This window comes from Lygodium microphyllum, chromosome 5, assembly GCF_053477565.2.
Source record: "Lygodium microphyllum isolate KBCC chromosome 5, Lygodium_microphyllum_v1.1.10, whole genome shotgun sequence".
Taxonomy (NCBI): domain Eukaryota; kingdom Viridiplantae; phylum Streptophyta; class Polypodiopsida; order Schizaeales; family Lygodiaceae; genus Lygodium; species Lygodium microphyllum.
Window position 1 is genome coordinate 45,198,821 of NC_141139.1, and position 288,358 is coordinate 45,487,178.

Consider the following 288,358-nt stretch of genomic DNA (forward strand, 5'->3'; position numbering starts at 1 on the left):
TTACATTTTGAAAGTTTGTGTGACCCCTCATGACCAAAATCATTAGAATCAATTGATTTTCGTCATCCTTGGAAACTCGTCGCATGAATCAAACACTATTACCAGAGTTCGATTCCCAGAATCAGACTTGGATGGCTCTGATTCCCAGAATTGGACACGGTCTAATTTTTAGACTAGGACCAACCCATCCTGTCCCATTTTGAAAATTGGACACCCCATAATCAATGTCCAATTCCCAAAATTGGACTCCCAGAATCTGAGGAGTCTACTAGTGGTGCTTCATTTTCCATGTGACTCTCCCACAGTTGTCTACTACAACAACCAAAGTGCCATTGCCCTTGTAGGCAATCCAATCGTCACACCATGTAGGAGTCCACTTCCACTTTTCCAGAGAGTAGGTTGAGCTAGGCACTATTCACCTAGAGTTTGTGCCTTCATCAGATAATTTTGCAGATATCTTGACCAAAGCGGTCAACCGGCCGGTTCTTCAGTACCTGCTACCCAGGATCGGCTTGGGTATACCCCCCCTACTTCTTTAGCTTGACGGGGAGAGGGTGCTTCCCTCTTGATTTCCCTTCCAGTTTGAGAGGGAGCGGATCCTACTCTTGATCGTGACAGTGATAATGCTTATAGTTTTTTAGACATTACATTCACTTATTCTTTTGTATTATATTATGGGCATTTGTAACTTCATCCGCACTATCAGGATGACCTAATTGTAAAAGGGCACTTGGACAAGTGAACACTTTCCTTGCAAGGGCACTATCCCAGTGGCACCGTTGCATAGCACATTGCATGAGCATGACATCTTGCATCTCCCTTTGCATTACCCTGTGCATTGGCATTATGTTCATGTCAACATGCATCTATGTGCATTTATCCCTTTTTGGTCTTTTTTGGAGTGGTCGACTCTAAGATCCACCATATTCGTAGCATAACACATGGCAGTTCTCCTAAAGGCAGTTTCCCTACCCTTGCTTGCTTGCTTGCTTTGCCTGTCTTGCTAAGCCCACCGTTTTTTTTTTTCGCCTCTCACATGTTCAGCACATGATTGGCACATACACTCACTTTTATCATCCTTAGGCACTTATCCTCATCAGTGCGAGGGATTGGCTTGCTAGTTTTGTGAATAACTTGGGTTTAAAACTCTCTTTATCTTTTTCTATATGTCACTTAATCGGCCACTACCCCTATATTACTTATGTATTTTCAAAACACTTTTCAAAAAAAAAACAAAAAAACAAGTCCATTGTTGAATCCATTCACCTTTGTAGGCTTAGTAGGCCCTTGAGCAGCTAACGAGCACCCTTGGTCCAAATGCCCTGACCTCTTTGGGGTGATCACTTGGGCTCCCTTGGTAAGATATCCATCGCCTGTGTAGTCTTGGTAGGCCACTAGGCAGCCGACATGCACCTTTTGTCCGATGCCCTGGCTGCTTTGGGGTGGGATGCCTTGGGGTAAATCAAAATTTAGGCTGGCCTACTTTTCTCACCCTATTTTGGGCCTGAGAGGGGGTGTTGTGCTAAGAAATGCACTTAGTCACTTAAACAGCCCCAAAACATACTTATTTTTGGCTTATTTTAGCCAAAACCCTAAAACAAGGAGTGGATCGAGAAGGTTAAGTGGGAGAGGATCTAGAACCCTAATTTTTTATAAATTAGCAGCCAGCCCTCTACTCTTTCACAATCTCGTTTTTGCAAGTTTCAGGTGTTACCAGCTTGCTGCCCACACCCTGATCATGGAGGACATCTCAACCCTTGCTGTACATCATTGTTCCCTACAGTTTGGCGCCTGTTTCCAGCCCTCCACATGTTGATTGTTGCTGTTTTTGCAAGATCCAGCTACCACCTTGACATTTTTCTCTCTCCTGTCTGTAGTCGCTGCAGTCTTACTCTCACTTGCAGGCTGTCATGCCTGCATTTTCAGTCTTTCTCTCTCCTATAGGCTGTCCTGCCTGCGTTTCAATCTTTCTCTCTCCTACAGGCTCCGTTTTTAGTCTTTCTCTCTCCTACAGGCTGTCATGCTTGCGTTTTCAATATTTCTCTCTCATGTAGACTCCGTTTTTAGTATTTCTCTCTCCTCACTGATGTCTGCATTAGGTCCAGCTTCTCACTGCTGCGTTTGCTAGTGTTCAACATCGGAGGCTGCTTGTTGCAATTCGGGATCCGTTCAGAGTACGATACACTCTCCAGCTCATTTCCCCTGCCATGATCCTAGAGATACAGGAGTTCGAGGTTCAGTATTCATTCATTGCATAGTGTGTTTGCTACATGAGCATCGTATTATTACTAGTCATATCATTTCATTTATTCACTATGTTCATTGTCTCTAAGTTACTTTAACCCTAACCCTAACTATGTTTTTTTTAATCAGTCTGTGCTTTGTCGTTTGATTTCTATTTATGTTTCTGTGTTAGGGTATTTTTCTTTACAAGGTCAGGAGTGGGAAGTGGACCAGACTCAATAGGCACAATCTCTGATGATGTGGAATAAGGAATCGGATTGGAAACTAGTGCAGAAGATTGCACAATATCCCTCTCGTCAAAGACGACATCCCACCTAATGATCACCTTGGTTGTTCGAGGATTGAACAAACGATAGGCTTTCGCCTCAAAGGAATATCCCACAAAAATAAGGAGATCAGCTTTGGGAGTGAGCTTTCCTATCTTGTCATCAGACGTCTATGTGTACGCACGACACTCGAAGACTTTGAAGTGGAAAATAATAGGCCGAGAGCCAAATAATGCCTCATACGGGGTCTTTTTAGGAAGAGGCGTAGTTGGACACCGGTTAAGGATGTACACCAAAGTGTTAACAGCCTCGATCCAAAGGCACTGAGGAAGCTCTACTGCAAACATCATAGAGCGTGCCATTTCCATGACTGTCCAGTTCCTACACTCTATGACTCCATTCTGAGAAGGGGAGTTGGTAGAGGTGAGCTTGTGAGAAATGCCATGCTGTTGTAGAAACTCGGAGAACTCGTGGGAGATAAACTCATCACCGCTATCACTCCGCATGCAACTGACACAACAACCAGTCTGGTTATGAGCCAGCAACACCCATGTAGAAAAGTATGTGAAAGGATCAAACTTATGCTTGAGGAAGTACACCCACATGTATCTAGAATGATCATCCACTATAAAAAAGAAGTATAGTGCACCATTTAAGGCAGCTGTGGATGTCGACCCACAAAGATCAACATGAATCAATCTAAGAGGCGCCTCAGCTCTATGTGAGGTCTGCTAAGGAAATGGGGTACAGTGCTGCTTCGCAAGCTGACAAGCTTTACAGACATCTCGAGTGAGCTTCAAACATCGAAGGCCCTAAACTAGCTCACGGTGTGACAACTCATAAAGTGAGTCATAACTAAGATGCCTTAAGCAAAAATGCCAAAGACACTCATTGTTTGTAGGCTCCCGAGATATGGCTAAGGCTTGGAAGTTATTGAACACGGGAGCCCTCTGCTGTCGGCTCGGTCTTCGAAAGTGTGTCATGTCATATAGGCCATTAAGCTATGCCTCACCATGAGCAATCACTAAACCAATCAGAGAGTCAAGTATCTCAACTGTGGTCATTGTAAAGAAAACAGCTCCCCCCTACTGGCAAAGCTGCTGAACAGATAACAAGTTCACCCCAAGATGTGGGATATGATATATATATTGTCCAGCGTAGCCAGATCTAGACCCTTTTTAGTGGCAAAACTAACATAACCTTGTGCTCGAATCTTGACCAAGGAGTTGTTTCCTACGCGGACCCGCCCGACTGTAGGGACTCGGGTATGAAAGATATCCTCTATAGGAGTCATGTGATGTGTAGCTCCACTGTCCACAATCCAAAGAGGAGCTGAAGTGCTTGGCTGTGTCGAGTGGGCCTCTGCAATAACCTCATCGGGAGGCAACTCACAGATATGGACAAGACTTGCATCTGATGTCTCTATGGAGACGATGTGGGCCTCTACAAACCAGTCAGACAAGCCCTCTGGAGTTGAGAGCATTGTCGACTGAGATGGCTGTGCGGTGGCAATGTGGGTCTCACCTTTAAACTACTCCTTGCCATTATTGTGCTTCCCGTGCTGGGGGATACCCAACTGAGGGGCGGGGGTTTGAGACTTAGGTTTTGGTGCTGTGCCTCTTGCCTTTGATTGACACTAGTCGTCAAAATGGCCAACCAACCTCTTGACAATGTTGACAATACCTATTCTTTGTAGGTACATTCTGCCACCCAAGTTTGATGGATTGGGATGTTACTTTTGAGTCCCTGGATTGATTTTGCTTTTGAGTTTGATTTTGAGTGGAGGTTTGGTTTTGTTGGCCCTTCCCTTGTTGCCCTTTTTGAGAATGAGCAACAAGAGCCCCCTCTAAAGAGGAATTCGAATGAAACTGATTGAACAACTGTGCATAACGCAACAGTTGACACTCAAATTCATAGAATGTAGGCATGGTAGGTTTTGAAACTATGCCTTCCACAAAATTGAAGTATTTCATGGGGAGTTTGTGTAGGAACAATGTGACCTGATCGTTAGAGGACTTAGGAGTCCCCGTAGTGGAGAATTCAGTGAGGAGACGCCGATACTTAGCCAACTTGACTTTAAGTCATCCCAGTCAATGATTTTGAAAAGCTAAAGCTCATGGTCAAGATTAATACAATGGGTCCTATCCCGAGCCACATAGCGGTCAGTCAAGTGTGCCTATCGCTCTGACGCTAAGTCAAAATGCTAAAGCTAAGAATGAAACTCAGGCAATAAGCCCTGCATCAGCTTGACAATAGCGGAGGCATTTTTAGCCTTCCATGAGTGGGACAACCTCGTATGGAACAAATGCGGGATTGGGTTGGGGTTTCAACACAAGATTCCATAGGTTCTGGGAGTTAAGGACATGTCTCATCAAGTTCAACTAAGTTGTAAAGTTTGACTCGTTAAAATGAGTCTTGTCATTAAATGCATGTTTGGCAGAAGATGAGCTAGAACCATGAGGTGTCGAGTAGGTAGGGTAAGATGGATGTGGGGGATAAGATTGTGGAGGGTAAAATGGTGGAAGTGGATGTGTCTGATAAGAACGAGGACAGGGAAAAGATGGGTAGGTAGAAGTAGGTTGTGAGTGTCCAATGAGTGCCAATTGAGGTGGAGGCACTGGAACATGAATGTTTCCATAAGGTGCTGGTGTAGGTGGAGGCATTGGAACAAGGAAGCCCGGTCCAAAGTGAGGCTGGGGCACAATAGTATGACCAGAAAGTCCATTAGGTAAAGCCATGGAGGCAAACTATGGAGTCAATTGATCCACACCCGGGAGAGACTAGGGGGATACCCAAGCTGCAATGATCTCGAAAGTGTGTGTGAAGTAGGTGAAACACCACCTGGTAGAGGTAAGGATGAGGTCCTAAAGAATGTGCCTATGTTTCCGTAGCCCCTTGATGTGATGTGTGGTGCAACATAAGGTGTCTGAAATGGAAAAGTGAATGGAAGTGGAGAAGCAACGGATGAATGTTGTGGGATGGGTGGGTTTTGAAAATGAGGTGTGTGAGGTGCAAATGCATTTTGTTCGTTTTTAACATTTAATGATTGGAAATGAAAGTGTGAAGATGATGATGCACCATGCAATGAAGAAAAAGGAACACCAAATTCATTCTGATTTTGTGAAGTAGACTGAAAAGAAGGAAGGTTAGAAGAAGAGGTACTTGACTTTTTCTTATAATCCCCACGATGTGTGTTAATATACAAGAATTGGTCCTCAAGAGGACCTTTTCCATAGTTAACAGATTGGACTCTTTCTTTCATAGGATCTCTACCAGAATATTGCAAAGCAGAAGAGATAAAGAAGAAGGAATAAAAGACGAATCTAAAGTACCTTGCATTGAAGTGGAGGAAAGAGGATAAAAGAAATGAACATACCCCGGGTCTTGTTCTCCAAGAGGGGGCCCCGTCCTTGATGGAGGTCTCGACGGCCCTGTAATACCATCAAATTTATGGGCAACATCTGAAGAGAGAAATCCATGCATACCTTCATTTAGAAGCTTTTCTTGAAGGGCAATTCTTCGATCGAGCTCCTCAATCTTCTTTCGTCGATAAGCTATGATCAGTTTGTATTCTTCAGAGGTTAACTTGTCTAGATTTTCTTCCATGTAATCAAATTTGTCTTTCACCATATCGGAACTTTGTGGAGCAAGCTGATCAGCCCACTTTGGCTCGGTTCTCAGCATAGTTGATTCTAGAGAATGAATCGGTGTTGCTGTGTTCAAAGTCATTTGAACCTACTATTGTTCTTGCCTCCTATGTAGAGCTTTGAGATCAAAGGCCTAGGTTTCTCAGAGAGTACCAGACTCTGATACAATGTAAAGAAATACCCTAACACAGAAACATAAACAGAAATCGTACGACAAAGCACAGATTGATAAAAGAACACAGTTAGAGTTAGGGTAACTCAGAGACAATGAACATAGTGAATGAATGAAGTGATATGATTATTGGATATACGATGCTCATCTAGCAAACACACTATGCAGTGAATGAATTCTGTACCTCGAACTCCTGTATCTCAAGGATTAGGGCAGGGGAATGAGTTGGAGAGTGTGTCATACTCCGAACAGATCCCAAATCGCAGCAAGGTAGCCTCTGAATGTTAAACATCGGCAAACGCAGTAGTGAGAAGCTAGATCTAATGTATACGGTAGTGAGGAGAGAGAGAGACTAAAAACGCAAGCAACAAGTGAGAGAAAGACTAAAAACAGAGGCAGGATAGCCTGCAAGAGAGAAAAAGACTAAAAACGTAGGCAGCATGTGAGAGAGAGACTAAAAATGTAGGCAACAGGATTGTGATGATGTGGCAGGCTGTACGGCAAGAGGTTTGCATAGGAACAACAATCACATGACTAGAATCAACTCCAAATTGCGTGAAGAGGGATGGAAATCAGGCGGCAATTGATGGAGACAGCAATGGACAGCTTTGGCTGAGATGTCCTCCGCGAGCGGGGTGTGGGCAACAAGCTGAAACACCTAAAATCTGCAAAACGAGATTTTACAAGAGTGGAGGGCTGGTTGCCTATTTATAGAAAATTAGGGTTCTAGATCCTCTCCCACTTAACTCTCTTGATCCGCTCCCCATTTTAGGGTTTTGGCTAAAATAAGCCTAAAATAAGCATGTTTTGGGGCTATTTAAGTGGCTAAGTGCATTTCTTAGCACAACATCTTACTCCATGGACATCGATTCTGATGCAAGCATCGAGGAGATTCAATATGGTATGAAACCAACCATGGAGAGGTGGTAATTCCCTAATCAAGCACTTAATTATAGCAATCAATAAATAAACATAAACTAAAGTGCACACTTTACCTTCAAATTCTCTTGGTATCTCTTTATATTCAAATGGATTGATTACAAGCCAAGATTCCAAATCTCCTTGGCTGATCCAAAAGCCCTTCTGCTATTCCAACAACCAACATACAAATTGGGCAAATTGCCCCTTGATTTTCACCCAAGACTTGCTTCTATTGGACCCCAACTGGCCAAATTCTGCCCCAAATTTACAATGGGTCAACTCACATCTAAAATCCTTGACAAATCCACAACTTGCACGTGTTGATTTCAGTGTATGAGACCTTCTATTGATGGCACGGATCTCGAGGTGGTTGGAAAACCCTAAGTTTTGCAAAAATTTAGGGTTTACAACAGAATTCCCTCTATTGTCCACCAAATCTAGCTGAGATCTACTCCAAATGGTTGAATAAGCTGAGATTTGAGAATTGACTAAAGGAGGTGATAGAATGCTTAAAGAGAGAAAATTCAGATATTCTTCTCGGAGAAACCCTCCAATCTACTTGTTATCTACTTCAACCAACAAAAAAAGCAATCATGTGCAACCAGGGATACCAAACTTACTGTCACCATCCCCTAATGTCATGAGGATGTGATTTTTTTAAACTTTGCTTAGCATTTGATTAAAAGTTAATTTAATGTGCTAATGTGACTTGCACATGTGAGGTGCAAGTCAATTATTTCACAGTGTGGAACCTAGGACCCTGAGACATCAGCTACATTATTTGGGGTTTTGTTATCATATCTAACTTGTGCATTTGGGAGACAAGTGTCTTACCCATATCCATCTTTTCTACAAGAGCTACTTGTGGATAGATTCTTCTAGTTTTCCTATGCAATCTTATTTCTTGACTTTCAAAGTTCCTTTGTTTCAAATAGACATTCTAAGGTAAGGGCATTATCAAACATTTCAGTGCGGTTTGTTTTTTTGCATGTTTTTGTGAGTGTCAATTGTGTACCAGCTTACCATGTGCATTATTTATGTGCTTGTTGGGTGTGATGAAACTATACTAACTCCATGCATTTTTTGTCACATATTTTCTAAGCATGGATGAAGTTGTTGTATTTTTTATTTTGGGAGGAGGTGGCATGCTATTGTTGCTCTTTGTGTTCACTCTTTCATTAAGAATGTGTGCAGCTCTACCATTGTTTTCATGATGTTGAACTTGGGTGTAGGTTCATGAAACAACAAAGTCTATTTAGAAGGTTATGAAAATGCAGTGACTAGTCTGAGAGCTTGGAGCCCTTAATGGTGATTCATGCCTAGAAGCTTTAGTGCCACCATTTACTTTACAAGAAGATCACTTTGGTAATAGATTGTAAAAGCCTAAAGTATATATTCACCAACTTGGCCTCAAATTTGGGGAAAGGAGGTGGATAGAGGTATTGTAAGAATTTGATTTTGAGATGAAGAATCACCTAGGTAAGGAGAATGTGGTTCTTGATTCATTGAGCTTGAAGGCTTTCTTGAATTCTTTGATAGTCAAAGAGTATTCCATGCACAACATTCTTGCAAGTTTGATCTTAATGTCTAGCAACCGTATCTTTGGAAGTAGTGTTTGCTAAGATTCTAAATGATCGAGTTGAGTAGTGTAGGAAAGTAGGATTTGAGTGGCTCTAAGGAGTTGTTTCAAATCTTGACAAAGTCCTCTCTTTACAATTAACCCTAAAGCAAACATTTGACTCAATTCAAGGCTTCAAGTAGAACTCTATTATAAAACTTTACAAACAACACTATAGGGTGTTGGCTAACGAGATTATTAAGTGTAAGCAAGATCCAACTTTTCTAGCTAATAATTGCATCTAAGATTAAGGTAGCTAATAACAAAAATCTCACAATCCATATTGGGAATGGCTGACCCAAGGAGGCTTCAACCATTTGACATCGAAGTGCCAAGTCTTAGAATTAAAGTAAACTTTGTGTTGTTGAGAATGGATGAGGTTGGTGAACCCTACCATATGTTGCTTGGTATGCCCTACTTTAAATTGGCAAAATTGAAGCAAGATTGGGAGTCTAGCACAATATTCATTCCTCACTAGTTGAGGGACCATAATATTACACAAAATTGACAATATATTATCAAAACAAAGGCGCAAATCAATTTGAGTGTGAATAATCAATCTAGAATCAAAAGTAGGGGGTGATAACGTGTTATTTTTACATGCAAATCCAACTATGCTTTTGAAATTGATGTGGAGACTATTATCCAAAGCTATGATGTGAAAGGGGTTGACATTACAAGCAAGAAATTCAAGAATAGAAAGGGACCCAACTATCTGAAAATATTTTGATATAGGGATATGTATCCACAAATAAATAGATTGGACCAAACAACAAGTTATTTGCATGCACTTAGAAGAGTCGAGTATGGCTATGGAGACTATCTTGTTGTGGATGTGGAGATGGATGTTTTGATGGCTCATAGGTGTAGGATCCCTCTTTTGCTATAGTTGTGGATTGATCCAAGCTCCAAATGTAAGATATCACACATACTTTTTGTAAGAAAGCAGGTCGTGTGTATGTGGAAAGGGAGGTTATTGTATGCCATGTCTTCACTTTTGACAAAAAAGAGCATTGATTTTCATTTTAAACCAATTGTGGTGGTAGTCTCTAATAGTCACAGTGATCAACCTTGCCATTGTTGTGGTGAACTTCCCTTCCACTCTATTATGAGGTACCTTGAAACCCAATATGAGTCCTATAGTAGTCAACTAAAAAGAGTTTTGACAAAAAAGAGTATTGATTTTTCATTTTAAAGCAATTGTGGTGGTAGTCTCTTTATAGTCATGGTGATCAACCTTGCCATTGTTGTGGTGAACTTCCCTTCCACTCTTTATGAGGTACCTTGAAACCCAATATGAGTCGTGTAGTAGTCAACTAAAACTTAGGTCCATGCACATCATTATCTACCCTCCCCTCGAGAAACACTAGACTTAATTGGGCATTGAAATTTCAATTCTACTTCATAGGGGAAACATGGGATGGTCACCCCTAACAACAGTCTAAGGCCTGCCTAAGAAGGGTCACTTTGCAACAAATTAAAGGTGAGAGTGGGCTAACACCGCACTTGGTTCAAAGAGATTAGAGCTATCTTTTAAACTTTCATGACTCTAAGAATCAACAAGAAGAGGCAGCTTAGAAACTTATTATCGATACAAAGTAAATATTTGAATGCACTTATTAAAATTATGTTATCACTAATGAATTCTTATTATGATAAAACATTAATTTATAGCTATTTAGCTATAACAAACAACAAGTATAAGAGTAACATTAGTTTATGATAAAGATCATGATAATAATAATAATAATAATAATAATAATAATATCTATAACTACAAATGTTAATTGTAACAATTAAAGATTGATTATAAATCATTTTTGTTATAGTAATAGTAATAAAATATTATTATTGTAGAATTATAAATAACTCTCTTCTCTATGTGTGTGTGTGCATTGTGCGTGAGTGTGTTGCCATAATCCACTACCACACTTCTTTCTTTTTGCGCAATGAAGTGTTCTATCTTACACCACTCTCTCTCTTCGTGTCTCAACTCTCTAATCACTCTCTCTCCTTATGCTATTGCCATGTGGTTGAGGTTTAAAATCTCCTCTTAATATATAACATAGAATAGATATGTGTATAATACAATAATAATAACAATAATTAATATATTAAATTGATAAGAAATACCTATGTAATAAAACATGAGTTTATATCTATCTAGTTATAAAAGGCATCAATTATAAGAATCAAACCGTAGTACTTGATAAAGTTCATGATAATAACATTTTTAGCAAGTCCCCAAAGTGATGGGGCGTAGTGGTAGAGATTATGCTTCACAACCTAGAGGTTATGGATTCAAACCTTACAAGATGTATCATGGGTAGGGATACTTATGTTCACACGAAGTAATTGTGTAGTTCAGACTCTTGTCTCTTGAACGCTTGGGTGAACCCTCCATTAGGCCAAGGAGGAGGATCCTGACGATCAAGGTTCATTGTTCACTTGGCTTGCAATGCCTATATTGTACCATGGTTAAGATTTGGAGGGGAAGCACACCCCTAAAAAGACATTTGGGTATGTTAGGGCCAGTTCAAACCCAGTGAATGGAAGGGAGTAGAAGATCATTGCTATGCAACCACTTAAAAGAGTTGCAAATGGGTTTTGAACTGCTGTGTGGAGACCTATGGCCTATAGTGGGTTTCCGTGTAGACTGTTACACCAAGAAGACAAGGCATGTTTACACGATGGTTGGTGTCTTGTGTGAACAATAAATGATTGGACACGAGGTTTAGTGTGTGTGCCATCCATCCTAGTTTGAATCCGCCCTTAGGCTAGTTACACACCAAATGGCAAATGCTCACTTTGCAAATATTAACCAATTAAAATACTTTTTTAGGGGTTGGGCGTCCAGAATCCTTTAGACATTGGAGAGGATATGACCCATTGTTTAGTTATTAAACAAGTGAACTCCCTGCCCATTTTTGGATGGGGAGTCTCCCTCACCCAGTTTCTAAACTCATGGACAAGGGTACGCTTTTTTGCATTTGCAACCAATCAAAAAAATTATAAATATAATAAATTTTACTATTTTAAAAGTAAAATGTGTCTTTTTAGTATGGAAAGGCTTTGAGCCCATTTCTGTGCCTAGTTTCAAAAATTACATGCCCACACTTTGAGTAGAGGTTGGATGTCCATCACTTAATGTGGAACCAGCCTTAGTCTAACAATAAAAAACCTTATAACAATAATAAATTTATTATTATAAACGTTAATTAGAGCTACTAAACGTTAATTATAATAACGTTTGTTTAATATGATAATATTGCGAAAACTAATGTTTTTTGGTTTCACACACCGATACAGACTCTCTCTCGGAGGTCGGCAGGCTCTCTCTCTCTCTCTCTCTCTCTCTCTCTCTCGACGTGCGTGGTGCCACAATCCACTATTACTCTCAACTCCTCTTTGCTCAACGGTACCCGCGCGCGCTCTCTCACCCCGCGCGCTCTTTCTCTGCCAAGGATTACCGGGAGGGGTCACCTTCTTACTCTCTGTTTTTCCATTTGGCTCGTCTCAATTATCTTCAGAGGAGCTCTCTGTAACTACAGCGCAAACCAGGACTGCCATGAAGAAAGTATAACCGTCTCATCAGGTTCAGGAGATCGAAAGTCATAAGGGCTCCACTAATCAGTCGGTGTCAAATGGTGGAGAAGCTACGCTGGACGGTGCTGCTGTGATTCCATCGCGCGACAAAGGACACATTCCAAGATTCGCAGGTAAGATTGGATCTGAGGGACGAAATTCTTAATGTATGCATGACTAAAATAGGCTTGTTTCTGAAGGATAAAGTTCTTAATATATGCTTGGCTATAGTAGGCTTGATGAAAGATGCAAAATTGCCTTGGTTAAAATGGCAACATAATATCTATGCACAAATGCAGATGGAGGCCTCGCATGCCTCCTAATTGTAAGATTAGCAATGCAGTGGAGCTTTTAGCAACATTGATGGCTGAGGTTGTTTGCCTCTTGCATAATGAGAAGCCATGCATGTGGAAATGCATTTGCTGGTGAAGGCAAAAGGCCTCACTATTTGTTTGAGGCTTTTTGTTTCATGTTGATGCGGCTGCTTGATTAAAGACTCCAGTGATGAGCTATTTTAGAGATATGACACTACAAATACCTTAAAAGGATGATTCATTCAAGACCATTCCTTTTTACCATTGATTTTGCCAAGTGGTTTAATGTACTTCTTTGTTCATAATATCTTTAGTTCAACATCCTCATACTTAAGAGGAACGTCTCTATAACCCCCATCACATGCATCATGCATAGCATATGCTCCCACAACTTTGCACTCCAAATCAATTTCATCAAACAAATCATATGTAGACACATAATCATCATCGACCTTAACATCATTCTTAACAAATGGCTCCAAATCAGTATTCAAGTCATCCAAATGAGTAGTTTCATCTTCACAAAAGTTGCCTTGGAGGGCCTTGCACAAGGGAAGGGGGATGGAGCATAGATAGCCCTCTCTTAGGCAAACTTGTCACAAAAGTGGCTCCTATAGAAGAATCCTTAACATAGACGGTGAGCTCGGTGAAGACAACGCGAGTCTCAAGTCTGGGAAGGCCAAAAACTGAGAGAAGATGGAAGCTCAAGTTAGGAACATGTAGGGCCTCTGGAATGGAGCTCAATGGACGATTAGACAATAGAGGCAAAGTGCCAACACTCCTAACAAGCATCGAAGAAATGTCACTAGTAGTGATGATACTCTTGAACGGATGGAGATCCTGTAACAAATCACCTTGGGGAGTCATAGGACTCCAGACACCACTGTCAATGAGCCAAGGTTGCTCAGAAGACAAGATAGTTGAAGAACGCTCCTCCATCTGATAAATGTGTAGAAACATGAATTCGGTGGTAATAGCAGGTGACAAAGTAGAGGTAGACAAAGTCTTCGACGTAGATCCACCCTTTGCTCTTGAACAAAGGTGAGGGTATATCCTCTAGCACTTCTTCTCAGGGTGTGAGGTCGTCCCACAATGAGAACATGTGGGATATCCTCTACGCTTTCCCACAAAATTTGTATCGGAGTGGAAGGATGACTCCAACTTCTATCCCTTCCCTTTCTTTTGCTTGGGGTGTCCTGTACCTGTAGATAAAGGCGCATAAGCACGGCCATGTGCACGGGCTTTGCAAGAATCTAGCTCACTGTGATGCACATCTTGCTCAAGCACCAATGGGACTAGCTCCACCCAAGTGAGTCTCCTGGCTATGAGAAGTGAGAAGGCTTGTGTAGAACACATCATATGTCGGTGACGGAAATTTGAAAATGCAAAGTCACAAGTAAAGGGCAAGATGGACCCTTGGGATGCCATCCCCATAACGGATTTGTGATGAGACGTGTCACTTACAAAAGTGACGTCACTTTAACATTTGTCACAAAGTGACGGAACGGGGATGCAAAATGTGACGGGATGCTTGTTTGTGACAGATCCGGGATGGTATTTGTGACAAAGACATCATCATCATTATCATCATCTTCCCCCTTCTGGCTTTTGTCATCATCTTCATAATTCTTATCCTCTTCCTCATTGTCCTGCTCTTCTTCAATAGTCCCTTCCATGGTCCTTTTCAAGGTTGGCAAGGCCTTGTCTATCGAGATTGTTTTAGAACCGTTTAGGGGAAAACCACTCAGCCTAATCTCATGACGGGGATGGGGACGGTGACAGTCCCTTTTGAGGTTGGCAAGGCCTTGTCTATTGAGATTATTTCAGATTTGTTGGAGTGTTGTGGCCTTGTCTATTGGGACTGTTTCAAGCCCCTCGAACAACTAGGGCCTTGTCTATTGAGACTGTTTCAAGGCACTTTGAGAGTTGATGTATATTGTAATAAGTTGATTTCAAGCTTGGCTAGAGTTGTTGAAGTTATGCCTTTGTATGTTACTTTGATGATGCATATTCTGAATTTCAAAGTCAAGGCAAAAAAAAAGTTAAAATTTTAAATATATTTTGAATTTCATCCGAGTTCCCCATCCCACGTCCCCTATTTTTGGCCGTCCCTGTCACGTCCCTGTCCCCGTCACCATCCTTGTCCCCCATCACTTGTGACTATGGGAAAATGTGAGAGAAGAGTCACATCTAGGTCCTTTGAAGAAATGTTGGAACCAAGAAATGAAAGCTCATCCCAAATCTTCTCCATCCGGTGGATGTGATTCCTCATTGCAGGGGAATTCGCAACAAAGAGCTGTTGTAGCTTCAACTCAAGAGATAAGCGATGCCCAAATGTTTGGATCCAGAAGAGAGATGCCAATCTCCTCCAAATCTCTGCAACAATGCGGATATGTCTCACATGCATGAGTACAGAATCTATACAACTCAATAAGAGAAAAAAGCGGGCTCCGACATTCAACCGATCCAATAAAGCTGCCGAATCTGCAGCCACACCATCATGAGAATCCATGGTAGGTCGAAGAATAGGGACATAAACAAAATCCCCAAGGTCACAGTCATGGAGGAGGAGACACTCCATGCGGCATGACCATAGAGGGTAGGTCGTCCCATCCAGCTTGTTGGATGTGGAGAGAGAGGGTAGGATCGGCACCTACTCAAGAGATGCCATCAATACCAATTGGGGACTAGAAGCCCCGGAAGAATATAATGAGAAAAAGTAATAAGATGGTTGTTGGTTTCAAGGATCCCGAACCACACAATCCCCCATAGCATACACGTCGGCCATAAATGTCCTTCAAGAAATACTTGCAAGGAAAAAAAAGATGCTGCAATTGGAATGTCTTGCACCTATACGAGGTCTGTCAACCTACAAATCAGAAAAGACTGATGGAGACGGGGAGCATCTGAGGTACGAGTGATGATTCGATGCCTAGCTGAAGGAGCAGATCTGCAAAATGCAGATATGCTTGTAATAAAAGCAGTCAAAACAGGTCAGAAACCTGGCTTCCAGCCAAGAAAGAGGCCACCTAGCAAAGAGAAAGTTCGTCCAGCAGAAAACACAGCAACAAAAGTAAATCTGTCTGCCAAATAGAGGCCGCCCAGCCTATAAGGGTGCCACCCAGCAAAGAGGAAACAGCCCAAATGCAAAATTCAGACTCTGATTGCTGTAAACAGGCCACCCAGCACACACTAGGTTGTGCCCAGCTGACAAAGGGACTATCTGCCTGGAAAAGTCCGCTTGAGTGCTGTAGAAGAAGTCGCCCAGGCCTGTAATAGGCTGTCCAGCGCAAGAAACTGCCTGAAAGCCAGAAACACAAAGCTGAGCGAGGAAACCTGCACAAAACGCAGATCTGCTGGAATAAATGCAGACGCAGAAATCAGGAGCAAAATCTGCACAAAACACTGCTGAACAAGCCGCCCAGCACGAATAAACTGCTGCCTGTTGCCAATGAGACTCCCAACTGTAAAACACAGGTTTGCTAGCACTGATGCCTGAAAAACAGGCCACTTGCACCTGAGATGAGTGTTGGACATTGGGGCTGCTGCGAACAGAGTGCTCCTCTTCAAGATCTCTGGCTCCCACGCATGACTTTGATACTATGTGAGAATGCACAACAAGAAGAGGAAAGTGAACACAGAGAGAAGGAGAGAAAGAGAGAATGCATGAGAGGGAAGGAACAATGTGATTGCAATGGCTGAAGGTACAAGGCTGCAACAGTTAGCCCCAATACATAGCTCTACGCGTCACTCTGGGTGTCAGACGGTAGCAGGGGGATGAGAGAATGAGAAGGGCTGGCTGATCACGAAGGATCAATGATGGATGATCAGAATGGGAGGCTAGGTTGCCTATATATATAGGTGAAAAAGAGGGAAACCCTAAATGTGGTCAAACCTTAAAAAATAGTCAAAAGTGCATAAAAAGAAATGCACTAATGTGCTCTTCATCTAAAGTGTCTAAAACACATAAAATGACAGACAAATACAATGTTGTAGCTCCCAATTGTCAGATTGCAGCAATGCAGAAGCGTAGGACAAAGATTGAGAGAGAGTGAACACAGAGAGAAGAGAGAGAGAGGATTGACAAAAGAGTGATGTATTTGAGTATTTCAAAACTTTCAAGGCTGCTGTTGAAATAGAAATAGGCTTGAAAGTTAAGTACTTGAGATTAGATGGAGGGGAACAATACCTCTCTAATGAGTTTAGTAGCTTCTTGAGGTCTTTTGGGACAAAGAGACAGTTTACTTGCAGGTATATCCTACATCAAAATGGGGTTGCAGAAAGAAGAAATACTAAATAGGCATAGTATAGAAGCTGCATGGCCATTGATGGTGGCTGAAAAGGATAGCCAAAACATTTTTGGTATGAAGTTGTTTATACTGCTGTCTATATTATGAACTGAACCTACAGCTGCAATTGATTGGATGAAAAGAAAATGCCAAATTTTTTTTGGTCTGAAGTTATTCATATTGTTATCTATATTATGAATAGAACTTTCACAGTTGCAGTTCATGATATGACCCCCCAAGAATGCTTTATAGGTAAGAAGTTTGATGTTTGGCTGTATTGCATATGTTCGTGTGCCAGATGAGGTGTGAAAAAAGCTTAATCCAAAGGCTAAAAAATGTATTTTATTGGATATTATTTAGAGAAAAAAAGATATCATTATTATAACCCTGTCATAGGTGAGTTTAAAGTGAGCATGGATGTTATTTTTTATGAGATGAGCAGTTAGTATGTATTTAGTGGTGATGTATTGGATAATAATGATGATGATCATGCTACTTATGTGTAGAAAGGAAAACAACAATCACAGAGTCTTAGTGGGCCAGAAACATCATTTGCTACTACATCAATAGTTAGCCCTTAGTCTCCCATGAGTAGCTCCACATCTTTAGGTGGATCTACAAGCATTACAGGTAGAGACAAAGGAAATAAGAAAGTGTCAAATGGTAATGGTGCATCTACTAGTCATTTGGGATTTGATGGAGATTCTAGTGGTTCAGAGAGTTTGGATGATGAGCTTGGTATTCCTTCAGTCAATACACTAAGTGTATAGAAAACACATGGTAATGTAAAGGCTCCATTGAGTGATTCAGTGGTATGCACGTCTAATAGTCAGATATCTTGTCCAAAGATTTGGTTTTGAAGGCTATGCAACTTACTATCATGCTTATATGGTAAAGATGGTTGAGGATGTCGAGTCCTCTTGTTTTGAGAATGATGTTGGTCGTGCTCATTGGGATGCAACAATGGATGAGAAGATGGTTGCATTAGAAGTCTATAAGACTTCCGATTTGGTACCCTTGCTTAAGGGCAATAAAGCTATTGGTTGTAAAAATTGAATTTACAAAAGCAAGCATAATGTAGATGGTTCAGTTAGCAGGTATAAGACTAGGCTAGTTACAAAAGGCTATGCTCAAAGATATAACATAGGTTATGAAGAGATATTCAACGCAGTTGCTAGGGTGGTAACTGTTAGATGTGTTATTGCTTCGACAGCAACCAAAGGTTGGAATTTGCAGCAAATGGATGTCAAGAATGCCTTCTTGCATGGTGAATTATAAGAAGAGGTGTACATGGAGCAGGCAACATGTTATGAGGATTTAGAGCATTCCATATATGTGTGTAGGTTAAAGAAGGCCCTCTATGGACTGAAGCAAACACCTAGAGCATGGTCTGACAAGATTGAACAATATCTTGTCAACATTGGCTTTTATGTTTTTGATACTGACTATTCACTTTATGTGAGAAAGGGAGATGTAGGCTTGGTTATCATAGTCATCTATGTGGGTGACTTAATTATTACAAGTAATAGTGACAGTGGGATTGTGCAAGGTAAGGATTTTTCAAAGAAGAAGTTTGAGATGAATAATTTGGGTGAGCTGAAGTACCTTCTCGGTATTGAGGTAATTAGATGTAATGATGGTATATGTTTATTCCAAAGGCAATATGGCTTGGATATGTTATCCAAGTATGGTACGACAGCATGTAAGCTTCTTTCAGTACCATTGGAGCAAAATGTGAAGTTGAGTGCTGATGCTGAGGATGAGATAGAAGACCCTACTATGTTCAAGAGGATAGTAGGGAGTCTAATTTACATGACTATCACAAGGCTAGACTTGAGCTATACTATTTCAGATTATGCAAATGCCTAGAAAGCCTCATTTGGATGCAGTTAGATGCATATTGAGTTATGTGAAGTCCGCTTTACATTATTAAATTTTTTATGAGGTAGGTAAGAATGTACATGTGTTTGGATACGCAAATGCACATTGGGTTAGTAGTATGTAAGATAGAAGATCTACTAGTGGATTTATGTTTTCCCTTGGTAGCATAGCTGTCACGAGGACATGAAAATTTGATGCTTTGCTTATGTTTAATTTACATTTGATTAAAGGATTAATCAAATGTGCAATTAAAAGATGCACATGTGTTGCACATGTGAGGTGCAAGCTACTTTCTCATAGTTGAAGACTGAAGGACCTGTGAAAAAGATGGGTGTTAAAGGCAAAAGTTGTAACAAGTTACACTTGTTAGATTCTAGGTGAATTTTGGTGTCAGTTTGCCCCTAGGACCATTAATTGGCGATTAAGTGTCAGTGGTGACACTAGGGACTACGCATTAATTAATGGATTAATGCTTGTCCAAGGGTCAATTAATGTATGGGAACACTTTGGGTTGCAAATGGCCTAGCTAATTAATTTTTGGATGGGCAGGGTCAATTTTTTGGGCATGGATTAAGGGCTGAATTAATTAAATGGCTGAAAATTGCTGAAAATGGATTAAGAAAGCTGCCACTTGGCAAAACTTTCCCATGTAAGTGGGGGAAAGGCTAAATAGGGCTGAAGGGAGAGGGAAATCTCGTTTTTTCATTTTGGAGCTGTTGGAAAGAGGTGTTGGACTGTTGCTGCCAGCTTTTGGGGCCAATTCCCAGTCATTGGAGACCATTTTTGGTGATGGAGATTACATATTCTTGACCTTGGGAAGCTAACAATTGCTGTTGATGCACTTTCTCCTGAAGATCACAGTCTTTGATGCTCCTATTGTTCTTGGTGCATCTGTTTGGGGCTGGTACAGCAGGGCAGCAACTGATTTTGATCAGTTCTTTGCGACAAATCTCAAAATTTTTTCTCTCTACAGCATTCTCTCATCTACTTCAGCCTATGCTCAGCCATTGTCAGTAATTCTCAGCCATTCGGAGGAGATCTCAGCCATTTTTGGAGGGGTGATTTGTAATCTCTGCAGTAAAATCTCTCTGATAAAGTGGTAGTGTACCTCAATGTGTTTAGTCCTGACATGATAAACTGGATTTGTTGCCAGGAGTACACTACTGAGATTGTCACATAACAAGGTCACTAGAGCAACCGCATGTATATCCAAATCAGCCATAAGCTTGAGTAGCCATGCAATCTCACATGTTGCAATGCACCACCTCTGTACTCTACCTCAGTGCTAGATAATGTAATCGTTGGCTGCTTCTTACTGCTCCAACTAATCATTTCACTTCTAAATCCAAAGACACAACAACTTGTAGATCTATGATCATATGAGCATTCTGCCAAATCCGCATTTGTGTAACCAATGAGTTTCAGGACCTTATCCTTCTCATAGAATAACCCATGATCTGTAGTGGACTTTACATATCGCATAATTTGTCTAATAGCATCCAGGTGTAGCTTCCTGGGCTTTTGCATGAACTGCCTTATGAGCCCAACTGCATAACTCAAATCAGGCCTTGTGATGGTTAAGTAGATCAAGCTTCCAACCATCTGCATGTGCATAGTCACATCATTAATTTTAGCTTCAGTGCTAATGTCCAACTTGACTTCTGATCAAGAGGTGTATCCAGCGGTTAACATTCAGCCATGCCATATTTCTTCAGCATTTCCATGGCATAGTGTTTCTGCATCAGCCATAAACCATTTTCAGCCTTGATTACCTCAATACCTAAGAAATACTTCAGTCACCTAAGTCTTTCATGTCAAATTCAGATTTCAGTATCTGCATAATATGCTATATTCCAAAGTCATCATCACCTGTGATTATCAAATCATCAACATAGATAACTAGCACTACCAAACCTTTGTTTTGTCTTTTTTGTAAACAGACTATGATTAGCCCTGCCAACAGTAAATCCCAAACTTTGGAAGTAACTACTGATCCTTGCAAGCCAGGCTCTCGGAACTTGCTTCAGCCCATACAATGCTTTTTTCAGTTTGCATACATAATATTGAAAATCAGGGTGTATATGTCCTTGAGACTGATCCATATAAACATCCTCTTTCAAGTAACCATTGAGAAAAGCATTTTTCACATCCATCTGCTGTAATTTCCAGCGTTTAGCAGCAGCTAATGCGATCATTATTCGTATGGTTGCCATGTTGGCGACAGGGCTGAATGTTTTCTCATAGTCTAACCCATACTACTGAGCATATCCTTTAGCAACTAGCCTGGCTTTATACCTCTCTACACTGCCATCCGACTTGCATTTAACTTTGTAGAGTCATTTGCAGCCAATGGTCTTCTTTCCTTTTGGTAGTGACACAAAATCCCAAGTACTATTTTTAGCCAAAGCATCTATCTCCTCATCCATAGATGTGCACCAATTTTTATCCATCACTACTTCAGTAAATGTAGCAGGCTCTTTAATCTCTGTCACCTTTGTCATATAAGCAAAATGCTTTGCAGAGTAACCACTATAAGTCAGCCTATCCACAGGGTACATGACTCTCTACGATCGTTTAAGCTGTGGTGCACTACTTGATTCCCCTTTCTCATTAGGCAGAATGGACCTGTTCTACCTAGTACTAGGCGTATACACTGTCGGAATACCAAGCTCACTGTCTAGACTGTCAGGTGAGTCATAACTTGAAGTCATCTTGCTAGGTGCCATCATACCATCATCAGAAGCTTTTCCTTGCCCTTTGCTATCAATCACATCATATCTTCCCCTCATTGACATAGTGGTGTTAGTGGATAGTGAGCTAGAGCTCTGCAATCTCTCTGTCCATGGAGATACCGTTGTACCACTAGGGCCTGTCATTGTAGTACTTTGCTGCGAATCAATTGTAGAAACATGTGTAGAAGGCATATCCGATGGCACTATAGCCGGTGATGCATACCAAGAGGCCATCTCATCAAAGATGACATCTCTGCTTACTAATGTATCCCGAGTAGAGGAATCATAACATTTGTATGCCTTCTTCTCCTGCGAATATTCAATAAGACACGTGCATTCGAATCCAGCTTTTTTCTTCTCATTAGATATGTGCATATAAGTAAGACTGCCAAATACTTTCATGTGACTGACATCAGGCTTGCAGCCATACAATTTCTTAAATGGTGTCATCTCATGAATAGCTACAGTGGGAGTCCTATTCAAGATATACATGGCTGTCATAATAGCCTCAGCCCAATAATAGAGCAGCATACTCTTCTCATTCATCATTGCCTTGTTCTTCTGTTCTGCTACCCCATTCTGTTGTGGAGTATAGCTGCATGTAAGCTGCCTACGTATGCCATTTTCAGCCAAAAAATTGTCAAACTCATTTGACACATACTCCCTACCACTGTCAGATCTCAAGCAAGAGATATAACAATCAAATTCCTTTTCAATCTACTTTTTAAATTGCTGAAAAACAACAAACACCTCATCCTTTGTTTTCAGTATATAAACCCAAGTATAGTCGACTGAAGTCATCAATGAATGTCACATAGTAGTCGGAGCCTCCCATAGATGCATTATGGGCCAGCCCCCACACATTAGAGTGAACTAACTGCAATGGCTGCGTACTTTTTCTTACATGCTTGACAAATGGCAACCTTGACTGTTTACCAAATTGAAAAGCATCACAGACATGACCAATATCTGTATACTGAAACTTGGGTAAACCTGTCACAAGCTGTTTCTTTTGTATCATTTGCAGCTGTTGAAGATTAACATGTCCCACTCTCTTATGCCATATTTCCAACTCTTTACTGTGTTAGAGCCATGGGCAAATATTGCTCGTTTCAGCTGTGGCAAAGTGGCATCAAGAGTAAAAGTCTTGCCATTCCTATGACAGCGAGCAATCAATTTGCACCCATTACCAAACTCCTCAATAAAGCATGCATGCTTGTTAAATCAAACCTGCAAATTCTACTTAGTCATCTCACCCACCAGACAATAGATTTTTAGTAATTGATGGGACATGTAATACATCATGTAAGTTTTTCTTCCTGCCATCATGGATTACGAAAGGTACTTTGCCTTTATGTTCTATGCTATGCTGTGTGTCATCCCCTATGCATACATAGCCATTCTTCTCAGGTACCATATCTGTAAACCAGTCACCATGAGGTGTCATATGATTCGATGCCCCCGAATTAATGTACCAAACTGCATTCTCATGAGACTTTTTAGCAGCCCTATCTTTTACATATGTCATGGCAAACAATCTATCCCCAAATGCATGTTCTGCCTGACTCGACGATGCATAATGTCCATGCTGTTTGCCTCTTTGATTGCCATGCTTCTTCCAACAGTCCTTGGCAATATGACCATACTTTCCACAGTAGTGACAATCCTTATCCTTATTAGGATTATCAGATGGACGCTGCTGCTGCTAGGAGTCTCTACCTCTAGGGCTAGATCTTCCTTTGCCTTTGAAATTTCCACCTCCTTGTGCATTCGAACCCTGCTGGTTATTATGACCATAGGATATATTTTGTTGGCCTCCTCTGCCAGAACCATAACCTCTACCATGGCTGCCATGGCCACGTTGATTCGAATAAAATGGAACATCCTTGTTCTTGGAGCTACTAGAACGTGCCAATCTAAGTTTAACCTCTTCATGAATAAGCAATGCAACTAGCTCATTGAAATCCGGCATTTCAACGCGCACAAAGATGAAAGTATCAAATGACTTATATTTAGATTCCAAACCATTTAATGTCATTGCAACCATGTCTTCATCCTCAACTTGTGTGCCAATGGATGCTAGCTGATCCACAATAGTCTTAATCTCTGTGACATAATCATGTATAGATCTGCCTTTTCTTTCCATGTTGTTGAATTTCTGCTTCAACTGTATCTTCTTGGCACTAGTAGTTGTGCCATAGTACTTGATCAATATGTTTCATGCATCTACTGGTGACTTTAGTTCATGATCTGCATTACCATAACATCCGAGATACAAAGAGATAACCAGTGCAGCACCCTGCGAGCTATTTCCAACCAAGCTCTGTGCACTCGTCTTTGATCAGTTGTAGGATTCCTTTCTGGAATTTCAGGTTCAACTTCAATACCTGTCATTACCAAGTCCCAATATCCTTTTTCTATCAGGAAATTCTCCATGCGGAACTTCCATATGGCATAATAATTGTTATCAAGCTTTTTTCCCACTATCTGGGTTATATTGTCGGTTATGTTTGCATTTGCCATGTTTCCAAACAATGCCCGACTACCTGCAAACCAACAAGTCTAACTGACTAACTGCAGTCTTTGATTGTCTATGACAGTTTTTTGCAACAAATTCATGGCTGAAACCAAAGTATTTCAGGCCCTTAACATCTCAAAACATCCACAACATGTGGTATAACTCGTAGGTATATCAATCAATACATAAACCATGTAGGTGTTTTAATCACTTCGTTGATGAAGTGCGCGCCTTGATCACTGACTAGTTCAATGGGACAACCAAACCATGAGATTACCTGCTCCCAAAGGAACTTGGTTATGGTCCTAGCATCATTTTTCCTAGTGGCTCATGCTTCTACCCACTTTGTGAGATAGTCTGTGGTGACTACGATGTACTTGGCTTGCAAGTATTATGCTGCAAGACTAATCAGCCCAATGAAGTCAATTCCCCATTTGTCGAATGGTTGCCTTGCGATGATATTTTGTCCTTGCAAATAGGGGTCTTGGTCCATTGGCACTCATCACAGTGCTTCACAAATTATATTGCATCATGAAGAAGTTTGGGTCACCACAGTTGAGACTACATTACCTTATGTGTTATCATATCTCCGCTAAAGTGTCCTCTTGTGATTCCACCGTGTGCCTCCGCAAGTACGTCATGCATTCATATTTGCACACACATCGTCGTAGTAAGCCATCTTGTCCTAACCTATAGAGGTGACTGGCTATCAGTTGATAGGGTTGTATCTTGAGGATAAGGCGCCTAAGCCGAGCCTTCTCGATAGGTCTTTTGGGTAGTTTGTGCACTAGTACTTGGACTATGTCATCTGCCTAGTACGGCATCAAGTCGGCTCTAAATAAGTCATTTTCACTAGACACGTTGAAAAGATGCACATTTGGTAAGTCGTCTACTATACCCTGTCCAGTGGCTTCTCACTATCAGAGTACATACATGTAGTTTGAAATTTGTAAACTATCAGTGACCAACTGTTGATTCACAACTAAAAATGATATGTATACATGTCATACATGCTCAAAAACTTCATAGACATCTACTACTACATATAGCAGTCCAAATATGACCATGCGAGTACAAATTAGTGTTAACCATAAGTACAAGTGTCAAAACTCCTGTTCACAAATTGCAGACAACAAATATTCAGCAAAGCAAGGTTTATCCAGCTCCAAAATGTCTTCAAATCAGTTTATACATTTGCTTCAGTGTGTCAGGGTCAATACATGACCATACATACAACCATAGACACTCTGTCTTCAAGAAGCAATGCCATGGACTACATTCCCTACTTGTAATCAGCCAAGACACTTTAAATGCATTTGTTTTCAACTCTAGACTTCAGTTTTCAGTAGCATTCAATGCTTGTCCTAATGCTTCAAACATTCCAAGACATATCCCAAACCATACATTTGATAGGGACCAATCAATGTCATGTAGTGCTTCAGGCAAAGACCATGTTTGATGTCCACAGTTTTATGGCAGTTTTCAGCCTGTAATTTTCAGATTTGTAAATTCATTCCAAAACTGAATTTTTAATCCTTTTAATCATGCCCAAGTGTACACCGGTATTGCCTAGACATTCACCTAGCATTCTAGCTAGTCATAACCATCATTCCAAGGCATGTATGGATCAAACGATACCCTATATTAGTGCTGGAAATTCCAGGATAGATTTCAGCCTGTCAGATACTTCTAGATCTGAGTATTTTTGTCAACAAACTTCAGCCCATCAGCATGACAATCAATATACATGTCTCCCTGAGCATACCTATGTTCTAATGAAGTTTCCTAGACATGTCCAAGAGCTCCAAAACCTTTCCAATGTAAAGCATATGCTGTATATACCCTGTATACAGCAATTCAAGACTGTTTCCAGGTTTGCAATTCACTATTACAACTCATAGATTAGCTTCCACAAAGGCAATAGCATAGCAAAACCTTCAAGTACTTGTCGAAGTGTGTAAGCAAGTTGTAGATTACTTGACTAGTGATAATTTTATTGATTTGCAGCCATGGAAAACAATTTGGACAGTAGACACAAACACATGATGTAGCCTAGGGGTGTATTCAGCAACTCTTCAATACACTGATGATCAGTGCTCTCTCTAATGTGATCAATGAAGGCTCCAAATGCTCCAAACAAGACCTAGACAACCTCCAATAGCAATCACAAACTAAATGAAGTAGTGCATATCTTCAACAGGAACAATGGTAGTCAGCCCCTCTTGTCAAGAATCCTGAATCTTCAAGTTCCAAGTCTACTTCACAAATACTATCCACCACAAAGCCCATTCATGGCTCTGATACCATGTTAGAAGAGAGAGAGATAGAGAGAAGGGTTGGAGCAACTGAAAAGAGCCGTATGCTCACACTCACACACTTTTTCTCTTATTCCATAATCCATATATCTAAAAGTGAATACAACACTCTAAGGTCTGTAAGACCATTCACACATAGCCTTAATCCACTGACTTAGTTAATGTCCCACACTTGCTGATATAGCTGGACACAGCTAAGACTCTATTAGTCACACACACGAGCTTGAAGTCTCAACAACTATGACAACATGAGCAGTATACAACTAGCTAGGAACCTAGAGTTCCATGCTAGGAGAAAAAAAATTGAGATGCACTACCACTTTGTGAGAGAGAAGATACTTGCAAGGGAGATTGACTTAGTATATGTCAGCACACAGGATTAGATAGTTGACATTTTCACAATGGCATTGGATGCAAAGAAGCTTCGAAAGTTTCAAAGCTTACTTGGAGTTGTAGAGATACAGTTGAGCTTGAGGGGGAGAGATGAGATGGCAAGCTCAACACATGCGAACATTGATGATGGACCGCCTGGTTAGATGGGTCTGCATGTCTACACTTAGCATTTCGGCGGTCATTATGATCCACATGGCCATAGACTTATCACTTATTATATTTAGCTTTTTGCATCTACCTACAACTAGCATAGTTATAAGACTAGTTGATTATTATAGTCAGTTATGCACTATTTGACTTAGTAGGCCACTTTCCTTTATGTTTTATCTTATCTATACTTTATGTACATTGTATTGTGTATGGAAGAAGAAGAAAAAACCAGCAAGAAAATGTTTTGTCCTCCATCTCTCTTCTTATGTTCTTGATTAAGCTTCATGTTGTGTGTATGGTGTGTGCTTAGCGCAACAACTCAAGCAAGTCCCTCTCACCACGTGATTCTTGACAAGAATAAAGTGATAATGATAGGTGGTTGCTACTTATAATGTATAGGTATGCGTGTGATAAGTACAAGTAAATGTATGTGGCTAGGCATATGTGGCCTTTAGCCCCCAACATTGAAAGGTGGAGCAAAAGTGGAAGTAGGAATGGAAGCAAGAGCTATGGAGGTTCAAGCAAAGAAGAGAGTCACACATGCATAACTTGTCTTTGGCAAGGAGCTTGTAGTATCTCCTAAAAGGCTTAATCAATGCCTATTTAAGGAAGCAAATAGGAAGTTCTATATACATATAAAATCCTAACTTGGATAGAGTTGGAGGAACAAAAGATGACTATCCCAAGAATTTTTTTAAAGAATATATTAGCACGTTGAAAAATAGACATTTTTCTTCTCACTAAATAGTTGATGTTTACTCTTGGGTGCATACAACAAAAAGCTCACACATTGAAACAAATAGGAAGAGCTATACACACAAAATCTTGACTCAGATAGAATTGGAGTAACTCAATATGACTATCCTAAGAAAAAATTCTAAAATATATTAGCATGTTGAAAAGTGGATACTTTTTCTTCTCACTACACGACTGATGTCTGCACTTAGATCTAGAAGAGAAAAAGTTCACACATGTATATCTTGTCTCTATTAAGAAGCTAACCATATCTTAAGAAGATTTGAACTAAATATGAGAACTCCCAAATGCAAAAAAAGGAAACAACCATGCTAGTAGTAACCTTGCTATTGCAATGTAGCAAAGCTTCACAAAACATCATGGCATTGCCAAGTTTGCATGATATCGATGGCTAACAATGATTGGAATAGCTAAGAGGTTGATGATGCATGAAATCATGGACAACCTCATTAATGTTTAAAACTTGCAAGAAGATGCAATACATGTGCTTGTATGGGAGATACACTATATTCTTTGCTTTTCTCTTTTGAAAATCTGGGTAAGATCAACTCAAAAACTGTGATAACGTCCCAATGCTACCTGAGATTTCTTCGTATCCATATGAAACATTTGAAAATCATTGCAAATGATGGTCTCTTAAGAGAGGTGAGCCATGAAGTGGAGGTACGAGCAAAAGTAAGAGATGTGATAACGTCCCAATGCTACCTGAGATTCCTTCGTATCCACACGAAACATCTGAAAATCATTGCAAATGATGGTCTCTTAAGAGAGGTGAGCCATGAAGTGGAGGTACGAGCAAAAGTAAGAGCTATAGTGGAAGGAGCAAGAGCAAGAGCAAGAGAGAGAGAGAGAGAGAGAGAGAGAGAGAGAGAGAGAGAGAGACACACACACACACACACAATGTGGAAACTCCAACAATCACAATGTGTGACTGGCCTTTCTTTTATTCAAATGTCACTAAAAGAATAAAGAATGAAGTGACGGTGATGGGCGCCCACCGCTTGTGTGTGTAAGCGTGGGTACTGTTAGTGTAGTAATATACGGGTGGCTAGTCAAAGACACCTTTACCCCTAACAACCTCTCACTTAAAGGTGAATAGAGAGAGAGACACACACAATGTGGAAACTCCAACAATCACAATGTGTGACTGGCCTTCCTTTTATTCAAATGTCACTAAAATTATAAAGAATGAAGTGACGGTGATGGACACCCACCTCTTGCATGTGTAGGAGCGTATACTGTTAGTGTAGTAATATACGGGTGGCTAGTCAAAGACACCTTTACCCCTAACAACCTCCCACTTAAAGGTGAATATGCCTCCGTGAGGAGGGAAAAAAAGAAAAAAGAATAATTTTACATAGGTATAATAGGATGAGGAAAGGTGTCATCTCATACTACGCCCATCATCTTCCTAAGGAAGGCAAAACACTCCACTGAGAGACTTTTCATGAGCAAGCATGTAGGATTCTGGTTAGTCGAGATCTTGACAAGATCAATAGTCGTGTCCTCAACGACCTCATGAACCCTTCATGACATCCCAATGTCTCTTGCCAGGTGTAGCCATATAGCGTGCCACAATACCAATTGTAAATGCAATATTTGGATGGGTGGCTATCATGGCATACATAAGACTGCCCGCTGCGGATGCATAGGGAATCTTGGCCATCTCGGACCTTTGCTCATCTATTTGTGGACAATCGGCCTATGATACCTTCAAATGAGAAGGCAATGGACACTCAATAAGCTTCACATCTTGCATACGCAAGTGTTTAAGGACTTTATGGATATACTCCTTTTGTGAGATAGATAGAGTAGTCCTTGAGACCTAGTATGCGCAATGTGCATACCAAGTATATAAGAGGCATGTCCCAGATCTTTTGTCTCAAAGCTCTTTTTGAGCCGAGCCTTAAGAGCATCTAGCTCATCATGAGATTTTCCTACCAAAAGCATGTTATCCACATAGAGTACCAAAATCAATAATAATGAACCATCACGGGCTTTCTTTCTATACAAGTGCGAATCCATAGGACTATGACTGTAGCCTTGTGACTGCATAAAAGCATCGAACTTGCAATACCATTCCCTAGGTGCCTACTTTAGACCATCAAGACACTTCCTCAATTTGCATACTAGGTGTTCCTTACTGGGCTCTACACAACCCTTAGGTTGCTCCATGTATATCTCATCATGCAAGTCCCCATGTAAGAACGCCGTCTTGACATCCAATTGATAAAGATCCAAGCGGGGCAACCAAAGCCAGTACTAAGCACAAGGTAGTCATCTTGCCCATAGGAGAAAAGACTTCATCAACGTCAATACCATGTTCTTGCTTAAAACCCTTAGCAACCAATCTGGCCTTGTATACTGGCTTGGGGTGGCCAAGGATACTTTTCAACTTGTATACCCACTTGCAAGGCAAAGCCTTCTTGCCACAAGGCAAGGAAACTAGGTTCCATGTATGAGTCTTATGCAATGAGTCAATCTCATATTACATAGCCCTCTCCCAAGAGTGACAATAATCTCTGCACATAGTCCCATCATATGTGAGAGGCTCTCTTGCATTTGTAACTAAGTCATAATCTATGGAGGGCGTATAATGGTCAGGAGGTCATCTATCTCTAGTAGAATGCCTCAAGGTAGGTTGTGCTGCCTGTTCAACATCATGTCTAACATCCTAGCCATGAGCGTGGGTTGTTGCTAGAGCAAGCTGTCTAGCTGGCTATGTAGGAGCAGGGGGCTCCTCGTGAAAGATAACCTTGCGTATCTCAACCACTTTCCTAGGATGCCTATGCATCTTGTCTTCATGGAAGTCAACATCAAGGCTGCAGATGACTTTCTGTGCATGCGAATCCCAAAGACGGTAATCCAAGGAAAATGCATTTCACACTTTTTGGATCCAACTTATTGCATTGGTCCTTGGGCACATGGCAGAAGGCCTCACATTCAAACATACGTAAATGAGCATATGAGGGAGGTTTTCATGTCCATACCTCCTCTGTAACCTGGAAGTCAATACCACTGTAAGGTGACTTGTTAATGAGATGTATAGTAGTAGAGAGTGCCTCAGCCCAAAAGTGTTGTGTTAAGCCTTCTTGGCTAAGCATACTACGTACTCTCCTAGATAGTCCTATTCATGCAATCAGCCATATCATTCTAGGGAGGTGTGTAAGGGGCAGCCAAGTGGCGCTAAATACCATGCTCGTAACAAAACTGCTCAAAGACACGTGAGACGTACTCACCCCAATTATTGGTCCTTAGGCATTTCAACCTATGCCCATACTAATTCTTTGTGAGAGTAAGCCAATGTTGAAAGATGGCCAAGACATTATATTTCTGCTTTATGGGATAAGCCCAAACCTTACGTGGATCATCATCAATAAATGTGACAAAGTACTTCGCACCCCTTAATGATTGATAGGACATGGGTCCACATATATTTGAATGTACAAGAGCCAAAGGCTCTCCCATGCATGGAATACTAGAATTTCTATGCAAATTCCCAGTCTGCTTGCCATATAAACAGTGATCACATGACTCAAAATGTAAGTAGTCAAAAGGCAGAAGATACTGCAAAGCACTAAGCATTTTTACTCCCTTAAGTGACATATGCCCAACACGAGCATGCTAGAGAGATACACGTGGAATATAATCCACTAGCAAAACATGGTCAATAGTACAAGATATAACCAAGGGGTAGAGGCTGCCAGACTTGGCACCTCTTGCAAGAATAAGCCTACCATGAGTTATCTTCCATACACAATCACCAAAGCATATATGATAACCTACATCATCAAGCTGCCTAGCAGACATAAGGCTTTTAATAAGTGAAGGTACATGATGTAGATTAGGCAAAACAAAAGTGCTACCAGAGGAAAACTGTAGAGTGACATCACCAATGCCAACAATATCAAGAGACCGATCATCACCTAAGGGCATAGAACCAAATACATTGTGATAGGTATAAAACCACTCACGATAGGGGGTCACATGAAAAGACGCACCCAAATCCAAGAGCCAACGCTGTGCATGCATAGACTGAGCCTTGGTTAGCTGAGAGGCATCACGTGAAGTGGTTGCTAATATGTAGTCACCATCGTACTCCTCAACAGATAAAGCATGTGAACTGAGGGAAGCATCATTGTTTTTCTTGTTAGTTTCTTTAGTCAAAAGAGCACTCTCTACATCTTTCAATTTTAGCCCATCAAGTTTGTTGATATTGATCATAGTGCGAAATACATCCCAAGACTCAGGTAAAGTGCCAAGCAGAAACAAAGAATGCAGATTATCTTGAAGCTCAATACCCTGTTGAAGTAGATTCTTTGTGATAGAATGCTAAAGTGAGTAGATAATGGGGTCCCCTCCATGCGAAGATCCATCAACTATTTAAGCCAATACATTTGCGAAGCAGGGCTCTGCTTTGCATAAAGTTCTTGAATCTTTTTCAATAGATTCCATGCACTTTGATATTCATCTTCAAAAACATTATTGTGGACCTCTTCGAAGAGTGACAAAATGATAGTGGACTTGCATAGTGTATCTAAATCAATCGAGTCACGTTCTCTGGTTTAATGCCCTTGTTTCTTAGTGGCTTAATCTACATTTTCTACACCAAAATATGCCATATTTAAGACTTTTAGTAGCCATCGTTGGTGCCATGCAACTTGGCAATGTTAAACAAAGCCGTATCTTTGAGATGACCAGTCATAATAATGAGTCAAACAGAGGCAGATTATGCAGAAAACAGGCTGATGTAATCAGCAGTAAACAGGCCAAAATCACTGCCAAAACAAGCTGAAAATAATAGAAACTGCTAAAATGACCAGCTGTCCACCAAAGAGTACAAAATGTACATCAAATGGCATGATTAAGCTCAGTAAACACATCACAGCCTGCATAAAACAACTTGCTGTAATAAATCACAGCAATGAGAAAATGAGAGCAACAATGATCCAATGTCAAATTATGATTGCAAGGTCGGATCTTGCATCAAGGGGCATGTAACAAACAGTGTTGCAACCAAGAAACATGAGCCAAACACATAAATGTGTCAAAGCAATTGATGTCAGTAGGAGGATACAACCCTTGGCATAAAGAACACAGAGAGTAAGGCAAGCTAGGTGTATGCCTAAATGATAGGACCTGACACAGGTTGGTGTACGCTCAAAGAGAAGACAGACCAAATCAACCCAAAAGCATCCAATGCAGACAACTATATATCAAAAGCATGGACATGTAAGATATTCCAATCTTATATACTCAAGAAGCTCAACTACATAACCCACAAGCTCTGCAATATCGAGAGATAGCATGAAGTTTCCATTGGCAGAAAGATTGATGTCAATCGAGCAACCAAGCTCAAAGATAGCATGTGAATGCATAAGACATCATGTAAGAGTCAATGTTAAATCTTTGACAACCCAAATAAGCATCTCCAAAGTATGCAAATGAAAGCCCGATTGAAGCTCCAAGTGGCAATAAAACACGAACAATGCAAGGAACATGTATTTTTGACATATGCTTCAAAGCATGTAGGTCAAGAATAGACCATAGGCATAATGATTGTCAAAAAGCATGCCACTGTAGACCAATGTCAATCGAATGCCAACCAAGACTGAGCTCTATCGAAGCTCAAAAAACATTTCGAAGTAATACAAGACATGTGCCAACCTCCGTATACATTAGTGTAGCCATATGAATCACCCGGGAAGCACTCGTGACCAGTAGGCAAAGCATAAAGTAACCAAATAAGCTTCAGCCCTGGTGTATTACAGCAGTAAAATCACTACTAAATTGAGATAAAACAAGGCCAAAATTAGCTCAAAATCATTCCCATTACATATGCATAGCATTCCCTGATATTTGGGCATCAATTGGGTACCAAATGGCATCAACAACTAGTGCCAACAAAGCATAAACATCAAATGCTAATGTAACACTACCTCTAAACTACATGTGGACTGTTACAACCATCCTTGAATTGATGTACATCAGTCCAAACCCAATGCCAATGATCAAAGCCTTCAATGCCAAGCTCTAGGCACGTTTGTATGCATTAGATGAACCCTTTTCAGGTGCCCAAGACTTGGGAAAACTGCTATTGTCCAAAGTGAAGCTGAGAAGTGATCTGTGATTAGCCACACTAATGGTGCCTTCAGTCGAGAGGGGTTGGGAAGTTGCAACAAAGCTTTGGCTAGGTGTGGGGGTCCCCAAGGAGTTCAAGCTCCCCTTCAGGGACTCAGTCCTTATCAGGCCACATAGATCTGTAGATACAAGTTTCATAGGGAAAGTAGACCGTCTCGAAACTTTGTTGGGAATTGCATCTCGATGCAGTTTCCCACGAATGTAGGAGATACATGGCTGATGGCTTACCACTATATCCGGTAAATCTCGGACAAACAATCCTCTCGACTCCTTTCTAATGTACTCATAGTTCAGGTGGCTAAACCGAGCATGCCATAGCTTGGACTCTGTTAGAGAGGTAAGAGCTGTAGAAGACTTCAATTTGTAGATGCCGTTCTCCTCGTACCTTTCAGAGAGAACCTTCCTTGATCCACGATCAAGGACTTAGAACAGCATCACTGTCAAACTCCACCAAGAGGCCAAGAGAACAAATCTTATGGACCGAAAGTAAATGATACCCCAAGCATGATACATGCAACATCGCGGAAGTATGGGTACCACAATCTCTAACTAGAATTAGCTGCATCTTACCCCGCGCAGCAATAGACACAGAAGAGTTGTCTCTAATGAGAATTTGCCCATACGAAGGCCGCAAATGGGCAACACCAATAGGAGGAGGAGTCATGTGCCGTGAGGCACCATTGTCCATGATCCACTCTCGGGCCTAGGAAGTTGTCATCGCAACATCAGAATGCTTGGGGGTAGGGTCCTCGATGACCGCTAAATGTAGAAAAGTAGGTGATGAGGGTGCAACCACCGCTCCAGAATCCTTCGTGTCCTTCTTGTCTTTGTTGGGGCAATCCTTCTTCCAATGACCAGTCTTACCACAAAGATGGCAAGTCGATTCCTTCTCCTTGACCTTCTTGGATTTGTTGTCCTCCTTTTTTTGGTCCTTCCCCTTCTTTTGAGAGGCTCTACCAACCAAAGCCTCCAATTTGGAAGCATTTTGTCCCTTCAATTGTTCCTCTTGGTCCAAGACCATAGGAACCAACACTTCCCATTGAAGAGTCGACTCCCGCCCTGATGCAATAAGAGTGGAATAAGAGGTACCGAATTGTGGTGGCAACTGGGACAATAAAGTGATCGCCATGTCTTTGGAGAAAATAGGCTTCTCTGCATTTTGAACTTGCATCTGAAGCTGCCGAAGCTTGTTAATGTGTTCCTGAAGCGAAGAAGACTTATTCACGAATAAGATTTGTATCTGCACCTCATAAAAAACCCTCTAGCCAAATCGCTCGAGCCACCATTAAGTGCTCAATGTGAGCTATGTAAAGAAAATACCCTAACACAGAAACATAAACAGAAATCGTACGACAAAGTACAGACTAATAAAAGAATACAGTTAGGGTTAGGGTTAGGATAACTCAGAGACAATGAACACAGTTAATAAATGAAATGATATGACTACTAATAATACGATGCTCATGCAGCAAACACACCATGCAGTGAATGAATATTGAACCTCGAACTCCTGTATCTCAAGGATTAGGGCAAGAGTAATGAGTAGGAGAGTGTGTCGTACTTCGAATGGATCCCGAATTGTAGCAAGACAGCCTCCGGATGTCAAACACTAGCAAATGCAGCAACGAGAAGCTGGATCTAATGCAGACAATAGTGAGGAGAGAGAAAGACTAAAAACGCAGGTAGCAGGTGAGAAAGGCTAAAAACGCAGGCAAGACAGCCTGCAAGAGAGAGAAAGACTAAAAACGCAAGCAACATGTGAGAGAAAAACTAAATACGTAGGCAGGATAGCTTGCAGGAGAGAGAAAGACTAAAAACGTAGGAAGGACAGCTTGCAAGAGAGAGAAAAACTGTAGCGGCTATAGTAGGAGAGAGAAAACTGTCAAGGCGGTAGCTGGGGCCTGCAAATGCAACAGTTTGTTGATTTGGTAGGCAATACGACAGCAGTGGAGATGAGATCAACAGTCAGTTGCCAAGCAGAAACAACAACAATCAGTGTGTGGAGGGCTGGAAATAGGCGCTAGATTGTAGGGAACAATGTTGGATAGCAAAGGTTGAGATGTCCTTCGCGAACGGGGTGTGGACAGCAAGCTGATAACACCTGAAACCTGCATAAACGAAATTGGGGGAAGAGTGGAGGGCTGGTTGCCAATTTATAGAAAAATAGGGTTCTAGATCCTCTTTCACTTAACTCTCTCGATCCGCTTCCCGTTTTAGGGTTTTGGCTAAAATAAGCCTAAAATAAGCATGTTTTGGGCTGTTTAAGTGGCTAAGAGCAATTCTTAACACAACACCCCCTCTTAGGCCCAAAATAGGGCGAGAAAAGTAGGCCAGTCTAAATTTTGATTTACCCTAAGGCGTCCCACTCCAAAGCAGCTAGGGCATTGGAAAAATGGTGCACGTCGGCTGCCCAGTGGCCTACGAAGACTATAGAAACGATGGTTATCTTACCAAGGGAGCCCAAGTTATCACGCTAGAGAGGCCAAGGTATCGGACCAAGGGCGCTCGGCGACTGCCCAAGGGCCTACCAAGTCCTACAAAGGCGGATGGAATCAATGGACTTTTTTTTTTTTTTTTTGGAAATGTTTTGAAAATACATAAGTAATATAGGGGCAATGGCCAATTAAATGACAGATAGGAAAAGATAAAGAGAGTTTTAAACCCAAGTCGAGCACAAAACTAGTAGACCAATCCCTTGCATTGACTAGGATAAGTGCCTAAGGACGAGAACAAGTGTGTGTATGTGCTAATCATGTGGTGAATATGTGGAAAGGCGAAAAAGAGGATGGTGGGTTTAGCAAGACAAGCAAAACAAGCAAGGGTAGGGAAATTGCCGTTAGGAGAACTGCCATGTGTTGTGCTACGAATATGGTGGATCCTAGAGTCGACCACTCCAAAAGACCGAAAAGGGATAAATGCGCACAGATGTATGTTTACATGAATAGAATGCCAATGCATGGGGTAATGCAAAGGGAGATGCAAGATGCCATGCTCATGCAATATGCTATGCAACTGTGCGACTGGGACAATGCCCTCACAGGGGAATTGTTCACTTGTCCAAGTGTCCTTTTACAATTAGGTTATCGTGACAGTGCAGATGAAGTTACAGATGCCCATACTACAATACAAGAGAATAAGTGAATGTAATTTCTAAAAACTGTAAGCATCATCATTGTCATGATCAAGAGTAGAAGCCGCCCCCTCTTAAACTGGAAGGGAAAGCAAGAGGGAATCACCCTCTCCCTGCCAAGTTGAAGAAGTAGGGGAGGGTGTACCCAAGCCGACTTGGGTAGCAGGTACTGAAGAAGTGGCCGGTTGACCGCTTTGGTCAAGATATCTGTAAAATTATTTGATGAAGGCATAAACTCTAGGCGAATAATGCCTAGCTCAACTTGCTCTTTGGAAAAGTGGAAGTGGACTCCTACATGCCGTGTCCGTGGTGTGATGATCGGATTGCCCGCAAGGGCAATGGCATTTTGGTTGTCGCAGTAGACAACTGTGGGAGAGTCACATGGAAAATGATCACTGTCAGTGAACTCCTCAGATAGATGGCCTTGGTGCTGCCATCGAAAAAAGCCCGGTACTCAGCCTCGACCGTGCAAGCCACCAGGGTCTCTTGCTTACGACTGGACCAAGAAATGGGAGCCGTTCCCCAAGGTAAAAAGGTAGCTGCCATGGGCACGTCGGGTGTTAGGATCTCCTCCCCAATTAGTATCAGTGTACCCTTGCAAACATAAACCAGAACCATATATCAAGCCATAAGAAAAAGTACACTGCAAATAACGCAACACACAAAGACGTGCAATCCAATATGACATCCTAGGTGCTGTGAAATACTGATTGAGTATACTAGCTGAGTAAGCTAAATTTAGCCTAGTGTGAATTAACCAAATAAGTTTTCCTACAACAGAATGATAGGTGTGTGCATCGAAGGGTTGCCCTAGGGTATCCTTGGACAAGTGGACAATAGGATCAAGAGGCGTGGCCACTGGCCATGTTTGATTTGAAGTGGTAAGCTTACCTATCTTCTCCTCAGGCATGTGTGTGTAGGCACGACATCCATAGACTCTAAAATGGTAAATAATAGGCTGAGAGCCAAAAAATGTCTCATACAGGGTCTTCTGAGGAAGAGCTGCAGTTGGGCACCGGTTGAGGATGTACACCGAAGTGTTAACAGCCTCGACTCAAAGGCGCACAAGAAGCTCTGCTGCGAACAGCATAGAGCGTGCCATTTCCATGACTGTGCGGTTCCTACGCTCTATGACTCCATTCTGAGAGGGGGAGTTGGTAGAGGTGAGTTGGCGAGAAATGCCATGCTTCTGTAGAAACTCGGAAAACTCGTGGGAGATAAGCTCACCACCGCTATCACTCATGCACCTGACAAGACGACCAGCCTGGTTAAGAACCAGCAATACCCAAGCAGAAAAAATATGTGAAAGCATTTGACTTATGCTTGAGAAAATACATCCACATGTATCGAGAATGATCATCCACTATAAAAAAGAAGTACAGCGCGCCATTCAAAGCGGCAGTGGATGTCGGCCCGCAAAGATCAACGTGAATCAATCTAAGAGACTCCTCAACTCTATGTGTAGATTGCTGAGGAAATGGGATACAGTGCTGCTTTCTGAGCTGACAGGCTTTATAGACATCTCGAGCTAGCTTAAGGCGTGGAAGGCCCTCAACCAGCTCACGGCGTGACAACTCATAAAGTGAGTCATAACCAAGATGCCCTAAGCGAAAATACCAAAGACGCTCATTGTGCATAGGCTCCCAAGATGTGGCTAAGGCCTGGAAGCTATGGAACACGGAGCTCTCCGCAGTCGGCTTGGTGAGAAAATGAGTCATGTGGTATAGGCCATTAGGTTGTGCCTCACCACGAGCAATCACTAAACCAGAATGAGAGTTAAGGACCTTGATTGTGGTCGCGGTAAAGAAAACTACTCGCCCCAATGGGCAAAACTGCTGAACAGATAACAAGATCATCCCAAGTTGAGGGACATGATATACATTGTCCAGTGAAGCTAGATCTGGACCCTTGTCAGTAGCAAAATCGATGCAACCTTGAGCCTGAATCTTGACCGAGGAGTTCTTTCCTACACAGACCCACTTGGCTAGAGGGGCTTGGGTATGGAAAATGTCCTCTATAGAAGTCATGTGATGTGTAGCTACACTGTCCACAATCTAAACTGGAGCTGAAGTGCTCGGCTGTGACGAGCGGGCCTCTGCAGTAACCTCGTCAGGAGGCAACGCACAGATGTGAACGAGACTCGTATCGGATGTCTCTACGGAGACGATGTGGGTCTCTGCAGACTAGTTAGACAAGCCCTCTAGAGTTGAGAACGTTGTTGACTGAGATGGCTGTGCGGTGGCAGTGTGAGTCTGACCTTTAAACTGCCCCTTGCCATCACCTTGCCTCCCCTGTTGAGGGTTACTCGACGGAGGGGCAGGGGTCTGAGACTTAGGTTTTGATGCTGTGCCTTGTGCCTTTGATCGATAGTCATTGTCAAAATGGCCAGCCTTTTGACAATGTTCAAAATACCTATTTTTTTTAGATACATTTTGCCACCCTTGTTAAAGTTGTGATTGGGAGTTTCCTTGAGAATCCCCAGATTGATTTAGCTTTTGAGTTTGATTTTGATTTTGAGTGGAGGTTTGGTTTGGTTTGCCCTTTCCTTGTTGCCCTTTCTGAGAATGAGCAAGAAGAGCCCCCTCTGAAGAGGAATTTATATGAAATTGATCGAACAACCGTGCGTAATGCAACAGCTGAACACTCAAATTCATAGAATGTAGGCATGGTAGGCTTTGAAACTAGCTTTGAAACTATTCCTTCCACAAAATTGAAGCATTTCTTGGGGAGTTTATTTAGGAACAATGTGACTTGATTGTCAGAGGACTTGGGAGTCCCCGTAGTGGAGAATTCAATGAGAAGACGCCGATACTCAGCCAACTTGACTTTCAAGTCATCCTAGTCAATGATTTTGAAAAGCTGAAGCTCATGGTCAAGATAAATATGATGGGTCCTATCGCAAGCCACATAGTGGTCAGTCAAGTGTGCCCATTGCTTTGACGCCAAGTCAAAATGCTAAGCTGAGAATGAAACTCAGGCAATAAGCCTTGCATCAACTCGACAATAGCGGAGGCATTCCTAGTCTTCCATGAGCGGACGACCTCGTATGGAATAAATACGGGATCGGGTTGGGGTTTCAACCCTTGTACAAGATCCCATAGGTTCTGTGAATCAAGGACATGTCAAATTTGACCAAGTAGTAAAGTTTGACCTGTTAAAACGAGTCTTGTTATTAAATGCATTCTTGGCAAAAGATGAGTTAGAACCATGAGGTGTCGGGTAGGTGGTGTAAGATGATGGTGGGAAAGATGATGGAGGTGGGTGTGTTTGATAAGAGAAAGAGGGAGGGGGAAGAGGTGGGTAGGTAGAAGGAGGTTGTGAGTGTGCAATGAGCGCCGATTGATATGGAGGCACTAGAACATGAATGTTTCCATAAGGTGCCAGTGTAGGTGGAGACATTGGGACACGGTAGCCTTGTCCAAAGTGAGGCTGGGACACAGCAGGATGACCAGATGGTCCACTAGGCAATGCCATGGAGGCAGACTATGGAGGTAACTAATCCACACTTCGGAGAGACTGAGTGGGATTCCCAGGCTGCAATGTTTCCAAAAGTGTGTATGAGGTAGGTGGAATACCACCCAGCCAAGGGAAGGATGAGGTCCTAAAGGATGTGCCTATATTTTCATAACCCTTTGGTGTGATATGCGATGCGACATGAGGTGTCTGAAATGGAAATGTAAATGATGTAAATGGAAGTGGTGAAACAACGGAAGAATGTGGTGGGATGGATGGGTTTTGAAAGTGAGGTGTACGAGGTGCAAATTCTTTTTGTTCATTTTTATCATTTAAAGACTAAAAATGAAACTGTGAAGATGATGCACCATGTAATGAAGTGAAAGGAATACCAAATTCATTGTGGTTATGTGAAGTAGATGGAAAAGAAGGAAGGACAGAAAAAGAGGTACCTGAATTTTTCTTATAATCCTCGCGACGTGTGTTGACATACAAGAATTGGTCCTCAAGAGGACCTTTTCCGTAGTCAACAAATTGGACTCTTTCTTCCACATGATCTCTACTAGTATATTGCAAAACAAAAGAGGTAAAAGAAGAAGGCACGAAAGACGAATCAAAAATACCTTGCATTGGAGAGGACGGAAGAGTCCGAAAAAATGGAAAATACTCCGGATCTTGCTCTCCAAGAGGGGGGCCTATCCCCGATTGAGATCTCGACGGCCTTGCAACATCATCAGACTTATGTGCAACATCTGAAGAGTGAAAATCATGTATACCTTCATTCAGAAGTTTTTCTTGAAGGGCAATTCTTCGATCAAGCTCCTCAATCTTCTTTCGTCGATAGGTTATAATCAGTTTATATTCTTTAGATGTCAGCTTGCCTATCTTTTCTTCCATATACTCAGATGTATCTTCCACCATGTCGGAACTTTGTGGAGCAAGTTAATCGGCCCACTCTCGCTCGGTTCTCGGCATAGGCTGTTATGGAGACAGAATCGGTGTTGATGTGTTCGAAGTCATTTGAACCTACTGTTGTTCTTGCTTCTTGCGAAGAGCTCTCAGATCAAAGGCCTATGTTTCTCAGAGAGTACCAGGCTTTGATACCATGTAAAGAAAATATCCTAACACAGAAGCATAAACAGAAACCGTACGACAAAGCACAAGTTGATAAAAGAATACAACTAGGGTTAGGGTTAGGGTTAGGGTAACTTAGAGACAATGAACACAATTAATAAATGAAATGATATGACTACTAATAATACGATGCTCATGCAGCAAACACACTATGCAGTGAATGAATACTGAACCTCAAACTCTTGTATCTCAAGGATTAGGGCAGGGGTAATGAGCAAGAGAGTGTGTTATACTCCGAACGGATCCTAAATCGCAACAAGGTAGCCTGTGGATGTCGAACACTAGCAAACGCAACAGTGAGAAGCTGGATCTGATATAGAGAGCAATGAGGAGGGAGAAAGAGTAAAAACGCAGGCAACAGGTGAGAGAGAATAAAAACACAGGCAGGACAGCCTGCAAGAGAGAGAAAGACTAAAAATGCAGGCAACAGGTGAGAGAGAGACTAAAAACGTAGGCAGTACAACTTGCAGGAGAGAGAAAGACTAAAAACGTTGGCAGGACAGCTTGCAGGAGAGAGAAAAACTGCAGCAACTGCAGTAGGAGAGAGAAAACTGTTAGGGCGGCAGCTGGGGCCTACAAACGCAGCAATTTGGTGACGTTGCAGGTTGTACGACAGCAGTGCAGATGATCAACAGTTAGTCGCTAGGTAGAAACAGTAGCAATCAGCGTGTGGAGGGCTGGAAACAGGCGTCAAACTGTAGGGAATAGTGATGGACAGCAAGGGCTGAGATGTCCTTCGCGAACGGGGTGTGGGCAACAAACTGATAACAAGTGAAACCTGCAAAAACGAGATTGGGGGAAGGGTGGAGGGTTGGCTGCCAATTTATAGAAAATTAAGGTTCTAGATCCTCTCCCTTTTAACCCTCTCGATCCACTCCCCGTTTTAGGGTTTTGGCTAAAATAAGCCTAAAGTAAGCATGTTTTGGGGCTGTTTAAGTGGTTAAGAGCAATTCTTAGCACAACAAGCTATGATGACTGTAGTATAAGACAGGAAAAGAAAAGAACGAATCTTGGCATTCAGTTTGTCCCAATGAAACTGAGCCTTGGCCAACTCCGCACGAGCATTGAAAGAGAGTTTGGACTCATCTTTGACTAAGGGCCTGTTAATCTTCTCCATCACAAGCTCTCCTAAATCATAAGTCTCCAGAATGGCCAACATCATCACCCGCCAGATGCGGTAATTGTCACCATCAAGGTTCTGATGTGATGGAAGAGCCGGTAGGATAGGCACCTTCCTGTCCATGATCGCATGGAACTCCAAATCAGTTTCTGTAGACATGTTCACTTGCAATGCCTGCACAAACGCAAAATCAGCCCTCTCTGACTGTGTAAACACAGCTTGTTAGGGCTCTTTTCTTCGCTTCCCGAACGTTCATTATCCACTGGAGGCGATGAAAAGATAAATTCTGTAGTGGAAGGCCTAAAACACAGCCTTCCTCCCCTTCAAACATCAATAACCTGCAGCAAATTTGCGAGTTGGACTCCTTTCCTGCACGCCCACACTCGCTTCAGCCTTGTTCCGATGCACAGCCCTCCTGCTCGTCCTTGAATGCTGAAAACACAGCCTTGTGTCGTGCTGAGATCTCCTCTTCAGGTGGGTTCTTCAATCAGCTAGTCCGGTTTTACTACTCTGATACCATGTCAGAGTGCAGCGATGTAGAAGCGTAGGACAAAGATTGAGAGAGAGAGAGAGAGAGAGAGAGAGAGAGAGAGAGAGAGAGAGAGAGAGAGGAGACAGTAAAACACAGAAAATCTGCAGTGTAGTATGCTGATAGGAGTGCAGAAATATACACGGGTGTAGAGAAAATATCTGGGTGTGTCTCCACCTTGAGTACCTCGATCTTTGTCAGCCCGTGAGCCGTCAATCACAGCAGGCTGTCTCTGTCAGATCTCAAGATCCAAGATGATCAAAGTGTTGGACCAGTGTGCTATAAATAGCAGAAAAAATAACACGAAAAATGGGTGGAATCAGATCGGCTGCATTTAATGCGGCCAACTGCACAGAAAAACTGGCTTGACTGCTGCTGTGCCACATAGCACCTGTCTGATGTGCTGCTGATGTGGCTCCTGCTGTCCGTACTGCTGACGTGGCACTCTGCTGTCCAGGAAATGACTTGCTAACACTAATGTCCCCATCTGACTTAGACTGAGGCTCACATGTAGGAGATGACCACACCAGACACATATGATTGCTACCAGAGAGAACATAGCAGGAGTGAAAGAGAAATCTGCACAGAATTTGGAAAGAATGTTGAGTATAATGATGGACTGATCAGTCCCTACACGCATCCCAAAGCATCAGTGAGGGCACCGGATCAAGTTGGAAAATGATGATAGCACCAGAGATCGTGATGGAGACAGAGATGGAGTTTGCAATCAATAGCCCCCCTGCGAATGACACAACGGAGAAGAGTGCTGCAATCTGAGTGTGCACCTATAGAAAATAGAAAGGAACGAACTGTCTCAACTAGTGGGCTGGCTGTAAATAGCCACAAAACATAAAATCTGGCAGACTCTACAATCAGAGGCCATAAATGTCTAGTCAACCAGTTAAAGACTGGTGGATCAGCCCCAATTGGAGATGAAAAATGCTGCTGCCCTCCAATAATCAGGCCGCCCAGTACAAATTGCAAGTGAGTGAAAATATGGATTGCATGGTGGAAGCCATTGGAGATGATGCAACCTCGTATCCATCAACTAATGACCTCCAATCAGATGAAGCCAGCGAAGCTTGCAGCTGCCTCAATGCCCCTTTCAAACAAGACGACAGAGCTCTATTGGTAAGGAAATCATGTAATTGGGTGAAGGGCATTCATTGGGCATCACACACAGCACTGGCTTTTGTGGAGGATCACCTCATCTCAGACATAGAGGAAGAGGGGCTGCTGAGTGTAGAAGGCAATGTCTCACACAATTTCTGTGTTTATGTAAAGCATATGCGATTGCAGGCTGGCAGCCATCATCAGCTTGGTGGGCTTGATGGTGAATGAGATGAATCACCAACTTGAAGTTGATCTTGAGAAGCAAAATTTGAACTTGAGGGAAAGGATGGAGAAGGGAAACTTGCAGAAGAATACAATACTTTTTGTTTTCCTTTTCTTGTGTTTACAAACAGATACTTATCATCTCCAACACTCATGAACCAATAATGGCTTTGAAGGGAAGGAGGGTGTCACCCATTTCATGCTTGAAAGAGAGAACATTTGAAAAAGATCGAGAAGAAAATGTATGCATATCTAGCATAGGAGTAGATGAAAGAGAGGAGAAGATGGGCTTATACTCCGCACTAGTGTCTCTTGTAGGATGGCTAGTTCCACGTGGAGGTTTTAATATTTTTGCATAATTAGTAGACTGGTGCACCAAACCTAAAGGGGAAAACTCATTTTTACCTTCCAATTGCTGTTGACCCCAATGCATAAGAATAAGGTTGTTCTAAGCTTGTGTGATCTCATACAGTCTTTGGACTCCATGTTAGTGTGATGTCTCCCCATCCAAGTTACATCCTTGCGGGGCAAGCTGTGAGGCCCACTCTTACTCGTTTCTCAAAAGGCTTTGGAGACTGAAGTGGTGAAAGGTATGTTTGAAGTCATCATCCCTATGTGAATCTATTTTTGATGATGACCTCTCCGATTGAAAGCATAGGTTTCTTTGAGAGTACCTAGCTCTCATACCATGTAAGGAAATACTCGTTTACAAATAACAAACACTATCATATAACAAAGCATAGACTAATAAAGAACATAGTTAGGTTTAGGGTGACTCAGAGATAATGAACATTGAAGAAGATGAGGACGAATAATGAATGCTGAATATATGTATGGTGCTCAATGTAGCAAAAACATTATGCAAATGTGAAATACTGACCCTTCTAATCTCATGTCTCAAGGGTGGAGGAGAGTAAGTGCGGGAGTGTGTCATATTTTGATAGATCTTGAAAAGCAGTAGACTGCCTCCAAATATGTTTGGCAGAAAACACAGCTCGATGATGACTGGATCAATGAGCCGGGCAGTGTGAAATCAGGTGAACAGCACTCACCAGCAGTTTGGGAGTGTCCCAAAGCTGGTGCAAACAGCAAACAGCAGCACACAACAACTTGAACTAAGATATCCTCTGTGCAAGGTATGGACAATAGAGTTTGATCACTAGCAATTTGCAAAAATGAGATAAAGGCTAAGTGATTGGCAGCTTGTCTATTTATAGATGGATGGGTCCTCCCAAATTAGGGTTTGGCTTATGGGACACAGATACTCTCTAAGATTGTGTTTTTGTTTAATAAAAGTGTGGTAATTTGAGCTTTGGGGCTGTCATTAAGAGCTGATGAAGTTTAGAAATTAGAATGCATTTTTAGCTCAACAAGCCCTTCTTGCTGAAGAGGGACCTGGATAATGCATTCAACCAGACTCACTAGGATTTTATTTTGGTTGTGATGAGGCATTCACTTGTGCTACTACAAGAATCTCGACTAATGGGGTCTTGGACTCTTGTCAAAGGGCTTTCAGCTGAAGCCTCAAAAGATCAAACTGACCGGCCTGCCCAATTGCCTCTCTCTTATTTTCTTTGGAAGTGACCCTCTCGTGAGAAATTTGAACAAGCTGATAAGAGATGGAACCATCAAATCCATCAGGCTCCGAGATGGGCATTATTTCACTTCCCAAATTTTGCAAATAATAACTCTAATATTATGCAAGTGGACAAAGGTTCCGTTGGTGCTCTCCTATTGTTATACTTGAATTCACATCTCTCATCTGCAGCTCCAAAACTGAACTTACTTTTTGGGTTGGAGTGAGCCACCTAGCTGGATTTTTGAGTATGAGGTTAAATTCATTCAACCAGGTCAGATCTTTAGATACGTTGGCTGTCCTCTTGGTTTTGGAGTTACACTTAGGCAATGCTTTAACTAGCTGCGTTTGAAGATTAAAAAAAAGTTGTCCAAATGGTCTACCCTCACCTTTGGGCTTGTTGGGAGACTAATGGTTGCAAAGGTAGTGATAGTATCATATGTTTTTCATGTTGCTTTTATATTTCCCTTTTTGCAATCTTGATGCAGAGAAATTTGATGCGCTCATCCTTGACTTCGTATGGTCTTATGGCCATCAGCAACAGTGGCATGTACACAAGTCACATTGCCCAAAGATTCAAGAACATGACGGGCTTGGGTTGGAGGAAACTTAGCAAAAAGTCTTCATACTAAATTTTGGGTTATTGAAGGAGTGTTTGGTGATTAGCCATGGGTTGTCATAGTGTTGGATAAGAGATGCACTATCCTCAAACCGTCAATTGAAGCCTTTGTCACCTTTGGGGCCAAGCTCTTCTTAGTTCACTTGAAGTTAAAATCTCAGACCTCAGAGCATGTAGAACTTGGTGAACAACTCGAAGACTTGTTTTTCAGATTGTGTCTGGAATGTAAAAATCGGCCTCCGAGGACACTACTCTTTATTAACTGCCGTATGGATCAGCCATCGTACATTTGAGGATAATTTAAATCTGTACTCTATCAATTCAATCTTATCTATATCATGCTGGAAGAAAGGAATTCAGAGGTGGCTGGATGTTTGGGATGTTGCTGAACTGGAACTTTGAAATTATTGATCAAACTGCAGGTGACTACCACTTATCCTCTAATGAATTAGATTCAGAGTGTGCTGGGAAAGTTGAAGGAGACTTGGCCCATGTCCTATGTTGTCTTAGGCAAAAAATCCATGCCCCTTTTGGGCCAATCACAAAGGCAAGCCTTTAGTGAAGCTCAAACATAGGGAAGACTTCATAATGAAGAATCTCGAGTGGATCATCAAGACAACAGGTTCATGGAAGTTCTTTCCCTTTGACACTGTAGGTGCATGGAAAAGGAGAGCCACTCCCTCTCCTAGGCCGAATATTTTATTATGTCATGTTTTGATGTACAAACTCCCCTTTGAAGCTGAAGCTCAAGTATAAGAGGGTGTCTCCTCTATGTAAGAGGAAGGAAGAAGATTTCATGCATCTGTTTTGGACATGTGCTGAGGTCAAACCTTTATAGTGCAACCTTAGGGGAATCCTCGATCGAGCCAATCTACCCTTTACCTTTGGACTGAAGCATGCCTTTCTGAGAGATCAAGGAAGATCCAATGCAGAAGAACAAAAATATTGGAACAAAACATTGGGACTCTTGTGTTGACAGAGAGGTGGAATTTCAGAATTGGAACTCTGTTTGGAAGATGTAAGATCAGGTTTAGTGTTCTCTTGACCCGAGTGGGGAAATGTCTACAGGATGCTGTGGTCCTTGCAGTCCTTCCGCAAGAGTCCCTTCTTACCATAGTGATAACATTGGGCTTTCAACTTCTTCTTCTTGTCACTTTACACATAAGCTTCAAGCCATAGTAATGTGCTCTTTATTATTTTACTATTTTGATTTTGATTTGCCATGTGATAGATAAGGGCTTGAGACCATCAGCGAGATTCTCACTTTTGCTGCAGCTTCTTGGGTCATTGTGTGTTAAGGCTCTCTTTTTGTGTTTATGTGTGCGCTTGATTGCCTGCCTGTGTGTATGCTTGAGAGAAGGGAGAAAGAAGCAAAGAACTGGGACTCACCTTCATTCGGGACACCTTTTGCGGGTCCCTTGTGGGTGGGCTGAAGGTGGATGGTAGTCATGAACAATATTATGATACCCTCAGTGTAATCATGCTCCTAGGACCAGTTGAAGGAAGCCTACTGAAGGCTGCCATCAAAAGCCGTCTAGGACAAGGGAAGGGTTCCTAAAAATGTGTCTATCCTCACTAGTCGGTTGCTTTCTGTTATTGTACCTGTGTTTGGATAGGAAATAATAACTTCAAAATAAGTTTCTTCAAAATTTGAGCATTTAAGCTGCCTTCAAAGCTCTTCATATAGAGATATTAAAGGGCAGCAAGGCTGCCCCTTGGAAGACAGGGATCAGGCAACAGAATTACAAGCTGATCAATTTTTCAGTCTAGTGATACTAATGTAATTGCAATTTTGAGAATGCCCAATACGAAAGAGGCTGCTTAGGAGCTTCTTCTAACAAGTTGGAAGAATAGTATTATTAGTTTAATCTTACATGTGATACTACAAAGTTTTGTTCTGCTCATTTTCATAGTGGATTGCATTGGTCATCGTATACAAAGTAAAACCTTATGCCTAGATTATATGATAGCTATAAGACCCCCATTATTGAGGTTATAAAGCTTTTATATGCAGTTGCAAAATGAAGTCAAACTGATCCCAAGTTACTTGGTTCAGCATAATTGAACAAAGAGCTGCACGAGTTGCATGATTGTAAGTTTGATCTTCCAGCAGGATCGAAACATCTTTTCAATGGCTTTCAATTATAAGCATGTCTTGATTGTGTTGTGGAGCTCAGCTGAGAGTGATAGAAGTTTGAGAGAAGTGAGTGTGAGAGTGTGACAACGAGAGAGAGAGAGAGAGAGAGAGAGAGAGAGAGAGAGAGAGAGAGAGTAGAGTGAAAGTGCGATTCGATATGAGCGTACCAACAATGTGTTGGTACACAAAGAATAAAATGTATTTATACTTAGGGCAGGTAAGGGTGCATTCACATGTATAGCTAAATAATGTGCGTGTACTATACACGGAGGTTAAACCGGGCCTTTATCCCAACAACCTCCCACTTAAAGGTCCGAAGTGAACCTCTAATCAACTCCCACTGGTCGGATGCAATGCTCATGTTGAGCTTTGTTTAGACTTTTAGTGAGAACATCTGCAGGGTTGTCTTGTGTTTTGATCTTAGTCAATGTGATTTGACCATCTTCCAGAATTTGTCTGATGAAGTGATATTGCACAGCTATATGCTTTGTGCATGAATGATACATGGCATTCTTAACTAGATACACAACACTCTAGCTGTCACATCCCAAAATTGCAGTACCATATAGCTTTCTTAGAAGCTTCAGTAGCTGGTATGTATTCAGCTTCAATGGTACTGAGTGCAACGATGTTCTGCAACCTGGAACACCAAGAAACAGCCCCACCAACAACTGTAAAGACATACTCGCTGGTGGACCTACGAGTGTCCAAGTCACCTGCCATGTCTGCATCACAATAACTTGTGCAAACTAAGTGCACCCTACCCATAGCAAATACACTTTCTTTGTGTACCCTTGAGGTATCAAAGAATACACTTGATAGCCTCCCAATGTGTTTTGCCAGAATTTGATATAAACTTGCTAACAACTCCCACTACATGAGCAATGTTTGGACGAGTAGCAACCATAGAATACATAAGAGAGCCACAAGCTGATGCATAAGAGACTCCCTTCATACTATTTGCTTCCACGTCATCTTTTGGGCTATTGGCTTTGCTAAGTTTAAGATAAGGAGGTAAGGGTACTCCAAAAGGCTTAGCTTTAGTCATGTTAAATCTGTCTAGTATCTTTTCAATGTACTTTTCTTGAGATAAAAACAACAATTTTTGCATTCTATCTCTACAAATCCTCATGCCCAAAATATGCTCTGCATTTCCTAAATCTTTCATGGAGAAGGCTGATTTCAGCTGATTTTTAAGAGCATTCAAGCTAGTCTTTCTTTTCCAAGTTGGCAACATATCATCCACGTACAAAACAAGTATGATGGGACTGCCATTTGTATTCTTTTTCATGTACAAGCAATGATCTGCATGGTTGTGTGTAAACTCATGGGATAGCATAAAGGTGTCAAACTTTTTGTACCATTGCGGTGGTGCTTGCTTCAGCCCATACAGGTTGCGTTTTAGTTTACACACGATCTGCTCTTTTCCAGGAAGTACAAAGCCCTCGGGCTGTTTCATGTAGATTTCCTTATCAATGTCACCTTGTAAGAAAGCTGTTTTTACGTCCATTTGATACAACTCTAAGTCTAATACAATAGTGAGAGCAGAAAGCACACGTAGAGTGGTCATCTTCACACCAGGTGAGAAGACCTCTTGGAAGTCAATCCCTTCCTTTTGTGCATACCCTTTGGCAACTAGTCTTGCCTTGTACTTGGGTTTCCCATCAATTGTCTTTACTTTGTACGTTGTTTGGAAGAGGCTTCCTTCCTTTGGGCAACGACACAAGATCCCAAGTATCATTTGCATACAGAGATTTAATCTCTTCTTGCATAGCTAGCTCCCACTTACTGCTGAACTCACATGACTTGGCCTCTTTTTATGTAAGAGGCGCATCCTCATCTGTAAGCATCTCATAATGCAAGGAGGGGTCAAACCTTATGTGGTTGCCTTTTTACGCGTGTAGACTTGCGTACCCAATGATCAACATTTTCAAGAATTGGGTCTACATTTGGAGGTATATTGTTTTCAGCATTTATTGGCTGCTGTAAGCCAATTTCAGCATGCTGTTCATGCTGTACAACACCTTCATTTTCATTACCAGCACTTGCATTTTCATAATCAGCAAGTCTATCTTGTTGTCCATGACCTCCTTGTGCTCCTATTTGCTGTCCATCATCATCTAGCTAAAAAATAACTGGCTGATCATCAGTTTTAGCTTGTGGTACAGCACCATGAGGCTCATTTTCTGAAGTACTAGGTGGTTGCAAACTCTGAAATTTGACATTTTTCATATCTTCATTAGAGGCTAAAGTACCTTTCAGCAAATTTGCCTCATTAAACACAACATTGCGGCTGTGAATAATTTTCTTGGACTGAGGTAACTACACTCTGTAGCCAAATTCACCCTCATCACCATAGCCCATGAAGATGCCTTTGGTGGATTTTGGGTCTAGTTTGTTTCTCAGCTCATCTCTAACATGCACAAAAGCATCATAGCCAAATATGCATAAATGGTCATATAAGGTCGATTTGCTAGACCAAACCTCCTTAGGGATGCCATTATTTATGGACCTGTTTGGAGAGCGGTTGCAAATGTGCACTGCGGTTTTGAGTGTCTCTCCCCAAAATTCACGAGGGAGATTAGCAGTGGACAGTAGGCACCGCACTCTTTCATATAAAGTCCTAATACCTATTATATCTCTCAACCACCCCATTTGAAGAAGGGCTGTAAGGAGTTACAAGCTCCCTCTTAATTCCATGCAAGTCACAAAAGGACTTGAATTCAGTTGATGTGAACTTATCCCCATTACCAGTTCTCAAGCATTTTAGCTTTCTACCTGTTTGAGTGGTCACAAATGCATGAAAAGTTTTAAAAACAGCAAACACTTCACTTTTCTTTTTCAATAGGTAAACCCAAAACTTTTTGGAACAATCATCTATAAAGGAGACAAAATATGCAGCACCACCCAATGATTTCACGGGTATACTACATACATCAGAATGCACTAAGTCCAAGACATTGGGCTTACGAGAGACACCAGAGTAAAAGGAATTTCTTATTTGCTTTCCAAACTAACACTCATTAAAAAAGTCAAGTTTAGAGCCTTTTCTGTCAACCCTCTTCAGAGAGGTAAGGACATCGACTCCTTTCTAGCTCATATGGCCTAATCTCTTATGCCATTACTCCAAGTGATTGCAAATTTTCAGCAACTACAAGAAACTTGCCATTCAAGGCTTTACAGTGCAAACAATACAAAGTGCCCTTCTTGGTTCCTTTTGCAATTAGCATGGAACCCTTTTTCACTTTCCATAAATCACCACCAAACAGTGTAGTGTAACCATGCAAGTCAAGCTTACCAACAGATGACATCTTTCAACACAAGCTCTTGCCTATTGTCTAAAGACAAGTGTATGTTAAGAAATTTTCTAACATAGAAACATAAACAGAAACCGTACGACAAAGCACAGACTGATAAAAGAACAATGACAAAGCACAAACTGATAAAAGAACACAGTTAGGGTTAGGGTAACTCAGAGACAATGAACACTGTGAATAAATGAAGTGATACAACTACTAAATAATACGATGCTCATGCAGCAAACACACTATGCAGTGAATGAATACTGAACCTCGAACTGCTATATCTCAAGGATTAGGGCAGGGTAATGAGCTGGAGAGTGTGTCATACTCCGAATGGATCCCGAATCGTAGCAAGGCAGTTGGTGAGAGAAAGACTAAAAAATCAGGCAGGACAGCCTGCAGGAGAGAGAAAGATTGAAAACGTAGGCAGGAGAACTGTGGTGACATGGCAGGTTGTACGACAGCAGGTTTGCACTGGGATAGCAGTCGCTTGACTGAAATTAGCTCCAAACTGTGTGAAGAGGACTGGAAATCAGGTGTCAATTGATGGAGACAGCAATGGACAACTTCGTCTGAGATGTCCTCCGCGAACAGGGTGTGGGCAGCAAGCTGAAACACCTGAAATTTGCAAAAATGAGATTAGGGGAAGAGTGCAGGATTGTCTGCCAATTTATAGAAAATTAGGATTTTAGATCCTCTCCCACTTAACTCTCTTGATCTGCTCCCCATTTTAGGGTTTTGGCTAAAATGAGCCTAAAATAAGCATGTTTTAGGATTGTTTAAGTGACTAAGTGCATTTCTTAGCACAACACCCCCTCTCAGGTTCAAAATAGGGCTAGAAAGTAGGCCAGTCTAAATTTTGATTTACCCCAAGGCGTCCCACCCTAAAGTAGCCAGGGCATTGGACAAAGGGTATGCGTCAGTTGCCCAATGGCCTACCAAGACTACAGAGGCGATGGTTATCTTACTAAGGGAGCCCAAGTGATCACCCTAGAGAGGCTAGGGCTTGGGACCAAGGGTGCACGTCGGTTGCCCAAGGACTTACCAAGTCCTACAGAGACGGATGGATATAACAATGGATTGTGTTGGTTGTGTTTTTGTTTTTTTTGTTGTTTTTGTTTTTTGGTTGGAAAAGTGTTTTGAAAATACATAAGGAATATAGGGAAAGCGGCCGATTAAGTGATAGATACGAAAGGATAAAGAGAGTTTTAAACCCAAGTCATTCACAAAACTAGCAAGCCAATCCCTCACACTGACTAGGATAAGTGCCTAAGGATGATAAAAGTGTGTGTGTGTGCCAATCATGTGGTGAATATATGTAGAGGCAAAAAAGATGATAGTGGGCTTAGCAAGACAAGCAAAGCAAGCAAGCAAGCGAGGGTAGGGAAATTGCTTTTTAGGAGAACTGCTATGTGTTATGCCACGAATATGGTGGATCCTAGAGTCGACCACTCCAAAAGACCAAAGAGGGATAAATGCGCACAGATGCATGTTTACATGAACAAAATGCCAATGCAAGGGGTAATGCAAAGGGAGATGCAAGATGACATGCTCATGCAATACACTATGCAACGGTGCCACTTGGACAGTGCCCTCGCAGGGGAATTGTTCGCTTGTCCAAGTGCCCTTTTACAATCATGTCATCTTGACAATGCAGATGAAGTTACAAATGTCCATAAGACAATACAAAAGAATAAATGAATGTAATGTCTAAAAAATGTAAGTATCATTACTGTCACTATCAAGCGTAGAAGCCGTCTCCTCTTAAACTGGAAGGGAAAGCAAGAGGGAATCACCCTCTCCCTGTCAAGCTGAAGAAGTAGAGGAGGGTGTACCCAAGCTGATTCTGGGTAGTAGGTACTGAAGAACCGGCCGGTTGACCGCTTGGGTAAAAATGTCTGCAAAATTATCTGATGTAGGCACAAACTCTAGGCGAATAGTACCTAGCTTAACTTGCTCTCTGGAAAATGGAAAGTGGACTCCCACATGCCGTGTCCGTGGTGTGATGATCGGATTGCCCACAAGGGCAATGGCACTCTGGTTGTTGCAGTAGACAACTTTGGGAGAGTCACATGGAAAAATGAAGTGCCACCAGTAGACTCCTAAGATAGATGGCCTCGGTGGTGCCATTAAAGAGAGCGTGGTACTCAGCCTCGGTTGTGGAAGTCGTCATCGTCTCTTGCTTACGGCTGGACCAAGAAATGGGAGCTATGCCCAAGGTAAAGAGGTACTGCCATGGGAATGCCGAGTGTTAGGATCTCCTACCCAATCAAAATCAGTGTACCCCTGCAAACATAAACCAGAACCATATGTCAAGCCATAAGAAAAAGTACACCGCAAATAATGTAACACATGAAGACATGCAATCCAATGTGACATCCTAGGTGCTATGAAATATTGATTGAGTATACTAACTGAGTAAGCTAAATCTGGCCTAGTGTGAATTAACCAAAGAAGTTTTCCTATAACAAAGCGATAGGTATGGTCATCGAAGGGCTGTCCTAGGGTATCCTTCGACAAGTGGACATTAGGATCAAGAGGCGTGGCCACTGGCCGTGTCTGATCCGTAGTGTACTGGTCCACGAGCTGAAGTGCATACTTTTGCTGTGACGCCGGCCACTGGGCGTGTCTGATCCATAGTGTATTGGTCCACGGGCTGAAGTGTATACTTTTGCTGTGACACAAAAATACAGCCCCTAGAATGAACTACCTCCATTCCCAAAAAATAGGATAACAAACTGAGGTCTGTCATTTCAAATGTAGCTTGAAGCTTAGCCTTAATTTCTGCTATGGCAGCAGAATGGGAACCTGTGATGAGTAAGTCATCAACGTATGGCAGGATATAGCTAACCCCCTTTGCAGTAGATTGAACATATAAGTTCGGGTCATAAGGGATAGAATGATATCCATGAGTCTGTAAGAACTCATCCATCCTATGGAACCAAGACCGCGGCGCTTGCTTCAGCCCATAAAGAGCTTTATGCAAGCGGAATACCTTATTCCTCGGGTTGCCAGAAGGAAAGCTTGGTGGCTGCTCCACATAGACCTCCTTCTCAAGAGAACCATTTAGGAAGGCACTCTTGACATCCATCTGATGTATCGGCCAACCGTGGTGAGCGGCTAGCATGAGTAGCAACTGAAAGGAAGTCAACCGTGCAGTAGGGGCAAAGGTCTCTTCATAATCAATGCCATGCTTTTGTCCAAACCCTTACACTACAAGGCGAGCCTTGTACTTGTCTAAAGTCCCATCAGCTTTTAGCTTAGTCCTAAAAATCCACTTTGTCTCGATGACTTTCTTGTGGCTTGGATGATCTTCCAATGTCCAAGTCGCATTTTGGTCAATACTCTCGAGCTCCTTCTCCATGGTCGCTCGCCATTGAGGGTGGTGAAGAGCCTCCTGCCATGTATCCGGCTCAGAATGCGCTATGTAATCAATTGTAAATAGCGATGTGAATGATGCTTAAGGAGCAAGCCAGATAGATCTTCTAGGTCCCTCCGTAGTGGAATCTGGTGGTAGGATCTCCGAATCTCGCAAGGTCTGCTAGTACCAGCGAGGTAACGGGTCTTGCGAAGGGGGCCTAGGAACTGAAGAAACTGCGGGAAGGTCAGGAGCGGGAAGGCTCAGTAGGCACGATCTTCGATGATGTGGAAGAAGGAATTCGATCGGAATCCGGTGCAGAAGATTGCACAATATCTCTCTCGTCAAAGACGACATCCCGCCTAACGATCACCTTGTTTGTCTGAGGATCGAACAAACGATAGGCTTTCGTCTCAGAGAAATATCCCAAAAAAATAAGAAGATCAGCTCGGAGAGTGAGCTTTTCTATCTTGTCATCAGGTGTATGTGTGTACGCACGACACCCGAAGACTCTGAAGTGGAAAATAACAAGCCGAGAGCCAAAGAATGTCTCATACAGGGTCTTTTGAGAAATAGCCGTAGTCGGGCACCGGCTAAGGATGTATAACGAAGTGTTAACAGCCTCGACACAAAGGCGTTCAGGAAGCTCTGTTAAGAACAGCATAGAGCGTGCCATTTCCATGACTATCCGGTTCCTACGCTCTACAACTCCATTCTGAGAAGGGGAGTTGGTAGAGGTGAGCTGGCGAGAAATGCCATGCTGGTGTAGAAACTTGGATAACTCGTGGGAGATAAACTCACCACTGCTATCACTTCTCATGCAACCGACACGACAACCCTGTTTATGAACCAGCAGCACCCAAGCAGAAAAGTATGTGAAAGCATTGGATTTATGCTTGAGGAAGTACATCCGCAAGTATCTAGAATGATCATCCACTATCAAAAAGTAGTACAGTGTGCCATTCAAGGCAGCAGTGGATGTCAAAGATGAACATGAATCAATCTAAGAGGCGCCTCAACTCTATGAGAGGACTGTTGAGGAAATGGGGTACGGTGCTGCTTTCCGAGCTGACACGCTTTACAGACATCTCGAGCGAGCATTAGGCGTGGAAGGCCCTCAACCAGCTCACGGCGCGACAACTCATAAAGTGAGTCATAACCAAGATACCCTAAGCGAAAATGCCAAAGACGCTCATTGTTCCTAGGCTCCCAAGAGATGGCTAAGGCCTGGAAGCTATGGAATACGGAGCCCTCAGCTGTCGGCTTGGTCAGAAAGTGTGTCATGTGGTATAGGCCATTAGGCTGTGCCTCACCGCGAGCAATCACTAAACCAGTCAGAGAGTCAAGCATCTCGATTGTGGTCGCTGTAAAGAAAACCGCTCGCCCCAACCAACAAAGCTACTAAACAGATAACAAGTTCACCCCAAGCCGAGGGACATGATATACATTGTCCAGCGTAGCCAGATCGAGACCCTTATCAGTGGCAAAACTGACGCAACCTTGTGCCTGAATCTTGACCGAGGAGTTGTTTCTTACGCGGACCCACCTGGCTACAGGGGCTCGGGTACGGAAGATGTCCTCTATAGGAGTCATGTGATGTGTAGCTCCACTGTCCACAATCCAAACATGAGCTGAAGTGCTTGGCTGTGTCGAGTGGGCCTCTGCGGTAACCTCGTTGGGAGGCAACTCACAGATATGGACGAGACTTGCATTTGATGTCTCTATGGAGACGATATAGGCCTCTGCAGACCAGTCAAACAAGCCCTTTGGAGTTGAGAATGTTGTCGACTGAGATGGCTGTGCAGTGGTAGTGTGAGTCTGACCTTTAAATTGCCCCTTGCTATCACCTTGCCTCCGCTGCAGGGGGTTGCCCGATTGAGGGGCGGGGGTTTGAGACTTAGGTTTTGGTGCTGTGCCTCTTGCCTTTGATCGACACTCGTCGTCAAAATGGCCAGCCTTTTGACAATGTTGACAATACCTATTTTTTTTAGGTACATTCTGCCACCCAGGTTTGAGAGATTGGGATGTTCCTTGTGATTCCCCGGATTGATTTTGCTTTTAATTTTGATTTTGATTTTGGTTTTGATTTTGATTTTGAGTGGAGGTTTGGTTTTGTTTTCCTTTCTCTTGTTGCCCTTTCTAAGAATGAGCGACAAGAGCCCCCTTTGAAGAGAAATTCATATGAAACTGATTGAACAACCGTGTGTAACGCAACAACCGACACTCAAATTTATAGAATGTAGGCATTGTAGGTTTTGAAATTACGCATTTCACAAAATTGAAGTATTTCCCAGGGAGTTTGTTTAGGAACAATGTGACTTTATCGTCACAGGACTTAGGAGTCCCCGTAGTGGAGAATTCAGCGAGGAGACGTCGAAACTCAGCCAACTTGACTTACAAGTCATCCTGGTCAGTGATTTTGAAAAGCTGAAGCTCATGGTCAAGATTAATATGACGGGTCCTATCTCGAGCCGCATAGCGGTCAATCAAGTGTGCCCATCGCTCTAACGCTAAGTTATGAATGTTTGCATAAGGTGCCGGTGTATGTGAAGGCATTGGGACATGGAAGCCCTGTCCAAAGTGAGGCTGGGGCATAACAATATGACCAGAAGGTCCACTAGGGAAAGCCATGGAGGTAAACTGTGGAGTCAACTGATCCACACGCGCAAGAGACTTGGGGGGATACCTAGGCTGCAATGATCTCGAAAGTGTGTGTGAAGTGGGTGGAACACCACCTGGTAGAGGTAAGGATAAGGTCCTAAAGGATGTGTCTATGTTTCCATAAACCCCCGGTGTGATGTGCGGTGCGACATAAGGTGTCTGAAATGGAAAAGTGAATGGTGTAAATAGAAGTGGAGAAGCAGCGGATGAATGTGGTGGGATGGGTGGGTTTTGAAAATGAGGTGTATGAGGTGCAGATGCATTTTGTTCATTTTTATCATTTAATGATTGAAAATGAAAATATGAAGATGATGATGTACCATGTAATGAAGAAAAAGGAACACCAAATTCATTCTCATTTTGTGAAGTAGATCGAAAAGAAGGAAGGCTAGAAGAAGATGTATATGGCTTTTTCTTATAATCCCCACAACGTGTGTTAATATATAAGAATTGGTCCTCAAGAGAATCTTTTCCGTAGTCTACATAGTGTACTCTTTTTTCCACGTGATCTTTACAAGAATATTGCAAAGCAGAAGTAAAAGAAGAAAGCACAAAAGATGAATCTAACGTACCTTGTATCAGAGTGGATGGAAGTTGATGAAATAAATGAACATATTGCAGGTTTTGTTTTCCAACAGGGGCGCCCATCCCTGATGGAGGTCTCGACGGCCCTACAACATCATCAGACTTACATGCAAAATCTGAAGAGAGAAATTCATGCATACCTTCATTTAGGAGTATTTCTTGAAGGGCAATCCTTCGATCGAGCTTCTCAATCTTCTTTCGTCTATAAGCTATGATTAGTTTATATTCTTCAGAGGTTAGCTTGCCTAGTTGTTCTTCACGTAATTAAAAGTGTCATCCACCATGTCGGAACTTTGTGGAGCAAGCTGATCGGCCCACTCTTGCCTAGTTCTCAGCATGGTTGGTTTTGGAGACTGAATTGGTGTTGTTGTGTTCGAAGTCATTTGAACCTACTGTTGTTCTTGCTTCTTGTGAAGAGCTTTCAGATCAAAAGCTTAGGTTTCTCAGAGAATATCAGGCTCTGATACCATGTCAAGAAATACCCTAACACAGAAACATAAACAGAAACCGTATGACAAAGCACGGACTGATAAAAGAACACAGTTAGGTTTTGGTAATGCAGAGACAATGAACACAGTGAATAAATGAAGCGATATAACTACTGAATAATACGATGCTCATGCAGCAAACACACTATGCAGTGAATGAATACTGAACCTTGAACTCTTGTATCTTAAGGATCATGGGAGGGGTAATGAGCTGGAGAGTGTGTCGTTCTCCGAACGGATCTCGAATCGCAGCAAGGCAGCTGGTGAGAGAAAGACTTAAAACGCAAGCAGGACAGCCTGCAGGAGAGAGAAAGACTGAAAACGTAGCAGCAGGACTGTGATGACGTGGCCGGCTGTACGGCAGCAGGTCTGCACAGGAACATCAGTCGCTTGACTGAAATCAGCTCCAAACTGCGTGAAGAGGGCTTGAAATCAGGCGCCAACTGATGGAGACAGCAATGGACAGCTTCAGCTGAGATGTCCTCCGCGAATGGGGTGTGGGCAGCAAGCTGAAATACCTAAAATCTGCAAAAACGAGATTAAGGGAAGAGTGGAGGGATGGTTGCCAATTTGTAGAAAATTAGGGTTCTAGATCCTCTCCCACTTAACTCTCTTGATCCACTCCCCATTTTAGGGTTTTGGCTAAAATAAGCCTAAAATAAGTATGTTTTGGGGCTGTTTAAGTGACTAAGTGCATTTCTTAGCACAATAGTGTATAGTGCCAATCCCATCAATGTTGCAAGCATGGTTATTTCCAAGATACACTTTTCCATAACTGCCTGCATTAAACATAGCCAAACACTCCAAGCAAGGAGTTACATGGAAAGAGGCACTAGAGTCTATAATCCAAGTCTAAGTGACACGATCATCATTTGACAAAAGTGTATCAATCACATTAGCCTTGGTAATTTGCATATCTTGCATGTGACATCAAGGGCATCATAATCAATTGCACATAATACATCAGCCTCTGTATTTGAAAGCTCCTCTATGACCACACTAGAGGCCACATTGGCCTTTTCTTTGCCTTTGATTGCCTCAGATTCATCTATCTTATCCTCCTTTTTCTTATCTCCTACATTCCTCTTTCTCTCTTGTTCCTTCTTGTAATACCCGCAATCAGGTTTCTTTTGGCCCTTCCGACCAGAGTGATAGCAAGTAATGTTACTCTTTTCCTTTCCTTTGCTCTTGCTCCTGTTTCTCTATCCTGCATTTACATTTTTCTTTTCAGCCCTGCCTCTTACATTATAAGTTGAGTTGCTGCCTTCCCCCCTAGACCTACATCTTATTTCTTCATTCAAGATAGAACCCCTCACCCCATCATATGAGCGATTGGGGTTATTGCTGAGTGAAACCACCAAGGTCTCCCAAGAGTCAAGCAATGTCATGATCAAAAAGATCGCCCTCAACTTATCATTAAAGTCCAAATTTGCATCTTTGAGCTGATTTAAAATCCTTGTAAATGGACTCAAGTGCTCAACTACAGGCTTTGACTCATCCAGTCATATATTCACCAACTTGCGCATTAAATGCACCTGATTAACATGTGTGGTGATCTCATAGGTAGTTTTCAGCTTCTTCCATATTGCATAACTTGTATCTAAACCCTTAATGTCTGTCAAGATGTCATCAGTGACACCCATCTTTTTGTAAGCCATAGCCTTCATATTTACTCTGGCCCAATCTGCATCAGACATTAGTGTGGGTTTATCTTCATGCAAAGCATCCTCACAATCCTTTCGGAACAAAATGCCCTGCATACGGTCTTTTCAAAGGTCAAAGCCATGACCATCAAACCATTTGATTTCCATCAAACTCTTGATGTCTGAACTAGAAGAAGTTGCAGCCATTTTATCATGAACACAATAGTAAATGCACTAAACTGCAGGAGCACAAGCTGAACCAGCAAAATATACTGTTGTTCTTTCTCAAACAGTAATAAGTCTCTGCTGTTTATACATAAACCAACCACCACACGGATAAATATTGCCGAAATTCACCAAATTCTACACAAACCCCCAAAATTTTGAGTCCAAAATTTCATAAATGTCAGCCAATCTGACCCAGTTGAGCAAAATTTTGGCAATACATGAAAAGCCCCAAATCTTTGGGATTCAATGATACAAAATTTTACTCAAAAGAGCAAAATTTTGATTAATTTGACAAAATTCCCAAATTAATTGAGGTCACCACACGCAATGTCTGCAATTTCTAACTCAAAAATCACTGACAGACATAAACGATGTCAAATCTAGAAAAAGCCCGAAATTTTTGGGCTCAAATTCGCAAAAATGTGTGATCCGTGCTTCCATGTGTGAACCCTGGTCAAAAGAAAGGAATTAAAAGAGATTTGGTAGAAAATAATATTTCTGATTTGGGAAAAATGACGAAGGGGGTTTGTTCATTGACTTGTCAGGAGGGTTGTGTGACTTGTTAGCTGGCAACCATCTGCCGCCTATTATCCGCCGCTGCCCGAACGTCACGCATGGTGGTTGCGTTGGCCTGGTCGCCCCTCTCGCGTTGGTCACGTTTGCATAGTGGTTGTGCTAGCCCGGTCACGTCACGACTGCTGGTCATCGTGATTCCAACAGCCGTTGTCCCAGTGCCACACGCTTGCTGGTCACTTGACTATTGTATGTGCCGTGGTCTCGGGAAGCTCGCGAAATCTTTGCTCTGATACCAGTTGTTGTGGAGCTCAGTTGAGAGTGACAGAAGTTAGAGAGGAGTGAGCGTGAGAGTCTGACGGCTAGAGAGAGAGAGAGAGAGAGAGAGAGAGAGAGAGAGAGAGAGAGCAGAGTGAAAGTATGATTCGATATGAGTGTACCAACAATGTGTTGGTACACAAAGAATAAAATGTATTTATACTTAGGGCACGTAAGGGTGCATTCACATGTGCAGCTAAATAATGTGCGTGTACTATACACGGAGGTTAAACCAGGCCTTTATCCCAATAGATTGTACTTGATTCATTAAGTTAATTGTTTCAGGGTGCATTCACATGTATAGCTAAATAATGTGTGTGTACTATACACGGAGGTTAAACCAGGCCTTTATCCCAATAGATTGCACTTGATTCATTAAGTTAATTGTTTCAAGGTGCTTCGTGAGCTCGATGATTGAGCTATAGGTCTATATGCTCATTGTTTGTGCGTTCAACTAACTATCGAAGAAGCCAAGTGCTCTTAGTGAGATTCCTAATTATTTGGACTCAAGAGCCATTTGGCTTAAGTATGAGTGTACCAATTATGTTACTATTTATTTGAGAGATTTTATGGAATCTATTTTAAGTGACCTCATGAGTGGTGGCCAGCTATATCCAAACTTCCTTTGTTGAGGTGGGATACACAACTCTCTTAATAGACATTCGACCTTGTACAACATGCTCACATGATTCCATTGTACTGTGGCAATGTTTGACATGTTGGGTATTTCACTCATGCCTCACATTGGAGTGTCGGTGATCAGTAGGACACTGGGACACTTTTTACTCTCGGTAGGAGAGGTTTTTTCCCCTAGACTTATGGTATTATTTCGTATGTGCTTATGACACACACTTACGGGCACTTACTGTATTCGGGTGTGAACACCCCCCTACAATCCTAAGGTTTAAGGGTTGTACCTTGTACTTTAAGTGTACACTCTTTCAGTCTATTGCATTGGGTGTCGTGCTTCACTCTCTACTGTCTACTGTTTTCTGTGTTGAGTTTCGATCCTGACCTCCACTCTCACATTTGGTATCAGAGCAGCATTGGCTCTGTTCAGTTGAAGCTTAGGTTCTCCTCAGCTCAAATCTGCCCCGTCAAATTCGCCACGACCCGCAGCAGCTTGATTGCTCCTTGTGCCACATGCCAGTCTGCTGTATTGGCCACGTCCTGACAACACGCCTATCTGTGACAGTTTGAAGAGCTAGACGTCAGTTGTTTCCACACGAGTCCAGTCTGCCCTGCCACTCGTCAGACGTGACGTCGCTCTGCCCGTCAATAGCAACCATAGCACTTGCCTGCAGTCGCTACGCCCGTCAACTATTCGCGTTTGAAGCACCGCCTGTACCTGCCTTTTGTGTTGCGCTCGCCTCGACCAGCGCCCTGCCCTTGCGTGTTGCGACGTTCTTGTCAGGCCACACATGCTAGCCTCCGACGTTCAGCCCGCCTGACAGTCCTCACGTCAGCCACGTCACCGCCCCTGACACCTGCATGTCGTCAGTGACAACCCGCCATCAAATAGGTTTTCTGTTTTCAAAAAATTTTAATCCTTTTATTCTCTAGAATAAATTTCTAGAAGGAGGAGTTTCTACGCAGCAGGCATAGAATTCGGGAAATGTGTTTGGGACACATTGGATGCAAAATTTTTGGGCATATTCATAAAAAATTTTGGGGCTTTTATGTTTTCTGAGGACATTGGCATACGTACTGCAGTTACGGTCACTGACAGACTGTTTTGACAAACCCGAGGCAAGGAAAATTTGGGGATTTTGCTGGTATAGTGTTGCTGAACACTGATTGCACGTTTGACTGTGTGCCTAACAGACCGTTTTGACAGAGTGCACCTCTGTACACTAATTGCAGAAAGTTATTTCTTGCAATTTCTGGAAATTTTCAGATTTCTAGTGAAGTTCTGCTTTGACATTGCTCTTTTGCATTTTCGGTAATTGAAAAATCATGGCAAATCAGGGAGTAGATGTTTTCACCTATGTATCCAAGGAGGACAGATTGGATGGAAATAACTATTCACTTTGGTCCTTCATGATGAAGAATGTACTTGTAGCAAAAAATCTTTGGGATTATGTCAGTGGAGAAGAAGCTCGACCTGGAGTTGTGGCTCTAGCTACTCCTCCTCCAGGAATATATGCACCACGGGCACCTCAGCCTGCTCCACTTCAGCCACTTCCCCAAAGAACATCAGCTCAAAAAGCATGGGATACACGGGATGCACAGGCTTTGTCGCTGATTGCGTTGACAGTTCAGCGGTCAATCATCCCCCACATTCGTTCAGCAGCTTCTTCACGAGAAGCTTGGCTAACTTTGGAGCATATGTTTGCAGGCAAGAATGAGACTCATATCTATTTCCTAAAGAAAGAGCTAGAAATTGAAAGTTCAGCGGTCAATCATCCCCCACATTCGTTCAATAGCTTCTTCAGGAGAAGCTTCGCTAACTTTGGAGCAGATGTTTGCAGGCAAGAATGAGACTCACATCTCTTTCCTAAAGAAAGAGCTAGAGACATTGAAAATAGATGAAAGCGATTCTATTCAAGATCACTTGAACAAAATTCAGGACTTGCCAAAGCAACTCATAAATGTTGATGAGTACTATTCGGATGCACAAATAATATCCACCACTTTGAACTCATTATCTCCTTCGTACCTGGCTTTTCATACGGCCTTAAACCTCACAATGAGGATTGCTGCGCAGCCAATCACTTTTCTTCAGCTAGTCAGTTTGCTTCTACAGGAGGAGCAAACACGGAGGAATAGTGGTGTGGATGCTATAGCCACTCAGTAGGCTTTTATGGCAAGATAGAAGGGCAAAGGCAGCAAAGTGAAGAATGCTCCACAGAGTTTTGGGACTTTTGGCACATCACAGGCAAACAAAAAACAAGGGGACACGCAAGCCAAAAAGGGTAAATGCCATTATTGCAAAAAGCCAGGCCACTACATTACTGAGTGAAGAAAGCACATTGGCAAAGAGAAGAAAAAGGAATCAGGAATGTCTGTTTTTGATGCTCCTTCCACTGCTATTGAGTCCGTGTCCTTTGTTGCAAACGGGGACTATTGTTTTTATACATGCAGTTATGACATCTCTTCGGTAGATCGAGCATTCAGCTCTACTCAGGATGTAGGCACTTGGTTTTTTGACAGTGGTGCTTCTAGGCATATTACATCTCGCAGAGATTTATTTGCACCTGTTCATGTAGCTCCAATTGGCAAGTCTGTACAGTGTGCCAACAATGAATCATACCCTGTTAGAGATATTGGGGAGATTGTGCTCACAGCCATTGATAGCTCTCTTCTCCGCCTACAGGATGCTTTATTTGTGCTAGGCATATAGAAGAATTTCCTCTTTATCTCTTCTTTGGTACGTTGTGGATTGTAGGTGATATTTGATGATGACCGATGCATGGTGAGAGACAAAGAACACATGACATTGGTCTTGACAGGCACTTTATGTCATGGGTTATACGAGTTGGATGCTCTTTCAGTTGATCAATTAGGTATTTGATATCCACTCTTACTCCTGCTATGATACAAACAAAGTTATGGCATGCTAGGATGGGGCATGTGAACTTTGGCAGTTTGATGCTCTTACAGCGTATGCAGATGCTAGATGGATTACCTCTACTGGAGAGACCTCCTGAGCACTTGTGTGAAGGATGTATTTTGGGAAAAATGCATCGTTTTTTTGTTTTCCCGTGATATCGCTTCTAGAGCAACAAGTTGCAGTTAGTGCATTCAGATGTATGTGGGCCTATGCAGACGAAGTCATTGGGAGGATGTTACTATTTTGTGACTTTTATTGATGACTTTACTCGATTTTGCTGGGTCTACTCTTTGGTCAAAAAGTCAGAAGTGTATGATGCATTCTTGGCTTTTATTGCACTAGTTGAAAACCAGTCTAGTTGTAAAATTAAGACTCTCCGTTTGGACGGAGGGAGGGAATACATGTCCTCTATGCTGAATTCTTTTTTGAAGCAAAAGGGCATTGTCCATTAGTACACTATTGCTTATACTCCACAACAGAATGGGGTTGCACAGAGAAACAATCGGTCACTCATGGAGATGGCCAGATGTATGCTGAAGGCAAAGAGCTTGCCTCACAGTTTTGGATGGAAGCCGTCATGTGTGCTTGACATGTTTTAAATAGATGCCCCACCAAAGCTTTGAAGAAAATTACACCTTTTGAGGCTTCGAACAGCCGGAATCCTTCTGTTGGACACTTTCGTACCTTTGGGTACCTTGCATATGCACATATTCCAAACGTACTTAGGAAAAAGTTGGATGACAAGGCTGTCAAATGCATTTTTATGGGATATAGCAGTGACAGCAAAGGCTAGAGACTATATGACCCTATTTCTAAAAAGGTGTTTGTCAATAGGGATGTACTATTTGATGAAAAATCAGAATTGTCCCTGGCTGGTTTAGATACATATCAGGCTGCCCGTGATGTATTTGAAGGGCTGCTGCCCATTACATTTGATGATTCAGCTAGAGTTTCGGCAAGTGAACTCAATGTTTAGCCAGCTACTCCTTTGGAAAATGCAGAAAATCAGCCATTGGCTGATCTGAATATTCAGCAAAGTGCTGAAACTGAAATTCAGCAAGAGCTTATGCACAGTCAGTACGCAAGACAAATGCCTAGATGGTATTTACAAACTAGGAAAGTCATTTGGATGCACCCATGGGTGGTCGTAGTAGAAGGCAAGCTCGTATGCATGATACTGTACATACCATGGAGTTGGTTATGGCAGCACGCACCCTTGATGAAGAGGAGCCTAAATGTTTTGAAGATGCACAACAGAGTGTGCATTGGATGGCAGCAATGAAAGTTGAATTGGATTCTATCACTAAGAATCAAACATGGGATTTGGTGTCTTTGCCATTTGGGAAGAAAGCCATTGGAACAAAATGGGTCTACAAGCTCAAACGGAATGCAGATTGATCCATTGACAAATACAAGGCAAGACTTGTAGCTAAAGGCTATGCACAGAAAAAAGGCATTGACTATGAGGAGACATTTGCTCCTACCTCCCATATGACGACCATTAGGTCTATGGTTGCTTTGGCTGCTCATTATGGATGGACTGTGCATCAGTTGGATATTAAAACTGCATTTTTACATGGGGAACTTCATGAGGAAGTATATGTACAACAGCCCATTGGTTTTGCAGTTGAGAACACTTGGTATGCAAGCTGAAAAAAGCTTTGTATGGTTTGAAACAAGCTCCTAGAGTTTGGTATGCAAAGATAGATGCTTTCTTGCTTAGCTTAGGGTTCATAAACAGCTCATCCGAGTCTACCCTTTACGTATGTAAAGAGAGGGGATTCATGCTGATCATTTGTCTTTATGTTGATGATCTCTTGCTTACAAGGTCACATGTTGATCAGATTTCAGCATTGAAACAAAATTTGCGACAAACTTTTGACATGTCAGACTTGGGGTTTTTGCATTATTACCTGGGCATTCAGTTCATATATGATGCTAGAGGTATTGGGTTGTCAGAGTCAAGATACATTGGTAAACTTCTTGAGAAGTTTTTGGCTTACAGGATTGCAAGCTAGTTTGTACACCAATGGAACCTGGACTTAAATTGTCATTACATGATGACAGTGATTTGTTTGATATACACACATATGCTCCAGCAGTTGGATGTCTTATTTACTTATGCAACACTAGGCCAGACATACAGTTTGCAGTTTCAGCCCTAGGTAGATATATGTATCAACCACGTATGTCACATTGGCAAGCTGTTAAGCGTGTCTTCCGTTACTTGTAGGGTACTAGATCTCTTGGATTGCTTTATGCCAAGGGGGGACCACTGTAGTTACATGCTTATAGTGATTTTGATTGGGCTGGTGATTATGATTCACGTCACTCCACTAGTGGCAATTGTTTCTTTCTTGGCTCCGTCTTGCATATCTTGGCTTAGCAAGAAACTGTCCAGTGTTGCCACATTGTCATGTGAAGCTGAATACAAGGCAGCTTTCACTACCACAGTTGAATGCGTATGGATTAGATGGTTGCTTGCTGATCTGGATGTACTTGTTTTGGAGCCTACTTCTTTGTTCACTGACAGTCAGAGTGCCATTGCAGTGGCACGGAACCCAGTGCTTCATGCACGCACAAAACACATTGAGATACATTATCACTTTGTCAGAGAGAGGTTACATGCAGGTGATATCAGCCTTGTCTATTGTCCTACCACCAATAATGTGGCAGACCTCTTCACTGAAGCTTTTCCTCGTGAGAATGCGTATGGATTAGATGGTTGCTTGCTGATTTGGATGTATTTGTTTTGGAGCCTACTTCTTTGTTCACTGACAGTCAGAATGCCATTGCAGTGGCACGGAACCCAGTGCTTCATGCACGCACAAAACACATTGAGATACATTATCACTTTGTCAGAGAGAGGCTACATGCAGGTGATATCAGCCTTGTCTATTGTCCTACCACCAATAATGTGACAGACATCTTCATTGAAGCTTTTCCTCGTGAGAATGCGTATGGATTAGATGGTTGCTTGCTGATCTGGATGTACTTGTTTTGGAGTCTACTTCTTTGTTCACTGACAGTCAGAGTGCCATTGCAGTGGCACGGAACCCAGTGCTTCATGCACGCACAAAACACATTGAGATACATTATCACTTTGTTAGAGAGAGGTTACATGCAGGTGATATCAGCCTTGTCTATTGTCCTACCACCAATAATGTGGCAGACATCTTTACTGAAGCTTTTCCTCGTGAGAAATTTGAAGCATTTCGCCATGCTTTAAATTTGATCTCCTTTGGTGGCGGATGATCCTTGTACACTTGATCTGTAACCGGCCTATTCTCTGGGAAGGGCGGTAGTGTACAACCAAAATATATAAATGCTTTCACCCAATTAACAATCGCCCACTTTACCTGAACTTAAAGACACAGAATCAAGAAGAAAAACAGGAAGCTAGAATGCTCCTGTTGCTACACAGACACCCTCTTGGCCCCTAAGTCAGGCGCCCCTTGCGGTATTTCTTTATTTTTAAAAAGAGAGAAAGTACAATGGGCTGTCTTTCACCTATTCTGGGTGAAATTTGGTAGCATAACAGTACAATTACTGACCCAAAACAAGTTGACCAGGAGGGGAAACTCTGCCCAAGTCTGAAACTTCTGGTTGGAGTGCAGAATTGACCATTTCAGCCTATTGTAGTTACTGGTTCAAACCTGTTTTGACACGTGTTTTCAGCTCATATTGTTCCCTGTACTGTTCAGCCCACTGTAATTACTGGTTCAGACCTGTTTTGAATCTTGTTTTGAGCTCATACTGTTCCCTGTACTGTTCTTCAACATCTGTGCCAAGTGCCCCTTGATTCTGGCATCAATTGGGCTCTGAAATAACCTCTGAACAGTCCAGAATCAGTACTGATTTAGTGCTGTTTCGAACACTTGCTTAGTGAGGTTACCACCCTCACCTGTTCCTGCTTGTGGGCAGCAAACAACTGCTCCTGTTCTTGGAGAAAGAAGGCTCTTGTCTAATGCAAAAACAGCATATTCCCATACAACTGTACATGAATCAGCAAAAAGGCCCTCAACTGAGGCATATCCATAATTGTCAGGGGGAGAGAAAGAGAAAGTAGGGAGCAAGCTCAACCCTCTGTGCATCATAGACAAGGTAGGCCAGCTCTCAATAGCTCTCCATCTGCAGCTAACCATATTCCCTTTCACAAATGAGCCCCCAATACCCAAAAAACTGCACGCCAGCCCCTCTTTAAAGAGGTAAGTGCACAAATTTGTGCCAAATGGCAGCACTGGAAGGTGTTTCCCGTTCTAGCCTTCCGGTCTAAAATTCTGCATCCTCGGTGCAAAAATTGGACCTCAGTACAGACCAGAAGATTAATCCTCGTGCAAAACGAAGATAATGATGCAAACAAATTCTGGGGTCCAAAAATAGTAACTCCCTAAATTTTAGGAGTTGTTTCCATTGCATCCCCACTAGTCTTCTGACCATCCTTTGCAGACTATGGCTACATCCAAATTTGTAATGTAGCTCAATTGAAAGTAAATTTCCACTGATGAACCCACATGGACTAATCTCTTGGAGATTTGTCCATCTTCACTTTGAACTAGTCTCTTCCAGACTAGTTCTTCAGCACACTAGTCCATATACACTTTCACAAGTCTCTTCCAGGCTTGTCAATTTACAGTGCCATTAGTCTCTTCTAGACTTGTATTGGACCTTAACTGTCCAGTCTTGACTCACTAGACATTCCTGCCCGTTTCACATTCTGGCCATGCAACTCAGGCGTTTAGATTTCAAGAGGGATCCTTTAAAAAAGAAAAACCAAATAAAATATGTAATAAAGAAATCAACAAAAAAGGTAATAGTTGTCACAGTCTTGTGACATACCTCCCTCTCGAAATCGCAAACGTCCTCGTTTGCATGAATGTCATACATGCTTCCAGCTAACCCAGCGAACTTACACTTGGTAGCACATGTACAACACATACATGCTATCAGTCAACATTGTGTACTGAACACACTGTTAACACATGTATGTTCTAACTGTGAAACATGGCAGACTATCATCGTGTGACTCCACATCACTGTTTTCAGATATAGTGGCCGGTACACCACAATGATATCCCCATAGTGGCAGATTCTCATTTGATGACTCCACATCACCCTGACTAGAGATCTAGTGGCCGGTACATCAAAATGATATCCCCATTGAGTCAATTCACAGAACACATGCCCGATCGAGTAACCATTGTTACAACATGTATTCAATTTAATAGAAGTAAAAACTGTATTCTTGCAAGCAATACTTACTTCTTTAGCACTGAGAAAACCATATGGACACAATAAGTGTTAACCTGTATAAAATCTGTTTCTGTACATAATTTCTTTCTTGAGCAATTGTCACTTTGACAATCTATTTCAGCTTAGAGATACAAGGGGTCAAGGTAGGTTGCAAGCGAAATGCTTCAAGGTAAAGTTCCAACACATTAGGTGACTCTGCAAGTTCACCTTCGTCCATCCACTTAGCATCTATAGTTGGATAGTTCTTGAACTTAACCAAGTACCTTCTAGCAACCTTGCCTTTCACTTTCCTTTCCTTGTGTGCCAGTACCTCGTTCTGGAACAATAATTTCATCAAGTTCCTCAACTTCGGGCTGTTCCTCAGCTGGCATATCTTTTGGCACATCATCCACATAGGGTCTAAGAAGACTTACATGGAAAGCATTATGAATCTTCCAATTGTCAGGCAATTTCAGCCTATAGCTGACGTCACTAATCTTCTCTGTTACTTGAAAAGGCCCATAGTATCGCATACTAAGCTTAGTGAAAAGACTTTCCTTGCCTTCCCACTTCTTTAAGCGTGCCTTTTTAAACCGCAGCAGTACCCAATCACCAAGTGAAAATATCAATTGATGACGGTGATGATCAATAGCTTTCTTTTGCTTTGCCCGAGTCCTTTCAAGGGCATGCTTAACTTTCTGATACATTTCACCCATACTCTGCACATACTGATCTGCCTGAAAGATCTTATCCTTTGTATGCAAAATGGGAGGAATCTTTTTACCACCTTCAACAATTTCAAAAGGGGCTTTGCCTGTTGACGAATGCACAGTATTATTGTATGCATACTCGACCAAAGGCAAATACTGTTTCCACTTTGACTTGTGCTCTGACACATAGCACTTAAGCAGATTCAAGACAGTAGAATTTGCCTCTTTTGACTGTCCATCAGTGTGTGGATGAAATGACGATGAGAACTTAAGCGTTGTGCCCATGTTCTCAAATATGCCTGGCCAGAATAGACCACGGTCACTGACAGTAGACTGTGGCATTCCATGATACTTGAAAACATTGCACATAAACAAACGTGCCATCTGATCTGGTTTTATCTTCTTCCTGACATGAATGAAATGAGTGTGTTTGCTAAATCTGCAAATTATAGTCCATATCCCATCATTTCCTGTCTGTGTCCTTGGAAGATCAAAGATAAAATCCGTAGCTATGCTTTCCCATGGTTTATTTGGAATAGGCAATGGCTGTAAAAGCCCTGGTGCTTTTTGCCTGTCAAACTTGGCCTTTTGGCTAATCAAACACTGCCGCACAAAAGCATCCACGTCTCTTCTTAAAGTAGGCCAATAAAAGAATGTCTCTACTACTTTGGTTGTTGCATCAATACCACGATGCCTTGCATACGGTGGAGAATGACTCTGTGTCATAACTTTCCGTCTCAATGGCATAGTCACACATAGTCTACCATGCATCAACATGAAACCATCCTTGAGAAGATAATGCTCATGATGTTGTCCATTGACAAGCTGATCAAAGATCCTTGCAAAATTTTCATTATCAGCATACTGTTCCTTCATATCATCAAGCTCATGATGATAAGGAATTGACACAGCTGAAATTTGTGGCTTCCTTGACAAAGCATCAGCCAGAACATTCTTTTTGCCTTCCACATGCACAATCTGAAAATGGAACATTGACAAAAAGTTTGCCCAACGCATATGCTATTCTGACAGCTTAGTCTGAGTTAAGAAATAACGCAATGTCTGATGATCTGCCTGGACAACAAAATCTGCCCCAAGTAGGTTGTGTTTCCAACAAGAAAGTGCATGAATCACAGGCAGCAATTCTTTCTCATAGACATGCATAGTCTTCTCTGGCCCTTGCAAGATTCTGCTTTCATAAGCCATTACCCGGCCATCTTGCATTAGCACTGTACCAATGCTATTGCAACAGGCATCACATTGGACAACAAACGACTTCCTAAGATCTGGCAGAATGATCACTAGACTAGAAGTCATCTTTTCTTTAAGAAGATTAAAAGCTGAAATCTCTTTCTGTGTCCACTGGAAAGAGACACCTTTCTTCTATAAAGCATGTAAAGGTGAAGCAATCTCTGCAAAATTGCGAATGAACCTCCTGTAGTAAGAACACAAACCCAAGAAGCTTCTAACATCATGGACAGTCTTTAAATCTGGCCATGTTCTAATTGCTTCAACCTTAGCAGGATCCATTCGGACACCATCCTTTGACACTATGTGCCCCAGGAACCGGATTTCTTTCAAGAAGAACTCACTCTTCTTGCCATTGATAAGCAACCTATTATTGCAAAGCTCATCAAAGACTGCTTTCAAGTGTTCTCTATGCTCTTGTTCATTCTTTGAAAAGACAATCATGTCATCAAAGAATGTACCAACAAACTGCTTGTGTGGATGAAAAATCCTGTCCATCATTCGATTAAACGTAGCAAGAGCATTAGTAAGTCCAAATGGCATTACCAAGAACTCATAGAGACCAAACGTGGTCCTAAATGCAGTCTTATGCACATCCTCTCACTTAATCCTGATCTGATGGTATCCACTCTTCAAATCTATCTTGCTGAAAATTGACACTCCTTCCAAACGGTCGAGGATGTCGTCAATTCTTGGAACGGGGAACCTGTTCTTGATGGTACTCTTGTTCAATGCTCGATAATCTATGCACATGTGCCAAGAGCCATCCTTCTTCTGCACTAAGAGCATTGGTGAGCAAAAGGGAGAAGAACTTGGTTGAATCAGCCCTTTTTCTAACAGCTCATTCACCTGACTCAATATCTCTTTCTGTTGGGCTGCACTAACCCTATACGGAGGTCTATTTGGTGGGCTATTGCCTGGCACCAAATCTATTGCATGATCCTCAGACCTCTTTGGTGGCAACTGTGATGGTAATGAGTCTGAAAAACAATCACTGAACTGAGACAAGAAAGCAGCCCTGTCTCTATTTAACATAGAGAAATTTGACTCATCATTATCCTTGACATCACGTGCAAAAATCAAGTACGCAGAAAGATGATTCTTTATTACAGATGTAATGGTAGAAGCCGATACAACAGGTACAAACTCTCCTTTAAACTTCACATCAAGCGCATGAGTCTTTTCCCTATGTTCCAAAGTCATGTCTTGTTAAAGGCATCCAACACACCATGCTTTCTGAACATCCATGGCATTCCCAACAAGACATCACAGCCTTCAAGTGGCATGTTTTAAAATTCTTCTGCATCAACATAAGACTGTATATGGAGACATAGCTTTCCAAGAATGGGTGTCACAGACTCTGAGTGACCAGGACATGCCAACCCTACCCCTGCTGTGTAGCCCATCTCATCTGCTCTGATGCCCAAAGTAGAAGCCAACTTTGGTGAGATAAAGTTTGCCTTAGCTCCAGGATCAAAGAAAATAAGTACATGTTGATCCCTAACTTTACCCCAAGCTCTGCAGAGCTCATTAGCATCCGAGTGTGGCTTGTCTCCCAACATATCTGGCACTAAACCTGCTAAAGGTTTGGGCTTCTTTCCTTTCCTGTTCTCTTTATCATCATCAGCTGGTCTCTTATTCTTGTTCGGATAGTTAGACGCAATATGACCAGTCTGCTCATCACAGATAAAGCACTTCCTCTCAGCCATTAAAGCCTTTCTCTCTTCAAGAGACTTGCGCACAAAAGATTTCTTCTGGTCCTTTGACTGCTGTCCAAAGAACTTGGCTGGCTTCTTCTTGAACTGCCAAGGTTTACTTGTGCTTTGTGAAATCTAAGAAACCTGTTTACCAAATGGCTTCTTTGCTGAAAAATTCTCAGGTTTGTCCTGTTTAATGTTGCCCCCAAAACCACTTGACTGTCCCAACAATAATGCATTTCCTGTAGTGGTATTCTCAATTAATTGAGTCAAAGTGGTGACCTTTTTCTTTGTACAATAATTCCGGAGTTCCTTGGGCAGCCTGCAGTAATATTTCTCTATCTGCTCGGTCAATGGCACAACCTTGTAAGAAGTGACTGGAAGTAGAGCCTCCCAAAACTTCTTGTTATAGTCTTCCAGATCCTTGCATTTAGATGCATCCAAATTGTGCCAAGCTGACATAACATCAATCTCAAATTCATTGGTCAACCAAGCAGAAGCAAATACTTGCTTGAAGTAAGTCCAAGTGGCAGGAGCTTGTCCTTGCATCAATAGTGTACTCCACCACTAACTAGCATTGTCCTTAAGAAAAGTGGGAGCTTTTCGGACCTTAGAAGGCTCTGTAAAGTTCCCTCATGCAAATGCGGCATCAAACTGCTGTAAGAAAGAGAGAGTCTTAGTCCTATCTTCAAATCCTCGAAAGATGTCAAACTGTACGACTGCACCACCTTTCTTGTATGGCTTTGGCTTCTCATGAGCCATCAAAGGGTCCATAGGATATGCGTGAAACATAGGAACACTAACAAGTGGCATGGGAGTTGCCGGACCACTGACTATAGGGCTTGTAGACACAATACTTGCTTGCTGATTTTGATAACCAGCCATACCAAAAGTGCCCTGTGGCATGCCAAAACTGCCCTGAACTCCTTGAAATCCAAGCTGCATGCCTATATTACCATACATGGGGTTTGGCATAAAACCCTGTGTACCCCCAAACACTGTTCGTGGTACATAAATCTGGTTTCCAGGCGCATAACCAGCCATACTCTGAAATACAGATCCACCTCCAAAGTACCCAGGATGTACAGAGGTCGGTGGGAAAACCTGTGGTAAAGCCTGAAAACTATTTCCCTGTCCATTTAAACCAACATTTGGCTGCTGTAAAGTGGCGAGCTGAATTGGCAATGCCTGTGTAACTAGCGTTTCCGCCACCTGTTCCTAGACAGTCGGAACCAATCTTGGAGTCTCCATTGACTCCGCAAGCTGCCTTGGTGTTTCCACAGAATCTGCAGCATGCTTACCCTTATCCTGGACCTCTATTGGATCTGAAATCTTTGCAGATTGCTCAACTTGCTGTAAAGGAAGGAAAGGCTGCAAAAATGCCAAAAACCTTGGATTCTGCATCACTTGAGTAAACATACTCATAGCAGCAACTAATTGAGTCTTAAAAATGTCTTCATCCATAGAAGAAGCCGTAAGAACTTGTGGCTCAACCATAACAGGAGGAGTAACAAACTGTGGAGGTCTAGAAGACTCTCCCACCTCATGAACAATAGGGATCTCCTGTGATCAAGACACTTCCTCTCTGGTGTCTTCCTTTCTATCAGCCATAATGCACAATTCTATGTCTTACACCCAAACAAACCCTGGCTCACTCTTTAGAGAAAAAGTGATTCGGTCCCGGCAACGGAACCATGTAACCGGCCTGTTCTCTGGGAAGGGCGGTAGTGTACAACCAAAATATATAAATGCTTTCACCCAATTAACAATCGCCCACTTTACCTGAACTTAAAGACACAGAATCAAGAAGAAAAACAGAAAGCTAGAATGCTCGTGTTGCCACACAAACACCTTGTTGGCCCCTAAGTTAGGCGCCCCTTGCGGTATTTCGTTATTTTTAAAAAGAGAGAAAGTACAACGGGCTGTCTTTCACCTATTCTGGGTGAAATTTGGCAGCATAACAGTACAATTACTGACCCAAAACAAGTTGACCAGGAGGGGAAACTCTGCCCAAGTCTGAAACTTCTGGTTGGAGTGCAGAATTGACCATTTCAGCCTATTGTAATTACTGGTTCAGACCTGTTTTGACGCCTGTTCTCAGCTCATATTGTTCCCTGTACTGTTCAGCCCACTGTAATTACTGGTTCAGACCTGTTCTGAAACCTGTTTTCAGCTCATACTGTTCCCTGTACTATCCTCCAACATCTGTGCCAAGTACCTCTAAACAGTCCAGAATCAGTACTGATTTAGTGCTGTTTCGGACACTTGCTTGGTGAGGTTACCACCCTCACCTGTTCCTGCTTGTGGGTAGCAAACAACTGCTCCTATTTCTGGAGAAAGGAGGCTCTTGCCTCATGCAAAAACAGCATATTCCCACACAATTGTACATGAATCAGCAGAAAGGCCCTCAACTGAGGCATATCCATAACTGTCAGGGGGAGAGAAAGAGAAAGTAGGGAGCAAGCTCAACCCTCTGTGCATCATAGACAAGGTAGGCCAGCTCTCAATAGCTCTCCATCTGCAGCTAACGATCTTCCCTTTCACAAATGAGCCCCCAATACCCAAAAAACCTGCACGCCAGCCCCTCTTTAAAGAGGTAAGTGCACAAAGTTGTGCCAAATGGCAGCATTGGAAGATGTTCCCGTTCTAGCCTTCCGGTCTAAAATTCTCCATCCTCGGTGCAAAATTGGACCTCAGCACAGACCAGAGGATTAATCCTCGTGCAAAACTAAGATAATGACGCGAACAGATTCTGGGGTCCAAAAATAGTAACTCCCTAAATTTTAGGAGTTGCTTCCATTGCATCCCCACTAGTCTTCTGACCATCTTTGCAGACTATGGCTACATCCAAATTTGTAATGTAGCTCAACTGAAAGTGAATTTCCACTGATGACCCCACATGGACTAATCTCTTGGAGATTTGTCCATCTTCACTTTGAACTAGTCTCTTCCAGACTAGTTCTTCAGCACACTTGTCCATATACACTTTCACAAGTCTCTTCCAGGCTTGTCAATCTACAGTGCCTTTAGTCTCTTTCAAACTTGTACTAGACCTTAACTGTCCAGTCTTGACTCATTAGACATTCCTGTCCGTTTCACATTCTGGCCATGCAACTCAGGCGTTTAGATTTCAAGAGGGATCCTTCCAAAAAGAAAAACCAAATAAAATATGTAATAAAGAAATCAACAAAAAAGGTAATAGTTGTCACAGTCTTGTGACATGATCACTCTTCACTCCAGTGGGGTTTGTTGGGTATTTCACTCACGTCTCATTTACGCCTACACTCACATCGGAGTGCTGGTGATTAGTAGGACACTGGGGCACTTTTTACTCTCGGTAGGAGAGGTTTTTTCCCCCAGACTTATGGTATTATTTCATATGTGCTTATGACACACACTTACGGGCACTTACCGTGTTCGGGTGAGAACACCCCCCTATAACCCTAAGGTTTAAGGGTTGTACCTGGTACTTTTAGTTTACACTCTTTCAGTCTATTGCACTGGGTGTCGTGCTTCACTCTCTACTGTCTACTGTTTTCTACTGAGCTTCGATCTTGACCTCCACTATGCAGCAAACACGCTATGCAGTGAATGAATATTGAATCTCAAACTCCTGTATCTCAAGGATCAGGGCAGGGGTAATGAGCTGGAGAGTGTGTCATAGTTTGAATAGATTTCGAATCATAGCAACGCAGCCTCTTGATGTCGAACACCAGCAAACGCAGCCAAGGAAGGATGGATCTCATGCAGACGACAATGCAAGAGAGAGAAAGACAAAAAACGTAGGTGAGGAGAGAAAAAGACTAGAACGCAGGAAAAACTAGCAGCAGTCGTCAGTATGCTGAAATCAGCTTTGAAGAGTGTGTGGTAGGTTGGAAACAGGCGCTAAACTGTTATAGACAGCAATGGCCAGCTTGGACCATGATGTCTTTCGTGTCTGGGGTGTGGGCAGCAAGCTGAAATACCTGAAATGTGCAAAAACGAGATTATTTTTTAATGGAGAGTGATCAGCAACTGTCACTCTGTTGTAAACAACTGCAACCTGCAGGTGGAAGGTTGGACAGATGCACCAAATTGTAGATGACAGCAAGGGATAGCTAAGTTTGCGATGTCCTCTGTGAAAGGGGTGTGGGCAATAAGCTGAAAACATGCGAAACCTACAAAAACGAGATTAAGTGCTGAATGGAGGGCAACATACTTATTTATAGAAAGTTTGGGCTCTCCCAAGTGGGTTTGTGCTTATGGGACACATACACTCTCTCGGAATGCATTTCTTTTAAATGAACAAGGTTTCTTCATTAATTAAGCATGTTTTGGGGCTGTTTTAGTAAAGCTAATGTATTTTTAGCTCAACACCTCCTCTCAGGCCCAACAACGGTGCCATGAGAAGGAAGGCCACTCAAGCCCTTTTTCATGATATTTTACCCCAGGACGTCCCACCCCAAAGTAGGTAGAGCATTGGACAAAGGGTGCACGTCGGCTGCCCAGTGATCTACTAAGACTATAGAGGCGATGGTTATCTTACCAAGGGAGTCCAAGTGATCACCCTAGAGAGGACAAGGCATGGGACAAAGGGTGCTCGTTGGCTGCCCAGTGGCCTACCAAGCCCTACAAAGGCGGATGGAATCAGCGATGGACTTTTTTTTTTTGAGGGCTTTTTAGATTTGATAGATTTAGCATTGAATGAGGGTTGCAAATCAGTTTTCGTCCTATTGAGTATTCGCGTCCCAATATGGGAGAGTGATAAGGGATAGTCAGACCCAAGACCTTTACAAAACAAGCATACTATCCCTACCATTATTGGATGTTAGTGAAGAAGAAAAATGGCTAAGGTGTGGGTATAGCAAATATGTGAAGGAAGCAAGACAAGCAAAGCAAGCAAGCAAGCTAGAGAAAAAACTGCCTTGGAGACTGCCATGGGCAATCCCATGAATATGGTGGGTAATGTAAAGGGAGATGCAAGATGTCATGCTCATGTACAATGCAATGCAATGGTGCCACTTGGATAGTGCGTGTGCAGGGGAATTGTTTACTTCCCCAAGCCCTCTTTTACAATCATATCATCATGACAGTGCGGATGAAGTTACAAATGTCCATAATACAATACAAAAGAATAAATGAATGTCTAAAAAACTGTAAGCTTGATCATTGTCACTATCAAGAGAAGAAGCCCCTCTGAAACTGGAAGGGAAAGCAATAGGGAAGCACTCTCTCCCCGTCAATTTGAAGTAGGGGAGGGAATACCCAAACCGATCCATGTAGTAGGTACTGAAGAACCGGCCGGTTGACCGCTTTGGTGAAGATGCCTGCAAAATTATCTAAGGAAAGCACAAAATATAGGCGGATAGTGCCTAGCTCAATCTGCTCTTTGAAAAAGTGGAAATGGACTCCCACATGCCGCATCTGTGGGGTGATGATCGGATTGCTTGCAAGGGCAATAGCACTCTGGTTGTTGCAGTAGACAACGGTGGGGGAGTCACAAGGAAAATGAAGTGCTGCCAGTAAGCTCCTCAAGTAGATGGCCTCGATGGTGCCATCGAAGAGAGCCTCTTACTCACCCTCGGCCGTGGAAGCCACCATTGCCTCCTGCTTATGGCTGGACCAAGAAATGGGAGCCGTGCCCAAGGTAAAGAGGTAGCCGCCATGGGAATGCCGGGTGTCAGGATCTCCTGCCCAATCAGAATCAGTGTACCCCTACAAACATAAACCAGAACCATATGTTAGGCCATAAGAATAAGTACACTGTAAATAACGCAATACACAAAGACATGCAATCCAATGTGACATCCCAGGTACTGTGAAATATTGATTGAGTAAGCTAAATTTTGCCTAGTGTGAATTAACCAAAGAAGTTTTTCTACAACTGATCGATAGATATATGCATCAAAGGGCTGACTTAGGGTATCCTTTGACAAGTGGACAATAGGATCAAGAGGTGTGGCCACTGGCCGTGTCTGATCCAAAGTGTGCTATTCCACGAGTTGAAGTGCGTACTTTTGCTATGACACAAAAATACAGCCCCCAGATGGAACTACCTCCATCCCCAAGAAATAAGACAACATCTAAGGTTTTTCGTCTCGAAGGTAGCACTAAGATTGGCCTTAATTTTTGCTATGGAAGCAGAATCTGAGCTTGTGATGAGTAAGTCATCAACTTACAACAAGATATAGCTGATCCCCTCTGCAATAGATTGAACATATAAGTTCGAGTCATAAGGGGTAGAATGATATCTTGAGTTTGTAGTAAGAACTTGTCCATCCTGTGGAACCAAGACCACGGTGCTTGCTTCAGCCCATAAAGAGCTTTTTGCAAGTAGAATATCTTATCCCTCGAGTTTCTTGAAGGAAAACTTGGTGGCTACTCCACATAGACTTCCTCCTCCAAATAACCATTCAGGAAGGCACTCTTGACATCCATCTGATCTATTGGCCAACCGTGGTGAGCGGCTAGTGCGAGAAGTAATTGGAAAGATGTCAACTGCGCTGTAGGGGCAAAGGTCTCTTCATTATCAATGCCATACTTCTGTCGAAACCCTTGCACTACAAGGCGAGCCTTGTACTTGTCTAAAGTCCCATCAGCTTTTAGCTTGGTCCTAAAAATCCACTTTGTCTTGATGACTTTCTTGTGGCTCGAACGATCCATCAATGTCCAAGTCTCATTTCAGTCAATACTCTCTAGCTCCTTTTCCATGGCATCTCGCCATTTAGGGTACTGAAGAGCCTCTGCCATGTATTTGGCTCAGAATGCGCTATGTAATCAACTGTAAACAACGACACAAATGATGCTTGAGGAGCAAGCCGGACAGATCTTCTAGGTCTCTCCGGAGTGAAATCCTATGGTAAGATCCCCAAATCACGCATGGTTTGTTGGTATCAACGAAGTAACAAGTCTCGCGGAGGGGGCCTAGGAGCTGAAGAATCTACAAGAATGTTAGGATCGACAAGTAGATAAGACTTAGTAGGCACGATCTCTGATGATATGGAAGGAGGAATCGGACCAGAAATTGGTGCAGAATGATCACCTTATTTGTCCAAGGATTGAACAAACAATAGGCTTTCGCTTCAAAGGAATATCAACAAAGATAAGGAGATCAGCTTGGGGAGTGAGCTTTCCTATCTTATCATCAGGGGTGTGTGTGTGTAGGTACGACACTTGAAGACTTTGAAGTGGGAAATGATAGGCTGAGAGCTAAAGAATGCCTCATATGAGCTCTTTTAAGAAAGATCTGCAGTTAGGCACCGATTGAGGATGTATACCGAAGTGTTAATAGCCTCGACCCAAAGGCGCTCAGGGAGCTCTATTGCAAAAATCATAGAGCGTGCCATTTCCATGACTGTTTGGTTCCTACGCTCTACAACTCCATTCTGAGAAGGGGAGTTGGTAAAGGTGAGCTAGCAAGAGATGCCATGTTGTTGTAGAAACTCAAAAAACTTGTGGGAGAAAACTCACCACTGCTATCACTTCTCATGCAACCATCACGATGACCGGTTTGGTTATGAACTAGTAGGATCCAAGCAGAAAAATATGTGAAAGCATCTGACTTATGCTTGAGGAAGTACACCCATATGTATCTAGAATGATCATCCACTCTCAAAAAGAAGTACAATACGCCATTCAAGGCGGCAGTGGATATCGGCCCACAAAGATCAACATGAACCAATCTAAGAGGCGCCTTAGTACGATGTGTGGATTGCTAAGGGAATGGGGTACGGTGCTGCTTCCCGAGCTGATATGCTTTACAAACATCTCAAGCTAGCTTTACGCATAGAAGGCCCTCAACCAGCGTACGGTGTGACAACTCATAAAGAGAGTCATAACCAAGGTGCCTTGAGCGAAAATGCCAGAGACGCTCATTGTTCGTAGGCTCCCGAGATGTGGCTAATGCTTGGAAGCTATGGAACACGGAGCCCTCGGATGTCGGCTCGGTCAAAAAGTGTCATGTGGTATAGGCCATTAGGCTATGTCTCACCGCGAGTAATCACTAAACCAATCTGAGAGTCAAGGACCTCGACTGTGGTCATTGTAAAGAAAATTGCTCGCCCCAATAGGCAAAGCTGCTAAATAGATAACAAGTTCACCCAAGCTGAGGGACATGGTATACATTGTCCAGCGAAGCCAGATCCGGACCCTTGTTAGTGGCAAAATTGACACAACCTTAAGCTTGAATCTTGACCGAGGAGTTGTTTCCTACGCGAACATGCCCACCGGTTGCAGGGGTTCGGGTACTGAAGATCTCCTTTGTAGGAGTTATGTGATAGGTAGCTCCACTGTCCACAACCCAAACAGGAGTTGAAGTGCTCAGTTGTGATGAGTGGGCCTCTACGGTAACCTTTTCGGGAGGCAACTCACAGATATGAATGAGATTCGTATTTGATGTTTCTATGGAGATGATGTGGGCCTTTGTAAACCGGTCAAACAAGCCCTCTGGAGTTGAGAATGTTGTCGACTAAGATGGCTGAGTGGTGGCAGTATGAGTTTGACCTTTAAACTGCCCCTTGCCATCACCTTGCCTCCCCTGTTAGGGGTTTCTCAGTTGAGGGGTGGGGGTTTGAGACTAAGGTTTTGGTGGTGTGCCTCTTGCCTTTGATCAACACTTGTCGTCAAAATAGCCAACCTTTTGATAATGTTGACAATACCTATTCTTTTTAGGTACATTCTACCATCCGGGTTTGAGTTGTGATTGGGAGTTTTCTTCTGAATCCCTAGACTGATTTTGTTTTTAAGTGGAAGTTTGATTTTGTTTACCCTTCTCTTGTTGCCCCTTTTGAGAATGAGCAACAAGAGCCCCCTTTGAGGTAGTATTTATTCGAAATCGATTGAACAATTGTGCATAACGCAACAATTGTCTTTAAAATTCATAGAAAGTAGGCATGGTGGGCTTGGAAACTATACTTTCCACAAAATTGAAGTATTTCATGGGGAGTTTGTTTAGAAGTAGTGTGATATGATTATCAGAGGACTTGGGAGTCCCCGTAGTGGAGAATTTGGCAAGAAGACGTCGATACTTAGCCAACTTGACTTTCAAGTCATCCCGATTAGGGATTTTGAAATTTTGAAGCTCATGGTCAAGATTGATACGACATGTCTTATTTTAAGCCGCATAGTGGTCAGTCAAGTGTGCCATCACTCCGACGCTAAGTCAAAATGTTGAAGCTGAGAATGAAACTTGGGCAATAAGCCCAACATCAGCTCGACAATAGCAGAGGCATTCCTAGCCTTCCATGAGCAGACAACCTCGTATGGAACAAGTGCGGGATTGGGTTGGGATTTCAACCCTTGCACAAGATCCCATAGGTTTTGTGAGTCAAGAACATGTCTCATCAGATTCGAACAAGTGGTAAAGTTTGATCCATTGAAACGAGTCTTATCATTGAATGCATGCTTGCCTGAAGATGAGGTAGAACCATGAGGTGTCGGGAAAGTGGGATAAGATGGATGGGCAAGGTAAGAGGGTGGTAGTGGAGGTGGTTGATAGGAAGGAGGAAGGGGAAGAGGTGGGTAGGCAAAATTAGGTTGTGAGTGTCCAATGAGTGTCAATTGAGGTGGAGGCATTGAAACATGAATGTTTCCATAAGGTGCTGATGGAGGTGGAGGCACTAGAACACGGAAACCCTCTCTAAAGAAGAGAGTGGTAGTGGAGGTGGTTGATAGGAAGGAGGAAGGGGAAGAGGTGGGTAGGCAAAATTAGGTTGTGAGTGTCTAATGAGTGTCAATTGGGGTGGAGGCATTGCAACATGAATGTTTCCATAAGGTGCTGATGGAGGTGGAGGCACTAGGACACGGAAAATCTGTCTAAAGTTCTTGACTAGGGAACAACAGAATGAGCAAAAGGTCCACCAGGTAATGGTATGCAGGCAAGCTGTGGTACCAATCGATCCATACTTGGGAGAGAGTGGGAGGGATATCGAGGCTGCAATGATCCCGAAAGTGTGTGAGAAGAAGGTGGAACATCACCCGGTTGAGGCAAGGATGAGGTTCTAAAAGGTGTGCCTGTGTTTCCATAACCCCTTGGTGTGATGTGCGGTGCAACATAAGGTGTTTGAAAAGGCAATGTAAATGGTGTAAATGGAATTGTAGAAGCAACGAAAGAATGTGGTGAGATGGTTGGGTTTTGAATTGGTGGTGTGAAAGGTGCAGATCCATTTTGTTCATTTTTACCATTTAATGATTGAAAATGAAATGATGATGATGATGATGCACTGTGCAATGTAGAAATAGGAATACCAAATTCATTCTGATTTTGAGAAGTAAACTAAAATTAAGGAAGGGTAGAAGAAGAGGTACCTCAGTACTTAGCTTTTTCTTATAATCCCCACCATGTGTGTTAACATATAAGAATTGGTCTGTAAGAGAACCTTTTTCATAGTCAACTGACTATACTCTTTCTTCCTAATGATTTCTACCAGTATAATGCAAAGCAAAAGAAATAAAAGAAGAAGGAACAAAAGATGAATCTAAAGTACCTTGCACCGGAGTGGACAGAAGAGGATGAAAGAATGGAATATACTCCGGATCTCTTTCTCCAATAGGGGGGCCCATTCCTAACGGTCGTCTCGACGGCCCTACAATTTCATCAGATTTATGCGCAACATTTAAAGAGAGAAATTTATGCATACCTTCATTGAGTAGCTTCTCTTGAAGGGCAATCCTTTGATCGAGCTCTTCAATCTTCTTTCGTCTAAAAGCCATGATCACATGATATTCTTTAGTGGACAGCTTGTATAGCTTTTCTTTTGTGTGTAGTCAGAAGTGTCTTCCATCACGTCGAAACTTTGTGGAGCAAGCCGATCTGCCACTCTTGCTCGATTCTCGGCATAGTTGGTTCTGGAGACTGAATTGGTGGTGTTGTATTCGATGTCATTTGAACCTACTGTTGTTCTTACTTCTGCAAAGAGCTTTTAGATCAAAGGCCTAGGTTTCTCAGAGAGTACCAGGCTTTGATACCACGTAAAGAAAGACCCTAACACAAAAACACAAATAACAATCATAGGACAAATCACAGACTGATAAAAGAACACCCTTAGGGTTAGGGTGACTTAGAGACAATGAACAAAAAAAATAAATGAAGTGATATGATTGCTGAATATACAATGCTCATGTAGCAAACACACTATGTAGTGAATAAATATTGAACCTCGAACTCTTGTATCTCAAGGATCAGGGCAGGGGTAATGAGCTGGAGAGTGTGCCATACTTTGAACGGATCCCGAATTGTAGCAAGGCAGCCTCTGGATGTCAAATACCAGTAATCACAGCCAAGAAAGGTTGGATCTGATGCAAACGACAATGCAAGAGAGAGAAAGACTAAAACGTAGCTGAGGAGAGAGAAGACTAAAAACGCAGGAAAAACCAGCAACAGCAGTTAGTATGCTGAAATTAGCTCCGAAAAGTGTGTGGTAGGTTGGAAACAGGCGCCAAACTGTTATAGAGAGTAATGGCCAGCTTGGACCGCAATGTCCTCCACGTCTAGGGTGTGGGCAGCAAGCTGAAATACCCGAAATCTGCAAAAACGAGATTATTTTCTGAAAGTAGAGTGATCAACAACAGTTGCTTTGTTGTAAACAGCTGCAACCTGCGGGTGGAAGGCTGGACATAGGCGCCAAATTGTAGATGACATCAAGGGACAGCTGAGACTGCGATGTCCTCCGCGAAAGGGGTGTGGGCAGTAAGCTAAAAACACATGAAATCTGCAAAAATGAGATGAAGGGCTGAATAGAGGGCAGCATACTTATTTATAGAAAGTTTTGGCTCTCCCAAGTGGGTTTTTTACTTATGGGACAGAGACACTCTCTAGGAATGCATTTCTTTTAAATAAACAAGGTTTCTTCATTAATTAAGCATGTTTTGGGTCTGTTTTAGTTAAGCTAATGCATTTTTAGCTCAACATACACCATACTATTCAACAAGGACGCATGCTAATGCAAACAACCACTACATTTCCAAGGTTACAATGGCACAATCCAAATAGAATCAATGTGTTCTACTACATTATAATCACACTCTAAACTCATGTAACAAAACTACAAAAAGGGCAATGCTCGTGCATTACGTGCACCCTTGTTTCATATATTCTGATTTTTAAGTTGAGAGTTGCGTATGTATGCTTAAATTCTTTGTCCTATTGTAATGCCAAGTGTGAATCGTGATATTTTATTAATTGACCCTTTTGCAGATATCAAGAATGAACGGCTTACGATTTGTTTCCCGTCAAGAGGCTGTGACGAATTTACAACTGGTAAGTTGGAGAAAATGAATAAACTTCTCTCTCTTTCATATCAAATGTGAAGAAGCATTTATGCTATTTGAGCAAATTATAGCAAGTATGTTTTGCATAATGTATTAATTTGGTTAAATCGGCAGTAGAAATAGTTATTTATGACACTAAACACAAAATGAGGATTGTAGATGAATCGAGCATGTGGAAGGTATCCTTTTGAATATCCTCAAAGCACATGCTAAGCATATAAAGGGATGTCATATTCAAGCTTCTTAAAGGCTATAAAAGTCAAATGGATTAAGACTAACAAAGAAATATAAGCATTCCAAAGTCGACATCCATAATGCATAAAGGATAAAGATAGTTTTTTCATAAGTCAATCATATGGCATACATAGCATAGTAACAAGTGACCGTTATTTTTGGGCTCGAGTATTGTGAGGATGGTAGCTTCTTTCCGTCCCATATCCCATTCCATGTGACTATATAGTCACAAGTGAGGGCAATTCCTCCCATCATCGTCCACTGTCTCTTTCTCTCCCTTCTCTCTCTGCGTTCTCTCTCTCTCAGTCCTACGCTTCCGCACCGCTGCACTCTGACATGGTATCAGAGCAGTGTTTGAGGGCTGACTGAGCGCAGAATCAACCTGAAGTGGAGTTTCCATCGCGACACAAATTTGCATTTTTTGCGTTTAAGGGCAGACAGGAGGGCTGCGCCTTGGAACAAGGCTGAAACGAGTGTGGGCGCACAGGAAAGGAGTACAGGTGGTGGATTTGCTGCTGTTTACTGCTGTTTGATGCGGAGGAAGTTTGAGTTTTCAACCTAAAAGTGCAGGTTTTGCTTTTTCATCGCCTCCGGCGGGCGAAGAAGCTTCGGGACGCGGAAGAGCCTTAGCAGGCTGAGTTTTCCCAGTCAGAGGGGGCTGCTTTTGCGTTTGAGAAGGCATTGCAGGTGAAGATGTCTACAGAGATGGACTTGGAGTTCCAGGCAATTATGGACCGGAAGGTGCTTGTCTTACCGGCTCTTCCTACAGATCAGAAGCTCGACGGCGACAACTACCGCATTTGACGCGTTATGATGTTGGCCATCCTGGAGTCCTATGATCTGGCAGAGTTGATACAGGAGGATATTGACCAGCCTTCGGTAAGAGATGAGTCCAAACTCTCTTCCGATGCTCGTACGGAGTTGGCCAGGGCCCAGTCTCATTGGGACAAACTGAATGCCAGGATTCGATCCTTTCTCTTTCTATCATGCACTACAGTCGTGATCGCTCACATCGAGCACTTGACGGTGGCTCGTGAGATATGGCTGGAGCTTGATCAAATGTACAATCGGATGACCCTGATGAAGAGGGTTTCTTTGGAGGTACAGATGCGGACCTTGTTCGTAAATAAGTCTTCTTCGCTAAGGGACCACATTAACAAGCTAAGGCAGCTATAGATGCAGGTTCAGAATGCGGGGAAGCCGATTTCCTCCGAAGACATGGCGATCACACTATTCTCCCAGTTGCCGCCACGATTCGGTACATTTTACTCTGCCCTTATTGCTTCGGGGCGAGAGTCTACTCTTCGCTGGGAAGAGTTGGTTCCTATGGTCTTGGACCAAGAGGAACAGTTAAAGGGACAGAATGCTTCCAAGACAGAGGCGTTGACAGGTCAAGCCTCTCAGAAGAAGTGGAAGGACCAAAAGAAGAAGAAGGGGGATAACAAGTCCAAGAAGGACAAGGAGAAGGACAAGGACAAAGACTCCACATGTCATATTTGTGGAAAGACTGGACATTGGAAGAAGGATTGCCCTGACAAAGACACGAAGGACACCAAGAAGAAGGATACCAAGGATTCTGGAGCGGTGGCTGCACCCTCATCAGCTGCATTTCTACATCTAGTTGTCATTGAGGACGCTTCACCGAATGCTTCTGATGCTGCGATGATGGCTCCCCAAGCTCGAGAGTGGATTGTTGATAGTGGTGCCTCACGGCACATGACTCCTTCATCAGATGGTGTTGCCCAGCTGCGACCTTCGCGTGGGCAAGTTCTCATTGGAGACAGCTTTTCAGTTTCTGTTGCAGGTCGGGGTACGATGCAGCTTATTCCGGATGGACGAGGTGGCACCCATACCTCAGAGGTTTTGCATGTACCAGGATTAGGGTACCATCTCCTTTCAGTTCATAAGATTTGCTCCCTTGGTCTTTTGGTGGAGTTTGACAGTTCTATTGTGCGAGTCCTTGATCGTGGATCGAGGAAGGTTCTATCATCTGGATATGAGGAGAACGACATTTACAAACTGAAGTCTTCCACTGCCCTCTCTACTCTTCTTCTTACCTCACAGTCACAATCTGAGTTATGGCATGCTCGGTTTGGTCACCTGAACTATGACTATCTTTGGAGGGTGTCACGTGGACAGCTTGTTCGAGGGTTGCCGGATATAGTGGTGAGCCAGCAGCCATGTGTCTCCTGCATACGGGGGAAACAGCATAGGGATGCCATTCCCCACACAGCTTCGTGGCGGTCTACTTCACCGATGGAGCTAGTATCTACGGATCTATGTGGCCCTATGAGGAATGAGTCCCTGCGTGGGAGCTCGTACTTCATGTTGATCGTGGATGACTACAGCAGGATGACATGGGCCTATTTTTTGGCACTAAAGTCAGAAGCTTTCTCGCACTTCAAGGATTGGCTTCTCTTTTAGGAGAACCGATCAGGCCGGAAGTTGAAGACCTTGCGATCCGACAAGGGAGGTGAATTTGTGTCTAATGCATTTGCTCGGTTTTGTGCAGATAGAGGAATTCACCAGGAGTTTGCCAATACCAATACTCCTCAAGAAAATGGTATTCTAGAACGGAAGAACCGCAGTGTGATCGAGATGGCGCGCACCATGATGGAGCACCGACAGACCCCTCAGGTTCTGTGGGCCGAGGCTGTGGCTATTGCAGTCCACATTCTTAATCGATCCCCTACTTCGGCCGTGGAAGGGATGACTCCATTTGAGGCTTATTTTGGGACGAAGCCAGATGTTTCTTACTTTCGAGTCTTTGGGTGTGATGCCTATGTTCACATTCCCAAGGCTCACCGTGATAAATTTGAAGCGGCTTCCCGAAAACATGTATTTGTTGGTTACAGCTCCCAGTCCCAAGGCTACCGACTGTATGATCCCGTCAAGCGGGATGTGTACACTAGCCGTGATGTGCGGTTTGTGGAGGTTCCGGCTTCTTCAACGGGTGAGGAGCACCCCGTTCTTGGAGATCCAGGGGAGAGTTGGGCTCCTTCTACAGTTCCACTGGAGCCCGTGCCTTTTGATTATGATTCTGTTTCTGACACAGAGTCTACTGTTCCACTGGACACCTCTGAGGAGTTACCACCGGTGGATATTTCAGAGTCTTCTGCTGATGGAGAACGACGAGGGGAGGTTCGGCCTCCTCCTCGCTGGGCCCGTGACACACTCCGTGATTCAGGGATCGAAGGGGTTCCTGAGGAGTGGGAACCGCAGGATGGTCCGCGGCGGTCACGGAGGCACCAGGCGCATTCTTCGGAGCTTGTGTGCTCCAATTATTGTTTGATGTCCCGTGTTATGCAGGATCGAGAGCGCACCTCCGTGAAGGAGGCTTTACAGTCCGCCCCATGGAAGAAAGCTATGGAAGTTGAGTTGGAGGCTATTGAGAGGAATGGCACTTGGTCACTTGTGCCACGCCCCTCGAAGAAGAAGGTGATTGGAGTCAAGTGGGTCTTCAAGACCAAATATCTCAGTGATGGTCCTTTGGATAAGCACAAGGCTCGCCTTGTTGCTAAGGGTTTTGCCCAGTGCCCAGGGATTGACTGTCATGACACCTTTGCCCCCACAGCTCGTATGGCAACCATTAGAGCTGTTCTTGCTTTGGCTGGCCATAGGAGATGGCCTGTTTATTAGTTGGATGTGAAGTCGGTCTTCCTGAATGGTGATTTGAAGGAGGAGATCTACGTTGAGCAGCCTCCTGGTTTGGTTCTTCAGATGGGAAAGTCTACAGGTTGAAGAAGGCCCTGTATGGCCTCAAGCAGGGCCCCGCGAGCTTGGAATGAGAAGATTGATTCGTTCCTCCAGTCTCAGTTGGGATATCGGCGGTCCAAGGCCGATCCGCAGCTGTATGTTCACACTTCCGAGGATGGTTGTGTGCTGTTTGTCTTATATGTTGATGATTTGATTGTCACAGGTGATGATGCACAGTAGGTCCAGGAGACAAAGTCAGCTTTACATCGGACGTTCGAGATGACGGATTTGGGGCTACTCCATTTCTTTTTAGGCCATGAGATTTATCAGTCTCAGAGGGGGATCTTTATCTCTCAACAGAGATATGTACAGGAGCTCTTGGTGTCTTTTGAGATGGAAGATTGTCGGGCCCTCTCTACTCCTATGGATCCGAACTGGAAGGCCACTTCCCATTCAGCTTCTCCTTTGGCGGATGCGTCCCACTATCGACAGTTGATAGGGTCCTTGATTTGGCTTCTCAACACCAGGGTTGATCTATGTTTTGCTGTTGGGCTCTTGGCAGGGTTCATGAGTGAACCTAAGACGGTGCATTGGTAGGCTGCTCAGAGGATACTTCGGTATCTAAGGGGGACGTCTGATTTGGGGATTCATTACCCCGCAGGGACAGATGGGTCAGATCTTGTACTTGCAGGTTGGAGGGACTCGGATTGGGCCGGTGACGTGGACCACAGGCGGTCTACAACAGGTTACTGCTTTACTTTGGGTGCAGGTGTTATTTCATGGAGTAGCAAGAAGCAGCCCACGGTAGCCCTTTCGTCTACTGAGGCGGAGTATCGGGCCGCGTCTTCCACCACATGCGAGGTTGTGTGGCTTCGGAGATTGTTGGAGGAGCTTGGGTGCCCCCAGACTCGTCCTACATTGCTGCGATGTGACAATGAGAGTTGCATTGCCTTGGCAAGGAACCCTGTTTTTCATGCCGGGACGAAGCACATTGAGATTCAGTACCACTTCATCCGAGAAAAGCTTCTGGATGAGACCATCACTGTGGAGTATTGCAAGACGGAGGACAATCTTGCGGATTTGTTTACGAAGGCGCTTTCTCAGGCTCTACTTCGGCAACATTCCAGATCCCTCAGGCTTCTGCCCTGCCCCGGCTTTGAGAGGGGGTGTTCGAGATCAGAGCCAGGCAGGAGTCAGCTTGGTGCAGTCGGACTGTGTGCAGTCGGACTGCCACGTGGCAGTCCGACCCACTGCAGGCTGTCGGCTGCATTTAATGCAGCCGACTGGGCATTATTGGCGCCCTATTTCCTGGCTGGTTCTGGCTATATATTGCCGACACTTCCAGCAGTCTGACACTCTTCTCTGTCGCAGATTACAGACCGGTGCCGTGCAGATTTCTGTCTCTGTTCACAGATTTCAGACAGCAGACAGTGCAGACTGCAGCAGACTTTGAGGTGGACAGCAGGTCGCATCGTCGAGGTGGAGACACGCAGTCCAGCGCACTGCGCCCGTGTATATCTTTGTATTCAGCATTCTATATACAGCAGATCTTCATCGTCCACTGTCTCTTTCTCTCCCTTCTCTCTCTGCGTTCTCTCTCTCTCAGTCCTACGCTTTCGCACCGCTGCACTCTGACATCATGAACCTAGATGTCAATCCCAGCTCCAGGATTTGTACCTGCCAGACTTCGGTCGATGCGTCAGGGATGTCCCTCTTTGGATCCTGTGCATCTGTATTGAAATATAGATGAGGCGCGGCTGTCCCATCTCACCACCCTCTCACACTCCCTCTCTAGCACTGGAGAGTCATGAGGGATGGCCTCATCACTTCCTCTAGAAGGCAACTAAGGAAGGGGCCACCAAGCCCTTCCCACGATCCAAATAAGAGGATCCCTTCCACGCCTTGGACTTCGCCTTGGTCGGAAGATCGGAGTCGAAATCTGAGGGAGATGATGACTCGTTGGAGAAGTCCGCATCCCGCTTCGTCTTTTGCTCTTTTTTCTTCCTGGAAGCCTCTAACTTGTTGCAGTCCTTCCGCAAGTGGCCCTTCATGCCACAATGGTAACATTGGGCCTTTGACTTCTTCATCTTCAAACCCCTCTTTGAAGCTGCAAGAGCCTCACCTGAACCTCCATAATGTGAGGGAAGCCACCCCTGTAGTTGCAAAGTCCCCTCATGCTCAAGTAGCATCGAGGACATATGAAGAAAACTGACAAGAGTTGGATGTTTGTGCCCGTAAAGCATTCGCCACTCCATCAAACTCTTGAGAAAGCTTGTAGAGTACCGTATCAACAAGATGTGCCTCTGATAGGGCAGACTGCATAGTACGAAGTTGGTCCTGGATGTGTCAGAGATCATAGCCTGTTTTCAGGCAGGCAGCAGCAGGCAGCAGCTGCACAGTCCAGCTGCACAGTCGGACTGTGCAGTCGGACTGCCACGTGGCAGTCCGACTGCCTGCAGCTGATTTTTATCAGGCTACGCCCTATTCTGGCGCCCCATCCTAGGCAGATTTTCGCCTATTTATTGCTGACGTTTTCAGCAGTCTGCCATTTATTCTCTGTCGCAGATTACAGACCGGTGCCGTGCAGATCTCTGTCTCTGTTCGCAGATTTCAGACAGCAGACAGTGCAGACTGCAGCAGACTTCGAGGTGGACAGCAGGTCGCATCGTCGAGGTGGAGACACGCAGTCCAGCGCACTGCGCCCGTGTATATCTTTGTATTCAGCATTCTTTATACAGCAGATCTTCAGTGTACACTGTCTCTTTCTCTCCCTTCTCTCTCTGCGTTCTCTCTCTCTCAGTCCTACGCTTCCGCACCGCTGCACTCTGACATGGTATCAGAGCAGTGTTTGAGGGCTGACTGAGCGTAGAATCAACCTGAAGTGGAGTTTCCATCGCGACACAAATTTGCGTTTTTTGCGTTTAAGGGCAGACAGGAGGGCTGCGCCTTGGAACAAGGCTGAAACCAGTGTGGGCGCACAGGAAAGGAGTACAGGTGGTGGATTTGCTGCTGTTTACTGCTGTTTGTCGCGGAGAAAGTTTGAGTTTTCAACCTAAAAGTGCAGGTTTTGCTTTTTCATCGCCTCCGGCGGGTGAAGGAGCTTCGGGACGCTGAAGAGCCTTAGCAGGCTGAGTCTACTCAGTCAGAGGGGGCTGCTTTTGCGTTTGAGAAGGCATTGCAGGTGAAGATGTCTATAGAGATGGACTTGGAGTTCCAGGCGATTATGGACCGGAAGGTGCCTGTCCTACCGGCTCTTCCTACAGATCAGAAGCTCGACGGCGACAACTACCGCATTTGGCGCGTTATGATGTTGGCCATTCTGGAGTCCTATGATTTGGCGGAGTTGGTACAGGAAGATATTGACCGGCCCTCGGTAAGAGATGAGTCCAAACTCTCTTCCGATGCTCGTGCGGAGTTGGCCAGGGCCCAGTCTCATTGGGACAAACTGAATGCCAGGATTCGATCCTTTCTCTTTCTATCATGCACTACAGCCGTGATCGCTCACATCGAGCACTTGACGGTGGCTCGTGAGATATGGCTGGAGCTTGATCAAATGTACAATCGGATGACCCTGATGAAGAGGGTTTCTTTGGAGGTACAGATGCGGACCTTGTCCGTCAATAAGTCTTCTTCGCTAAGGGAACACATTAATAAACTAAGGCAGCTACAGATGCAGGTTCAGAATGCGGGGAAGCCGATCTCCTCCGAAGACATGGCGATTATACTCTTGTCCCAGTTGCCGCCACGATTCGGTACATTTTACTCTGCCCTTATTGCTTCAGGGCGAGAGTCTACTCTTCGGTGGGAGGAGTTGGTTCCTATGGTCTTGGACCAAGAGGAACAGTTAAAGGGACAGAATGCTTCCAAGACGGAGGCGTTGACAGGTCAAGCCTCTCAGAAGAAGGGGAAGGACCAAAAGAAGAAGAAGGGGGATAACAAGTCCAAGAAGGACAAGGACAAAGACTCCACATGCCATATTTGTGGAAAGACTGGCCATTGGAAGAAGGATTGCCCTGATAAAGACTCGAAGGACGCCAAGAAGAAGGACACCAAGGATTCTGGAGCGGTGGCTGCACCCTCATCAGCTGCATTTCTACATTTAGTTGTCATTGAGGACGCTTCACCGAATGCTTCTGATGCTGCGATGGCGGCTTCCCAATCTCGAGAGTGGATTATTGATAGTGGTGCCTCACGGCACATGACTCCTTCATCGGATGGTGTTGACCAGCTGCGACCTTCGCGTGGGCAGGTTCTCATTGGAGACAGCTCTTCAGTTTCTATTGCAGGTCGGGGTAAGATGCAGCTTATTCCGGATGGACGAGGTGGCACCCATACTTCAGAGGTTTTGCATGTACCCGGATTGGGGTACCATCTCCTTTCAGTCCATAAGATTTGTTCCCTTGGTCTTCTAGTGGAGTTTGACAGTTCTACAGTGCGAGTCCTTGATCGTGAATCGAGGAAGGTTCTATCATGTGGATATGAGGAGAACGGCATTTACAAACTAAAGTCTTCCACTGCCCTCTCTACTCTTCTTCTTACCTCACAGTCACAGTCTGAATTATGGCATGCTAGGTATGGTCACCTGAACTATGACTATCTTCGGAAGGCGTCACGGGGACAGCTTGTTCGAGGGTTGCCGGACATAGTGGTGAGCCAGCAGCCATGTGTCTCCTGCATAAGGGGGAAGCAGCATAGGGATGCCATTTCCCACACCGCTTCGCGGCGGTCTACTTCACCGATGGAGTTAGTATCTACGGATCTATGTGGCCCTATGAGGAATGAGTCCCTGCGTGGGAGCTCGTACTTCATGCTGATCGTGGATGACTATAGCAGGATGACATGGGCCTACTTTTTGGCACTAAAATCAGAAGCTTTCTCGCACTTCAAGGATTGGCTTCTCTTTGAGGAGAACCGATCAGGCCGGAAGTTGAAGACCTTGCGATCCGACAAGGGAGGTGAATTTGTCTCTAATGAATTTGCTCGGTTTTGTGCAGATAGAGGAATTCACCAGGAGTTTGCCAATACGAATACTCCACAAGAAAATGGTATTCTCGAACGGAAGAACCGCAGTGTGATCGAGATGGCGCGCACCATGATGGAGCACCGACAGACCCCCCAGGTTCTGTGGGCCGAGGCTGTGGCTACTGCAGTTCACATCCTTAACCGATCTCCTACTTCGGCCGTGGAAGGGATGACTCCATTTGAGGCGTATTTTGGAACGAAGCCAGATGTTTCTTACTTTCGGGTCTTTGGGTGTGATGCCTATGTTCACATTCCCAAAGCTCACCGTGACAAATTCGAAGCGGCTTCCCGCAAACAGGTATTTGTTGGCTACAGCTCCCAGTCCCAAGGCTACCGACTCTATGATCCCGTCAAGCGGGATGTATATACTAGCCGTGATGTGCGGTTTGTGGAGGTTCCGGCTTCTTCAACGGGTGAGGAGCATCCCGTTCTTGGAGATCCAGGGGAGAGTTTGGCTCCTTCTACAGTTCCACTGGAGCCTGTGCCGTTTGATTATGATTCTGTTTCTGACACAGAGTCTACAGTTCCATCGGATCCTTCTGAGGAGTTACCACCGGTGGACATTCCAGAGTCTTCTACTGATGGAGAACGACGAGGGGAGGTTCGGCCTCCTTCTCGCTGGGCCCGTGACACACTCCGTGATTCAGGGATCGAGGGGGTTCCTGAGGAGTGGGGACCGCAGGATGGTCCGCGGCGGTCACGGAGGCACCAGGCGCATTCTTCGGAGCTTGTGTGCTCCAATTATTGTTTGATGTCCCGAGTTATGCAGGATCGAGAGCCCACCTCCGTGAAGGAGGCTTTACAGTCCGCCCCATGGAAGAAAGCTATGGAAGCTGAGTTGGAGGCTATTGAGAGGAATGGCACTTGGTCACTTGTGCCACGTCCCCCGAAGAAGAAGGTGATTGGAGTCAAGTGGGTCTTCAAGACCAAATATCTCAGTGATGGTACTTTGGATAAGCACAAGGCTCGCCTTGTTGCTAAGGGTTTTGCCCAGCGCCCAGGGATTGACTGTCATGACACCTTTGCTCCTACAGCTCGTATGGCAACCATTAGAGCTGTTCTTGCTTTGGCTGGCCATAGGAGATGGCCTGTTTATCAGCTGGATGTGAAGTCGGCCTTCCTGAATGGTGATTTGAAGGAGGAGATCTACGTTGAGCAGCCTCCTGGCTTTGGTTCTTCAGATGGGAAAGTCTACAGGTTGAAGAAGGCCCTGTATGGTCTCAAGCAGGCCCCGCGAGCTTGGAACGAGAAGATTGATTCGTTCCTCCAATCTCAGTTGGGATATCGGCGGTCCAAGGCCGATCCGCAGCTGTATGTTCACACTTCCGAGGATGGTTGTGTGCTGTTTGTATTATATGTTGATGATTTGATTGTCACAGGTGATGATGCACAGCAGGTCCAGGAGACAAAGTCAGCTTTACATCGGACGTTCGAGATGACGGATTTGGGGCTACTCCATTTCTTTTTAGGACATGAGATTTTTCAGTCTCAGAGGGGGATCTTTCTCTCTCAACAGAGATATGTACAGGAACTCTTGGTGTCTTTTGAGATGGAAGATTGTCGGGCCCTCTCTACTCCTATGGATCCGAACTGGAAGGCCACTTCCCATCCAGCTTCTCCTTTGGCGGATGCTTCCCGCTATCGACAGTTGATAGGGTCTTTGATTTGGCTTCTCAACACCAGGGTTGATCTATGTTTTGCTGTTGGGCTCTTGGCAGGGTTCATGAGTGAACCTAAGACGGTGCATTGGTAGGCTGCTCAGAGGATACTTCGGTATCTGAGGGGGACGTCTGATTTGGGGATTCATTACCCCGCAGGGACAGATGGGTCAGATCTTGTACTTGCAGGTTGGAGCGACTCGGATTGGGCCGGTGACGTGGACCACAGGCGGTCTACAACAGGTTACTGCTTTACTTTGGGTGCAGGAGTTATTTCATGGAGTAGCAAGAAGCAGGCCACGGTAGCCCTTTCATCTACTGAGGCGGAATATCGGGCCGCATCTTCCACCACATGCGAGGTTGTGTGGCTTCGGAGATTGTTGGAGGAGCTTGGGTGCCCCCAGACTCGTCCTACATTGCTGCGATGTGACAATGAGAGTTGCATTGCCTTGGCAAGGAACCCTGTTTTTCATGCCCGGACGAAGCACATTGAGATCCAGTACCACTTCATCCGAGAAAAGCTTTTGGATGAGACCATCACTGTGGAGTATTGCAAGACGGAGGATAATCTTGCGGATTTGTTTACGAAGGCGCTTCCTCAGGCTCTACTTCGGCAACATTCCAGATCCCTCAGGCTTCTGCCCTGTCCAGGCTCTGAGAGGGGGTGTCAGAGATCATAGCCTGTTTTCAGGCAGGCAGCAGCAGGCAGCAGCTGCACAGTCCAGCTGCACAGTCGGACTGTGCAGTCGGACTGCCACGTGGCAGTCCGACTGCCTGCAGCTGATTTTTATCAGGCTGCGCCCTATTCTGGCGCCCCATCCTAGGCAGATTTTCGCCTATTTATTGCTGACGTTTTCAGCAGTCTGCCATTTATTCTCTGTCACAGATTACAGACCGGTGCCGTGCAGATCTCTGTCTCTGTTCGCAGATTTCAGACAGCAGACAGTGCAGACTGCAGCAGACTTCGAGGTGGACAGCAGGTCGCATCGTCGAGGTGGAGACACGCAGTCCAGCGCACTGCGCCCGTGTATATCTTTGTATTCAGCATTCTTTATACAGCAGATCTTCAGTGTACACTGTCTCTTTCTCTCCCTTCTCTCTCTGCGTTCTCTCTCTCTCAGTCCTACGCTTCCGCACCGCTGCACTCTGACAGGATGTGGGTAACTCAAAGTAGGAATGAATGGATTGTATCTTTGGTTTCAAACTTCAGTTTTGCTGGAGTTGGCCATAGAGAGTAACGGCCCTCATGGTGGAAGGAGCCTTGTACATCAACTGCAACTTCGACCCTTATGTTTGAAGCTTTCCTACAGGAGGTGACCGTCGGTAGGACTTCTTTGGAAATACACCGAAGTAAGGCGGAATAAGCACAGGCATCATCCAAATCCCATGTTAGCAATGTTTCCTCATGGTTGTCTTCATCAAAATCAGCTGGAATAGGAGAAGGCTGTTGAGGACGTGCAATAGCTCCACCAACCACATACCATAATCGCTTTTGGATAAACCAGGCCTTCATCGCCGCACTCCATGTGTAATAATCAGGGTCATGGAGCTTGTCATCAGTGGATGTGCATGGAGGAGCCATCTGTAGAGGATTTAGAAGAGAAGTAGAGATGAGAAGTTATTTGGAGAGGGCACAAAGCCAAAACACAAGCACAGACTACAAAAAACAAGAGTTCACACACAGTATAACCCAAAATCTGACCAAAATAAGACAAAAGCTGCTGCAAAAGGTCAAAAAATCAGTCAAAAACTGTCAAAAAAAGCAATAACGGCTTGAAGGTACAGTTGCCCAGCCAGGAAGGAGTTAGGAACACCAAAACACAGATTGAGTATTGCCACAAATAGGTTGGACAACTGTTGCAGCAGCCTGAAAACTGAAAACACAGGTAGTAGAGGGGCTGTAGACAGCAGGCAATGGCAAATTTGTAGAAAACACAGATAAAACAGGTTGCATGTATGGAGCAGTAGTCACCTAATCAGCAAGGGTGAAAACAGTCCTGAAATTAGCAAGAAAACACAGCATGAGCACAAATCCTGAAATCTAATACCATGTCAGAAGTGGTGCAGGAATGGAAGCATAAACATAAGCTGTAATAAATTGTTGAAACACAAGACAAAAGAGAAAGGGAAAGAAAGAACACAATATAGATGAGAACTTAGATGTATGCTTGGGAAATGGAATCCTTATATCAGACACGAGACTATCGCATACAACAGTGAGTCACTGGCTGCGTGGGCACTGGCACCAACTCCTCTCTCCATGGGACCTCAAGGTGGTGAACTGAACTGAGGAGGAGCCTAGAATATATATAGGCATAAATAATGCCATAAAATATGTGAGGTCGGCCAGCATTTAATGCTAGCTGATTGGCAACAATAAATGCCACAATAGCATAAAATGCTACACACTAAAAATGCCAAAAATAACTATCGAATGTGCCAAGCCATAATACATGCTCAGATTCACACATGAGTTGATATACTCTGCTAGCAGAAGAATGACTAAAGAGTGGTAGAGGTGGTCTTAGAAGTTGGTCAAGAATGACTGAAGAGAGAGAGGTAGTAATGAATGAAGTGACTACTTATTTATAGGCATAAGGTGTCTAGGGTAGCGTATCATTGTGTAGACGCCCACTGAAAAAGTGGCCAAAATGTGGACACCGACCCTTTTTGGGGCTGTCAGTGTGAAATCCTAAATGAAGTAAGTGAACTGAAGAAGTGGTTTCTCAACACTCCCTCTCAGGCCAAAAAAGGGATGAAGAAAGAGGAGCAAAGAGAGATATGAAGAAGATGTAGAGGATCCTAGAGATTCGAGATTTCCACCTGAAAGGTAATGTGTAGTAAGGAATAGTAGATGGGATGAACTAGACTCCACCTCAAAAGAGAAGCCACTAGCTCTGTAACTCCATGCTAGAAGAAATTTGAAGGTCTTGTTACCAGAATGCGGCTGAACATCGAAAGGCTCCAATCTAGGCGGTCTTTGAAGATCCTAGATATCAATAGGAGAAATGATTGCTCGAGGACAGCCATCCCAGAAGAGTAAAGGGTGGGTGACAAACTTGATGATGAATAAGTACCCCCTTTGAAGCTGAAGAAATAGAAGCTCCCTTTAAGGGCAAATAGAGTACATCCCCCTCTAAATCAGATAGGGAACCTAAAAGCTCATGGATGACGGGCTCTGAATCATCTGATGATGAAGGAAGTGCCTCTGGTTGTGTTGAAGAAGGTATTTGGGGTGTTGAACTCTTAGAGGTGGCCTCTCGAACTTGAGTAGTCAAGGGTGGGGAGAGGTGAGGCACAACCTGAGCCAAGGGTGGGCAACAATTACTCTCTCTTAGTTTGAGCGAACTATGGAGCCGAAGTAATGGAAGGCGTCAAGCAATCACTGTCTCTTGAAGGAGTGGATTGTTGAGGGGAAGATATCCAACAATCACCTTGCCTTACTCTTATCAATCGATCCTTTGAAAAAGTCGAACTTCCATTCAATTGACTGACCAACGTAGTCTTGAAGAGATATACTTTTCATCAACTTCCATCATTGGGTTGATCTTCTGACTTTCTGCAACAATACTTGAGTCATGAACCTTATGTAAGAGCCCATCAATTTCATGTCGAATCTCACTAAGAGCAATGACATCATCATCCCCATATGAATTCTCTAATTGTTCTTCATCATTGGTTGGTTGTCCAAAGTCATCATATTCATCAGTCTCCCCCATTTCGTCGTCCATCTTTGACCACATAGAATTTGTATCCTCCCAAGGCTGTGACCACCACTTTAAGTTATCTGCCTTGCTGGGTTTCAATTCCAATGATTGATGCAATGTTTGTGCTTACTACAAGCCCTCTTTCAATGCATCTACTATTATTTCGTGGTGGCACAATGAGTACTGTAAAGAAAAATACCCTAACACAGACACATAAACAGAAACGGTACGACAAAACACAAACTGATTAAAAAAACACAGTTAGGGTTAGGGTTAGAGTAACTCAGAGACATCTCTAGGATCAGGGCAGGGGTAATGAGCAGGAGAGTGTGTCGTACTTCGAACGGATCCCGAATTGCAGCAAGGCAGCCTCCGGATGTCAAACACCAGCAAATGCAGCAGTGAGAAGTTGGATTTGATGCAGACAGTAGTGAGGAGAGAGAAAGACTAAAAACGGAGCCAGTAGGAGAGAGAAAGACTAAAAACGCAAGCAGGACAGCTTGCAGGAGAGAGAAAGACTAAAAACGCAGGCAGGACAGCCTGCACGAGAGAGAGAGACTGCAGCGACTGCAGACATGAGAGAGAAAACTATCAGGGCAGCAACTGCAGCTTGCAAACGCAGCAGTTTGCTGGCGTGGCAGGCTGTACGACAATAGTGCAGATGAACAGCAATTAGTCACCAGGCAAAAACAACAGCAATCAGCATGTGGAGGTCTGGAAACAGGCACCAGACTGTAGGGAACAGTGATGGACAACAAGGGCTGAGATGTCCTCTGTGACTGGGATGTGGGCAGCAAGCTGGTAACACCTGAAACCTGCAAAAACGAGATTGTGAAAAAGTGGAGGGCTGGCTGCCAATTCATAGAAAATCAGAGTTCTAGATTCTCTCCCGCTTAACTTTCTTGATCCGCTCCCCATTTTAGGGTTTTGGCTAAAATAAGCCTAAAATAAGCATGTTTTGGAGTTGATTAAGTGGCTAAGTGCATTTCTTAGCATAACACCCCCTTTTAGGTCCAAAATAGGGCGAGAAAAGTAGGCTTGCCTAAATTTTGATTTAGCCCAAGGCGTCCCACCCCAAAGCAGCCAGGGCATCGGACGAAAGGTGCATGTCGGTTGCCCAGTGGCTTACCAAGACTACAGAGGCAATGGATATCTTACCAAGGGAGCCCAAGTGATCACCCCAGAGAGGTCAGGGCATCGGACCAAGGGTGCTCGTCGACTGCCCAAGGGCCTAGCAAGGCCTATAAAGGCGGATGGAATCAACAATGGACTTGTTTGTTTTGTTTTTTTTTTTGAAAAGTGTTTTGAAAATACATAAGTAATATAGGGGCAGCGGCCGATTAAGTGACAGATAGGAAAAGATAAAGAGAGTTTTAAAACTAGCAAGCCAATCCCTCACACTGACGAGGATAAGTGCCTAAGGATGATAAAAGTGAGTGCATGTGCCAATGGTGTGTTGAATATCTGAGAGGTAGAAAAAAACAGTGGGCTTAGCAAGACAAGCAAAGCAAGCAAGCAAGCAAGCAGGGGTAGGAAAATTGCCTTTAGGAGAACTACCATGTGTTATGCTACGAATATGGTGGATCCTAGAGTTGACCACTCCAAAAGACCGAAAAGGAATAAATGTGCACAGATGCATGTTGACATGAATAAAATGCCAATGCATAGGGTAATGCAAATGGAGATGCAATATGTCATGCTCATGCAATATGCTATGCAACGGTGCCACTGGGACAGTGCCCTTGCAGGGAAAGTGTTCACTTGTCCAAGTGCCCTTTTACAATTAGGTCATTCTGATAGTGCGGATGAAGTTACAAATGCCCATAATACAATACAAAAGAATAAGTGAATGTAATATCTAAAAAACTATAAGCATTATCACTGTCACGATCAAGAGTAGAAGCCATCCCCTCTCAAATTGGAAGGGAAAGTAAGAGGGAAGCACCCTCTCGCTGTCAAGCTGAAGAAGTAGGGGAGGGTGTACCCAAGCCGATCCTAGGTAGCAGGTACTGAAGAACTGGCCGATTGACCGCTTTGGTCAAGATATTTGCAAAATTATCTAATGAAGGCACAAACTCTAGGCGAATAGTGTCTAGCTCAACCTGCTCTCTGAAAAAGTGGAAGTGGACTCCCACATGCCGTGTCCATGGTTGATTATCGAATTGCTCGCAAGGGCAATGGCACTCTGGTTGTTGCAGTAGATAAGTGTGGGAGAGTCACATGGAAAATGAAGTGCCGCCAGTAAACTCCTCAGATAGATGGCCTCAGTGGTGCCATCGAATAGAGCCCGGTACTAAGTCTCGGTTGTGGAAGCCGCCACCGTCTCTTGCTTACTGCTGGACCAAGAAATGGGAGCCGTGCCCAAGGTAAAGAGGTAGCCGCCATGGGAACGTCGGGTGTTGTGAGAGGACAGCAGGATTAAAGCTCAGCACAAAAAATAGTAGACAGTGTGAGAGTGAAACACGACACCCAATGCTATAGGCTGAAAGAGTGTAAACTGAAAGTACAAGGTACAACCCTTAAACCTTAGGGTTGTAGGGGGCTGTTCACATCCGAACATGGTAAGTGCCCGTAAGTGTGTGTCATAAGCACATACGAAATATTACCATAAGTCTGGGGGAAAAAACCTCTCCTACCGAGAGTAAAAAGTGCCCTAGTCTCCTACTGATCACCGACACTCCGATGTGAGTATAGGTGTAAGTGAGGCGTGAGTGAAATACCCAACAAATCCCCCTGGAGTGAAGAGTGATCAAGAGTACAAGGATCGTCCGCCACCAAAGGAGATCAAATTTAAAGCATGGCGAAATGCTTTAAATTTCTCACGAGGAAGAGCTTTGGTGAAGATGTCTGCCACATTACTAGTGGTAGGACAATAGACAAGGCTGATATCACCTGCATGTAGCCTCTCTTTGACATAGTGATAATGTATCTCAATGTGTTTTCGTGCGTGTATGAGACACTAGGTTCCGTGCCATTGCAATGGCACTTTGACTGTCAGTGAACAAAGGAGTAGGCTCCGTAACATATACATCCAGATCAGCAAGCAAGCATCTAATCCATATACATTCAACTGTGGTAGTGAAAGCTGCCTTGTATTCATCTTCACATGATGATGTGGCAACAGTGGACAGTTTCTTGCTAAGCCAAGATATGCAAGAGGAGCCAAGAAAGAAACAATTGCCACTAGTGGAGTGACGTGAATCATAATCACCAGGCCAATAAGAAATTGTAAGCATGTTACTCCAGTGGTTCCCCCTTGGCATAAAGCAATCCAAGAGATCTAGTACCCTGCAAATAACGGAAGACATGCTTAACAGCTTGCCAATGTGACATGCGTGGCTGATGCATATATCTGCTCAGGGTTGAAACTGCAAATTGTATGTCTAGCCTAGTGTTGCATAAGTAAATAAGACATCCAACTGCTGCAACATATGTGTGTATTCAAACAAATCACTGTCATCATGTAATGACAGTTTAAGTCCAGGTTCCATTGGTGAACAGACTGGCTTGCAATCCTGTAAGCTAAACTTCTCAAGAAGTTTACCAATGTATCTTGACTGTGATAACCCAATACCTCTAGCATCATTTATGAATTGAATGCCCAAGTAATAATGCAAAGACCCCAAGTCTGACATGTCAAAAGTTTGCTGCAAATTTTGTTTAAATGCTGAAATCTGATCAGCATGTGTCCCTGTAAGCAAGAGATCATCAACGTAAAGACAAACGATCAGCATTGATCCCCCCTCTTTACAATGTGAAGCGTACACTCAGATGTGCTGTTTATGAACCCTTGGCTAAGCAAGAAAGCATCGATCTTTGCATACCAAGCTCTAGGAGCTTGTTTCAAACCATATAAAGCTTTTTTCAGCTTGTAGACCAAGTGTTCCAAGCCCGCAAGTGCAAAACCAATGGGCTGTTGTACATATACTTCCTCATGAAGTTCATCATGTAAAAATGCAGTTTTAACATCCAATTGATGCACAGTCCATCCATAATGAGCAGCCAAAGCAACCATAGACCTGATGGTCGTCATGCGGGAAGTAGGAGCAAATGTCTCCTCATAGTCAATGCCTTTTTTCTGTGCATAGCCTTTAGCTACAAGCTTTGCCTTGTATTTGTCAAATGGATCCATCTGCATTCCGTTTCAGCTTGTAGACCCATTTTGTTCCAATGGCTTTTTTCCCAAATGGCAAAGACGCCAAATCCCATGTTTGATTCTTAGTGATAGAATCCAATTCAACTTTCATTGCTGCCATCCAATGCACACTTTGTTGTGCATCTTCAAAACATTTAGGCTCCTCTTCATCAAGGGTGCGTGCTGCCATAACCAACTCCATGGTATGTGCAGTATCATGCATACGAGCTTGCCTTCTACTACGACCACCCATGGGTGCATCCAGATGACTATCTTTCCTAGTTTGTAAATACCATCTAGGCATTTGTCTTGCGTACTGATTGTGCATAAGCTCTTGCTGAATTTCAGTTTCAGCACTTTGCTGAATATTCAGATCAGCCAATGGCTGATTTTCTGCATTTTCCAAAGGAGTAGCTGGCTAAACATTGAGTTCACTTGCCGAAACTCTAGCTGAATCATCAAATGTAATGGGCAGCAGCCCTTCAAATACATCATGGGCAGCCTGATATGTATCTAAACCAGCCAGGGACAATTCTGATTTTTCATCAAATAGTACATCCCTATTGACAAACACCTTTTTAGAAATAGGGTCATATAGTCTCTAGCCTTTGCTGTCACTGCTATATCCCATAAAAATGCATTTGACAGCCTTGTCATCCAACTTTTTCCTAAGTACGTTTGGAATATGTGCATATGCAAGGTACCCAAAGATACGAAAGTGTCCAACAGAAGGATTCCGGCTGTTCAAAGCCTCAAAAGGTGTAATTTTCTTCAAAGCTTTGGTGGGGCATCTATTCAAAACATGTCAAGCACACATGACGGCTTCCATCCAAAAACTGTGAGGCAAGCTCTTTGCCTTCAGGATACATCTGGCCATCTCTATGAGTGACCGATTCTTTCTCTGTGCAACCCCATTCTGTTGTGGAGTATAAGTTGTAGTGTACTGCTGGACAATGCCCTTTTGCTTCAAAAAAGAATTCAGCATAGAGAACATGTATTCCCTCCCTCCGTCTGAACGGAGAGTCTTAATTTTACAACTAGACTGCTTTTCAACTAGTGCAATAAAAGCCAAGAATGCATCATACGGTTTTGACTTTTTGACCAAAGAGTAGACCCAGCAAAATCGAGTAAAGTCATCAATAAAAGTCACAAAATAGTAACATCCTCCCAATGACTTCGTCTGCATAGGCCCACATATATCTGAATGCACTAACTGCAACTTGTTGCTCTAAAAGCGACATCACGGGGAAACGAAAAACGATGCATTTTTCCCAAAATACATCCTTCGCACAAGTGCTCAGGAGGTCTCTCCAGTAGAGGTAATCCATCTAGCTTCTGCATACGCTGTAAGAGTATCAAACTGCCAAAGTTCACATGCCCCATCCTAGCATGCCATAACTTTGTTTGTATCATAGCAGGAGTAAGAGTGGATATCAAATACCTGATTGATCAACTGAAAGAGCATCCAACTCGTATAACCCATGACATAAAGTGCCTGTCAAGATCAAAGTCACGTGTTCTTTGTCTCTCACCATGCATCGGTCATCATCAAATGTGACTTGCAATCCACAACGTGCCAAAGAAGAGATAGAAAGGAAATTCTTCTATATGCCTGGCACAAATAAAGCATCTTGTAGGCGGAGAAGAGGTATCAATGGCTATGAGCACAATCTCCCCAATATCTCTAACAGGGTATGATTCGTTGTTGGCACATTGTACAGACTTGCCAATTGGAGCTACATGAACAGGTGTAAATAAATCTTTGCGAGATGTAATATGCCTAGAAGTACCACTTTCAAAAAACCAAGTGCCTGCATCTTGAGTAGAGCTGAATGCTCGATGTGCCGAAGAGGTGTCGTAAATGTATGTGTAAAAACAAAAGTCCCTGTCTGCAACAAAGGACACGGACTCAATAGCAGTGGAAGGAGCATCAGAAACAGACATTCTTGATTCCTTTTTCTTCTCTTTGCGAATGTGCTTTCTGCACTTAGTAATGTAGTGGCCTGGCTTCTTGCAGTAATGGCATTTACCCTTTTTGGCTTGCGTGTCCCGTTGTTTTTTGTTTGCCTGTGATGTGCCAGTAGTCCCAGAACTCTGTGGAGCATTCTTCACTTTGCTGCCTTTGCCCTTTTATCTTGCCATAAAAGCTTGCTCAGTGGCTATAGTATCCACACCACTATTCCTCCGTGTTTGCTCCTTCTCTAGAAGCAAACTGACTAACTGAAGAAAAGTGATTGGCTGTGCGGCAATCCTCATTGTGAGGTTTAAGGCCGTATGAAAAGCCAAGTACGAAGGAGGTAATGAGTTCAAAGTGGTAGATATCATCTGTGCATCCGAATAGTACTCATCAACATTCATGAATTGCTCTCGCAAGTCCTGAATTTTATTCAAGTAATCTTGAATAGAATTACGTTCATCCAATTTCAATGTCTCTAGCTCTTTCTTTAAAAAAGAGATGCGAGTCTCATTCTTGTGTGCAAATATCTGCTGCAAAGTTAGCCAAGCTTCTCGTGAAGAAGCTGCTGAACGAATGTGGGGGATGATTGACTGCTGAACTGCTAATGTAATTAGCGACAAAGCTTGTGCATCCCGTGTATCCCATGCTCTTTGAGTTGCTGTTCTTTGGGGAAGTGGCTGAAGTGGAGGAGGTTGAGGTGCCCGTGGTGCACGTCCTCCTGGAGGAAGAGTAGTTGGAGCTACAACTCCAGGTCCAGCTTCTTCTCCACTAACATAATCCCAAAGATTTTTGGCCACAAGTACATTCTTCATCATGGACCATAGTAAATAGTTATTTCCATCCAATCTGTCCTCTTTGGATACATAGGTGAAAACATCTCCTCCCTGATTTGCCACAATGTTCAATTACCAAAAAATGCAAAAGAGCAATGTCGAAGCACGACTACACTGGAAATCTGAAAATTTCAAAAAAATTGCAGGAAATAACTTTCTATAATTAGTGTACAGAGGTGCACTCCATGAAAACTATCTGTCATGCACGCAGTCCAACGTGCAATCAGTGTTCAGCAACACTGTACCAGCAAAATCCCCAAAATTTCTTGCCTCAAATGTGTTTAAAACAGTTTTTTTGTGACTATAGCTGCAATTCATATGCCAATGTTCTCAAAAAACATAAAAGCCCTAAAATGTTTGATAAATGTGCCCAAAAATTTGCATTCAATGTGTCTCAGATACGTTTCTGAATGCTGTGCATATTGCGTAGGAATCCCCTCTTCCAGAAATTTATCTGGAATGAAAGGATAAAGAAAAATTTTAAAAAATACCTGACGTACTGACAGGCTGTCGTTTACCACTGGAATGTTTCAGGTCAGATGGGTGGTCAGAGTGGTACTGACAGGTGACAGGCGGTGCAGCAGTAGAAGTGGCACAGGGGCGGACACGAGGCGTTTGACGCCTGTTGTTGACGTGGTAGGAGCCGGAGTCGCTGACGATGCCTGAAGAAAGTGGCACAGGGGCGGACACGAGGCATCGCTGGCAGGTGGCGCAGCACAAGGGGCGTGCAGTGCTCCAGGCGGGCTCTGGTCTCAGCACAGGAAGCGACAATAGCGAGAAGCTCCCTGGCGGATTGGCGAGTTGTAGTCTGGTGGCACTGGGCGAGGAGCTGCTGGAGACTAGCAGCATCGGTGCTGGTGAGCAGGAAAAGGGCATGAGTTGTTGGAGACTAAATAGAGCCAAGGCAGAGTTGGACTGAGCAAGAAGCTCCTGGAGGTTGAGCGGAGCTGGGCAAGACCTGAGCTGAGCAGAGCAGAGTAGAGACAATGCTGTGATACCAAATGTGAGAGAGGACAGTAGGATCGAAGCTCAGCATAGAAAACAGTAGACAGTGTGAGAGTGAAGCACGACACCGAATGGTATAGACTGAAAGAGTGTAAACTGAAAGTACAAGGTACAACCCTTAAACCTTAGGGTTGTAAGGGGGTGTTCATACCCAAACACGGTAAGTGCCCGTAAGTGTGTGTCATAAGCACAAACGAAATAATACCATAAGTCAAGGGGAAAAAACCTCTCCTACTGAGAGTAAAAAGTGCCCTAGTGTCCTATTGATCACCGACACTCTGATGTGAGCGTAGGTGTAAGTGAGGCGTGAGTAAAATACCCAACAAGTGTCAGGATCTCCTGCCCAATCAGAATCAGTGTACCCCTGCAAACATAGACCAGAACCATATGTCAAGCCATAAGAAAAAGTACACCGCAAATAATGCAACACACGAAGACATGTAATCCAATGTGACATCCTAGGTGCTATGAAATATTGATTGAGTATGCTAACTGAGTAAGCTAAATCTGGCCTAGTGTGAATTAACCAAAGAAGTTTTCCTATAACAGAATGATAGGTGTGTGCATCGAAGGGCGTCCTAGGATATCCTTCAACAAGTGGACAGTAGGAACAAGAGGTGTGGCCACTGACCGTGTCTGATCCGAAGTAGTAAGCTTATCTATCTTGTCATCAGGTGTTTTTGTGTACACATGATACCCGTAGACTCTGAAGTGGGATATAACAGGCCGAGAGCCAAAAAATGCCTCATATGGGGTCTTCTGAGGAAGAGCCACGGTCGGGGACTGCTTGAGGATATACATAGAAGTGGTAACAGCCTCGACCCAAAGGCGCTCAGGAAGCTCTGCTGCGAACAATATAGAGCGTGCCATTTCCATGACTATGCGGTTTCTACGCTCTACGACTCCATTCTAAGAGGGGGAGTTGGTAGAGGTGAGATGGCGAGAAATAACATGCTTTTGTAGAAACTCAGAAAAGTCGTGGGAGATAAACTCACCATTGCTATCACTTCTCATGCACCCAACACGATGACCAATTTGGTTATGAACCAACAGCACCCAAGCAGAAAATTACGCGAAAGCATCTGACTTATGCTTGAGGAAACACACCTACATGTATCGAGAATGATCATTCACTATTAAAAAGTACAGCGCGCCATTCAAAGCAATAGTGGATGTCGGCCCACAAAGATCAACGTGAATCAATCTAAGAGGCTCCTTAGTTCTATGTGTAGACTGCTGAGGAAATGGGGTACGGTGCTGTTTCCTGAGCTGACAAGCTTTACAGACATCTTGAGCTAGCTTCAGGCGTGGAAGGCCCTCAACCAGCTCACGGTGTGACAACTCATAAAGTGAGTCATAAGCAAGATGCCTTAAGCGAAAATACCAAAGACGCTCATTGTGCGTAGGCTCTCGAAATGTGGCTAAGGCCTGGAAGCTATGGAACATGGAGGCTTCGGCGGTCGGCTCGGTTAGAAAGTGTGTCATGTGGTATAGGGCATTAGGTTGTGCCTCACCGCGAGCAATCACTAAACCAGTCAGAGAGTGAAGGACCTTGATTGTGGTCGCTGTAAAGAAAACTGCTTGCCCCAACCCGCAAAGCTGCTGAACAAATAACAAGTTCACCCCAAGCTGAGGGACATGATATACACTGTCCAGCGAAGCTAGATCCGGAGCCTTGTCAGTGGCAAAACTGATGCAACCTTGAGCCTGATCTTGATCGAGGAGTTGTTTCCTACACGGACCCGCCCAGTTGCAGGGGCTCGGGTACGGAAAATGTCCTTTATAGAAGTCATTTGATGTGTAGCTCCATTGTCCACAATCCAAACTGAAGTTGAATTGCTCGACTGTGATGTGTGGGCCTTTGCAGTAACCTCATCGGGAGGCAACTCACGGATGTGGACGAGACTCGCATATGATGTCTCTATGGAGACGATATGGGCCTCTGCAGACTGGTCAGACAAGCTCTCTGGAGTTGAGAACGTTGTCGAGTGAGATGACTGTGCGGTGGCAGTGTGAGTCTGACCTTTAAACTGCCCCTTGCTATCACCCTACCTCCCCTGCTGGGGGATTGCCTGACTGAGGGGCGAGGGTCTGAGACTTAGGTTTTGGTGTTGTGCCATGTGCCTTTGATCGGTACTCCTCGTCAAAATGATCAGCCTTTTGACAATGTTGACAATATCTATTCTTTTTAGGTACATTCTGCTACCCAGGTGTGATTTGTGACTGGGAGTTTCCTTGAGAATCCCCAAATTGATTTAGCTTTTGAGTTTGATTTTGATTTTGAGTGGAGGTTTAGTTTGGTTTGCCCTTCCCTTGTTTCCCTTTCTAAGAATGAGCAAGAAGAGTCCCCTCTGAAGAGGAATTCATGTGAAACTGATCGAACAATTGTGCGTAACGCAACAGCTGACACTCAAATTCATAGAATGTAGCCATGGTAGGCTTTGAAACTATTGCTTCCACAAAATTGAAGTATTTCTTGGGGAGTTTATTTAGGAACAATGTGACCTGATTGTCAGAGAACTTGGGAGTCCCCATAGCGGAGAATTCAACGAGGAGACGCCGATACTCAGCCAACTTGACTTTCAAGTCATCCTGGTTAGTGATTTTGAAAAGCTGAAGCTCATGGTCAAGATTCATATGACGGTTCCTATCTCGAGCCACATAGCGGTCAGTCAAGTGTGCCCATCTCTCTAACGCTAAGTCAAAATGCTGAAGCTGAGAATGAAACTCAGGCAATAAGCCCTGCATCAACTCGACAATAGCGGAGGCATTCCTAGTCTTCCACGAGCGGACGACCTCGTATGGAACAAATGCGTGATCGGGTTGGGGTTCCAATTCTTGTACAAGATTCCATAGGTTCTGTGAATCAATGACATGTCTCATTAAATTCGAGCAAGTAGTAAAGTTTGACCCGTTAAAAAGAGTCTTATCATCAAATGCATTCTTGGCAGAAGATAAGGTAGAACCATGAGGTGTCGGGCGGGTGGAGTTAGATGATGGTGGGAAAGACGGTGGAGGTGAGAGTGTATGATAAGAGTAAGAAGGAGGGGGAAGAGGTGGGTAGACAGAAGTAGGCTGTGAGTGTCCAATGAGTGCCGATTGATGCGGAGGCACTGGAACATGAATATTTCCATAAGATGCCGGTGTAGGTGGAGGCATTGGGAGACAGTAGCCTTGTCCAAAGTAAGGCTGGGACACAGCATTATGACCAGAAGGTCCACTAGGCAATGCCATGGAGGCAAACTGTGGAGGCAATTGATCCACACTCGAGAGAGACTGAGTGGGATACCCAGGCTGCAATGATCCTGAAAGTGTGTATGAGGTAGGTGGAACACCACCCGGTTGAGGGAAGGATGAGGTCCTAAAGGATGTGTCTATGTTTTCATAAGCCCTGGTGTGATGTGCAGTGCGATACGAGGTGTCTAAAATGGAAATGTAAATGGTTGAAATTGAAGTGGTGAAGTAGTGGAATAATGTGGTGATGGGATGGGTGGGTTTTGAAAGTGAGGTGTATGAGATGCAGATTCTTTTTGTTCATTTTTATCATTTAAAGACTGAAATGAAACTGTGAAGATAATGATACACCATGTAATGAACTGAAAGGAACACCAAATTGAATCTGATTATGTGAAGTAGATGGAAAAGAAGGAAGGATAGAAGAAGAGTTACCTGGCCTTTTCTTATAATCCCCGCGACATGTGTTAACATATAAGAATTGGTTCTCTAGAGGACCTTTTCCGTAGTCAACAAACTGGACTCTTTCTTCTACATGATCTGTACCAATATATTGCAAAGCAAAAGAGGTAAAAGAAGAAGGCACAAAAGACGAATCAAAAGTACCTTGCACCGGAGAGGATGGAAGAGTCTGAAAAAATGGAACATACTCCGGATCTTGCTCTCCAAGAGGGGGGCCCATCCCTGATGGAGGTCTCGATGGCCCTGCAACATTATCAAACTTACGCGGAACATTTGAAGAGTGAAATCCATGCATACCTTCATTTAGAAGCTTTTCTTGAAGGGCAATCCTTCGGTCGAGCTCGTCAATCTTCTTTTGTCGATAGGCTATGATCAGTTTATATTCCTCAGAGGCCAGCTTGGCTATCTTTTCTTCCATGTACTCAGATGTTTCTCCCACCATGTCGGAACTTTGTGGAGCAAGATGATCGGCCCATTCTCGCTTGGTTCTCGACATACGCTGATCTGGAGACTAAATTGGTGTTGATGTGTTCGAAGTCATTTGAATCTACTGTTGTTCTTGCATTTTGCAAAGAGCTTTCAGATCAAAGGTCTAGGTTTCTCAGAGAGTACCAGGCTCTGATACCATTTAAAGAAAAATATCCTAACATGAAAATATAAACAGAAACCGTACGACAAAGCTCGGACTGATAAAAAGAACACAGTTAAGGTTAGGGTTAGAGTAATACGATGCTCATGCAGCAAACACACTATGTAGTGAATGAATATTGAATCTCGAATGCTTGTCTCTCTAGGATAAGGGCAGGGGTAATGAGGAGGAGAGTGTGTCGTACTCCGAACGGATCCCGAATTCATTGCAAGGCAGCCTCTGGATGTCGAACACCAGCAAACGCAGCAGTGAGAAGCTGGATTTGATGCAGACAGCAGTGAGGAGAGAGAGAGACTAAAACAGAGCCTGCACGAGAGAGAAATACTAAAAACGCAAGCAGGACAGCCTGCAAGAGAGAGAAAGACTAAAAATAGAGCCCGCAAGAGAGAGAAATAATGAAAATGCAGGCAGGACAGCATGCAAGAGAGAGAAAGACTAAAAACGGAGCCTACAGGAGAGAGAGATTGAAAATGCAGGCAAGACAGGCTGTTGGAGAGAGAAAGATTGTAGCGACTGCAAATAGGAGAGAGAAAATTGTTAGGGCGGCAGCTGGAGCTTGCGAACACAGCAGTTTGCTGGCGTTGCAGGCTGTACAACAGCAGTGCAGATGAACAACAGTCAGTTGCCAGGCAGAAACAGCAACAATCAGCGTGTGGAGGGCTGGAAACAGGTGCCAAATTGTAGGGAACAGTGATGGATAGCAAGGGCTGAGATGTCCTCCGTGACCGGGGTGTGAGTAGCAAGCTGGTAACACCTGAAACCTGCAAAAACGAGATTGTGAAAGAGTGGAGGGCTGGCTACCAATTTATAGAAAATTAGGGTTTTAGATCCTCTCCTACTTAACTTTCTCGATCTGCTCCCCGTTTTAGGGTTTTGGCTAAAATAAGCCTAAAATAAGCATGTTTTGGGGCTAGTTAAGTGGCTAAGTGCATTTCTTAGCACAACAAGTACCTGGGGGTAGATGCATATACTCTCATGGGATAGGGAGCAAAGATACATGGCGGCAAGCATTGGTGGGGGTGCGGGTGATGCAGGAAGAGGAGCACCCAGTGGTCTAGCCATCTGCGTGTGGAGAAGTCATAGCACCAAAGTGTTAATCTACAAAAGGGAGGGTGGGTGGGAGAGGAATAGAAGGATATTTTTGTCTCTTGGTGATGCAACGGAAATAAAGAAGAAAATTAGTAGATGATGCCGAACATGCAACTTGTCTGTGTCTTCTTTGATGAACAAGATCTTTAGTTCTTTGAGCTCCGTACCTATGATACCATGTCAAAAATAATAGGTATGCTCTAATACCATGTCAAAATAAGCGATGGTATAGAGAGACAATAGGTTTTGCGGGGAGTAACAAAGAGTGTGTATGACAAACATTGAGAGAGAAGAGGAACTCAGAAACACAATAGGAACATGGTGATGATGCATTGAATCACACTATGAGAAGAAAAGCTGATACAACGAAGCTGAAGCTCAAAAGATAATTGCATTGTCATGTTTGAATCAGGCACTAGCACTTATGGGAAGTTTGCATAGTGAAGGGAGCAAAATGTAGTCCTTTGGGTAGTGGGCTATCAAAGTAATCACTTGAAGGTGAAGGATAACTATCAAGGAAGTAAACCACAGTCCTCTGATGCAGTTGGAGATGTGGAAGATGATTACCAGCTGTCGAGGGAGCGAACTACAGTCCTCTGATGCCAGGGAGTGATCTAGGCAGCAAAATGCAAATCCCAGAGTGTCGGAGCTGTCAAACGTAGAGAGGGCAGCCCAAATGCTAATGCCAGGTGGATAACGATGGTACCGGATGATGGAGAATGAGCCAAGCTGCAAAAACGCAGGTCCTAGCAGCCTCTGTGATAGATGAGTGACGTCAAGTAATAGAGGAGAAGCTAGGCTACAAAAACCCAGGTCTTAGTAGTGCCTATGATAGATGGGTGATGCTGGGTGATGGAGGAGGAGTCAGGCTGCAAAAACGCAAGTTCTAGCAGCCCTTATGATAGACGAGTGACACTAGGTGATGGAGGAGAAACGAGGTTGCAAAAACGCAGGTTCCAACAGCCCGTGTGATAGACGAGTGATGAAATCATTGAGGCCCGATGATGTAGATTGTCGCTAGAGGCTAGGATGTTGACGCCAAGCTAGAGATATTGACACTAGGCAAGGAGAAGATCTCCACATTGAAAAATGTAGGCGAAGGTGGAGTTTGATGGAAAAGGGTATTGTTGCCAAGCAAATGATGGTGACGCCATGGAAAGATGCTCGAAATGCAAGGCCTGATAGAAAAGGGTACTGATGCCAAGCAAATGATGGTGACGCCATGGAAAGATGCTCGAAATGCAAGGCCTGATGATGGAATAGGGCACTTCAAGCAGAAGAGGAAGCCATGAACTGCAATGTCCTCCTGAAGGGTTGTGAGGGCAATGGAAGGGCTGGTGAGAGAAGGAAAAGGTGTTTGATGACGGAGGAAGAGGGGGTGAAGAATAACTACAGAGTGGTAGGGGTGGTCTTAAAAGTTAGTTAAGAATGACTGAAGAGAGAGAGGTAGTAATGAATGAAGTGATTGCCTATTTATAGGCATAAGCTGTCTGGGGTGGTGCATCATTGTGTGGGCGGCCACTAAAAAAGTGGCCAAACTGTGGACACGGCCCTTTTTGGGCTCAGTGCAAAACCCCAAATGAAGTGTGTGAATTGAAGAAGTGGTTTCTTAATAGTGAGCTGCCACGAATATGGTGGATCTAGAGTTGACCACAAATGCATGCTTGCAAGAATAGAATGCCAAGGTATGGGGTAGTGCAAAGGGCAATGCAAAATGTCATGCTCAAGCAAAATTCTATGCAGTGGTGCTACTTGGACAGTGCCCTTGCAAGGGAATTGTTCACTTGCCTAAGTGTCCTTTTACAATCATGATCGTCAAGATGCAAATGGATGATGATACAAAAATATGAATGTCCAAGTTTCTGTAAGCACTATGAGAAGAATACCACCCCCTCTCACGACTGGATGGTGGAAAAAGTAAGCACCCCCTCTCTGCCCAAGATGTTGATGTTGATGGGGGAAAGGAAAAGCACTCAAAGAAGAAGAGTGTGATGCATGTTCAGCCGGAAACTTGTGAAATGAATGGCCTCCAAGGTCGCCTGAAGGAAGGCAAGAACTCTACCTTGGGAGAAGACTTCATGCTGGTCCAAATGTGAAGATCCATCAAAGAAGGGCAACCAAGATAAGGAGTGCCGAACAATCTAAGTCTTTGCTCTGACTAACTAGTAGGTCTTGTGGGGGTTAGTGCTAATTTGAAAAGACAAGTGAGGAGCAAAAAATACCGCATAAGACCATAAAACACGCATATCTCAACTTCAATGATAAGTGCTTGTGAGTGCGGTGTGTTGGATTGTGAAGGAATTCTTACTACCAAAAGGTAGATATGCTAAAGTGGCAGGAAAGTAAGAGTAGGAATGTGCAATGGAAGAGAAAAGATAGGCTAGAGTGTGCCCTGTAAGAATCAACATATACATAGGTGGAAAGTGTAGTAGGACTATGGCCAGTGTCATCGACATTCGAACTAGAGGAAGGCTCCATGATCTGCTGGATCAAAGGGTCTCTAGGGAAAGTGGTCAAGGGAGACAAGGAGTGCTTGAGGATCAAAGTCCAAAGTAGTTATGTAGGTAGACCAATCTAACAACCCCTTGGGTGTAATTGTTGGGAATAAAGGCTCACCGTGCCTTTTACGGTGTTCGGGTGTGCATGCACCTTTACACTTGGACTTATATATATATTATCTGAACCTGAAGTGGTACATTTTGTCATTGTACCAAAAACTTTGAGTGTCGTGCTCTCACTCTCTCTTCTCACTCTCTACTTTGAACACTGCACTCATTTCCTCTCTCACTGTGCTCATCTCAGCGGCTTTACTCTGTCTAGATCCTTGCATAGACTTGTCTTCAAATTGGTATTAGAGCGGGCAAGAGGCAGCTCAGGAGTGCATGCGTCTCAAGATAGTGAACATGCGTGGGTAGGTCGGGCAGGTCGACATGTGCAAGTAGGCTGGCCTGGCAACCAGCTGTGATGGGTTGCAAAGATTAAGCGTTGACAGGGCAGGCGCCAGAGATGACAGGACTGGGCACAGTCAACAATTGACGGGGGACTGCAATAGGTCAACGCTGTCAACAGGCGCAGCGAGCAGGCAGTCAGGCGGATGCGGCGGCGACACAGCTGGTCAACGCCATCAAGGCATTGAGTCGACAAGCAGTCTGTCATTTTTTAAAAAGAAGATTATATCTTGCAATTTTTCATTTCTCTCATTGTCGGGCGTTTGCATGCACAAGCACAATGTGCAAATTTGACCCAAAAATTTGGGGCTTTTTCCAGATTGGGGACTTTGATGCAAACTAGACAATCTGACTTAGGAAGTGCAAAATCAGTGCACATTTGCCCGGGAAATTTTGGGGCTTTTCACATTTCAGTGAAATGTTTTCAATTACATTGAAATTTGTGCACACCAGACCCAAGAAAATTGGGGCTTTTTCAGAACTTCATCAATTTGTGCAAGAATTGCCTGGTATATGCACTTGGGTACATGTATTGATGCAATTTGGATGGATTTCCTTTTGAAAATTTGGGGCTTTTGATCGAAATTGTCAAATTTGTGCCTGAGAATGCTTTTGGAGCAGGATTGCAATTGAATTTTGGGGATCTCACATGTAATTGGTGCATTGGGCTTTAAATGTGGTTGGAATTGCTTATGGAGTAGAGTAGAAGACATTCTCTAATTCTGGAAATCAATTTGCAGATTTGAAATTTCTGCAATTTCTTGATTTTCAGTGTTGGCTGGTACTTGCAGTGTTTTGTGGTCATTTGTGTGACATTTGGGCTTGCATTTGTTGACTTTTGAGTCAATCTGTTGCTGCAAATCATGGCTTGAAACAATGACAGCAGCAACCCTTTGCACATCAAAAAGCTTGAAGGTGCACACAATTTTGCAATATGGCAAAGACAGTGCTACAATGTATTGGTGCAAAAGAAACAGGTGAAACCCATCAAAGCGGAGGGAACAAAACCAACAGGTGTGGAACAAGAAGAGTGGGATGATTTGGATGGAACAAGAAGAGTGGGATGATTTGGATGAGCTTGCATGCTCTACCATTGAGCTCTTAGTGTCAGACAACTTGCTCTTTAACATTGAGAAGCTGAATTTACCATATGCAATGTGGCAAAGACTTGTAGAATTATATGCTCAGAAAAGTGCAGCCAACAACATTTATTGGCTTCAAAAGTTGATGGACTTCCGCATGAAGGAAGGTACAACCATGTTTGTACATTTGAACGAGTTCATCTCAATTTTCAATCTACTGATTCCTTTGGATTTCCATATCGATGATGAGTTTAAGGCTACTTTTTTGCTATGCACTTTGCTTGAAAGTTGGGATACTTTCAAGACAACCTTGAGTAACTCAAATGCTCAGTTGTTATATTTTGATGTGGAGAGTTCTTTGTTAATGGAAGAACTCAACAGGCAAAATAATTCAGTAAACAAATCTTCTAATGCATTGCACGCAAGGGGCAGATTTCAGCAAAAGGGCAGTTTTGAAAATAGAGCACGCAACAAGTCTTGTGGCAAAAATGTGGAGTGCTATCATTGTGGCTATAAACGAGAGTGTTTTCAATTGAAGAAAGAGAAAAGCAAGAACAAAGACACTAAAGACAAGGAGGCTGAGAAAAAGGATAGCCAGCCTGCAAAGAAGAGCAGTGTGAAGATAGAGGAGATAAATGTAGTCACTCATGAGAATGACAACGACGGTGATGTACTTCTTGCTTCTTCTTTGAGTATACATGCATTAGATTGTAGATTCTGAGGATGACATGCACACTTGGATACTTGATTTAGGTGTTTTTTTTCATGTTACACCACATCATGAGTGGTTTTTTGACTACAATGGTAGTGCACGTGGTATTGTCTACTTGGGGGATAACTACACATGTAAAATTGCAGGCATTGGCAGTGTGAAATTGGAATTTCAGCATGGCTCCATGATTGTTTTGCATAATGTGAGGCATGTATCTCGACTCAAGCAGAGCTTGATAAGCACAGGGCAGCTAGATAACAAAGGCTATCACACCACCTTTGGTGATAGCAAATGGAAAATTTGTAAGGGCTCTAGTATTGTTGCCAAGGGCTCCAAAAGTGATACTTTGTATCCTTTGCATGTATCTAGCATGCATGACTATGTAGTTGCTATAAGTGAGCAACCAAGTATTTCTTTGTGGCATAATCGGTTGGGACACATTAGTCAAATTGGAATGAAAGTGCTTTCTTGTTTGGGTTATTTGCTGTCTTTGAGGTATACTGATTGTAAACAATGTGATCATTGTATTTATGGTAAGCATGCTCAAATGTCACATAAAAAATCTATTTCTCAAAAGTCTTTACCTGTAGAGTTGGTACATTCAGATGTATGTCAAATGCCACGGTTATCTCTAGGCGGAAAGAAGTATTTCATTACTTTTGTTGATGATACCACACGCAAAGTATGGGTTTATCCAATCCGTTGTAAAGATGAGGCCTTAGATAAATTAAAAAAACTCCTGGCACTTGTTGAAAATCAAATCAGCAAGACATTAAAGTGTCTTCACTTGGACAATGATGGGGAATGAGTCCAAAGCGTTTTAGGACTTATATGACAACAAAGGGATTCAAAGGGAGCTCACCGCTCCTCACAATCCACCCCAAAATGGTGTTGTAGAGTGTATGAACATGACCATTCAAGACAAGGTCCGCTGCTTTATCTCATGGATTTTGGGCAGAGGCTATTGTGACAATTGTACACTTGATTAATTGGTTACTAAACAAGTCTTTGGGGGGTGGAGGGGGAGTCTCTTAAGAAGCGTGGTCGAGGGTAAGCCACCTTGGTGTGCTCACTTGAGTGTGTTTGGCTGCGAGGCATTTGTGCACATTCGCAAGGAAGAATGCAACAAACTTGAGCCAAAGTCCTATAAAGGTATTTTCCTAGGATATGGTGACGAGGGTAAAATGGGGTATCGACTATGGGCTCACGAGAAAAGGAAAGTAGTACGCAACAATGATGTTATCTTCCGGAAAGATCTCATGCACAAAAGACAGAGGAGATCAAAAGGGTTGAATTCTGAGAGGATGTATCGATAGGACAAGAAGAATGCTCGTTAGACGGCAACAAATACCTACTGTAATGTCCTTGAAAATGCAGGGGATTAATACTAAAAACGATTAGCAAGATCTTGACCATGATATACCACAAATTCAGTAAGAACAGTTGCTTTTGGAACAACCAGAATCAGTGGTATAGCATGCTGACCCTATAGAACAGCAAGCTGTTAATGTAGATTCGCAGGTTGAACAACCAGCAAATCTTGATCATTGGGTCCTTAGGTTGACCAGAGAGCAAAGATAGTCAAATAGGTTTGTTTTTAGTGTGAATTATGTGGCTTATTATGTCATGTTAGATTATGGTGAGCTGTCATGCTTCTAGGAAGCTATGGATAGAAAAGACAACAAGAAATGGCATAAGTCTATGCTGCCAGACATGGAATCTCTCTCTATGCTGCCAGACATGGAATCTCTCATGACAAATGGCACTTGGGATTTGGTGCATATACCTAAAGGGCAGAAAGTGCTACCATGCAAATGGGTTTACAAAATGAAAGTCACCGTTGGTTCTTTGCCAAAGTACAAGGCACGAGTGGTTGCTAAAGGGTACAAGCAAGAACATGGATTGATTTTGATGAAATCTATTCTCCTGTAGTCAAAATGACTACTTTGCGAACCATTTTGGGCTTGGTTGCATTTGAAGATATCAAACTCATACAGATGGATATCAAGACAGCCTTCTTACATAGTGATCTACGTGAGGAGATCTATATGCAACAACTTGAGGGTTTTGTGGCAAAGGGGAAATAGCACGTGGTATGTAAACTCAATAAGAGTTTGTATGGGCTGAAATAGGCACCACGAGAATGGTATCATAGATTTGATACATTTATGCAATCTCAAGGATTCCATTGATCTTAAGTTGATCACTGCTTATATACCAAGAAGGTGGCAGATAGCAGCCTTATTCTCTTGGTTTTGTATGTGGATGAGATACTGATTGGAGATAGGGATGTTCATGCCTTGGACTCCTTGAAGCAAAGCTTACACAGTAGCTTTGATATGAAGGATCTTGGTGAGGCCAATCATATTCTTGGCATGTGTATACTCAGGGACAGATCGAAGGGTCTTCTCTATCTGTCACCGCAAGAGTATATTACTAAGGTTTTGCACTGTTTTAATATGGAGGGGCCAGGGGAAGTCATTGGTGTATCGTTGCCTCCATATGTGAAACTTAGTGCATATGACAGCTCTACATTGGATGATGGAAAGGTTGAGATGGCCAAGATTCCTTATGCTTGAATTGTTGGTAGCTTGATGTATGCTATGGTTGCTATATATCTTGACATTGCATTTGTGGTGGGAGTGGTTTGTAGGTACATGGCATATCTTGGCAAAAAACATTGGGAAGCAGTGAAGGGTATTACTTAAGGGCACAAAGGATTTGTGTATGTGCTTTGGGAAGTAGAACTCATTTGCTGTTGGCTTCATGGATGCAAACTATACTGGTCATCTTGACTGCAGGAAGTCTACTTCAAGATACGTGCTCACGTTCATAGAGGGAGCGGCCTCTTGGATATCCAGGCTGTAAAAGTGTGTTGCATTGTCTACTATAGAGGTAGAGTATGTGGTTGCCATTGAGGCATGCAAAGAGACTTTATGGGTTTTACGTTTGGTGAGAGAACTTGGCATTATAGAGGTTCCTATCCTCCATTGTGATAGTTAGAGTGCTATCATGCTAGCATGAAATCCTGTCTTTCATGCAAAGACAAAGCACATATAGGTGAAGTATCATTTTATCAGGGATGTACTTGACAGCAAGAGCATTGAGCTTGTCAAGGTACATATAGATGATAACCTTGCAGACCTTCTCATGAAGGGCCTTCCAGGAGAATGGTTTGCTCATTGCCGCCAGATGATGAGGGTTGGATAGTATATGTGTACTTCAGCTTTGTACATACATAGACTTAGCTGATTCTTTCCTCTATCTTTAGGCACGTTGCCTTTAGGCGGGAGGTTGTTGGGAATAAAGGCTCACCGTGCCTTTTACAGTGTTTAGGTGTGCACGCACCCTTACACTTGTACTTTACATATATTATCAAAACCTAAAGTGGTATACTTAGTCATTGTACCAAAAACTGAGTGTCGGGCTGTCACTCTCTCTTCTCACTCTCTACTTTGAACTCTGCACTCACTCCCTCTCTCACCGTGCTTATCTTAGTAGTTGTACTTTATCTAGATCCTCGTGCACACTTGTCGTCAATAATTGGGGTGGACCATCTTGTAAAGAAATACTTGTCTACAGATAACAAACACAATTGTATGACAAGCACAAATTGATAACAAACACAACTGTATGATAAGCATAGATTGATAAAGAACACTATTAGGGTTAGGCTAACTTAGAGACAATGAATACTGAAGATGAATAACGAGTGAATGAAGAGATACGATGCTTAATGCAACAATCACACTATGCAAAGTGAATATTGACCCTTGAACTCCTGTGTCTCTAGGACTGGAGCAGAGAGTATGAGTTGGAGAGTGTGTTGTACTTTGATGGACCCCAAATTGTGGCAAATAGCCCCTAGAGAAGTGTGGCACCAGCAAACGCCATCCATGAAGGCGGGATCAATGTCAGATAGGGCAGACGGAAACGTAATCAGCAAAATGCAGGTTGGATACTGATCTGGCAGTTGCGCAACTGCAAAAATCTGCAAACGCAGATACTTTGATGATGTGGCAGTGTAGGTGACAGCAGAAACCAGCAAATGCAGGTCTGGCTGATTACATGGCAAGCTGTTGATAGGAGATCAAGTCCAGACACAGGCAGCAACAATTCATTTGGCAATAAATGAAGGCTGAAAATAGGTTGCCTGCAATAGATAAATTAAGGAGGTAGGAAAGTAAGAGTAGGAATGTGCAATAGAAGAGAGAAGATAGGCTAGAGTGTGGCTCGCAAGAATCAATGGATACACAAGGGGGAAGTGTAGTAGACCTGTTGTTAATGTCACCGTTATTTGAATCGGAGAAAGGCTCCATGATTTGTTGGATCGGATAGTCTCTAGGGAAAGTGGGGTTAATTGCTTTTGATTGAGCACTAGATGTAGAGCACTAGATGTAGATGACAAGCACATACTGATAATAAGAACATAGTTAGGGCTAGGATAACTCAGAGACAATGAGCACCGAAGATGAATAATGGATGAATGAATATATATGATGCTCAATGCAACAAACACACTATGCAAAGTGAATACCGACCTTTGAACTCTTTTGTCTTTAGGACAAGCAGAAAGTATGAGTTGGAGAGTTTGTTGTACTTTAACAAATATCGAGTTACAATGGACAGCCTCCTAAGACACCTACAGGGAATGATGAGATATGGACTATCATTTACAGGTTTAGCAAACAAGCCCATTTCATTCTGGGTGAGGAAGAAAATAAAGGCTGATCATATGGTATGGTTGTTTTTGCAACACATCTTTAAGTATCATGGTATGCGAGAGTTGATCGTTAGTGATCGAGACCCCTGGATGGCCAGTTTATTTTGGAAGGGGTTGTTTGAGAATATGGGCATCATGTTGAAATTCTCATCCTTCCATTTGCAGACATATGGTCAGTGTGAGGAAGCAAATTCCACAATGTTAGATCTTTTGAGGTGCTATGTTTTAGATCACAAGACATAGTGGGAGCACTATTTGCCCTTGGTTGAGTTTGCTTACAACAACATAGTGTATAGATCTATGAGCAAAGCTCCATTTAAGGTGGTTGAGCGTGGCAAGAAGGTACCATCTATTCTGCAAACTAAGGATAAAATCTTTGAGGTTGATCATTATGTGGAAAACTTGGATGTAGCCTATGCAAAGATAAAATATGCACTTCAAAGATTGCAAGAAAAGTAAAAGAGGGCAGTTGATCGTCACAGATGTGCTTTGCAGTTTGCAGAGGGTGATTAAGTATTGCTACATTTTGAAAAGGCAAGGCTGAAAAAAGATGAAAGGAAGAGAAAGATTGTATTGGAAGTTGAGTATGAGATACTATGGGCCCTTCCTGGAATTGGAGAAGATCAGGGATGTGGCATATCGGCTGAAATTACCTCCACATTGGCGGATATACAATGCCTTTCATGTTAGATTGTTGAGGCCTTTTCATGGTGATGTGCCAGAGTATATGTCTACTGAAATTCAGCCTGAGGTTGAGTTGGATGAGATTTTAGTACCCGAGCAGATTTTGGCACATAAGGAAAGAAAGGTCAAAGGTAAAGTTTCCAAGAGATACTTGGTGAAATTTTAGAATCATTCATCAACGGATGCCAAACGGATGGAAGTGGATGACTTGGCAGACCATCCTCAGTTGTTGCAACTTTACCTATATGCCTTTTAGTTAGAGCCGACTTTAGTTCGGACTCCATCAGGTTCAGTAGAGCAAGGATCCAAAGTATTGTCTGATGCTCAAGGGGGAGGTAGCACTTCCATTCCTCTAGTTATGGACTACTCCTGTATGTGGTGGATCTCGGATGTATTTAGTATGCATCCAAGGTACACACTGATAATATGTTTTCCATGAGGTCATGTCATGAGGACATGTATTTTATAAAGCCTCACTTAACATGTGGATTAATTTTTAATTACATGGTTAAATAAATGTTGCACATGTGAGGTGTAATTGGGGTTAGAGTAAATTTATGAGCCCAGGACTCTAGGAAATCACAGGATGTCAAAGGCAAAAGTTGCTATAAGTTATGGCCTATTTATTTGGGCTCCTTCTCACATTCAATCATTCATCACTTGTAGATCTAGTGCATGCCTTGGTGGAGAGAGTAGCCGGTGCCTGTTCCCACACAGCTAGTGACTCACTATTGTACATGGCTATCTCGTGTTTGGTATATGGATTTCATTTTCTGAGCATTCTTATGAGTTCTCTTCTTTGCAGTGTCTTTTGTCTTATGTTCAGTAGTTTATTTCAGCACTTGTTTATGCTTCCATTGTTGCATCCACTTCTGATACTTTAAAGTAGCTAAAGCACGTGGAGTGGGGTCACTAGAATGAGATGGAAAACCTTCCTTGTAATAGCAAGGCAGACTCATGCTCAAGTAGCATTAATTGCATGTGTGGAAAGTGATGGTAGAATTAGGCAATTTGTAGCATTTGTTGGATGAAGGTAAGATCCCTATGAACAATTAGAATTGTTGCTTGGCCCTTAGGCCTCCTTGTATACTTTCTCAACTTGCAATACTTAGCACTATAAATCTTATTATGTGATTGTACACTTGCCTTGCTAATTCTCTAGGGTTTGTAGATTGTTTTACCCTTCAATAATGAAGGAATCCACGTATAGAAGTCCTACAACTGCTAATGCCTAGAACGTTGCTCTTGCATGAATGTCATCTAGAGCACAAATGTTAAGGACCCTGAGGCAAGGAACCCAATATCAAACTTGACCCAAAGCGTCGTCTTGCTAAAATGATGCCGTGCTCTCCTATACCAAGGAAAAGAATTAGTCCAATTGAGGTGTAGACCTGCCCCATTATAATTGTAGGTGTCAATAAAGTACTCAAATAGGTGAACGATCCTCTTGGGAGCACTTTTTGATGGGTATTACTAGTAATGTGATGATGGTTACATATGGTATGGTCATTCAAGCATATCCATGGAGAGGTGCTATTGTTGTTTGATGCGAAGTGTAATACTCAAATAGGTATACCTTGTGTCCACCATGTAGTTGGTACCTCACTTGATAAGCAACTCGAGTTAGTGCGTGCCTAATGATTGTGACTTGTGCTTCTTTGCCTAGCTTTTGAGAAGGCTTAGAAGTGCCAAAGGGGGTGGAAATGTGGGGGCTGAGGAGGTGGGTTGGAGATTTATCACTCGTGGGGTTGGTGAATTTCTTTTCTTTTGAGCTGTTCTTTTTGTATGGTTGATCAATTTTGTTTTAGCTAAACATGTTTGGGTAAAAGTTCTGTGTGTTATAGTGTAGATGCTGTGCTTTTTTTTGTAAGTTATTTTTGTAAGTCCATACTTGTGCTAACTACATTCTTATCTTGCAAGGAGAGAGAAGAAATTGCAAAAAAGAAAAGACACAGAAAACATAAAGAAAGAAGGAGAAAACACAAGCTAAGCCATTCAAAATATAGTTCTGATGAAGGTGGCGATGATGAGAAAAAACAGAGACATAAGGATGGAAAACAATTGAAGAAGAAGAAGATACAACATACAGATAGTTCTGATGATGATGGAAGTACTTCTAGTGATCATAAACAACTTAGATCCTCCAAACATGGGAAAAAGAAAAAAAAATTTTATGATTCAGATCTCTCGTTTGGAAGTGGAACAGAAAGTGAAGAATTCGGTATGCATGCTTTTCCATCTTTTCATCATCCATGTGTTGTTGCTGAAGTTTAAAGGCTATGCTCACATTGATGAGACTTGTTTTGTTTTTGTATACCGTAATAGTATTCGCTTTCATGCAAGCTAAAATTTTTCTGAAGCACTTGAGAGCATGTCCTTGAAACAAAAAGTCCTATTCTTCCTTAAAGTAGAATTGCCTATGCATGCTTTTCCTTCTCTTATGCATGGTCCTCCAGGATAGTTGTCTATTGCTGCACAAGTTCCCGGTGCACCATCTATTCCACAGGTTTCATCCTATCCCCCACCCACTTTTTTGGTAGTTCCCTCGTACCTCCCATCTCTTTTAGAGAGGGACAATATTGGTGATGTGACGGTGGACTTTGTGGCCTCTAGCGTTTCAAAGGGGGATTCCTAGGATCATGAGGAGCTTCTTTATTTTGGCAGTCTACATCCATGGACTTCACAATGCTGGCACTCTTCCTGTCACCTTCAGATTCACATCTTCTTAGGCCTTCAGCCACATCGAGGATTTGAGAGGGGGTGTTAGCAGTCTTGTTTGCCATGCACTGTTATCTCTTGCCTATTAGCCTCTGTTTGAGTCATATGGGGACATTAGGAGCTTTGACATTCTGTCATGTGTTTTGACAAAGAAGGCAGCTCTATTTGGACTATGCATTTCTTTTTCAGTCAGATTAGTGTGCATTTCCTTTGTCAGTGTGTATTTCTTTCATCTGCAAGGTGTCCATCAGTCAGTGCAGCCCTTGTAGGTGCAATCAGCCCCTGACTGCTGTGATTTTCCCAGAGGTGCCACATCAGCTTTTTTTTTTTTTTTTTTTTTTTGGAGGGTTTTTTTTGGGTGCTATTCATGCAGTTGGCCAGCGTTTAATGCAGTTGGACTGCATATTTATGGCCTTATTTTGGCAGGTCAGCCAGTTTTGGTGGATTTTGGCTATTTATAGCCCCACTTGGCAGTGCTCTGTTATTCATTCTTCCTTCTCCTCTGCAGGTGCACACTCGGAGTTGGGTGTTCTCCGTCATTTGCAAGGGCTGCTGGCTGCCCACTCAGTCTCCATTACTGTCTCTGTCACTGTCACCGTCTTCAGTGCTGTCATCGTTTTCCAGCCTGATCCGCTGCCCTCACTGATGCTTTGGGCTGTGTGCAAGGACTGATCAGTCCATTATTGTATTCAGCGTTCTTTCCAGATTCAGTGCAGATTTCTCTTTCATTCCTGCTGTCTTCTCTCTTCTCCTTTTCTCTCTAGGTTCGTGTGCCTCTTCCGTTGCACACTCTCACAGGTAGTGGGTAGATCTTCTCAAACCATGGGCAGATATGATCTCTCCATCTGTTGTGCCTAGGACAGACACTGCTGATGCATGCACACTGCAAGGGCTTGAAACCAGCAGAGGGAGATAGAGAATGACATGAAATGACATGGACAATCTGTGAGCAGATATGAGATCCCCATCTGATGTCCCTAGGATGGTCACCGCTGATGCATGCAAAGGATTGATGGACATGCACACTGCTAGAGGTTCAAATGTCACGGCCAAATGTCTAGATGAGGCTCACAACCGAGAGATAAACATAGAGAATAACATGATTGTTAACTATAAGTCTAATAGCTTTTGTAAGATGCAGAGGAGATATAAGAGACAATGTTCATAGGAAAATGACACAGGCCTCAGGAGGTATGGAGGAGAGCCCTCATGAAGACAAGGTGTCCCCATGTTTGTATATTTCTGCCTTTAAATGCACTTATCCCACTTGCGTATGAATCCTATGCAAGCCATCTCCTAACCATTCAAGCATGCATTGGATGTCTTCCAATGCCTAATTGTTAGATGTCCAAGTGCTGAGTGCTCACCATGGCTTGTTGCCATGTTAGAACTATAGTCATGGCATCTTTTGTTGCTAAATTTGGTTTTTTTGTGAAAGTGTCCTAGTTCCCCATTCCATTTTGCTGGAGCCCTCCATTGCCAACCAGGTTTCCAACGTGAAATGTGTCTTAATGGTCAATGGGACAGAGACTCTCTGGCAGTAGCAAAGAAAGAGCTTTGTTAAGCAGCAAATGGATGGCTTTCTGTTTATATTATGTAGTGTGGGGTAGTCAGGCTGATGACAAAAATGCTCTGTGGGAGATGGGAGAAACTATGTAATATGGGGCAATTTGAAGCACATGAGGAGGGGGGAGATGCACCTTCGTCCATGTAGTTGCACATATGATTTGGCATTATAGTCCCCTTGATTGGCTTTTTACACAGCCCTTATGTTAGACTATCTGGTTTAATCTTAGGATGCATCTTATGTATGAACAAGGTTGTAATATACTTTTAGCTTGGTCTCTTTTTATTGAGATTCTTGGGAAAAAAGGAAGGCATGAATGAGAGATGAGGAGCCATATATCATTATTTGTGACAACAATAATGCTTAATTCAGTATGAAAGATAGGCTAGAGGTGAACCATACCAGCACACATAAAAATCTGTTCCATGCCAAGTGCTAGCACCCCAAAGGGAAACTGTTCTGTAAAAAATGCAGTTGGAGATACCAAGATAAGTATGGTAGGATGCCACTATGAAACACATTCGGAATGATTATAGAAGGTTTCTTCTTCTAGGAGTTCACTTTCTCATGCTGATGAAAACCACTTGTAGCAAAGCTGAAATATAATATATTTTTTTCTTTGTACACAATCCTTTTGCAGTAGTGTGACATTATGATTAATAACAAAACTGGAGCTGAAAGCAGTGATATTCGCGTAAGCCTTACCTTTGTAATATTGAATTTTTTCCTTGTTTCGAGAAGGCTATATATGAGGACGAGATATCATCATGGAATTCTCATTTGGAAGATCACCACAAGAATTACATTCCTTCAGTAGAAAAATGCAAGTCCAGTTTTGAAGTTGTTCGATATAAGCATCTTTAAGGCTACTTTTATATTTGAAAGCCTTCTTATTTGTATACAGACCAACAATGGAGTACAAGCCTCTTGAAAGCATCCATTTGACAATGAAGGCCTCGTTTTATGTCTTGGACTTTTAGAATTGACTTTTATTTCTTCTGCCTGTAGCTTTAAATAAGTTGGTTGCTGCAAGTTTTTATTTGTATATTATGTGGTTTGGTGGTCTTTTAAACATTGTACAAAGGGGTTGATTTAGAACTGCTGGCTGGTTACCAAAGTAGACAATGGTGGTCCTTTCTGTTTTCTTTGCAGACCGTGAAGCAGATGTCACTATCAATAAGGACGAATCCATTGCTGGACGAAAAGCGGTGGGATTAGAATGGATGGTAAAGCCACCATCACCTCCAATAAAAAAGGCAGAAACAGAGAGACCTTCTGTAGAAGAGGTAAACTTGGTCAGTTCATAAAGTGATTTGTGTTCCATAAATTTTGAAGCGTTACTGATGCACTTGGCTTTGCAGAAGCCACAGTTGAATCCAAAAGAGCTGAATCTCTACCTGAAGGATGGTGGGAATGGGTATCCCTTGGATAGTACTGATCAGATGGCTAGTGGGAAAAGTAGTCTTGTTCCTACACATGTTGTTGGTGACGGTGGTCTTAGTTGGAGGTTGAAAGCCTTGAAAAGGGCCAAAGAACAGGCAGAACGTGAAGGATGCAAGCTTGATCAAGTATGTTATAAGTGGTGACTTTAACTCAGTGTACAGTGTAACTATATGACTTAATACATTTTTATTTCTGTTGTCATTCAGCACTATCTTATAAATTTATATTTTCTTGTTTTCTGTGAAGGTTTTGGAGGAACGATGGGGTTCGCTGGGTGAAATGACTGCTAGTGTTGTGGGAAGGAGAGCAGCACATGCAAATGCTCACTTGCATGCGATCAAGGATAGAAAACGTAATTTAAGTGATGCAAGGTTGGAAAAAATTGATGGACTTGATGGAGGCGATGCTGGTCAGCAAGCTACTGGAAAGAAAGTCTACACTGAAAACAGGAAGTATCTGCAAGGCATCAGTGTACGTGATCCAAGAATGAAGGCGCCAAAAGTTGGTGATGCTTTGTTATGGAAAACAAGTAGAAGTGGATTGGACCATTCAATGCGGCCAGAGGACACAGACATTGTTCGGGAAGCTGCTGCTTGTTTGAATAAGTTTGATAATGATGGAAGCTTTTTAAAGAATTTTAACAAACAAGCTGCAGATCCAGATCCTCAACTTGAACAAAAAAGTGAACCTATCAAGTTTATTGATGCTACTGACGAGGAGGGAGTACAAAGAGATGTTTCCAATGTCAGCATGTCTACCACAACAACAAACATATCCTTTGAAGGGATGAGCGCAAACCAGCTGGCTGCGAAAGCACTTCAGTTACGGTTGCAGGGAAAGTGCAAGGAAGCTGATGAACTTATGGTGAGTCCTACAATCACAATAGTTTAATTTGGCAGTATGCTGTGCCTATTGAGCAGCCCCTTGGACCATAAGAGTTGCCAGTTAGTTTACCACATTCATTTAGATACTGATACATAATAAGGAGGTTTCCTGGTCATATTGGCTGAACATCATCTTGCCCAAAATGATTGTTTTTGAATTAGTTCATTGTCTCCATAAAGTACATTCCTGTACATCTTTCAGCTCTCTCTATGAAGTGCATGTACGTGGAAACTTTGACCAATTCTTATTGTTAAGCTTATTTAGTGGCATTGCAATTCATGCAGCAGAGTCAAGCACAGAACTTGAAACAAGTAGAAGCTTATCATTTGGAGGATTCACAAGGCAGGAGAGATATAAGGTACAACAGCATGCTCAAACCTGTTGAGTTGAGCTTGATGATACTAATTGCACAAGAAAGACATGCCAAAATGGTACTGAAAGGGTCGTCCTGTGGTGACCTTGAAAATTTCGATGATTGATTAGTTTTATTCAAAGTTGAAGTACTTAATCTGTCTCTATTATCTATAATATCAAAGTTATAATGCATAGTTTTTTAACTGGTGAAAGTGGCTTGAGGCGTGTGCCTGCTTGCCTTAAGGTTATGACATGAAACAACCGGTGTTACATGACTATTGTCATTTGTTTAAACGTTGGAGAAACAGGATATTTCAATAATTTTAGTGTCCCAGGCTGTGCAAACATTTAAACAATCAATTATGGATACAAGAATCACTCTTAGACATGGGTAGGAAAGCACAAAGGACAAGTATTAGCTGACCAACTAGCATGGAAGCCTTCGTAAAGGGCCTTGTTGAATAGGTGGGCTAGGACTGGCAACAAGTTACAACATGTCTTTGGCCTATGAGAGGTGCTCTGCCACCAGTCCATCATGGTCTTGTGCTCAACCATTTTGGAGTTTGCCAATGACTGCAGATGTGCTGAAGAAGGTGGTGGAGGTGGGTGGGTATACACTTTGATGGTTGGGGGGAAGGAGGCTGTTGAGGCACCCGGTAGAGCGAGGTAGCATGTGTGGCATGTCTCTGGTAATAGGGAAATGGGCCTTGGGATCTTGAAATGCCTTCCATGCCACCTTGTTGCCCTTCCCCAAGAATAGCTAATAAAACTCATGCTCTAACTTGGCTAGGTATGTCCTCTTCTTCCTTCGCACTGAGCGGTGAAAGTTCGTGTGTGCATGGCCATGTGTATAGATCCCTCGTGTTTCCTCCTCTTGGAGGTGAGCACGAGTTTCCTAGCATTCCTCATCATACTAGCTATTCTATGGGACATTCTTGCTCCAAGGTATGAGAGAAGGGCGACTATAGGGAAATACATGGTAGGTGAGGTATGGTGTGTGGAAGCAAGTTGTGTCATGAACTCCTACAAGGGTATGTGTGGATCCATGTCCTAGAAAGCCCAGTACAGATGGTTGGAGTAGGGACTTGCTATCTCTCTAGTAAAATGATACTTGGGGGATCATTGAGAACATCTCCATGGTGGAGATGAATCATATTGGTAGGTGATGCTGAAATGGAGGCAAACATGAACTTCAGCTACTGCAAAGGGACGTGGGGAGATTGTAAAGACTCTATACGTGGGATGCGAGGTAAGGATCCTATAGGTAATCCATTGTGCTTACTCCAAGCCTTTGTGTAGGTCTTGTAGAGGGGCCTCCTCTCAATTATCTAGATGCATGCTTATGACGAAAGCATGTGAGAGCATCTGATCTTGGCCATCTGGCCAAGCTATTAAGAATGGCTAGTGCATGTGCCCCTCGTAGAGCCAAGAGGTAGTCTCCATAGTTTGTGCACTCTGCTGTGTTTTGTGATGTCTTGTTGGGTCCCATCTTCTCCAATGCTAGCTTTCTATACATAGGGTCCTTGCTCTCCAAGAATAGTACTTGTCTCTATCACATGCATGAATTAAAATCCCCAGCTTATATCCTCTATGCTGGAGCAATGTACAATATCCTCATATATTGTAGGCTGTGTGCAACCTTCTCCCTCCTCAAAGGGCACCAATGTTGCTATTGACAGCTTTCTCGGCCAAATTGGTGCAGAAATTGCTTGCTTTAATGAGAGATTGGGTCACTACTGAAGCTTGAGAGTCACGTTGGTCAGAGCAACTAGTGGCCAAGTGAATAGGTAGTGTAGGGCTATCTTTGAGAGCAAGTACTAAAGAATAAGTTGCTGGTTAAGGATCACTTGTGGCTGAAACTCTTCAGATTAGAATCAGGTTCTTTGTATCCAATTGAACTCTTCCTATAAATCTTAAAGAAATAATGCAAGGGGTGCCAAGCTCTTGGGCCAATCTGTGTTTTTTTGTCTTGTAGTAGGAGCTATATGACATGTGACTTATTGCTCAGAGAGAGAGAGAGAGAGAGAGAGAGAGAGAGAGAGAGAGAGATGGTTTCTTCTGCACCTCGGAATCAGTCTACTAGGAAAGTATATTCGGACGGTCCAAAGGGTCCACTAGCTAAGTTGGCTTTTGATACTAGAGGTAATGTGATTACCCCATGGGATCGTCGTTATCCCTGCTCCACCCCCAAGATAGTGGATATTCCGTCTACCTCTAAAGCAGGCCGTCAGAACTCTTTTGCCGTATTGGCTGATTTTTTGGATGAGGGAGTCCTTGACATTCTAGCAAACAAGGTTAAATCGAGGCAAGCTATGCCTCATTCCTGATTTTCTTTTGAATACACATGAAGATAGCCACGTGGAATGTGCGGGGCATTTGTTCTCGCCATAAGCAACATGCCATGTGGACTGTATTGCATGAGAATCAGTGGGATGTCTTGTGTGCTGTTGAGCAGAAGAGTCACGGTGAAGCAGGAAAAGTTGTGGATTGTCATGGGTTTCTCTTGTTTTACGCAGGGACACATGCCATGCATTATTCTGGTGTCCTTATGATTGTATATGAGAAATATCAGCCAGTTCTTATTAAAAATGATGTACATGGCCGTTTTGTGGTGATTGAAGTTTTATTTGAAGGAGAGATCTTATGGTTGCTGGGCCTCTATGCTCCGAATGACCTGTTATCCCGCCGTGGAATACTTTGCAGACCTCCTTGTCACTTGGCAGACGGGGTTTTTTGATGGGGGATTTTAATATGTGTGTTGATTCTTCACAGTCCACATATGAACATTCCGTGATGGACGCTTCGGAAAGTCGTGTGTGAAATGCTTTTGCTCTTGCTGTACTTAAGCAAGATCTCTGGTCTTGGCTCTACCATTTTTCTACAGGGTTTACTTTCCATTCTGCGCAGTATGCAACTACATGGTCGCGGTTGGACCGCATGTACATCATGCAGGATAATGATTTTCTTCCTGAGATGCTGGAAATGAAAGTGTTGCAGCAATATACCTTGTCGGACCATTTCCCTCTACAGTTTGAGATACTTGCACAACCCATTGCACCTTTTAAGCAATTCCTGGATAGACTTCCTTTACGCTTCAACTCCTCTTATTTGAAGCATTCAATCTTTCAGGGCTACATGCAACAATTGATTGATCGATTTTTATTGGACTTCGCTGCTGAGGGCAATGCTTCTTTTGAACGATTGCTCTCTAATGTGCAGCGGGTTGCTCGGCAGTATGGGATCCATCATGCCTCTCTTTGTCGGCGGCGTCGGCATGTAGCGGAGGACTTATTGGCTTTGGTTCGTTCTTTGCTAGGGGACACTCCAGATGATGTATTCCTGCTGTCATTGGCAATGCGTTTGGCTGATCTTATTAAAGAGTTTCAGTTGAAATCTTATCAGCGGGCCAAATTGCAAAATTTGATTGAGAATTTGTAAGATAGTGCTTGTCAGACGCATAAGTTCTTTTGAGCTCTACATGCATCTCCTGCTCGAGAAAATATGACTAGACTCCAGGATCTTGAAGGTCGAATGGTCATTGATCCACAGACTATAGTGAATATGTGCAAGAATTATTTTATAGACCTTCTTGGTTCTTCTCCTTCCCCTCTGACCAAGTTCCTCATGCACGTTCATTTTTCTATGATTTGGTCCGCAATCAGGTTCCACTTGATATGCAAACTACTTTGGAGACAGATATTTGTGAGACGAAGGTTATGGATGTTCTCTTACATCTGCCCAAGGATAAAAGTCTGGGTTGGGATGGTCTCAACAATGAATTTTTTGAGATTTTTGCTACCCAACTAGTGAAACCATTATCGGCTATGTTTTAGCAGGTTTGGGAAACGGGGTTCATGCCTTCCTTATGGAAAGAAGGTCTTATCAAATTGCTTCCAAAAGTCCCTTCGCCATCAATGTTGAAACATTGGAGACCAATTTCTTTGATGGGTTCGATGTATAGAATCTTTTCCAAAGTGATGGTGAATCGGCTCCACAAGCAACTTCCGGCCATTGTGCATCCTCTTCAATATGGTTTCATTAAGGGCTGCAACATTCTGCACAATATCTTAAATGTGCAAATGGCTATTGATTATGCAAGGCACTCTAATCAGCAAGTGGTATTGATTCAATTGGATCTAGAAAAAGCTTTTCATTATTTAGACTGGTCTTTCATTGCAGAACTTATGTCTGCTATGGGCTTTGGTACTCGGATGTCCTGCTTGATCCACACCATTAGTACTGCGGCTTCTTCGCGAGTTATGCTAAATGGTGGTGTTACCGAGCCATTTGTCCTTGCACGCTCTCTGAGACAAGGTTGCCCTTTGAGTCCTCTCTTCTTTGCCCTTGTGACTTATCCGGTTCTTTCGATGTTATCTTCTATGGCAGCTTCTACTTAGTTGGTTGGATTGTTCCTTCCTTTTGGACAGCACTTCATTACTCAATCTTTGGCTGATGACAGCTTTATGATTTTGTGTGCAGACAAGGACAATCTTCGCAAAGCATTAGATGTTTGGACGCTCTTTGGTCATGCTTATGGTCTTCATATCAATGCTTTCAAATCAGCCATTCTCAGTTGCACGGAGTCTGATTTACAGTCATTGGATTGGCAGGGACAGGTTGTTCCCCGTGGTTCCATTGTAAGGCATCTTGGGTACCCTTTGGGTGTTGATGTTCGGCCAAAGCAACTTCTCAAGTGGATTTCACAGAAACTAGCAGCTAAGTTTGGCCCTTCCATGTTCGTCTCAAAGTGGCTCAGACAATTATGTTGCCAATGCTCACATATTTCTTGCCATTGCTGCCTTGGACTACTACTACTTTGAATGCTCTCACTCAACACATTTATTTCATGTTATGGAAGAAGGATTCCTTGCAGGTAGGCATTTTATGGATTTCTTGGTCGCATACGTGTAACCCCAAACGCATGGGTGGTGGGGCTATTTTGGATGCCGAAACTCATATGTTGGCACTTCGTTGGTCTCTTTTTCGTGCCATGTGCGTGGATTATCACTCGTGGGTTGTTATAGCCCGTTATTTTCTTGAGGATCACGGGCTTCTGCATGGTAATACACAAATTCGGAGCTCCTGGTGGCATGCAGATTCTCGGTTTTCTAGTCCTTTCTCATCCCTGCTTGTTCATTTAGTCTGCTCCTGGAAATTGGTTCCCTAGAAGGAGCGTTGGCATTCAGCGGAGGACCGCTTACATACTAATTCTTTTCAACTGGAATTGTTGGCAGCTTCGCGATTACTTTCTTGGGAAGGCAAACATGAGCTCAGGCCAAAATTTAACCGCATGGCACATTTGGGCTTGACTTCAGTTTGCAGATGCCACCCTTGCCAGTCGTAACGTCTTGATATCCTTTTGTACAGTCAGGAGGCTTTTTAGAATCCCTCGTGGATACCATGATTTATGGGAACAGCTTTTGTCAGTGCTCCATAGTAGGCAACCCTTTCCTGCCCTTGCTTTGGATTGTCCTTGGCAGGACTAGGACCTTGCTGGTCGGTTGAATTTGGAAAAGGCCTCAGCTAACTAGGTGTATCATCTTCTGATTAAAGACCATCAATGGCTGGTTACTAAAGCTAATACTGTATTGGGATTTCGGAAATATCAATCATGGTGGAAGACAACTGTGATGGAGGGCTGGTTGAACAAGACACCTTTCAAATGCAAGGTTTTTCTTTGGAGGGTGATGATTGGTGGTCTTCCGCTTGCTTCAGCCCTTTCCAAGCGTCGAATCTCTAATGGCCATTGTTTCTTTTGCGCCACTACTGTGGAATCGGCCCATCATCGATTTATTTCGTGCCCTCTCGCTAAGAATATTTGGTCGCTCTTGTCAGCAGTTTGGCGAGGAGTAGTTGGCTTCTCGCTAAGCCCTTTTGATTGGGTTTTTGTATGACCGAAATACCCCACACCGGCACAGTCGCATATGAAAATCTTGTTTCACTTTCTTAGATACTGGGGATGCTGGCACAATTGGACCACTCGGAATGCCTTTCTTTTTGATTCGGCTTGTAATGTGCCGGCACATATTGTGAGGCTTAAAGGTCTCTTGCATTGGCAGCTAGATCTGATTCGGCACTCTGGCTTACTCCCTTGGGAGGACTTACTTTCTTGGGATATGGCAATTTCCTTTGCGTCTTTGCCATGACTTTTGTAACTCTTTTGTAGTTTAGTACTGGGCCTTTACACATGATGGCTTAGTGTCATCGTGTATCTTGTAATCAAGTAAACTTGTACCTTTTTTTCGTAATTAATACAATTACCTTTTATGAAAAAAGAGAGAGAGAGAGAGGAGTCGTTGAGTTCTGCCCTCTCCATGATCAGACAGAAGGACCAGGACTGCTGTGGGCGGGTGCTGTTATTCAGCCGGACAGTCATAGGTGCTGCCAGTCTGGACTCTGTCCATGATCTCTTCAACCGTGGGGGGGGGGGGGGGGGGAGTGAACCAACTAGCGGGAGCAGTTTAAACAGGAGGTTTCTGACACAGCAGAAAGAATTCTGTGATACAGCAGAGGTGTGACCTCAGCAGTGTGAGACACAGGCACACAGAGGTGCAGATTTCTAACACAGCAGACAGAGATCTGTGATACAGCAGACACAGAGAGAGAGAGAGAGACGGTTGAGCTTTTATCATGGATAATTTGCAGGTGTCAAGTGATATTGATGTGGCTTTTCTTGACCAGCATATTGGGCACGGGGATGAGAACGAATCAGTTGAGTCGAATGGTGACTCTTTGGCTGAGGATTCTGGTCGGTTGATGGAAGGGTATGAGATGGGAAAACACTGTAAGATGATGGTTGATGAACCGGTTTTGTGTGCTCTTGTTTTGCCTCAGCAAGGTGTTCGTGTTTCTTGCTCGCAGGTTGATGAGTCTTTCCAGTTCATGCTTGCCACTGCCAACAATCTTATGTTTGATTATGTTCATGCTAATGAGGGTAAAGCGAGCTCTTTACTGGAGGCGGATCATGTGGTTGCTGTCATGGGAAGTGACCTAGTATTACAACAGATTACTGCCTTTCATGTGAGAGAGCAGCCATCCTTTATTTTATGGGCAGGACTCCTTTGATTGCTTGGATTCACGCATGGCTGCAGTCCATGCTTGTGAGTGATGATGCACGTCATGATGATGTTCTTGGGTAAGTGCAGGCTCCTCTTGTGGAAGAGATTTATGATGGGGTTTTTGAGCTCAAATGGGGGACATTTGTTGAACACTGCTCTCGATGTGGCCAATTGGGCCCTTTTATTTTTGAATGTGATAGTAGCCCTAAGGTTTTGCAGCGTTCTTTGGACCTTGACATGGATATGCAAGAGCGTGATCCCCAACCTTTGACTTAGTAGCAAGATGTTTCTGCTCCTGTGCCTCTTGCCCTGCATGGACATGATAATGGAAATAAGGATGTTTCCTAGGTTGGTATTGAGCGTGAGTTGCATTCAGCTGGTGGGGCTTTGCCTCCTTAGGATGAGTCCTAGGTCATTGTGGCTAGACGCAAAGCCCGACAGGAATCTTGTTCGACTCCTGCTCACCCATCTCCTCAGCTAGTTACTTAGACTTTTCAACGCAGAGGTAGGGGTTTTTACATGAAACCTCAATCTTTGCATGTACGTGTAGTTGATGTGGTTGATAAAAGTGCTTTTGATTTTGCTTTGTGCTTTGATGCTCATGGGAGGCTTTTGCCCCCTTCAGATGTTTTCCATTCTCAGCAACAATAATTTCCTTCTCGTGCTTCTATTGCTAGTTTGCAGAGGGTGGATCTCATGGATGTGATCCATAGTGAGATGGAGAGATTTCAGGCTGCTGAAGCTACAGATGTTAAAGGGAAAGCAGTGGTTTAGTAGTTCTCTCTCTTTTTGTTTATCATGAGACTTGCTTTATGGAATGTTAAAGGCATTTCTTTTGGCAGTAAGCAGTATTGGGTATGGACAATGGGAAAAAACTCAACCCCGTCACGTCGTGCGCTACCCCCCCGCCTCGTTTGTTTGTTGCGATGTGCGGATTCAGTGCCATTGCCTAGGCCTCATCCATCGCTACTCCCCCGCTTGGGCCATCCCTATTGCCAGGGCCACCGCCATCGCGTGCGCCCCATCCCCATCCCCCTCGCCATTGCCAGGACACCATCGCCACCGCCTGGCTTCTCCGCGCCGCCTACGTCTCCCCCTCGTCGCTGCCCGCGCCCCTGCCTATTCTTTCCCCCCTTCGCCCCCTGCGTGTCGCCTCGCCTAGAGGCCTGACTCTTAATCAGTCTGTCACACCACCTCCATCGATAACAGAAATTCGCTCCCTCCCCCCTCCCCTTTTTTTTCGCCATCAACATCTCTCTCCCCCTCCTCCAATTGCTCCCTCCTCTTGCAGCAACTCCCTCTCCAGTAGCACAGTAGCGTGATAGGTAGTTTCTCCTAAAAGGGATGCGCAATGGAAACCTATGGTTAGACGCGGATGCACTCAGCGAGTGCTCCCTAGTTAAACACCTTGTGCGTAGTCCTCTCTGAGGAGTAGCTCTTAGCTGTCCGAGCTAAGGAGCTGGAGCTAATGGAAACAACGATTTATAGTCAGGTAGTAGGACATTCCCCAGCTAGGGTCCAGCTTCGGGATTGGCTTCACTCCACGCTGCGCATCGGCACAACGCATATCGTGGAGGCAGTCCTATTGGACCAAGGGACCTTCATGGTCCGACTCAGCTCGGCAGACGCAGCTCACGAGTTACTTGCCAGTTCACCATATGCGTCCACGAAGGGGGTCATATACATGGTCCCTTGGTACAGTGGCTTTACTGTGGAGGCGTTTGCACTCCACAACAGGTTTCTTCGGCACCCAGTCATCCTTCTTTTCCCCGGCTTGGGGATTGAGTATCGCCACTTGGTGGAAGACTTAAGACTTTGGACGGCTCTTCGGCACTGTCCTTCCCGCATCTTTCGCAGATGCAGTGACAGCGGTAGGAGTCCCAAAGGTAGGGGTGGCAGCGAAAGAGGTCAAGAATATCCCACAGTTTCTAGAGATTGAGACAGATAGGCACTCCTTTAGGCAGCAGGTAATTGTGATTGGGCAACTAGGACAATGCTTGCGCTGCCACGATTTTGGGCATCAAGACAGTAGTCTGCACGTGCTTCGGAGCCAAGGTGGCTCCGCCCACAGGTTCGAAGGTGGATGCTGACGGCTTCACACGGGTCCAGAGACGACAGAGAGAGACGGCAAGGGGGGGCGCAGCCAACTCCTCAGACCCAGCCTTGTGAGCAGGGTGTTGGCGGGCGAGTGACCCCCTCTCGGCAGAGCACTCCACAAACCCCCCTATCCGTTTCACCTGATAGGACCGCAACCCCCCACATTTTCCACCCGCGCCACAGTCTGGCTCACCTGCGTTCCCAATACACACCACCACCCACCCCCCCACAGTCTGGTTCGTAAGTCAAGGAGGGGCAAGGTCCATCTACTAGCACCACCGGATGGACCAAACTACGCCTTTTTTCTCGAGTCCTCTCACTCAGGGGAGTGGACGACTACACAGATTGAGGAGGAGTTGAAGATTCAGGTGGCAGATCACATCTCCCAGTAGATGGGAGAGGAAGGATTAGCACTGTTTGCACAACAATGGCCAGGTTGCATGATGGACATCAACTGGTGGGCTGGTGCCGAGGTCCCACACTTGAGCATTATCTTTCGAGCCCCTCCATAGTGGAGAGTTCCGAGGGACGTGATTGAGTGGCCCTCGGCATAGGTGGCCCGTTTCTACTAGTGTACAGAGTCGCGATTCTCGGCATGGCTGATAGATGTATTGATAGTACCATCTGGAGTATCTATCACCCCTATGGTTCGGCCGAGGGCCACCATGGGGGATTGGAGTTCACCATCCAAACCGGCGGCAAAGCGCACTTGCATGCCTCATAGTCTCTCTTCCTCATTAGCAGCATCCACACCGAACAGATGCCTGTTCGGTTAGTCACAGGTTTCCCCATGAGCTTACATATTGCATCCTGGAATGTGAATAGTTTCCACTACAGTCGGGCACGTGGTTCCAGGAAGTTGATTGTTCGGCAGGAGTTGCAGTCTGCCCTTGCCGGACACGGATCGACATCCTGCTTCTGCAGGAGCACAAGCTCACCCACACCCAGGTTCAACAGGTTGGGAAGGTACTTCCGGGCAGCTCGTACACTTACTGGGAGCACGCCATAGGTGCCCACGGTAGGAATAGAGACGTATGCACCTCTATCGGCCCGAATCTCACCACCTATGTATGAGACCACGGGACAATAGTGGCAGGAAGGGTTCTATGGATCAGATTGGATATTGGGGACTCGTGTATTGGAGTCCTCAATGTCTATGCCCTTACGGAGGTTAGGGCACGCAGTAGGTTCTGGGTGGAGATCGTAGCTGGACTCCCAGAGGTTGACTCCTGGATTGTTAGAGGAGATTTCAACAACTTGGAGGCCTTGGAGGACCAGCAGGGTAGAGGCAGAAACTACCAGGGCATGGCTGGGGAGGAGCAGGAGGCATGGGAGGTCTTTTTGCTTGCAGTCGGAGCACGTGATGCCTAGAAAGACCTTGCCTTCCATAGGAGGGAGAGGTCGTTGGACTTCTCCTGGGGATACAGGCGGCTAGGTGGAGTCCTGCTGGAGTGGTTGGACAGGTTTTATGTGGGAGAGTGGGGAGGCTTTCGTAGAGGCCAGATTGAGCAGTTGGCAGGCACCATGTTATCTAATCATTGCCCGGTTCTCCTGACACTTGACCGCCTAGTATCCGTCCTAGACACACGATCCTGTCGGATCTTTGACTCGATTTATAGGAGGGAGGAGGTGACGAGACAGATAGAGCAAATTTGGACTAGAGAGTGGGACAAGAGGGACCGGATAGCAGAGGAGGTTGCAGAGGTCCTAGCCGAGTCAAGCAGAATCTACCAAGAGACAGCCATACAGGCCAGACAATAGTGCTGGGAGGAGAGAGCACTCTGGCGGGACCTTGCAGCCACGCAGAGATTATTGCAGGAGGCACCAGGGGATTCCACCCTCCATGCACAAGAGGTGCGCGCGCGTGCAGCCATTGCTGGCCTAGAGGACAGGCGCCGCACCTGAGCAGCCTTTTGGGCACGGAAGGGAGACACGATGTGTAGGGAATTCTTCCAAGTGCACCAGCCCCACACCGTGGGAGAGCAGATACGCAACCTTCGGGATCAGTATGGGAGGACCTGTTCTAGCCCAGGTGAGATGATGGAGATTGCCACCGACTACTACATGTGCCTTTTCCAGCAGGAGACAGCTTCAGCTAGAGGACAGAGATAAAGACAACATGTATGGAATCACATCCCGTCCTTCGTCACAAAGGAGATGGGACACTCCCTCCTAGCTCCCTTCACAGAGAAGGAACTAGAGGAGGCTTTCCATACACAGGATGGGTAGTAGAAATGCGTGGGGGAGGATGGCCTCTCTAAGGCCTTCTTCACTACCTACTAGGAAGTGGTGAAGGATCCCCTACTGAGGGATTTCTAGGAGATCTTCACCTCAGGACAGATGCCAGGGAGTCTCTCGGCAAGCCTTATCAGTCTTCTCCCCAAAAGGGGGAGACCGGTTGGAGCTATCCTAGTGGAGACCGATCACCTTATTGTTAGTGGCCTATAAGGCACTGGCAAAGATGATTGGTAGGCAATTATGCCCGTGCTTCTTGATATCATTCATGACACACAGACAGGCTTTGTCCAGGATAGGAGCATCCTAGACAATGTATTTACCATCTTTGAGGCGATAGAGTGAGCTCAGCACAGTGGGCAGAAACTGGCAGTGCTACTCTTGGATTTCGAGAAAGCTTAGGACAGGGTGGATTGGGATTTCCTAGAGGGCACCATGGTGAAATTGGGATTCCCCCACGCTTGGATTCGTGGGGTCTTCGGCCTGTACAGATTGGCCACCAGTAGGGTTCTCATAGGCGGAAGGCGAGGAGAGGAGTTTCGGCTGGAGAGATCGGTTTGACAGGGTTGCCCCTTGGCCTCATACATGTTCCTACTCTTCGCAGAGGCGATGTCTTACTTCCTCAGGTCACGTGTGAGCGGATTACACGGCCTTCGACTTCCAGTGAGAGAGGAGACTGAGCTGTTAGACTCGGAGTACGCAGATGATACAAGCCTCTACATAGAGGATGATGAGTTGATGTTGGAAAGAGTGAGGCTGGCTCTTGACATGTTCTGCTTTGCAGCGGGAGCAAAAATCAACTGTCAAAAGTCGGTTGGTTTCGTCACAGACCCGAACTCCAACACAGAGTGGGGCGTCCACCTAGGATTTAGATGGGTGAGCATAGGGCAGACCGCCGTCCGATACCTAGGGTTCCAGGTGGGACTCGACATCACTCCTGCCCAGCAGTTTCTTCTTGTTCTTGATTCTATTAAGAGGAAACTGACCTACTGGAGCACGGTTCGTCTCTCACTAGCCGGTCGAGCCTTGGTGGTTAACCAGGTCCTCCTAGTGACAGCTTGGTACATCGCCTCATGTTGGTGCTTCTCCTCATCGTGCGTAGGGCAGCTTTGCCACCTAGTGCGGAATTTCCTTTGGTCTAGGTCTGATGGCTCCAGGGACTCCAAGGCCAAGGTGGCGTGGGCAACCATACGACATAGATCAGAGGGAGGGCTTGGGATCATAGACCCAGAGTATTAGAGTATGGCCCTCTTGGGCAAGCTAGTTATCCGCAGTCTCACACTAGGCGAGCAGACCTGGAAGGTCTTACTACAGGAGGTCCTTTAGGATTGTAAACCGAGGCTTGGTGGTGAGTGGAGGCCGTCCCTGAGATGGATCTTCACGTCAACCTAGATTCCCCGGCCCCCCCTCCCCCTCCCCCCGCCCCCCCCCCCCCCCCCCCCCCCCACCCCCAAAGATCACCTTTCCTTTGCAGCCTACTCTGTGTGTAGCAGGGCCTTCGTAAGGCCCTAATCTAGAGCCCCCCAGGATGCCAGGAGGAAATAAACCGTCGGCTGGTGATCTGGAACCTCTAGGTCAAAGATTAGGAATGGGCACAGATAGGTGAGCTTCCCCACATCTAGTGGGCTGGGTGGGAGGCCGGCCTGGCTCATTCCATCAGGACATGGCGGGAGGTGTATAGGATGGCGGACGAGGAGGTGCTGCAGCGAGTATTAGGTTGCCCGAGGGAAGTGGAGTTGAGGAGAAGAGAGATAGATCTAGCAATATCTTCGGAGTGGCTTGCCCCCCTGATACGAGAACCAATAGAGCCCGGGGAGGTATGGGCAGCTAGGTTCTCACCAACACGCATCCCCCTTCAGGTGGCAAGTAGAGTGGGCAGCGCCCCGCAGGGGACTTTCTTTGGCGTTCAGGAGGGGGGACGTCTGGCCCTTGACAGAGGGCAGCAGGATGAGGGGATTGCCACCCTTTTCTGGAGAAGGATTTGGGTGGTGGGTCTTCAGGGGAAGACTTGGCGGCTAGACCTCTATATTTTTTGGAAGGAGATCAAGGAGTGGCGCCTTTGGATTTGGGAAGGAAGACCACTTGATGAGCTAGAGCGGGATCTAGGAGAGTGGCCATGGTCGGCCTCTGTGGTCGCCAAAAAGCCACCCAGGTTCCTAGAGTACACTGCCAGGATTGGCAGACATGTACTGATGTAGGAGGATATGGATTGGGCACTGTCACGCAACAGGCACTGGGCGGAGCACAACATCACAGAGCCCTTTCGACGGACCTTCTGGCGCCGCCTATGGGATAGCTGGAGGCCGAGGAGGGTGTCGTATTTTTTATGGCTGGTGACACATAGCGGCTTGGCGGTGGGAAGCTGGCTTGTCCAGATGCAGGAGGGAGGTTATAACTGCTGCACACAACAGCCTTTTTTGGCGTATAGCGCCCAGCCTTGGGTGTATCTCATGGGGAGCTTTCTGTTGGCAGACAGTCAGCCAGGGCCGTCACCTTTTGTATGAGGCTGGGATGTAGGACACGATATTCATGATCGAGACAGGGTCATGCGTAGTGGTCCGTCTGGAGGCTCTACCCATCTGCCAAGTACTGGAGCCCACAGCTGACCGCTTGGAGGTATGGGAGATCATAGGGAGTCTTATTGGATGGCATATTTGGAAGGCGTGATGCCAGGTGGCTTTCGGCGGAGAGAGACTTTCAGCACACGCAACCTTAGTAGAGCTTTGGACCTCCATCATCCACTCCCTCCACGGCCGATGGGATTAGGTGCAGGGCGAGTCCAGGGCTCGTCAGGAGCTCCGTGGTCACTTCATGCGTACCTAGGGCGGCCAGGGTCTATTCTTTGTGATGCAGGCAGGCAGCCCCATTTGGCGATATACCCCCCTCCCCCCCAAATGCCTTCTGGCCCCCATCTCCCCTAGACCGCCTTGAGAGGCTTGTATACATGATGTATTAGTGACTTTGCTACAGCTCCAGCTAGTGTGTTGAGCATGAGCACTCTGTTGTAATTAACTTTTTGAGTAATATAATCAGCCACATTTTACTTGCAAAAACAATCAGGTATGGAGAATTTTTTTTGTTGGTAATTGGGATGTTTTTTGTGCCATGGAGCACAAACAACATGCTTTGGCAGGTTCTTCTTATGTATATAAGGATTATACAGTGTTTTTTAGTGGACAGGTTCCACATAAATCTGGAGTTATGTTGGCAGTTTGATCTTCCTTGCAACCATCCTTGGTAGTTGTCTTTGAAATAAAGCTTCCACATAAAGCTTGGGATGCATTGGTAGTTGTCTTTGAAATAAGACATGTGGTCTTGGATGCATCCTTCACAGTTATCGCTCTCTTTAGCATCCAGAAACTTGGGCCACACTCGATAGAATATACATTTGTCAAAGCGATTCTTTTCTCCTAGCAATGATTGATATGTGGGTGGAGCGATAGTATATCTTGTCAGATCACTATCCTTTGGTTTTGGAATTGACTTATATGTCAATTCATGCCTTTAAGGCTCCGCTTGCTTGGTTTGCCTCTGCATTTCAATCAATCTTTTTTGTTGCAAAATCAGTTTTTGGAGTGTATCCAGCAATTGATGGCTTCTTTTAGCTCAATGGTCCTATCTAGGGGTATGGAAGCATGGGTTATTTTTAGGGATAATGCACATACGTTGTCCTGACAGTATGGTATTCGGTATGCTTCTTCTTTTCAAGCTGAATTGCAGCATTCACAAACTTTGTTGTCTCACTTATTGTCTTTGTACCAGTCAGGGGATACTATTGATGACTTGGTTACATGCATTGAATGGTTGAAATGTAGAGTTTAATCTCTTCAAGAGGAGGAATATGCTAAATACAAATTGTTGGCCCTAGCGGAAGCTTTGCGTGATAATAACTGTCAATCTCATCAATTCTTTGTGCATTTGTTGTATGAGTAAGGTGAAATGGTTATTGAACCTGTCTCCATCATTTAAATGTGCATTGACTATTATAAATCTTTGTTGGGTCCACAATAGACCCATGCCACACTTGGCTCAAAGAGAATGGGAGACGAGAGGGATACGTTGCTCAACCTCTCTGCCCATAGGGCATAGTCTTGTTTCAGTCCCCTAAAATGGCATGAATCGGGTTTTAACTTAATAATACCTAAGGGTCTAACGTCGGTAAAGCCTTGTCAGAAGCCTGTTAGTTCTTTGGGACCACCCTGCCGTAGGATGGACCTGTCAGGGTTCCGTCCCACCCGCTTCCCTCGATAGGCGTTCTTTAGTTATCTAATAAGGCCCTATCACATTTACGTGTGACGTTTAAAATCAGCTTTCTTAATTAAGCCTTTTAGGGAACAGGGTTCATTTGAATAACTTATGGCGCTGACACGAAAACAGTTCAGACAAGTTCCTTGTAAGTAAACTTTATATTAGTATCTTAACTGAAATACAAGTCTTGTCCAAAAAGGACGGAACTTGCAATTCATGAGGATGCGTCTTATTTCTTCTAAGTTTTCGCCCTTGTACTAGTAACAGGGCCACGAGAATCTATCCTGAGTCACATAGATCGTTTGAGTAGGATCCAAAGGCAAGGAATTTACAGCCAGAGTCCGCCCTAGCATCCAAGCGTCCTCCTATATTCAAACTAACCCACGGAGAGACCTCTCGTGGCGGGTTTAGTCCACGTTCCCATCACGGTTATTTGGAACCCCCTTGGCTAGGGTTGGCGGCCAGCTGGGGGTAGCTTGGCGCGGCCTCCATGAATTCAATCTGATTCATTATTCAAAATTCTTTTGTGAGCTTGGATCATGCATTCCTTTCACAAACATTGAATCTAGATTTACAAGCACAAACAACAATGAAGGCGAGTACTCAAGTCATCTGCTAAGGTCGAGTTCCCTTCTTTAAACGCCTAGCGATGCCCCTCTTGGGTCTTTCTTGCCTTGGAGTCAATTTCCATTATCTTCTGAGAGATAGAGAATACCCTCTTTCCGACCTCACTCCTATGTAATAGAAACGAGCAATTACGCTATTGGATTTTTATCCCATAATTTTTGGATATTAGCTTCCCTAAGTTACAAACCTTTGGTTCTTATCTTAAGGTCTAGATCTGTATGATTCAAACTAGGATTTCAATTTGGTTAGTTGATAACCATTTTCCCACCTTAGAATTTTATCGGGGTTCTAAGTTTATCCCAGGGTTTCCTTCTCTCAAGATAGTAGGAACTTGTGTTCACTCCTCTCACAAGTCAAGCGTAAACTAAGTCTATTTACCATTCTGAAATAGTTGCGAGCATTGAATGTAACTTGGCGAATAGTCATTCTTCTTGTGGGTGTACAACATTCGAGCTTTCTTGTGTTAGCTTCGAGATGTTTTTTATTTTTGAAAATGATATATCCAAGAGTGTTTTGGATCCATTGCGGTTGGCTATTGGGGTAGAGACCAAAGAGCATGTGGACTCTAAGTCAAAATATGGTCGTAACGGCAACTTGACCTATTTGTGATTAGAACCCTAGTTGAGTCGAATCAAATCTTAGCCTCACTTATTATGTAGGATTTCATTTATCAAACTGGCCCTTGCAATTAAGCTTAGTACTTCACATGCGCATCTTAAATCTACCTTTTTTGATGCATCCCCATTATGTGGAGCAACTGAGACTATTAATGATGCCATGCAAATCTAGATGCAAGTCTTTCTTGAGTTGATGATACGATGTGGGATTCCCATTCCTGAAATTTTTTTCTAATATATTTATACAATTCATAAGGCGTGATCTAATTATTAAATGCGAGTGTACATGAGTTTATTGTAAATGCGAGTTAATTCACTCCAATGGTCTATAGGATATAATTGACTTATACAGAATATTTATGTGCATTGGCAATCTATGATGCATTTGCAAAAGTTCGAACCTAATACTTGGCTTAATTACTGCAATAACCCGTAGATGCTCAATCTATTGGCAGCAATTCATGGTTATTAAGTGTTTTCAACTACCTTTCGAGTTATACAAGTTACGCTATGCGAAGTATGATTTCTTCCTAATGGTATCCATGCTTAAATGTTCGATTTCAAGTACTAGACACGGTAGCGGTACGTGGTTTTGGAGTGTTGAATTAGCGTTTACGCCTGATAACCCGTTCGTGTTGACGGTGGCATCTTTTTGCGATCCTCCTTCCTTAGTTGCGGCATTTCCAGTTACTTCGGAGAGTTTACGCTTTGGGGTCCGAATGCGACCTTCACTCCTTTAGGAGGACTCCTTAGTGCTGGAGTTTCCTACTCCTGGTCTTGACTTTTGCAATCTCCTTATCAACTAGAGGTAATCGGTGGAGAGATCTCTGGAAGTGTGGATGGGGAGAGTGGGTGCTCGAGGCTTCGTCCAGGTAAGGAATTGTACTTGGGCCTCTTCTCTCTCTCTCTCTTTCTCTTTCTCTTACCCTAGGTTCCCCTTCCTTCTCTCTCTCTCTCTCTCTCATTCACTACCTCTCCCTCTTCTTCTCTCCTTCACAAATTGGCAGCAAGGAGGGGAGAAGAATAGTGTGTTTGCTGAAAGAAAGGGGGGAAGAAATGATTTATAAGGGAAAGATGGTGATAATTAAGGGGGGAAAAAGGAAGAGGATTGACGTCCTTTTTTAAGAGGGGGAAGATTTTTATAGGGGAGGAGAAATGTATTATTTGGGGGGGGGGGTGATACGAGGCCCCCTCCCTTTCCCCCCATTTAGGTGGCTGGAACGGACTTCCCGCCATGTAGTAATTTCTGGAGAAGGAGAGAGAGTTGGGGGGGTGCTGTAGGTGGCACATGTGTGCCCCTCCCCCGGTTGAATTCGTCGTCCTCCTTTCTTCTTTACCTCTGTCGTCTCCTCCCTCCCTCCCGTAGACTCGGAGTTCTACTCCCCCTCCCTTCGCCAACCGACGGCGTTGATAGGGGGGTTAGTGTCTTTAAAAAAAAATTAAAAAAAAAAAAGAATTCTTTGAAGTGGGGGGGGGGGGGGGGGGGGACTTGTTGCGAGACCGGATATTACATTCTTTCCCCCTTAAGGAACCAAGATGTCTCATCTTGAAAGGAATTGGGGGTATTGTTGGTTGAGAGTACTCTCGTCAATCCACGTGGCATCCTCTTCTGGATAATCCTTCCACTGGATGAGATACTGTTTGAGGGTTCTACTCTTGAATCTCTTTTGCGGATTGTCTAGGATTCTATCTGGCCAAAGCTCAAGGACTCTTTGGCTTGGCATTACAACTTGTTGATCATTGAGTACATGGCTAGGATTGGATACATATTTCTTTAGTAGGCTAACATGGAATACATTGTGACCTTTTAAATTCTCAGGGAGTTGGAGTTTGTATGTGGTGAGCCCTAGGCACTTCAGGATCTTCTAGGGGTCCACAATACCTTGGACTTAGTTCCTTAAATTCTCCCAGTGATAAGGAACTCTTCTTGGGTCGTACTCGAATAAAAACCATATCCCCTTCTTTGAAGAGTCTCTCTTGTCTATTTAGATCGGCATAGGCTTTCTGCCTATCCTTGGCGGCTCTAATGTCTTGTCTGATGGCCTTGACATGCTCATCAATCTCCTCAAGCATTTTCTTGAAAGCTTTTATCCTCAAGGTAGGATATGAAAAGTTCAATGGAGTATGACAATCATGCCCATACAATACTTGAAGAGGTATCATTTGAATACTTTGTTGGAAGAAAGTGTTATAGGCGAGCTCTACCGATGGTAGATATTGGATCCATTTCCTAGGTTCGCGACAGCAATATGCCCTAAGAGTGTCTTCAATGACTTGGTTGACTCTCTCCGTTTGGCCATCAGTTTGAGGGTGATAGGCTGTACTGAAATAGAGTTGAGTTCCAATGGCCTCGAATATCCCTCTCAAAAAAATGAGATGTGAAGAGAGAATCGTGGTCTCTAATGATCCTTCTAGGCAACTCATGGAGTTTGAATAGCTCGTTGACAAATAGTCTGGCGAAATCTGAAGCTTTATAGTTTCTCTTGACTAGAATGAGGTGTGCCACCTTGGTGAGCATGTCTACTATAACCATAATTGAGTTGTATTCTCCTTGTACTGAAGGTAATCCAACTACAAAGTCCATGCTGATAAATTCCCACTTCATCTGGGGAATGTCAAGAGGTTGCAGCTTCCCAGGCATCTTGACATGTTTTGCCTTAATGTGCTGGCAAGACAAACATTCCGTGACATATTTGAGCACGTCTCCCTTAAGCCTTTTCCAATGGTAGCTCTTCCTGATGGTGTTAAGGGTCTTGGTATATCCAGGATGGCGTGAAAAGGGGGAGTCGTGTGCTTTCCGAAGTATTCTCTGTTTGAGTTTCTTGCTTGATGATATGCATAATCTTGTCTTGAAATAGGCAAGTCCCTCATTGACTGAAAATTCTTGATACTTAACCTTAAGTTTAGCATCTTGGTCCTTTTCCAAAATCTCCTTTATCATCTTCAGGTATTTTGGGTCATGGCTAGCTTCCTCCTTTGCTAATTCAAGGATAGGGTTGCTAGGCATTGACACCATGGTTGCCAATGATTCTACCATCGAGGGTTTCTTCATAATAAGAGAGTTGAGGAACACTTTGCAACTCAAGGCATCGGTGACTACATTCTCTTTGCTAGGCTGATACTTGATCTCAAAGTCATATTCTTGCAGAACCTCAATCCAACGATATTGGCTCATATTGAGGTCAGTCTGGGTAAAGATCCATTTAAGGCTCTTATGGTCCGTGACCAAAGAGAACTTGTTGCCAAGCAAATAGTGTCGCCAAAGCTTGAGAGTATAAATAACTGCTAGTAGCTTGAGGTCATGGGTAGCATAATTTCTTTCATGGGTTTTTAGCTTCCTCGAGGAATAGGTATAGGATGATCTTCTTGCATTAGTACACAGCCTAGTGCAAGTGAACTAGTATCCATGACAACTTCAAATTCCTTGCCCAAGTTCGAGAGTTGTTGAATCGATGCAGTCACTAAGCTATGCTTAAGTTGATCAAAACTTGATTGTTCAGTGGGCGTCCACACTATGGCAACTTGCTTTTTCAGCAAATTTGTGAGGGGTACTACGATGAAGGCATAGTCCTTAATGAAAATCCTGTACCAACCTGTTCCTGCTGCACTAAAGTAATCCTCCATAGATTCAATCCATACTTTGGCATCAGCTTAAACAGACTCCCCTTTTCCATCAAATTCTGGTGGTTTAATCTTTTTGAGAAGAAACTTCTTCTCTTGTGCCTCCGCTGGGCTTAGTGCGAAAACAAAACTCTGGTTCTGCGCTTGGGGTTGTATCTGGTTTTCAATTAAAATTTTTGTGTTAAGACTACGTTTACACCTCTACACACTTCTCTTAATGCGCAGTTTATTTTTCGTCAATACTATGCAACAAATCAAATGAAGATAAAATTCTTATTTATTCATAAAGAAGCATAAGTCTCAAGTACAATTATTTAAGAATAGATAGAGATTGACTGGGATGATTTTCTTTTCAAAGGATACATCAACGCCAGGTTAATAATTCCCTTTTGGATTCAACTGCAGGGACAAAATAGTAATATGGATTGGGAGGATAGATTCGCAGGAAGCGGTTAGTCATGGGAAGTTCGGGAAATCCCTGTTTTTGATAGCCATGACGTTCGTTTCGCCTCATTACTGTAATTCTATCCGCTGGCAAGACTTTGACTATCTTGTTATAGATATAGTGATTTTGTTCTACTTGTTGGCATCCGATGTGTAGGGTTGAATTTACACGAGTCTCATGGAAGATGAATAACTTGATAATCTTCAAGTTATTCTAACCATTTGAGTCTTCTAACCATTTGAGCCTCTTTAGATTGTTTTGAAGATAGGCAAGTCGATTGACATCTATGTAGCAATATCCCGCGCTCCAAGTTCAAGGTCTTTCCACATACAACGGTGAAGGGTTGTAGAGTCCATCCAGGATCCCCATCATGTTAGATCGTTTGCGATAACCAGAAGAGTTCATAGCCGTCTTGAACATGATGTGCAATATGAGGAACCTGCTCCATGCCTCGTAAGTCTGGAAGTGGCAACAACTCACAAATGAGTAATAGAAAAAATATTTTCTAGTGAGAAACATCACTTCTCTCTTCCCAATTAATTTCTATCTGGATTGTTTAATTCATTGGTTTGCTTTGATACCAACTGGAACGTGCTCGCCTATTAACAGTCCAAGCACGTTTTAGTGGTCCATCGAGAAACGAATCTAAGCGTCGCCGCCTGGTACCGCCATGGAATGTTACGGGGTTTATCGCCTAGGGTTTTTGGAGTTTGCCTCGCAACGGAATGTTCTCGGTCAAATCTACTAGGATTGACCTAAAATTTGGGTTTCAAGTGGTTAAGGTCTCTTGATAGCATTCTAGCGTCGAGTCTTAGATATCCTACTTTACACAGAGATACCCAAGTTGAAGTAGACCCATGCCGCACTTGGTTCAAAGAGAATGGAAAACGAGAGGGATGTGCCGCTCAACCTCTCTGCCAGTAGGGTATAGTTCTGTTCCGGTCCCCTAAAATGACATGAATCGGATTCTAACTTAACAATACCTAAAGGTCGAACGTCGGTAAAACCTTGTGAGAAGCCTTCTAGTTCTCCAAGACCACCGTACAGGAGGATGGATCCTGTCGGGGTTCTGCCCACCCGCTTTCCTCGATAGGCGTTCTTTAGTTATCTAATTAGGTCCTATCACATTTATGTGTGACGTTTAAAATCAGCTTCCTTAATTAAGCCTTTTAGGGAATAGGGTTTCTTTGCGTAACTTATTGCATTGACAAAAAAATAGTTCAGACAAGTTCGTTGGAAGTAAACTTCATATTAGCATCTTAACTGAAATACAAGTCTTGTCCAAAAAGGACAGATCCCGCAATTCGTGAGGATGCGCCTTATTTCTTCCAAGTTTCCGCCCCTGTACTAGTAACAGGGCTTCGAGAATCTATCCCGATTCACGTAGATCATTTGAGTAGGACCCACAGGCATGGAATTTATAGCCAAAGCTCCCCCTGGCATCCAAGCGTCCTCCTACATTCAAACTAACCCAGGGAGAGACCTCTCGTGGCGGGTTCGGTTCACATTCGCGTCACGGTTATTTGGAACCCCCTTGGCTAGGGTTGGGGGCCAGCTTGGGGTAGCTTGGCTCACCCTCCATGAATTCAACCTGATTCATTATTCAAAATTCTTTTGTGAGCTTGGATCATACATTTCTTTCACAGACATTGAATCTAGATTTATAAGCACAAACAACAATGAAGGTGAGTGCTCACGACATGTGCTAAGGTGGAGTTCCCATATTTAAACGCTTAGGGATGCCCCTCTTGGGTCCTTCTTGCCTTGGCGTCAATTTCCATTATCTTCTGAGAGATAGAGAATACCCTCTTTTTTACCTCACCCCTATGTAATAGAAGCGAACAACCATATTTTGACTCTAAGTCAAAATATGGTTGTAAGGGCAACTTGACCTATTTGTGATTAGAACCCTAGTTGAGTCGAATTAAATCTTAGTCTCACTTATCATGTAGGATTTCATTTACCAAACTGGCCCTTGCAATTAAGCTTAGCACTTCACATGCGTATCTTAAATCCACCTTTTTAGATGCATCCCCATTATGTGGTGCAACTGAGGCTATTCATGATGCCATGCAAATCTAGATGTAAGTCTTTCCTAAGTTGATGATACGATGCAGGATTTCCATTCCTGAAAATTCCTTCTAATGCATTTATGCAATTCATAAGACATGATCTAATTATTTAAATGCGAGTGTACATGAGTTCATTGTAAATGCGAGTTAATTCACTCCAATGGTCTATAGGATGCAATTGACCTATACAGAATATTTACGTACATCAGCAATCTATGATGCATTTGCAAAATTTCAAACCTAATACTTGGCTTAATTACTGCAATAACCGGTAGATGCTCAATCTATTGGCGGCGATTCATGGTTATTAAGCCTTTTCAACTACCTTTCGAGTTATACAAGTTACGCGATGCGAAATATGATTTCTTTCTAATGGTATCCATGCTTAAATGTTCGATTTCAAGTACTAGACTCGGTAGCGGTACGTGGTTTTGGAGTGTTGAATTACCGTTTACGCTTGATAATCCGTTCGTGTTGATGGTGGCATCTTTTTGCGATCCTCCTTCCTTAGTCACGGCATTTCCAGTTACTTCGGAGAGTTTACACTTTGGGGCCATTTCGGAGCTTGGAATGCGACCTTCAGTCCTCTCGGAGGACTCCTTAGTGTCGGAGTTCCCTACTCGTCTTGACTTTCGCGATCTCCTTGTCAACTAGTGGTAATCGATGGAGGGATCTCGGGAAGTGTGGAAGGGGATAGTGGGTGCAGGAGGCTTCGTCCAGGTAAGGAATTGTACTGGGCCTCTCTTCTCTCTCTCTCTCTCTCTCTTCCTCTTCTACCCTAGGTTCCCCTCCCCCCCCCCCCCCCCCCCCCCCCCCCGCCCTCTCTTTCTCTCCTTTACTACCTCTCCCTTGTTGAGAAACACGGATCTAGAGCTATGCCAGCTATGACGGTTGGAGGTTATATACATAAAACATGATTGAGATAAAGGATTGTTACTCAAGTGAATTAGGTTCCAAGATAGATTAACTTGGACTCATAAACACAATCTTGAATGTCATAAAATGATGGTACCTTTCCTCTCTTTTTGAAAATGGAGCCAAGTACATGCTTATATAGATTTTGTATGGTTCCACTCTTCGTCACTGCGCTTATGGGATTTTAGGCATCTCTTCCTAGAGCATACATCAATGTCTCTCTCTCATACAAAGCCACTTATGGGCAAGCCTCTATGGACCAGCATCATTTGCTATTCTCAACACTCGTCAGATGATGAATCTCTACCCTTGCTGGCTTTTGCCCCCCCTGCATGTTAACATGGACCAGGAGAGTTTTTGCATCCACTATGGGAAACAAGATCCACGAAGGGAAACACAATCCACTATGGGAAGTTCTTTGTCATTAGCAGTAGAGGAAACAATTTCTTCATCTTCTTTGTTCTTCGTGGTCTTTTGCTCCAATCTTCGATCTTTTTGGTATTCTTAGTTGCTCTTCTTGGACGTCTTTTTCTTCATGCTGTTGTTCTTCATTCTTTTTGATGATTGATACTTTTTATTGTACTCCAGTCTTCTTAGTGAGTTTGAGATGGATACATAGAGTTTGAGGCTTTAGATGGACTTTGTGACTTTTGGTATGATTTAGCACATGGTTTTTCTAGACATTTTTTGGGGGATTCATTATAGCTTCTATATGTCCAAGATATGGAGAGGTCTTACCGAGTTTTTATTTCTCAGCCGTGTCTAACTCCTTATAGAATAATTTGTGGGATTCAAGAAAAAGGATTTTGATTATGAGAGCTCGATTTTACCCAAAAAAAAAAAAAGATGGATATCAAGAGAACCCACATACAATAGCCTTTCACAAAGAAAATTTGAGGAGTGCTCAAGTTTCAAGTATGAACCGTCTTTTAAAATGAGTGTATAAATGAGTTTGAAGTGGAAGATAGTGTGAATAGGGATTGGATAGAGTAAGTCTGGGAATATGAGTGTGAATAGGGTTTTTTAAAATTAAAAAAATGTTGTAAACCTCAGGGTTGTGTTTTTTTAAATTAAAAAAAAAAACAGATCCACTTCTGCTCTCAAATGGCTGCAATGGCAGCTTCTTTCTGCTGCTGCACATGCGCAAGCAAAGCCTGCTCTTGACTGGCGATCAAGCTTTCTCTCTTGTCCAAGGATTTTTGAGTCTCGGCCATTCTGGCATCTAACACTTTCTCTTGTTCGACAATCTCTTGGTACCTGCCGCTCTCTAACGCTGCTTTGATTTTGCACAAGTGCTCGTCCAGCTTCCTCCATGCCTCTGTGCAGAGATTAATGGCCTTCTTCTGAGTTTCAAGGTTTGCAAATAATTGGTGGAGCATGTCCTTCTTGCTGCTGTTGGTATGTAGCAATGTAGTAGGAATGTCCGGAGGCGCCCCCAGGTAGTCCATACTTCCTTCCGAGAAGATTTGGGGCTTGACCTTGAACCACACAGGCTCCTTCAGATCCACCCTCACGTACTTCTCCAACACCTCTAGGAATATGCACCCCAGTGCGCCCAGCATGTCCCATTGGCTGTTAATCACCTCCAATGCGTGGTTCTTCGCAAAGGCTTCCGGGTCCGCTGAGAGACTAGCAGTGTCCCAGCAATAAGCTCCTAGGAATTCTCCCTTCAAGTAGGATGGCGTTTGGGCAGAGAATGTGCCAAGATACTTGGGACAATCAGGCCCATACCAGTAGTCGGTGCTCATGTTCACCATGGCGTGAGTGGTAGGCAGCTTCTCCCTCAGAGCATTCTTCGCAGCTAGGCTGTTGCTCAGAACCACTGCAATGTGGGTGGAAGTGAGGCCCACCATTGCTCTGCTACAAGCATTCTCTATCATCTCACTCGAAGGTATCCCAGATCGGCTCTCTCGCTGCCTCAGTTCCTCGACTGTAGCGTCTGAGACAGGGGGCTCGGTGGTCTCGATGCCATTGATGGAGGTGAGGGGCTTGATAGGGTCCTTCATGGCTAATACTCTTCTTCCTCTTACCTCTTCCTAAGAGCAGCAGCTGCAAAACCCTAACAATAGAGCTCTAGCCTCTCTCTCCCTCTCCTACACCACCAAGCTTATTCTACTCCTCCTAAGCTAGACCACTATCATTACTGTGAGGACCAAAAAACGAGGCAGTAGAAGTAGAAGAGAGAATGGGTGTCACTACTCAAGTGAATTAGGTTCCAAGATAGATTAACTTGGACTCATAAACACAATCTTGAGTGTCACAAAATGATGGTACGTTTCCTCTCTTTTTGAAAATGGAGCCAAGTACATGCTTATATAGCTTTTGGATGGTTCCACTCTTCCTCATTGTGCTTATGGGATTTTAGACATCTCTTCCTAGAGTATACATCATTGTCTCTCATACAAAGCCACTTATGGGCAAGCCTCTATGGGCCAGCATCATTTGCTATTCTCAACATCCCTCTCCTTCTCTCCTTCACAAATTGGCAGCGAGGGGGGGAGAAGAATAGTGTGTTTGTTGAAAGGAGGGGGGGGAAATGATTTATAAGGGAGAGATGGTGACAATTAAGGGGGGGAAAAGGAAGAGGATTGACGGCCTTTCTAGGGGGGGGGGGGGGGGGGGGGGGGGAGGGATTTTTATGGGGGAGGAGAAAGGTATTATTGGGGGGGTGGGTGTGACATCTGGGCATACCGTCCTTCCAATCGAGTCCAAATAGCATAGGCAGAATCCAAACGTTCAATGTTAAACATCCAAGCCTGTTGATGTGCGCCTGACTTCACGAGTTGTTGCCTGTTTGTCCAGTGAGAGAACAATGACGAGTTGACTTACACGGACTTTGAGAAGCGCAAATACCTTAGCCGTAGTTTTGATACTAGTTTGAAGTGAGCGATGTGCAGTGACGATGCAATGTCCGGCAATGAAAATCTCAGGTAGAGAGCAAAACATGAGCAAGAGTAGAGAGTGAGAGTCAGAGAGAGAGAGATGCACGATGTTCTTGGGTACAATACTTAGTGTGTGTTCCTCTTTAGGTTTTGGATAGATATATATGAAAGTACAAATGTGCTAAGGGTGTGTTCTCACCCGTGCACATATAAAAGGCACGATGGCCCTTTATTCCCAACACAAGTGTGCATTGACAATGCAAACAATTTTGTTCGGGATGATCACAAGGTTGAGCAAGAGTGGCCAACCATTTTTAACACCCGTTGCATATGCCATTGGCTTGGTTTGTTGTTTGAGGATATTGAAGAATTTTCTTAGATGAAGGCTGTTTTGGAAGAAGTTGTGGAAGTGGTGACATTTGTCACACGAAAAAATGTAGTTCTTGCTTTGTATAGAAAGTTCAATTCAAAAGAATTGCTTAAACCATTGCAACTTGGTTTGCATATATGTTTATCGTTTTGACAAACATGTTAGATGAGAGAGTCTTCAATGAGTTGCGCTGTATGGTTGTTAGTGATGAGTATTGTAGAGAGAAAATGAGTAGAAGTACCAAGGCTTTGTAGGTTTCGTCTATTGTCTTGGGTTCTAGATAAACAAGGAAAAAGATGATGAAAGGCTGCTTGCTTTGTAGGAAATCAGAGAGGAAGATAGCGAAAATTCAGCTCCTGTGACAATAGGTGCATCGAGTGTTGGTACCTCTAGTGTGCCATAGGATGAGGTCGAGGATGAGGATGAGGATAGGGATGAGGGTGAGGGTGAGGAGGATGAGGATGATGTTGGAGATGAAAATGATGCATGAGTCAACTTAAGTAGCACATGCCACAACAAGTCTACAATCTTGAGTCTTGACTCTTGTCTCTTCAGTCTCTGGAGACTTGGGTTGTCTTTATAAAATCTAGAGTACTATGATGTATCGTGAGTCATGACATTTTGTGATTTTAGTGGGCTGATTATAATTTATGAGTCACTGAGTCATGACATTTTGTGATCTCTGTGGGCTGATTATAATCTCAAAATTCATAGTCCCCTTGTCAAATTTCAATCTCTTTTAGGCTTGTTTTTCAAAGTGTAAGATTTTTTGAAATGTCTACAATGCATATTAAAGTTCAGCTTATCATTCTTATATTTTTCTAGTCTTTTAAGAAAAAAATTAGGGCAACGTATGATTCAGCCCAGTGGTCTGAATCATACTTCAGTCATACTTTCATACCTGTACACTTTTATAGCACCTGGACATCTTGCTCAAGGTGATTTAGTTCCTTGGCATAGGGCAATCTCGTCTGTTCCTTTGCCGTGACTTTGTATCTTTTTATGCATGATGGCCTAGAGCCATTCTACATCTTGTAATCTTGCAATCTTCTACTAGTACTTTTTTTCGTAATTAATACAATTACTGATTAAGAGAGAGAGAGAGAGAGAGAGAGAGAGAGAGAGAGAGAGAGAGAGAGAGGCATGCAAGGATTACAATGCAATGGGTATGCAAGAACAAGCCGTTTCTCATCTTTCTGAGGCATGTTTCAAGGCTAGACAAAAGCGTGCAAGATTGGAAAGGGTCATGTTGTGCTAGTAATGACTAGGCTGATTTGGACAGTGTTGGGATAAAGGTCCTTTATTTACCTCCGTGTATTGTACACGTGTATTATTTAGTTGTACATGTGAATGCACCCTTACGTGCCCCAAGTATAAATACATTTTATTCTTTGTGTACCACCCAAAATTGAATTGTACTCTCTCTCTCTCTCTATCACTCTCACTCACCTACTGGTGCTCACTCCTATAGTTGCTAATAGCTCCAACAATTGGTATCAGAGCATCAAGTTCTGCATGCTTTCCGAGACCAAGGGCAATTGATAGTGCAGGCAGCTCGTGAATAGGTCGACGGCTGTAGGGAGTTGGGGTGACCAACGAGAACATGGACCAGTCATGGCAAGTGCTCGTGATTGGATAGTGTGTGTGGACTAGGCAGCAAGTGCTGTGTGCAGGACAAGAGTTCATGGCAGTCAGTGAAACTAGGTAAAGGTAGGGAACCAGCATGGCGGACAGAGTTGTGGCAACTAGGCGACAACACTGCGCATGTGGGCAGCGGAGTTCAGCGGTTGCGTGATAGGTGACGTCGGTGGGCAAGCGACGTGACAAAGCAAGGTCAACGGACTTCTTCGATGGTAGCTAGACCTTCTATAGCCCGTGGACATCTTACTCAAGATGATTTAGTTCCTTGGCATAGGGCAATCTCCTCTATTCCTTTGCCGTGACTTTGTATCTTTTTATGCATGATGGCCTAGAGCCATTCTACATCTTGTAATCTTGCAATCTTGCAATCTTGTACTAGTACTTTTTTTCGTAATTAATACAATTACTGATTATGAGAGAGAGAGAGAGAGAGAGAGAGAGAGAGAGAGAGAGAGAGAGAGAGAGGCATGCAAGTCAAACCCATAAGTTCTTCCGAGCTCTTCACGCCTCTCCTGCTAGGGAGAATATGACCAGACTCGAGGATGCAAAAGGTCACCTTATCATGGATCCGTAGACTATTGTGCATATGTGCAGGAATTATTTCCGTGACCTTCTCGGCACCACTTCGCCACCTTCAGATCAAATCGCCCAGGCCCGTTCGGGTTTTTATGACCTGGTCCGCAATCAGCTACCGCAAGACGTGCAAGCTATTATGGAGTCCGATATTGGTGAGGCAGAGGTTATGGATGTCTTGTTACATTTGCCCAAGGATAAAAGCCCGGGTTGGGATGGCCTCACCAATGAGTTCTTTGAAGCTTTTGCTACCCAACTGGTGAAACCATTGCAGGCTTTGTTTCAGCAGGTGTGGCAAACCGGGATTATGCCTTCCTCATGGAAAGAAGGCCTTATTAAACTACTTCCAAAAGTCCCTTCGCCATCTAGGTTGACACAGTGGCGGCCCATTTCCTTGATGGGCTCAATGTACAAAATCTTTTCCAAAATAATGGCAAATCGACTTCATAAGCATCTCCCGGCCATTGTGCATCCTTTACAGTATGGTTTCATTAAGGGCCGAAATATTCTGCACAATGTATTGAATGCTCAACTAGCTATTGATTATGCAAGGCATTTGAACCAGGAGGTAGTACTGATTCAACTGGACTTGGAAAAGGCTTTTGACTATCTGGATTGGTCTTTCGTTGCTGAACTTATGTCGGCTATGGGCTTTGGTCCCCGGATGTCTCGTCTTATCTACACCATTAGCGCGGCAGCGTCTTCGCGAGTCATGTTGAACGGAGGTGTTACTGAGCCATTTGTACTTGCCCGCTCTGTCAGACAAGGATTCCCTTTGCGCCCGCTATTCTTTGCCCTCGCGACACATCCAGTTCTTTCCATGTTATCCCATATGGTAGCCTCTTCTCAGTTGGCCGGTCTGTCGCTTCCTTCAGGACAGCACTTCATTAGCCAATCCCTGGCGGATGATACTTTTATGATTTTGCGTGCGGACAAGGACAACCTCAAGCGCGCATTGGATGTTTGGGGCATCTTTGGTCAAGCCTCCGGCCTTCGCATCAATGCGCTCAAATCAGCCATTCTTAGCTGCACGGAGTCGGATTTGCAGTCCTTGGACTGGCAGGGTCTGGTTATTCCTCGTGGCTCCATTGTCAGGCACCTTGGGTACCCTTTGGGTGTCGACGTTCCACCAAAGCAGCTTCTGCAGTGGATTTCTCAGAAAATGGTGGCTAAGTTTATGTATTGGAAATCTCAAGCCTGGCCCTTCCATATTCGTCTCAAAGTGGCCCAGACAATTATGTTGCCAATGCTGACATATTTTTTGCCACTGTTGCCCTGGACTACAATGACTCTCAATGCGCTTACTCAGTCTATTCGCTTCATGCTATGGAAGAAGGACTCATTGCATGCAGATATTTCCTGGATTTCTTGGTCGCATGCCTGCACCCTCAAACGCATGGGTGGCGGAGCTATCTTGGATGCCCAAACTCACATGCAGGCACTCCGCTGGTCTCTCTTCCGCGCCATGTGTTTAGATCATCATCCATGGGTCGATATAGCCCGTTATTTTCTTGAGAGCCATGGGCTTCTACATGGCAATACCCAAATCCGGTCTTCTTGGTGGCATGTTCTTAATGCTGATTCGAGGTTCTCCAGTTCTTCTTCGTCGCTGCTTAATCATTTGGTATGTTCCTGGAAACGGGTCCTTATAAAGGCTCAATGGCATCCAACGGAGGATCGCGTGGCTATGAATTCTTTTCAATTGGAATTATTGGCAGTCTCGCGTTTACTTGTATGGGAAGGCAAAAATGAGCTTAGACCACAATTCAACCGGATGGCTCGTTTGGGCTTGTCTTTGGTTGTGGATGCCACCCTTGCTAGTCGCAATGTACTTATATCTTTTCGTACAGCTAGGAGGCTTTACAGGATCCCGCGGGGATATAGGCCGTTATGGGAATAGCTTTTGCGGATGCTCCAGAGCAGACAACCCTTTCCTGCCCTTGCTTCAGATCATCCCTGGCAGGATTGGGACCTACAAGGCCGGCTGACTTTAAGCAAAGCTTCTGCTAATCAAGTTTATCATATTCTGATCAAAGATCAACAATGGTTAGTTAACAAAGCCAATGCTTTATGGGGCTTACGAAAGCCCCGGTCTTGGTGGAGGGCAACTGTGATGGAGGGCTGGTTGAACAAGACCCCCTTCAAATGTAAAGTCTTTCTTTGGAGAGTGATGATTGGTGGTCTTCCGCTTGCGTCAGCTCTTTCCAAGCGACGAATCTCCAATGGCAACTGTTTCTTTTGCACCACTGCTGTGGAATCAGCCCGCCACAGATTTATTTCTTGCCCCGTCGCAAAAAAAGTCTGGTTCTTTTTGTCGGCTATTTGGCAAGGAGCGGTTGGATTCACCCTGCGCCCATTTGATTGGGTTTTCGGACAGCCCAAATACCCCACTCCTGCACAGCCACATATGAAACTCATGTATCATTTTCTCTGATATTGGGGCTGTTGGCATAACTGGACCATTAGGAATGATGCTTTTCTCTTTGACTCCGCCTATAATGTTCAGCGACATATTGCAAGGCTTAAGGGCCTTTTGTATTGGCAGTTGGATCTTCTCCGACATTCTGATTTGCTCTCTAGGGAGGACTTCCGTACCTGGCTTATGGCAATTTCATCTGCCCCCTTGCCATAACTTTGTAACTCGTAGCAATTAGCCCCTTTTCACATGATGGCCTGGATTGGCGTCATGTTTCTTGTAATCAAGTTATCTTGTACTTTTCGTAATTAATACAATTACCTTTGTGCAAGGATTACAATGCAATGGGTATGCAAGAATAGGTCATTTCTCATCTTTTTGAGGCATGGGTCAAGGCTGGACAGAAGCGTGCAAGATTGGAAACGGTCATGTTGTGCTAGTAATGACTGGGCTGATTTGGACGGTGTTGGGATAAAGGTCCTTTATTTACCTCCGTGTATTGTATACGTGTATTATTTAGTTGTACATGTGAATGCACCCTTACGTGCCCTAAGTATAAATACATTTTATTCTTCGTGTACCACCCAAAATTGAATCGTACTCTCTCTCTCTCTCTCTCTCTCTCTCTCTGTCACTCTCACTCACCTGCTGGTGCTCACTCCTACAATTGCTAACAACTCCAACAATTGGTATTAGAGCATCAGGTTTTGCACTCTTTTCGAGACCAAGGGCAGTTGACAGTGCAGGCAGCTCCCGAATAGGTCGAGCAGAAGACAGCTATAGGGAGTTGGGGTGACCAACGAGAACGTGGACTAGTCGGCGGCAAGTGCTGTGTGCAAGACAAGAGTTTGTGGCAGCCAGCAAAACTAGGTCAAGGTGGGGAACCAGCATGGTAGACGGAGTTGTGGCGACCAGGCGACAACACTGCGCATGTGGGCAGCAGAGTCCAGCGGTCGTGTGATAGGCGACGCCGGCGGGCAAGGGATGTGACAGAGCAGGTTCAATAGATGGGGGGGTCATTTTCTTTAAAATCAGAAATTTCTATTCTTTTCAAATCTCTTTACCATATGAGGAAGGTTTCTAGACCACACCGCCTCTACAACCTGAAAAATTAATAGTACTGCAAGGAGATCAATTGATTTCCTTTGACGGGGTTCATGTGTGGAAGCACAGGTCACAGATTTGTGCATTCTAGCCCGAACATTTTGGGGCTTTTCCAAGATTTGATTCTGTTTGTGCCTGGCAATGACATTCATGTCAGAAATTGCAGACATTGTGCGCGCTGACCTCAATCAAATTCAGATTTTGTCAAATTTGTCGGAATTTCACTCATTCAAGTAAAACTTCTTGACATTAGACCCAAAAAATTTGGGCTCTTCATGTTTTACTAAAGTTCTACTCAGCTGGGTTAGATTGACTGACATTTATGCACTGTTGGACTTGGAATTGTGACATTTTGTGCAAAATTTGATATTTTTCTGCAGTAGTTACCCATGTCGTGGCTGGTTTATGTAATAACAACATAGATTTATTACTGTTTGGGGAAGAACAGCAGTGTATTTTCTGGTTCAGCTTGTGCTTCTGTAGTTCAGTGCATTTACTCGTGTTCGTGATAAAAATGGCTGCAACTTCTTCCAGTTTTGACATTAAGAGTTTGATGGAAATCAAACGATTTGATGGTCTGGGCATTGACCTTTGGAAAGACCATATGTAGGGTATATTGTTTTTAAAGGATTGTGAGGAGGATGCTTTGCAAGAAGATAAACCTGCACAAATGTCTTATGTAGATTGGGCTAGAGTTAACAAAAAGGTTGTGGCTTACATAAAGATGGGTGTCAATTATAACATTTTGACAGACATTAAGGGCTTAGATACAGGTTATGCAATATGGGAGAAGCTGAAAACTACCTATGAGATTACCGCACCTGTTAATCAGGTGCATTTAATGCGCAAGTTGGTGAATATGCGATTGTATGAGTCCAAGCTTGCAGTTGAGCACTTGAGTGCATTTAGTGGCATTTTAAATAAGCTCAAAGATGCAAATTTGGATTTTGATGATAAGTTGAGGGCGATTTTTCTGATCATGACATTGCTTGATTCTTGGGAGACCTTGGTGGTTTCTCTTAGCAATAACCCCAATCTCTCATATGATGGTGTGAGGGGTTCAATCTTGAATGAAGAAATTAGATGTAAGTCTAGTGGAGAAGGCAGCAACTCACCTTATAATGTTAGAGGTAGAGTTGAAAAGAAAAATGCAAATATTGGACAGAGAAACGGAAGCAAGAGCAAAGAAAAGGAAAAGAGTGATATTACTTGCTATCAGTGTGGTTGGAAGGGCCACAAGAAGCCTGATTGCAGGTATTACAAGAAGGAACAAGAGAGAAAGAAGAATGCAGGAGACAAAAAGAAGAAACAGGATAAGATGGATGCATCTGAGGTAACCAAAGGCAAGGAAAAGGCCAATGTGGCTTCCAATGTTGAAACCGGTCTATGACTCACATAAAGTGGTAGTTCCTTCAATTAGCACCTAGACTTTACATACACACACATAAACAGAGACCTCTCTCCCTCGCTCAACACCAGATTGGCCGCGAAGACCAGCGCTCCTCTTAGTATTTCTTTATCAATTAAAAGATAGAAAATTACAGAGAATAGTAATGTTCCAAAATACATAACCTTTGAACACTTGGTTTTCATTTCTTCTAAGTAAATCCCAGCTGCATAGGAACAGTACAACATGTCCAAATCAACATCCCTTACTGTCCAGTATATGCAGAATCGACTCTTCTTATTGTCCAGCACACTATTCTTATTGTTCAACATGCGCAGAGTTCACTGTTCTAACTCAGTATGAGTAGAGTTCACTGTTCTTATTCAGCATAAGCAGAGTTCACTATCCTTACAATTCAGCATGTGCAGAGTTCACTGTTCTGATTCAGCATGAACAGAGTTCAATGTGCAGAGTTCACTGTTCTGATTCAGCATGAACAAAGTTCATTGTTCTTACGATTCAGCATGTGCAGAGTTCACTGTTCTGATTCAGCATGAACAGAGTTCACTGTTCTTATTCAGCATATGCAGAGTTTACTGTTCTTATTTAGCATGAGCAGAGAAAACACAGAATTGTACCTTCGATGGAATTAATCCATCATGCAGAGCATTTCTTCTGAGAATAGAGAGAGGTGATCAGAGGGAGCAAGCTCTACCTCCATGCTTGAGTTAGAGACGTAGAAATACTCTCCATGGCTAGTTTTCTTGCAGCAATCTGCCCTCAGCTCCTCCAAATCTCATTCTCCCATCTGCCCCTTATGCTTATTACATTTTTTTAAAAGCTCTCTCTCTCTCTCTCTCTCTCTCTCTCTCTCTCTCTCTCTCTTGGGAATTTGTGCCACATAGCATATGTGTAACAATTTTCCTATTTAAACCTTCCGGTCTAAAATTCTCCATGATCGGTTCAAAATTTGATCTCGGCACAGACCAAAGAATTAATCCTCGTGTTAAAACGAAGACAATAACACAAACAGATTTTGGGTCCAAAAATAGTAACTCCCTAAATTTTAGGGATGGTTACCCTTGCATTCCTCAAGTTGTTTTGTGCAACTTTTATCATTGCGACCACATCAAAAGTGTAATGTGGTTTAGTTACAGTGACTTTTATTCTGTGAGCATTCTCACATGTGCATCTTCTATCTTGGCCAGGCTCATTGTTCTGCACCATCTCCAGTGGCTAAGCACACAGTCCCAAATCACTTGTATTCTATTCTCTAGAGCCCATTTAATATGGAACTGGTCCTAAGGCTCAGATAAACCATTAGTCCAATTTGTTTCAATGGCTGTCTCTTCTAGCCATGCAAAGATAACGCTTATTTCAAGAGAACTTTGGGGATAAAAAGCAACAACAACAAAATAAAAGAAAAATAAAATATTTATATAAGTAAATAAGAAAAGCAACTGTAAAAAGTATCACCACCTGGTGACAAATGTTGTCATAGAGGAGCTTTCAGATATACAGAGACTGATGTCTTATGTGCAATTGATTATGATGCCCTTGTATGACACATGTAGAATATGCAGATTACCAAGACTAATATGATTGATGCACTTTTGTTAGTTGATAGTGTCACTTAGACTCGGATTGTAGACTTTGGTAGCTCTTTCCATGTAACTCCTCGCTTGGAGTGTTTTTCCATGTTCAATGTAGACAGTTATGGAAAAGTGTACCTTGGAAATAGCCATGCGTGCCTCTTTTCATGTAACTCCTTGCTTAGAGTGTTTTGCTATGTTCAATGCAGACAATTATGGAAAAGTGTACCTTGGAAATAACCATGCTTGCAACATTGATGGAATTGGCACTACACTTATCTTTAGACAATGGGCAAGAGCTTGTGTTAAAAGATGTCGGATATGTGCTTGGCATAAAAAAGAATTTACTATCTATTAGTCAGCTTGACTTACATGGTTACACTACGTTGTTTGGTGGTGGTTTGGAAATTGAAAAAGGGTTCCATGCTGATTGCAAAAGGAACCAAGAAGGGTACTTTGTATTGTTTGCACTATAAAGCTTTGAATGGCAAATTCCTTGTAGTTGCTGAAATTGGTTGTCATTTGGAGTTGTGGTATAAGAGATTAGGCCATATGAGCCAGAAAAGACTTGATGTCCTTACCTCTTTGAAGAGGATTGATGGAAAAGGCTCTAAACTTGACTTTTGTAATGAGTGTTAGTTTGGAAAGCAAATGAAAAATTCATTTTACTTTGGTGTCTCTCATAAGTCCAATGTCTTGGACTTAGTGCATTTTGATGTATGTAGTATACCCGTGAAATCATTGGGTGGTGCTATATATTTTGCTTCTTTTATTAATGATTGCTCCAGGAAGATTTGGGTTTATCTATTGAAAAAGAAAAGTGAAGTGTTTGCTGTTTTTAAAACTTTTCATGCATTTGTGAGACCACTCAGACAACTAGAAAGCTGAAATGCTTGAGAACTGATAATGGGGATGAGTTCAAGTCTTTTTGTGACTTGCATGGAATTAAGAGGGAGCTTAGAGCTCCTTACAGCCCTTGTTCAAATGGGGTGGCTGAAAGATATAATAAGACTTTATATGAAAGAGTGTGGTACATGCTGTCCAACTGCTAATCTCCCTAATTATTTTTTGGGAAGAGGCACTTAAAACTGCGGTTCACATTTGCAACCACTCTCCAAACAGGTCCTTAAATAATGGCATCCCTGAGGAGGTTTGGTTTGGCAAATCGGCCTCATATAACCATTTACGGATCTTTGGTTGTGATGCCTTTGTGCATGTCAGAGATGAGCTGAGAAGTAAACTTAACCCGAAATCCACCAAAGGCATTTTCATGGGCTATGGTGATGAGGGTGAATTTGGCTATAGAGTGTGGTTACCTCGGTCCAAGAAAATTATTTACAGCTGTAATGTTGTGTTTAATGAGGCAAAATTGCTGAAAGGTATTTTAGCCTCTAATGAAGATATGAAAAATGTCAAATTTCAGAATTTGCAGCCACCTATTACTTCAAATGATGAGCCTCATGATGTTTTACCACAGGCTGAAATTGATGATCAGCCGATTATTTTTGAGCCAGATGATGATGGACAGAAAATAGAAACACAAGTAAGGTCATGGACAACAAGATAGACTTGCTGATTATGAAAATGCAGGTGCTAGTAATGAAAATGAAGGTGTTGTACAGCATGAACAACTTGCTGAAAATGGCTTATAGCAGCCAATAAAAATAACATACCTCCAGATGTAGACCCAATTCCTAAGAATGTAGATCATTGGGTACACATGTCTACACGCTTAAGAAGGCAGCCACATAGGTATGACCCCTCTTGCATTATGTGATGCTTACAGATGAGGGTGAGCCTCTTACATATAAAGAGGCAAAGTCATGTAAATTCAGCAGTAAGTGGGAGCTAGCTATGCAGGAAGAGATTAATATCTGTATGCTAATGATACTTGGGACCTTGTGTCGTTGCCCAAAGGAAGGAAGCCTCTTCCAAACAAATGGGTTTACAAAGTAAAGACAATTGATAGGAAACCCAAGTACAAGGCAAGACTAGTTGCCAAAGGGTATGCACAGAAGGAAGGGATTGACTTCCAAGAGGTCTTCTGACCTATTGTGAAGATGATCACACTACGTGTGCTTTTTGCTCTCACTGCTGTATTGGATTTATGATGAAAAAATCTACATGAAACAACCCGAGGGCTTTGTAGTTCTTGGAAAAGAGCAGTTAGTGTGTAAACTAAAACGTAGCTTGTATGGGCTGAAGCAAGCTCCACAACAGTGATACAAAAAGTTTGACACCTTTATGGTCTCTTATGGGTTTTCACGCAACCATGCAGATCATTGTTTGTACATGAAAAAGGATATAGATGGCAGTCCCATCATACTTGTTTTGTATGTGGATGAGATGTTGCTAGTTGGGAAAATAAAGACTAGCTTGGATGCTCTCAAAGATCAGTTGAAATCAGCTTTTTCCATGAAAGATTTGGGGAATGTAGAGCATATTTTGGGCATGAAGATTCGTAGGGAGAGAACACAGAAATTGCCATTCTTACCTCAAGAAAAGTACATTGAAAAGGTAGTGGACAGATTTGACATGGCTGAAGCTAAGCCTTTTGGGGTGCCCTTACCTCCATGCCTTAAACTTAGTAAAGCCAACAGCCCAAAAGATGGCGTGGAAGCCAATGCTATGAAGGGAGTCCCTTATGCATCAGCATGTGGCTTTCTTATGTATGCTATGGTTGCTACTTGTCCAGACGTTGCTCATGCAGTGGGAGTTGTCAGCAAGTTTATGTCAAATCTTGGCAAAACACATTGGGAGGTTGTCAAGCGTATTCTTTGATACCTAAAAGGTACACAAAGAAAATGTATTTGCTATGGGTAGGGTACACTTAGTTTGTAGGGTTATTGTGATGCAGATATGGTAGGTGACTTGGACACTCGCAGGTTCAGTTGCGGGTATGTCTTTACAGTTGTTGGTGGGGCTGTTTCTTGGTGCTCTAGGTTGTAGAACATCGTAGCACTGAGTACTACTGAAGTGAAATACATATAAGCTATTGAAGCTTCTAAGGAAGCTATATGGTTGAGCAAACTTGTAGAGGATCTCGGCATATCTATGAGTATTCAAATGTTGGGATGTGATAGCTAGAGTCTGTGTATCTGGTTAAGAATGCCATGTATCATTCACACACAAAGCATATAGATGTGCAATATCACTTTAATAGACAGTTTTTGGAAGCTATATGGTTGAGCAAACTTGCAGAGGATCTCGGCATATCTATGAGAACTCCAGTGTTGGGATGTGATAGCTATATGGTTCACTTTGGACCTTTAAGTGGGAGGTTGTTGGGATAAAGGTCCTTTATTTACCTCCTTGTATTGTACACGTGTATTATTTAGTTGTACATGTGAATGCACCCTTACGTGCCCTAAGTATAAATACATTTTATTCTTTGTGTACCAACAACATTGTTGGTACACCCAAAATTGAATCGTACTCTCTCTCTCTCTCTCTCTCTCTCTCTCTCTCTCTCTCTCTCTCTGTGTCATTCACACTTGCCTGCTGCTGCTCACTCCTACAGCCGCTTACAACTCCAACAGACAGTGTAGACTTGCTGTATAGGGTTGTGTGCAGGCTTTCTGCAGCCTTCTTTCTCCTCAAAGGGCAGGAGTGTTGTTGCTGCCAGGTATCTTGGTCAGTTTGGTGCTGAAATTGCCTGCTTTAATCACAGATTTGGCCACAACTGAAGCTTGGGAGACAATTGGTAAGAGCAACTGGTGGCTTAGTGATTAGGTAGTGTAGGGCTGATCTTTGAGAGCAGGTACTAAAGAATAAGTTGCTGGTTACGGTTGCTAGTGGCTGAAACTCTTAAGTTTCAGATTAGAATTAGGTTCTTTGCATCGAGTTGAACAACTTTCAATTATCTCAAAGAAATACTGCAAGGGGTGCTAAGTGCTTGGGCCAATCAATGCTTTTTGTCTGAGTAGGAGCTAGATGATGTGTGATTTATTGCTATTGATTTTCCCGAACTTTAGTGAGCTGTTTGCCAGGGATTTCTATGTTGTAAATATTATTCTTCTTGGTGTAAGTGATGCTATTATCTCATCAAAGCGCTGTTATATAATGTTAAATGAAGTATTTGCCAGTAGGAGTTTCCTTTACTGTAAATATGGTCCTTCTTTGTGTAAATACTGCTATTATCTCATAATTTCATTAATATTGCCCACAGGAAGCACCACTCCGATACTATATCAAGTGTTGATACTTCATCAAATGGGGGGTGCTTTCTCTGTATGCTGATCTGTCATATTTCTGCAATTTTGATAGGACAATGAAACTTCCAAGTCAAAACAATGGACCGAGCCTTAAAAGTATTGTGGGTGATTATGAAAGACACACAAGGAATAATGATATAGATGCTGGGATGGCAGACAGCATAATGCGGAATAAGCAGTACAACAAGTCTATCTCTGTTGATGATGAGTACGCATCTATTCAAGACTCAGACAACAAGAAGAGGAGGCAACCATCAAAGAATGCAGGAGAAAAAGAAGCAAGGCAAGCCATTCGGGTTCACAAGCGCATTGTTACTCAGGAAGAACGTTGTCAGTTCTGTTTTGGCAATCCCTCACGCCCGAGGCACCTGATCACGTCAATAGCCAACTCGACATATTTGATGTTACCTCCATGGGAGCCTCTTGTGGAAGGCCATTGTCTTATAGTACCCATGCAGGTAACTTGATGGCTGGTGATGAACTTTGGAAAAGGATATAAGTCTGATATTTGGTTTATTATCTTTTTGTTTGAAACACCATGCATTCTGTGGACAGCATGAAGGATCAACCCGGAATTTAGAGGACAATGTGTGGGAGGAGGTTCGAAATTATAAAAAATGTATTCTACGGATGTTTGCCATGCAAGGGAAGGACGTCATCTTTACAGAGACTGCAATGCATCTTGCCCAACAACGCCGACATTGTTTGGTAGAATGTATTCCTGTACCTAGTCAAGTTGCAAAGCAAGCTCCACTTTACTTCAAAAAGGTATTTCTCTTACATAATGATTTCATAAGGCTAGGATTACTATTCAGATTTTTTATAGTAGTATAGTTTTTTGCCTCCATTGTCATTTCTGCATTTGCTGACAGCTGTTATTATTGTAATGGTCAGCAATTTGAACATTTCTATCCTGTAGCTCTCAGCATTCTGTTGGTTTTGGATGATGTCTATAGCACAGACTGTTTTAACTTTTTCATTGAAGTTGCAATAGACCACATCTTACCTCAACATGCCTTCAAGGTTTGTTAATGTGGCCTCTTATTGGTGTTTTGGTACAGCATGCATATAAAATTGAAAAGACAGGCTTAACTCCTCAAATTATGAGGTCAGAATCCATTGGGAAACTGCTAAGTTCATTGAGTTAACTCGAGTGATAGCATATGTGTACAGAAAGTGATTACCAACATGGCTCTAGTCACACACAATTCTATCCTGTTCCACCCTAAAATATCCACCTAGGATCCAACTTGTATATGAGACATGACACAAGCTATATGCATGAACATATGGGTAATGGACATCAGGCTCACCTCCCAGCCATAAAGCCAAATGGGCTCACCCTGGAGGTTGGGAGTTAGCAACACATTGAGTCACAACCAAGTCTCCAAGAGCCAGTGTCCAGCCCACACCATCCCAATGTATGGACTTGTCGGCCTATGGGCCAATAGTCCAAGAGTGGTGATAATGCAATAAATGTGCATAGAGGCCCTTGAGTCCTCTTTATAGGACTCAGCTACCCTAACCTTGAAGTGCCCTTAGTGATTCATGTTAAGTGACTTCATGAACATTGTGACCAATGTTACTAGCGCCCATCCAGAGGTCTAAGGATGTTACACTTCCCCCCTTATGAATGATTATTGTCCTCAACAAGGATGAATTCGGAAAAATGACTCTTCACAATTAGCTTCTGCCTTTGAGCAATTTTTCCAGTTGACCAAATAGTTAGGATAAATGGTCCGATGGGATTGCTTAGTTCTATGGTCAAAACCAATTCGAGTTTGAGTGGAACATAACAAGAGTATCCTCGAGCTGCGAGACTTTCTCTATCAAAACTATTAGTTTACCTTATCCCAATCATTTCTTCAAATGATTCATGTGGAATTATGATGAACTAAAATCTCTAGAGGTAAATCAAGCTCGTAGGATGCACTACTTATCTGCTTGGTAAATTGGAAAGGACCACATTACCTCACAGATTACTTGTTGCACTTGCTTGTAGTTATTGAATTGGAGATCCTCTGGGACTTTACGGGAAATCCACATCCTCTTGGAGCTCTTTGGGAGTATGATGTTGGTCAGCATAAAATCGTTTGCTAGAAATGGCGAGTGAACTAAGAGTCTCGATCATTGACTATTTCATTGGGCAAAGTATAAAGTCTATAAAGATGCTCAACAAAGAGATTTGCCAACTCATGGCTTTTGACAATTGTCTTTGTGGTGGAGCCATTTTGATCAATTAGTGGACACAATCTAGATTGCATCAAAATCTCTATTCGTATGAGGTAATCCTACTATAAGATCCCCTCTCAACCATGTATGTCGATGTTGAAGGAGGAAGAGGAACTTGATGTTGGTCTTTGTGTGGTTAGAACCATGAAGAATGTGATGTGAAGATAGACTTGACACATGTTAGCTGAAATAGCTTCCATGCTAGTCAAGAAGCACCAAGATAGCAGTCCACCATGCATAGAGATTAAATGGATGAAGGAGGAAAACTTGACCCTCTCCAATTGGAAGAGTGAGGAAAAGTTAGATGTCGGGATTTGTTCATGTTGAATCTAAGGAGATGGCTCCAAAGCATCATGGGCACGCTTGAAACTTGACCTCAAGAGATGGCTCCTATGCCAGTCAAGAATTCAAAAGCACAACCACAAGGGTAGCAATCCACCTAAATGAGTTTTTATTAAAGAAAACTAGGTGTAGAGAATGAGGGTTAAATGATAAAAACACATCAACTGAAAGGAAAGAAAGATGGATACTAAGATATGGGAAAAGAATGCCTATTCTCGAGAAAGAAAATACGATCTCCATCTCCATACTAATGGAGGCAATACTCACCAAGGCAAGAAATAGAAAAGCAAACTTGCAATGTTAATCCCAAGTGAAATACAAAATTCATCATGCAAGAATCAAGAAAGAAACCTGCATACCAAATGTTTCATATAAAGATGCTTTGGATGCTATGTTAGATGAAAAAGAGAGCTAAATGAGTGTTAGATACAGTGGAAGCAAATGAAAGCAAGAAGTGTGTATCGGAAGATTTGAAAAAGTGTGGCTAAGCCTAAAGAGAACTAGCCTAAGGTTCCTAAGGATGAGGATGACCTAGGGGAAGATAATGACCAAACCTAATTAGAGATGCCACGAGGAACTAGTTGAGGGGGAGATCTAGGATCCACCGCATAGTTGGCCACTGATGAACATAGATACCAAGGAGTGGAGAAATTATGCTACCTCCTTAGGGAAGACCCCCTCTCAACCTCCTTGGTGTGACACTATCACCGCCGAAAGGGTCTCAGGTTGATTTAGTAGATAGAGCATTGCCCTCCAAATCAAGACCATAATGCCTCAACAGAACCTCCATTGAAGGACTAGCTTGAGAAAGCATAAAAGGATCCGAAGATGGAGTAGTTTGAGCCATTGTGAATCAATATGAAACCAGCCTTTTCCTTCGGATAGGGTGGAAAAACCTAATCAAGCACTTAATTGTAGCAATTAATAACTGAGCATAAATTGAAATGCAGAAGTTACCTTAATAATCTTGGACAATAAACACCCAGTTGGCCACAAAATTGGTACCCCTTTTGGTATTTCTTTAACTTTAAGTACTAATGGATTGAGTACAAGTTGAGATTCCACCATCTCCTTTGTTGATCCAAAAGTCCCTTGCTGTATATACAATTAGCAAGCAATTTGGGGCCACCTTGATTTTCACCCAAGAATTATACAAATGGAACCACCAATTGGCCAAATGTTACCCTAATTCACAATGGATGGTATGGCATATGTAATCCCTGTCAATCCCACGAACGTGTATGATGCCTTCTCTTGTAGGCATGGGTTTCAAGGTGGTTGCTAAACCCTAATTTTTGCAAAAATTTAGGGTTTACAGTAGAGATCTCTTTGCTGTCCACCAAATTTGGCTAAGATATTTTGAGAATGGGTTGGAGAAGGTAAGAGAATGTCAAGATGAGAGAGAAATCTGATTTTCTTTGTGAAAAGCGCTAAATTTTACTTGCTGCTTGTCCAGCTTGCATTTAATGTAGTCACCATTGCCAGGCACCTCTAAAATTTTGTCACCTGATTAGCAATGCTGTTGCTAGCCCTTGGAAGGCGTCTCCTTGCTATCCCCCTCTATTGAGATCTCCTAATGGTTGTCTTTTGCAGCAAATTGCTGTTCCTTGATAAAAAAATGGACCATTAGCTTCCCCTATCTCTCTCTCCCCTAAGTTGTAAACTAACTGAATAGCTGAGACCTAGTCCCCAAAAACGTTTTTTAGTCTTGCATGGGCATTTTTGCCAAGTGCTACCCTTTTAAATCCATTTTTCAGCATTATCCAGCCATTAAATTAAATTCAGAATTAAATAATTCTAAAAATTAATTTCGATCCTTTTGACCTTGTCCAAAATTAAATGTACATCCATAATTAAATTGTCTAGGCCATTTGCAACCTGGAGTGGTCCCTAACCTCTGTTGACCCTTAGATTGACATTAATTAATTAATTAATGCTGGTCCCTAGTGTCACTGTTGACACTTATTGGCCAAACAATTGTCCTAGGGGTCAAATTTGATACCAATTGACCACCAAAACCCAATTGGCATAACTTATCACAACTTTTATCTTTGACACCCATTGCATTCTCAGGGTCCTTGGCTTGTTATTGTTACCGTGAAATAATTGCCATGTGTATCACATGTACTAAACAACCTTGTACATTTGATTAATAACTTAATCAAATGTTATCGGCAACGTTAAAGCATCTTAAAATTTCACGTCCCTATGACACAATACGTGATGTATAATATAATCTGGAATAAACCAAACAATCCACAATAGCCTCATGTAACTCTTTAGAAGATCACTAGCTTTGATATCTTGTGGAGATATGGAATAGTATGCTCTGATACCGTGTGGAGATATGCTAGGGTTTGCAAAAGAAAACACTCAGAGTGTATGACCAGTCTAAAACACAAAGAACTCAAACACAAACACAAAATGCAAACAGAGAAGAAAGATAGCTTTGAAGTGAATGAATGAATCAATATAGTAAATGAAGGAAGAGTGTACAAGATGCTTAAGGGTAGAGCTGTCCAATAGCCAATGGCTCTCATGGGAGGTGTTGATGTGTGACATCTAGTAGAGACAAATCCTAAGTGTTGTAACAACCAATTGGATATGAGATGAGGCTGAAAGTGCAAGGGTAGTAGGCTGGAAACCAAAATGCAATAGTCTCTTGGGTTGGAAGCGGTAAACATGACAATAATGTGACCACTTGAAGGTGGTGGCAGCCGATCATTGACAACAGCTGGAGGCTGAGCACTAGTTGGAGGAGGAAGAATTGAGCTCACATCTTGTGCCTCATGATGACATCCCCCTCTTGCCTACACAGCCGCCACCTAGGGAGCCATCATTTGATGATGATGGTAACCTCATTAGTGAGAATGAGTATGAGTGTGTCTCATCATCAGATGCCAAAGAGTGTGTCTCATCATCAGACTCTCTTGATGAGCACTTTGATGGTTCTGATGATGATGATGATAGTGATGCCTCATCATAGATTCATATAACACAGGTCTCTCTTTTTTTTTTTATATCAGATATACTAGACACTAGTTGTATCACATGTTTTGCGTAGTGGCTAGCCCATGCAACCGCGATGGTCATCCTCATGTATTCATCTTATTCTGTAATGAAATGGCTATTTCCACTTTAAACATGTATTCTATGATCTATCATTTAATGATTTATGATTTTTGTTATTTAAAAAATCATCTTAAATTTTTTTGTACTAATATCGTACTGTACCTTATAAAATCATAAGGTACCAATTAGTACCATATTTTATCGTATTGTACTGTATCGTACCTTTCGTACTTGACAACTATATTTTGAATTTAATAGAAATAAAGATAAGTCTCTTAAGAAATATTGCGATCTTAAAGTATTCACTTGGTAAATTATTAGAACATCTTATAGGCTAGAAATTGCTAGGAAAACTACGAAATTCTAGAACTCAAGAGAAATCATGAGTAATTTTTCAAGACGGATTTATTAAGAACGAACCTTGAAGAAATTAGTCAAGGATATAGTTTAATCTAGAAGCTTTGATAGAAGATTTTAAGACCGGAAATATCTCTAAGTTAAAGAAACAGCTAAGAAACTTGGTTAGAAGAATAAATCTTAAATTGGAAGTTAGAGACTCCTAAATCTAGATTGTGGGGTTTCATAGTTTTTCTCTTGGAACATTACAATTTGGAAGAGACTTTACAAGCATAATCAAGACATTTTTGTGAATGTTTCTACTCAATTGTGTATTAATGACATGACATTCAAGTCTTTTATTTGAAGAGGTATATTAGGCAAGGATGTCCATTGATGCTACTTCTCTTTGCTATTGTCATTAATCCTTAACTCATGAAGATTGATTGGCTAGTTGAAAGAGGCACCTTTTGAAGGGTTGGGTCTTCATTAAGGGGGACATTTCATCACCCAATCATTTTTTAAATGATAATGCCAACATTGTAAGACCTCACCATAGTGAGTTAGATGCATTTATGGGTGTGTTCCACTCATTCTATGAGATTTTGGGATTGGTGTGATAAATCCAAGTGTAAGACCGAGATCTGTATGGGCCATGATGATCTTGAGAATTGAGTTTCCAATTATGGCATTAAGGTGTTCAATACAGGTGAAATCTTCAACTATCTAAGCTACCCTCTTGGCCTTAGAATATCTCAAACCTAATGCTTTAATCGGTTCAACAACAAGGTAAGGGAATAATGGGCAAGTGAGCTATCATCCTTTAATGGAATAATAGAGGTTCTTAATTTAATGATTGTAGAAAATTAATAGTCATTCTTGCAGCCTTATCTATTTTCAAGTCAACTACTAGAAAGGACTAGAGAAATCCTTCCAAATTTTCTTATGGAATCATGGTGAAACAGGGTCCCGGTATGCTATTTCTTGGGATATTGTTACACGTGCCTTGATGAGATTAAGCAACTTCATGCTAAGAAACCTTGCATAAATTAGACGTTAGATGTCCAAATGCAAGGTTTCTCAGCATGAATTATGCCTTGATTGTTGGGGTAATTACAATAGCAATGAAATATTGGGTCTTTATCAATAATTATGCCTTGATTGTTGTACCCCTCACCGACCTACTCAAAAAGCAAGTTGCCATTAAATGGACCCAAGTTGAACAGTCTAGCTTTGACAAGCTTAAGCTAAGTTTAGTCAGCCCCGATCCTCAAACTAGCCGATCTTAGCAAAGAATTCGAAGTAGTGACCGATGCAAGCTCTCTTGCTTTGGGACTCGTACTCATGCAGGAAGGACATCCAATAGCATATTCCTCCCAAACATTGAAGACTCACGAGAGGAATTATGCTACTCATGACCTGGAATTACTTGCAATTATCCACGCTCCTAAGTTATGGAGATATTATCTACTCGGGAAGAAATTCTCATTAGTAACCAACCATAAAAGTCTTAAATGGATCTTCACTCAACCAGATCTAAATATGAGGCAACGTCGATGAATCAAAGTCTTGTAAGAGTATGATTTAGAGATCAAAGTTATGGAGATATTATCTACTCAGGAAGAAATTCTCATTAGTAACCGACCATAAAAGTCTTAAATGGATCTTCACTCAACCAGATCTAAATATGAGGCAACGTCGATGAATCAAAGTCTTGTAAGAGTATGATTTAGAGATCAATTATAGACCGGGCAAAGAGAATGTAATTGCAGATGCTTTAAACCACAAATTATTTCTCAATGCCCTTATCTCAGAAGAACCTCTTAGAGCTCAAACACTAGCTATATTGATATTAGTACCTAGCAATCCCATCATTGAGGTAACCAAGGAGAAGGCAAATAATGATTCCAAATATTAGCAAATGCTAAGGAAATTCAAAATAAAGAACAAAATTCTAAGCTTAAGACAAAGTATCTTGACTTCTCTGTTGACGAAGGACTTGTCTACTTCAGGACAAGATTATGTATTCCTTCAAGTCAAAAACTTAAGAAAAAATACTATGGGAAGCTCATGATTTCCCATTTTCAGGATATCTTGGCTATGCTAAAACTCTCACTGCAGTTAGGAAAAGCTATTATTGGGAGAAGCTCAAAAGAGACGTATTTGAATACGTAACCGAATGCTTGAGTTGCCAACGAATAAAAGCCAAACGAGTTAAACTGCGAGGAAAGCTACAACCACTTGATATTTCTCAGGTGAAATGGAAATTCATTAGTATGGATTTTGTAGTTGAATTAGCCTCAGTTCAAGGAGGATACAACTCGATCATGGTAATTGTGGACATGCTAACTAAGGTTACCCATCTTATTCCGGTCAAAACCAGCTACAAAGCCTCATATATTGTGAGGTTCCGAGAGTGGCACCTTTTGATATGGAAGAGCAAACCACTTGATGAGCTGAAGTGGGACCTTGGAGAGTGGCTATGGATACAAGTAATCTCACGATTTGGATTCTCGCTTGCAGCCAACGGTGCCAACGAAGCCTTCGTAGCCTGTTGCTAAGTATGCCAAGGCCAAGATGCCAAGGTCTATGCCTTGGTCGCCGCCTTAGTCGTAAGCCTTGGAGCGACGGCCGCCCGACGACGCGCCACACGGTGCTCGCCCATAGATTCATAAATTTTTATCTTCGCGCTATAAAAATGGAGCTCCCTCTGTGACGTCATCAATAATGTTATCAAAAGCACTATAAGAAAGCATTCTCTCTTTGTCATCAATGATGTCATCGAAAAACGCTAAAAAGCAAGCATTCTCTCTTTCACCCCCTTCCCCCCCTCCCCTTCGCAAAACTATAAATTGAAGGCTTGGGGATGACCATGCCAAGATCTATGCCTTGGTCGCCGCCTTAGTTGTAAGTCTTGGAGCGACGGCCGCCCAACGACGCGTCATGTGTGCTCGCCCATAGATTTGTACTTTTTTATCTTCGTGCTATAAAAATGGAGCTCCCTCTCTGACGTCATTAATGATATCATCAGAAGCGCTAAAAGAAAGCGTTCTCTCTGTCATCGATGATATCATAAAAAAACGCTAAAAAGCAAGTATACTCTCTTTCCGCCCCCCCCCCCCCCCCATCCTTGCACAATTATAAATCGAGGGCTTGGGGATGTCCAGGAAGAGGGAACAAGAGCAATCTTGACAAGGAAGAGCCGCTGATCGAGAAGGAGGAGACTCTATTCCGCAAGATGAAAAGACATCATTCCATTCAACCCAAGGAAGGGGATATGCAGAAGGTCTCTCATCCTCTTCTACTCTAATTCGTGAAGAGAAAATATTGAAGAACTTTATCCTATTCTATCAATTCGGTTAGAAGTCATATCTCTACTCTCGTCCCTATTCCGTCTACTAGAGAGAGAGAGAAGTATTGCTCTCCACGAGGCAAGAAGAACTAACGGAGTCACTAATGGAGTCACGAGGGCGGATATCAACTCTTTATCAATCCCAATACCATAGGTTTTTCCAAAAAAAAATAAAAATCTATAAATTCAACAGAAATAAGATAAGTCTCTCAAGAAATACTACGATCTTAAAGTATTCACTTGGTAAATTATTAGAACATCTTATAGGCTAGAAAGTGCTAGGAAAACTACGAAATTCTAGAACTCAAGAGAAGTCGTGAGAAAATTTTCAAGGCGGATTTATTAAGAACAAAGCCCGAATAAATTAGTCAAGGATATAGTTTAATCTAGAAGCTTTGATAGAAGATTTTAAGACCGGAAATATCTGTAAGTCAAAGAAACTGACTTAAGCTCAAGAAACTTGGTTACAAGAATAAACCTTAAACTAGGAAGTTAGAAACTCCAAAATGTAGATACCCTAGGGGAAGAGCTAACTACGTGAATTTCAAAGGTCGATTGCTGCGAGATTATTCATCACTTGAGATTTGCATGATTAATTGAAGCCATAGTTGCTTGAAGACATCAATCTTGTTTGTGATTTTCTAGATTAGATCCTGATTGAATTAAGTATTGGAACAGATATAAATTGAGGAGCCCTATACCTCCCCCAAGGATAGGTGTTGAATCTCCATACCAAGAGGGGATGTTTTTACTGCCGTGGAAGCATGGACCGCCTTCAATGGTGAGAGGTCTCCCAACAAGGATCGTATTAAGTAGGAGGTAGTTAGGGTGCCAAGGGGATTGTGGCTAGTAAATCTTTTACGCACCTAGGAACTACTTGGTCCCCTATATGGCCCAAGTTTTACTTGGGACACCTAAAAATGCTAGCTATAGGTGGATTTGATCTTGGTGATGTGCAGATGCGTCGGATGAGACAACACTTGAAATTGTAATTTTTCTCCTGTATGTGCGGGTGATACACATTATGGAATATAATCAATGAATTTTTTTTATTTTGATTATATGTTCGTGAGTAAATTATACAAACGAACAACTGTGTATAAAAGGATTATTTTTAATTAATAAAGCTGTTTTTATATGTTTCATGTAATGTGGTAGGTAATTAAATAACTAAGAACTTCCATAGAGAGAAGCGAGTGGATGGATTTCCGACAAATCTAGTCCTATGGCAGGGTGGTCTCAGTTAGCTGAGAGGTTTCCCCAAAAACAAACTCTAGGAAGAAAATCTAGGAAGGGTCGATTCGCTGACTTACCTAGGGTTTGGTCTCAGAACCCGAACTATAAATTATCTTAGGGGAAAGGTACGGTGGCTGTGCTGGAGCATTGCGAGGGTTTCATAAATCCTTAGTCTGCTACTGGAAAAAAGCGTTGTACTCCATGAACCAAGGGTAATGGTAGTGGCTCTTTCGATCATTTTGGTTAGAGTACGGATGGCGATGGCTGGAAGGTAAACTTCGGGCAACTACTAAAACGTTATCTGTCATGTAATCAAGGACGGTACGTTACACCTACACCACCCAAGAATATGGATGAAACTACCAAAGGGCCTTGAGTGCATGTGTGATGATCATCTTAGATAAAGGTAATAGCAAAGCATTTCACCCTTGAAAATGTAATCATCCCTGAAACATAGTGTTCCAGCATGGAAACTTTTACCATGTGGTAGGTCTCAAGTGAAATGCCACATGAAATGGCAGAATAACACTACTAAAATGCATGTATGAGCAGTTTTTAGTAGTAACTGTTTTTTCCTTTGGAGTGAAATGAGTAGGCGAAATGTTGTATATGGAAATGTTTCATTTGTGAAATGCATTGCATGTTTCATCCATGGCAATATGCAGTTCATCGTAACCATGCACTACATGTGGTACAAATGAGCCCTCAAGTCCTTTCTATAGGACTCCTAACCACCCCGGCCTTGAGGGTGTGGGACATTACCCACTACTATGGATGTCCCTCTTGGATGTTCAAGGACATAGTTGCTTGTTTCTCCGCCTTCATGTTTGACATGTGTGCAAAAGTTTAGCAATGTGATTATCAACATGCAAGTGAGGAAGTCTACATTCAACATTGGGACATGCAGCTAAGAGTGTGGCAGGTTGGAAGAGAGAGGTTGTTGCCTTGAGAGCATAGTACGGGGGAGTTTCAAGAAGGGGGAAAACGGAAACAGCAAGAAATGGGTTCTGGTTAGTTTTGGAAATGGGGGGTACTAGCCGAAATGTCACATGAACATGTCATCATCTTGTCGCCATCTCTTTTATGTTTCCATCTCTTATATCAAAAGAACTGTGACAAGTTGAGGGTTTCAAGCCTTCAAATCAGTATTTAGTATCTACAGGTTGCTAGCAAGAGTTAAGAGTTAGTACTACCTCCTTAGTTATGCAAAAACTTTTTTGACTGCTTCTATCCTCTCACTATAGATGGCTTTAATGAAGGGAAATAGGCATGTAAACACATGCAATAAAAGTATAATTTGAAGGCTAGAATTGAAAGGTGATAACTAAAACACATTGCTTGTCCACCAAACTGAAAAATGGGTGGGTATAGTTCAAGGCCTCCCCCCTTCAAAAATAAAAGCTATTTTTTCAACCCGCCCACACACCCAAAAAAAAAAGACCAATCCTGAAACATGTTTTGGAGCTTCTAAAACGTTTCTATAACAGCTTTTCTGTTTCAGTGGTCCAAAACTATGCTTGAAAGGCTGAGAGAGCAACTGTGTAGGTCCTGATTCCTGAACAAGGGCGGTTGCTGCCTAGAATCAAGATAGTGTCAAGGCTCAATCAAGGGGCTTAGCCAGCTTATGGCAGAGCCAAATAGACAACCACATAGGGTGGTTATGCAGCCCAAATAGCACTCCTGCTTACTGGTGTAAAGGCTTCCAAATTGTATGGTTGACTAAGTGACTAGATGACTTGGTCTCTAAAGCAGGGGTTAAGGAAGGCATACAACAAATGGCCGAGGGAGTTTGTGCCTGATGAGAGGAAGAATAGTCATGAATTATTCTGTATGCAAGAATGGGCTCAAGGTAACCCGAGATGGATGGACATGAAAGGGGTGCTTCAACCAATTCAGTGGATCATTGACTCAGTCTTAAAGCGTTTGTTTTCTAAAAAATTTTGCTTAGCTCTTTGGAAGGCAGCTGAGCCATAGCCAAGAGGGCCATTCTTGTTGCCAAGAGGCTAACATATTTGAGCAAGCCCAGAGTAACACATCTAATCTTTGACAAGCAAGGAGGAGGTAGATACATTCCTTGCTAATGATGAGGAAGTCTTTAAAATCAAGTGCGTGCCAGACTCATGAGCACCACTTAGGTATACATTAGTTTGTATGTATGTTTATTTCTTTGACAATGTCTCATTGGGTGTGCTTACTCTTGAGTGCCATTGCACATTAGTGCACCCCTTACCTTTAAGTTAACTAGTGAACATGGGTTATTGTACATTGTATACTTTATCTATTGCCTCTAGCCCATGCAGTCACACCATATCATTATCCACACCACACCGTTGTATCTCAACATGAGAATCTTTTCCTCAAAACTGTATTTGATAACCACAATCGAAAGGGCAGAAATTACAAGTCACCTTTCCTTCATAAGTGGTTGGAGGGCTATTTGGACTGCTGTGGGCTTGTTGGTGAGTTGGAATAGTAGATGCCATAAATAGTGGCTCATTATTTGTGGAAAGTAGATGCTTTTGATTTATTTTTTAATAAAAGTATTCGCCATTTCTTTCCGGGCCATAGATTAATCATGTTGTATCCACCAACAAAAATTTGACAGCCTTCACAATCCACTGATTTTGGAAAATGGACAATGTTTCAGTGAAAACGATGCACTTGTCTAGACATTGCACGATATTCTATGAACATGAATTCACAGTTTTTTGCTGAATGTTTCTTCACTTATCAAGTATGCTTTTGTAACCACACAAGTTTTTTAAATAAAATAATCAAGAATAGGTGAATCAAACTTTCTTTTTGTTTGACTTGTATTAGAGATTCTTGTAATGTATGTTGAAAGATATCCATCAGGTTTAGGTATGAAGAGAGGTCTCTTTCCAGAGCTGCTACTAAAATCTTTATGTTTCAAACTTTAACTGAAGGATGAACTGCTTGGTTGCTTATTTTGATACTATGCAGGCTATTGATGAGGCAGAAGATGAATGGAGTCAGCATGATGCAAAAAAGCTGATTGATACAAGCATTAAAGGTCTGCGAGGATGCATCCCTAAGAATTTTCCTTACTTCAATGTGGAGTTTGGCTTGCATGCGGGCTATGTTCATGTTATTGACAATGAGAGGGATTTTAAAACCCACTTTGGGCGGGATGTTATCATTGGTTTGCTGAAATTGCCGGAGGAGGAGATGCATAGACGGCGCAGGCAACTGACTCATGAGCAACAACTAAAGTCGGTCTCAGCATTTCAGAAGATGTGGGATCCAGTTGACTGGACCAAAATGTTAGATTAATCACCTATGCGTTTGTGAATATTGTATATGTTAGATTAATGCCTGAGTTGTTGCTGAAGAGTTAGATTTCAAACAGATGGCCTACAAAGGTGATCTTGCATTCTTGAAAAAGCTGTCTTGGGATTTTATGTTTTGCTTTATGAGGTGAATTTGAGGGGGAATGAAAACTGAATGAGAGAAGAATTTGCGCAAGGGATCCAATAGGAAGAGAATTAAAGTTGGAAAGAGAAGCTATTTGGATGCATAAGCACATCCTAAGGATTGATGGTTGCTGCAATGATTTGCAGTTTTTATGCACACAGGGTAGGTAGCTCCTAGCCTTAAGATATAACTCCTCTCCTCACTAGACAAGCTATAGACCTCACATGAAGTTCATTACCCTGTCCTGAAGTGCCCAGAATGGACTTCGTGGCTTGATTGGATCTCTGTAACTGGCATTAAAAGAACTCAAATCCGTGTATAATGTAATTGTTAAAACACAATCGACACTTTCAGGGCAGGAAATTTTTACAGTGTCTAGCATCGTTTTCACTAAAAAATAATTTATCTACCTGTATTAGAGTAACTGTGTACCTAAGATACAAATTAAAAGAAAACATGGCTCTTAATATTTAATTACCTTATTTGGACTAAGGATCCGTGTCTTTATCATCCAGATGCTTATAGTGAATGCAAGAGAGTCATGTGTCCCAAAGAAAGTATAGTGTTAGTTTGGAATCAGAATAAGGCTGGGTTCACATTACAGTGGCAGAAGTTTTGGCAATCTAGAGGTGGACCTACCATGGGTGTTTACACTAGTGGCGGAATTGCATGGAAATTATTTTTTAAATCTTTAAAGTGATCTTTATGCACACTTTCTATTGAATCAAATTTTGCCATGTGTGAAATAGAAACCCTCCACCAGCCAATATTTTCTAAGGGTCTTAAGGTTGGTAGAAGTTGTGGGGGTTTGGAAGAAAAACAACCTTTTTGCTTTCAAATGAAAAGTATACATTGAATGAAGGCCTATAGTGTGAGTTTGGGCATACTTCATACATTAATGTGCATCTTCTCGTTAGTGGAAAAGGGCTTTCAAGGCTCCTAATATAAGGTGTTCTTGGTTTGCTATGGTGTAAAAGAAATGCAATACTACAAAGTGGCTTCATCATAGTGCATGAAGTTGTTGGTGGTGGTTATGTAGTTTTTTTAACAAATTGTTAAGAGTGATGCTTGCTTGCAAATTTTTCAAGCCAAGGCACACTAACAACATGGGGAAATTCTTTTGACCATGGCAACACGTAAGCCCTTACCCTTGGGTCATGTGGACAACCTAATCCTATTGCACCCTTGGGCTCATTAGCATACCGTAAATTTATCCCACATACATATTAAGTATCTTGATTTGAAGCTTGCTATAGATAGGTATAGACTTCTTATTATTGGAGTGTGCAATTTTTACATGTAGTTTCTAAAGATAGAAAGTACACTAATGTCTCTGAGAATTTCGACAAGTGCTATATTCATGAGAGGTGAAGACCATGGTTGATGGAATGGGAAGCTCATATTGCTCTCAATTGTGCCTAAGAATGTCTCCCCAAGATCCTTAATGCACAATCCCAAGCAAATCAAAATTGAAGAAAGATTGAGAAGGGCAAAACAAGGTACTTAGTTGGAAACTATGTTGTGTAGAACACAATGTTCATGGACATGCATGTGTACATAGGTTGGTGCGAAGCACCAACCTAGGTGTTGGAACTATAGCATGTGAAGCAAAGCACTCTGTGCACACCATAAAGAGTAGTATAAGGAGTCAATGTGTTTGGTGTATTCTAAGCAATCAAAATTGAAGAAAGATAGAGAAGGGCAAAACAAGGTACTTAGTTGGAAACTATGTTGTGTGGAGTGTAATGTCCACAAATGGGAGTGCACACATAGATTGTTGGTTTAAAGCACCAATCTAGGTGTTGGAACTATGGCATGTGAAGTGAAGTGAAGTGTTGTGTGCACACCATAAGGAGTAGAACAAAAAGTGAATTTGCTTGTTGCATGAAGCACAAATCAAGGCGAAGCATGCTTCATTTTTGTAAGTGTGAATTAACGGGACCTATAACATACCATTAAGGGTGCACCACAATTTCTATTGATAGTCACAAAGTAATTTAACTTTTGATTAGAGAATTAAAGTTTATTGATTGATTAATGTATTTTATTTAACTTTTGATTTGGAGAAGTGGCTAGGTAGAAAATCTCGATCAATTTTTTTTTCTATTTTGATGTAAACACCTTGTCACTTGAGGTTATCTTATGTTCCCAGCATCTTCAACTTTGACAATATTTTGGTTCATTTTTGGATATGGCACTCTTAGCTCCACTCCACAAGATACAAAGGTTTGACACCCCCTTTTTATCATATTCAACATATCATTATTCATTCTCTTAGTTCTCTATTTTGAGTTCCATATTACACTCTATGTTTGTTGTGCACTTTGTGGTTTTGTATCTCTTCTCAAGCATTTATTTACCCCTCCCAAAGTAGAAAAACACTCGACACACCCTTTCATGGATCATGGGCCAACACTAATCTAAAGGAGTCAATCTTGCAATAGCATTATCCCATTCCCAGTTAACCCACTTCCCCCAAGAAAAAAGCATCGATTTCTTCATTTGAGAAAGCCTTTGACAATAGTCTAGTCCTTTCTACAAAAAGATAAATATCTACTTAGTGTTTAGGAATATAATAAGACTAAGCAACTTTGTAGTTGCTTCATATATTACCAACAACACATCATGGCCAAAGTGTACATATGGTAGAACTTAATGATCATTGCATGAGAAAATATATACTTGGTAGTCTTCCATTGTTGTCATGTAAGGGACACAAGTCAAGGATATGCAAATTGAAGATGGTTTTTAATAATTTTAAGGAAGCATCTAGAGTTTGGTGTAGAAGATAAATACATACTTGCTAGCTTGACGTTTCATAATAATTTGACTCAGAGTACATTATATGAAAGGAAACATAAATCTAGTGGTTATCAAGCCTATAGTGGGTGATTTATCACTCACCAAATCAATATGGCTGACACTTTTAAGCCTTTAGTTTGGTTTATACTTAACTTTTCTTGAGATAATTGCACTACTACCTGAGCATTCAATTCGCACCCTAAAATGGTATCGTTATTGCCTAATAAATGAAGTGTGATCCATAATGGATTTGGTTTGCTAAGCATAGCTATTTGCAATTATCTAACTTTCATACCATTTTGATTTTATCATCTACTTTTCTTTGCATCTTGTGGATGCATATGGTAGTAAGGAGCTTTTTGCCTCCATGTAAATCAACCAACACCGAGGTCACTCTCTTGGGTATGAATTTGCAGTCATCCTAGATGGCATGTGTCAAATGCACTCTTTTTAACTTCCTCATACAAAACTAATTTATCTCGCTCATTGAAGATGGAAGGAACATGATTATGGTCATTCAATAAATAAGGCATATGAAGAAGTTCCAAGCATATGTGCAACTAGGCAAGGAGAAACCACTTTACTAACCTTGATCATCACAAAGCCCATTTTAGAAACCATTTTTTCTCATCAATGAATCATCTCTCTTCAATTATCATTAGCTTATCCAAATCCAGTTTATCAATTAGTTGCACATTGCACCATTGCATGTGGCAAAGAACTACCATTGCATGCATGCAAATGGCATTTTTGTATTAAGAGAGATCATGCCTTAGAGAATAAAGCACAAAACTAATATGGAGATCAATTGAACCATTCTTTCTAATTTCATTTTGATGTTTATTGCCATATTGATTTTTGTTTTGTTAAAATTTCATTAAAAATCCCACTATTATTACATGTATTTGGAAGATGATTTCTTTGGATCCCATATATGGGTTCAAGAAAATATAGGTTTGATTTGATTAGATGCAAAAGAAAAATGGTTAACATGAGATAAAGATCTCATTTTTCTTGTCTACCCATCTCAATAAGCAAACATGCTTACTATCAAGTTCATTGAGTTAGTGCAATTGACCAATATGGTAAACCAACTTGGTTTGTTGTCAAGCCACCACTAATTCTAATTTAAATATCTATTTTATAATTTAACATGAGATTGGTTGCTAGCTAAAATCATTATTTTAGTCCAAATTCTTGAAAGCAACCTCCCTTTGATTAACAATATGTTATACATTTTACTACATTCATATAAAAAAACCATAAACCATATTCTAAGTAAAGACCATGTTTGTGCTAATATTCATGTCCTTTGTAGCATACCATAAAGTCTATATATTCTACTTTCAATGTGGTACTCCATTCCATAGAAAAGTGTCATGTTCAAGGCTTATCATCTAGCATTATGCCATTAAAAACTACACTTGTAGGCTGTATAGTTTATACACTTTACTTTCATTGTTATATTGTAGGGAAAATGCACTTGACAACTTATCATCCAGTTTTGTCCCTTGTTTTTTATGCACAAACATGAGCCATACATTTTAAAACATGCCAATATATGAGACTTCTATGCTAAGCCTCATAATCTGTAATGTCTACAAACCCTTGGTTGGAGTATGTAATTATTTCCAGCTAGAACTTCAAGCAAAGTTCAATCCTTCACCAAGATCATGTATCTTCATAAAAGCTTTTATTCAAATGATCATTTCTTACATTCTTTTATCATAGATGCATGACAATTGAACATATACTTCCTCCCCATGGTCAATATGTAAGTGACCAAGAGTACAACTTGTCTCATTCTCATCCAAAAACAAAAATATCTTAAGACACAAATACTATGGATTTACTTTGAGTGGATATTTACATGTAGATCTAGTGCAATGATATTAAGTTCATGAAGTACAAATACATGCCAATTGAAGGTGCCCTTATCAAGCCAAAAAACATCACTATATAGAAGTTGAAATTTTATCTCCCTAATAGATCCTTAGAAAATGCAATACGTATATTTTACCAAGAATACAACTCTCACACACTTGTTTTCATGGAGGCAAAAATGTCCTAAATCAAACACCATGTCTTGCTTAACAAGATGTATCAAAAACCATAATTCATGTGTCTTAAATGTGCATGCCACAACTGAGCATCATGCAATGTGGGACTAGTAGTAACAACACATGCATCATGTGTAACCCTCTCCTTAGATATTCATCTTATTGAGTCATGATATTAGGTCCATGTTACCAAACCCTTCCCTATATTATTCTTCTCCTTGGTTTGCAACCTCTAACCATATGTGATAATGTGACCTTCATGTTTTCAATAATGATAGAAAAATTTTGTCCTTATTGCCATAGTCACTATTTTTACTAGAAATTTGTGTCGAAATAGCCTTAGTAGAATAGGTACTCCCCTTGCTTTTCTAATTGCTCATTAAAAATTCATGATGCGTGTAAGCATCTCCCTTGGTTTTCCTTTTTAGGTGTTAGTTTTTCTTTAGGTATCCTTACCTATCATCAAACGAGTCCCACTTTATACCCTCATGCTCCATTTTCAATAATGCCACCTACAAATCATGCACCTCCTATCTATCTACAAGTGAGTACCCATGTCTATCCTATTGTGGCTATGTTGGGTATCCCCCTCACACATTATGAATCTCTACCCTTGACCCACCAAATATAATGATGTCCCTTTTGTGCTCATGGTGCACCTATTCCCCTTCCTTGGACTACTTAAATGACAATGATCCCTATGCCCACTTAACTTATTTATATTGCTAGAACCATTGCACATACCTCATAGATGTGTGGTTGGAAGTTTGGTCATGTCACTCTAGATGTAAAAAAGCTTCCACTCATCTACTTCATTTTAAGTGGCAAGTCATCTTGTTTCCCACATCGCCAACCTTTTGAATATAACCTCTCCGATGGTAATGTTTGGCTACATGGCCAAGTCTATAAGAAGACCTCCTCTTCTTCATTAGTAGAGTTTATGGGGGGTTTTCATTGCCACTTCTTAAAGGAGGGAGTTAGGAGGTGGAAAGAACTCTAAAGAAAGGAAGGAAAATCCACAAATGGGTGACTCTCTTCTTTAGACAAAACCAAAAAACTCTAAACCATATTGGTGGGCAATTGAGAGTGGTTCCTACTTGTACACATGCTCCCATTTTTTCCACTCCCCTTGATGCCCATATGACCCAATGATTACCCACTAGTCATGTGGCTATGGATAATGCCTCAGTCATTGCCTTTCACAAGACTTAAAGGTATGGTTGGTTGATCTTGTGGACTACCTTAAATGGACTTAGTCTACAAGAGTTATATAGTCATCCTTATTGGGACTCATGAAGTGTCTCCAGCTTTTGCATCTTTACCCACTCATGATGACCTCCCTTCGTGGAGATGTACTGGAGAAAGTGCACAATGGTGATCCTACCCTTAGGCTTGATCACCCTAGTTTCCTAAAGGTAAGTTAGGTTAATACAACCTTAGGCTAGTGTAGCTAAGTCCTTTTAATCTTAGCGCTTTATGCCACTTATGTTAGGCCCATAGGGTATTTGACCTTAGGCTATCGGGACTTCACCTCTCTATATGAAAAACATAGATATGTAGATTTGGTCTCTTTAGTACTTGCATTTCAGGCTTCATTTAAATGGAATTTAAATTAATGCCTAACACTTCAAGTATCCAATCATGATTTTGGTATTGCTTAACATGCAAATATCCAATCCTAATTTTGGTAATGCAAGTTTTAGTCTCTATTAGTACTTGCATTCTATGCTTGCTTTTTGTGGGATTTTTGTTAAGGACTGACATTGTGTCAAGATTGTGGGAGAGAAGGAAGGAGTCTCACTTGTAGCTTTCTTGCTTGCACAATGGGGGAATACACACAGAGGTGGAGGCTGAAAACAATTTTCCTCTTCTTAGTTGTGTAAGCCAAAAGAACTCACATACAAAGAAATAAAAGAACCCTATATATGGGTCTCAAACCAAACTCAACTAACTAAGGTGGCATACTAACTGAGCCACGAACTAGAGTAGATAAGGATAGCTATCATGTAGCTATTATTCATGGGCGGTGTACCAACCGCGTCTGCAACTGACAAGTCAGTGACATAAATACACAACGGTCACCCTGGCATATCACGAGTGGAGCTCGATATCTCAACACTCCCCCTCGAGCTCAATCCCAATTCCTGCACACCAAGCAGGTCTCTGAACTTGCGCAGCTTCTCTGCGCCCAATGCCTTCGTGAATATGTCAGCTACCTGATCCTCTGTGCTGACATAAACTAGATCAATAAGACATAGTAAAACCCTCTCTCGCACATAGTGATAATGCACCTCAATGTGCTTTGTTCTAGCATGATAGACTGGGTTATTTGCCAAGTTTATACTACTCATGTTGTCATAATAAATGACAACTGGCCCATCTGTAGACTGATGCATATCATAAAGTAGCTTATGCAACCAAGCTACCTCACATGCAGCCATTGCTGCACCCCTGTACTCAGCCTCTGTGCTGGACAAGGCAACTGTAGGCTGTTTCTTGCTGCTCCAAGTGACTGCAGCACTCCCAAAAGAGAACACATATCCACTGGTAGATCGTCTATCAGAAATGCTACTAGCCCAATCAGCATCAGTGTATCCATGCAACTGTATCTGTACCCCAGTCTCATAAAATAATCCATACTACAATGTGGACTTCACATACCTGAGTATGCGTCTATCCGCATCCAAATGTGGTTTCCTTGGAGCCTGCATAAACCGACTTACCAATCCAACAGCATAGCTCAAATCTGGCCTGGTAATAGTCATATAAATCAAACTTCCTACTATGCGTCTCTACATAGTAGGGTCTTCTAGAAGCTCACCTACATCTGTGCTCAGCTTCACATTTTGCTCCAAATGAACTGAAATAGGCTTACAGCCTGTCATCCCATATTTGGACAGCATGTCCAATCCATACTACCTCTGCAAGAGCTGTATCCCACTTGGTGATCTGATCACCTCAATGCCCAAGAAATAACGCAGCTCTCCCAAATCCTTCATCTCAAACTTCTGCTTCAATAGCATTTTCACATGAAGGATATCTTCATCACTGTCTCCTGTCATAATCAAATCATCAACATAAATGACAAGTAGCATAATACCTTTCTTTGTTTTTCTCACATAAAGTGAGAAATCTGCCTTGGAAATCCGAAAGTCAATAGTGACAAGATACTGTCCTATCTTGTCAGACCATGCTCTAGGTGCTTACTTCAAGCCATACAAGGCTTTCTTCAACCTGCAAACAAACTCAGTATGAACAGCATGCACATAACCTGGTGGCTACTCCATATAGACCTCTTCTTGCAAATCACCATGCAAGAAGGCATTCTTTACATCCATCTGATGTAAAGACCATCCCTTTGATGCAGCCATAGCAATGACTGCTCTTACGGTTGCCATCCTTGCAACCGGACTGAATGTTTCTTCATAGTCAATGCCATATGTTTGTGCATACCCCTTGACTACTAATCTTGCCTTGTATCTGTTCACAGAACCATCTGCATTGTGCTTCACCTTATAAACCCACTTACAGCCAATTGCATTTTTACCTTTAGGCAAAGGTACCAATTCCCATGTAGCATTTGGTTCCAAGGCATCCATTTCTTCATCCATGGCTTTCTCCCATTTTTCTTTTCCCATGGCTTGCTCAAAAGAAGTGGGTTCTGGTTCCTGTATCACTTTGACCATATATGCATAGTGAATGGCTGTAAATCCATCATATTTCAGCCTATCCACAGGATACCTAGCTCTCATAGACCTGCGCAAAGTAGGTTCACTCCCAGGTGCTCTCAAAACATCCCTGGTCTTCCTTACTCCAGGTGTAACAATAGAAGGAATACCCAACTCATCATCAATGCTCTGTTCTGAGCCATTGGATTCACCATCCACATAAGAGTGACCTGCATTCACATCAAACATGGGCTAATCAACCTTGTCTTTTCCTTTTCGTGATACCTGCATACCACTATCTGCATTACTTTGAGAAGATTCTCCTGATCTCAATCTGCCTGTCCATGGCCAAGAATGTGAACCACTGCTAGAGGATGCTCCAGGTCCACTAATATTTTGTGACTGCTGCTGTGAATTCTGTGCAGCATTACCATTTTGTGCATCTACATCATCAATCATATTTACTGGTTTATACCAGCTATTCATCTCATCAAAAACAACATCTCTGCTCACTGTAAACTTACGAGTAGAAGGGTTATATCATCTATACCCTTTTTGCTGTAGAGAGTAACCAATAAAGATGCACTTCTCAGCTTTTGGATCCAACTTGGATCTCAACTCATCTGGCACATGTACATAGGCAATGCAACCAAAAATTTTCAAATGAGAAATATCTGGTTTCCTACCAGTATACCTCTCCTCTGGAGTCATTCCATGTATTACTGCAGTGGGAGTCCTGTTCATTATGTAGACTGCTGTAGCAACTGCTTCAGCCCAATAAAAATCTGGCAAGTCTTTTTCATTGAGCATGGCACGAGATACCTCTCCAATATGCATGTTTTTCCTTTCTGCAATTCCATTTTGTTGTGGGGTATGACTGCATGAATATTGCTGCTTTATGCCATGCTCCTGCAGGAACCTTGCAAACTCATTTGAGAGGTACTCTCCCTCTCCATCTGACCTTAGGCATTTTATTTGCAGGCCTGTTTCTTTTTCAACCGTAGCTTTAAGGGTTTTGAAATGCCCAAAAAGTTCACTTTTCTTTTTCATAAAATACACCCAAACTTTTCTGCTATAGTCATCAATAAAAGTGACAAATAATGGCAGCCTCCAAGAGATGCAGCTTTAGTAGTTCACACATTAGAGTGAATTAATTCCAATGGCTTCTCACTCTCTTGAACATATCTAGGAAATGGTTTCCTTGCCTGTTTTCCAAACTGACAGGCTTCACATACCTTATGCATTTCTGCAACCTTGAATTTGGGCAATCCTGCAACAATATTTTGGGCCTGCATTGATTTAAGTCGCTGTACATTAACATGACCAATGCGTTTATGCCAGATATCAATATCTGCAACTACACCGGTCCCATGTGCAAACATTGCTGCACTCAATTCAAGCATGTCTGCATCCAACGTAAACATTCTGCTCTTCTTCTTTCCTTTTACTATCAAGCGACCTTTATTTTTCATATCCTCAACAAAGCATCCATGAGGATTAAATCTGACCTGCAAGCCCTGCTCAACCATTTGACCAACAGAAACCAGATTCTTGGTGATATTCGGGACATGAAATACATCGGACAGGTATTTCTTTTTCCCATCCTGCATAGACAAAGGAATTTTTCCAATCTGCACAATAGGATGTGCAGTATCATCACCAGTCTCCACAAATCCTGGTTTTTCCATTTTCCTTGTATCCTCCATCCATTCTGCATGACCTGTCATGTGGTTTGATACACCTGAGTCAACATACCATACATCATTGCTTTCTTTTGCACTTGTCACAGAATTGTTCATGTGCTGCACCATAAACAAATGCTCATTTCTGTCATCACCCTGTCTACTAGAAGATGCATAATTCCCTTGTTGCAGTTTTCCATTCATGATGTCATTCTGCTTTTTATAGCAATCTTTAGCCATATGACCCATTTTACCACAGTAGTAGCATTCAACATTACTATTTGCATTTTGGCCTCTTTGCCATCCACCACGACCTCTTTGGCTCCCCCTGCCTCTAGAGTTACCACGTCCTCCTCCATAGGACTGGTTTTCTTGAGTTTGCTGCATATTCTGATTTTTACCACGGCCTCCTCTACCTTTGCCTCTACCTCTTCCAGCATTTGAGCAGAAGACAGCTTCTTTTGAAGTTCCTCCTGAAGAAGATGCACCACCATTTCTCTCTCCTCAGAAATTAGAAGAGCAATCAACTCCTCAAAATCAGGAAATCTTTCACGGACGGAAATGGATGTTCGGAACTGTGCATAATCCTTTCCTAGACCATTCAAGGTCACTGAGACTAAATCATCATCTTCCACTGGCGACCCAATGGAAGCAAGTGCATCTGCAATCTTCTTCACCTTCATGTGGTAGTCATTGATGCTCATACTTTCTCTTTGCACATTGTGCAACTCTTGCTTGAGCTACATTTTCCTGGCTTGCGTATTTGTGCTATACATTTTTGACTAAGTATCCCATGCCTCCTTTGGCATACTTGCATTTTGAATATGCACAATCATAGAGTCTGAAATGCTGATAGACAGCGAGTACATAACTTTCCTGGCTCTCTCATGCCATGCTTTAAATGCCTGCATTTGCTGTTGATTGGGAACATCAGGAAGAACTGGTTCTTCTTCATTTCCTGCAACAAATTCCCAATATCCTTTTCCCATAAGGAAATTCGTCATTCTAAACTTCCATGCTTGGAAGTTGTTCTTGTCAAGCTTTTCAGTGACAATCTGTGAAAGAGAATCAGACGCCATTACAGAACACTGTAAAAAATTCTGTCACTGCAAAAAACACAGCTTCACCCTCACAAGGGAAAATCTGCAAAACTGGCGAAAGTGGTATTTGACCACACAGTCACTTCCTAGTGACGATTTTGCATAAACAGGAGCCAAGGATGATTTTGTAACTCCCAATGTCTCTGCACACAAGCATACGATGCAATTTCTGTGGTAAATGTTCACCGACCTATAGAACAGTGGTCGCACAGCATAAAATAGGGTCTTTTCCTGAGTGCGTGCAGAAAACTTCCGCCTCCAAAACAGGCCCCGAAATGGCCTCAAATCAAAAAAACAAAGTCGCCGAGGGCTAAAGCCCTCACCCGCAGCATATACTGCCCTCTTGCTTTACCGCGAAGGGCATCTCAACCTGAGACAATGCACTCCTGCACTTTCTGGCTGTGCTACCTGCAGAGATCTGCTCCCAAAACAAAAAATGAAAGCAACACTGCTCCTCTTACCAGAACACCGCGAGCTTGGCTTGCTTTCTTGAGCTCCTTACCACGAACAAGGCTCTGATACCATGTCAAGATTGTGGGAGAGAAGGAAGGAGTCTCACTTGTAGCTTTCTTGCTTGCACAATGGGGGAATACACACAGAGGTGGAGGTTGAAAACAATTTTCCTCTTCTTAGTTGTGTAAGCCAAAAGAACTCACATACAAAGAAATAAAAGAACCCTATATATGGGTCTCAAACCAAACTCAACTAACTAAGGTGGCATACTAACTGAGCCACGAACTAGAGTAGATAAGGATAGCTATCATGTAGCTATTATTCATGGGCGGTGTACCAACCGCGTCTGCAACTGACAAGTCGGTGACATAAATACACAACGGTCACCTTGGCATATCACGAGTGGAGCTCGATATCTCAACACATTGTAGGTATCCACTAGTCCCTTTGTGGTCCATGTTCTCTCTTCATTAACCACTACTTCTTTGACTAGCATGGGGGCTTTTCCTTTGTGAGGGCAAACATTCAAGCATCCTTGGATTCTACCACCATGGATGCTTCTTTCATATAGCTCTTCTATTGGATGTGCTACTACTTCATCTACATCATCATCAAGTTTTCAACACCATAACTAGCCTAGCTCCTCCTCCTCCTCTAGCCCTGACATGGTTTGAGAGGGGGTTTCTTTCTCCACATGGTACATTCAAGTTTTAGCTTGTCTCCTTTGTCTTTGACATTGTCACTATTTCCTTGTTATATCTACACTTTCATTTGATTCTTTTATGGTAAATGGGTGCTTGGGAAAGTGAAAAATCCCCCTATGAGGGGATCATCCAAGTGGTGCCTCATCTTCAACATCAACATCCCTTTCCTATTGTATTGCTACCCTTTTATTTCATTCTTCTATTGTAAAAGGCCACTTGGCACTTTGCAACATTAGCATGACCCTCATTGCATTGCTCCTTTCTTTATCAATATGTGTATATTATTGCATTTGAAACAGACTAAAACCTAATAGTGTAGATATTAGTTCATATGAAAACCCATGCATTGTGTAATAGGATTGCCTTTTACATAATCCATCTAAGCATCGTGAGCTTCCATTTTCTCACCCAAGGTTCAAGCAATTAGCACACTACATGCTAACTATTACCCTTTTCTACCTCTTCAACCTTGTCATATCTCTACATTGGTATCCCTAACTATCATTTTGTACTTTGGTTTCATGTTTGTATGATCTACTAAGCTAGGTCAACCATTAACCCTTCAAAACACAAAAAAAATTGTCTCACACGAGTGATCATTATTTTTGCAATGATCAAACCCCTTCGTAATCTATTTTGCAAACTCTTGATTATTCATGTGACTTCTTAATATACATAACCTTGATAGGTCCCTATGTAGTCTAAAATGACACTCTTGGCCCAATGCCTTAGTCTTCTTGGGGTGGGACCTTTGGGTCATGACTAGAGCCTTTTTATCACTCTTTGATCATCATCTTTGGGCTTGAGAGGATGTCTTAATCTTGGCCCAATGCCTTGATCTCCTTGGGATGGGACCTTTTGGGTAAAAACTATGCCAGTCTTCTTTTCACTATTTGGTCACCCTCTTTGGACCTAAGAGGATGTCTTAAGCCACCTAAATCACTACATAATTAATTAGAGATTTTCTCACTCTTAAAACTAGTCCAACCAAAATAAAAAATTAGTCCATTGCCTTAATCATTTTCACCATCTCATCTTCATCCAAGCTCTACCATGTTGTTCACGGCTAACCCTTGCCTTCCATGATGTCACCCTAGTTGGAGGCTACCACCCATCCTTGCAGGTGTTGCACTAGCTTGTAGCTTATTGCATTTACTAGTCAATAGTTTATGAGTCTAACCTTTCAGCACTTTCTTCCATATGAGATGCACTAGCTTGTCACTTGCCATTCGGGCACCTATGGTTTGTAGATTATGTTGCTTGCCAACTTGTTGTGAAGCTCTTGATATTGTGTGTGGAGAGCTTGAATAGCCTTTTTAATTAGTGGATTGTTGTAGTTTGATGTCTACAACTCTCAATAAACCCATGACATTGATCTACATTGACATTTGGGGTTTGTTACACTCGAGATCCATTCTCAAAGGACAATTCTCTCTAACACTCTCCCTCTTAGCCTATTCCCATAAGCAAAAGAAACCTTCACTCCTCAATCCTATAGTTGTGTATCTCTAAATGTTGATATTCTTTTTCATCGTTTTCATTCTTGTACAAGTTCATTGTGTGTTTGTCATATTCATACACTCTCTGTGTTTTCTTTGCACACCCTAGTGATTCCTCACACATGGGAGCTAAGTCAACATGAAGTTGTTTGCATCTCTGAACAAGAAGGCTATAGAGGGGAATGGAACAATTGCTAGAAAAAATTAATTGAGAGCATCACATTCTACTACTATCAAAGGTAATGAAAATGAAAATGAAAATGATTCAAAACTAGATATAGCTTGTAAAACTTAAACAAAAGGTCATGTTAGACCTTGATGTTGAAATATTTGGCATTAAATATCTAACCATCATCTATTCTTTCTAAGTCATTTTAGTTTTTTGATGGGAAAACTTGGAGGATTGCTAGGGCTAAGATTGAATACTTCATTTTTACAACTTGATTATGTGATAGCTAGATTTCTAACTAGACGCTTCAATTGATTTTCCTTTGTTGGAGTGATGTGCAAAAGAAACTATTACTTCTATCAATTCCATTACACATTCTCCATCCTTGTGGATTAGTTTTTTATTTTTTGAAATATGTTTATTAAGATTACTTAATAGTTCATTCATCTAGTGAAAAGGGTACTTTTCAATTAGTAAGAGTCATACTTGATGTTAGATGATCATATGTGCTTGACATATCTACATGAATTACTATCATATTTTCACAATAGAGTAAGGAACACCATCTATTTGTGGCCCCTCATTAGAGCTTAAGATATTGATCATCGGCCTACAAACCTATGAGTTTTATATGGGACCATGTGCTAGGTCACCAACAAAGTTTCCCAATAGTTGGTTTAGAAATTTCTAACTTACATGTATCTTTCTATCTCAAGGTGACTACCTGTAGGTCAAGAAACATGAGTGGATCTCCACTCAATATGGCATCACCAAATTTTGCTTATAAATGTTGATGAAAGTTTATGAAAGAAGAAAGGTTTTGTTCACTTTGAGTGCTTGAAAAAAGTCAGTTACATCCTTCTTAAGCTCTCTTTCAACAAGTGTAAGATGATGTTATGTAATGATATTTTGCTTCACACTACTAAAAAAGAGAATGGAGTCCAACCAATTTTCTTCTCAAAACAAATCTCCAAAAGGGTTAAGTATCTCAAAATCACAAGCTTGACCATCTATTGATTAATTCAATACCTTACATATCATCAATTTTTTGTAGCACACCTATGCCATACACAAACCTTTAAAAGCTCTACTCTCCCACATTCTTTGATTACTATAAGCGTACAAAAACAAAAACTTTCCCATATGTACATGTAGATGCTTTTTTAATGTGTCTTTCTTGGTCACTTTCACCATTGGGGTCATTGGTGTAGTAGATGAATTATACAAAGATGTCTTAAAGCTACTGCAAAATATGATGAAAATAACAATGAAGAAAGTAAAGATCCCAATTGGAAAATCAACAAGATTAGGATATGTATCAGATGGGTATGACTACAATTGTATATGCTACACATCTCCCCAAGGAGTGATGATGTAAACACAGAGATCATGTATAAATCTATGAAGTCTAGTATATTTATATTTTTACAAAGGGCAAATCATAATGCAATTACCAAAGACTCTTTCAAGGTAATAGTTGTGCGGAAGTGTTATATATTTATAGATTTCAAAAAAGCTTCAAGCATCTTATGAGAGATTGACCACCCATAGCTCAATAGTTCCAATTTGGTGGAAACACCAAGGGTGAAGGAGCATGCAATCGCTAAAGACTTTTCCAAGACAATAGTTGTGTGAGAGAACAAGTAATTGATTCCCCTCAACATGGATAACGTGCAACCTTTAACAAGTTACTAGGTGAATAAACAATGATTTGAGAGGTAGAACTAGTAATAACCAAGAATGCACATGTCTAGGCAAAAAAAACTCAAATTACATAAAGAAAGGGTTTTACTCTCAACTAATAACAACAATGGTGCAACACATCCCAATTTTCACAAACCAAATGTTCCAACAACCTTCATGGTGAGCCTCACACTAAGCTAAGCGCACTCCCAAGGCTATATTCAAGGATCAATTAGATTGAGGAGATGTCCTTACTCATAGGGCCATTGCTAACATAAAACAAAATATCCAAGAAGTGCTTGATGTTTTCATTGAACTACTCTAACCTCTCAAATACCTCACTCAGTTGGAGTACTATGATGCACCCCCTAGAGTAGGTAATAGAGAATTCTAACATGAACAAGGATGTGTGATTGGAAACTAATGTAGCACTCATCAAGGATAAGAGACCTTGGCTCCCTACTTCCTCAAGAAGCCAAATTGTTACATGTGGTTGAGCTAGAACTTAGAGACTCGATCAATAGATAGACCACATGGCAAGGAATATAAGAAGTATAGGCATAGATAAGGCCCAAGCTCTATGAGTTGTCCCCAACTTAATATTCCAACTTACCAGAGAAAAATTGTGTAGACCTTGAAGCCTTTTTCAAATAAGCTTGCAAGTATCTACGCACCCTCGACCTTCACAAATGGTATCTGAAACAAAATGGGGAGATGGTTTTTGAACACCGCACCATTTTCTTAGTTGGAAAATGATTGAGAAAAGTAGCAATCATATCATTACACCCTATCATTGAAATCATATGGCCTAGTTCTATTTGTATAAGCCTTAGACCATTTAAAATCAAAAGCACTAGTTCTATTCATGTAAGCCAAGAACCCTTTGTAGGAAAAGGGCTTGATTAGGTTAAATTGAAAATAATTGAATGTATGACAAGGTTTGATCTCATCCATAGGAAGGGAAGACTTTGGGATGCTTTTCCTACTAGATGCTATTGTGCATAAGTGTTATTGTAATATTATTCAAATAGGTTGCAAGAGGCTGACCCTAACATGTAAATTTGAACCATTAGCTAGTCATGCATAGGCTTTTAAAATTTTTGCAATATGCCACATCATTATATTAAAAGCGATTGTAGGATAAAGGTCCACATTAGGGATAAAAAAAGTGCAAAAAATAAATTTATTTAGAGTCCTTCAAGAGCACAAAGGTACCTTCTAAAAGCTACTCTTTCTTTTCTTACCTTACTCTTTGTCACCCATCAAACATCTAATTTGTGTGTGAGTCCACTCAAAATTTTGTGATGCAATTGGAATAGGCATGTGACTAGATTCATGTCTATTGAGATGTCAAGCTCAAAAGAAGCCGATACCCACATTTGACCATTTTTTCATTCACATCACTAGTGTGTTTGTACTTGCATGGACATATGCTTCTAGTGATACTTTATAGCTAGGCATCAATTGTTAGTCGATTTACCTAGTTATGGAATTTCTATCTAGCTAGCTCACTAGTTAGCATGTATACTTATCGAACCAATTGTACATTATTTTGTATGTTTTATTTTCCCTTATTTTAGTGGACTATTGTTGTAGAAAAAGAAAGAGAAGAAGGATAAGAAGAACAAGGTTTTTTGGCTTTGTATCATGTGTGCACTTTGTATATGTATTGTGTATGTCTAGTAAGAGCTCAAGCTCTTTCACTCCTCCCTAAACTTTTAATGGTATCCAAGCCTCCTCCTAGGTGAGGAGCTATTACCTACAAACACAAGGGTCTATAATGAAGTCTTGATGTGGAGCACATCTATGGAGATCTCTCTTGTATGATCTCCTATTGAAGAAATGTGGAGCACATCTATGGAGATCTCTCTTGCATGTGTTGGGGGTAAAGGCGCCTCTGCCTAACCGCTTGTGTATTACTACATTGACAGTACCCGCCACCATTGCATACTGTAGGTAGCGGGTGCCCATCACCGTCACTTTATTCTTTATTCTTTTAGTGACAATTTGAATAAAGGAAGGTCCGGTCACACATTGTGACTATTAGAGTTCCCATTTGTTTCTCTCTCTCTTCTTGCTATTGCTCTTCGCCATAGCTCTTTTCCAAGCAAGCTTCGATCCTTCTCACCTTTCAACTGGTATCAAAGCAAGGCTTCTCGACTTCTCGAGCTTGGTTCGTGTCATTCTTAGCTTCCATTCAAATATCTATAGCATTGGGTCTCCTTCCCGATAGCCATAGCTAACCTTTCCAAGCTCTTGTCACTCCTTGCCTTCCCAAGCACCTTCCCGGCCTATTGAGGCACCCTCAGGGCATTGCTACAGAGGTATTAAGTGTTCTTTCAATGCTTTTATTAAATTCTCAAGTTGCAGTCAATCAGGGTTGCCATAGCTCAAACCCTTTGAGCTTGGATCTTGCTCCCTTTTGCATTTGGGCACTTGAGGCTTGTTGTGGGCCTCCCTAGGCACCCCCTGGAGCCTCTAACCACTACATTGAGGCCACGTGGATGCAAGGAGAAGAAGAAGAGATCAGAAAATTTGTGCCATTTTTTGGCTTTTCTGGACATCACACTATAGTAGCTCATCTGCTCCTCATTGATGGCTATATTATGCTTCTTCGGGCTTTGCAATGGTCTCTAACCTCGGTTGAAGCCTCCTTGATCATTGGCATAAAATTTGGGTCTAATCTATACATTCCCAAGATTGTTTACAATAGTCCCACTGTCATGTTATGTAGAAGTAACATTGGCATCTAATGTTATGCTTGTTTGGGCACTTCTACTTAATCGGTTTGGTACCTATGATGCCCGATTGTTTTGGGGGATGCAAGGCACATGTTATGCCATCATTTTGGACTGATTTTCTTGCTGAAAATACTCAGTTTTGGACAATAAATCACTATTGTACCACAATGGGATGAAGCCTATTACTTCATGTTTGGTTATGCCTATTGGTTTTAGGCTATGTCTTTGGGATATGCAATGAAGTATTGACCTTCGAGGTATGACATTGAGCTTGTCTTTGGTTCTGGCTCTTTATTTGAGCTTTAGCTTGGCTTTGGAATGTATTTGATGCTCCATCTTGGATGTACATATGGCATGTATATTGCCTATGTCTGACCGGTCTTGACATGCTTGGCCTATGCCACTACTACATGCTAGTTATATTGTTTGGAGCCAATTGCTACTAGTGCCTTGACTTGGCTTGCATCTAGCTTCCCGAAACCTCCTTGGGATATTCCTTGGCTTGCGAGAGTTGTATTTGGGATACAGTTGATGTCTATGGATGCTATACTTGGATGCTACATAGCCTATATGCTCATGATGTCTTATTGATGTCTAGTCTTGGATCTTTCATCACTGGTGCTCTCATATGCCTTTCTTGAGCTTCTTGGCTTGATCCATATGGCTTTTTTGCCAGTGGGAGCATGTTGGATATTTGACAGACATTGAGCATGTGGTTTATGCTATTGAGCTTTGAGTCTTCTGAGACTGGGATCTTCTTCACTTAGATGTGGCATGGTTGATATGTCGTGGTCTGTATACATGTACTTGGGCTGATTACTCCTTGAGCATACACCTCTTTATGTCAGGTCTTGCCAGTGTTGTGTACACTTTGCCCTATTACACATGCAGTGTGCTGACTTACTGACGGATTTGTTTGACATGCTTGGGTGTTTGCTCAATGTATGTATGACTATCATATGCTAATTTATGCTCGCTTGATGCTAGTTATGCTTTGACAGTTTATGGTTGACTTGGTGCATTGATTTTGCCCACAGTTTTCTCTCATTGTAGACGGTTGTAATTTATTACAGCAAGCAGTTATGTATGGATTGATGTGGAATTTTCTTATTGAATCATCCTTAATTTATATACTTTTGATGGTACTTGGTGGGCAGCATCATTAGCTATCAGTTCGTCATTTTGCCTTGGTTTTGGTGGTATTTTCGTTGTTTACAGCAGAAAACAACAAACATTTTTGAACTATCTGCACTATTTTGGATTGCATTATGGGTTCTTCTTCCATTGACAATGCTATCTTCAACATCACTAAGCTTGATGGTACGAATTATGACTATTGGAAGGGCCAATTTTGGCAGGTATTGGTGCAGAAATTGTAGATAAAACCACTAAGGATGCATGGCGAGCAGCCTGAAAGTATGACTGATGACGAATGGGATGAGCTTGATGAGTTATGCAAGTCCACCCTCATCTTGTCTCTTACTGAACAGGTGCATTACAATGTGCTTGAGGAAGCACAGAGTGCTTGGTAGATTTGGGATAAAATTAAGAACCTCTATGATAAGAAAAGTCCAACAAGTCAGATGTATTGGCTGAAGCAACTTATGGACATGCGCATGAAGGAGAATATGACAATGTCTGCTCATTTGAGCCAGTTCCATGCTATTCTTAAGAACTTGACTTTGCAGGGTATTACCTTTAATGATGAGGTTACTCCATTGTTTTTTCTTGAGACTCTCAGTGAGTCATGGGATGTATTCCACATTGCCTTATGTGCTCCTGCTACTATTTTGAACTTGCATGATGTAGAGAGTGCTCTTCTACAGGAAGAGATCAACCATAAGAACTTGGATGCCTCTTGTGTGTGCATGCTTTGGCTGTTAGAGGCAGAGATGGTAATGGAAAGAATGACCGTGGGAATGGCCGTGGTAGAGACTCACAGAAGTCTAGGTCTAAGTTTCGTGACTTTAAGTCTCGTGGGAGAAATGCTAATGTGACATGTCATCATTGCAGGAAAAAGGGTCATATATGCCCACAGTGTCATGAGTTGCGCAATGAGAAGTGCAAAGAGAACATGAAAGACAAAGTACAGGAGAAGTCCTCTAATCGCAGCATTATGCCTGCGAAATCTAGTGTGAAAATTGAGGAGATAAATGTCATGTAGACTGATGACTCTGATGATGAGTACATACTTGCAACTAGTTCTTGTGATGCTACATCATTGAGACTGATGTTCACTCTATGTATGCGCAGTGTTGGATTTTGGATTCTGGTGCTTCATTTCATGTTACACCATGGCGTGAGTGGTTCCACTCCTACCGCACTATCTCTGGTTCAGTTCTCTTGGGTGATGGCAGGTCACTTGCTATTGTTGGCATTGGAGATGTATGGTTGTCTGCAGTTCTCTACTGGCAGTACCTTTCTGTTACAGGATGTACGTCATGTACATGTGCTTACACACAGTCTTATGTCTACAAGGTAGCTTGAAGATGTTGGGTTTCATGTTTCATTTGGGGATTTTGCCTGGAAGATCACTCGTGGCAGACTTGTGCTTGCTAGAGGTGCCAAAGCTAGCAGCCTCTATCCTCTTGTAGTTGATGGGTCCTCTGTTGACCATGTTTTGTTAGTGGGTTCCATCCCACATGTATCTCTTTAGCATGCCCATTTGGGCCATATGTCCTTGAAGGGAATGAAAATGCTTTCTGGTTTTGCAGTACTTACCGCCCCTTGACTATGCATGTTTTGATTCATGTGAGCATTGTCTTTATGGTAGACAAACTAGGAATACGCATAAGAAGTCTGGTAGGGCATGCATGAGTGAGTCCATGGCATTGGTACATTCGGATATCTGTGGACCCATGCCCTGTCAATCTATGGGTGGTGCAAAGTATTTTGTGACGTTCATTGACGATTTTTTGCGTAAAGTCTAGGCTTACCCCATTAAGCTTAAGTCCAAAGTCTTGGCTATATTTTAGAGATGGCTTGCATTGGTTGAGAACCAGACTGGGCATCGACCGAAATGCCTTAGGATTGACAATGGGGAGACTATGTGTCACATGCTTTTGAGCAACTATGTGACGAGAGGGGTATTAAGTGTTAATTGACCGCCCCCTATACCCCACCCTAGAATGGTTTGGCTAAGGGGATGAATAGAACCATCCAAGAGTGTATACACAGTATGCTTAGCCATGCAGCCTTATCACAAAGCTTTTGGGTTGAGGCAGTCAGTACAACTATACATGTCATAAATAGATCACATTCTAATGGTTTGTATTTCTAGGTTGCAAAGGAGGTATGGACTAGAAAACCTCCATCTTATGTACATCTACATGTCTTTGGATGTGAGGCATTATGCCATGTGCCCAAAGACAAGTGTACTAAGTTAGATCCTAAGAGTGTCAAATGCATTTTCCTTAGTTATAGGGATGCAGGCAAGATGGGTTACCGCCTCTGGGATCCGCAAGCGCGGAAAGTCATCCGCAGCCATGATGTAGTCTTCCATGAAGACAAGATGCATATGCAGCCTACGAAGGTGGTAGAGAGGAGCCACGTGCTCCTACATAGCCAGTTGGACAGCCTACCGCAACAGTTGGTACACATGGCCAGGGTGCTCGACAGGCAGCAAAGTCTGCTGTCGTGAGACGGTCTACTAGAGATAGACATCCACTTGATAGATTTGAGCCCTTGATGCATTGTTTCTTGGTTGCAGATGCAAGAGAGCCTCTCACCTATGATGGACAGCCTGCTGCAGCAGTTGGTACACATGGCCAAGGTGTTGGACAACTCAGCAGAGTCTGATGTCGTGAGACGATCTACTAGAGATAGACATCCACTTGATAGATTTGAGCCCTCGATGCATTATTTCTTGGTTACATATGCAAGAGAGCCTCTCACCTATGATGACGTTATATGCAGGGGTGATAGTCACTCCTGGGAGAGGGCTATGCAGTTTGAGATAGACTCCTTACACAAGAATATGACTTGGGATTTGGTTGCCTTGCCTTGAGGCAAGAAGACTTTGCCATGAAATGGATGTACAAGCTAAAAAGTACCCCTGGAAACCCCAAGCCGGCTTATAAGGCAAGACTTGTCACTAAGGGTTTTAAACAGGAGCATGGAGTTGACTTTGATGAAGTCTTTTCTTCTGTGGTCAAGATGACCACCCTATGCTTTGTTTTGGCCTTAGTCGCATAGCTTGACTTGGACTTGTACCAAATGGATGTCAAGACTACATTCTTGCATAGGGATTTGCATGATGAGATATACATGGAGCAACCTAAGGGCTTTGTAGAACCTGTCAAAGATCACCTAGTGTGCAAGTTGAAGAAAAGTCATTATGGCTTGAAGCACACACCTAGGGAGTGGTATCATAAGTTTGATGCCTTTATGCAGTCACAGGGCTACAGCAAAAGTGCTATGGATCCGTGTCTTTACATGAAGAAAGCCCGTGATGTCTCATTGCTTATTTTGGTACTTTATGTGGATGATATGCTGATAATAGGGAAAGCTCATGATGAGCTGGATGCTCTTAATCTCAGCTGAAGAAGAGCTTTGAGATGAAAGATTTGGGATAGGCCTCTCATATTCTTGGTATGCGCATTAAGCGCGACAGGCATCAGGGACTACTCTACCACTCACAGAGGGAGTACATTCATAAAGTCCTTGAGTGTTTCCGCATGTAAGACATAAAGCCTATAGGCTGTCCATTACCTTCTCATGTGAAGGTTTCATAGGCCAATTGTCTGCAGACGGATAAGTAGAGGGCCAAGATGGTCAAGATCCTTTATGCATCAGCCGTGGGCAGTTTGATGTATGCCATGATAGCCACTTGTCTAGATATTGCCTTTGCAGTTGGTGTTGTGGCACGCTATATGGCTACACCTGGCCAAAAGCATTGGGATGTCGTAAAGTATATCATGAGATACTTGAGGGCTTAACAGATATGTGTATTTGCTATGGCAGCCAAGATACATGAGTTGTGGGTTACACATACTCTGATTATGCAGGACATGCACATAGTAGGAAGTCCACTTCCGACTATGTCTTTACCTACACTGGAGGTGTTGTTTCTTGGATGTCCAGGGTTCAAAGTATATGACTCTCTCTACCACTAAGGTCGAGTATGTTGTGGCCACTAAGGCTTGCAAGGAGGCCATATAGTTGGGCCGTTTAGTTCGTGTCCTTGGGATTGATACTATACCTACATTCTATTCGGATTCTATGAGTGCTATTCAGCTAGCCAAGAATGTAGTCTTCCATGCGAAGACGAAACACATTGAGGTGAGGTATCACTTCATACGTGGGGTCGTGGAGGACAAGTCTGTTGACCTTGTCAAGATCTCCACTGACAAAAATCTTGCAGATCTGCTCACGAAAAGCCTCACTACTGAGTGCTTTGCCTTCCTCAACAGATTGATGGATGTTAGATGAGATGATGTTTTTTCCTCATCATGTTGTACATGTGTACATTGTACTGTCTTTTCTTTTTTCTTTTCACTCCTCACTGTGGTAGATTCATCCTTAAGTGGGAGGTTGTTGGGGGTAAAGGCACCTTTGCCTAGCCGCCTGTGTATTACTAGATTGACAGTACCCGCCATTGCACACTGTAGGTGGCGGGCACCCATCAACATCACTTTATTCTTTATTCTTTTAGTGATAGTTTGAATAAAGGAAGGCCTAGTCACACATTGTGACTGTTGGAGTTCCCATCTCTTCTTGCTCTTGCTCTCCACCATAGCTCACTTCCAAGCAAGCTTCGATCCTTCTCACCTTTCAGTATGATCTCCAATTGACGAAATGTCTTCAAAATCTTGGAGTAGCTAAGGGGTTGTTACAGAGTTTCAATCTAAGCTTGTGTGGTCAGATTCACATTTTGTGCATATTTTGGCATTGTCAAGAGTTAAAGGCTATTTGCATGTGAATCAAGTTATGAACTCTACAAGCCTTGTTCATTTCATAAATAGATTGCTATGCCGAGCATGATAGACCATATTTGTGAATTATCATAGTATTAAAATTTTTGCTCAGTGTACGTATGTGAATTAAGGTCAATATAAATCTAGCAGTGTTCTACTTCCAATTTTTATTAATCAAAGTATTAGTGATAAGCTTGATAAGCATATTTACAAAGTTTGCTTCAAATTTCTAAGGTTTTTAATCAGAATGTTTGTGACAAGCTTGAAAAGCATATTTACAAGTTTTGCTTCAAATGTCTTAAGGGTTTTAATCATATTGTTAGTGAAAAGATTGACAAATATAACTTTCACACTTGTTAGTGACAAGCTTGGTAAATATAACTTTCACACTTGGAAGGTTAAATTAACCAATCTCCTTATGTGTAAAGGTTACTGGGACTATGTTAATCCTTAGAAAAACAAGGTGGAAATTTTGGAAAATCTAAAGCAGAAGACAAGGCCAAGGCAAAATTGAAACGGAAGATGAAGGTGTGCCAAGAAAAATCTGAAAACACAAGAAATGCATAAAAATCCTAAATCAAGGAGGTACACAAGAAAAAGCACAAGTCAATACTTTTGTAAAAGAGCGCAAAGAGCACCATGATTTATTTTGTAAAAGAGTGCCAAGCTCCCTCCCATGCAAATTGTAAAGGTAGATGGGCAGTAGGAAGGAAGCTAGGAAGATAGGAGGACAATGGGAAAGAGAGCCTAGGCCACATGCTATGTAGAAAAGGGGATAAGGGGATGACCGCCCAAAAGGATTTGGGGTTTTATATATAAACTCAAAAAGTGAATGAGAAGCTCATTTTTATATGTAGCAAAAAGTAACTCTCCTCCTCCTCTTCTTCTTCTTACGGTTCTTTCTTGCTTGAGCTTGTGCTTGAGAGAGGGAGTGTAAGAGTGTGAGGGAGTGAGTGTGTGAGGGTAAGGGACCATGGTGGAGAAGCTCCATCTTCTCCTCTCTTGTTCTCTTCTCTTCTCTTGCTCGTGGAAATGGAGCTTGGAGCATGGAGCTTGAGGATTGAGCTCGCTTGAAGCTTGCATTTGGATCGTGGAGCTACCAGAGTGCTTGGGAAAGAAGGCAACTCGATCAGGCATAGAGGTAAGCTCACTACACCCCTAGGTTGAGAGCGCATACAGCTAGGTGAGAGATAGCCATTGCATTCGGCTTAAAATGCTTACAATAAGCGGTATGTGGGTCTTGGTGGTCGAGCGTGAGCTACCACTACATTTTGGTTTCATTGCCGGGACCAACGGATTCAAGCCTTGAGTGCGTGCGTGCTCCGAATAATCGAGCATTGACATAACATTTTCCCCGAACCGGTGCTTGAGGTGGATAGGTAGGAAGGGAGGGATTTTGAAGAGGTATTTGACCTCCTTAGCAAGTAAGTTTTTGGGTTTTTGGAATTGGAAAAGTAGGTTGGAGTAGTGTAGGTGTTTACTTTGTGATTTGGATGCATTAGGGTAGGAAAAAACAAAGAAAAAAAGAAAAAAAAGCATTAGGGTTTTTATTATCATAACGTGGCAAGATGATTTGATTTGTTTGTCGATTTGTATTTTGGAGTTTGTTTACTATTCCAGGTATATGCAATCCTTCATTAGGGTAATCGAGTTGATTTTTGGCATCCCTGAAAACTCGTCCGTAGCAATCGAGCACAGTGTTACCAAAGTCTGATTCCCAGACTCGGTCCCATTCTTAGAATCAGACTCCCAGAATTGGATTCCCAGAATCAGAGGCACAAAAATCGAACCAACCTTGGACCACCAAAATCAAACCAACGAGACCACTCAGACTCGGACTGTCCGATCGACTGATCAAACCAACCCAAAATCTGATGTCAAATTCTGATAATCAGACTACTAAGAATCGGACCTCTAAGAATCGAACAGGAAATTTTCCAAATCGAACAGGTGAACAGAATACAAATTTGACACATCTAACCCATGAAACCGACCCAAAGACCGTATAGAGCCCAAAGCACATCATAGATCTATCACTCGGCTAAAATCTAGAGCAAGTAGTTCAAAACTTGGCTACGAATGGTCCTTCAAATCACGTATGGTATTTAGCATAACGGCCTTGTAGGTGGGGAGGGACTGCCCCACCCAGACCCCTGCAAAGGGGGCTCTACCCCCTCTACACCTCCCCCAAGTAGGCTGGAGAGAAAACGCACGCTGTGATAGGTCCTCCAAATTAGATCCTAGTGTAATAATGGCTCTGCACAAGCATACATTCTCACTTGCAAAACAATAACCAAAATCCCGTACGCGAACAAAGACAAATAGAGACCCTAGAACCTCAATGAGCCAATCTAGCCAACAAGGGCAAAAAGGTCACACCACCACAGAAACATGTATATGTTACATTCAAACAGCATCTAGTCAAAACGGAATGCAACAACATTAAGCTACAATTGCGAAGATGACTAGACATGACAGTCTTGATGATAGACGCACCTTGAATGGCACTACACGGATGACCTAAGACATCAGTAGAGAATCCTTATCTGATTGTGTAGTTGGGGACTCAAACGCATGCATCAAAAGGCTTGAACTTATAAGCTAAGACCCAAAAGATGAAGACATAGTACCATGAGCTTATCTTAGGATCAAACTCACCACAAAATGAGAGCATAGTGTCGATGCTCTCATTGATGAAGGATCAATTTTTACTATCTTGACCTATGAAGCATGGACTCGACTAGGCCAACTAGAGCTCACACCAACTAAGACAACTCTTAATCCTTATTGGGGACACCCCACAAGTATTTATAAAGAAGTGAAAAATCCTTGCAACTATTGTAATGGAAAGCTTGCATATCCTATTCCATGTTCCTCCAAATAGTGCAAATTGTGGAAAGGAAACCCTCCTTGGAAGACCCTTCAAAAGGGCGATGAAGTGGAAGGCCGATTATGTAGGACAGAGGATACACTTGACACTACCAAGTGTGAGGATAGTCAGAACCTTTAGCAAGGGTGACCTCATCAAACCTCCAAAAGGAAAGACAATGAATATTCTAATGTACCATACAAGCCTAGTAATGAGAGCAAGGACTTGTTGAAAGAGTTGATACAAGCACATGTTAAACAAAGAGAACCAGTGAGCAAGGCCATGCTTGAGACAAGAAGGTTAGGAAACAAGAAGCCTAAGCCTTATAGATGAAGGTATCGATGGAGAGCTAGCACAATGCCACAATCGATATCCAAAATGTTGCTATGTGCTCAAGGGTATTATGCAAGTAACTGATGGATTTGGATACCAAAACCCCATGCTAAACCACCTTTGTAAGCACAGTTGAAGGCCAAATCATATCAAAAGCCAAGAAGTGCAGGAGGAAATCTAAACAAAAAAACAAGTCTCGAGTCAAAAACATTAGAGTGACTGAGCCCCTCGTAATTGAAATCAAGAAACCAAACATGACTATTTGAAATGTAGATTCTCAGCCTAGCATGCTTAACAAGCAGATATTAGATGTAACTGTCGAGTGTGCACAAAGACCACTAGTGCCCAAGGAGCCTTTGACTTCCCAAGAGGATAATGAGCACCTCATGCGCAACGTTGCTCATGATAAGGATGATTGCTCAACAAAGCAAATGGCAAAATCATCTAACAACCCCACAAGCAAATCTTTAAGCCAGTGCCAAGTCCACTTAGGAGTCCCAAATCTCCTACACCCTCTTTCCCTAAATAGACACAGGAAGCACAATAGCAGTCATCAAGTGCAGGTGCTCAATCCCAATCTTTATCTCCATATGAGCTTCCAAATGCCCAAGATGTGGGACATGACACCACCCCTAATTCTCAGCCTAAGGATATGCCTATGCAATCCTGATGGGACCTCAAATGGGCCGGCACTGGCTATAGCACTAGCCGGACCTCATGCTCATGACAGACAAACACACCCATACGGCCTCGCGGGCCAGGAGCATCTATATGTTGCTAAAGGACTAGCTGTCCTAAAGCTTAATCTATGCATTTATAGTTTTGTAGTCCAACGTTTCCCTTTCTATAAACTCCACAGAGGGAGAACCCTTACACATTGGCAATAAATGCCATGATAATCACATACATGGGAGGCAACCTCTCGATAGAATCACCGCGGCCCCACTACAGCTCTCCTACATCGCAGGGATTAGCCCCTTGATGCACTGCTCAACATATAGAACAAATGAACAAACTCCACTCTTTCACTTTGCAAATATTCCAAGAGAGACCATGTGTCCTTACCAAATAATTCCCTAAGAAACGAACGTCTATCCTACGGCTTAGTTTGCCTTTCCACACTCAAGCGTGGGTCATCGTTATCGAAAACATGTGCTATGCATCCAGTCCTTTGTATTCTGATACCATGGTTGACATGCACATACAAAAGTGGATGATCCTAAAGTGCTCAAACATAATTTTCAATCAGAAACGTGTAGTGCACAACCAGGCTTTCCAATGCTCATTCACTAACCCGTTGCGGCGATGTAAGGATAGCACCGAGATAACACTCATGCTACTATCCTCTTAATTAAAATACACAAACTCTATGTCATGATATGCATCAGAAAATCAGCAACAATCAGCATGCAAATCACACCATTCAAACATCCCAACCCCCTACGTTTAGGTATTGCTTTCGTTGCATAGGTGTAGAGGTTCATTTTGTCATGTTTTGATGTATGAAAAGCGATAAATCACAAACTTTAACAAGGAGATAGAGAAAACTGAGGCTAAACCTCATGCTTTACCACTACCACACATTCACAATAATCATTATATTTTTCCTTATTTTTGTGAGCCGTATTTCTAATTTTTTTCTTATTTTCACTATTTTTTTGATTTATTTAGAAATAAAATATGCTATTTTCTGATTTTTCTTGTTCTAATCACTTCAACATACTAACATTTAATTTGTTTTCCATTTTTCTCCCATAGGAACACATTTCACCCACTCGAAACGACAAAACTGCCATTTTACCACTAAAAAACCGCATTTCGGGTTTTTGGGAATTAAACAGAGCATGTAAATCATTGCAAAATCAAAATTTTCTGATACACAGCAATTAATCATGATGCAACCAGCACACAAACAAAATTTCATCTAATAAGAACATCATTATCATCATAAACTATAAAAAATCCTTCATTTTCTTCATAAAAATGGTCATAATGTGTTTTTACAAAACCCGAGACGCATTAAATGACTGCATAACCAGCAGACGAAGCCTCCATTTCTCTCAATCCAATGCTGCACATCAATCTTCAATATCTCCATCAATCTCCATCACCATTTTCTTCAATCCCCTTCCCCATTCCTCCTTCAAGATGATGCACATGAACAGCCCATAGAGAGGAGAGAGAGGGAGGAGAGAGAAATACTAGATTCTGATCTCTTCATCCAGACAACCATATCTCATGCGAAGATCGGTGATAGAATCAGCAAAGAGGGAGAAGTTGCCGGGTGTTGTCAGTTCCATGGATTCTTTGCAGCCCAGAATCATGATGAGTGAGGGGGGGGCGAAATTTTCGGCGCCTGTTCTTCACGCCTTTTCCACTTCTTTTTTTTGCTTCAAATTGAGAGAGGGGGGGTTAAAGTCCCAAAGGGCACCCCCTCTTTTGGTCTTAAATTTGTCCAGCCTTTCAAATCTTTGCTAATTTTTTGTCTCTTCCGCGTCCGGACTCCATTTCAGCCTCCTTTGAAAAATCATGCGCATCCATCTCGGCATCCTGCACTGGACTGGCAGCTCCCAGTATCCCGTACGGAAGTCGAATAAATTTTCAAAAATTTATAAGTGTCACTCAAGTACCTTTTAAAAGTTGTCTTTCACTTGGTGCTTAAAATCGTCCTAACTGCAGTCACCGCCTTCGATGTCAAATATTTTTCCCCTAAATTTCAAATTTTTTGGCAAATTTTAGGCACATCTTGGGATCAAAACTCAAATGTGCAAGTGGTTCAGGGTGACCGGTCTAACCATAGGCGAGGCGAGCTCCTTAGGTATGTCCTGCCCTTGATGTGCCCTGAACAGTTGTGGGGGTTGTACGAAGGGCTAGGGGATTAGGGACAGAGCCAGCCGACTAAGGTCACTAGACGTACCTAATTGGAGGACCCCTAGGTGTGGTACTGTGATCGTGTGTGCTTTTTTCTTTTCTTTTCTTTTCTTTTCTTTTTTTTTTTCTTTTCTTTTCTTTCTTTCTCTCCTTTTTTTTTCTCTTTTTTTTGGAAAAAATGAATACAATCAATACCATACATTGAGGCTGTTAGCCTTTCATTTGGATTGAGAAATGTTGGGATCCAAAGGCTATGAAGAATGAATATTACAGAGATGATTGTGTCACCAGTCTTGATGCTAGAGGAACTGTTGTTGAGATGAAGAGATACACTTGAGATTCGCACTCCATCTCAATGCCATTACAATCAATAGTGGTAAGCAAGGCATGAAAGACAATGGAAAAGTACACCATACTTTTCAAGCACTACAAGTAGCCACTAGCTACCAGAAGCTAAGACATCAAGGAGATCAGTTATGCTACATTTCCTTGACAAGACCATAATGATGTCTCAAGCAATCTTCAAGTATACTCCCTCGTCTTCATCGACCAATTTTTCCATCAACTTAGCCCCTTGCTTCACTGACCCATTGCTATACAAGGAACCAGGTCGACAGTCTTCTAACTAAGTAATACCTAAATATGCATGAGCACTCACATAATATCTGCACCGAAATATATACACAGTTTGGGCCCTCAAGTGCAGGACAATGCTCTCAGCTTTCTTCGAGTTCTGTCTCCCAAACTAATCAAAATATGCCTTGTGCACGATAAGAAGACTAGCACTACCCCTTAGGGAGAGACCACATGAGAGGTTTTCAAATTGCAGGTATTAAAGACTCCAACGAAAGCGCCGTCACCTCTACATCAACACTCATTATTTTAATGAATAAATATGTGATGTAGAGATAATTGGGAGTCCCCTTTTGACATGACTCAAGAGATTGTGGAATAGATATTTGCCATGTGTCATTTGGATCAAGAATGAAAGAAGGAAGTTAGAAGAAAGGGTGGGAGATGCAACCTCCTCGTACACATGTCTCAAGTTGTTGCTCTAGTGTGTCTTTCTTTGCATCTTTCTCTCCCCTCCCCCTCTCCCCTCCTATAATGCGTTTGCACTCAATCACTCACCCAACACAGCACAGAAAGGAAACATGATATGTGAGAGCAAGGTATACTCTTGTATTTTTCAATGAAAGAAACAATAAGACATAGGCACATCCTAGGACTATACCCTTGTGACACCGCACATATGAGGATTTACCACTAGGTATAGGGAATTGCACGTACAGTGGAAACTAAGTTGGGCAGCTCAAAGTCACTGCTACTCCCTATATATGTGTTTTTGGTAGCAATGTCATGGTATACCTGTAAAGCCCTCACACTCACTAACCTTGTGACTGCAAATGAATTAAAAGTGTGGAAAGAATGGAATGCAAAGGACAACAATGTGATGTATTAATTATTTGCAGATTCATCTCATTGGCGACCACGGGATAGGGTGATTCAACCCATCGAATCCCACAACAGATCTGCACAAAACAACCAAAGGAAGCATCAAGCTGATACAAAATAAATACATATTAAACCACATCACAATGCTCACCCTACCCCTTGACAAAACCAAGGCATGAAATCCACAAGGAGTAGGCCTAGCATAATCTGAGAGAAGAGCCCAAGCTAGTCACCGATTGCTCCAACACGGCCAAACTAAAAAGAACTATTAAAGAGGTCGCCCTAAGTGGTGGCTGAACTACCTACCTAACTAAGGACAACACAAGCTGGAGCTCCTACTAGGCGAGGACTCCTATAGCCTGGTCAAGAAGTATTTTCTTTTAGCACATTTCTACTTTTAGGTATTTATGCTTCCATACTCGGGCGTGTAAAAAGGAGGGAGCTGAGCGTAGTGACCCAAGGAGAACAGGGCATCAGCCCCAGGTCCTGTCGCGGTACCCAAGAACCTACCAAGCCCTCGCAAGGCAACACTTGATCCTTTTCTGATGCTCACTTTTATTTTCGCTCCGACCTTCCTTACTTTCTTCTTTTCCAGCGAGACACCACCCCTAGGAAGATAAGGCATCAACCCTAAGTCTGACTCGTCCCCAAGAACCTACCACAGGCCTTTGCAAGGCGATGAGCAACTGATTGTAAATTTTCATTTCTTTTCGTTTCTATTTGTATAGGGGTTAGAACCCCTTTTTACACACCTTTGTATATATTTATTTTCTTGGAGATATTCAGGGTTTTTTTTTTGTCCTCTCTATCATCATCATTTGTTCCTTCGGTAGGCTTCTCTAACTGCCTCACAACTAACAAGAACTCCTAGAACGGCTGCCTAGCAGACTAGCAGAACAAGGTCACTAGGAGTACTTTCCAAAACATGTCTTTCGATGCCTGGCAATGTCTTTACAGGAGGCAACGACTACTCAACCCTCCCTCAGACAGACCTAACTTAAACCTGGGACTTCATGCCTTAGACTCCGATCCCCAGTCAAGAAAAGAAAATCCCCAACAAGTACACAAACACATATAGCATAAAAACACGGTACTCGTAAAGGAGAGATATCCCCTGGATAGGGCCATAAGAAGTCTCCACCGGCATAGGCTCCTTCCAAGCTCTTCTTTAAACTTGTCAAGCACAGGACTAAAACAAGAAACCATTAACCGCACCTGTACTAAACAGACAACTGGCCCTCTTGGCCTAATGAAATAAAGCATTTCACTAAAAAAACGGATCAGCCCTCTTGGCCTAACGAGATCAAACAGAATAGGACCTACACATCCCTCCCCGAAATAGTACAAATATACAATAATGTGCTCCTTTCCAAGGAGGGAAAATAGGGCTCGCAGCCCTAAGCTAAATGCATAAGATTATGACCCATCCCTCCTGCATATATAGCAAGAGGCGTACGCATAACATGTTGTCTAATCAACCTATGGGTCCAAGATAACAACGGTAGATAGGTCTCGGCTACTCTTTGCATCACCCATATCAACCATCATCTGCCATATATTGCATGCTCTGATAACATTCCCCACAAGCGATCGGGTCCTATCTCATTATTGATAGCAATATCCAAACTAGGACCACAGTTGAAGAAAATGTATTCTTTATAAGCAAGGTTTGCCAATGAATCTGCAAACTGATTCCAGTAACGTGGAATCTGCTGAAGAGACACTCTCTCAAACTCCTCAAGTAGGGTCATGGCAGTTCGATGATATATACAAAGAATGGGATTCCGCACCGTGTATGTCCCATCTAGCTGATTCAAGATCAATTGGGAATCCCCTTTTACTAACAATTGCCAAATACTACCTCGCTTGGCAATATGCAATCCCGTAATCAAGGCTTTATACTCTGCCATGTTGTTAGTGAGTCCTACCCTGAGATAAGCAGCTAACTTCATCATAACTCTACGTCAAGGATCTCATATTACTACTCCAACACTCTCCGTTTTATTAGGGCCCATGGACGTCCCATCAAAATATAATGTGTACATCCACAATGGGTTTACACAGCCTGCCATCACGAACTCCTCTATTCGTAATTATGATAGTAAAAAATTAGCATGTTTAGAGGATGAACTGACAGCTCTATCCCACCTTCTTCATTGAACTCAACAGGGATACTTGTTAACATTCGTAAGCAGTGATGGCAGAAGACTTTGATCTCCCATACAAAGGTTCCGTCTTCTTGCTCAATCACCTTGTATCCTTTTCTCCACCAGATAAGTTTCCCTTGATGGTATCTTTGCTCCAGATATGGGTGCTCCAAATAAGGGATTAACCACCCCATCAACTAGCTTTAAGCTCTTTTGCAGGTCTCAAATCAGCCCCAGCATGGACCTATAATGCATTGCTTTGTGTTAGCATACTTAGAAATAATAAGGTTTAATCTAATTAAGATTAACCTTATTTTTAAATTCTACTCCCTGCAGATCAACTAGTAGAGCCATAGACCTATTTTTTCCTATCGTGACAATCTTGTAGGGGCCATCCTATCTAGGTTCCAGCTTCCCTGGAAACAGCTCCCTACGCGTATCGTAGTGCAGAACTAATTGCCCTTTTTTAAAAGTATACTTCTTTGCTTTAAGGTCGTGCAACTGCTTCATATGACGTTTAGCTACCTCCTGGTGTAATAAGCTCTACAATTTCAGTTTATCCAGGTGGGCTATAGTCATGAAACGTTCAAAGAGTGCATCCTCGTCTCCCAAAGAGTGGTTAATTGCAAACCGTATGGTTGGCAACTTGATTTTGAGGGGTAACACACACTCTTCCCCATAAACTAATTTAAATGGAGTATGGCCGGTAGCTCACTTGAACGTTGTATTATATGCCCATACTGCCACATACAACTTCCTATCCCAGTCTCGTTTCTTCTCCGAGACTATTTTAGACAAGATATTCACAAGTTGCTTATTAGTACTTTCGACTTGCTCGTGGCTTGCGGATTATAGGGGATCGTTTTGTTGTGCTTGATTTGCCAAGCTTCAGTCAGGATTTTGATCACTTTGTTCAAAAAGTGGGTTCCACAGTCCGACACTAGTTCCTTCGGTGGACCGAAATGGCAGATAATCTGCTCTAAGAGGAAACTTGCAGTCTCTTTTGCATTGTCCTGCCTCATCGCCCGCGCTTCTGACCATTTTGTAAAAAAATCAGTTGCTACTATAATGTACCTCTTCTGAGTAGTAGACGACGGGGTGATAGGATCCACAAAGTCAATGCCCCACTTCTCAAATGGAAGGATAGCCATAATAGGCGTAAGTGGGTGTTTCCTATTCTCTCTGCTATCATGTCTTTGATAGGTATCACATCTCTTGACGTACTCAAAGGAATCTTGGAAGATGGACGGCCACCAATATCTAGCTCTTAAAGCTTTATGTGCCGTCAACCGTCCAGCGAAGTGCCCTCCACATGCAGAGTCATGGCACTCTTCTAAGATGAAAGGAACCTCGTCAGGCATCACACATCGGTGATGGATATCATCAACGCCCTGCCGATATAGTGTTCCTGCGATCAAGGAAAACTTCAAACCCTTTTGTCTGACTTTCGTCTTTTTTGATTTTGATAAACCAACTCCAGTCTCTCCCATTGATAGATAATGCGTGATAGCAGCATACCAAGATGGGATAGAAGCTGTATCAATTTTAAACATTTCTTCAACATCACTTCCTTTAGCCAAAGTCTCTTTCAGCTCTCTGAAATCCACAAGGCATTCCACAATCCCCTGCAACCTCAGTGGCTTACTCTTAATCTCATAATCGAACTCCTGCAAAGTGATTAACCACTTTGCCAAATGATTAGGCGGTTGCAGCTTGTTCATAAGCAATCTAAGCCCTTCCACCTTCGTAAAGAAAACTACCTTCTCATAGAGGATGTAGTGCCTGAATTTTTTAGTCGCAAAGACCATCGCAAGGCACAACTTCTCCATGTAGGTGTAGTTAATTTCTGATATGCCCAATTTTTTACTAGCAAAAACTATCGGATGATACCACTTTTCCTCCTAGATTTGGGCTAAACAGTAGCTGATACTATACATGGTGGCTGCTGAAAATATACAAAATACCTCGCCTCTTTTAGGTACTTTTAATACTGGTGCTTTTACTAGCTCCTATTTCACATCCTCGAAATCTACCTTACAAGGGTCACTCCATACAAATAAACAGCTAAAGGATAATAAGTTCGTTAGTAGCAACGTCCTTTTTGCCAAGGTATTTATAAACCTCTAATAGTACCCTACCAATGACAGAAAGCTATGTACCTCTTTCGGAGTGCGTGGTGGACTCATAGCGATTATAACCTTGATCTTCTCAGGGTTAGTTGCGATCCCTACTGAACTGACCACATGGCCTAGCAATAGCCCATAAGGCACTCCAAAGACACACTTCCGTGGGTTAAGAGCGATACAAAATTGTCTGTAGCGCTTAAAGCACTTTCTAAGATAATCAACATCCTTTTCCTTATAGTGGCTGCGCCCAGGTCATCGATAAATACTTTCAACTCATCTGGGGAGATGTCACCAAAGGTCTTGTCTGTTGTTCGTTGCCATGATCCAGGTGCATTGCACAACCCAAAGGCCATCACATGGTACGCAAAAGTACCAAAGACAGTAATAAAAGTTGTTTTTAACTTGTCCTCTTTTGTAATTGCCATCTGGTTGTAACCCACAAAGCAATCCATAAATGAATATATTTTCCTACCCACTAATTGATTCAAAATCTGGTCAATAAATGGCAACGGATAGTAATCCTTAATCGTCTCCTTATTCAGCTCTCTAAAATCTACACATAGTCGAATCTGATTGTTTTCCTTCTTCTTGATAACAACTGGTGAACACCATTCTGTGTGCTATACAGGGAAGCTTAAACCAACTTTTCGTAACTTCTGTAACTCCTCAAACAGCCCGTCCCTCAATTCAAAAGGCATCTTACTTTTTGATGCACAGGACGACTGCTTTCTTTTACAGGAATAGTATGAACGGCCAGGCTTGGAGGAATGCCTCTCAGTTCATCATAACTCCAAACAAAGATATCGCGGAATTCTTGAATCAAGGACACATAGTCCTCCCTTTCGGCTGAACTGAGCATGGAATCTAATTTAATTGGCCGCGAATCATTCGGCGTACCAAGGTCCAACTCAATCACATCCACGTCTCTTATCCTATCTTGAGGTTCTATCGGCTCATTTAGAGTTATCTGATAAATATCCTCTGTAGTGGACCCCTCTTTAGATTCATCACTGGATGATGTCTCACTACTAGATGGATCATCTACTATTTCTAATTCAGTAGAGGAAAACGGAGCTCTCTCACTCTGAGGAGACTCAGGGTAAGCATCGACTATTATTCGATTAGCACCTCTACCTAGAACCACTCGACCGGCGGGTATATCGACTTGACAATCTGTTCATAAAATCCAAGGCCTACCTAGCAGGACTCGATATCTAGGACGTCTTGCAAATCTTATTATCCTAAAGTCCAAGAAGCATTCTACAGTTGCACCTGTAACATGGACTTTAGTAATACAACCTTCTGGTTGCCTTAGACTATCATCAGCCATTCTAAGAAGGGTAAAGCTGTCTTTTTGGATGCCTAGACCCAACCTCTCCATCAACTTTGAACTCATGATATTGACGGAGGACCCAGTGTCTACGATAGCATACTCCACTAATATTCCATCCACGTATGTTGGAACCCTAGGGCAATTCTTTTTAGCATGATCAAACCAATCTTCCCCTTCTCGTGCTATGCCCAAAGGTTTTATAATATACCCAATACACAGGATCTTCTTGAATTCCTTGTATACTCTTGAAGATAATTTAATCAACTGTAAGAGGTTTGACTTTGCAAAGAGAACTTGCTAAATCAAAGTCATGATAGGTAGCCAAAGCTCTCTTTTCTCGCCAAACCATCCTTTCCTTTAGTCTCGGGACCGACTTTGGTGCTTTTTTTTTAGCTCTTGCCTTCTTTCTTCGCACTTCCTCATCCTTCTTAGGATCGACCTTTTTGTCAATAGGCCTTAGAGGTCCACCTTCCACGCCAGGATTCAGGACTTGCGTCCCCTTATCCCCTTGCTTAGGTTTTTCCTCGACCGGTTTTGCATTATCTTTATCACCCTCTTTAGCCTTTTAGCCTCTTATCACGACTCGTAGGTTAGAGGTTTCAGCGCCATTGACATGTAGAGCCTCGATAAGGCTGATTCCATTGCCTTGTGGTAGCTCCTCTATAGTGGTCTTTTCCCTTTGCAGTATTTGTCTTGGTCCATCATTTTGCTGGAGGTTATTACCTTACACTCTATGATTAACTAGACCTGGCTGTTTACTCCCTTGTTGGACGGAACTAATCTTACTCGAACAAGTAGCGGCTAAGTGGCCCAACTTCCCACAAATATCACATTTAACATTTGGATAGTTTCTAGGAAAATGTTGTCCGCCACACCACTTAGCTGAATCTTGAGGGACCACCCTCTTCAGGGCGTCAACTCCCTATCAGATTATGCTGGTCCTTCAGGAAGTTGACGTCAATAGCTATTTGCCGATATTGTTTAGAAATCATATCAGTGTAGTGCTTCATCATATCCTTAACCTCGCTAAGGACATTAGATGCACTCGACTCATAGCCTTGATTGTCTATGTGTCGTTCCATTGGCCTAACAATTTGATTGGGCATTGGTTGTTAACTCACAGGAACAACATTAGGGTTCAAAGCTTGGCCTCCAACATTTGGTGGAGCCAACTGACTAGACATAGGTATAGTCACACTGGGAGGACCTGGCAGCAAAGGTACATTTTGAACCATGCTTCCTCTCCCATTAGGGTTATTCATAGGCATCCCTTGACTTCCATTTATCAATGGTAAATTGCCTCTAGGTACTAAACCCGCATTAAGATTTATTCGAGAGGAGTAGGCCGTTTGTAATCGTGACTCTACTCCTTCTACCCGCGTGATGGCAGTGTCTATATCAGCCAAAGCCACACTGCTCAATTGTACCTGAATATTGAAATCCAATCCATGCAAGAAGTATTGCAATTGGGCAACCGGCGGAATAGGAATGTAAGTTTGTAACTTACGAAACACTTCCTTAAGCTTCTTGGCATAGGCTTTCACATTCTCATGGGGGTCTTGGCATGTTACATTCAAAACACGTAACCAGTATTGGCCACCTCTTTCAGGGGCATATTCTCCTCAGAAAGCTGCATAAAATTGGTCGATTGTGGTTATGGTTCCAGTCTCTATGCTATGATACCATACTGTAGCCCGTCCTTTTAATGCCATGTTAAAGAACATCATAAGATGTCCCTCATCTTGGATGCGGTAATTAAACATTAATCTTTGGAATTCACAAATGTGAAACTCTGCATCTTCTTCGGCTAACCCATTAAAAATGGGCAAAGGCACTCCTAAAGCTGGTAGATGCAGGGTCCTTGAGGGAATTGTAACGGGTTGTGCCATGACGACAATCAGATTGACAATAGGAGTTTGGACTGATAGGATCACACCCCCACTTGAAGTGGGTTGACGTGGTGGGAGAGAGGAAGAACTTACGCTTCCTCCTACACCTAAAGAACTATGTGCAGCAGTTGGGTCACTAAGACCACTGCCTTTTATGTGTATCGGGCTACTCCTTTGAGGAGAATAGCGACTTACAATCTCCAACCGCCGTCTAGCCCTCTTTTAGCACCTTCTGCTTTTTGTATTTTCGCTTGACGGTCCTTGTCAAAGGACATAAACCAAATTTTTTTTGTCCCTAAAAACCCTAGATTCGAGAACCGCCACTTGTTGACAACTCCCGAAAAATGCACCACTGATGGGACCTCAAATGGGCCGGCATTGGCTATGGCACTAGCCGGACCTCATGCTCATGACATACACACCCAAACGGCCTCGCGGGCCAGGAGCGTCTATCTGTTGCTAAAGGACGAACTGTCCTAAAGCTTAATCTATGCGTTTATAGTTTTGTAGTCCAATGTTTCCCTTTCTATAAACTCTAGAGAGGGAGGACCCTTACACATTGGCAATAAATGCCACGATAATCACATACATGGGAGGCAACCTCTCTGTAGAATCACCGCAGCCCCACTGTAGCTCTCCTACATCACAGGGATTAGCCCCTTGATGCGCTGCTCAACATATAGAACAAACAAACAAACTCCACTCTTTTGCTTTGCAAATATTCCAAGAGATATCATGTGTCCTTACCAAATAATTCCCTAAGAAACGAACGTCTATCCTATGGCTTAGGTTGCCTTTTCACACTCAAGCGTGGGTCATCGTCATCGAAAATAGATGTTATGCATCCAATCCTTTATATTTTGATACCATGGTTGACATGCACATGCAAAAGTGGATGATCCTAAAGTGCTCAAACATAATTTTCAATCAGAAACGTGTGGTGCACAACCAGGCTTTCCAATGCTCATTCACTAACCTGTTGCGGCGATGTAAGGATAGCACCAAGACAACACTCGTGCTACTATCCTCTTAATTAAAATACACAAACTCTATGTCATGATATGCATCAGAAAATCAGCAACAATCAGCACGCAAATCACACCATTCAAACATCCCAACCCCCTACGTTTAGGTATTGCTTTTGTTACATAGGTGTAGAGGTTCATTTTGTCATGTTTTGATGTATGAAAAGCGATAAATCACAAACTTTAACAAGGAGATAGGGAAAACTAAGGCTAAACCTCATGCTTTACCACTACCACACATCCACAACAATCATTATATTTTTTTGTATTTTTGTGAGCCGTATTTCTAATTTTCCCCTTATTTTTCCTATTTTCTTAATTTATTTAGAAATAAAATATGCTATTTTTTTATTTTTCTTGTTCCAATCACTTCAGCGTACTAACATTAAATTTATCTTTCATTTTTCTCCCATGGGAACACATTTCACCCACCCAAAACGACAAAACTGCCATTTTACCGCTTAAAAACCGCATTTCGAGTTTTTGGGAATTAAAAAGAGAATGTAAATCATTGCAAAATCAAAATTTTTTGATATACAACAATTAATCATGATGCAACCAGCACATCAAAAATCCTTCATTTTCTTCATAAAAATGGTCATACTGTGTTTTTACAAAACCCGAGACGCATTAAATTACTGCATAATCAGCAGACGGAGCCTCCATTGCTCTCAATCCAATGCTGCACATCAATCTTCAATATCTCCATCAATCTCCATCACCATTTTTTTCAATCCCCTTCCCGATTCCTCCTTCAAGATGATGCGCATGAATAGCCCACAGAGAGGAGAGAGAGGGAGGAGAGAGAAATACTAGATTTTGATCTCTTCATCCAGACAACCATATCTCACGCAAAGACTAGCAATAGAATCAGCAAAGAGGGAGAAGTTGCCGAGTATTGTCGGTTCCATGGGTTCTTTGCAGCCCAGAATCATGATGTGTGAGGGGGGGGGGGGGATTTTCGGCGCCTATTCTTCACGCCATTTCCACATTTTTTTTCTTCAAATTGAGAGAGGGGGGGTTAAAGTCCCAAAGGGCACCCCCCCTTTTGGTCTTAAATTTGTCCACCCTTTCAAATCTTGGCCAATTTTTTGCCTCTTCTGCATCTGGACTCCGTTTCAGCCTCTGAAAATCCTGTGTATCCGTCTCGACATCCTGCACTAACTGGAAGCTCCCAGCATCCCGTAAGGCAATTGAAAAATTTATCAAAAATCCGTAAGTGTCACTCGGGCGCCTTTTAAAATCTGTCTTTCACTTGGTGCTTAAAATCGTCCTAGCTACAACCACCGCCTTCGATGTCAAACATTTTTTTTCTAAATTCTGGATTTTTTGGCAAATTTTAGGCACATCCCGGGCTCAAAACTCCGCTCTCAAATCCACTGTGACTAGCTCACTTGATCTGCACAAGTGAATGTGCAAAGGGCAAAAAAAGATATGACCACTTCTGATTTACCTAATGACTTGACATCGCAGTCTACCAACAATAGCCAGTTCACTAAACTAGCCACTACTAATTCCAATCAGGAATCATAGTAGTTACAGCCTTTAGTCGTGACAACGCCCCTTTGTGGAATGTGTCCTTAGCAATTCACCCACGAAAGAGATGTCACAACCAACATCCTTGACATCTCTAGTACTTTCGAAGCACCTAAAGCCTATGCTTAAGGAGAAATCTCTCAAAGTTTTGACCAAAGAGATAGCACATCTTACCAATGAACCAGAGATGAAGTGCATGATGAAGCTTGATCACAAGAAGCTAATAGCCATCACACATGTGTATGTCCATGTGGACATCAAAAGACCAACACCATAGTACACAAAGCTCATAGCCGAACCCCTGGCTTGGGGTGAGCAACAATATGTTTGCTCCTGATATATAGCTGTTGTCTCACTGAAGAAGTCATAAAGGACATCCCAAAAGACATAGCTAGAGAATTGTGCTTGATACCCTCACTCTATACTACTCAATGTGAGACAAACAACAAAAAGCTCGAAGTAATCAAACGAAAAGGGAAAGCACAAGGTAACTTTGTGCACAAATGGTACTCCAACCAAAGTTGGCATCCAAAATTGGCCACCGACCAATGACACTGGTTGAGTAAAGGAAAGCCCTTGGACATCAATACATCATCCCATGTACATTGCCCTGACCTCATTAAGAGTATTGGCAACGGTCCATGAGGTCCATCTTTCTGCCAACACTATCCAAAAACATCCCTTGTACAATAAATTGCTTCTAGAAGAAGATCTACAAGTGGCTAGCAAGCAGGGAGCATGGTACTTGATGTTAGCACATATGTCTTCTACCTCACTCAAGACCTTGCAATCCTACATCTCTATGCTTCCCATCAATACAGCCTTGACTTCTTTAGTTAGTTTTGTCCAATCCTACATGATAGGAATCCTAAACCATCTCTTACTTCTACACTAGAGTCACCTGAACCTCCAGAGTAAGAAAAATAGCTCTAAACACAACACCAACTCTTATAAGAAGCAATGGAGGTATGTTCCAATCAGTAAGGACAACAGTCTAGAGCAAACGCCTAACCAGGAGAAACTTCCAATGCAATTGGATGAGGGGCTAAATGGAGGGGAATTAGCTGAAGAGCTAGACTCCCCAAAAAGAGAGGCATTTGTATCCTCATAACCTAGCAAGGCTGTTCAGCAAGTTGCGGCTATGTCCCATGAGGACACAGTGGAAAAAGAGAATGTTGAGGCCCACTAACCAAGCACATCAATAGTGGCGGCTGAACTAGTTCAAGGTCCTGAGTCTTTAAAGGATACACTTCGATTTCCCAAGAAAAAGAGGAGAAAACAACAAAAACAATGGTAGTTGCAAGTGGCTATAGACGCCAAGAAAATTGAGACCAAGAGTGCTGAAGAGCTGAGGAATAAAGCATCGAGTCCACCCATGAATGAATCCATTGCCATCTCTCCTAATGGTGGTGAAACCTCAGACACATCCATGTATTTTGATAAATCAAAGCAACCATTACCATCAACTGTTGCTTGCAATGCTCAATCCATCAACAGTAGAACTTACATTAACCAATCAAGAGTGGATACAACACTGTCACAACAAGTTGACGAAACTATACCCATCACATCATCCAAGAAGAACCATGACACAATAGCAGTAAAGCCTCAAGAGAAACATGAAAACCCCAAGGACATAAGCAATCCTAGCATTGAACAATCTTGCTCATCTAGGCCTGAGCCCCTAGCTATGCTAAATCCTAGGGAAACTCCTAGAACCTTGCATGAGATAGCAATTGAGAAAGCCCTCATCAAGCATAGAAGTATCATAGAGTGCTTGACTGAGTTGGATGCTAGACTCAAATTATTCACATGAGCCTACATCCTTGCGGACATGGGTACATTCCCTAGAACACTATACTGGGGAATATGGGAACTTCCCATAAGTTTGGGACATGTGGTCAAATCTTTGGATTTGTCATAACTTGAATACTATAACTCCAAATCAAGCGCTCTATTGCTCAATAGATTCCATTTTTTAAGCACTTTCCAATGATAGGTCACATCATATGGTTTTGAGAAACTTATGGGCATGTTATCCGAGTGCCACCTTTTCGTATTCAAATAATGGGAATTGGGAGATTCCCAAACTCACTAATATTGTGTTCTAGGGACCACCTTGAGGAATATTTGCCATATCCACTATCCTGGGAAGATCAAGAATATCTTAACATGCACTATGACAAGCTCCTACACGAATGCATGCAACTCGTCTATGATGAGGAAGCCGACAAACTACTCTTAACCATGACATTCAATGAAGTAATTTGCCAACCAAATCTCTTAGAGATAGAGCAACTAAAGCAGCAATCAGAGGGTCAAAGTCAATTTGAAAAATGTTGGTTTGAAAATCACACTACAACTTAGAGCTAGCCTCAGAGAAGCAAGTGCCCAAATGGCAATCTCAAAGAGACACGACCTATGTGGCACCAACTTCCCTTCGGGTACCGACTCTCGTTTGAGGTATGGAATTAGCTAGAACTAGCCAAGAGAAGTCTCTGATTGATCAATTTCTCACTAAGGAGGAGTTACATGTTACCAATAGACTCCAACACGGCACCATGCTACTCGATGTTGCAAAATGTATATTGTTATTAAGTAGGGTGCCACAATTAGTTGGATAGGTATGCCACACTTCACTACAATCCTGAGTTCTACAAATTGGTTTTTATCCTCACACAAAGTGACATGGATTCATAAATGTGTACATAAATAAATAATGTGTTTTGTGACTGTGTATAAATAATACCAAAAGAAACAAAGCCAGCACACACACAAGCAATGATAATCAAGCACATGTGATATACATCGAAGTCAACACTACGGGATTCAAATAAGTGATGTCTCTTTGAGATGCACCTGTTCATTATGGTTGAAGCATATGACTTGCATGTACTCTCATGAGTTGCCAAGTGAATGCAAGATGAAATAGGTCTCTGTACGAAAGCATTCAATGTCCAAGTCACCTCAAGACCACCAACCCCACAAAGAACCGTAATGGAGAAAGCAACAGAAATACCAAGAAACAAAGAGCCATGATGGAAGCCTCGTTGGAAGAGAAAATCACAATGTAGAAAGTACACATTGCATTTGAGCATGGCCCAAAGCATAGCCATTAGCTACTCTCTCTTTCTTGGCCAAACTCTACATCCGGGTAGGAGCCACACTCTCAACAATGTCAAATGTCTCTTCATCAACCAGGCACTATGTCCCTCTTCCATGCGCAGCTCACTCCAGTTGCTACCTCAATTGTTCTGATGTCTCACATGCTACAAAGAGGTTTGCAAAATCTCAAGTGTATCTCTTCATCTGAACAACTGTTCCTCTAACATCAAGGCTAGTAACACAATCATCTTTGTAACATCCATTTTTCATAGCCTTTGGATCTCAACATTTCTCAATCCAAATGAAAGGTTGATAGCCTCAACATGTTGCATTGATTGTATTCATTTTATCCAAAAAAAAGAGAAAAGAAAAAAGAAAAAAAAGGCACCCACAATCACAACACATAACCTAGGGGTCCTCAAGTTAGGTATGTCCAATGACCTTAGCTAATTGGCTCCGTCCCTAGTCCCCTAGCCCTTTATACATCCCCCACAATCATTCAGGGCACATCAAGGGCAAGACATACCTAGGGAGCTCGTCTCATAGACCTATCACCCTAAACTATTTGCACAATTCTTTTTCGCACTCCAGCTCAGTGCCATCACAATTGACAATGGTGAGCAAGGCATGAAAGACCATGAAAAGTACACTGTAATCTTCAAACACTACAAGTAGCCACTAGCTACCAAAATCTAAGGCATCAATGAGATCAATTATGCTACATCGTGTTGTCAAAATCACAAATAATGTCTCAAGAAGCCTTCAAGTGTACTTCTCAACATCGACAATTCTTTCCACCCCATTGAACCCTCACTTTATCCACACATTGCTACGAGGAACCACCTCAACAGTCTTCTAACTATGTAATATCTAAGTATGCACATGCACTCACATTCTATTTGCACCACAATCTATGCACATTTTGGGTCCTCAAGTGTAGAACAATACTCTCAGCTTGCTTAGAGTTCGATGTGTCTCCCAAACCAATCAAACTATGTCTTGTGCACGATAAGAAGACTAGCGCTAACCCCTAGGGAGAGACCATATGAGAGGTTTTCAATTGCAAGTATTGAAGACTCCAACGAAAGTACCATTAGCTCTTCATCAACACTCAACTATGAACTCTTGTCATTTATCATCATGCAAGCCCACCAAAGAATCGTCATGAGAAGAATCCCCAGAACACCAAAACTTGTGCTACCTATGAGTGCAACTCCCAACAAAGAACAACCCTATCACCAACTATAACAACCCTATCACCAGTCAATCAGGCCAAAAAAGTGCCACCAATGACATTCATCCACACCACCACCAAAACTCCTCCAAGGCACACCACAACAATCCCTTCCATCCTTTGGTGCATGCCAAAGCCTGCTACTTACGACGACAAAGAGTGCCATGGGATTGGCACTCATCTAGGAGGAGGGTAATGTTAACCCTCAGAAGAAAAAGGTGGAGAATCCAGAAAATCTAAAGTGCAAAAAATCTAGAAACACAAGAAGTCCAAAAAATTCCTAAATCAAGGAGAGAGACGCACAAGAAAAATTTCAAGCTAATACTTTTGTAAAAGAGCGCAAGGCACACCATGATTTCTTTTGTGAGCCCCAGGCTTCCTCCTACACAAATTGTAAAGGTAGATAGGCAGTAGGAAGGAAGCTAGGAAGATAGAATGACAATGGGAAAGAGGGCCTAGGCCACAACAAGTCATATAAAAAAGGGGATAAGGGGATGACAGCCCAAAAGGGACTTAGGGTTTTGTATATAAACTCAAAAAGTAAATTAGAAGCTCATTCTTGTGTGTGACCAAAAGTAGCTATTTTCTTCTTCTTCTTCTTCTTCTTCTTCTTCTTCTTCTTCTTCTTCTTCTTCTTCTTGCTTGCTTGAGCTTGTGCTTGAGAGACGGAGTGTGAGAGTGTGAGGGAGTGAGTGTGTGAGGGTGAGGGACTGTAGTGGAGAAGCTCTCCATATTCTCCTCTCTTCTTCTCTTCTCTTCTCTTGCTCACAGCAATGGAGCTTGGAGCATGGAGCTTGAGGATCGAGCTCACTTGAAGCTTGCACTTGGATCGTGGAGCTATCAGAGTGCTCAAGAGACGAGGCAAATCGATCGGGCATGGAGTTAAGCTCACTACACCCGTAAGTTAAGAGCGTGTATGGCTAGGTGAGAGATAGCCATTGCATTTAGCTTGCTTGAAACAATAAGCAGTCTGTGGGTCTTGGTGGTCAAGCGTGAGCTCCCATTATAGACTATAATGAATTAGATAATCTAGAAACTTTAAAATTTTGAGTGCATAGGCAAACACATTTAGGGAATGGAACCAAGGTGTTAGAATATTTGTGCATTGGATTTCCATATGTCTTTTAGATCATATGATTGTGCATATATATGATACAAAAAGTCTTGTAGAAGCATGGAATAACCTAGTTAGGATATTTGGTACAAATACCAAAGCTAGGAAGCTATAATTAAAATTTGGGCTTAAAAATGCAAGCGTAGAAATCTATCAATCAATGATTATGCATTGAAAATCAAGGGCATTGTTAAAGTTGTTGGGTCTATCAAAGTGTATGTTAATTATTATTATATAGTGGATGCATGTTTTCATGGTCTAGATGAGGAGTTTAGATAGATATGAACCTCTAGCAACACAAGGGATGCCATTTTTGATTTTGCAAATGCAATATCTATGTTGATATTAAAAGAAAAAATATTGGGTCTTGCTACATCTTTGTCATGAAGCCATAAGAATTCAGATTTGGTATTCTACTCTGACATAAGTAAACGTAATGTTTATGGTAGTAGAGGTTGAGGTGGTAGCCATTATGGGAAAATCAATGGTGATATTATAACTTGCAGGATCAATCACACACAAGTGATGGATGTCACTCTCAAGGCACAGAGAGCCATAGAAGACATGGTTGGGAAGAATATAGGTCATCATAGCAAGGTATAATACAATTCAGGTCTAAAAGATCATGCAAAAAGTGTGTGAAGTTTGTCAATTTGGAAAGTAGACAAAGCATCCATTTCCACATGATAAACATGTAGCAAGCATGTATTTGATGTTGTACACTCAAATATGTGGGGATCCACAAATACTTTTCTCATATATAGTCATTGGTGATGACTATATGAGGAAAGTATGGGTGTATTTCATGAGAAAGAGAAGTGAGGTGTTCTCTCACTTTCAGGATTTTAAGAATCCAATTTAGAAACAAATAGATGTGTAGATTAAGTGCTTGAGAATGGATGGATGGAGATAGTATTTCTTTTATGAATTCAATACTTATTTGAAACAACATGAAATTCAAATGTACTTTACATGCATGCACACCATAGAAATATGGTGTCCTTTGAAAGGAATAATAGGCACATTGCAGAAATTGCACAAGCCTTCATGGTTGAAAAGAGCATGCCTCATTGCTATTGGGCTGAGACTGCCTATATAGTTGTGTATATAATGAACAAGACTCCCATTAATGAATTAGGGCCCAAATGCTAAAAAGTGTGTGTCATTGGAAGCAAAACAATTGCAAGTACTATAATATGGTTACATATGAAACACAACTGAGCAAAGATGCATTATTTGATCAGATAAGCAATTTGATATAGTACTAAAAATAGATTGTTGTAGATGATGATGTAGTAGAAAATGTAGTTGCATAAAATGCAAGTTTTCCATAAAACATATTAAGTTGTCCATGAGAGTCTTTTTGTAGTAGATCTACTAAGAGACTATGGAGTGGTAGGTTTCCTATAGATAACAGTCCTAAGAGTGCAAAAAATGTATCATGAAAGGGAGATGAAAAAGTAATTTAGTCATTTGGTGAACATTGGTATATCGAGCATTTCTACAAGTCAATCATGTGTAGATGGAGAGTCTAATTGCTCATATCAAAGTTGTAGATAAGGAGTCTAGAATTCAAATATAGTGTTTAATGTGAGAAAGGTCAAGGATGATATAAGGGCACTACAAAGTACTCCAAAGGTGTGCAAGCCAACTAGAGTGAGGTATCTTTTGTAGAATTTGACATATACTAGATGTGTTGCTCACCATTTTTACATATATAGCGAATGTTATGAAATTAGTTGAATTAACTTGTTTTAAGGAAGTTATTGGTGATGTGCATTAGAAGAAATTCATGGATGAGGAAATGGACATGTTAGATGTAAATTGGACTTGGGATTTGATGCTATTGAATGATAGATGGAAGAGTGAGCAAGTATCAAGTAAGTTGGTTGCTAAAGGTTATATACTAACTTATATGATTGATTATGAGGATTGACAACACCTAGAAGCAATGCCTAATATTGCAAAAAAATTTAGCAAAATTGTACACAATTGGCACATTGTTACCAACTTTTTACATTAATTAATGCAGATGCGGTGTCCGTGGCTGTTGTTTTTGGAGGATGTGTCTTTGCAATCTGGCCAGGAGATGTCAGTGCAAGGAAGTTCTTGTACGAGAGGAAGGTGGAGTTTTAGATAAAATCTGAAAGATTTACTTATTGAATCTTAGCTATGACCATTTAAAATTGTCCCAAAGGGTTCACTCAGAGAAAATAAGACCTTGTTACTAATTAGAGATTATATTGAAGGAGATGGAGCCAATGTTAATGCTCATAGACTGGTACCATTTGGCTTGCATCTTAAGCAAACATTGGCAATTGTGTGACAAAGGCTTGGTACATTTAGGAAAACAGTTGGAATCTCCAGGAATTATTAAGCCCCTTCAAACTTTCAGAGTGATATTGAAACCATTGGTTAGTGCTTTAAATGACAAAGTGTCAAACGTGTTCACTACGTTGCCTCCATGCTAATTGATCCATGGCGTAATGATGGTTGCGCCAGCTTGGGCCATCACAAGGGACCACATCAAATATGGTCTTACTTGAAGTTTGAAACTCAGGCAATTCGATGGCATGCATGATGAGATCGATCTATATTTCTGATAAGACCCCTTGATTGTATGCTAATCAAGAACAAAACAGCAGCACTTGACCTCCTTGATTAAACAGATGAATGATCCACTTGATTTAGGAAGAGAGAGAGAGCCTTGTGGAGGGAGCCTCCATTTTGATGATGCCTTTGTAAAGAAAGAGCAAAAAAAGTAGAGGTAATAATCGTACATCAACCTCACAAGGGAGAACAGATGGGTATTGGCAAATAAGCTGTAACATTTTCATCAGACAATGATTTGAATAATGATATTACTCAATAGTTGTCTATGTCTGAAGATACAACCCTAGACTGCTTAATGCTCTCTATAGGGGAAGTGGGATACTTTGATGCTTCACTTGAAACATATTTGCGATTATCCATGTATCAGTGAGAAAATAATCAAGAACATGTGTTTTTTATGCTTAGCATGGCAGAAGCGATTTCTATGGATGAATTAGAAGAGGAAGAGATACCTGAATTAGTGACATTTAATGTAGATGACATCTCAACAACCTGTTTGGAAAATATGGATGAATTTGACGTTACTGAGAATGATAATGACATGCCTAAGAGTAGGCTCTTTGCTACCTTCTCTTATGAGGAAAATGATCTACCCTTTGGATGTGAACAATTGCCAAAAAGAACTTATTGTCACTAGTTAGAAAAAAAGGAAAGAGAAAGGAGGAGTAGGAATGGATGAAAACCATTACAAAGACCAATATCACATGATGAGGATGACTCGGTTTCGGCCTTACATAGGTTTGCACAAAAATCTAGTGAAGGTCATGGTAATTATGATATGATAATCAGAGAATTAAACAAGGCATTGGAAGTAGAACGTGAGGCAGCAATGATTGTTGTAGATGAAGCAATGAAGAAAATTACTGAATTACAAAAAGAAAAGGCAGAATTTCAATTTAGAGAAAGGTGATATCTAGAAGAAATTTCACTTCTAGAGATGTATTTAGAAGAGCAAGAATCTAAATTAAATAAGGATGTGCAGCAAATGGACCAAATATCACCCATTCTTAAGAAGTGTTTAGTGGAATGTGAGAAATGAAATGAATTTTATACAAGAAATAAATATATGGCTGCATCTGGAATTGGATTGCAAGGAAAAAATTCTACCATTGCTCCTTGGCTATATCATTCCCTTAAGCGCTCTATGGGCAATAGGAAAAAGCCATATCATTATTCTAAAGGGCAGCTAGGGGGGTATCATAGAAGGCAATTGAAAGCAAGCAAAGCTCGCCTGCCAAGTATATGTGAGGTTGTATTACCTCATCCCAAAGAAACAAAGAAAGGGTGATGGATTTTACTATCTATGGGGATGGGAAGGAACCACAACTTAAATGGTTTGAACCTGTGACACCTAGGGATTTTTTAGAACTTAAACAAGGCATACATCATGTGGGTTGTCAAATTCAAGGTGAGGAAAATGAGGATCTGCATTCATTAATTCTCAATCTTAAGGGTAACCAATGGTCTTGGAGTTTAGATGATCAAGAATGTTTAGAAAAGAACAATAAAATCTCATCAATATCGACATAAGTTGCATGCTCAATATCCATGTGATTCAGAGCAGATACCTAGTGTAATTAATTCTATCAAATCCTCATTTATAATAAAGTTTAATAAGGATTTAAACGCCACTAATGGTTGCTTGGGTAAAAATTGGAAAAGTTATATTGAACAATCCTTTTCTGAGATAGCAAATGTCTATAGAATAGAAGCTGATGGTGCTACTCAAGATCATCTTGCTATTTTTCCTTATAGGGCTTTACCCTTGGTACATTCTATGAATGTGGGGGAAGAAGAACCAAAATCGAGTGCCATGAATAGCTTGCTTGGAAATGTATCAATGGGGATATATGAGGATGTACCTACTATCAAGCCTTAGAAAATAGCCTCTTTGTTTCTTGAAGAGCTCGAAGTGGAAGTCGTTAAAATAGAAATAGCAGAAGGGAAATATTTAAATGTAGGAGATCAATTGGAATCCCAAGATCGAGAAAGGTTTGAGGAGGTATTATGAGCACATGTTAAGGAATTTTATTGGTCTTATATTGACCTTAAAGGTATTAAAGTTGAACTTTGTCAGCATTATATTGATCTAGAACCAAGTACAAAACCCGTATGTCAACGCCAATAAGGAACAAATCGTGTGTATGCAGAACTGGTCAAAGCTGAGATTACTAAGCTTCTTGATGTAGGATTTATTTATCATGTTGCATATAGTGAATGGGTCTCCCCTATTGTGGTACTACCCAAGAAGAACAGTAAGAAGATTCATATTTGTGTTGATTATAAAAAGCTAAATAGAAAAACACGTAAAGATCATTTTCCTTTTCCATTTACAGATCATGTACTTGATAAACTTGCAGGTCCAGCCTTACCATCCCACACTCCCTGTCAGGGTCATATGCCCTTAAGAATTCCACACACTTAGTGTGGTCGGGCTTTGAACTTTTTGATGTACTTGGTGAGGTTACACTATTCTACGATCCTCTTGGTAGCCTCCTCTTGGGTCACCACCTCTTTGATGTTGTGAATGCTCCTAAATTTGAGCTGGTTGTAGACCCGATTTTCAAGGAAAATGTCATACTTCACTCTTTCTTCTTCCATCAAGGGAAGGTGATGGGCTTGGTCTTACTGTGACATCTTCAGCTTTTGTCATGAACCATGGTTCACCATTAGTGCTTTCCAAAACAGTTACTTGCTGAAAGAAAAGAATTCATGCTTGCTGAATTGAAATGTTTTTAGTACACAAATAAACTTTCCCTTTAAGGTTTATTTCAAAATTTTGTGACATTTTCCTCAATCGCGAGAGTTAATGTTTTCCTTCCTTTTCTATTCTTAGGTGTAGTTTGAGGCTTTTAAGGTATGTTTTTCATTTTCTTGTTTCCTTATGTGTTTGATTTGATTTTGATTCACCTTACCCCCTCCTCCTCGAAATTGAGAAGAATCCTTCCTAGGATTGAATGTTAAAGGGTAGAGGGCATTGAGCACATGGGCATATTGTTTTACTTTTGCATGAGCCAAGCATAGAAGTTTAGATTATATTCCATATGAGCTTATTAGTCCATGTCAAAAGGTCGAATGCCTACATGGTGATGTAAGTAAGGACATCAAGCAAGAAGTCACCGGAGTCTACACGACTAGCAATGTGCAATTCCTCCTCGGTGAGGATGCGATCTAAGTAGAGGTTTCCCTAAATGTGTTCTTCCATGGGTCGGTCATGAATGGTCGTCAATACCCTATAAGAGGTTAGAGCAACATAAGTTGGGTCATACTCTGATGTTTTGATTGTGCATTGTTGTTGTGCATTTGTCATGATCTGACATCCTTCAAGCTCCCATTGAAGGTGAAGAGAGTACCATTTCCTCAAGAAAGGGGAGCCGCTCTTAGCAAGTTGTTTCAAGTCTACTATCTCTTGGTCGTTGTCATAAGTTGTGTGCTTGTCATATGAGGTGATGAGGCATTATTTCTACGCTTGTTCATGGGAAACGTCAGTGGCAATCTGCTGCTCTATTGCCTCAGAAGCCTTGAAAAACACAAATTTTGATTCTTCCCAAGAACAAGGGAGTGTCCATACTTCTATTGTTATAGGCTTGTCCAAGAGTCCCAATTCTAAGCATTCATAGATTTTAGCAAGCAACATGAAGTTGGCATCTAAGCATCTAAGATAGGCAACCAAGTCATCCCTTGTGTTCTTCACTAAGTCTAGGGCCACAGTCACAATCAATCGTCACTCATAAGAGGGTCTAAGGCCGGCAGGGGATTGGGGTTTGACAGAACTAGAGAGTTCAGCAACAACTAATGGTGGCCACTTTGGTTGTTCCTGAGCTTGCGGTTGGGCCTTTTGTATAGTAGACTGTGGGCTGTGGAGCTATTGTTGACAATGCACTATGACATTCAGGTGACGTTCCATGAGCTGTAGGACTAGTCATGGCATGCGTGTGAGTAGTAGGCTGTGGTTTGGGTCGATAAACTTGCTTAGTCTTCATTGGTTTGTGTGTTTGTGATTCTGCAGGTTTTGAATCCAGAGGATTTTGTGGCCTTGGCCTTGGATGTGTCATGTGGCCTTGTGTAGTCAAGCTTGAGGGTGGCATTCGATTAGTGCCTTTGGCCATTTTGGCCTTTCGAATCCATATCTATGCATTACCCTTGTAATAGCCTTGCACTTGCAATAGGGTCTTGGAGACCTATTGTAGCTTGACCGTACCTCGATGTCTATAGTTGCATCTTGGCCTCCTAGGGCACGAGGTGGGGTTCTTAGCCTTGCGAGGTTGTGGGTGTCTACTCTTAGGTGGTAGTCCTTACAGTTTAGGCATCCATTGAAGCTTTGGCTCATGGGCCTTAGCTTTGACTTCAATGATTTGCTAGTCTTGAGACTTGGTGGGTTGTGACAAAGCACTACCCCCCTCCTTAGACTTGGTGACAGGTTTCTCTACCAGTGGCTTTGCACACTTGGAAGGAGTCTCGCAGCCCTTGCTAAAAGTTGTAACTATGTGGACATTGCCTATGGCTAGGTGGATATTCTACGACTCGTAGTCAACATTACAACGCTTTCTTCTTAAAGGTTCATCCTAATAGCGACTCCATATTTACATCTTTAGTGTTGGGCAACACATAGAAGATCATTGGCATGCATTCAGACTCGATAGAAACTACAACCTTGCACTTTCCCAAGAGTGCGTATGATTGGTCTCCCATACGGCCTGAGCTTAGCATTAGTGGCGTGTAACTATGGTTTTCCAATTTGGGTCCAATGATCATGAGTTAAGACATTAAAGTCAGCTCCCTTATCGATCAATGCATTGAAGGTGCATGTGTCCTTGGCAGTGACCATTATGCTTAGGTAAGCTGGTTCTATAGCTTCCTCATCCTCATCATCCATCTTAGTGATAGTGGCTACTCGTACATTGACAGGGAACTCTAGCATTGGAGGATCATGTAGTGAGTGTGCAGGAGGGTAGTACTTCTTTATGCGGCTACCATTAAAGAAGCCTATACCCTCACCTTCCAGGGTTTTGAGTTCTACATTGCCAGTTTGGCTAATGGCCGGAACTCTGAAAGGCCCTAACCCCCTAAACTTCATTTTCTATTTATGTCCCTTGACTGAGTACAACAGTACTAAGTCACCATGTTCAAAGTCTCATTGCTTAACATGCTTGTCAAACTAACTTTTGCGTCCTGCCTTCTTGCATATTAGTGCATGGGTGGCTAGAAGCCAAATTTTCGATAAGCATTCGAGCTCAACTAGGCATTTCGTCCATGCCTCCTTCCCATCCCATCTTAGGGCTATCCTCAAGCTAGGAACGAAGAACTCTAAGGGTAGAATTGCTCAATTCCATAGGTCAACCTAAAGGGAGTTTGACCCACAGTCGTTTTAGAAGCCGTGCGGTAGGCCCAAAAGGTCGCCATCAACTTGTCATCCCAGTCACTATGCGAAGCAGAGACTACCTTGGTCAGGACGTTCACCAAGTTTTTATTTGTGGATTCAACTTGGCCATTTACCTGAGAGTAATAAGGTGAAGATTTCCTATGGATGATTAGGAAGGTGGATAGGAGATGAGCTATCACTTCATTGATGAAGTGTGTGCCTTAGTCACTAACAAGTTCAATGGGGCAGCCGAATCACAAGATCACTTGCTCCCATAAGAACTTGGCAATGGTCCTAGCATCATTTTTTCTTGTAGCTCATGCTTTTTCCCATTTCATTAGATAATCGGTGGGTGGCAACAATGATGTACTTTGCTTGTGAATACTGTGCTGCAAGACTAATGGGTCCAATGAAATCAATCCCCCATTTCTCGAGTCATGCAATGATTAGGGTTAGCTCCTGGTGATCCTTATGAAAAGGGACCTTAGTCCATTGGCACTCATCACAGTGCTTTACGAATTGTGCTACATCTCGGAAAAGAGTGGGAAACCACAGCTTGGACTGCAACACCTTGCGGGCTGTTGTGTCTCCACTGAAGTGTCCTCCTACAATTCCATCGTGTCCCTTTGTGAGTATGTCATGCATTTCATGCTCAGACATACATCTACACAGCAACCCATCTTGCCCCAACCTATAGAGTTGTCTTGCTATCAATGAAGGGGATGCAATGGCAGTGGAGAAGGAGAAGAGGAAGATGCAGGAGAGAAGAGCACACACAATGTAGGTGTTGTCCAACTGAATAGATATGACAGCCTTATTGCACTATCTCATATATATGAATAAAGAATATGGGCAGTCATTGTACACGGGCATGCCCAAGGTTTTTTTATCCCAAAAACCTCCCACTAAAAGGCCAATGGACCAGGGAGTGAAAAAACAAAGAAAAAGGAAAAGAGACAAGGTGAGGAATCATGACATCTCACCCAACACCCAATCGAAAAGCGAGCGGTGCAATAAGCAGGAACCTCTGCGAAAGAAGAGTTAAGCATCCCCGATTCCATGGCATCCAAGATAAAAGTAATCCGTAGCTCCATACAGTGGAGCAATCCAAGAATGCTTCTCATAAAGCAAGCACAACTCATGAGTGCAATGCTATAATGCATACGCATCAGAGTAGTGCATAGCATCAGCGTGGCGCATAGGAGACAACTGAGAGCACATAAACTCTCCAAAGTCAATCATAGAAGAAGTGCCAGCATCCTGGATACATGTTAGATAGGGTCTCAAGATAGTGCGTGGCCTCGATGAAGCGGAAGACTGACATACGGCTCTAGCATCAACCATAAAGCATACTGAAAGCTCATCAAGAGGCCTAAGAGGTGTCTGCGTCTCATAAAAGATAACATGACGGCTACGTATGACCTTCTTTTGGGCATCCAAATCCCATAATCTATAGGCCTTAAAGTCACTGTATCCATAACCAAGGAGGATACATCTACGTGACATAGGCTCATATGGCATACGTATATATGCCTGGCAGCCAAACATCCTCAAGTAATCATAGGAGGGTTGCATGCCACTCCATGTCTCATGGGATGTAATACCATCCAAGGTCAAGCACGGCATCCTTTTAACCAAATAGACTGCTGTCATAAGGGCCTCAGTCCAAAAGCCATAAGACAACCTAGCTGTGGTAAGCATAGAAGCAACCTTTGCATGTAAGGTCAGGCACATGCCATGAGTAATCCCATAATACTGTGGGCACAAGAAATCAATGCCATACTGCTGACAAGAGGTCTAAAAGCTGGGAGAGAGAGCATGACTCTCGTAATCCATCTGCAAGCACCTTGTCTTGCTACCAACAGAATCCATAAACCTATCAAGCATAACTGCAGCATCCTCAATCTGCACCAAGGGAAAAGCCCAAACACGGTGGGTAGCATGATCAACAAAGGTCACAAAGTACGATGCTCCACCAAGTGACTGGGAAGGCATAGGTCCATATACTACATAATGGACAAGATCTAGAGGAGCATGCCTCATACGATTGCCATAAGCCAAGGGGGCTCTGCAAGGACCAAGAGTATAATCAAGGACAACATCAAGATTTGTAAGTGACATTGGAGGCAGTAATGAGTCCGAACGAGACAAGATCTCCATCTCTCTATGGTGCATATGGCTTAGGAGATAATGCCATAACAATGCATGTGGTATCTGGATAACTACAACCATAGAATCTCCCACATGAGAGACATGCACTGGGTAATGAGAACCAACTCTAGAACCTATGGCCAAAATCAAGCAACCACGACAGATCATCCATGATCTATCCTGAAGAGAAATAGTATATCTTGCAGTATGAAACTAACTGACAGAAATCAAGCTCTTATTGAGCATGGGAACATGTAAAACATCCCTAAGTATAAGAGAAGTCCCATTAGGCAAAGCTAGGTGTATATCCCATGTACCAACAATAGCATAAGACTACTCAAGGCCCAAATCAATACATCTGTCAACCTCCATGTAAGAAGAGAACCACACTCTATGAGGGGTAACATGACAAGATGCCATGGAGTCCAAAAGCCAATCAAAGGCATAGGCTTGATCACTGAGCAAGTAAGCTGTAGGGAAACAAGATGACAAGAGTGCATGCTCAATTGCATCATCATGGGTAACTGAATGTACCTCACCACTAGTAAGAGTGGTAACACCTGCTGCATCTGCTATATCTCTGACTCTCTGCTCATGTCGAGTCCGTCTCTGGTAGAAGCATGCTGCAAAGGCTCATGAAACCTCAACAGACGAGATGACATAAAGGCATCAACCAAGGATGCAAAAGCTCCCACATGAAGAAGAGTCGTAGCCAACTGCATGACATAACCAATCACAGTACGGTAAAGCATAAGACATCTTTCATAAGAGCATATGGTATTAATCCATGAAATCAGCCCATAAACATAATGGCAAACATGACTCTATAGTACATCAAACCACATAGTAGCATCCAAGTCAATGCAAAACCGGTAAGTGACATAAGATTCTGCAATGGTCAAGCTCCAGGAGAAGCCCAAGTATCTATACAACAACATCCAAATAAGTGGCTCTGTAAAGTACATGATAGTAGACAAAGTGCATAGCCGGGTAAGCATCAAGAGCAGTTGCTCTCTGACTTGTATGGGCAAAAGCAACCCAACTAGCATAGAAGCTAGGCAACACAGAAGCAACAAAGCCATAACTACTAAACCCAAGCATTGTCAAGAAGTCTAGTGATCAAAGAGTAACCTGCAAAGAACCAAGCATCAATGAGAAATGAAATCTCAATAACCAATTGATAATGCAGCAACAAGCACTGCTTAAAACATGTATTTGCATCCAAGTAAATCCAAGATCCATAATCGTGGCATTAAGTGCCAAATAGCATCCAAGCTGCATAAGTGATAAGCCAATCAAATCAAAACTACTCCAAAAAATTCTCAAATGCAAGTCGATTCAAGCCCAAACATCTACCATATTGTAGCCGAACTCAAAAGCATCCACATCGGACATCAGTCCCATAATGGGTAGTACGAGGCATAAACCTTGTCAAATGAAATGCCAGTTGTAAAGAAAATGATAGTGAACCAAGAATTGAGCTCTACTCTTTGCTCTAGAAGCATATGGGAGCATAAACATCAAAGTGGCATCATCCAAATACATCAACATATCATCCCGAGTAGTCGGGAGTACCCGTAGAGCATAGGCATAACCAAACTGGAGGTAAAATAACCTATCAACCAAGGTAGCATAAATCCCAACCAACAACGAAGTGTCCGCATCCAAATCAAGGCTCAATATCTCTCAAATAGCATATTCAGGCATAAACCATGATGACCAAGTATCAATACATCCAACAGGATACCCGAATGTCAACAAAGAGCATTATGCATAAGCCGTCCCCGAAAAACCTTGCTGCTTAAACAATATACAATAGTAAATCCCTGCATAAATCAAGCTATGGAAGCTCAAACTAAGTCCCAAAGCATCTCAAAACATTGGGCAAACATCCCCAAAGCATTTGGGCATCAAATACCAAGCCTTGGGAGCATCACATAAGCTAAGAGCATGACATTTTCTTGATGTAAATCAACTCATATCTACTACAAAAAAATTCTATGATTAGAATTTGGCAGATATGACATCACCATTGCATCCGGAGTGTGCCAAAACCCCAAGTTAGACTCTTATCTTGCCTAAATCGGATTCCGGATACCTAAGATATGAGAAAAAATAGGATTTTTAAGCTAGATTTTGAAACAGACGCAAAAAAATGCGAGCTGCTCTACTGTGGAGCCTGCTGATTATGCTGAGGATAAGGTGGAAAATGGGGGCATACAAGGTGCCCCAATGAAGCCAAGGAATACCTGCAAAGAGCCTATGAGGGCCGAGGAGAGGAGGGAGATGAAATCTTACCTTAGGGGGAAGAAGCCATGGCTGGCATTGAAGCTCCAAGCTTTAGGTCTTCAATCCGGGCTAAAGTAATGCTGGGCCAAGCTCCACGATCAAGCTCTGATCCAAATCTCTGATACCAGTTGAAGGGGATGCAATGGTAGTGGATAAGGAGAAGAGGAAGATGCGGGAGAGAAGAGCACACACAATAATGTAGGTGTTGTCCAACTGAACTGATATGAAAGCCTTATTGCACTATCTCATATATATGAATAAAGAATATGGGCGGTCATTGTACACGGGTATGCCCAAGGGCCTTTTACCCCAACAATCAACTAATAGGGTTGGATCTTCAAGATGAGTCACCTAAGTCAAGCCTTTTCTATTGGTCGTTCAGGTAGTCCATGCTCAAGCACTTGGACTATGTCATTTACCCAATACGGTGTCATGTCAGCTCTAAATAGATCTCTTTTGCTAGATAAGCTAAATAGATGTGTGTTTGGCAGTTCTTTTGCAATGCCTTGTCCAACAACTTCCCCTGTGGGGATGTGAGACATATGGTCATCCATGTAGTGATGCTTCCCTTTGCATACTACCACAAAGAAGTCAAATTCTAAAAGCAGAAATAGCCCTTGAGTGATGTGTCCTGTAGCACAAGGTTTATTAACAAGATATAATAAGGCTTGATGGTCAACAAAGGAGGTAAAAAGCATAGCCAAAAGATAATGCCAAATTTTTTTTACAACAAATACCATGGCCAAACACTCTCTCTCCATTGTTGAGTAATTCATTTTATTATCAGTGAGTTGTCTGCTAGCAAAGATCATTGGGTAATCTAGGTTGTGTTCACCAGGCTGGCACAACACAGCTCCTATAGTGAATTTAAAAGTGTCAATGTGCACATGGAACGTGAGTGTCCAATCTGGGGCTCATAGAATTGGTGCAATGATTAGAGCCTTTTTTAGTTCCTCATATCCTCGGTCCATTTGAATATGATCAATAGCTTGTATAGAGGTCTAGCAATCAATACATAGTTCAACACAAACCATTGATAATACCCTATATGGCCTAAGAAGCACTAAATGGCCTTGTAATCAGTTGGGGGTGGAAGATCAACAATGACCCTGACCTTCAAGAAGTCCATGGCAATGCCGTTCTTTGATACTACATCCCCTGGGATGCATCTGTACTTTACCCAAAACTGGCACTTCAAGGGGTTCAACGAGAGACGATATAGTCGACACTGTTCAAAGACCGCTCGGAGTTTGTTTAAGTGTTTCCTCCAAGTAGAGTGAACATACAAGTCATCTACGAAGATCTCTAACTCCTTCCTAAGCATATCTTTGAATATAATGCATATAAGTCATTGAAAGGTAGCTGGTGCATTAGTCAACCCAAAAGGCATGACTATGTAGGCAAAGAAGCCCCACTCAGTGGCGAATGTGGTCTTATGCCTATCATTAGGATGCACTTGCACCTGATTGTATCCAGAGCAGCCATCCAAAAAATTGTAGGCCTCTTTGCCAGCCACTCTCTTGAGCATATGCTTGGTGTACGGCAATGGATAGTTATTTCTCTTCGTAGCAACGTTTATCTTATTGTAACTGACGCACTCTCTAATCCTTCCATTCTTCTTCAATACAATGACTATGGGCGAAACCCAGTCCGTGTGCTCAATTTCATAGATGAATCCTGCTCTCATTAGCTTGTCAATTTAGTCCTTGATGATGTGGGCATTCTTTGGATTCATGGGATATAGTTGTTGCTTAACCAACATTGCGTCAGGCGTCATGGGTATGCTATGAGTCACTACACTCGGATCTACCCCTTTGAGCTCTTCTAGGGACCAAGCAAAGACTTCTATATACTCTCGTAAGAGAGCAATGCGACTTGCTTCCTCTTCCTCAATCAAGTCATCGGCTATAAAGATAGGTCGAGGTATCTTCCCTTCCCTAGCTAAATTGACCTCCTTGACCTTGGTGAGTCCTTCGATTGGTTCGCTTGCTTGCCCCTATCGTTTGGCTCCCAACAAGATCGCTACCCTATCTCCTTTTTTGAATTTCATGAATCACTTTGGTAGGTCTTGTGGTTTTCACTACTCTTTTGCCTACGTATCCTTAGGCAACTTTCGTTGTTCCTCCCTTAACCGTATGAGCCTTAGGTGGATGGGTAGGTCCCCCTTGGTGCATCTAGTCTGAATTCCGACTCAGAATTGAACTCTCCGTATTCCCTAGAAGAGGGAGTCTCTCCTGGTGGTGGTTGCTGCTTGGAAGGTGAGTCCGTTCTTAGCAGTGGTGCAACACTTCGTTGGGCTAGGCATGCCTGCCCGTAGTCAATTGTGCCTACGTTATAATTCAAACATTTTTTGAAAATATATTTTTGTTGTCCTTTATAAAGGATGTAGTAGCATCTCTATTAGATTTAAGCTTACGAAGAGGGTTGTGCTTGCCACCACTAGTCCATTCTTTGGAAAACAAAAATGAAATGTTGTCCTTCACTTTAATTTATTGATTCAAATGTGATAAAAAGAGGGGGATAGTTCAAATGAGATAGCTAAAGTTAGTATTTGGTCGATTTGTTCTTACGAGACATCTATTGCAAGGGAATGGCCACTTCAATTGTGGGTGTCTAGATGGGGTCTAGACCTATGGCTTCAAGATAAGGTGCATAACATAAAGACCACCAATCATCAACATTCATAGAGAAACAACACTTCAAGAGGAAACTTCAGTAGGTACAATATACTATATGACTTTTGCAAATCTCATACTTGATATGTCTAGAAATTGGTTTACATAGAAACTAATGGATTATGTGAAATGAAGGCACATTTTTTATGCATTCAATTGGAACTTTTGTGAGGAAGAAAATTCTTTCAATCGTGATTTTGGCAAGGAATGTATATTACATTAATACCTTAAGAAGCATATGCTTGGCCTAAAGTGAAAATGCATATTCACTATTGTTGCTTTTAGGGCAAGCAATGAATAGGATCTAAAATTTAGGGGGTGGGTTACATTATGTGAGGATGGTAAGCTTGAGGAGGCAATAAAAAGCTTTGGAACTTTTGGTCAAGTACTTATGCTTTGTCCCTAAGTCTTTATTTTATGTTGCAAAAGGGACCTTTGACTTGAAATTGTACCCATGCTCTTATTCAAGTTTGAATATGAAATACACATATCTTGGCCAACTAGATACTTTATATGTATATCACCCAAGGAATAGGATGCTACTCTCATGTTTGTCAAAGTCCCTATACAAAGCACATATACATGGTGTTCCAACATTTTCAATACTCTTTGAGCATGGGAAGCCTTTTAAAATTTTGATCTTACATTGTATTATCTAGCAACTCACTTTGTATGATACTTCACTGATATTAGTTCAACTATTTGTTGTAGTAAAGGCCAATGGCAAGCAAAAATTTGATATTGCATTTTATTATTATCTAATAACTCACTTTGTATGGAACTTTACCATTACTAGCCCAACTATTGAATCCATTATTACACTAATATCCTTGATCAACAAGAAAAATAAAGATATCCCAAACACACTTAACTTTTTTTAAAAAGGGAACCTCAATGCTCGTGTATGCTAGTGCATCCTTGTTTCATGAATGAAAGCTAAAACAACCTTAGGATAGAGGGGTCAATTCTAAAACATATGCCATAAAACGAAATGCCTTGGGGCTAGTGATGTGAAAAAAAATAGAATATACTAAGAATATTGCTTAGGTGCTAGTCATGCTTTGCTAAAAAGTGTCATGTTAATGGCTCACAAGTGTGTTCCTACCTTGAGAAACCCCCCAATTTGTCTTTTTAAATTTGTGTATAAGATTCCAAAGTTTAAAAAATACCAATATTAAGCTCATTCAATTCCTCTTGATGACACCTATATATACTCATATATTCAAATCTTGAAAAGATACAAAATGTCAAGTTCCCCCAAAAAATATATGTTTTGGATTAGGTGTACTATAATTGCCACCCTAACTTTATGATAATATAAGCTTTACATAAGCAAAATATTGTACCATAAGGGGGTCGATAAAGCTCCATCCCCCAACAAAGTTGCAAGTCCGGTCCAATAATGTGACACTTTGGGTGGTTTCTTAGTCTTTGGCGATTGATTTGTAATGTTCTCATTGGCTTGTGACCGTTCCATTCATGCTTTATCACTAGCCTTGACCTTTACTTTTTGTAACAAGTGCATGTGTATCATTTTTTGGGTGTTTTTTCAACCACACAAAATTCATTTGATCTCTTGATCAATTTGATCACCTTCCACTCGAGGCTTCATAGTTATTTAATGGAACCAAATGCCGTTTTCAAACATTTCTCTTCTATAAGGTAAAATATGTGCCACAAGTTCAGTGCTACAATACCAACCCCTATACCCTAATATGCCTTGCAAATATATCCAAGAGAAAATATGAAGACAATATAAGATGTAAAGAATCCCCAATAATAGATACTAGGCGCTCCGCGCCTAGACTCAGTCCGGCGCTTTGCGCCGGGATGTGAAGCACAAATGTTTTAATTTGTTCACACATTCTTCCACTTAGTAATGAATCAAATAGTCTTGCAAATTTTAAACTTCATTAAAAAATCTAATAATTCAACACAATAACATTGATTATCTCAACCATAATAATTGAAAAACATAACTGAAGCAAAAGTGATTTTTAAATATCACTGAAAGAATTCCAACTATGACAACAGGTAAATGGAAAAGAAAGTATAAAATGTTTTCAAAAAGATAGTTGTATTGTAGAAAATCAACTATTGAAAAGAAAGCTTTCTCTTCTTAGATAAATTATCAACCGTGGATCTAGCACGGCGAACATGTGTGGGCGAAGCTGTGACACGCCCCGCCCCAAATTGTACTGCAACATCTAAAAACGAAAAAAAAACTTTAGAAATAAGAATATTAAATTTATAAAGCAAAACATTAATTAATAAAAATGGTAAGTATTACCTGGGGACGTGATATGATTAGCTCTCACATTAGTAGAGCAGTCGGCGGAATTTGGATGAAACTAATGCAAAGTTACAAAACATGATAAATCTTTAAACTCCCATTTACTCCAGTCATTCGGTATGTGTCTAGTATGGGACCGAGATATGAAGTACTCAACATCTGTTTGTCTAGCATAGTAGCATTGGATCCATCCAAAATATAGAATTTCTATATATAAAGGAGTGTTTCCATTAGTAAATCCATCATTGGGTAATCTTTCGATTATCCTAGCCAAAGTTCTCAGGATAATAGCATCCGTAGCAATAGTTCGCAATGCTTCTTGAAGTCTCATTTGATAAGGAGAGGCACGATAATATTCAAATACTGTTTGGGCCATCTATCAATAAAAATTAGAAAACATAAAAATGTATAATTAAAAAATAATAAATAAACTTTGATGATATTGCACCAAAAATTTAATGCAAATATAATATGATAGAAAGATCAAATAGCTTTTATGGTAGAAATAATTTAAACACAATGTTCTCATATAGTAAAACAAACATACGTCTAACTTCACATAAAATCATGAATATCTATCCATACATGAGAGATATGATTAAAACATTAAAGTATTAAATCAGAGAAAATAAGTCAATTTTGCTTTTCATCAATGAAGAACTCACTACTGAAAAAGAGCATAAGAAAGTACAACACTACATTTTATAGATATGTGAACAAAGAAGAAAAAAAGGCTTAGATTGTATTAAAATAAAAACATTATGCAAATATAATATAAGAGAACAAACATTACACTTTTGAAAAAACAGAGGTTACAATACTTTCTGTAAAACTTCATTATATACAATATTGATTGTACCATTTACCATGTCCTCTTTCTCATTAATCAAGACTTTCAATCTATCCGGAGACTTTACTCTGGAGAAAGCAACATAGAGTTGACCATGAGTAAAGTCTGGGGTTTTTATATATATTCCCAAACATGATAACGTTTGGCCTTGAGATTTGTTGATTGTCATTGCAAATGCCAATCGGACTGGGAATTGCAAGCGTTTCATTGAGAAAGGAAGTTCCAGTGTAGTTGGGATGAAAGTTATCCTTGGGATAAAAACTCTGTCACCAATATTGGTCCCTGTAATTATCTCTGCATCAATGACCTTGTTATTGAAAGCCTTGCATACCAGCCTAGTACCATTGCATCAACCTTTGGAAGGATTCAAGTTCCTGAGCAATATTATTGGAGCATTTACTTTGAGCAACAAGATATGAGGAGGAATACCTCCACCGAGGTCAAGGGAATTTAGATATTACACAGAATAGAGGAATGAGTTCTCCTCGGTTCTATCCATAGAATCAGCACTGTAGTATTGTTTAACCTCTCCCGGCATCAGTTGCAATGCATGATTGTTTATCATTTCCACATCATTGTTTCGAGGTGCAAGAATGGCACGTCCACTAAAGAAAATTTTGTAATCAATTACACAATTCATTTCACAATAGACAAAATTGATCAAGTCTTGCATAGATCCTCCCTTTAACAACAATGCACGTGGAATTTGCAATATATTATGAGTATGTGTCAAATCTTTTCCATCTCCAATGTCTTGCAACCATGCAACAAACTGACCCTCATCTGATGCGACCCGCATATTCTGTGTAAGTTTCAAAACATTGAAATATTGCCACAAATTGGAACAACATATAGCAGCACCGACAATATCCTCACGGGTACCCTTTGATACAACAGGCAATATTTGCCTAAAATCTCCACCTAGTAGAATAACTTTACCACCAAATGGCATATCACACTGCATTATATCCTTTAAAGTTTTGTCCAGTGCCTCAAAGGTATTACGATGCAACATAGGAGCTTCATCCCACAAAATAAGACTTGCCTCTTTTAACAGTGCTGCAAGATGACTTTGAACAAGTATATTGCATGTAGAATTATTATCTGCCTGTAATGGAATTTTGAACTTTGAATGGGCAGTACGACCATGTGGCAAAAGCAATGCAACAACACCAGAGGATGCTGTAGCTATTGCAATGCAACCTTGACTGCGAAGCTTTGCAAGCAAACATTTGTATAAGAATGTTTTTTCGGAACTACCTGGGCCATCTAAGAAAAATGGTTTACCCAAACCACTATCAATAGCATTCATTATTGCCATAAAACAATTTCTTTGTCCATCATTCAACAAAGCTTGCATTGTTAAGAATGTATTCTCTTGTTCTACTTTATCATATAGTTGTTCATCAAGGATCAAAGGATTTGTGTACTCTTGCATTGTCACCTCAGGCAATCCATGATACTCTGTTAAATTGCGACCATGTTGATCTAAAAGTTTTTGAATATGCATCAATGCATGATTATTGGCCTCATCTTGCATATCAACATTTCGCCTATTTTGCAAGGAGAGTCGATGTTTTATATCCTCTGTCAGCGGACCTAAGAACTCTTCCCATAGAGCCCCAGGTCAGGCATGCAAACAAAATACCAAGATGGATGCAAACAAATTTCTTAATTGAGCACCGGTTTGCATCAATGCAGCTTCACGCAAACACATTTGCCATTCATCATCTATTTCCAACATTCCTTTTGCAATGCAAGCCTCCTTAAAAGTTGAATATACCACATTATCAACTGTACGCAATGCCTCAAAGGATGTGCACCCCTTGCATACAGTGAGTAGTAACCGCAAATAGTATTTTTCTCCACACGTAGGTGAAACAAAGTATATTCGACCACATGTGTTTCCTTGCTTTCTCTTTGTCCACATTTTTTTGCGTGCATTCCAAACCCAAAGCATCGGAAAGTCTTGATAGAGAACTGTGTTAGCATCAGGGTGCAAACGATTGCATGTAAACCATTCTGTGAGAGTTGTTTTTTGAGCATTTTCATTTTGCACCACATCACGTATGTTATCAGAGTCACAAAAGGAAATAGTATTCTCTCCAGGTAAATGTATTTGCAATCGTTGAATATCAGGTTTCTCATCATGAAGTCTGAATTCAAATATTCGCCAGCATGCTTCAGAAGCTGAAATATATCGTGCATCTAAGTACCTCTCAATCTCATCAATATTTTGTGCATCAATATTTTCTGCAGCAATATCATTGGATCCGGAACCACGCGTACTTGTAAACCGAATGGTTGCTCGATCATGGCCCTTATATACATATTTATACAAATATTTGACAGCTGCAATTGTCGAGCAAACCTCAACATTTATGTGAGCACTATACTTGGAACTCAAATAAGGATTGTAAGGCACTATCCATCGATTATCCAAGAGGTTACCATTAGCATTATGAGTTTTTCCATCCTCTTGACATCTGTATAAAGGATAACCAGATTTATCAACTGTAGTTGTATGTATAAACTTTTTTGGATAATCCTTTATACACTTTCCATCCACCATGCAAGCACTTTTTGGATTGAACTCACTACACGGACCATGTATGTTACATTTAGTAATAATTCGATACAAATCTGAAAACCTTTCCTTATCAGGCAGCTCAGCACACACCAGTCTATCATAATGATGTGCTTCTAGTGGCTTAAAGCGTGGTTCTAATATCAAGAGCGTATGTGAATGAGGCAAGCCTCTCTTTTGGAATTCTATGACGGACCAACAACTTTACCAAACAACTCTTTTTTCACTATTGACTACATCATGTCCTTATGTTTCAAATGAAAAACTCTAGCAGTTAAATCTGATCGATCATGTGTAGTTTGACCAGGAAACAAAGCATCTGTAATTTCAGACCACTTAGGATTGCATGTCATGGTGATAAATAAATCAGGTTTACCTTTGCTACGTACAATTGCCATAGCATCTTGATATAATTGGTACATGAATCTTGGTCCACCTGTAAAGCTAGATGGCAATACTATTCTCCTGCCCACACCAATCCCAGCGATATTAGTATCAACTGCATCTGAACCATTGACCATATCAGCCAATCCCCTATACATTTCAACTCGCAATGTTGCTTGATTATGACAGCACCAAGCCAATCTACATTGTTCAATGCTACAATAAGCATCGACAATGTATTGTTGTAGCAAGTGACCACCCCTTAAAAGACATGCATTAGTATCATCTCGAATCTGAAGTCGAAAAGCGTAATATTGCATTTGAGTGACACAATCTTTATTTGCAAGATTATTGGCATTAATATGAGCATCAATAAATGCATATGGAACTTTAGTATGCCATCCATCCTCTCCATTTGGAAAAAGAAGAACATATAATAGTGGCATATATGCCTTGTGTAAGTTAGAAATATAAATCAAATGGCCTTGTCGTGTGCGAACTTGAATGCTACGATGATCAAGTGTATCATCATCACCTTGTCCAGGCATGATCGTAGCAACCTCACTTGCAGTGGGAATTGAATATCGTCTAGACGTGGATTGATTATGAAAAATGGACATTCTTATTTCTACTGATGGATTGCGTTGCAAGCTTGCACCAACTGCTATAAAGGCATGTGCGTATGCATTGTGATGATGCATCATTTGTTGAAGCTCTTGTAGTAAGTCTGGCAAAAGCCCAGGTAAAACCCCCATGCGATTCAATAACTCATGATCGGTGTCATAAATATAAAGTTGTGCAAACTTTGGCATTTGTTGTCCATCCTCACTTGGCAATAGGGAACCCATCCGGTGATACATTGATCCATGAACTCGAAAAGTATAACCATTTCCATTTTGAGGAAAAAGCTCATCAATTTTTGCACAAATTGAAACAAAAGCCAATGCGCTATTATAAGCACGTATATTTTTTTTGAACTCTCTGCTTTGTGGATGTGTGCCATCAAGCAAATTACATAGAGGTTGTGGTGGTTGTTGTAGAGGTGGCAAAATTACTTTCCCTTCTCTACAACAATGCTTTCCAATCGAAGTTGTACGCATTGTTTTAGTTTCATCGTGCCACAACTTAGCCATGCAATGGTACAAACCTTGCAAAGGGTACCAATTGCATGCAAATCTGGTTTTTGGAAGAGAAAAATTGTTACTGATGGATGAATATCCAAATTAGGTGGCATGTCATGGAGAATTGAACAAAATCCACCATTTTGAGGTAGAAACATAGGAGCTTGAATATTATACTGGTCATGTAGCATCTCAGTACTTGTATCTGCATTATGGATAGCTTCATTCTCTTCTTGAATAAGGCGAGGCAATTGAACATCTAAGGACAGTAATGGTGCACCAGGCATTTGAGCATTTATATCAATTGTATTTGTTGTAGTGCGACGCAATTGTTGTAATTGCGTTCTTGCTCTTGCCCTGTGTCTACGTTCGGCTCTAGTAGCATCAAGCATTTGCCTACAATTTCTTAATCCACCATTTGGATTATTTGTGTTTCCATTTCTTTGTGGACTTGTGCTACGTACCCCCACTCCGAAGGGTAGCAATTCATGGCTATCCAACATCTCAACATCTATATTGTGGATAGTTGCATTGTCTCCTTGACGAATAGGAGGTGGTTGAACTTTCAACAACAATAATGGTGCAACTGGCATTTGGTCACTTGTAGCTTGGATGCTATTGTATCTATCTCTATCTATGGTAGCATGATGCAGTTGTTGCAATTCTGTTCTAACTATTGCCATGTGCATACGTTCAGCTCTCGTAACATTAAGCATTTGCCTACGCACACTCAAGCCACCATTAGAATTGTATTGTCGAGTTGCGGTAGACATCTGAACCTCAAAGGATACCAAATCATGAGCAGCAGAGCAAGATGCAGCGCGAAATTGATTGGTTTGATATAGCTGATTTGGGATGCCAACATCCATATAGTTTCCATTTTCATGATGTTGTTCATACATATATCTTGCATGGTCACGAACATGTAATTCAGTCCTAACTCTTGCAACGTGCCTATGTTTATGTCTAGTAATTTTGAGCGTTTCTCTACGTGCACGCAATACATGATCTCTAGGCACAGAATGTGTTGGAAGTACCATTGCTGAGAAAAACCTGATATAAAAAGAAAAATGTACTTTGATATTAGTAATTGCATACTTTTATGTCCCTTGCGTACTAAAATTTCTTCCTATCTTTTAGGGAAGACTTTAGCAAACATTTTCCTTCAAGATAAATTTGTTCTAAACACTATTTCAATATAAAATTTAAAGATTATAACATCACATAAGCAACAATATAATCTTACATGTGCAAGAATATAAATTGAAAGAGCATATTATGTCATTATCATGGGGCATACAAAAGTCCAAATGACATGAAAATTCTCAAACCCAACAATAGAATGACATATCTATCGGAGGATCCGACAAAAAGTTATTGAAATCGCCTGATATGCTAAGAGCACTATGCATTGAAGAGCACTATGCATTGGATGATGAACTCATGCGACGATTCAATAGGCTCAACATTGCAGAGAACCTATTGAGGCAAACTTTTAGAGAAGTGACATGCACATCGAGGCAAATGCTCTCAGGTGCAAGCACGCTTGCATTCCTTTGAGCCAGTAATTCACACACTCCATCCTCTATACGATTATTGCTCTTAGCAAGGTCTCGCAACTTTTCTACATGGTCTTCCAAAGAACACCCTGGCCAGTGCTTGCGAACCAACTCATAGATTTCTCCTATATAGCCCTTTATTTCATCTATCTCGTCTTGCAACATTATCCCATCAGCCAAGCCTCCTTCATATTTTTCTGCTAGGATTTTTTCGATTCTTTGAAGGCGATCACCAAACTTTTGACAGAAGGAGTTTGAAGCTCTTTGACGTTTGTTTAAACTCTTGATTTGCTTCTCAATTGCATCTAACCGATGCAAGATCTTTAGGGATACAACGGAAGTGTTGTGTCCTTTGACACGTTTGAGGGCACGCTGTATTGACTTCCTCCTAGCCATGTCTTTGGCTTTACACACATTCATTCGTGCATTGGGAGTACACAAAACAATGTCTGGTACATGGACATTGTTTCTTGCATCAGATGTTTCAGCATGCTCCATAGTGCCATGGTTACACAAAGTATTAAGAGATCACACACACACACACACACACACACACACACATCAACACAAACATAATAATGTTATCACACATTTTTTATACTAAAACACATACACACATTAATTAATCAAATACTTAAAACACGTAATACACCTTAACAATGTAATGACACACATAACACATTAATTAATAAACGCATAAACACATCAAGAAATAATATTAACACACTTTCATATCAAAAGACTTTAATGTAGCACAAATCTTTAGTTATGAAAGATGCATTTGCTATTTTAACTTTGACCTATTTAAGAAAGTTATAGAAATGGCTACCATTACACAAAAGGACTCACCTAGAAAATGAGACTTAGAGCTATACTTTATTGTTTGTAAGCTATCAAATATATAGCTTTTAGAAGGAACCTAAAGAATGTGACCTAGAGTTATGCACTGAATATGTGAGAAATCATACGTGGACTTTATAGTTGTGCTTCAAATTGTGGCACTCTTCTTTCCAAAAATATTTTATTGAGCCTACTAAACTTTGGATTCCTAAGTTCAATTTGGAAAAAGAAAGTCATAGCACTTGATCAATATTAACCACTAAAATCATCCTTATGATGTAAAGATAAGATAGATAATTTGAAACCATGCAAGCCTTTTTAAGATGTAAAGTTTGAGTCTTGCACATGGGCCAAAATGCCTATTATTTGGAGAAAAAAAAGTCATAGCACTTGATCAATATTAACCACTAAAATCATCCTTACTATGTAAATATAAGATAGATAATTTGAAACCATGCAAGCATTTTTCACATGGGGGTTTGGGTCTTGCACATGGGCTAAAATGTCTATTATTTGGAAAAAAAAAGTCATAGCACTTGATCAATATGAACCACTAAAATCATCCTTATGATGTAAAGATAACATAGAGAATTCGAAACCATGCAAGCATTTTTCACATGGGGGTTTGGGTCTTGCACATGGGCTAAAATGCCTATTATGCATTCCCTTCAACTTTAATGTAGCACAAATGTTTAGTTATTAAAGATGCATTTGCTACCATTACACAAAAGGACTCGCCAAGGAGGTTGATTAAAGTATTCAAGCATTGATTACAACTTAAATGAATAAAATATTAATTAAAATATTATTAGCACATATATACATATGAATACATACTATTAACACAAACATAACAATGTTATCACATATTTTTTATACTAAAACACATACACACATTAATTAATCAAACACTTAAAACACGTAATACACCTTAACAATGTAATGACAAACATAATACATTAATTAATAACACTCATAAACACATTAAGAAATAATATTAACACACTTTCATATCAAAACACTTTAATGTAGCACGAATCTTTAGTTTTGAAAGATGCATTTGCTATTTTGAACTTTGACCTATTTAAGAAAGTTATAGAAATGGCTACCATTACACAAAAGAACTCACCAAGGAGGTTGAGGTGAGTGATAGGTTGGTGCAAGGAGAAAAAGTGATCAGGTAAGCTGTACTCAAGCTACTCTCTCCCTCTCTCTCTCTCTCTCTCTCTCTCTCTCTCTCTCTCTCTCTCTCTCTCTCTCTCTCTCTCTCTCTCTCTCTCTTTGTGGCTCCACCCCCTTAAAAAATTCTATTGTGGAGTAGGGGTCTCTGCCTCTCTCTGCTGAAAACAAAGACCATCTTCAAAAAAAAAAAAAAAAAGGTGTGTGTGTGTGTTGGAATCATTGTGTTTGAGGCATGCAAAAAATTGGTGTAAGCTAAGTTTTCTCTAGGCACATTGAAAGGGAAGGTGAGTATGTATACCTACGTGTGTGTGTGTGTGTGTGTGCTATGGAGGTTGAGCTGAGTATGGATGCAACTAATCTACGAATCTACCTAACCTAACTCCTACCCTATGTGGCACTCAAATATGGAGGTTGAGCTGAGTATGGATGTAACTAATCTACGAATCTACCTAACCTAACTCCTACCCTATGTGGCACTCAAACAATGACTCCAAACCTAGAATATTTTTTTAATGTATGGATCTAGCTAACCTAACTCCAATCTTATGCGGCACTCAAACAATGCCTCTACACATAAAATATATTTTTAAGGCACATTGAAAGGGAAGGTGAGTATGTATACCTACGTGTGTGTGTGTGTGTGTGTGTGTGTGTGTGCGTGCTATGGACGTTGAGCTGAGTATGGATGTAACTAATCTACGAATCTACCTAACCTAACTCCTACCCTATGTGGCACTCAAACAATGACTCCAAACCTAGAATATTTTTTTAATGTATGGATCTAGCTAACCTAACTCCAATCTTATGCGGCACTCAAACAATGCCTCTACACATAAAATATTTATTTACGTTCTTTTAATATATGGCACTCAAATGATGACTCCATACCTCTATTACATTATAATGTATGAATCTACCTAACCTAACTCCTACCCTATGTGGCACTCAAATATGGAGGTTGAGATGAGTATGGATGTAACTAATCTACGAATCTACCTAACCTAACTCCTACCCTATGTGGCACTCAAACAATGACTCCAAACCTAGAATATTTTTTTAATGTATGGATCTAGCTAACCTAACTCCAATCTTATGCGGCACTCAAACAATGCCTCTACACATAAATTATTTATTTATGTTCTTTTAATATATGGAACTCAAATGATGACTCCATACCTCTATTACATTATAATGTACGAATCTACCTAACCTAACTCCTACCCTATGTGGCACTCAAATATGGAGGTTGAGATGAGTATGGATGTAACTAATCTGCGAATCTACCTAACCTAACTCCTACCCTATGTGGCACTCAAACAATGACTCCAAACCTAGAATATTTTTTTAATGTATGGATCTAGCTAACCTAACTCCAATCTTATGCGGCACTCAAACAATGCCTCTACACATAAAATATTTTTTTAAAGGCACATTGAAAGGGAAGGTGAGTATGTATACCTACGTGTGTGTGTGTGTGTGTGTGTGTGTGTGTGTGTGTGTGTTTTCTTTGTTTTTCGGCAGAGAGAGGGAGAGACCCCCACTCCACAATAGAATTTTTAAGGGGGTGGAGCCACAAAGAAGAGAGAGAGAGAGAGAGAGAGAGAGTGTGTGTGTGTGTGTGTGTGTTGGAATCATTGTGTTTGAGGCATGCAAAAAATTGGTAGTGGCACTCAAATGATGAGGAATAGGTAGAGGATAATGAGGTACCTCTGCAGAAGCAGTCGCTTGCTGAAGTCGCTCGTTGAAGTTGCAGCAGTCGCTCCCAGCAGTGGTGGCAGACATGGATTATGGATACTCGGAGGAGTCGCACACGAATCTACCTAACCTAACTTCTACCCTATGTGGCACTCAAACAATGACTCCAAACCTAGAATATTTTTTTAATGTATGGATCTAGCTAACCTAACTCCAATCTTATGCGGCACTCAAACAACGCCTCTACACATAAAATATTTATTTACGTTCTTTTAATATATGGCACTCAAATGATGACTCCATACCTCTATTACATTATAATGTACGAATCTACCTAACCTAACTCCTACCCTATGAAATATGGGGGTTGAGATGAGTATGGATGTAACTAATCTACGAATCTACCCAACCTAACTCCTACCCTATGTGGCACTCAAACAATGACTCCAAACCTAGAATATTTTTTTAATGTATGGATCTAGCTAACCTAACTCCAATCTTATGCAGCACTCAAACAATGCCTCTACACATAAAATATTTTTTTAAGGCACATTGAAAGGGAAGGTGAGTATGTATACCTACGTGTGTGTGTGTGTGTGTGTGTGTGTGTGTGATTGAAAGGGAAGGTGAGTATGTATACCTACGTGTGTGTGTGTGTGTTTTCTTTGTTTTCAGCAGAGAGAGGAAGAGACCCCTACTCCACAATAGAATTTTTTAAGGGGGTGGAGCCACAAAGAGAGAGAGAGAGAGAGAGAGAGAGAGTATGTGTGTGTGTGTGTTGGAATCATTGTGTTTGAGGCATGCAAAAAATTGGTAGTGGCACTCAAATGATGAGGAATAGGCAGAGGATAATGAGGTACCTCTGCAGAAGCAGTCGTTTGCTGAAGTCGCTCGCTGAAGTTGCAGCAGTCGCTCCCAGCAGTGGTGGCAGATGTGGATTATGGATACTCGGAGGAGTCGCACACGCACATTATCAAAAGAAACTCGCGAGTCGTAGCAGCTCTTTATATAGAGTTGGCTGGGTGCGATTCGTTCGCCACGCAGGTCGAGGAGGTAGAGGCTTCACCACGCAGGTCGAGGAGGTCGAGGCAGACGATACTCGCAGGAGCTCGAGGAGGAGGCGGCGGGCGCCACGCAGGCCAAGGAGGCTTCATCCATGTGCGGCAGGGGCCACGCAGGTCGAGGCGAGGATCTACGCGGGCCGACACGCCGACCGAGGGCACAGAAACCACGGGCGAGGGCAACGGGTGAGCGAGGGTGCGGGCAAGTCGCGGGTGACCGAGGTGCCGATGCATGGCACCCCCGCCGAAATGGAAGGGAGGGTCGGGGGCTGCCATGTGGCAGCAACCCCCGACCTCCCCTTAGCATATAGTAAGGATATTTAGATAAGGAAGCTCAATGCTAGATATATTCAAATAAAGGTTAGCCCTCTTACATAAAAGCTCATTGCATATACTCATTTTTATTTGCTTGCAAGTGGCTAGCCCAACTCATAGAAGGGGTGTATGTATAGTTGAAGTTTAGCAATTCAAATTTTCAATAGGCCGACTTTGCATGGTGAATACATTCAGAAAAAAAACTTGGGCTTGTCCAAAAAGTCCTAAATCAACATATCATTAAAAAGAAATACATATTAATTTTCCCTAGCAAGAAGATAAAGAATATGTATATATTTTTGCTAAGGCTCAAACTTCATGCCCCAGTTCGAGGTGGTAGAAGCAACATGGTTTTGTGTGGCTCAAGGCAGTGGACAATAATATAAACATCACACATATCACATTTTTGCAAAAAAAGACGAATAAATATGTATTTTAGTGGTGCAACATGGCTTTGAATGGCCCAAGGCAATGTTAAATAAAAAGGAGAATAATATAAACGTCACATATATCACATTATTCATTAAAAAATGATGAACTGATCTAGAATGAAGGGTTGTAACATGGTTTTGAGTGGCCCAAAGCAATGATGAAAAAAAAGGGCAATAATAAAAGCATCACATATATCACATTCTCGCATAAAGAAGATGAGTAAACATGGATTTGGGCGGCCGGGACGCGATGTCAAATAAAAAGGGACTAATATAAACGTCACATACGTCACATTTTCTCATTATTATTATTATTACAATTTGGCTAAGGTTCAAACTTCAATCCCGAGGCAATGTCAAATGAAAAGGACAATAATAAAAACATCACATTTTCCACAAAATACGTTCTCTCGTGTACGACGAACGGATTTATTTTTCGAGAAAGATCTCTCACGCGTCAGAATCTTGAATGAGGGAGACTCGGAAGCCACTTCACACATATACCGAACGACTGGATGAGGGAGCACTCCGCGCGATGACACGCTGTTATTAAAGGCCTTGGTATGGCGATGTTCAGATGCTGTGCGTACGGGAGAGTTGCGCTTGCGGATTCCGATGATGGAGGCGCTTCTGCTGAACCTGTGGGCAAGCCCCTTCGGCATGAGCTGTGCCATAGCCCTGAGGGAGAAAGGGGTGCAGTTCCTGGTCCAGGAAGAAGACATACCTTACCACAAGTCACAGCTCCTGCTGGACTCCAACCCTGTGTTCAAGGAGGTCCCTGTGCTCATCCACCATGGCAAGCCTGTGTACCAGTCACAGGTAATCCTGGAGTATATTGAAGAAGCCTGGCCAGCCCCGCCCTCCCTCCTGCCCGCCGATCCTTATCTCCGCGCTGTCGCACGCTTCTGGTCGCGGTTCGCAAACCTGCAGGTGCACAACCTCAGACTGTCTTTACAGTGCAAAATCGTTTACGTCTTGGTGATTGTCTCTGTGCATAAGCTTTTCTGTGAGCTTTAATGGGGGTCATTGTGCCATCTCCTTCGACATAAACGAATTTTTGCTACATAGATCAAAGCAGCAGAATGCATTGACCTAAGAATTTTTGCACTATAGTGCAGCTTAGGCCAACCCTCAAATCTAAAGGGTTCCCCATAACTTGATTTTGAATATTAAAATTAGAGAGAATCTTCTAATTAATTATAACCTAAAGTTCTAAGAAGGCAATTAGTTATAGCTTAAAGTCTTTAGAAAAGTAGTACTAGGAAATTTTCTTTTTTTGAAAATTTGAATGCCCATGTAGGGTAAGGGGGTCAACAGCCCCATATATTGTGATAGCCTCCATCCCACGCATTGTTGCACCCATGTGCAGATCTATGGCAATTAAGGATGGGTTTCATGACATAAATAAGGCCTCTCATCGCTTGAAAAGGATCCAGGTTCGGTTTGGCCCTCTATAGGTGTAGGGGTGTCACCCATTAGCAAGTATTATTATTATTTTTTTGAAATGTGGATGCTTTTCATTGTCATTTGCTTGATTTGTTACTTTGCAAGGCACCAAAACGATTTTTGAGCTTCCTGTCATTCATGCCAAACTTTCTATCATCATAACTATTGAAATTGTTGCTTCCATTGTGTGGTTAAAGGGGCCAAAGTTAGTTGTCACTATATTGGCCCCTTTACCCGAGGAGCATTCACGCCCTTGAAGTCTAATTAGTTTCCAAGTATTTAGAAAAGTATTACAAGAAAGTTTTCTTGTTTGGAAGTTTTGAAGGCCCATGTATGAGCCTTCATGCCTTTGAAGTCTAATTAGTTATAAGTTCCAGTTTTTAAAAGATTAACACAATGAGAATTTCTCTTCCCTCCCGAAATTTGAGGATCCATGTATGAGCAGTCATGCCCTTGAAATACATCCTTATGTACTAACTTTTTGGAGTTGAATTCTCAAAATGGGCAGGGTTTTGAGGTTACAATGGACTCTCAAGGCTTCAAATTTCTAGCTTGATATTAATGATTCTAGACAAATTAGTCATCTATGTGTATCTTAAAAAGATGGAAAGGTCCAATGAACAAATTCATGGTCCATGATAGCTTGCTTGGGTTGCACATCATACATAATGAGACATGTATTTGGGACGACTTAATCAAGAGTGGTAAGGTCCAACTTGTGACTCTTGGTGTCATAACAAGGACATCAAGCATTCCACCATTTATGAGCAAAGTGTCCAGATGTGGAGCCTTCTTTGAGTAGACAAAGCACTCTACATAACAAGGGCACACTATCATGTGCAAGAGCATTGCCCTTTTTTTCTATTACATGAGAGAGAGAGAGAGAGAATATACCATTTTTCTTTAAATTTTTAAAAAAACTTTTCTAACTCGAAAAGCAAGATATAGTTCAAGGCTAACTGGACCACTTAGTTGAAGTTAAGAGAGGATAAATCTTTTGGGATTTGCACCACCTTGTCATCACACCATTGCATAAGCATATGCCCTAAAGGATAATGCTATCAAAGCACTCCACTTAATATTTCTAGACCTACTTCAGCAATTTTCTCTAGACCAATCTTCCATTGCCCACAATTTGAGCATTGTAGAACAAATACTCAACTCAAGGGAATTCATCAAGGTTTTTCAATCAATTGAAAAGTGTGAGTGACATGCAGATCATTAGAGTATACCTTACAAGTTGTAAAGTATAATATTTGATAGTCAATGTTTCATGTTTAGTTTTTGATATTCGTAAAAAGTTAAGATATTTAATTGTCAAGTCTTGAGGCTGGGAGATTGATGATATCCTTGTGTCACTCCATTTTTTCAATATACAACTATCCCTTTTTAAGCTTGGGAATGTTACCATGAAACAATTTCTAGTTGTTAGATTAGCAATTTATGTTTGGTAGGAAAAACCTTTTTCAACTTAAAAGTGAAGACCATGCTCAATTTGTGGGTTTGAATGTATATTTATGGGTTACATAATAAGGAAACAAACAAATTATTTAATCATGATAGTGAAATGGTTGAAGTTCTAGTAGCTCCTTAGTCATTTGACCTTCCTAAAAAATTGACAATAAAGGTGAAACTTGTGGATGTCTTCGAACTCCTATTGAACCATCCAAACCACCCCAAGCAAGTGTTGATGAAGATTGTTAACACTTGTAGGAAAAGGGCTTTAAAAAAATAAATTTGAGGCTTTTCTCTTTCATTGAATGTATAGGATGAGAAGAAGGGATGTGGATACGTTCTTCTCATATGAAAAACCTTGTGTTAGATGGTTGTACACTACATTTGAAGGACATGCACTCTAGTAAAATAGCAAAAAAACGTAAAATGCGAAAAAAATTACAGGACAAGGGGTATCCCTATTTAGGACATGATGAATACTATAAAGTGCAAATTGGACACAAATATAATAATATTCCATTGAACATGATATCATCTTTTAAGTTTAAGGTTGAAATATTATGTATCCTTTCTGTTTTGTATAAAATTTTAATATCTATATAATTAAACTACCAAGAGTAATTTAAAAAAATATTCTTGTTTTCACAAAATTGGATAAAAGGTAATAGGAGAGTATATCCATATAAAAATTATGTAGCACAATGAATATAATTTGAGCAAGGAATAGATAGTGCATAGCAAATAAGTGAAGAACAAAAACTTCTTTAATTTTAAACATACTGATACAAAAATGGCTTTGTTCACCCTTGCACTTTCAATGTGAAGCTTCAATGGTAATTTAGACAGATGATATGCGAGGAGCTTAAGGTTAGTTGGAAGAACTTGGATAGTGTAAAAGATAGATTGGTGATGACTTTGGAAGGGTCTTCCATTTATAGACCAAGAAAGTGATCATGTCAGTTTTGTCCTCCGACCTACCATATTACGAACCTTGCCTAGTTGGCCAATGAACATTTTAGGGAATTCTCTATTTATTGTCAAGTCAGGGGCATTGCCCCCTAGATCCCTATTAAGGGGTTTATTGGCTCCCTTGAGACCCCTTAGTTAAGGCTATCGACTTAACTACTCTATCTAACCCAAAGGCTAGACCCACAAAGGTCACCTTTTTGCCATTTGGTCATATAGACCCCATTTGATGTACAAGGGCTCATGCATGGCTCCTTCTCATAATGGGGGCCTCACAACTTTGAGCACCATGGATTATTGGTGGTACTTGTCAAGGTGATGCATTGAGTATATCTAATAATCCATGTGTATCTTTTGCTTGAGTTCTTATCAATATTTTTGCTAAGGCATGAACATCATACCCCTTGTAAAATAAGCTTGATTTCTTTACTTTCAACATGCATTGTGACACATATGATTAAGGGTAAATGGCCCTTAAAGCATACAACTTAGCAACCACAACAAAAAGAATGTATATGTAGAGATGTCAAAGAAAACATGGACCCTAGTCATGTTGTTTATTCATTCCTTGTGGTCTTAGTCTTCCTTGAGAGCATGATCCTTTTTAGGGCAACTTGATTAGAACATTTTTAGAATAAAACCATTCTAAGGCAACTTGATTACAACATGAATTTTAAAAAAGAGTTAATGTGCCTTTTCATGAGAGATTTAAATATTTAAACAATTGAAATTTAGAGACTTGGATATCCTTATGTGATAGTTAAGGGAGAAAATTGCTCCTTTCAATTGATTGTTGGCCATGCATTGTAAGAAGTGTGGCCAACATGAAAAAGGCAAGGTGCAACTTCCAATTGTTGACTTGACTTCATTTAATGTCCCTTATAGCAGCAACTTAGCTAGTTTGTGTGTGTGGTTTGCAAAGAGAGAGGTGTTTGGTTATATAGATACCACTAGTGTGCTATTGTTTGACTTATCAAGTCATTGGGTCATACATAGGATATTGTGTGGGGAATAGTAGTCACATGGATCATATATAGGGTATTGCGTAGGGAACAAGCCAGGTAGTAAATTGTTAGATAGAGGGATAAGCATTATTGCCTAAAGTGAAATTCATTACACCTAACATGTATTATAAATTCTTTAGGTCCCCCCTTCTAGGTTAGAATGGATTTTGAAATTCTTTAGTTGTGTACTTGTGGCATTTCTGGGAGGTGCCTTGTTTGTCAAATCTACCCCTATGAGTAAACATATATTTGATTAAAGCAGCATCACTCATTATTGAAGGAATGACCACTTAAATGCACCAAACAAATTCCCTAAACAAATCAAGGCAAGAACCATGCATTCATGTACTTTGCAATTATAGAATATTCAATTGAAAACTTGGATAGCACGAGCTAGTACTATTAAACATTCTGCCAATGTATCTTAGTAGAGCACCTTGTTTGACAACAAATACTTAAGAGGAATACTTGGAATATTTTTGCCAGTCCTTTGTGAAAATTTGAGAATTTTTTTTGGAAAACACACACACACACACACACACACACACACACACACACACATTAAAAAAGGAGTAATAAAATTGAGATATGTAATGCATAGCTATATTATTTGCTATCTTGTGTTAGAATTGGAGGATTTAGTAACTTTCAAGGGTTCAATGACGCACTTTGCTATTGAAAGATTGTGTAAATTATTATTTGGAATGTAACTTATTGTTATTGGTATAGAATTGTGGCTATATTCACCAATGTGGAAAATAAAACTAAAGAGCATAGACAATTTTTAAAAAGCGACCATGAAAATTATTCACGTGCATGATATTGTTGTATAGCCTAACTTTGTTTATCCAAGCTCTTAGCTTCTTTTGTGACTTGATTTTTTGAATCTATACATGGGCATATAGGTGAAAACTTGAACCACTTCCAATCTTGCCTTAATGGGAATATTCACTATAAGAATTCTCCACATAGAAAATTACCTTGATAGAGACAATTGTTTTTCAAGCATATTTGATTCTATTTTTCTTCTATTTAAAGCTAATTGTATCCATCCAACTGGTACAAGATCTTTGCATATGCTAATCTTCTCTAGTGTCTTCCTCACTTATTGTACCAATGCTTTGTCAATCTTGTCTTAGTGGACAAATTCATCACAAGTATTCTTCATAATCTTGTTGGTGTATGAAAATTCACCATAAGTATAATTCAATGATAGACATTACCTTAATAGAGGTAAATTTTTTTAAAACATATCTTATTCTCTCTTGTTTTTCCTTTTTAAAAGGCTAATCCTGTTTGCCCACTGGTACAAGATCTTCCAATGTCTTCCATCACCTATTGCTACCAATCCTTTAAGGGGTGTGAGGGGACGTTTAAAGAAGAAAGGCCAATGTTGTTTTTCCCCTTGTTTGAAATGCACTATATAACCATTTTTGCTCCTTGCTTGTAGATTATAATATCTTCTCAATTGTTCCTCCATCCCAAAAAAGTCTATTACCATTGAGTTTTGGATCTCTCTCCACCTCTTGATTTTTGTTAGGATGTGAATAACCACTAGTAGCATGTACACATACCCTTTTGAGGTAGGAATATATATTCACATGGTCTTAGGATATGAAGGATCACATTAGTACATGTGAAAATTGGGAAGGAGAAAGTATATTGCCTTGTTCATTTTTTCTTGGTTCTTAAATGGAGATAATGAAGAGATGGTTTTCTCTCACTTTTGCATATTATTCTACAAATTTCTTCTTGTTCTATCTTGATATTGTTGTGTTACTCGTATTCACTTTATGATCTTGCCTTGTTTTGCCATTTTGGCAGAATGAGGTTGATTCATGAAGACTCTAGTGATGTAAAGATTTTAGATTGGTTTACAACAGTTTGGTGCAATGATTGCCATAAACAAGATGATTCAAGTTTTACCTTTCCAAAAGCCTTGCGTTATAGTTATAAGTTGCTTTTTCATGGCAAGAAGTTAAAGATTTGATGGTTAAAAAGGTAAGAAATTTTGTGTAGATACCATTTTCACAATTTCTTTGGAAAATTTCTACACGCAAGCAATTTGGATTCTTGTAGCATAAGCTTTGCAGGTTCAGGCGAGCTTCATGTTATGGTACATTTGCTTGCAATAGTTTAGGTTAGTACATAGTTTGCAAAAACTTTAATAATTCAAGGTTTAATGTAAGGTAAAGTCTAAGTTAAGGAATATTGGATTTGGTTTTTGAGAGACTTCTTGAGAAATTGTCCAAGAGATGGTTAGTAGTAGTAGTCGTCTCAATAAGTGAAATAGAAGAGGCTGGTTAACAAGTGCCTCACTTGTAAGAAAAAGGCTTGAAGAGTGACTTAGTCTTGATGATTGTGCAATGAGAAAGTATTGATAGAGGGGATAGTTGAGAATAAACAATCTTGTGTAGCTCTTGATTTTCGCCTTAAAGCAGAGGTAGAGTGAGAAGAATAAGAGGAACAATCCTCGTAACTTACTTGATAGATGAAGAATGGAGGTTCTCTCCCTTCTATAGGCGATACATACAAGGAAGAGGAGAAGCTTTATGCTCATTCCATTGAAGATAGAAAGAGGAAACATTGGAAGATGCCAATGTGGGATTTTGAGCTTTGCAAATTGAGAGGAGTTTTGGAGTAGATTGATAATCCATGATTTATGAAAATAGTAAGATGTTGAAAGAAATGTGAGTGAAAGAAGAAATTTGAGTCAACAAGTACTCACCAATATTCACCTACAATAGTATCCAAGGACCCTATTCACAATATGTACCATGTGAATGATAATACCTTGTTTGTTAACAATAGTATCTAGTTGGACAACTAGAGAAGAAAATGATTATTATCATCATTGATAGCTTATTGATGAGCAACATGCCATAAAGGAAGCAAGGGATCATTGAAGTATTAATACCAAATTGCACCACATGTTGACTCATGATAGATGCTTATAAAAATTGGCAATGCATAGGTCATGCAAATTAACATTGATGCACGATTTCTTTTGATTCTAACAATAATCACGATAAGTTGAAATTTATCAATTTTTCATAGAAAATTTAGATAGACAAGGCAAAGTGCTATTTTACAATACCTAAATCTAGTCTTGATGCAACAATTTTAGAATAGACAAGGCAATTGAATCATGCCTAGGAAATTGATCATTCAATGCTTCAATTACATGTATAGTATGAGTGCCATTGTATTACATACATAATCCTTTGATAGTAGATCACATTAGCATTAATTATGGCATCACGTAGCATTGTGTGCCCATCCATGCTCGTACATACCAAGTATATCTACAATCATTTGTGGACCTAGTGCGTAGTGCTTCAATGCTAATGCATGAGTGCCTAAATTTAATGCTTATATCTGTTGATTATATATGGTTATCACTCACATTACTCAATGCAAATTAAAGAGGGATAAATCAAAATAATGGGAGAAGAGGGATCACATGATAAAGGGGTACTTCTATGAACGATAAATTAGCATTTTTAAGAACCTACATGGGATTGGAATTCCCTCTCTGGGATCAATTTGTTGTACCTCTTTAGGACCTTAGGAATTGACTAGGAGGATCACAATTATTGTCCCAATCCTTACTCAACATCGACTACACAATATTAGTATTGTGAATGAAAATGCTTGTTGAAGTAACAAAGCTCACAATAGAGGAATATAAGAGTATTAATTCTCATTGTTTTACTTAGCCTTTAGATTTATATGCTTCATTCATGCCAATTGGCCACATTAAGCTTAGTGCAAGTGTGTAAGAAGGAAGAGACTATTCTTAAACAATCCTTTTCCTCTATCCTAAAATTTAAGAGATTGAAATAAGGTGAGACTTAAGTTCACTTACTAACCCAAGGAGAAGGATCAATCCAAATCAAAGCACTTAATATGGAGCTCAATGCATTTTTACTATGAAAGAGTGTACCATACTGTTTATGAAGCCAAGCATGACATTAGAGCTTGATGGAAGCGTTAGTTGTCCCCAAGCCTTGCTAGTGATGGGTGTGCCTTTTGGGAGCCTTTACTTGAGGGTAGAAGCTTGAATGAGATGAAATCATGTTGAAGAATGCTTGTTATCTTGCTTTCTCGATCATGTAAGCTTGCGTGGATTTTTAATTCTATCAATCTTGAAGTCAAGATACACGATTAGTCTATAAGGAATATGAGCTTCACTAACAATCCTCACCTTGGAAGTAGGATAGCCATGGGCAAGAGTATCTAAGAAAGAAGGTGACCATAATGCTCCCATAAATTGCCACCTAAATTTGTGTTGATTGCTATTGGGGAGAGAGAGAGAGAGAGAGAGAGAGAGAGAGAGAGAGAGAGAGAGAGAGAGAGAGAGAGCACGTGTGAAAACACTCATGCATGTGCTTGTGGTTGCCCTTGAGGGAAGAAAAATGCCCATATATATCGATAGAATGGAGAAAGATATGAGGTTGTCAAGCTTGGGTATGGTGGCTAAAAGCTCTCACTAATGAGAAATCTATCCTCTTCCCTCAAATCCCTAGCAAGAGAGTAGTCAAACAGAATTTTAGCAAGAGGATGAGGTAGTCATATATGTAGAAGTCATTCATTCCACAATAGAGAGGTATGGACCTTCCAATCTTTGAGTAAAAAGAGAGAAATTAAGAAGCAAGAAGTTATGTTAAAAGCTTCATCACTATTTTCAAAACCTCTAGTAAGAAAATCCAATTAGACGAGGCTACTATTACGAGCAACTTGGTTTTGTCATTTCCCTTTAGCAAATAAAGGTCAAACTAGCAATATAGAGGCTTCTTCCTTTAAAATAACTTAGGCTAAACCCCTAGTGAAGCCTAGTCACTAGAGTAGAGCTTTGATGCTAATTTTCATAAACTAAAAGGAATAACATAGTATTAGTTGAACTTAGAATTTCTCCCCAACTAGTGGACCTTGAACATATCCAACGATGAGGCAAGGGAGAGAGATATATCTACTAACTAAGAAGGTTGTGAAATGAATTAAGGATGCCTCTCTCTCTAACTAGGTACTTATATACTTTGGGCTTATAAGGCATGGCCCACATTTAATTATCTAAGGGTATTATGTGTCTCACATCTTCATGATATGCCTTAGTTTGATAAGTAGCTAATAACTAGATTTTAAGAGGGCATGTTGCCTTTAAAATAAAAATATCCCAATAGTGGTGATGTTAACATAGTTGTTTTTTATTCAAGGGAGTGAGAAGGCCACATCAATCTTAATGAAATAATTATCATTTCTTGCCAAGTAACCCCTTCTAAATTATATGCCTAAAGTTATTCACTCTTTAGAAAGTTAGATGGATATCTTTTAGATATTAATTAGCATTAATACATTTCTTGAGTTTTATTTGGCATGTGGGTGGGTGCATGAGTGAACAGTTTGGTGGTTATTTGTGTATAACTTAGGTGTCTCGAGCCTTCTTCCCTAGACTATACATACGTGCCTCCTCTCTACTCTCTTTGATTCATTGCACATTTGCATTCTTTGGAGAGGGAGACTAGATGCATTTTGTTGGTCTGTATGTGCCTTCTCCTGCTTTGGTATATGGATTTCATGGCATGTTTCTTCATTCACTAAGTTCTTCTATTCTTTCTTTCTTGTCCATCTCTTTTGGTTTTCAACAATTATTTTTGTTGCTTTTGCATTTGTATCTCTTTCTTACATTGTACTTATTGACCAAGCACTTTAATCTTGGTGGGAGCATTTTTGTTGTCCATGATATGATAGATTTGCTAAGGTCAACTTGTCACCATCTCACCTAGAGCTTGTTGTGCTTAATGTTTTTAGTTGTTTGTGTTCCATCTCAGCCCAGCAACCCTAGCATTCATACCTTTGAAAATTGTTGCACATGTTGCATTGTTTACCTTATTTTCATACACATTCCCTCTGTTTCTCATCCTCATCTTTGATAAGGTTGAGCCAATGCTTATTTTCTACTTATGATTTGTACTACAGTTGTCACACACACACACACACACACACACACACACACACACACACACACACACACTCTCTCTCTCTCTCTCTCTCTCTCTCTCTCTCTCTCTCTCTCCCTCTCTCTTATGTGTTGAAATTTTTGCTTGAATTGTTGAACCTTTGATTTTTGGGCATATTGGCCATACTTATCTCTGCATACTCTCTCATACCATTTTCTTTTCTTCTCTATTCATTTCATCATTTAATGGCTACTCAAAGGTCATGATTGTTTGTCTTAGAGTGTAGCCATGAAAGCTTGGTTTGTGGAGAAGTGACTAAGGTACCTTGCTTTGAGATGGACTTTCTCATCCTATAGAACCATCTTCTCTTCCACCTACTTGTGATGAAGATAGTTTTGAGGAAGTAGTTCTTGGATTGGGATATTGATGATATGAAAGTGGATTCAACACTATTTCTACTTGCAGCCACCTATGGAACATCTTCTAAGGTGTGGGAGAAGCTAAAACTTATGTATGAGGTTCCATCGACCATGCAAGACATCACTCTCTATGGTAAACTTGAAACCATTCAATTCAAGTCTGCCATCACCATTCAATTGTTCCTTTTTTGAGTGAAATAGATTTAGGACTAGTTTGCCCTAATTGAAGCTCATCTGGTGGAGATTGTCCTCTACAAGATGCCTTTTGTATGATGGTGTGGCAAATTATTTATGAGCCCCTATATCATAAACTTGGTTAGTTTTCAACATACAATGTCCATGTTAGTGGAGTGTAATTCCATACTTAGGTTGAAGAAGAAGAAGAAGAAGAAAAAGAAGTGACAGGAAGGAGTAGTAATGCTACTTCTAAGGTAAGGAGGAGGAGTCTCTAAAAGGGTAGTAGAAAGCTAGGAGCATTGTAGAAGCAAAAGGAGATGAAGGGCAAGGGTTCTACTAATTGTACATCATCCTCAACTTCCTATACAATTTTTAGTTTCCTAGACAAGACCAAGGTGACCATGGAATTCATCTTCTAGCCCTATTGTATTGTCATTCCTTAGAAGTCTCCAATGCCAACAAAGCGGGAGTGTGAGCAAGTGGTGAGGTGGGGCATTTTAGCCTCAACATATTTAGGTGTGGTGGACCTTGAGCATACCTTTCTTCGTGTGTTGATGTAGTATGGTGGTGCAAATCTTGGAGTTGGTGTACATTTTAGATTCATAATGGGAGCTTAGATTAGAGAATGGTGTTTACTCTTATTCTGTTTCCACACGAGGGGAACTTGATTGGCTATTTGATCAAAGGTAGGGAGTCCATGGCCATGATGTGCTTTTCGAGAAGTTGGTTCATAATATGTATCATGATTCAATTATCTCTACTCTCTTTTTTTGGGGCATGATATGAGTAACATCGATATTGGTGTCCTTTTGAGGCAGCTTGGGGGTGGTTTGGTCACCCATTGCTTGGGTATTGATGGTCTTTATACTTATCGTTGTTGTACATACTATGGTGGTAGAAGTTTTGGTAGATCATTATTGTGCTTGGGACATGTGATGGTTGTCAGGGGGGGATATGTATGTGATTGTACTTGTCACATGATTTGATATAGGGTATTAGCATTAATACATGTCATGGGTTTTATTGGTTTATTTTAGTATTGAAGTAGGTGTCTAAGTGGACAATTGGGTGGTCATTTAGTCTAACTTAGTTGTCTCAAGCCTCATTCCTTGGGCTATTTATAGATACTTCCTCCACTCTCCATTCATTGCACATTTGAATACATTAGAGAGGGAGATTTGAGGTGATCTAGTGGTTACCATAGCTATGTGGCTTATATGCATCTTTTCATGCTTGGGTATATGGATTCCATTACTTGTTTCTTAATTCATTGAGTACTTGTGTCGTTACTTTCTTGTTCATCTCGTTTAGTGTTTTGGAGTTGCTTCTTGATTTGTACCTCGTTCTCATATTACCTTGACTTGATCCATTTTATACTATGGAGATCTATGGGGTTTAGATTGTGAATTCACTAGTGTATGTCAAATTAATTGATGTTCATGTTCTCCGCCTTTCTTGTGTTGTGCATTGACTTTTAGAGACTTGTTCACCCTTCACCCTAAAATTCATAGAGATAGACAAGAATTTAGTGACATCTCTACTATTTGCATACTATTTACAACTTATCTCTTGAAAACCTTCTATAATTCAAAGCATATGACATAATAATTCCTGCCCTACTTATAAACCTTTCATAAGTGCATAGTATATAAGAGCATAATATTTGCCTTGCTTGTGAAGCCTTGTACTCAACTTTCGAGCTCTAAGAGACTTGTTTCACCCCCCTAAGGAAGGTAATTTAATGTAGTGATATCTTCTTCTAGGAAAGAGTACATTGTTTTGTTTTAGTGAAGATGCTATTTTAATGAGGTATAATGCCCCAAGTGTTCTACTACATGTAGCAACTTGATTAAGAGGCCCATAGCATGGTTGGTTTGAAATTATGGAAAAGCATTTCCCAAACTTTTGTAGGTGGCTCTAGAGAGAGAGAGAGAGAGAGAGAGAGAGAGAGAGAGAGAGAGAGAGAGAGAGTGTGTGTGTGTGTGTGTGTGTGTGTTGTGCATGCATGTGCACGTCTCCAAACCCTTGCAAAGAAATATGCATACAATATCAATATCTACAATTTTTTAAATTTTTTTCTTATGATGCAGTTTATTGAGACAGGCCTTAAGCTTATGAAAAAGGTGGGTGAAGAGCATGAGCTAGCAAGGGAGCAGATAATTGAGTATTTCTTACTCTTTGAGAAGGCCTTATGTGATTACTCTAATGAAGGGCCATTCCTCTTTGGAAAGGTCTTGAGTTTGCCTGACATATCCATGGCCTCCCTTGTGTGTTGGTATAATACATATGAAAGCTTGGGGGAGCTCAAGTTTCCTGATGCCAAGGAATGCCCCAAAATGCATGCTTGGCTTAGTGCCATGAAGGAGCTTGACAGTGTGAAAAGCACAGTGCCAGATGATGACAAACTTCTCAAGCATTGTACAAGCTTTAGGCAAGATGTTCTAAATGCAGCAACAAAAGAAATACATCAATAGTTGGTCTATTTGCAAAGCTTGAATCATATAAAAAATCTTAGTGCTAATAATTTGGGAGATTTTGGAGCTCATTAGGATCCATGAGTTGAAATATGGATGGGAGCAAATGCATTTAACTATCTTCAAATGAATCCTCATTTAATACATGATGTTTATCAGAAAATTCATTGCTCATATGGACCATGGAGGAACGTAAACACCATGTAACTAGATTTATAACTAGACATTTTTCAAAAATATTTTTTCTTAGTTATCTTTACATTTGTAGAAGAGTAGCCTGTTATAGTTTCTCAAACTCGAAGCCTTGTGGACAAAAATATGCTTAGTTCCTACTTCTTTTTGCTTGTAACAAGATATAAAGAAATATTAAGAGTTCCCAGATTTTTGAAGCTCATAATAATTCACATACTTTATCTTGATAAAAGTTATCTTCTTGAAAGTAGAGGCCATAGTTTAGTGAAAACATGCAGTGTAGAAACATTTGCTTATAATGACAAACCATTAATAAGAATATCACCATGATAAAAAATAAGTAATAGAAACAATACCCAATTATTATCAAATTTCTTCATTGCTTCCAAACCTCAAGCTTTGGGAAATTCCTTGATCCTTGCAAATAAGGAAAGTTAATGCATGGTAAGGCAATCCACACACACGCACGCACACACGCGGGGGAGAGAGAGAGAGAGAGAGAGAGAGAGAGAGAGAGAGAGAGAGAGAGAGAGAGAGAGAGTGTGTGTGTGTGCGTGCGCGCGCGCGTGCGCATGTGCATGCATGTGTGCACTTGCGCTTTTTTTACGTGCACATGCATGCACACATGCGTGCATGCACTTGCACAACATGCATGCATGCATACATGCACATGCATTTTATTATTAACAAACCTACCCTTCAATATTCAATAAAGAATCTTGGTCTTAGAGACATTGCAAAAAGTAGCTTGATGCTAAAATGTATTAAATATGTTAGCAACATAATGCCATGTTACACGCACAGACTTAAAAGCTTTGATTTGATCACCTTTTTTAGAGGGGTCATCATTTACTTGCGTCCATGCAAAGGCACAAGTTAAGCACCTAATGTACCAATGCCATGTCACATACACACACTTAAGGGTGATTTACTTGCATCCATGTAAAGGCACAAGATAAGCACCTAATGTACTAGTGCATATTATAGGAATTGTTGGAGGGAGTTTTCATCCATGTAGCTAAAGAAATCGATTGGAGGAGGGAAAACTCAAGTAAGATACTATTAAGAAACTATTTTTCATGCATGATCCTCATAGGTTGAATGGATAACCTAGGAAAATCTTCCAACAACTCATCTATACAAGTATTTTTAGAAAGGAAAGAATATGGGGGGATATAGGGAAGAGGACTATTTTGAGAAACCAATTGCTTGGTTTGTCAAAAGTGTTAATGCCAAGAGGAAAATAAGGGAAAGTTTGTGTACAAACCAATTGCTTGGTTTAATAGACATTTCAAAAAGGATTATGGTACTATTATTCTTGTCATAGTTTGCCTTGGCAAATGAAACCATGAGACCCAAGTTCCCAAGTCCCAAGGCAAACATAAATAAGAAGATGGAGAGAGGAAGCGTACAAAGAGCAACCCAATTGATATCTTCCCTCAAGGCATGGCACAACATGGCAATGAATTCATTATACCTTGACCCCAACAATGCAACTACTTGGGACTACTCCAAAGTCATAGGTCGGTAGACATTGGCCAGCTTGATAGAATGAGTTGTGTAAGACCTTGGAAGGAGTTAAGAGTTATAGATCCCCAAATATGACTAGCTTGATAGAATGAGTTGCATTACACCCGTGATTGATTCAGGGAAAGAAGACTTGGATCCTTGAGGATGATGATGCATTGTGTGGGGTGAGTGTAAGGGTACTCCTCCCTCCCCACTCCCATTTGGAATTTGTTGGGGTGAGTGTAAGGGTACTCCTCCCTCCCCACTCCCATTTGGAGTTTGTTGGCATGCTTTGATGTTAGAGCTAAATTGACCTATATGGCAATAGTGGTGCACTCAAGAAAGGCATCTTATAAGTGATCTACATAATCTATGGTGAATCTTCTCATTGTGGTGTGATGATGAGGGTATAATAAGAGAAAACACATGAAGAAATATCAACCATGTTGAAATCCCTTAAGATTTTATCCTTTGACGAAATGGGGATGATTGACCCTAATAAAGTAAGGACAATAAGGACCTTACTTAATTAAATCACTTCTTAAGAACCTCAATGTTTAATTCAAAAAAGGTATTTGGCACATCACTAAACATTTGAATAGAAGTGGGGGATTTCCCATTAGGATTAGGAACAAAGTATCCTCCAACCTAAAATTTCATATTACATTGACACAAATGGATAGTTGCTCACTTAAAGGTAGAGGAATTTCCAATTCTTCCTTTACATACTGCTAACAATGTCCGAGACACGAATACTTCGTGGCTTCCTTGAATTTTCACTTTCTCCTTAATTGTAGGGGATACCAACATGGTAGAGACTATCCAATATAGATACCTCAATAAAGGTTGGGTCCTACTAGGGTATAGAGAAGGAGCTATGAAATAGTGCAAATCTTTTCATGGACTCGTTGATGTTGGCTAGAATGTTGATGAATATACATGAGTCAATTATAAAAAATGCTAATGTATTTGGCACATCATCAACCATTTCAATAGGAGTGGGGGATTTTCCGTTGTAATTAGTAGCAAAATATTCCCCAATCTAAAAAATTGTTCTTATATTAACACAAATGGATAGTTGCTCATTGTAAGATAAAGGAATTTCCAATTCTTTCCTTATATGCTGCTACTACTAGTGCCCAAAACAAGAATGCTTTGAAATTCCCTATTGAATTTTCAAATTTCCCTTATAATTGCAAGACATTCTAACATGGTTGAAGCCATCCAAGATAGATATCTCAATAAAGAATGGGTCCTAACAAGTAAAGAGAAGGATCTATGGGGTTAGTGTAAATATTTTCATGGACTTGATGTTGGCTAGAATGTTGGAATATACAGGGGCCAACAATGAAAAACACTCTAGGTTGGAAAATTTTTATATATCCATAGGATTAATATCAACAATTTTCAATATTGAATGTAACATATAATAATATAGCCTTGTTTCACCACTAACCTTTCCAGCTCTTACTATCAAATAGTGATACTACAATTAAAGCAAGTTGGCTCCACAGACCCCGACCTATTTAAAATCAACACACTAATAGTAAATATTATACATGTCTAGGTTAGGGCCTTCTTAAAGAGATGGAACCTTAGCCACAAGCTTGGAATTTAGCTATTAAAGGCACTTAGATAAATAAGCAAAAGTCAATTAGAAAAAGAAGAGAGTTTTAGAAATTCTAAATATGCTCATTGCATCCATCTGTAAAAAAGAGTAGAGCAAGCTGAGGCCATCTTGTCAAAACTAGGAACGACCTTAGAATGGTTGAGGAGAGCAAAGCCCAAAACATCCTCATGTGTAATAGAACATGATGGTGGGCAAGTAAAGTAGACAAACCAACAAAAGAATTGTGTAGCTTGCTCAAGAAGATGAAAGAAAGAAAAGTGCAATAAGAGCCAAAGAAAACCAAGATAACTTTGGCCCCTCCTAAATGAGTGCCAAGCCCTTGGCACTCATTGTCAAATGTAGAGTGCTATAGCATGCAATATAGAACTAGAATGCTAGGACTTGATGAATGTAGTTAGGTAGAGGAGCAATGGTTGTCATTGATGGATGTATGACTAATGATAGGGAAAGTGTGGGATGTATTTGGCCTCCTTGGTTGTGTCTTGGTGGATGAAAAGTTGTCATACAAGATTATGCTATTGTTGATGATGATATGTTTGACTAGTCAATCCTTCCATTATAATCATAATTTGCAGTGTTGGGAGGAGGAATTGCTTGGTGTAGAAGAATGAAGAACTTGATGTTAGATGTAGATCTGAAAACTCAATGTTCTCCATGAGCTTCACTATCAGTAATTAAAAACCTCATGTGCATCCATTCTCTAAGGGGAGTGTTGGTCTCTACTAGGCTACGAACAAACTCCCTGTTTGGCACAAGGGTGATGAATGGAGTTATGGAAAATAAGGTTCAAGTGGCTCAATGAGATAAGTCTAACACATAAGTCTAACACTAGGCAAGCAAGAGCCTTTAGATATTCCTTGTCCTTGATGTGCCTTGAGCATGTGTGTGGGTAGAGAACAAGCTAGGGGATTAGGGATGGAGCTAATTGACTGAGGCCATCAAACACATCTAGCTTAGAGAATCCCTAGGTGTGGTGCACTAAACGTGGTTGCATATTTGTTTTTATTTTCTTTTTATTTTTTCTTGTTTGACTTCTCTTCTCTTTTCTTTTTTGGTGTACCATATATTATCAGTCATCGAGCTTCCACCCTTGTTGACATGATATACTAAAATGTAAGGTTGATGGGGGTTATATTTTTTGCTCTTAATGGAATGACATGCACATGAGTGTAGGGGGAGGGCAAGAAGTGAGATTTTTGAGCAAGCATTTGCACGGGCTTTTTTGGGCAACCACCATTTCTTATTCTACATAGTCCACTTATTCCACCCCTAGATATTTCCATCTCCACCACCATCGCCACCACCACCACCACTGCTACCTCCACCACCACTACCACTACCCTCACCACCACCACTATCTTCACTTTGTCTATCTCTCTTTCTCTCTCTCTCTCTATGCCCCTCGACATCACCACCATGGCCACCACTACCTTCACTCTCTCCCCCTCTCTCTCATCTCATTCTCAATTTCTCACTTTCTCGCTCTATGCATATATTCCTTCTCTCTCTTTCTATATTCTTGCTCTCTTTACATTTTCTCTCTTTGTGATGTACAAAGAGCACACACACACACACACATTCTCTCTCTCTCTCTCTTTTAACATTTGCTCGAATAGCACTCCATGTCATGTAAATGATTCTCTCTCTCTCTCTCTATCTCTTTTAACATCTGCTCAATTAGCACTCCATGTCATGTAAATGATTCTCTCTCTCTCTCTCTCTCTCTCTCTCTCTCTCTCTCTCTCTCTCAACACCCACTCGAATAGCACTTTGTGTCATGTAAACGATTCTCTCTTTGTGGCATGCAACATGGACGCATTTTTGTGCGATCACCCCAGAATAGTAGATCATGGCCCACACCTCTCTCTCTCTTTCTCGAATTGCTCCATCTCTTTACTCTCTCAAATTCTCTCTGTATATGTAAATTTTTCCTCTCTCTACATTCTCTCTCTTTGTGTTGTGTAAACACATCTCTCTCTCTCTCTCTCTCTCTCTCTCTCTCTCTCTATTTATCTCCCACACACACACACACATACACACACACACATTCTCTATCTCATACATGCCATCAGCCCACATTGTATAATAATTCCTCACATTAGATTACAACATGTATTATAACAAACATTGTATAATAATTCCTCACATTGGATTACAACATGTATTATAACAAACATTTCTCTTAAATCGTAAATACGTCACTTTCTCCATCTTGGTCTCTCTCTCTCTCTCTCATGATGTGAATACTTGTGCGGCCGCTCTGTATTATAAGAACTTTAATTGCAATGGATTGATAGCTTCCTCCCCTCCCCCCAACTCTCAATGAATTTGATATAATACAATTCATATAAGCAATCCAAATGTACATTATATTGCTTTAACTTCTAGCAATAGTGCTATTGCTTGACAAACTGAGAGAGAGGTCACCTAAAGCTTGTCAAAATTTTGACATAAGCCAACCAAATGAATTGTATGATAGTATTTTCTTGACAAAATAAAATGTAGTTGTGCTTAGATATAGTGTTGGCATTTGTTTGCTAGTCACAGTATAGGTGGTGCTGGAAAAGTTCTTCTGCCTTTCAAATATGAGGTGCATGTTTTCTTTCGTAAGCATAGATTGGTGTTTAAACATGTTTACATTTGTATCCATTCCAAATACTCAGAGGTACATATAGTATATGTTCTTGAATACCAAATATGCATTTCCTTCTGCTATATGGTTCATGAAATCCCGACAATTACATGTTGAGTTCTTTTGTAGTATGCACATCATAACACTCTTGCAAGATACTTGAGTTAGGTGTCTCTAGTTTGAAAAGCTCATGCTTCAAGGCCTTCATCACTATGTAGCCCTTCACAATTGTATCTAGAGCTAACGCTGAGCCTATCCTTTTCCTTGCAACTTGTGAAACATCTCTTTGATATCTACATGAACCCTCGTTAATTTCCACTTCTTGTGCCACCTTTTGTAAAACAAACCCACCACTCTCTAGTACGTGGATCTCTTCTACTATCAAATTTGTGCCTTGTGCCATTGGCCATTATTGTGGAACTTTGTGTGGTGTATGATGAATGGAAGAACAAATGTTCCATGTATGGTCCACACTATCAATAGAAAACCACATGAATTGGCGCCGCATTCCATTTTTTGCTAGCTTTTCTTCTTGAGTTGGACCACTCTATGATGCCCCAAAATGAAGATGCATGTATCCCATGTGTTGTGTTTTTTATTGGTTTTTTGTATTTTCCTTGTCTAGCTCCCAATCATCCTTGACATTGCACATGACTACAAGCTAGAATCCTTCTTATAGCCCAAATGCTATCGTGAAGGACTATCTCCACCACAATTTCCTTTGAAGAATTTGGTAATACTACCCTTGATTGGTTGGAAGGCAAAGGGTCCTCAAAGTTTAGTTTTCTTATGCCCTTTTCAGTCACATACTTAGGCTTGTGAGAGGCATTTGCTTCCTTTGAACCCACTTTTTCATGACCTTTCATTTCCTTGTACATTCGCATTATCCCCTCTAAAATCAAGATATTTATGCAATTGATTTCTTGTTGCCACCTCCTCAACCATCCTTGCTTCTTCTTGAGGTGTGGGGCTAATTCCTTATTGTAGTTGACTCAAAAGCTTCTCTGCAAGCACTGGGTCTTGCACCATGGAACTTTCTGTCAATGAGTACATATTGTTTTGTTCTCTGTTGTAGAGCATTGGCCAAATCACTAACTTGTGCATCATAAAAACCGATAGATCCTTTGAATCCCTCCCTAGCCAATCAGCATGCATGCATTGGCTCTGGTAGATTCGTGGTTAGCGTATGAGTAATGTCCTCCATCACCTGGAAAAATACCAACACGAGAGGGTATGGAGCATGAGAAAAAAATTGCATTGCACATCACATCCTACTCATATGGATTAGTCTTACCCTGGCAAATAGTCACCTCCAAGATGGATATCTAATATGCCGCCAACTAAGCTGACAATCCATTGCTAGAATATTGTGATCCACAGCTTTCCTTGAGGCCAACCAAGCTTGCATGAATCGGTATTGCACTGTTGCATCATCTTTCGTGGATACACACCTTCACATGTGGCACGAACGCTTATGCTCATCTTGGAAACTCTTGTGCGCATACTGTGATGTGTGTATTTGGAGACTTTGTTCCCAATGAAATAAGCAAGTTTTCTTCCTTCCTTGCATTATGTTATCTAGACTACCATTGAACACTCTACGAATGGCCCTCTAGTTGGTGGTTGTTAACCCCAAGTCAAGATGGAAGCCAAAGAAGTGAAATGTGGATGAAATGGAAGAAGTAGGATAGAGAACAAGCAAAGGCGCAAGGGCAACCTCTAAAATCAAGTTAAAGTCAAAAGCTCATTTTTAAGTGAAAGGTGTCCCAAAACTTTTGTAAAAGAGTGCCAGGATCCCTCTTGTGAAAATTGTAAAAGGGTAGACGGGCATAGGCTAAATTAATAGGCCAAGTAGAAGGGAATGGAAAAGAGGACCTTGCCACAATGGGCTAGTCATGTAAAAAAGGGGATGGGTGCCCATGGGATTTTAGGGCATGTATATAAAGTTCAAAAAGTAAATGAGAGCTCATTCTTTGGCCTGTGGCAACAAGAGACTCTTTTTCTTCTCTTCTCTTTGCTTGCTTGTGTATGCTTGAGAGAGGGAGTGTGAGAGCGTGAGGGTGAGGGATCAAGGAGGTAAAGCTCTCCACCATCTCCTCTCTTCTTCTTCTTCTTCTTCTTCTTCTCTCGTGCATGACTATGGAGGATGGAGCTTGGAGGTGGAGGCTTAAGGATGCTTGAGCTTGCATCAAGAGTCATGGAGCTATCGGTGTGCTTGAGGGAGAAGGCAACTCATTCGGGCATCGAGCTAAGCTTACTACACCCCGATACGATCGAAAGCGCATCGTCTAGGTGAGAGATAGCCATAGGTGCTTGCTTGAAACGCTTGAATGAATAAGCATTCCATGGGTCTTTCTCTACATTTTGGTTCCATTATCGAGACTAACAGATTCAAGCTTGAACACTTGTGCGCCTCAAATCAAGCATCAAAGTAAGGGTTTCATCCTTGAACTAGAGCTTGAGATAGGTAGGAAGTTTTGGGTTTTTTAATCTTCACAAGTAAGTATTTTGGTTATTTTGGTGGTTTGATGATTAGGAGAGTAGGAGAAATCATTTCAATACTTTGCTTTCGATTCTTGTTGCATTTAGAGTAGATTAGGATTAAGAAATCGGATTGGAAAAGTATAGGGTTTGTTGTTGTAAAATAGACCCAAATAGGACACAAATCAAGAAAAACGGGGGGGAAAGAAATACTCAAGGGGATTAAGGTCGACAAGTGAGTGATTAGGAGTGGCAAGACCTTTGTCAGGAAGGGGTTTAATAGCCAAGAGGTCAAGGGAAAACTCATTTGAAACCCTGATTGTGTATGAGAGAGAGAGAGAGAGAGAGAGAGAGAGAGAGAGAGAGAGAGAGAGAGAGAGAGAGAGAGAGAGAGAGAGAGAGAGAGAGAGAGAGAGAGAGAGAGAGAGCTCCATTGTGTGGACTCGCTTCAATCTTGTCATCAACGAGTTTATTGCCTGCTACAAGTATATCCAATCCTTCTCCTTAATCCATAGATATGAACTAGAAGTGCTCGACGATTACCTTGCCTTGAATCTCTCAATTTGTCGTATTTTTTGTCATTTCACCAAGAAACGTGCCGCATTCGGCACCTCCAAGCGTCTCAATTCTAGGCCAAGTCCCAAAATCGGCCCTCGGCCACTTATCTTTGGCCTACTCGGCCTTACTCAGATACACAACCACTCGGCCCACCCGGCCCCGGCCGAGCTGCACATTCAGACACACTAGGTACTTGGCCCACCCAATTTGGCCTCAGCCTCGGCCTAGTTCCGTTCAACCACTCAGCCCTCAGACATAATATCCACTCAACCCTCGACCTAGCCAACTCGACCAACCACTCGGCCACGTCCATTCAACTCACTAACCATTTGGACCGTCCAAACTCCACATTCAGTCTCGGCCCACTTGTACCATATGTCATTCAAACGTTCCAATTTGACCCAAATCCACTTGGCCCTCGGCCATTCGGCCCGCTCAAATTATGCACTCGGCCCCTGTAAATTGAACTTGTTGGGTTGAATTTTATTTCTCTCAAATTTTTTAAATTTTGGACTAAACCCACCTAGACACTGGCCGTACAAACCTCCAAAGGCCATATAGACACTTGAAACACCTTTCTAGTGCAAGGAATAGAATAATCAGTAAGACACAGATGCAGGGGCGATGCTAGTCGACTATCTAGTGATCTAGCCCGTTAGCGGGATTAAACAAAGTCGTAAACCCCCAAACAAATCTTAACTGAGTGGAAGGCGTAGCAAAAACCCTATAAATCTGCGAGAATGGCCAGTCACCGAGAACATATAAGCCTATTAGGCCAAATCCATAAATGAGAGTGCAAGAGCCACTTAGACACTTTGTTTTCTCACTCACTTTGATTTCTAGCACTTGAAACACACTTAAGAAAAGCTAAAAGTCTGATTGGCCCCAGTGCACGGAAAAGAGTACACACATACACACATACACAAACACATAGAGTGAAGGTAAATTGAGGACTGTTTGTAATTAACAAGGAACTCACTCAGACATAAAAAGTTGAAAGAACCCACTAGTAAAGAGAAAATCCCAAGACATAGACAAGTGGTCAAATCCCTAAGTGTAGGACCAAGTGAAGAACACAATTGAAAAGCTAGATGGGGAGCAAGGACCGACGCTATCGGGGAAGTGGATCTACCCGACCTTATAAACCTAATCGACAACTTGGCAAAACATGTAATCTTAGACATGACAGAGAGTAGCTTAGATGGTAAAAGCAACAAAGAACTTGACCTAGGAGACTTTCATGAGGCGATTCAGCAATTAGTGAGCAAATATGATGCTCAAACCCAGTTAGAACATCGCGATCCTGCAGAGGACATCATAGCGAAACTTGAGGAGGAGAGGAAACTAGCACACAAAGCTCTGCAAGGCATAGTTGCTTACAACTAGGATCGGAAAACTAGGATCTTACGCTAGAGCATGGAAATGCGAGAGATCTAGAGAGTGCTGGACCTAGCAGGTAGAAATCGGACAGAAAATGAGAGAGCACTAGAAGGAGACCTCACGTTGAGCGAGCTTCTGACGAAGCGGCTGCTAGGTAACATGGCAGTGGAACAAAGTGCTACAGCATTAGCAATGTTGCTACTACTGGCAGGGTTAGGAGTCAGCCAAGGCTCTAAAAGCCAATAAGAAATTCCCGTAGTAGTGAAGTAGCTGGACAAATATAAGTCCATACAGCTTCGTAGAGCAGTTTGAGAAAGTCTGCGAGGCCAATGGCCTCACTAATCTCATTCAATGCTCACAAGCTTTTGGTCTATGCTTAAGTGATAAGGGTAAGACCTTGTATAAAAGTTTAGATGCTGTTGAGTGAGCCAATTTCAATGGCTTGAAAAATCTCTTTATTAAGAGATTCTCCGAACCAAGATACCTCGACAACCTGCTAGTGCAACTCATGAATGTCAAGCAGAGAGAAAAAGAGGACATTCAAGATTACGTGACCCATGTAATGACCCTCTTCAAGAGAATCGCTATGGGCAAGAGAGCAATTGAAAGAGCGGTGTTCATAGTATTCATTAATGGAATACGAAGTGAAGGGCTCTACAAAGCCTTGGTAGGCAACTCGAGCCTATAGTGAGACACGTTGGCAACAAGGGTCTTTGAAGAAGCTATTAGAGTGGATGACCAGCTCAAGGAGCTCAAATCGAGAAGAGTCCAGCGCTAGGAATTTTGAGAGAGCTTCGATACGGAGCGAGAGATCAGGCCTAGTGTGCTCAAGTAAAAGGGAAGGGCACTGATTTAGAACAAGAGCTAGAAGAGATGAAGATGGAAATAGCCAAATTGCAGGAGATGATGAGATGACCAATGCAGCCACACGTCCAATGCATGTATTGTGGTGGAAACTACCTACGAGCCGTGTCAAGATCCTAGGTCACAACCTTGCACTAATTGCGGTAGGCTCGGCCATGATGCCATGCATTGTCAATTACCTTGGAGACTCCCATACTCGCAGCCTTACGATCAACCCTACCTTGCGAATAGGCTGTCAAACGTCTTTGGAAGGGGAGCCCCATTGGCCCTTGCAATACCTAATGGCACTAAGCCAGCCATTCCTAGGATGGAGATAAACCCTAGAGGTATCCCTAGACCACATGGAACCTATGTAACCCATCCACCAAGTGATACTCCAGTCCACTATGTGGAGGAGCCAAATGATGAAGAGCCTTATGTACACCCTTATGTATCGTACGCGACGAAAAAGGAAATGCAGTCCTTATGGATTACCGACCACTACTGGTGATGGCATTAGGCAGAGGGAGAGGGAGAGGTAGATGCCTAGGAGGGTAGACCTAAGAGCCAGACTTTCGATCATCCATGACATGTTTCTTCATGCTGCCGTGAGAGGGAGCAAGAAAATAGAGATAAGG

General features: G+C 41.9%; 3 protein-coding genes across 6 annotated transcripts; 2 read left to right on the forward strand and 1 right to left on the reverse strand.

The window, feature by feature from the left end:
- Nucleotides 1-12,172: 12,172 nt before the first annotated feature.
- Nucleotides 12,173-186,041, forward strand: LOC148035756 (CwfJ-like family protein). 4 transcript variants are annotated; one of them, XM_087677771.1, is made up of 11 exons: nucleotides 12,173-12,587; nucleotides 45,546-45,779; nucleotides 86,684-86,746; nucleotides 126,508-126,808; nucleotides 130,025-130,158; nucleotides 130,234-130,440; nucleotides 130,562-131,179; nucleotides 131,485-131,558; nucleotides 171,721-172,126; nucleotides 172,224-172,436; nucleotides 185,203-186,041. In XM_087677771.1, the coding sequence occupies exons 3-11, from the start codon at nucleotides 86,693-86,695 to the stop codon at nucleotides 185,530-185,532; spliced, it is 2,337 nt and encodes a 778-aa protein (XP_087533897.1). In that variant the 5' UTR covers nucleotides 12,173-12,587; nucleotides 45,546-45,779; nucleotides 86,684-86,692; the 3' UTR covers nucleotides 185,533-186,041. The 4 variants fall into 4 exon arrangements, with proteins under 4 accessions (XP_087533897.1, XP_087533896.1, XP_087533898.1 ...); XM_087677770.1 differs by lacking the exon at nucleotides 45,546-45,779; XM_087677772.1 differs by lacking the exon at nucleotides 45,546-45,779 and having other exon boundaries at nucleotides 131,488-131,558.
- Nucleotides 186,042-251,876: 65,835 nt separating this feature from the next.
- On the reverse strand, nucleotides 251,877-255,238 carry LOC148035757 (uncharacterized). Its single transcript, XM_087678838.1, has 3 exons — nucleotides 254,244-255,238; nucleotides 253,084-253,905; nucleotides 251,877-252,972 (listed from the first exon to the last, which is right to left on the reverse strand). Exons 1-3 carry the CDS (start codon nucleotides 255,236-255,238, stop codon nucleotides 251,877-251,879), a joined length of 2,913 nt encoding a protein of 970 aa, XP_087534964.1.
- Nucleotides 255,239-263,075: 7,837 nt separating this feature from the next.
- Nucleotides 263,076-276,511, forward strand: LOC148035758 (glutathione S-transferase U20-like). The gene is made up of 2 exons (XM_087677774.1): nucleotides 263,076-263,524; nucleotides 276,112-276,511. Exons 1-2 carry the CDS (start codon nucleotides 263,210-263,212, stop codon nucleotides 276,493-276,495), a joined length of 699 nt encoding a protein of 232 aa, XP_087533900.1. The 5' UTR covers nucleotides 263,076-263,209; the 3' UTR covers nucleotides 276,496-276,511.
- The last annotated feature ends 11,847 nt before the right edge of the window (nucleotides 276,512-288,358 follow it).

What these genes read in the sequence shown, in the direction of transcription:
- LOC148035756 (XM_087677771.1), top strand. Translation starts at nt 86,693, where the DNA reads ATGAACGGCTTACGATTTGTTTCCCGTCAAGAGGCTGTGACGAATTTA. An exon ending in AGAGACCTTCTGTAGAAGAG is followed by an intron (nt 130,159 to 130,233) that starts GTAAACTTGGTC and finishes TTGGCTTTGCAG; the next exon opens with AAGCCACAGTTGAATCCAAA. An exon ending in CTCCACTTTACTTCAAAAAG is followed by an intron (nt 172,437 to 185,202) that starts GTATTTCTCTTA and finishes GATACTATGCAG; the next exon opens with GCTATTGATGAGGCAGAAGA.
- LOC148035757 (XM_087678838.1), bottom strand. Translation starts at nt 255,238, where the DNA reads ATGGGTTCCCTATTGCCAAGTGAGGATGGACAACAAATGCCAAAGTTT. An exon ending in TTGAAACATAAGGACATGAT is followed by an intron (nt 253,906 to 254,243) that starts GTAGTCAATAGT and finishes TCCTTTATACAG; the next exon opens with ATGTCAAGAGGATGGAAAAA. An exon ending in GGTGCTCAATTAAGAAATTT is followed by an intron (nt 252,973 to 253,083) that starts GTTTGCATCCAT and finishes CTTGCAAAATAG; the next exon opens with GCGAAATGTTGATATGCAAG.
- LOC148035758 (XM_087677774.1), top strand. Translation starts at nt 263,210, where the DNA reads ATGATGGAGGCGCTTCTGCTGAACCTGTGGGCAAGCCCCTTCGGCATG. An exon ending in CGCGGTTCGCAAACCTGCAG is followed by an intron (nt 263,525 to 276,111) that starts GTGCACAACCTC and finishes CTTATGATGCAG; the next exon opens with TTTATTGAGACAGGCCTTAA.